Source organism: Pan troglodytes, chromosome 6 (assembly GCF_028858775.2).
Source record: "Pan troglodytes isolate AG18354 chromosome 6, NHGRI_mPanTro3-v2.0_pri, whole genome shotgun sequence".
Taxonomy (NCBI): Eukaryota; Metazoa; Chordata; class Mammalia; order Primates; family Hominidae; genus Pan; species Pan troglodytes.
In genome coordinates, this window is record NC_072404.2 from 76,751,734 (window position 1) to 77,040,091 (window position 288,358).

Genomic DNA, 288,358 nt, shown 5'->3' on the forward strand with positions numbered 1-288,358 from the left:
TAAAGGCCCTATGACGTTCTTGCAGGTGAGAAGAGTGAGACTTGGAGGCATTCAATAACTGTCCTAAGATAAAACAGTAAGAAGAAGCAGAGCAGAGCAGATAGAACACCCAGGATGTTTGTTATTTTTATTTTTCATAACATTTCATAAAATAATGTTATAATGCTTATCTCTCTCTCTCTCTCTTTTCTGAGACAGACTCTTGCTGTCACCCAGGCTGGAATGTAGAGGCACAATCATAGCTCACTGCAGCCTTGACCTCCCCTGCTCAAGGGATCCTCCCACCTCAGACTTATGAGAAGCTGGCACTACAGATGTGCACCACCACACCTGGCTAATTTTTTTTTTTTTAATTTTGCAGAGATGGTGGTCTTGATATGTTGGTTGGCTGATCTCAAACGGGGTTGAAGCAATTCTCCTGCCTCGGCCTCCCAAAGTCTTGGGATTACAGGTGTGAGCCACCATACCCAGTCTTGTACCTCTTTTAAATATTTGTTCACTATTTATTCAATGAGGTCAGGATCAGCATATCACCGACCATGTCAAGGGCAAATCACCAAAGCAGAAGTCCAGAGCAGAGACCACATTTCTGATTTAGTATGACAGGTTGACCTGCCCTGGGACCCTGTCTCTTAATCTGGTTCAGAGACAGAGTTTTGAATTGGAACTCAAATTTGCCGGTTCCATAGCCTGTGTATTGGGCTATGGCACTCAGACCTCCTGATTCCTGGACAAGTGTACTTTCCTTGTGAACCCCTCTCTGAAAATCGAAAATGAACATGGCACGGTTTTCTCCATCCAGGTCATTCCAGAGGTATTTCTTGTCCACCTACTTTGTGCAGAGTAATAAGCATGGGACCAGGCAGGCAGGGTCTAGCCTCACCTAGAGGATAAGACCAGGCTGAAACATGCAACTGCATTTGCAGGCTGTGGTTTAACATTTGTCTCTGGAAATTCCAGCCAGGTGGGGCTGGTCTTGACTTTTCTGGCAGGAATTTCTTTAGGAAGCTTTCTTTTCTGGTTCCTGATGTTTGGCTTTCTGCAGGAAGGTGCCTGTAAACCTTCTTCCCATGGATTCTGACCTTGCTGCTTGTAATCTGATCTTTGCTTTGCTCTTTCTTGCAGGAAAAAGCTTCCACTGCACAACTGGAAGAAACCACTGCCTTGGGAATTTTCTGTCCTGCAACCCTCAGCTACCCCCTGCTGGAATGCTGCCACCATGACTGCTAGAGACACTTCGTGGAAGCCCACAGGACGTGTCACCTTTTCTCATGGGCTCATTTTGTGGGCCAGGCACAAGCTTCTGTTCATTCCACCTATGGGGTTTGAAGGTCAACTCTCTGCAGCACCTGTTTAATCTCTAGAAGAAATGCTGATAAAACTTGGAAATGTCGTAGCTTAGGTATCTTCATTTTGATTGAAACCAATTTTGCAAAAATTATGACCGTGAGAGAAATATGACATAGAAAAATTATGACAGGGAAAGAAATCTCACCTAACTGATTCCATCTTGCTTCTAACCTCCAAGCTGCTTTTGTTCAATCCTGGGCATAGACCAACCTAACCATGGGAGAAATTTAATTTATAGTTGAACTCTGAATCAAGGATGAGTGTCCCTTTCTAAAACAGACCCCCTCCTTGTCCTGATACTGAAACCACCTTTGTAAGACCCAGGAAAGACCACGAAATTGAGATTATAGGAAGGGTCTGAATTCTGCTAAGATGTAGGCATAGTTAAATAATAACCTGCCATTGTTCCATAGCTTGCTTTCTTATAATCCCTAATCACTCAGGATTCATGAAGCCACAGGTCATAAGATTTGTGACTTCCCCAATTGCTCATATAAATAACATCACTACTGTAGAACCTCAGAGGGGCCTTTTGAGATGTTTTCCAGACTTTTGCATTGTGACAACTAACTCCACTTGAACCCATGACTCATGACTCAACCAGTCCTGTGGTCCCCACCCAAAGGCTGACTCAGCAGACGAGGACTGTTTTCCACACCCCTGTGATTTTATCTCCAACCAATAAACAGCACCCATTGCTTAGCCTCTCCCGGGCCAAATTATCCATGAAAACCTTAGCTTCCAAGCTTTCAGGGAGACTGATCTGAGTAATAAATTTCTATCTCCTGCTTAGCTGGCTCTGTGTTTATTAAACTCTTTCTCTATTGCAATACTGCTGTCTCGGTAAATTGGCTCTATCTGTGCAGTGGGGGAGAAGAATCCATCAGGCAATTACATGATTACTCCTTAATATTTAATTAACAGCAATAGTCATAAAGCACTATTTCTAAATATTTATTCAACACAGTCCTCAGAGGCCCAGTGGCATAACCATGACACTCAAGTTCTTCAAACTGATACCTTAAACTTTCTGGGCTTTGTTTGCTTCCCAGATATGATGGAAATCAAGTTTCATTGCTTCTCTTTAAGAAGTTAAACTTATTTCTGATTCATGCCCTAACTGCATCCAGTTCTCTCTCCTGTAGTATTTTCTGCTCAAACCAAATGGGGCTTGTTGCATTTTTATCCTCATCCACAGCATGTATTTCTACACCGCCACCCCTTTGTCCAAGCCATTTCTTTTGCCTGAGATGCCATTCTCATGGATGGATCTCTGCCTTCCCACAGTCCACTCATGCTTCAAAATGCCTCTGAAAATAAAGATATCAAAAAGACACCTGCACTTGTATGTTTATCACAGCATTACTCACAGTAGCAAAGATGTGGAATCCACCTAAGTGCCCATCAATGGAAGATTGGATTTTAAAAATATGCTATATAAATACCATGAAATACTACTCAGCCATTAAAAAGAATGAAATGAAATCATGTCTTTTGTAGCAACACGGATGGAACTGGAGGTCATAATCCTAGGTGAAATAACTCAGGAACGGAAAGCCAAATACCTCACGGTCTCACTTGTAAGTGAGAGCTAAACAATGGGTACACGTGGACATACAGAGAGAATAATAGACAGTGGAAACTATGAGAGGTGGGAGGCTGGGAGGGGCTGAGGGCTGAAAAAGTACCTACTGGGTACAATGTTCACTATTCGGGTGATGGGTACATGAAAAGCCCAGACTTCACCACTCCACAATATATTCCCTAAGAAACCTGCACTAGCACTCCCTAAATACATAGAACTACAAAAATATTTAACCCAAAACAAACAGAAAAGCACGAAGTGCTTCCAAATGACAGATGTTTTATGCTGTGCTATGGAATGTGGGGAACACATTCAAAATTCAGAGAGTTTTTATGTCTGCCTCAGCAGGTTCTTTCCGCTGGGCTCCCTCTTGTCTCTGACAAACTAGGATGCATGGAGAGATCACACACACACACACACACACACACACACACATATAAATACATATATACATACTTATAACTACATATATACATATTTATAACTAACATATGCATACATATGTATTTATCACATCTGTCTGTATCTGCTTATCTATCTCTATATCCATCTATAACTATTTATCTACCTCTGTATCCATCTATTTCTATCTATCTATCTATCTATCCATTTCTCTCTCTCCATCTATACATATCTATCTATGATCTATGTATCGATCTATTGATCTCTATCTATGTTTCTATCCCTATTCATCTATCCATATTCCTATCCATCCATTTTTTCTCTCCATCTATACATATCTATCCATCTCTTCCTCTATACCTGTCTATGTATGTATGTATGTATGTATGTATCTATCTATCTATCTATCTATCTATCTATTCCTATTCATCTGTTTCTCTCTCTCCATCTATACATATCTATCTGTTATCTATCTACCTATCTATTCCTATCCTATTTATCTCTCCATCTATACATATCTACCTATCATCTATCTATTATCTATCTACCATCTATCTATCATCTATTATCTTTCTATCTATCATCTATCTATCTATCTATCATCTATCTCTCTATCTATGTATCTAATTTATTCTTCACAGTATGGCTTTGTGTCATTTATCTTTTATTGCTTCCAACAACACTCTGGGGTGTAAACTAGTGTTATCCTCATTTTCAGAAGCAGAAACCGAGATGCAGAGAGATAAAGCAACTTGTCCATTTTTCCTCTGAGTTTATCCCATTGGAACTTTGGGACCCGATCTCTTATAAATATATTCTCCAGAGCATCTAGCACCATGCTTGCTTATTAAACGAATGGACACACATGTTCAAAAAATAAGAGAATGTCTCAGGATGCTACAGTCTGATTTGCTTCCAGGCCTACTGCTGGTTGGGTCCGTGCATGTAATGTCAGGGGTGGATAACTTGGCTGCTATGACATATTCCATTTGAGGAATAATTTAGAAGTGTGGCCGCAAGACAAAAATGTCAGTCTGGCTCTGGGTTAACCGGTGTTTCTAATTAAGCCACGATATACAGTGCTCACAGCCAAATACAGTGTGGCTCCGGCGATAACTCAGCAAATAGTGTCTTGTCTTCATTATCTCATTCCCTGACATTTCCCTGATGAGTTTATAAATCCCTGTGGAATCATGGCCTCGATCTCTTTAATGAGGCCTTTAAAAACCAGGGAAAATTATAGCAGCAGATAAGGTTGGCTCCGCTGTAGACCTACTTTATAGAGATTTCTCCTCCCCCTAGTGAAGTAAACACCATTTGCTAGACCAAGGAGTTTAATTCCATGTGAATTGGTCAGGGCATATGATTAATTCAAGCAGCAAACAAATATTAAAAGCAGTTTCTGTCTTCCCTGACCTAGTGGGTAACAGAAATGGAAATATTCCTTTGCTCTAGTAAAGAGAAGAGTAGAGGTCAGTGGCTCACCCCTGTAATCTCAGCACTTTGGGAGGCCGAGGCAGGTGGATCACCTGAAGTGAGGTTCAAGACCAGCCTGGCCAACATGGTGAAACCCCATCTCTACTAAAAATGTAAAAATTAGCTGGGCATGGTAGTGGGCACCTGTAATCCCAGCTACTCAGGAGGCTGAGGCAGGAGAATTGCTTGAATCCGGGAGGCAGAAGTTGTAGTGAGCTGAGATGGTGCCACTGCACTCCAGCCTGGGCGACAGAGTGAGACTCTGTATCAAAAAAAAAAAAAAAGGGTAGAGTGGAGAGTCTGGCTTTCATAGTCATGAACCCAAGTAATAACTTTCTAATATTCAATGTTTACTGACCCCCTACTGTGTGCTAAACCATGGGGTAGGTGCTGAGGTTACAGCAATGAGTAGGGAACCTGGAGAAAGCTATGCAGTGGCATGGAAAGTACTGAGAACCATCAATCCATCAATGAGTAGGAGGAATACATAACCCTGATGGGCCAGACATGTGTCTGCAGCACACAACCCTATTTCCAACCCCTTATATGCCCCCGTTGGGATTTCAGGTGCAGAACAGGACCTGGGGCCTTGTTTTCCCCATTTCCTTGCCAGCAGGATTCTGGTTTACATTCTGCTCTGAGAGTCACACATGCAAGATTTGGAAGGAGGAAGAGAAGCAGAAGCCGTTTCCACTCCCCTGCCAGTGACAGGCAGAATCAACAGTTTGGGCAGACGTGCAATTCGGCACTGCAACACCTGTTGGAGGTGCTGCGGGCAGCTGTGATCTTCCCTGTGAGTTCCTGGCCCGAGCGACACTGGTGGTTTCTTGTTTCCTTGAATAGTAGTGCTGTGCCTTAGAGAGAGGAAGTCTTTCCTGACTTTTGCTGCTCTGCCCTTGATACTATTGCTTGGAGAAGACTGGGGCTATTAGTATTAGTGATTCTAATGAATATGAGCGGCTTGTCTTCCCCTCCAATCATCTGCCCAATTCTACTGAGACACCTCAAAGGCAGAAGTAGCTCCTCCACGCCTGAGGAATCCCATCTCTCTTTGCTTAAAGTCTGCAATGATGTTACCTGAGAGAGTCATCCGGCAAAGAACCAACCTCAAGAAGTCTCTCAAGAGCCACCACTGCCGCCTCTCATTGTCTCTAGGTGAAACCTCAGTTTTTCCTAGAGAGATGTGTGCAAGGTCTGACCTATTGTTATCAAAATAATAGCAATCATTTGTAATTAGTGTTGTTAGAATTTCAAGGAATATGGATGGGAATAAATTCAAAGAGGTGCAGATCTGAAATCTGGGAATATTTTTCTTTTGGGAGAGGCTTCTAGTAATTCCATTCCTTATAGTTTAAGTTGATTGAAGAGTGTAGCAAATATAGCCATGGCCACGTTTCATGAGGGATCTGATATTTCATGATGTAAAGTTTGTTACCCAACCGGAGAGAAACCATAGCTGAGGGAACATGGTGTGGATAGTGGGAAAAGGGAGTTCTAAATAACACTTGTGGCCTCACAAACAATTATAAGCAAACAAGCAAAATGGAGCACTGTAAAATATATGCACCTCTTCCTCTTCGCTTTATGTAAATATTTGCTTACAATAATCAATTACCTTTTAAGATTCTTCTCTTCTCTTCCAATTATACATAAGGAATATTGGTGATGGTTAAACCAAGTGTTTATTTTTTAGGTTAAAGAATTGATATGGTTTGGCTCTGTGTTCCCACCCAAATCTCATCTTCTAGCTCCCATAATTCCCACCTGTTGTGGGTGGGCCCAGTGGGAGATAATTGAATCATGGGGTCTTTCCATGCTGTTCTCGTGATAGTGAACAAATCTCACGAGATCTGATGGTTTTAAAAATGGGAGTGTCCCCGCACAACCTCTCTCTCTCTTTGCCTGCCACCATTCATGTGAGATGTGACTTGCTCCTCCTTGCCTTTGATTGTGAGGCCTCCCCAGCCACGTGGAACTGTGAGTCCAATTAAAACTCTGTCTTCTGTAAATTGCCAAGTCTCCTGTATGTCTTTATCAGCAGCGTGAAAATGGGCTAATACAAGAATACTTAAGAGAGATTGGAACTGAGTAGAAGAACCAACATCTGCCAGAGATGGATACAGTATCTGATGGGACTAGAACCTTTTTCTTTTTGGGTAGAGAGTAAGTACGTCTTTGTTTATACAATGTAGAGCTATATTATGTTAAGAGGAAGCATGATATTGCTGCTTTCTTTGAAGTTAAATATGAAGAATATATGCACAGATAAGGAGAAGTCAGAGGGTTGTCTGTGCCAGGTTTTCATCTATTGGTATTTGGCACCATTCTCACTTCTCTCTGTGTCTTCCCCACAGTGCAAGGCTCATTCTTTAAGATTTATTTAATCATTGTGTAGAGCGTGGACCATTTTCCATCACAAAGGACCAGTGAATGTGAGAAGCTGCAGAATTTACCTTCACATTAATGTCTTTTTAACTTCATCGCTGGATCTATATCTTGGACAGATTCTACATTTTTTTCCCTTTTATGTGAAAACAAGGACTAGACATTTCAAATCCCTTTTGGCAGAAAAAATAATGTCCTCCTAGTAGTCAAAGCTATAAATGGATCAGTCTTGGGCAAAATAAATAAATAAATAAAAAGATGGATTCTCTGTTGGGTGCTAAGCAATTGGAAAGAAATCCTGTAAATTTTTCTAATCTGTGGTCTTCCCCCCAAATCCAGCACATCTGCTCAAAACCTAGAAAAAAAAAACAAAAAAAATTCTGTTTTCTTTTTGCCATATTAGTCTGGTTTGTAAATAATAAAGAATTTTAAAGTGAAAAAAAAAGAAAAAGTAAACTTCTTTCACAGGGCTGGAGGAAAGGGAGAATGAAGATTTTCTGGTCAATAATTCAACCTTTCACCATGTTACAAACCAGATTATGGTAATGCCTCTTGCTTTCCCTGTATTTTCCAGTTGATTCCTCATTGTGCTGGATGTTTTTAAAATAACTTTGCATCATCACAAACCCTTCTAGAGTCTTTCCTACACTGCAGGAGAGAGGTCTGGAGATATATTTCTTAGAATCTCCATCTCCATGTGGTTCTAAGTTAGAACTCTCCAAAGACAGGGCAAGCAGAAAAAAAAAAAAAAAAAAGTAACACAAGCCAAAAAAAGGCAAAAAAGAAAGAGGAGCTTTTAGTAGCAGTAGTAGTAGTAGTAGTATTGATGGCAGGTGCACATAGTCACATGGGCAGACAGCCAATATGAAGTTTGTAGTGCCTCTTGAGAAAGCTCCTGGAAGTTACTGGGCTTGCAATTGTGGGCAGCTGACATTGGTGGTGTTGGCATTCTCTGAGCTTCCCGAGATTTGCTGTGGGTTCCAGATGAGCTCTGGTTAATTACTTCCTTCTCAAAGCTTCCCAAACAGTCATTCTTGCAGCCCTTCCAATAATTATGTAAGCCCTTGATGCCCTCTGTTAAAGCCTTTTTTACTTGGAATACCTAGGGTGACTTCTGTTTGTTGATGGAATCTTGATTGCAAGACTATAATCATGAGGTGGAGTTTTCATCTAGTGCATATTTAAACAAAGAGCAAAATGTGGAGGAGATACTGATGCAGGTCTATAAGAAATCGGCAGCAAAACAATGTTTTGAGAATTACCAAACACATACTTCATGGGAGGAACCCTATATACTTTTCTCTGAATACGTATATTTAATGAATCACAAGAAATGTTTATTCCAGTTTATGTTGCATGGGAAGTAACAATAAAACTGAAGCTATAGGGCTAAAGCTCTAATTCTTCTTCAGAGTACACTTTTGCTCTTTCCGGTTCAGGAAGATCTCATGTGTCCAACAGTTTACTCATCCAGACTATGCGTCAGCTTCAGAACCTGCATTACACATCTCAGAAAGGATCTGGTGTTAGTTGAAGCTCAGCTTGCAGTCTCTAAACATCGAGGTTTTTGCCTTGTTTTGTTTTGTGCCAAAGAGAGCTCAGGTGCACAGAACAGATTCATTGTAAGCCTTGGTTCTTGGAGCACTCATTCTTGGTCCATGCATGGTTATTTGTCATTTATTTATTTGTCAATTAGTGTATCTTAATAATGCAATCAGCACTCATGAACCCATTACTCTTAGATCCTGTGAAAACTTTCTCTTCTTCAATGTGCTCTGAAAAATGCCGGCAGAATTTTACATCTTAGCAAAAAGAGCTATGTGATTTTGCAGGTGTCTTTTTAACTTCACCGCTGGATCTATATCTTGGACAGATTCTACATTTTTTTCCCTTTTATCTGAAAACAAGGAATAGACATTTCAAATCCCTTTTGGCAGAAAGAATAATGTCCTCCTAGTAGTCGAAGCTATAAATGGATCAGTCTTGGGCAAAAATATAAATGCTTTGACGTTCCTGTTCTTCATGGTGATTTCTACATGACCAGGGTGGCGTGGCTTGCATTAAAACTTTGGAAACTCTGTTTTTGGATTAATAGCTGGAATGAACCTTTTAAATGTACCTATGCATTTTAATAGTAGATACTCAAAAATATTAAACAAATAAGTAAATACTGTTTAAAGGTTCTTAAGTGGCACATCTGTTAGACTTTAATCAAAGGAAATTATATCAGAAGGCACGACAAAATATAAATGTAAAAAACGTGTAAACAATTATCTCACTACTTGATTGCAAAGTTTCGACTTTTTAAAAGTATAGATTTGAACTGAACTGATAATGAAATATAGAAAACCACATTTAAATATAAACAATTTGCTTACCACGAAATTGAACAGAGAATATATTTATGTAAAAATAATAAAACAAAATAAAATTTGGGAATTCAAAACAAGTGAAAATAACAGCAAATGAAATAGTTGAATCAATTGAAATCCAAAGTGAAAAAAAAGTTTTCTGAAGTGATTGTTATGTAACCAAAAAGATATTCTCTTTTTTCTTTTAAAATTATTTTAGAGAATCATCTCTACATGAAAAGATAGTCTCTAAAGTAAATGTAAACCACAAGGCCAATTCTTTAAGATTTATTTAATTATTTCATAGAGAGTTGATCAGTTTTCATCATAGAGGGCAATTTAATTTGAGAAGCTGCAGAATTTACTTTCATGTGAATTCAACATGAATAAACACATAAGTAAATAAAAAGATGGATTCTCTGTTGGGCACTCAGCAATTGAAAAGAAATCTTGTAAAATTTTCTAATCTGTGGTCTTTCCCCCAAACCCAGGACATCTGCCCAAATCTCCAGGAGTAATAGCTAAGCATTCAACCATGTTTATGATAAAACAGGGATTTCTCTTATGATGGACTAGACCTAATGTAGACATCAAAGGAACCCACTCATGTGCAATTAGCACCACAGATCAAGTCCACTTATGTTTAAGGGGATCTTCATTCTCAGCCTCCAAATCTGTGCCTTCTCCAGCCACAGCACATATTCAGAAATTTATAGGTTACAGTTACATCTGTAAGAAAATGTGGAGGTCCCCATGTCTTCTAACCTACTAAGCAATAAAATAATAATTGCAATCACAACAACCTCTGTTGGACAGTGTACTAGTCTGTTCTCATGCTGCTAATAAAGACATACCTGAGACTAGGTAATTTATAAAGGAAAGAGAGTTAATGGACTTACAGTTCCACGTGGCTGGGGAGGCCTCACAATCATGGCAGAAGGCAAGGGAGGAGCAAAAGCACGTCTTACTTGACAGCAGGCAAGAGAGAATTTGTGCAGGGAAACTCCCTCTTATAAAACCATCAGCTCTCATGAGACTTATTCACTGTCATGAGAACAGCATGGGAAAATCCCACCCTCATGATTCAATTACCTCCCACAGGGTCCTTCCCACAACACATGGGAATTACGGGAGCTACAATTCAAGGTGAGATTTGGGTGGGGACACAGCCAAACCATATCAGACAGTGTCAAATACTTCCATTTATCTCTCATCCTCATGCCTGCAGGGTAAATACTGTTATTTGAATTTCACAGGTAAAAAAAAAAAACTGAGGAAGAAAAGTGATGTAACTTGCCTGCAGCTGCACAGTAGCTGAGTGATGGAGCCAGCATGTTAACACCAATCTTTCCCTTAAACTCACATTTGCGTGTGTGTGCTACATTACAGCGCCAACCACATGATCTTTCCAGATGCTCCAACCCTCCCAAGGATGGAGAGAAGGCAGCCTGGCAATTTGTTAGCCAACTAAAATTATTAGAAGAATCTGTCCTGTCACTTTCAGTCACTAGTACTACCCTCTGAGGCAAAAGAAAAAATATCTTGTACCTTTTCTCCATGTGACAGATCTTCAAGTATTTAAAGACCCCTCTCTGGTACTCTAGGTTTTCTCCTCTCCAAGTAGATAGATGTTCCCAGGGAACATGTATCACTCAGAGTTTTGAGGAGAAACAGGATCCATAGGATGTCTATACATGTTCACACTAGAGTCACACTAGAATTCACAGGCTCAAACTAGATCTATTCCATATATATATATAGAGAGAGAGAGAGAGACAAAGACAGAGAGAGAGAGAGAGACAGAGAGATTAAGATTTATTTATTTATTTATTTTTTGTTTTTTGAGATGGAGTCTCACTCTGTCCCCCAGGCTGGAGTGCAGTGGCACGATCTCGGCTCACTGCAAGCTCCGCCTCCTGGGTTCATGCCATTCTCCTGCCTCAGCCTCTCGAGTAGCTGGGACTACAGGCGCCCGCCACCACACCCAGCTAATTTTTTTGTATTTTTAGTGGAGATGGGGTTTCACCTTGTTAGCCAGGATGGTCTCGATCTCCTGACCTCGTGATCCACCCACCTTGGCCTCCCAAAGTGCTGGGATTACAGGCGTGAGCCACCGTGCCTGGCCAAGATTTATTTTAAGGAATCCACTCACATGATGACTTAGGGAACTGTCAAATTAGTAAGTAAATCTGTAGGGCTGACCGGAAACTCAGGCAGTTATAGCCTTGAGGTAGAATTCTTTCTTCTCTAGAAACCTCAGTTTTTGTTCTTAAGGCCTTCAACTAATTGGAGGAGCCCCTTCCAGATTGTCTCCTTTGCTTGAAGTCATCTGGTTGCAAACATTAATCACATCTACCAAATACCTTCACAGCAACATCTAGGCTAGTGTTGAACCAAACAGCTGGGCATGATAACCTGGATAAGCTGACACTTAAAGTTAACCACCATAAAACGGTTAAATCAGAAAGCTCTGGGGAAGAGAGTCATGTTTTCTTTCTAACAAAGCAATAGCTGAAGGAAGTAAGAGTCAGCTATTAAGAGGGCTGGGGACAGAAATGGAAAGAGAGACCAACCCATTATACTCAACTTGGAAAGATTATCTGCATTCTGACAGCCAAACACATGAGAAGTTTATAAGACCTTTTCTCCTCCACAGAAGGAAAAATCATTTCACTGACGAGAGCCACAGTGCAATCTCAGGGTCTGTTTCAATGTGTAGGCAGCCCATTGGGAAACATCTCTTGAAAAGTCGCTAGATTGCATCAATTGTGAGGTTACACACACACAAAGAGATAGAGTTCCAGGCACCTCCTATTCTATTCTTGAGACTCTTTTACCAGCCAGTTACCAATAAAAGTGAGCCAGGTTTCCACAGGCTTCTTCCTAACAGATCCTCTTACCCTGTGCCTAACGTGTTCCTGTTCTCACGCTTCATGCTTGGCATCTTCTTCTGTTTATACTTCTCTTCCTGTCCCTTAAACCTAAATTAGCCTTTAGTGTTTCATATCCCTAACTTTACTCAAACAGCTCTGCGAGAAATTGGGTCAGATTCACACTAGATCTCCTTATCTTCCTCTGTCTCTCTTCTCTTCATCCTCGTATGAAATCAGGGGGTTTTACTATGGTTAATCCTCTGGGAATACATTCCTAACTCCAACCCACTCTATATGATAAACCTATCAAGCTCCCCTCATGGAAGTGATCAGACAGTTGAATTTTGTGCTTCTGATGGTATACAGTGCATAGTGTATTAATCTGTTTTCACACTGCTGATAAAGACATACCCAAGACTGGGTAATTCATAAAGAAAAAGAGGTTTATTGGCCGGGCGAGGTGGCTCACGCTTGTAATCTCAGCCCTTTGGGAGGCCAAAGTGGGCGGATCATGAGGTCAGGAGATCAAGACCATCCTGGCCAACATGGTGAAACAAATTCTAGTTGTTCATGCTGGAAAACAGAGAAGAAATTGACATTTATGTATTAACTTTGGATACTGCAATCTTTCTATACTCACTTACTAGTTCCAGGAGATTTCTGTGGATTCTTTTGTATTTTCTATATAAGCAATCATATCATCTATGGAGAAAGGTAGTTTTATTTCCTCCTTTCTAATCTGTTCTTGTCTGATTGCACTAACAGGTTCCTTTAAATGTTGGTTGATGCAACTTGATATAGATACGTTAACTTATAAAATTCTGTAAGATAACAGCATTGTTCCCATTTTACAGATAAAGAACTTGAGGTTTAAGACATTTAATTGGTTGGGCGCGGTGGATCATGCTTGTAATTCCAGCACTTTGGGAGGCCGAGACAGACGGATCACGTGAGGTCAGGAGTTCAAGACCAGCCTGGCCAACATGCTGAAACCCCATCTCTACTAAAAATACAAAAATTAGCCAGGCATGGTGGCGGGTGCCTGTAATCCCAGCTACTCAGGATGCTGAAGCAGGAGAATCGCTTGAAACCGGGAGGTGGAGGCTGCAGTGAGCCGATATTGCGTCATGCACTCCAGCCTAGGCAACAGAGTAAGACTCTATCTCAAAAATAAAAAATAAAAAAAGACATTTAATTAAGTCAGAAAAAGGATAAAAACCTAGGTGTTCTATCTTTAAGTAGGCAAGCACATAGCTTGGTGCACCTGTCTTTGCCACTTGCTATCTGTGAGAGACTGAGCAAGTTGTTTAAACTCTTTTAAGTGTCAGTTTCCTCAAATGTAAAATGGGGATGATGATAACAGGCCCATCTTGTTAAAGTAAGTTAAATTAAATGTGTTAAAAATTTTAAGTACCTAGAAAGGTATGTTGCACTACTGTAAAAAACAAAGAGAAACCAAAAAAGCCCGAAGCTTTTCCTGTTTCAGCATCTGCCTTTGAACCTGTCTTTATCTGAGAGTGAAAGATATTAATAGAATCAATTTCCTGAGTTTATTGTCTGTGAAATACAGACTAAAGAGACAAGCACCAGGTAAGTACTCAACAAATATTGTCTGTAGTTATTAAAATATTTACTAACGTGGGTGTTCTCCCATATTTCACTATTACAGATATTCCTAAAATGAGCATTTTTACACACATATTTTTGCATGAGAATGATTTTTCTGCAGACTGAAATCTGAGAAGTGGGATTGCTGGGTCCAGGATATGGATGTTGTAAATTTCAATAGATGTCACACAATTTCCCTTTAAGAATTGACTACTTTAAATCCCTCACAATGTTTTTATCACAACTCCACCAAGTTTTTTTGTTGTTCCTGTTGTTTTAGACTAGGGGATCTTACTCTGTCACCCAGACTGGAGTGAATTGGCACAATTATAGCTCACTACAGCCTCCAACTCCTGGGCTCAGGAGATACTCCCGCCTCAGCCTCCTGAGTAGCTGGGGATACAGGTGTGCACCACCATGCCTGGCTAATAATTTTTTTTTTTTTTTTTGTAAAGACAAGGGTTTCTCTGTGTTGCCCAGGCTGGTCCCAAACTCCTGGTCTCAAGCAATCTTCCTTCTTTGGCCTCCCAAACTACTGGGATTGCAGGCATGAGCCACCTCACCTGCTCTCAATTCAGGATATTACCAACGGTTTTCCATTTTTATCAGAATAAAAGCAGAAAAGTGGTATTTTAGTTATTTCATTATAACTTATATTTATTTCTTAGTGAGATTAAGCATGCTTATATGTCCTTTGGCTTAATATGTTTTTTATCCATTTTTAAAATTTTAATTTAATATTCATTTCTTAAACTTACGTATTATTATTATTTTTTTGAGACCAAGTCTGTCTCTGTTGCCCAGGCTGGAGTGCAGTGGCAAAATCTCAGCTCACTGTAAACTCTGCCTCCAGGGTTCGAGCAATTCTCCTGCCTCAGCCTCCGAGTAGCTGGGATTACAGGCATGCGTCACAACATCCGGCTAATTTTGTATTTTTAATAGAGACAGGGTTTCACCATATTGTCCAGGCTGGCCTCGAACTCCTGATCTCAAGTGATCCACCCACCTCGACCTCCTGGGCTCAAGCAATCCTTCTACCTCAGCCTCACAAAGTGCGGGGATTAAGGCATGGGCCACTGCGCCCAGCCAAACTTAATATTTTTTAGATTTTTTTTTTTTTTTTTTTTTTTTTTTTTTAGAGCACCTGTTATATGCCAGCATGGTTTCTGGGCACTAACCAAGCAGACAAGATTTCTGGTCTGGTTGGTCTGAGCTTGGGTACTGACATTTTTGCTTATCACTTTGTAAAGGATCACTGTCAATTCTGGAAATTCATCCTTTGTCTATGATGCGCTACAATTTGTGGAGGGGGAGGAAATTGCATTATGAAGGCAGAGACACACATGGTACGTCTTACAGATACAGTACACCCCATCTTTACAATATAAATAAATAACTGCCATAAGTGTGACAAAATCTTAATTCTCGCTAGGCATAGAGGTGGCTTTTCCAAGCTGGAAATGCAATCACGATTGAGTGTTAATGATGTTCTTGATTTACCAGGAAGAATCAGATGCTGAGGCCCTGACGGCATCCTTGATCACAGCTGAAGCAGGGTAGGAACAGCAGTGTCAAGGTAATATCACAATCTGGAATGCCCTGATTTACAGCAATTCTTTCTTTTTATTCTATACTAATTAAACAACGCTGAGTGTTATGGCCTGACAATGAAATCTCAGGCCCAAATCCAAAAGTCAAAACTGAAGCAAGTTACCCAATGTGGCCTGATGATAGAGTCCTTTGGGTAGTAGATTGGAAATCAATAGTTTTCATCTGAGTATAAAGTGCTTTTATTCAAGGGGACAATTTGTATCTAATCCATGCCAATGACTTAGCACCAAACATGCAGGGCGCTGATACCTGATGTTGATAAATGACAGCAACGTTTCATTACCATTTGCGTCAGAGGAGACTGGGGTGGGCACCAATTCTACTGACTAGGACAGTTCCTGGCAGTTTGCCTGAAAAGGTGAAATTAAGCTGCTGTCCTGGAGACAGCTATAAACACTTCTTCCGTCTTTTCTGTCAGGTGTTTTCTCACAAGGCAACCACATCCACCATGAGAAATCAGGTCAGGATCTGAAAAGCTATGTTCTCTGAGAAAAAAACAGAGCATGGTCCATATGACCTGGAGGGAAAGGATATTAAGGAAAGTTCTCAAGGCTCATGCCTGTAATCCCAGCACTTTGGGAGGTGGAGGCAGGAAGATCTTTAAGGCCAGGAGTTCGAGACCACCCTGGGCAACATAGAGAGAACCCCCCCCCCCATCTCTACAAAAAAATTAGCCAGGTATAGTGGTGCATGCCTGTAATCCCAGCTACTTGGGAGGCTGAGGTGGGAGAATTGCTTGAGCCCAGGAGTCCAAGGCTGCAGTGAGCTATAATTGCACCACTGCACTCCAGCCTGAGGAACAGAGCAAGACTCCATCTTTAAAATATGTCTAATAATATATAAATTAATTAATTTAAGGAAAGGGAAATTTTCCACAACACACACACACACATACACACACAAACACACACACACAGACACACACACACACCCCGAATCACCATTGAAATATCCTTCTTTAACCTGAAAATATCCTTAGAGAAGTGATCCTTTAGATGTTTGTTTATTATAAGGTAACATCTTAAAAGGTATAATTTCCACTTGCCTCTTGCTGCCTCAAAGGGCCAAATTGTGACTTCTGTGACAAGTCCATGTGATTTGTATATTGGACATTTGGGGCTATGGAATATGATGTTGAAACCAACAGTGTTTGCTTTTCTCACAGAGTTGTAAGTAAGCATTCTTAGCCCAGAATTATGTTAACGAGGCAGGTGGATCACCTGAGGTCAGGAGTTCGAGACCAGCCTGGCCAACATGGCGGAACCCCATCGCTGCGAAAAATACAAAAATTACCCAGGAATGGTGCCAGGCACCTGTAATTCCAGCTACTCGGGACGCTGAGGCAGGAGAATCACTTGAACCCGGGAGGCGGAGGTTGCAATGAGCCATGTTCACACCACGATACTACTCCAGCCTGGGCGACAGAGTGAGATGCCGTCTCAAAAAAAAAAAAAAAAAAAAAGTCTGTTCATTGGAAAACACTATAGAACACAAATGAGATGTTACAACAGACTAGTGACCCCCAAATATTTTCTCCATGTGAGCTTCTCAGGTTTATGACGCATTCTTCTGATTTTAAATTTAATAACGGATATTGTTTATTTAGCTTATGCTATGTAAATTTATAATGTATGTATTTTGCTTATACTATGCATCTATAAGTTATATATTTTGTTTATAGTATGAATGTTATTTATAGATAAACATATAGACACTATATATGTATCTTATATATGGCTTATATTATTTTAATTATTATATAATAAGCCATATGTAATACCCAATTATATATTTGAAAATTCCCAATTATATATTAAATCATATATGTATACCATGTATATTTTATATGTATGCATTGTTTGTAATCCTTAATCTTCACAAGAACCACAAAATATCCATTATTATACTCAATTTTGTAAATTAAAAAATTGAATTTCAGCAAGGATTGTTAGCTTGTTAAATGTCACACAGCTGATATGTAACACAACTTTGATTGAAATACCTGTCATTCTTCCTCAATCTCAATGCTAATATTAATAACAATGATAATGCCACTATGTTCTAGGCACTGTTCCAAGTACTATTTTATATATATATATATATATATATATATATTCATTTTACCTTCATGAGATTGGTATTATCACCTCCCCATTTTATAGGTGAGAAAACTGAGACAGCGAAGTTGAGCAAATTGCTGGAAGTCACGTACTTAATAAGGGTGGAAATGGTATTTAGACCTATGACGTTTAACTACAAAGACTAGAGATCTTTCTATTACATCTTTAGGATCTATTTCCTTTTATCTTTTTTTTTTTTTTTTTTGAGACGGAGTCTCACTTTGTCACCCAGGCTGGAGTGCAGTGGCGCAATCTCAGCTCACTGCAACCTCTGCCCTCCGGGGTTCAAACAATTCTTCTGCCTCAGCCTCCCGAGTAGCTGGAATTACAGGTGCCTGCCACCACGCCCAGCTAATTTTTGTATTTTTAGTAGAGACGGGGTTTCACCATCTGGGCCGGACTGGGGATCTATTTCTTAATGTAGAATTTAAAGATGGAAGGAAATCACGTTGAACCTTTTATGAACATTGCCAAGCTGCTTTCTTAGCAGATTATTCATATTTCCTCACCTGCCAGCAAGGTACATGAATGCCCATTTCAGCACACTCCTACTAAACACTTATTTTCTCAAAGAAGAAAAAAAAAACACCCAAATATCTTAGCTACTTTGGAAGGTACAGTATGTTATATTGTTAATGTTTAGTGACTTTGCAAGTTTGTCACATATTTTAGTAGATATTTATAATCTCTCCCTAGAATATAGTTCTCCTCCCTTAGGACAATCGTCTTGAGTGATCATTTGATCACCCGGAGGACTGGAGTCGTTGAGAGCTGTGGCATCTCCCTCGTCTGGTCCTGTTGACCCTGGATGCTTCCAGCTTCCTTGCTGACTCCAAATGTCCCTGACAAAATACCCATGCCTCATTCTAGATCCACATTGAGTTCATCCATTACCATTTTCCCAGATTGGTCTTGTCTTAGTGAATGTATTTGATCCTGAAGGAGGAAAAGAAAAATTCTTTCTTGGGGTCCAGGAACCAAATTGCTGTCTCTTTCCTCCATCTCTGTAGGCTGTTTGTTGTTGGTGCTGTTCCTTTCTTGTGTGACTCACTAAAAGAAGAAGAAAAGAAGAAGGAGGAGGAGAAGAAGTAGAGGAGGAGGAGAAGAAGTAGAGGAGGAGGAGAAGGAGAAAGAGAAGGAGGGGAGGAGGAGACAGGAGGAGGAGAAAGAGATGAAGAAGAGGGGGAGGAGGAAGGGAAGAAGAAGAAAAAGGAGGAGGGAAGAAGAAGAGAAGGAGGATTAGAAGAGAAAGAAGAAGAGAAGTTGAAGAGGAGGAGGAGAAGGAGAAGAAGGAAGGAGAAGAAGAAGGAGGAGGAAGAAGATGGGAGGAGTAGGAGAAGGAGGAGGAGGGAGGAGGGGAAGGAGGAGGATGAGGGAGGAGGAGGATGAGAAGAGGAGCAGGAGGAGTAGAAGAAGAAAAAGGAGAAGGAGGAGGAGGAGGAAGAAGAGAAGAAGAAGAAAGCCATTCCTCTGGCTTTGGAAATGACACTCAAGTGCCAGGTTCTACCAGCATTTCTTTGATGAAGGAGCCAATGAGACTCACAGCATTCTCCAGAGAAGAGGCAGCATAGTGCAGTTATGACAACAGTTTTGGAACCAGCCAGCCTTTGGTTTGAATCCTGACTCAACCACTCTTAACTGGGGTAATGTAAGGAGATATTTATAATGTAAGAAGAATTTAGCACAGGGCTGGCACATAATATGTGCTCAACCAATTCTAGCTATGATCATTATTATTATTAGATTTAGGAGATTCATATTAGGGGTATATGGGAAGAAATAAAGAAGAGAAATGTTAAGAGGAAAGGGGAGAGAGAGTAGTTCAGTAGTTCCTTAGGAAAAATAATGTCCCAACTTTACAATTTTTCCAGGAAGCAAAATCCCCCCATCTCCAATTTTAGTCATTTAGGCTATTAGCCATGTCCTCCTTCTTCTGATTATAATTTACAACCAAATGATGTGGCTTCCGTTTTTGAACAAATGGTGCAATGGACAGAAACCTGGAATATCCCCTTGACTAATTAGGCCACTCATCAATTGGGCTTTAGCTTATCTATTGAGTCAGAAGGCAGTCAGAAGATGTCAGACTGAGTCGTTACAACAGGCAAAGACATTACTAAGGGGTCAGAGATTGGAAAAGTTGAACCGTATCTCCTGGTAAGATTTTTGTGAGAACTTCATTTTCTAAACCTGCCTCTCCATATCCCAAAGATTTATACAGATGATTTAATGGTTTGATGTGAAGCTGAATATGCCTGTGGCTTCAGAAATGTCAAAAATATTGCTTGAAAATGAATTTCAGGCTGCCAACTTCATGGTCTACATGGAGTCATAGAAACTGTTTGGTTAATTCTTGCCATCATATTATTTCCATAAGTTCCCTACTCCACTTCCCATATACAAAGAAAATAGCTGAACCCTTCTTTACATACACATGCATTTATTTATTCAGTGATCATCTGGATTGGCACCCTCAATCAGCTTAGTCGTACAACTAACTGGTCAACACAGTGATAATGCTTGGCTTCCTCCACCTCTGCCTCTCTCACATCTGCCTCTTCTATGTCATCCTCACTGCTCTTGTAGTTTTGTGAAATCTTGTGTAGTTTTGCATGCTATTTTTTCTTATTTTTCCCCAAATTATCCTCCTGCCAAAGCTATTTTTCTAAAGTGCAAATAGTCACGTAGCATTTTCCCACTTATGCAAATTCTAAGGCTCCCAAACATCCATGGTAGTGCTGCCAATAGACAATGATGATGGGAATGTTCTATATCCGAGTTATTCAATATGGTAGCCACCAGCCACATGTGGCTATTGAGGATGTCAAGACTGGTTGGCTAGAATTTAAAATGGAATTTTTAAAAATTTTAATTAATTTTAATTTAAATAACCATATGTGGTTAAGGTGGTCCATATTGGATGCTACAGATCTGTGGGATAAAGTCCAAGTTAAGTACAGTACAGGGATGCCATGCTAATGGAAAATGATGGAGAGCCTCCAAGATTTAGCTCCTGACTGCCTTTTTAGTCTCAGCTACCACTCTTCTCTGCCTTGTATTTTTGCCAGCAATACATATACCTTGCAGCTCTTCCAACATACTTTTCCAGGCAATGGTATGATGTCTTTGTACAACCCATTCCTTTGGCCTTGAATATCCGCCTCTCCTGACTTTGTAAAACTGACATATCCTGTAGGATCCTTTAAAATAGACGTGGAAAAGAAATCACTCTATCAAAAAGACCTGCACTTCTATATTTATCATGGCACTATTCAAAACAGCAAAGATAAGGAATCAACCTACGTGGCCATCAAGGGAGGACTGGATAAAGAAAACGTGGCAGATATCTACCATGGAATACTACTTAGCCATAAAAAAGAATGAAATTATGTCTTTTGCAGCAACATGGATGGAACTGGAGGCCATTATCTTAAGTGAAATAACTCAGAAATGGAAAGTCAAATCCAACATATTCCCACTTATAAATGAGAGCTGAACAATGGAGGTAGGAGGCTGGGAGGAGGGTGAGTGTTGAAAAATTGCCTATTGGGTACGATGTTCAATATTTGGATGACAGGCACACTGAACGCCTAGACTTTACCACTACATGATATTTGCATGGAAGAAATCTGCACTTGTACCCCTAAATATATAAATTAAAATAAATAAATAAATAAAATGGACCTGAGACTTATCCCTCCAGAGAATCTTTCTTATCTAACCCAGAAAATCAATTTCTTTCTTTTGATTATTTTTTCCTCTGTAGGTGGTTTTACTATTGCACTGAAAACATTAAATTATAATTACTTACCAAACTGTCATTTTCTTAAGAACAAATTCATGACTTCAGTTGTTTGTTTTTCTAGCATCTGCCACATTACCCAGGATAGAGTGGTCACTTAATAAATGTGTGTTCAATTAGATGTCACTGAATTATTTCATTGACCTGACACAGAAAAAAAAATATTATTTAACTCATGCTTTTCTAGTTCAGTGAATATCCTTTAGACTCAGTTTTAAGTACAGCACCAAGAAATCTCATTTCCTTAGCAATAGAAAAAGAGTTGGGGATAGAGTGAGATTACTGAATAGAAAATTGGCCACAAATGTCAAATATCCGGTTTCACCTGTTCATTCAGCCCCGTTTGAGAACCAAAACACATTAAAAGCACAAAGCCTCTTTTCAAAAAATGCTATTTTTATTGTAAAATTGTTTCTCCTACAACCTCTTACCAGATTTTGGTTGCATTTAAAATATATATAGTGCCAGTGTTTTCAGGAAACATATATAAATTAGATCTGTCCTTTGCACGGGTTAAAATATTATAGTTATTTCTCCAGGTGGAGGGAATCAATTTTTCTTTTAGTGAGTTCATTCCTTTCACAGATGTCCATACAATTAACGGACTCCATGTGGGTATCTATGAATCTGACCTGGAAAACACCATGAATTGCTCTCTCATTTTTCCCTGGCTGCTCTTAAATCTAACACGTAATACTAGCCAGCAGAGTTTAGAGGCACACCTAGGCTTCATTCATAGGGCACTACAATAATATTGGGTTCTCAAATCCAAAGGATCTAGCGGACTCTGAAAGGCAGAAGTCAAAAGTCAGACATGAGACTGAAGCCTCACATCTGTACATCATTTCACAATTTGCCAAGCACGTTTAACCCTATTATCTCATTGGATTGTTACAAGAAGATTTTGAAATAAACAGCAAAACCCATTATCTGCTTTAATAAGAAAGAAAGAAAGAAAGAAAGAAAGAAAGAAAGAAAGAAAGAAAGAAAGAAAGAAAGAGAAAGAGAGAGAGAGAGAGAAAGCAAAAGAGGGAGGGAGGGAGGAAGGAAGGAAGGAAGGAAGGAAGGAAGGAAGGAAGGAAGGAAGGAAGGAAGGAAGGAACTGTTGGCCCTGTGGCTGATCTGACATGTCCAAGTTCTTACAGCCAGCACGGCAGGGATAGAAATCTTCTTCTGCCTGGCCAGAAGTCCAGAGCTATTTTCCCTACTCACTCTGCTGCTCAGATTATGGGTTGGCCATATCCCCTCTGGGACCAGGATCTTGCAGCCAACCATCCAAGTCTTCCCAAAACTGCAGTCTCAAAGTAAAAGTGTGTTCTCACCATGCCATCCCGCTATTTTCTTTCTGGATTGTTGCTTCTAGTAAATGAGGGGGAAAATTGCCAGTGATGGCTTGATAAGTACCCCCAGCCATGGTCGACAGAGGTTACCTTCAGCCACTAGGTGGGAAGTGGTCTCCATGGAAACCCAGAAGCAGAGCTATTTCTCAAACACTTTCCAGCAGCAAGAGCTCAATTATAAACTTTGTCAAGAGTTTGAATGTGCTAAAGTTTGAATCAGACTGGAGTCATACCTCTGAATAGGGGAAAAGGACTCCAAATAATCAAGAGATATATTTCTAAAATTTGTCTTTGGGTCACTGATGTGTGTGTGCCTCTGTGTGTGTGTGTACATCATATTGTATATCCTTTTAAACCAATTTGATACAACAATACCTCTATTTCATTGTCTCCTGGATTCAGGATTTTGGTAATACCCTAAAGGTGAAGGCATGTTATCATGAGGATATTAGAAACATTCTTTAACCAAACCTTGTATGGAGTCCAAATGGGACCTACTTCATAATAAACGTGACTTTGTCTCACATGTTCATACAGGGTTCTCTAGTGTTTTACATCAATGGATCAGTGAGTCTTACAAAACATTCCAGTGAAATACTGGACTTTTTTTGCCAGATGCATTTCATATGCAAGAAAATAAAAGTATCTCTATTTTCCACTAAGGACCTGGAATGAAAAGGGAAACTTATTCAGTCCTTCCCCAAATACCAATGGCTTGCCCTACAAATATGAACTTCCCACTACATCTCTGGGGACCTCATGTTCCTTATGAGGGGCCTGCTATAGACTGTCCTCCAGATGAAAGACTCTCTTAATTTGTATTTTGTGTCACACAAAATAAGTAGTAGACCATTGGCTAAATGTTTCCACTTGAATTCAGATGCCTTGGCAAAATGTAAATATAGAATAACACAGAGATAAGTGACATGGTTTGGCTGTGTCCCCACCCAAATCTCATCTTGAATTGTAGCTTCCATAATCTCCATGTGTGGTGGGAGGGACCCAGTGTGAGATAATTGAATCATGGGGCCAGGTTTTGCCTATGCTGTTCTCATGATAGTGAATAAGTCTCATGATATCTGAAGGTTTCATAAAGGGCAGTTCCCCTGCACATGCTCTCCTGCCTGCTGCCATGTAAGACATTGGCTTTGCTCCTCTTTCGTCTTCTGCCATGCTTGTGAGGCCTCCCCAGCCGTGTGGAACTGTGAGTCCATTAAACCTCTTTTTCATTATAAATTACCAGTCTCAGATATTTCCTCATAGCCATATGAAAATGGACCAATACAATAAGTAAAGGTAAAATATAAAATAGAACAAACTCTTAGTCATTCATGAGAGAATTGTCTACAACTTGTGTTCAGTACCAAGCAGGTAACCTCCCTTTCTTCTGCTTCTAGATTGCTCACTTAAACCATGAGTTGTTATGAGTCTAAGCAAATGATACAATTTCAGTTACAAAAAAACCATTGTGAGAGCTTGTATCAGTTATTTATTGCTGTGTAACAAATAACCCCAAGCCTAATTGCCTAAAATTTATAATTTCTCATGGTTTTGTGTTCAGCTGGATGTTTCCTTCACTCCATGCCCTACTGGCTGGGGTCATGTATTCAGCTGCATTCAGCAGGGAGTTTGACTGGGGTTAGGACATTCACGATGATGTATGTCACTCACATGCCTGGAAGCACATGTGGTGTAGCCTGAATGGCTGGTGGTTGGTGGGTCCCCTCTCTCCACCAAGGTACCTAGATTCTTAAACAGGGATTCAAGAGAATAAAAGCTAAAGATACTAGAACTTTTAATGACTAGGCCTAGAATTGGTGCAATGTTATTTCCATTGAGTTCTTTTTTAAAATTATTTTTTGAGATAGGGTCTGGCTCTGTCACCCAGGCTGGAGTGCAGTGGTGCAATCATGACTCACTGCAGTCTTAAATTCCCAGGATCAAGTGATTCTCCTCCCTCAGCTTCCTGAGTAGCTGGGACTCCAGGTGCATGCTACTATACCCAGCTAACGTTTTGATTTTTTGTAGAGACAGAGTTTCCCCATGTTGCCCAGGCTTGTCTCAAATGCCTGGGCTCAAGTCATCCTCCCACCTCAGCCTCCCAAAATGTTGGGATCACAGGCATGAGCCACCACACCCAGCCTGTACTGCCTTCTGTTGATCACAGAGAGTTAAAGTCCAGGCAAGATTCAAGGGAAGGAGAGGGAGAGTCTACCTCTTAATGGGAAGAGTTGCATATGCATGCAGGGATGTAAGAATCGGACATGGAGAGAGTTATTTGTGGTCATCTTTGGAGATAACCTACTAGTCTTCCCTATAGCCACAACAATTTATGTGCCCCCATATGCAAATTTTACCCTTCCACCCCAAAGACAATCAGTTTCAACCGAACAGTGCCTCAATCTCAGGCCCAAAATCCAGGATTTAAACCAAGTTTGGATGTGGCTGGATATGGATGGAGCTACTCAGATATGGTTCCTCTTGATCTGGAAACTTGGAAACCAAAACAACAACAAATATCCAAGCTATCAGCTCCCCCTACCCGAAAAATCCACTCAACATACATGGTGAAATAACATACCCCTGTTGAAAAATTGTCTGCCGTCAGTTTCCCTAACTGTGGGGGCAGGAAACATTCCTTGATTAGGGCTCATTTCTGCACTCTGGGAGTGATTCCCTAATCCATAGTTCTCTGCTGTAGGTTTTGCACTCAGAGCCCTTGGGTCTGCCCTAGAAATCATTCTTCTTCTTGCATAAGAAAGAGCCAATGCTTATGGCCAAGTAGCTTTCTCAGCCTGCTTTCTGCCAATATGTTGTCATTTTGAATCTTTCATTTCAGTTCAAGTGTAATTGCCCAAGGGGTTCTTCTTGCCTGCTGCACAGATAGAACCAATTTACTGAAAAAGTGGTATTGCAGTAGAGAAAGAGTTTTATAAATGCAGAGCTAGCCAAGCTAAAGGATGGGAGATTATTGCTCAAATAAACCTCCCCAAGAACTCAGAGGCTAGAGTTTCTGTGGATAATTTGGCAGACAGGGGGTGAAGGAATGGGTGCTACTGATTGGGTTGGGGATGATATCATAAGGTTGTGGAAAACAGTCCTTATGCACGGAGTCAGCTTCTGAGTGGGGCCCACAGAACCCACTGAGTCATGAGTCACAGATCTGGGTGGAGTTACTTGGTCACCAGAATGCAGAAGTTTGAAAAACATCTCAAAAGACCAATCTTGGCTTCTATGATAGTGATACTATCTACAGCAGCAATGGGAAAGATTACAAATCTTGTGACTTCTGGTACAGCAAATGATTATAGAAAGGCAAGCTTTGCCTACATTTTCAGAATTCAGACCACCTCCTACAATCCTACTTTTGTGGGTTTTTATTAGTCGTACAAAGGCAGTTTTGGTCCCAAGCAAAAAATAGGTGAGTTTTAGCGAGGGACTACTATCATCCTTGCTTCAAAGTTAAACTATCAACTAAATTCCCCCCATGGTTAGCTTGGCCTACATCCAGGAATGAGTGAGGACAGTTAGCCCGTGAGGCTAGAAGTGAGATAGAACCAGCCATGCTAGACTTCTCTCTCTGTCATAATCTTTGCAAAGGTGGTTTCACAAGCAAGGGTTGTTTTGCTGATACAATTGTTTTAAAACTTTGTGGGTTTCCTATGAATCTTAAGGAGTTCAATCCTTACCCTCAAAGCCACATTCATAATTCCCTCTAAAACATGCTTCTCTCTACTTGAGATCTGTCAGGGTGATGTGGAACACATCTTTAAGGTTCTTGGATGGTCTATCGTCTAGCTTTGAGAGTCTACTTTCAAAATCTTTCAAAGGTCTTTAAAAGAGGTCTTGCAACCCAGATTCAAGACGAACATACTGACACTTGTGCGGGATGGGTGTTGTGATGGTTAATATTGGGTATCAACTTGATTAGACTGAAGGATGCCTAGATAGGTGGTACAGCATTGTTCCTGGGCATGTCTGTGAAGATGTTGCAAAAGGAGACTGATATTTGAGTCAGTGGACTTGGAGAGGAAGACCCACCTTCAATGTGGGTGGGCACCATCCAATTGGCTGCCAGCATGGCTAGAACAAAACAGATAGAAGAAGGTGGGATAATCTGGCTTGCTGAGTCTTCTGGCTTCCGTCTTTCTCTCATGCTGGAAGCTTCCTGCCCTTGGACGTCAGCCTCCAGGTTCTTCGGTACTTGGACGCTTGGACTTATACCAGTGGATTGCTGGGGGCTCTTGGGCCTTTGGCCACAGACTGAAGGCTGCACTGTTGGCTTCCCTACTTTTGACGCTTTTGGACTTGGACTGAGCCACTACTGCCTTCCTACCTCCTCAGCTTGCAGATAGCCTATTGCAGGACTTTACCTTGTGATTAGGTGAGTGAATTCTCCTTAATAAAGTCCCTTTCATATATACATATAGCCTATTAGTTCTGTCCCTCTGGAGAACGCTGACTAATACAGGTGCTATGATGCTCATGGATGAGAGGCATTACTGGTGGCTATCTTTGGAAACAATGTACCAAAGAGTTGAAAGGGACCTTAAAGATCATATGACTGTACTCATTTTGGACCAAAATTAGCCCATTTTATTTATTTATTTATTTTTTGAGATAGACTCCTGCTCTGTTGCCCAGGCTGGAGTACAGTGGTATTGACCTTGGTTCACTGCAACCTCCACTTCTTGGGTTCAAATGATTCTTGTGTCTCAGCCTCCAGAGCTGGGATTACAGGTGTGCACCAGCACACCTGGCTAATTTTTGTATTTTTAGTAGAGATGGGGTTTCACCACGTTGGCCAGGCTGGACTTGAACTGCTGGCCTGCCTCAGCCTCCCAAAGTGCTGGGATTACAGGCATGGGCCACTGCACGCGGCCCGAGCCCATTGTAGAGATTAAAAACTCAAGGCTTAAAGAGAAGAAAGGAGTTGACCACAGTAACAAAGCAAGAAAGATAAATCTTGTCTTGTATGTAGGTTTGGAGTGCTTACTACTACATTTCCCTTCATGCTCAGTTGAAAAGAAAAACTGCTTTAAAACTCATTATTAGGCATATCAAAGATAAACTATCTTTGATGTATCTTTTTAAAAAATTCATAACATTGCCATCTTCCTTTAATATGCAGAATAGAGTTGACTGTATCAGAAAGATATAAAACCAGAGAACAGCAAGCAACACAAAGTGAGAAAGCAACGTCCGGATTCTTGTATTTTTAGTGCATCTGGAGGAAAAAGAAAATGTCATTTACTGGGAGGTTATAAGGGTGCTACTTTTCATTCATTCTTCATCCATTCATATCACACACTTTTTAAACACCTTCTATGAGTCAGACTATATTCTTCACATGAGATATTGGGCCTTTGATAGACTTTTAAAGGGTTGCAGGCAGTTGATAGTTGGAAATATAAACGTATAGTGAGAACAGAGCAAGCAACTTTACCTGGAGCCGCTGAACAATATCTTGCAGAAGAAGGAGCAGAAATTCAACAGGGGTCAGTGCTTGCAGGGAGATCTGGGAGAACAGGCTGCCTGCAGTTGGACACGATTAGAACGGAGTGTGAATGGTGGGCAGTGATGGGAAGGGAGATGCTGGGGAGGTTGGAAACATCAAGCAGCACTTTGAGTTGAACGAGGAAGCTGCAGAGTCAGTAGCTTCATAAACAGAAGTAGAAAGAAGGCAACATAGCAGTTTCTGTGCCAACCTCAAATTACAGTTTCTTTCACCCTGGATTAGAATGCAGAGTTTCTAATTTATTGGTCAACATAATGTCTACTCAACCAAGTTTCCTTTTGTCTTTTCCTTTTTTTTTTTTTTAGACGGAGTCTTGCTCTGTCACCCTCGCTGGAGTGCAGTCGTGCAATCTCAGCTCACTGCAACTTCTGCCTCCCAGGTTCAAGTGATTCTCCTGCCCCAACCGCTGAGTAACTGGGACTACAGGCATGCACCAGCATGCCCGGCTAATTTTTGTATTTTTAGTAGAGATGGGGTTTCACCATGTTGGCCAGGCTGTTCTCGAACTCCTGACCTCAGATGATCCGCCTGTCTTGGCCTCCCAAAGTGCTGGGATTACAGGCGTGAGCCACTGCACCTGGCTTCTTTTGTCCTTTTTTTTTGTTTGGTCATTGATGTTCCCTATGATAACACAACCTCATTATGGGAACCATGGCCAGAGATATTTGAAGGAGGCAGCTGGCAGAAAGACACACGGTCATAATATGAGCTAATCTTAGCAAAGACACATGAGTGCTAAGAAAGAGTCCATGCTGAGTGCACCTACATTTTCCATTTGGGTCACGCCTTTCACCTCCCTGCTCCCCCGCTAGCCCCCACCCCCCCAAAAAACCATGTAGAATTTCCTTTTAAATCATTTATCCCTGCCTCAGGACCACTGCCATGAGACAGTTGGAACAGAAGTTGTAGAACATGCTTTAAGCAAAGTGAGTATACATTATTTGAAAACATCATTCATTTTTAGAACCTGCAGCATTTCACCAAAATGAACATTAGGGATCGTTTGGCTGAAAAATCTGTTGCAAGATAAAAAAACAAAAAACAAAAAGGCCTCATTGTTCTGTGCCCAGATAAACCTGGGCAGGGTGACTTTGATCAGATTTGTGTTCAACCTCCAAAGGCTGGCTGCCTGTTTAACCTCAACTGTGGCTCAAAACAAGGCTGGGGCCAGACCAGTCATATTCTCAAAGAGGCAATCAAGCCGCCTAGCAAAGACAACAGAGGCAGCAAGAGGGCATGGTGCCATGAAATAAATTAGAATGAACATCCCATTTTTATCTCCATGGCAGTCAGCCCATTCCATTCTTTGCATGCTATTTTCATATGTTAACAGCAGTTTGAGAGCTGAATAGGAAGGGAGGAAGAATAGTTTAATGAAATGAGAGGGGAAGAGAGAGAGGGGAAGAGAGAGAGGGGAAGAGAGAGAGGGGAAGAGAGAGAGGGGGGAGAGAGAGAGAGAGAAACATTTGTCGACTATTAATCCAGACCTGGTAAAACCTGGTTGTGTCTATTGCAACCAAAAGTAACTGGAAATTGCTTCAGGGGCTTGCACTGAAATGATGGTATTTTCCTCACTCATCTCAACCCTCTCTGCCTCTCTCTTCAACCTGGCTTCCACGACTTTTGCAAGCTTTTAGTAAAGACATTGACATTCCCCTGGGTCTTCTCCAGGGATCTATCCAGTTGGGATTATGGAACCCTGATCTGGCGCTTAGAACTCTTTCTGGTGGAGGAAGGAGAGACTGTCACTTCTCATCCTTCTCTCTCCCAAGGGCTCAGCGGTCCTCCCACTCACACATCCCTCTGGTTTCCCGCACTCATGAAGCACGGCAGAGAGTGTGATACCTCATGATGGGCTGGGTGCCAAGCCCTGAGATCGCATGAGAAAATGGCCAGTTTCAATGGCAGATTTTGTCCATTAAAACCTATTACTAGTTTCCTCCCAGAGCCCAGCTGGTTCCATTATAGAAAATTGGAGTGAAATGATGTCAGGTTTGTGCCATAAAAATGAATAGGAATCTTGCTTTTCATTATTTTAAATTGCAGATTGTTGCACTGATAGGTATTTATTTTTGTCATGTCTCTCTGGCCCTGGTGAGGGTCTGACCCCTGAATAATGAATAAACAGAAAGACACATGTTGGCACTTGAGCCTTGCCTGTGTCACCCTGGCTTTTCCTTCCCATTTGTGACAAATTCAAAAAATGCCGCACTCTTAAATGGGTTTGTAATCTGTACTCTTTTAAACTGTCACTCAATCTCTGTCTCAGAAAATAGGCTATTGAAACTATGGAGGAAATATTTCACAGAGACTTCAACATTGCAAACTTGCTTTCAGGATTAGAGGCAGTCCTTTCGTAGCTTTAGAATTAAAATAAGAACTTGGAGTAATTGTTGCTTATTGAGATAAAGGAGGCTCATTTGGAAATGCCAAATGCACTTTAGCAACCTTAAACATGATGACTTCTTCTGTTTGGGAATAATCGAGTTTTTTAGATGTTTCTTTCAGACCTAGGATTTTAACACGGTGAAACTCAAGAGTGGACAAAAAGGGAGAGCAACAGTGACTATAATAGTAATGAGTGTGGGTGCGGTTTTGTCTTTTAATGTTACCAACATTTTTTTATCTTGTTGATTTAGCACTTAAGTGGCTACTTAAAGTATAAGGACTAAAAATATAATAAGTCCTGGAACTACTAGACATATGAGAAGCAGCTGAAGTACTATAGAGATAAGAGAACTTATACCCCAGGGCAGCCTTGATTTTCACGAAAATGTGCAACTCATAATGGCCTCAAGCCTTAGAATCACAGAACAATACAAATGAAAAAGCCTAGCAAACAAATAGTAATTGCTTGCCTTTAAAAAATTTTTAAACACCATTGTTTTAGTTTAGTTCGTTTTGTCTTGTTTGAGACAGGGTCTCACTCTGTTGCCCAGGCTGGAGTGCAGTAATGTGGTCACAGCTCACTGCAGCCTCAACCTCCCAGCCTTAAGCAATCCTCCCACCTCAGCCTCCTCAGTAACTGGGACGACAGATGCGCACCATCATACCTTGCTAATTTTTAAATTTTTAATTTTTTGCCAAGACGAGATCTTGCCATGTTGCCCAGGCTGGCCTGGAACTCTTGGCCTCAATTGGTACTCCTGCCTCAGCCTCTCAAAGTGCTGTGATTATAGGCATGAGCCAGCATGCCTAGCCTAAATACTATTGTTTTAATAGATGCATAAAATGTCCAGGCATGTATTTTTTTTCTCAGTTTACTAATTAAAAAATGCACCTAGTAGATCTCAGGGAAGACGGTGGCATGAGGAGCAGTCCCACAAATGTCTTCCACTCAGTCCCATTCTTCTAGATGAGTCAGAGTCCACTCTTATTAGCAGTGGCCACAAGAACTGCAGAACCTGGGCTGTCCCTGAAATTGTGCCATCTTTTTTTTTTTTTTCTGAGAGGAGTCTCACTCTGTCACCCAGGCTGGAGTGCAGTGGCACTGTGTCAGCTCACTGCAACCTCCGTCTCCTGGGCTCAAGCAATTCTCCTGCCTCAGCCTCCCTAGTAGCTGGGATTACAGGCACCCACCACCACTCCTGGCTAATTTTTATATTTTTAGTAGTAACGGGGTTTCACCATGTTGGCCAGGCTGGTTTCGGACTCCTGACCTCAGGTGATCCGCCCGCCTTGGCCTCCCAAAGTGCTGGGATTACAGGCATGAGCCACCGTGCCTGGCCAAAATCATGTGATCTTTATATTCAGCCCTCTGGCCAATGGTTAAAAGCCTGGGCTTCAGAGAGATGGAGAATGAGGGTGGGGGGCAGGGCATGATCCTCCCACTGTCAAATTTGAATGTGAGAAATAGAGAAATGTCAAAAATCTCTTATTCCCCTTAAATCAAAGTAAATCCTATCCTGAGCTCTCTCCTGGTATGTTGAGAAATTCAAATTTGGTCATTATTGGAACTCCCTACCCCTAAATTCATGACTGTGTGAGAGAAACTTGGGGTTTCATGAAGACTCGAATATTTAAAAAAGGCTTCCAAAATGTATGTCTGTGCTGGTTATCCATGATATGAACTTTTTTTTCTAAGTAGAAAGTCCTTTGCATAATTGCATGTTCACTATTGTGTGTCACAGTTGAAATGAGTTCCTTCTTGAGACTAGAAATTCCCCACACCCGGGCGTCATGACCTTGGTGTGACTCAAGATCATTCATCTCTGAGATCCGCCAACTTGCCAGGGAGTTGAACAGCAGTTAGCCTTGTTCTCTTCCCAGTCTTGGAGAAGCTCTTCCTTTCTCTTGTTGGCCAATTGTGTCTTCCTTTCCAACATCTTTCCTCCATTCTTTTTCTTCTGGGAAGATCTCCTGCCAATAGCCTTTGGAAACACAAAGAAAACATTGATGTCCTGACCCCATCCCTTTGTGAAAGGAGGAGCTGAAACTTGACGACTCTAAAGCATCGTCTTAATTTCTTTTATTTATTTATTTATTTTTGAGATGGAGTCTCGCTTTGTTGCCCAGGCTGGAGTGCAGTGGCGCGATCTTGGCTCACTGCAATCTCCACTTCCCAGATTCAAGGGATTCTCCTGCCTCAGCCTCCCAGATAGCTGGGATTACAGGGGCGTGCCACCACACCCTGCTACTTTTCGTATTTTTAGTAGAGACAGGGTTTCACCATGTTAGTCAGGTTGGTCTCGAACTCCTGACCTCAAGCAATCCACCTGCCTCGGCCTCCCAAAGTGCTGGGATTACACGTGTGAGTTACTGTGTCTGGCCTTATATCTGGACTTAAATTTTCATGCCATCACTTACTACCTCTAGGACTTCGGAAAAGTTAAATAAGCTCTTTGTGCCTCAGTTTTTTTTTTTTTAGTGGCACAATTTTAGGCCAATATTATAAGATTACTGTGACAATTAAATGAAAGAAAAAAAGGCATGTACATTTCTTAGCTCAGTGCACACAAAACACCCATACAAGACCAACCATCAAGATGGAATTGTGGGCTGGGCACAGTAGCTCACGTCTGTAATGACAGCACTTTGGGAGGCTGAGGCACGTGGATCACCTGAGATCAGTAGTTCGAGACCAGCCTGGCCAACATGGTGAAACCCTGTCTCTACTAAAAATACACAAATTAGCCGGGCATGATGGTGTGTGCCTGTAACCCCAGCTACTCCGGAGGCTGAGGCACGAGAATCACTTGAACCCTGGAGGCAGAGGCTGCAGTGGGCCAAGATGGCGCTGCTGCACTCCAGCCTGGGTGACAGAGCAAGATTCTGTCTCGAAAAAAGAAAAAAAAAAAAGGTGTAATTGTGGCTTACCTATTCATTAGGCTTCAGATCTTGGTTGCAGTAGTTCTCCTGAATAAACTGTATTTCTAAAACTAGATGGTGATTTCTACCAGGAGGTGCCAATAACAAGATACAGGCTCTCATAAAAAAGAATGAGATCGTGTCCTTTGCAGCAACATGGTTGGAGCTGGAGGTCATTATCCCGAGCAAACTAACTCAGGAACAGAAAACCAAATACCTCATGTTCTCACTTAAAAGTGGGAGTTAAACACTGGGTACACATGGACACAAAGAATGGAATAACAGACACTGGGGCCTCCTTGAGGGTGGAGAATGAGAGGTAGGAGAGAATTGAAAAACTATCTATTAGCCACCATGCTTATTACCCGGGTAACAAAATAATCTGAACACCAAACCTCCATGATATGCAATTTAGTTATATAACAAGCTTGCATATGGACCTCTGACCCCAAAGTTAAAAAAAAAAAAAAAACTGATGCAGACTCCAAAAAATAAGCAATAAGGTGCCTCCCTGTGACTTGTTCTCCAGCCAGAGCTCAAATAGGACAAGCCACAGAGGGTAGATGCATGCCCCATCGTGTGGCTTTATACATGGGTGTTTCTCTTTATGTGTAACTATGCTATGCTCATGGGCTCAGAGACCTACACCTACACGCAGGATGCTCTCCAGCCTCAGCTCAACACAGAATTCCTCCACACAACTCACAGATCATTGCTTTTCAAACAAAGCTAACACAACAACAGATGCAGATGTTTTAGAAAGAGGTCTTCAGAGAAATTATTTCTCTGGGTCGTGGGTCTTGGCAGAATCGTTTCTGAAGGGTGTTTTAAGCTGAACAGTGGTCACCTACAGATACAGGTATCAGATTTTAATCCTTGGAACCTCTAAATGTTATGTGATTTGAAGAAAGGGATTTTGCAGATGTGAATAAGTTGAGGATCTTGAAATGGGGAGATTATTCTGGATAATTCTCTGGGCCATAAATGCTCACAAGCATTCTTCTAAGAGAGGAGCAGAGAGAAATTAACACACAAAGAGAGAAGGTAATGTAAAGACAGAGCAGAGAGAGACTTGAAGATGCTGGCCTTGGAGATGAAAGTGGTGTGACCACAAGCCAATGAATACCAGCAGCCACAGGGGACAGGAAGTAGCAAGGAATGGATCCCCCTCAAGAGCTTTTGGAGGAAGAGTGGCCCTGCCAACACCTTGATTTTGGTCTAGCAATGCTGAGTTTGGATTTTCGGCCTCCAGAGAGAATAAACATCTGTTGTTTTAAGCCAACAATTTGTAATTTATTATAGCAGCCACAGGTAACTAATACAGTAGGAAGAAAAAAGAAAGTTGATGACAAGAAGACAAGAATATTTGATGACAATAGAGGGAAGAAGACAATGTATCATCCTTCCTAAAATTAATGCTTCATTCCCTTATGAAGTTAAACAGAGTTCTGAATATGGGATCTGTGGGGTTTTGAAGGTACATAGGCGTGGTATATAGGGTATGAGGATATATAGCTTTTGAGGGTATATAGGCATTTATTGAAATGGCTGTGAATTATATATAGGCATAGAGCAAATCACTCTATAAGCACAAGAGAGTCTGGCAGAGCAGTTTATAAGCCAAAATGAAAGGGCTTCCACTGCAGTAAACGATCTCAAGTGTGGCATCAATGAACAAGGCCAAGGACATGGTGATGGAGAGGAGAATGTTTTTCCCCTTCCCTCCATAGCTACTGAAATAATGTTAAATTTTGTGTTTGCTAATGAAACAATATAATTCTGTGCCAGTAATACTTGCAATATCTATTCCTGGTATATGACCACCACCTGCTTTATTGTAATAGGAAAACAGATTAAACAAAGTTTAATACTCATAACATTTTTCAGTTGGGTCCTTTGAGTCAACAATGGGAAATGGCAGAGGATACATAAACAAACTGGGATAACTAGAAAAAATCTACACACACACACACACACACACACACACAGACACACACACCATAGATATAACATTTTCCTCAGAAAATAAAAACTTATTTCACAAAACAGAACAATATTTGAAAGTGGAAGTTTTCTATTCTGTTTGGAAAAAAGAGTACCACTATCGCTTAAATAAGAAGAGCTTAGGTTTTAAAAGATAAAGAAATGAAGCAGAAAAAAAGAAAGTAAACAGTATGCAGAATAAGCTACAAAACATGCTCAGATTTATATCTAAGAAATATCTCCAGACTATAGAAGACAACTTTAAAAATAATTGAAAAGAATGTGCAGAAAGATAAATGGATGTGTTGTAAGAATTCAATCCTTTTATTTTTACTTTGAAAAGTAAGATGGTGGATATAGAAGTTAGAATAAAAAGATCCAATCTGTTAATAAGAAAAGATTCCTTTTCCCCCTGAAATAAAATAAGTAGTTTAAAATTTTATCTTTAAAACTGATATGGAAGAAAAAAAAATCCAGAACTTATAAAAAAAATCCAAAGATGAGAAATCAGGTGGACAAAATAAGTTCAAATAAACCAGACAAATCTCTTGCAAAAATTTGAAATGTAAAGGATAGAAATACAATCCTGTAAGCTTCAAACAAGCAACCATTTACTTTCAGAGGAGTTAAAACCAGATTGGCTTCAGATTTTCTTGCTGGTACTATTAATATTTAAACATCTAGTTCTATAGCACTTGTCAAGGCCCATATAGACACTCTCAGCTCTTCAGGGTCTCAGGCTATATGCTGTTCAATGTGCCTTTTCAAAAAATATAATAATAGTAAAATGGGAAAGTGTTTTGCATGGTGCAGAGATGACAATTTTAAAGAACAGAAAATGGTCATTGAGATAAAGAGTTATTATATGGATGATTAAAGATACTGAGCAGTAATGAAATACAGATTGTTGCAGATGTAAGCTGAGTACCCCCAAATCCTCCAGCATGCTTTCCTGTAGTATCCAAATACAGTAGCCAGAGGCTCATCCCACAAACCCAAAGCATACCCAGGGCCCACCTGTCCTTGTTTTTTTGTGGGGGGAGGGGGTCCCTGGACCACTTCACCCCCAAATGTGAATATAACTGACCATATCCATTCCTTAAGCAACTACAAAGATGGTACTAAAATATAAATCTTATGAAACTAGGGATTTTGTCTGTTCCATACATCATGGTATCCCCAGGGTTTAGAGTGATGTTGCATGACTGAATGGATAAATGCTATTGTCAATGACATTTTTTTTTGAGGCTTTGACAGTGGTGTTGGAGGTCAATGGCATCAAGCAAAGAATACTCAAAATTGTATTTAATGCGTCACTGTTCTTAAAATTCTACGGCCATTTCTACCATTGTGTCATCTTTTTCATACAACATTCTCTATCCTAAGGCTTCTGACCTCCTGCCCAGTAGCAAGGCTGGTCCTCTCTTTCAGACTTTCTCATCTCCTTCCTTCTCTGAGCAAAATGGGCCCAAAGGCTTTCTGTCTCAAGCCCTCAATAGGGAAAGTGGAAATCCATTTATGTTGAAGCACGCCCTTATTTTTACTTGAAGCAGCCGTGTTAGCCCGGCCTTATCTACCATAACCCAAAGACCTTTTATCTATACTCTAAGGCAAAAGATGTGTTTACCATCCCAAAACAAAACGTTCCATTTGACTAAAGTTCAAAAAAATAATATATTTCCCTACATACATGGCTTTATTTTCCTTGGTCCTGTGCGATTGGTAACTTGACATGCTGAAAGAAAGAAACACTTGACTTCCAGGGTTCAGGCGATCCTCCCACCTCAGCCTCCCAAGTAGCTGGGACTACAGGTGCACACCACTGTGCCTGGTTAGTTTTGTTTATTTTTTGTAGAGACAAGTTCTCGCTCTGTTGCCCAGTAAAACCAGGTCTTTAATACAAATGTTCTGACTCCCATGCAGAATTCTTTCCTGTTGGCTGGGGAGAAAGAAAACATTACTCTCCGTGTTTCCTATATCTAGATCTATTATATCTATGTTTATCTCTGTTGCTATGTGTATGCCAGTGTCTATCTCTCTCTCTCTCTAGATCCCCTCACATTCAAGTTTTCTATTTAAGAGAGAACCACAAATTCAGAGTATTTAGCAGGATCAAGAGGTCCCATAGGGCAGACCAGAAGGAAGATATGCTCTCTGAAATCAAGTTCTTTATTATTATTATTTTATTCGTATAAATTTAGGTAGTACAAGTACAGTTTTGTTACATAAATATATGGCCTAGTGGTGAAGTCTGGGCTCTTAGTGTAACCAATATATGCAGTTTAACAATCCTGATGGACTAACTGGTTAGTTTAACTACCTGCTCTTTTTGTTAGACTGTAGAAAGGTAACGTGATATACCGTAGAGATCTCTGAACCAGGAGACAGCAGAACCTGGTTCAGTTCCCCACTCACCCTTTCACCAGCTGGGTTACCATAGACACGTTAATCCACCCCCATCCCCATGCCACAATTTTAACAATTTATAAATAAGCTACATCAGTGTTTTCCAAATATTGACTCATGTAGCAGCAGGTGCATTAGGCTCCACATTCAAAGATACTGACTCAGAATCTGTTCTATTTAAGCTCCCCAGGTCATTCTGATGTAGAGGCAGGTTTGAGAATGACTCACATCGATGACCTCTGAGGTCACTTGGCTAATTCTGTATGGTGCTCACTTACATGAATACACCACAACTGATTTATCCATTCTCTTACTGAGGGATGGAGTTTATTTCCAAATGTTTGCTATTATGAGCAATGTTGATATTAGCATTCCTTCTTGTGTACGTGTAAAACTGTGCACCTGTGCAAGAACTCTGTAGGGTAAATTCCTAAGAGAAAAATCACTGGGTTATAGGATATGTGCATCTTCACATTTCCTAACTATTACCAATTTGTTTTCTAAAGTGGTTACACCAATTTACACTCCCATTAGCAGTGTATAGCAATTCTTCTTGTTCTATATATATGCTTACTCCTGATGTTGCCAGACTTTTTCATTCTAGATATTTTGAGTAAATGCTTTGTATGAAATTCATCAAAAATAAACTGTTGGCCAGGTATGCTGGCTCACGCCTGTAATCCCAACACTTTAGAAGGCTGAGATGGGAAGATCCCTTGAGCCCAGGTGTTAGAGACCAGCCAGGGAAACACGAAACACAGAAAGACCCCATATCTACAAGAAAAAATAAAACGAGCTGGAAATGGTGGTGCACACCTGTTGTCCCAAATACTTGGGAGGATGAGTTGGGAGGATCACTTGAGCCCAGGAGTTTGAGGTTGCAGCAAGCTATGATTGCACCACTGCACTCCAGTCTGGGTGACTGAGTGAGACTCCATCTCTAAAATAAAATAAGGAAAGAACTTTTATTTTTTTTTTTTGAGATGGAGTCTCACTCTGTCATCCAGACTGGAGTGTGGTGGTATAATCTCAGCTCACTGCCACCTCCACCTCCCAGGTTCAAGTGATTCTCCTGCCTCAGCCTCCCAAGTAGCAAGTATTACAGGCAGCCACCACCATGCTTGGCCATTTTTTGTATCTTCAGTGGAGACGGGGTTTCACCATGTTGTCCAGGCTGGTCTTGAACTCCTGACCTCCAGTGATCCGCCTGCCTCAGCTGCCCAAAGTGCTGGGATCATAGGCGTGATCCACTGTGCCTGGCCATGAACTGTTGTTAATGTCTGGTGTTGGCCGGTGTCCTTTTGCTGGTGCTGCATGTATGTGCTCAGTCTGCCTCAAGAGTAAGTTTATTCAGCAAGCCCTTGCCTTAATATTCAGTGCACTCAGCACATAAACAATATGAACCAAACTTGAGAAGGAGAAATTCTTTTCTGGTGTCTCTTGTTTAGATTCCGGCTTGTTTGAAGACACCAAGTCTATAGTTGTCCATGATGGTGTTTATTATAGCTTACTATGAAATTAATAAGATAATAAATAAAAGTTTGTGAGGTTTAGATCAATGTTAACTGCAGTGGTAAATGTAATAGTGATTTAGAAAATGACTTTATGTTACTAGATCAATGGAAAAGAGATATCCTCTAAGTGGGTGGTTAGAATATGCCGGTCGTATGCTACCAGAATAGATGGATGGCTAAAGAATTTCTTCTTTGTATGTACATGGATGTATATATGTAAAGTCCTTTAAAGAACTTCTCCAGTGACAGATCCCTTGAAAACTGTATCCTTAGCCTTTGGAGACCTTGAGGGGATGTCTTAGGAGAATACATGTAGGAAATAGAGAATGAACAGGCAGCTGCCCTTGACCATAAAAAGTTAGACATAGAGTGCTTTTAGAGAATGAGAAGCTACCCTGCAACTAATAGGTTAAAGCTCATAAAAATATTAAAATATGGGCTGGGCGTGGTAGTTTACACCTGTAATCCCAGCACTTTGGGAGGCCGAGGTGGGTGGATCACAAGGTCGGGAGTTTGAGACCAGCCTGGCCAACATGGTGAAAGCCCGTCTCTACTAAAAATACAAAAATTAGCCAGGCATGGTGGCAGGCACCTGTAATCCCAGATACTCAGGTGACTGAGGCAGGAGAATCAACTGAACCCAGGAGGTGGAGGTTGCAGGTAGCCGAGATCGCACCACTGCACTTCAGCCTGGGTGACAGAGCGAGACTCCATCTCAAAAAAAAAAAAAAAAAAAAGAAAAGAAAAGAAAAGAAAAATGAAAATATGAACCCCATGAAGGTATCATAGACTTTTTTGTGTCCCTTTTTGTGTCCCAATATCATGGGATATTGAAAGAACCATTGGAGATAGCATGATTTTGAGAATGTCTTGCTACATTCCCAAATGCCACATTTGACAGGTCCCTGATTCATAGTGTGAGATGTCAGTCTGCTTCCAGATTCAGGAGCAAAGTTATTTGGTTGTCTGCCTGCCTGGGAGCCATGAGAAGATGACTTGGAAAGAGACACATTCAGAGTGTTCTGATTGTCTAGGAGCTGTTTCGTGTTTCTCTCCTTATGCCAGCATACCAATTCGGGGCTCAGAAATCCATATCCCGAAAAATCTCACTTTGTACATGCTGAACTGAAAAAGGAGGCTTAAGGTGTCTTTGACATTCTGTCCACCTTCCACACCCCACCACCATCTCTCCCAAAGCACAGGACAAAGTTATTCTCTGAAATTCCTTTATCTGCTTAAAGTTCAGCCCTACCAAAGAAGAAGACAATTACCTCCAGTATGGTCCCTGCCCTGATTTTCATTAACTAAACTTATATGGCAGGAAGAATGGCTGAGGTCAACAAACCTGGACAGATTTTTGTCACAAACCATTGTCTGCTCTGCAAGCCCAGCAGACTTTGCCAGAGGCCATTGTATGTTCTTCAAGCCCATTGAAATCTCTCCAGTAATCATTTATTTCCCCTCAACAAAACTCCTCTTTTTCCCCTCCTATAACCTGTTTTGCCAAGATCCAAGCCCCATTCTTTCTGTAACCTCAAGATGGTTTATAAGCTTCTGCACCCCACTGGGGGATTGAGTCTTCATTCTGAAGGCTCCTGTGTAAACACATGAAATAAATTTGTTTGCTTTTTCTCCAATTAATCTGCCTCTACAAGCTGATTTTTAAGTGAACGTTTTGAGGGTGAAGGAAAATTCCCTTGTGTTCCTACACCAGCCTCTAAGCAGCAGTGGTGTGGGTGGTTCAGAATTTGTACAATAAGGTAGGCATAGTAGTGGAAGGAGATCCAGACAGAGAATTCAGAATCAAATAAGTGACTGAGGTAATGAAAAGAACTTGAATTTCACTGAATGTTTTTCTGAGAGAACCTCAGATTTTTATAACCAGATTGAATTGCAGAAATCATTGGACTGGACTAAGATTTAAGTGGGAAAGGAGCGAAAAATGTGATGTTTATTCTAGTGGTTCAAGTTTCAGAACAGAGTGCAGCTGTGAGATTAAAACTAGCTCTGTGTTTAGCCACGGCTGAGATGAGATTCCTCACACAGGCTGACGATTATTGTAATTTTCTTATTATAAAAATAATACATATTTCCCACAGAAAATGCACTTTGTCTTTCCTCTTAATTTTTCTATAATTTTAGTTGTTGGTTCCTGCTTATTCTGGGAGTCTTTTAGAGAAGGTATGGGCTAGGTCACCTAGAATATGATGACTTTCACTGCCATATTGAGTCTGTGTGTACAGTTAAGGTTTCCTTCATTGTTGGTGACCAAGAGAATCAAAAGGTTTTTTTTTTTAGGAGATCAATGTATTTTTATGAGGAGATCCATGTAGTCCATTCTCACACTGCTATAAAGAACTGCTGAGACTGGGTAATTTATCAAGAAAAGAGGTTGAGTTGATTCACAGTTCTGCATGGCTTGGGGGGGCCTCAGGAAACTTACAATCATGACCAAAGGGGAAGCAGGCATGTCTTACATGGTGGCAGGAGAGAGAGAGTGTGCAAAGGGGAAGCACCCTTTATAAAATCATCAGCTTCTGTGAGAACTCCCTCACTGTCACAAGAACAGCATGGGGAAAACCACTCCCTTGATCCATCACCTCCCACAAGGTACCTCTCTGGACACATTGAGATTATGGGGATTACAATTTGAGATGAGATTTGGGTGAGGACACAGAGCCAAACCATATAAATCCATTAGGGGAAAATATCTATGTGATAAGGCAGAGAAAGAACAGGCAGTTACAAGCTACCATATAAATGTAGAGGTAGAATTCCTCTAGAATTTCATTTAGAATTTATCTACTCTGGCCTGGTGCAGTGGCTCATGCCTGTTATCCCAACACTTTGGGAGGCCAAGGTGGGCAGATCACGAGGTCAGGAGTTTGAGACCAGTCTGGCCAACACAGTGAAACCCCCTCTCTACTAAAAATACAAAAAATCAGCTGGGTGTGGTGGCAGGCACCTGTAATCCCAGCTACTTGGGAGGCTGAGGCAGGGGAATCACTTGAACCCAGAAGGCAGAGGTTGCAGTGAGCCAAGATCATGCCACTGCACTCCAGCCCAGGCGACAGTAAAAAAAAAAAAAAAAGAATTTCTCTATTCCTATAACTTCATCCTATGCACCAGGATTACAGGCATGAGCCACCATGCCAGCCTAAGTGCTAACTTTTAGGGCATGATACAGATAATCCAATCACTTCCAGGTACAAGTCATCAGGAAATAGACCATCTGATGAATTAAACTCTTGTCTTCACAAACACCCCTTCACATCTGTTAAATGCCTACTTGAGCTAAAGCATTGAAAGGAATAAACTACCAGGAATAAAGGTGTTGGAGCTTGATTCTTAAAGGTCAGCTTGGGGTGAGGGGGAGCAAAATTTCTTTCCTTTATGTCTAAGTTGCAAAAAAATGATTGACCTCTGATATTTCCTACAAGTTTATCTTTGATTTCATGAAAAGAATTGATTTGAGTACTAGAAATTCTAAAGAAAATTCTAAAGGAATTCTACCTCTACCTTCAAATGGTGAATTTCCTTTATGAATTCCCTTTGGGGAGAAGACGTGGCAATTTTTCTTGGCTGAATTCACATATCTTGAGCTTTATGAACTAAATGATGAGGAAGACTGTTGAGGACTGTTGGAGCAAATTCCTCCTGTGCAACTAAGTCACATAAGTAGATTGTGTCATTTGAGAAATGATAGCTCAGAACTCCAACACGTTACAGAGAGGTTGTTGAGAATATATTGAAGGCCAAAGGTAGTGAATCACCAGACAGGCGTAAGTGTGCATTGAATGGTGTTTTGAGCTCTTACCGTATTCAAGGCAAAACACATTTACTTGAATTACTTCATTTAACCCTCACAGTAACCCCATTGAGTTGAGTGTCATTGGCCTCATTTTATAGGTGAGTAAACAGAAACTTTAAGAGATTTAATAACTCTCTCAAGTCTTTGAACAAGTGAGTAGCAGACTCAGCCCTCAAATCCAGTGTATAGTTTTGCTCTTAACCATTTTTTTTCATATTTGGTTGTGTTATATGCAGTCTGGAATATGATCTTGCTTTCATAGCATGATTTTGCTGTCAAACCATATTTTTATCTGGACTGAAAGTTACATTCTCCAGAGAACCAGAGTGTTATAAATGCAGATTTTCCAATAAATTTAGACTCAAGAAGGGAGGTTCTTATTGCAGAGTTTGGTTTCATGCACAGAAAAGGTAGAGTTCCTTATTTTCCAGGTATCTAGGAAATGGTGATGAACACCAAGAAGGATCTTAATGGATGTGCTTGTTTATTTTATTTATTTATTTGTTTTTGTGATGGACTCTTGCTCTGTTGCCCAAGCTGGAGGGCAGTGGTGCAATCTTGGCTCACTGCAACCTCCGCCTCCTGGGTTTAAGTAATTTTCATGACTCAGCCTCCTGAGTAGCTGGGAGCGTGCAACTACACCTGGCTAATTTTTGTATTTTTAGTAGAGATAGGGTTTCACCATGTTGGCCAGGCTAGTCTCGAACTCCTGACTTCAGGTGATCCACCTGCCTCGGCCTCCCAAAGTGCTGGGATTCGAGGCTTGAGCCACTGTGGCTGGCCTACAAGTTTATTTTTGATTTCATGAGAAGAAATCAACTTAAGTATTAGATAACCTTAACTCTGGTTCCACTTCTCCCATTATCTTGTTGTGTGGTTTTGGAAAAGTTAATGAACCTCTCTGGATGTTGGGTTTCTTAAAGCAGGCAAAGCACATTTACCATCCTTCATTCACAGCATTATTAGGAACAAATAAAATATTATGTGTACAACGACAAATATTTCAGTCCCCAGTAGTGAATGGATAAGGCCATAGTTGTGTTTGAGGTGGTTTTTATGTATCTGTGGCCAGGATGTAGCCTTGGGCTGAATGTATTTTTAGGTTCCTGCATTTGTAGGAAAAGCAGTATAGATACAGGAAGATTTGGGCTCAGACTGGGTGCAGTGGCTCACACCTGTAATCCCAGCACTTTGGGAGGCCTAGGTGAGAGGATTGCTTGAGGCCAGGAGTTTGAGATCAACCTGGGCAACGCAGCAAGAGCCCATCTCTACACACACAAACACAAAAAACAAAATTAGCCAGGTATAGTGGTGCACACCTGTCATCCTAGCTACTTGAAAGGCTGAGGCAGGAGAATTGATTGAGATCAGGAGCTGGAGGCTGCAGTGAGCTATGATTGCACAATTGCGCTCCAGCTTGGGTGAGAGAGCAAGACCCTGACTTGCTTTCTCAATATAGGGAGACTCCATCTCTACAAAAAATAATTTTTAAAAATGAGCTGGACATGGCAAGACATGCCTGTGATCCCAGTTACTCAGGAGGCTGAGGCAGGAGGATCGCTTGAGTCCAGGAGGTCGAGGCTGCAGTGAGCTCTGATCATGCCACTGTACACTGATCAAGCCTGGGTGGAGTACTCCCTCCCTTCAGAGGGAGACCCTGTCTGAAAAGAAAAAAATAAAAAGATCTGGGGTTGGTGTTTCAAGTAAATAAAAATTTGCCAGTGAGTAGGGGGGCAATTGGATATCACTAAAGGGGGACACTTCAGGGAGGACTTTGATCACCACTTCAATGTTACCTAGAATTATCCTCCACCCCTACCATTAGAATAGCGACCCAGCTTGGGAAGGATAGGGATTCCCGCCTCCACCCCCTGCCTCCCAGTTTGGGTAGTTTCTTCATACACATGCACAGAGCAGTATTCAAAGATTCAGACAGAGGCTCACTCCTTCTGTCGCCAAGGCTGGAGTGCAGTGGTGTGATCTCAGCTCACTGCAACCTCCACCCCCACCAGGGTTCAAGCCATTCTCCTGCCTCAGCCTCACCAGTAGCAGGAATTGCAGGCGTGCACAACCATGTCCGGCTACTTTTTGTATTTTTAGTAGAGACGGGGTTACGCCATGTTGCCAAGGCTGGTCTGTGAATCTCTGGATCTGTCTCTGGCTCGGCTTCCTTATCTCCAGGAAACATCCATGCAAACTCCAGCCTCCTGGCCTCCTGCCCTAGAACCACACTCTGTCCCCTTGATTCTGCAAGGCTTTGCTGTGCTCCCTGGCCATTGGGATTAGCCATGGTACCTCTCTGCAGGGAGTGAGTTGGGGCACTCCTACAGGTCACCTCATTTGCTGGTCTTCTTGCAGCGATCAATGTCCTGTGTTGTCTATTGTTCAATCTCCGAAAACTCTTGTTTCTTCCATTTATCTGATGTTCTAGTCATTTAAGGCTGGAGTGGAACTCTGATCCTTGTTTTTCCTTCATGGCTAGAAATGGAAATCTTTCACTTTATTTACGTATTTATTTAATTTAATTTTTTTTTTTGAGATGGAGTCTCACTCTCTCACCCAGGCTGGAGTGCAGGGGCATGATCTCTGCTCACTGCAACCTCTGCCTCCTGGGTTCAAGCGATTCTCCTGCCTCAGCCTCCCAAGTAGCTGGGACTACAGGTGCATGCCACCACACCCAGCTAATTTTTGTATTTTTTAGTAGAGATGGGGTTTCACCATGTTGGCCAGGATGGTCTCAATCTCTTGACCTCATGATCTGCCCACCTTGGCCTCCCATAGTGTTGGGATTACAGGTGTGAGCCACTGTGCCTAGCCTTTATTTATTTATTTATTTATTTATTTATTTATTTATTTGAATTTTTTTATTTTTTGAGACGGAGTCTTGCTCTGTTGCCCAGGCTGGAGTGCAGTGGCGCGATCTCGGCTCACTGCAAGCTCCACCTCCCGGGTTCACGCCATTCTCCTGCCTCAGCCTCCCGAGTAGCTGGGACTACAGGCGCCCACCATCACACCCAGCTAATTTTTTGTATTTTTAGTAGAGACGGGGTTTCACCGTGTTAGCCAGGATGGTCTCGATCTCCTGACCTCGTGATCCACCCACCTTGGCCTCCCAAAGTGCTGGGATTACAGGAGTGAGCCATCACGCCCAGCCAGGCCTTTATTTTTAATATGTAATTCAGGATTGCCTTTTCCACGTAGATTTCTCCAACTATTTCAGTACTTATTCTCTCTCTCTCTCTCTCTCTCTCTCTATTTGGGGGGACAGGGTCTCGCTCTGTCATCCAGGCTAAAGTAGTGGCACTGTCTCAGCTCACTGTAACCTCCGCCTCCTGGGTTCAAGCGATTCTCCTGCCTCAGCCTCCCAAGTAGCTGGGATTATAGGCGTACGCCACCACGTCTGGCTAATTTTTGTATTTTTAGTAGAGATGGGGTTTCACCATGTTGACCACGCAGGTCTCAAACTCCCGACCTTGTGATCTGCCTGCCTTGGCCTCCCAAAGTGCTGGGATTACAGGCGTGAGCCACTGCACCCGGCCTTGCCTTGTTTTTAATACATGATTCAGGATTGCCTTTTCCACATAGATTTCTCCAACTATTGCAGTTCTTATTCTCTCTCTCTCTTTCTTTAGCGGGGACAGGGTCTCACTCTGTTGCCCAGACTGAAGTACAGTGGCACGATCTCAGCTCACTGCAACCTCTGCCTCTCAGGTTCAAGGGATTCTCCTGCCTCAGCCTCTCAAGTAGCTGGGACTACAGGCACACGCCACCACACCCGGCTAATTTTTGTATTTTTAGTAGAGATGGAGTTTCGCCATGTTGGCCGGGCTGGTCTCGAACTCCTGGCCTCAAGAGATCTGCCTTCCTCGGCCTCCCAAAGTGTGGGATTACAGGTGTGAGCCACCGCACCCTGCCCCAGTTCTTACTCTCTATCTGTCTCCTGATAGATGGGGTGATGTGCAGCAGCCCCTTGTCCCTGTGCTAGGAAGCCAATTAAAACAAATCTCACTAATTCTGTATGCAGCAACTCACAGGAGATTCACAAGCAATCTGTATGGTAGGTGAGATCATTTTTGCTTCCGTGAATCAAAAGTAACATAGCTGATGGCAAAGACAGGATTTGGACCCATGTCCTCTGAGTCTTCATATGGCATGTTAAAATAACATCTATATAGAACAAAGGGTTAGAAGGAAGAAATGAGGGCCAGGCACAGTGGCTCATGCCTGTAAACCCAGCACTTTCAGAGACTGAGGCAGGAGAATTGCTTGAGGCCAGGAGTTTGAGATCAACCAGGGCAACATAGCAAGACCCTATCCCTACACACACACAAAAATTCCTACAAAATTAGCCAGGCGTGGTGGTATACACCTGTAGTCCCAGCTACTTGGGGGACTGAGGCAGGAGAATTGCTTGAGCTCAGGAGTTGGAGGCTGCAGTGAGCTATGATCACACCATTGCACTCCAACTTGAGTGACAGACTGAGACCCTGACTCTGAAAAAAAAAAAAGAAAAGAGAAAAAGAAAGAAGAACATCAGGCCAGGCATGGTGGCTCATGCCTGTAATCCCACCACTTTGGGAAGCCAAGGCAGGCGGATCACTTGAGGCCAGGAGTTTGAGACCAGCCTGGCCAACATGGTGAAATTCCATCTCTACTAAAAATACAAAAAATTAGCCAAGCGTCGTGGCATATGCCTGTAATCCCAGCTACTTGGGAGGCTGAGGCAGGAGAATTGCTTGAACTTGGGAGGGGGAGGCTGCAGTGAGCCAAGATTGCACCACTGCACTCCAGCCTGGGTGACAGAGCAAGACTTTATCTTAAAAAATAATAATAATAAAAATAAAAATCTAGAAAAAAATACAACTGACTATTTAGCTTATCTACAGATATAAACAAAAGCACACTGGGTGAAAGAAATAACATATTTTGTTGTAGGACTCTACTGTGACCAAACCAGATTTCTAGATTGAGTCATTTTTAATTTTTCACCCACTTTACCCCAGTAATAACAAGAGTGTAACCAATGTCTTTTTGTATAAAACTTTTCTTTCCTCACCAATCTTGAATTATTGCTTTAAGATAAGTTTTCAGAATCAGAATTTAGAGATAATGTTTCTGTGTACTTTTACTATTCTTTACAGATAATTCTGAAATGAGGGAACTAATTCATATTCTAACCAAAAGTATATGAGGCTGCACATTGCATTATATATTCATCACAATTTGGATCATCATTTTTCTATCTTTGCTAATTTCACAGACAGAAAAGGACCTCCTACTTTATTGTATTTTTCCATTTCTGCTGTGGCTATATATTGTTCTAAAAGTTTGTTAGAAATTCTTTGTGTTTTTTGTTTTATGAGTGGATCTCTAAGTGTTTATTTAAATTATTCATTTGCTCTGTAGAAGACAATTAAATATTAAATACACGAATCATTTGTTATATTTGTTGGAAAATGTTAATTATTTTAACCACAAATTTTTTTCATGTAAAATATGGAGGTTGCCTTCCCGAAGCCCTGATATTTAAGCAAGCAGTTTAGAAGAAAGCAAGGCTGTGCTTGTATGAAATAAACATCTCTGCTGTCAGTTAACTATATCCACCTAATCCCCCGGATTTTACCTTGTATGTAACTGGCTTCCTCCCCACCCCATCTCCGCCTTCCATTTTTGAGCTGCAATTCCTCCTCTAAGTGGGATTTGAAATATGAACAAATGGTAATTTTCTTTTATCTCATCTCCATCTCTCTCTCCTCCCCTCCCAGACTCTGCTTATGCATTAAGTACCATAACATTCACAGGATGGGCCTGCGAACCATCTGCCATTACACAGAGAGAGCAGTTGAGAAGAAATCATGTGTAGATTAAAGGCTGTCTCCTTCTGTCACTTAAACAAGCACATCCCAGATTTGTACTGTAATATAAATGAGAGAGGTAAGCTAAATGTCTGGGCCATTTAAGTTGTATGAAATTAGTACCGTGTGGTTGGACAATTCCCCAGAAGGGACTGGGAGAAACATCATCCCATGAATATCTCGGTGGAATTTTTTAAAATATAGGATGGAGGGCCGGGCACAGTGGCTCATGCCTGTAATCCCAGCACTTTGGGAGGCCGAGGTGGGTGGATCACGAGGTCAGGAGATCGAGACCATCCTGGCCAATATGGTGAAACCCCATCTCTACTAAAAATACAAAAATTAGCTGGGCATGGCGGTGCGTGCCTGTAATCCCAGCTACTCGGGAGGCTGAGGCAGGAGAATTGCTTGAAACTGGGAGTCGGAGGTTGCAGTCAGCCAAGATCATGTCACTGTAAGACAGAGATAGACTCCGTCTCAAAAAAAAAATTTATATATATATATGATGAAGAGCAAGAGAAGATAGCAGCAGTTAAGGCAGAAAGCTAAAGACAGCGAAATAAAATATTTGTTCAAAATCTGTTACACGTGATTGCATCTGTGCCATGTGAAAAATCATTTGTTCATTGATTCATTCACTCATCCACTTATTCACTCAACACATGGGCATGGCATGCTAAGGGCAAGGTGGTGACTGTGTGTGAGTTTGGTACAGTCTTGGCTCCTATAAACATCACGGGCTAATGGAGGTGTAGACAAGCAAATAAATAACCAAGTGCTATGATCAGGATGAGGTTCTTAAAAGGGCCTGCCCTTTGCAGCTGACACATCTCAATTAGACTTTGAGCCTAGGAAACTCACTGGCTGTATGACTTTGGACTTAAACTTTCTGAGGCTTAAATCTATCATTTATAATATATGCATAAAAACATCTCTCTCTGGCCAGGCGTGGTGGCTCACACCTGTAATCTCAGCACTTTGGATGCCCTCCTAGTTTTGGTAGTTTCTTTTTCCTCAATTTGGAGGCTGAGGCAGGAGGATCTCTTGAGATTGGGAGTTCAAGACCAGCTTGGGTGACATAGGGAGACCCCATCTCTACAAAAAGATTTTTAAAAAATTAAGCAGGCATGGTGGTACATGCCTGTAGTCCCAGCTACACAGGAGGTCAAGGCAGGAGGATTGCTTGAGCCCAGGAGTTTGAGGCTGCATTGAGCTATGATTATGCCACTGCACTCCAGCCTGGGTGACAGAGTAAGACCCTGTCTCAAAAAAATAAAAAAAATCTCTAAAAGGCATTTTTGTGAGGATCGAATACACAAAATAGCAAACTCAGAGCCTATATTCAACAGGTATTTAATAGGTGATTAAAAACAAAGGCACAAAGTACAATGGTAATTCCAAAAAAATTAAAAATAAAAACACTTTAAAAAGAGTCATCACAATAGAGGGGATATTTGGGTTTTGGGGGAAATGTAGGAGTTCTCCAGGTAAACAAATCAGAGAGAAAATTCCAGGCACACAGATGAACATACACAAAGCCTGAGAAGAATGAAACTGCCAACAATTTGGGATAATACTTGAAGAAAGCCCTGTCATAAAGGTGGAAAGTCACCAAGGAAGTTTGACATATTTCCTGTCATGAGGCTTTGCATGGGGTCATGGTCAGTGAAATGTCCCTCTGTTTGGCAAGCCTAGAAACTTGATATTGTCAGTGCACTCTCAGGGGAATTGATCTTCAGAAAGACTAACACTAACCCAACTCTCAATAGACTGATGTATAACCAGAAAGCCTGTGTTACCTCCCATTGAGATCCCTATAAATAAAGGGTACTTACAGTAGCATATCAACACCTTTCCCCCCTCTACATAGGTGCATGGAAGATGGCTTCTCAGATCAGACAGCTTGAGATACATTTTTGTCTAATAAGAAGAGTGAAAGGGCTGTAGTGCGCTCTCTCTTTTCTGCTGAGGGATATCACCAAGACAAAAGATGCCTCTCTGAATCTTTGCCATACTGACCAACAACTGCCCGTTCTAGTTAAAAAGAGAATAATTTTTGAGATTGTTAACTCATTCGCTTAGATCATGGTTAATCTTGCTCCTGTTTGGGAGGCAGTCAGTACCCCAGCAACGACCATGTGCCTTTTTGCTCTGATCCTTCAGGTAACTTGCCTCTCACTGTAGCTATACTTCCTAGAACAGTGCCTCTCCACCGTCAGCACACAGCAGATATCGCTTAAAGAATGAATGAGTGGCTCACGACTGTAATCTGGCATTTTGGGAGGCTGAGGTGGGAGGATCGTTTGAGCCCAGGAGTTTGAGACCAGCCTGGGCAATGTAATGAGACCCCATCTCTAGAAAAAAAAATTTTTTTTTTTTGAGACGGAGTCTTGTTCTGTCGCCCAGGCTGGAGTGCAGTGGCCTGATCTTGGCTCACTGCAACCTCCGCCTCCTGGGTTCAAACAATTCCCCTGTCTCAGCCTCCTGAGTAGCTGGGATTACAGGCACACGCCATACAAAAAAATGTTAAAGGAACCAGACATGGTGGCTCATGTCTGTAGTCCCAGCTACTCAGGAGACTGAGGTGAGAGGATTGCTTGAACCCAGGAGTTAGAGGCTGCAGTGAGCCGTGATCATGCCACTGTGTTCCAGCCTGGGCAACAGAGCAAGACCCTGTCTTTATAAAAAATAAATAAATAAATAAAAAGATAGAGAGAAAAAAATGAATGAGACATTTAACTGAAGAAGATATACAGAAGGCAAATAAGCACGGGAAAAGATATTCAATATCGTTAGCCATTAGGGAGATGTAAATTAGAACGGCAATGAAATGTCATCCCACACCTATCGGGATGGCTGAAATTTTTTTAAAAATAGTAATAACAAATGCTATTGATAATGTGAGGAAACCAGATCATTTATACACTGCTGGTGAGACTGTAAGACGGAAAAACAGTTTGGCAGTTTGCTAAAACAAGTCAATAGAAAAGAAGGTTGGAGGGAAGTGGGCATGGCTATAAAAAGCAACAGGAAGGATCCTTGTGGTGAAGGAAATGTTTTGTATCTTGGTTGTATCAATATCAATATTCTGATTTTGTTATTGTACGGTACTTTTGCAAGAAATTTCTATCAGAATAACTGGGTAAAAGTTACATGGAATCTCTGATTTATTCTCTATAACTGCATACAAATCTATAATTATCTCACAAATTAAAGAATACATAAATTATTGGGTTTGCAATATTCTGATTTTATACCTAGCTTTCAGAAGGCTGTCTTTTGGCCAACTGAGGTGACTTCAATTCTGCTCCCTTTCCTCAGTGTTCCCGCTGCAGCCTTGTGCAACTAGAATTTAGACAGTGTGCGGGCTGGTGGGAGACTTGGGGGAGAAGGTTGGGGTATAAAGAGTCTTGTTTTTTGTTTTTTGTTTGGTTTTGTTTTTTGAGACAGAGTTTCGCTCTTGTTGCCCAGGCTGGAGTGCACTGGGTGCAATGGCGCAATCTTGGCTCGCGGCAACCTCCACCTCCCAAGTTCAAGCAATTCTCCTGCCTCATCCTCCCGAGTAACTGGGATTACAGGCGTGAGCCACCGTGCCTGGCCCTAAAGAGTCTTGTATTTTAAGCCAAGGAATAATAATCAGAGGCCTCAGTGAGGTCTTCCTCTATGTCTTCCTCTTCTGCACTGAGACAACTATCATTTCTTCTGCCTTAGTTGGGTAATTCAAGCCTCTATGATGGTTAATTCCCAAATCTCAGAGGTTAAACACACTCTGGCTGGTCTCTCACTCAGAGCCCCAGGTTGGTATTTGCTGGTTGACCTTTCTTGTGTGGTGATTCAGGAATTGAAGCTACTTGCATCTACTTTTCTGCCACCCTTGAGAGCAGAGGTTCTCTAATTGTGGTCATGAGTCCAGTTGCATCGAGACCACCTGGGAATTTGGAAGAAATGCAAATTTCTCTGGGTGCGGTGGCTCACACCTCTAATCTCAACTCTTTGGGAGGCTGAGGCTGGAGGATCACTTGAGGCCAGGAGCTCGAGATTAGCTGGGCAACAGAGCAAGATCCCATCTCTACAGACAAATTTTAAACATTAGCCGGGTGTGGTGATGCATGCCTGTGGTCCCAGTACTGGGGAGGGTGAGGTGGCTGGAGGATCACTTGAGCCCAGGAGCTGTGGGCTGCAGTGAGCTATGATTGCACCACAGCACTCCAGCTTGGGCGAGAGAGAGAGAGAGAGAGAGAGAGAGAGACTCTTTCTGAAAAACAAAAAAAAAAACAACAACAAAAAAGCAAATTCCTGGGCCCCAGTGCAGACCTACTGAATCAGCAATTCTGAGGGGTGTGCCCAGCCATCTGTGTTTGAATAAGCCCTTCAGGCAATTCTGATAAACCTGACAATTTAGAACCACCTTTCTAAGAGGAAGGTGGCATTTTAGTGACTTGAGTTGGAATTTGTTCCAAAGACACAATTTTATTTTGAGAAATTAGATGTAGTAGAAATGGTAATTGTACTGTAATTCAACAAGCACTTAACTGAGTGCCTGCTGTGTGCCAGGCCCTGTAGCAGGCACTGGAGATGCATCAGTAATCAAGATGTTGGTCTAGTGGGAGGGAGGTAGGTGAGGGATGAGATATTATCTAATGGGTACAAGGTACATTGTACTGGTGATGATGGTTACAATAAAAGCTCAGACTTCACCACTACGCAGTACATCCACATAAAATCCTCAAGTGGATCACTTGAGGCCAGGAGTTCGAGAGCAGCCTGCCCAACATGGTGAAAGCCTGTTTCTAATAAAAATAGAAAAATTAGCTGGGCGTGGTAGCACATACCTGTAATTCCAGCTACTCGGGAGGCTGAGGCAGGAGAATCGCTTGAACCTGGGAGGCGGAGGTTGCAGTGAGCCGAGGTTGTGGCACTGCACTTCAGCCTGGGCAACGCAGCTAGACTCCATCTCAAAAATAAATAAATAAATAGAAAAGAAAAAGAAAAAGATGATCATGGTAATAATAAAGTGAACAATTAGTGATCATAGGCTGAGTGCCAGGCACTTGGCACGTGTTATTTTACAGAATCTTCACAATCTTTGGGGTGAAGTCACTTTCGTTTCTTCTACATCAGAGATGAAGGTATCAAGACAGAGATTCAGAAAATTGGCCAAAGCCACACATTTAGTAATTGGGCAAACTGGGATTCAAGCTCAGGCTGTGTGTGGCTCTAAAGTCAGTGTGTGTAACTTGTAGCTTCAACTATGGAACCGACGTTAAACTTATGGAAATAGAAGAAAACCCTTATGCCACAGTGTGAAGGAGGTGAAACACAAGAGGAAGAAAGCTGTTGATGAAAGCTTCTGTTGCATATTGATAGCAGATGCGTCGGGGCAGTGAGAGAGGCCCTTTGGGAGAGACACACAAGAGTAAGGAAGAATCTAGAACAGAGAGATGAAGGTTCAAGCCTCTGTGCGCCTGGATCCTAGCACAGCCCCCACCTACAGGCTGCAGGACCTTAGACAAATCAATTAACCTTTATGAGCTTTACGAGTATATGGCCTATAAAATGAGGGTGATGCCTTTAATGACTGTCTTACATGGCCATTTTAAGAGTCCAGTGAAAAAAATTATAGCTCACATAAAAATTGTACCCACAGAAGCCGTTCTTAGAAAGCCTAGTAGTCTGGGCACTTTAGCTCACAACTGTACTCCCAGCACTTTGGGAGGCTGAGGCAGGTGGATCACCTGAGCTCAAGAGTTTGAGACAAGCCTGACCAATATGGTAAAACCCCATCTCTACTAAAAATACAAAAATTAGCCAGGCATGGTGACGGGCACCTGTAATCCCAGCTGCTCGGGAGGCTTAGGCAGGAGAATTGCTTGAACCCGGGAGGCGAGGTTGCAGTGAGCCGCTATCGCACCACTGCACTCCAGCCTGGGCGACAGAGTGAGACTCCATCTAAAAAAAAAAAAAAAAAAAAAAAAGCAGAGTGGTACTGCAGGCCTTAGTACGAAGCATCTAACATTGCCAGGTTAACATTGGTGGGTTAAATAAGGAGATCCTTGAGCTGGTCAAAATAAATTCCTGGAAATTCTGCAGACAGGTGAGAGAAAAACATCCAGCGCAGAGAGAGGGACAACCCCACGCAGAGACGCGGGGGCAGGTAACAACATGGTGTGTGTGTGGCTAATCATAATTGACTTGTGTGAGTGGAAGGGTGAAATGTGACTAAGGAATGAGAAGCCAGGGATGGAAAGAGACAGGTTGCAGTGATGCTTCTGATATTTTCCATGAGAATGAAAAATCGGTACATTTATATTGAAATGAAAACAAAAATACTGCTGGAGCGTAAATGAGAAAATGTTTCCTGAAAAACCTGTGCTGGCTTTAGAGCACCAGGCAAACATCAGTTATTGCTGCTGCTGCCCATGTTGTCAAGTGACAGAAAGCTAGAGAATGCTATCCTTCAAAGATTGGATGTAATTTCAAACTGTTGTAGGAAATGCAAACAAACAAACTAGCAAACAGAACAAAAAAAGCATGCATAAAACATCCTTAGCCAGTGGGGAGGAGGGATGCCATCTCGATCTAAATTGAAGGTGATTTATTACTGTGAGTAATCAATAGTAGTAGGTCCACATCAATTTTATATCTAATTTAAAATTTTGAGGTCTCCATGTGCTCATTAAAGAATATAATGGATTTACATATTTTAATTAAGTTTTATGGATTGTGAACATAATGTAATTAAGAGACTTTTCAGGAGGTGTGATTAATGAACAGGGTGGCCGGACATATGGCAACAGACGCCACACCGAGTGGACTCGGGTGAGAGGACTCCAGCCCCCCCAGCTGACAGCCCAGGACTGAGCGTTTATGACACTATTCACGAGGATGGGTGATTGGAGCCTCGTGATGCTGCGTAGCAGCAACATGGCAGAAACAGAAGCGATGGGGAGCAAGTGAGGCCAGCAAGAGGCCAAGTGCAAAGTCTGAATGAGTGTGCATGCCTGTGTGCCACAAAAGATCCTTGCTTTCTGCCTCTTCAGCCTCCCCCAGTCTGCCCCCCATCACCTTCCCCACTGCTGCTGCCTTAGTTTCCAAGCACATTAACTCTTTTTTTTTTTTTAATTTTGAGACAGTCTCACTCTGTCACCCAGGCTGGAGTGCATTGGTGTGATCTCAGCTTACTGTAACCTCCGCCTCCCGGCTTCAAATGATTCTCCTGTTTCAGCCTCCTGAGTAGCTGGGACTACAGGCATGCGCCAGCATGCCTGGCTAATTTTTGTATTTTTAGTAGAGACAGGGTTTCACCATGTTGGCCAGGCTGGTCTCAAACTGCTGACTTCAGTTGATTTGCCTGCCTCAGTCTCCCAAAGTGAACTCTTTTACTTTATTTTTAATTGCAAAAAAACCCCCACATAACATAAAATATACCATCTTAACCATTTCTAGTGTTAAGTATATTCACATTGTTGTGAAACAGATCTCCAGGAATTTTTCATCTTGCAGCTCTAAAATTCTACCCATTAAGCAGCAAACTCTTTTTTTCTCCTTGCCCCAGCCCTTGGCAAGTATCATTCCACTTTCTGGCTCTATACATTTGAGTACTCTAAGTACTTCGTCTAGGTGGAATCATACAGTCTTTGTCTTTTTGTGATGAGCTTATTTCATGTAGTATAATGTCCAAGAGGTTCACCTATGTTGTGGCATGTGACAAAATTCCCTTCCCTGACTTTTTTTTTTTTTTAAGGTCGGGGTCTCACAGTTTTGCCCAGGCTGGGGTACAGTGGCAGGATCATAGCTCACTGCAGCCTGGAACTCCTGGGCTTAAGCAATCCTGCAGCCTCAGCCTCCCAAGCAGCTGGGACCACAGGTGCATGCCACCATGACCAGCTACTCATTTTTTTTTTCCGTGAGACAGAGTCTTGCTCTGCACCCAGACTGGAGTGCAGAGGCACATGGCTCACTGCTGCTTCATCCTCCCAAGCTCAAGCAATCCTCCCATCTCAGCCTTTTGAGTAGTTGGGACTACAGGCGTGCATCACCACACCTAATTAATTTAAAAATATACATATTTGTAGAGACTGGTCTAGAACTCCTGGACTCAAGCAATTCTCCTGTCTTGACCTCCCAAAGTACTGGGATTACAGGCATGAGGCACCATGCCCAGAAGATTCCCTTCCCTCTTAATGATGAATAATATTTTGATGCATGGGCCAGGCACCGTGGCTCACGCTTGTAATCCCAGCACTTTGGGAGGCTAAGGCAGGTGGATCATGAGGTCAGGAGTTCGAGACCATCCTGGCCCACACTAAAAAATGCAAAAATTTCTAAAAATACACAAATTAGCTGGGTGTGGTGGTGCAGGCCTGTAATCCCAGCTACTTGGGAGGCTGAGGCAGGAGAATCTCTTGAACATGGAAGGCGGAGGTTGCAGTGAGTCGAGATCACACCACTGCACTCCAGCCTGGGAGACAGAGTGAGACGCCATCTCAAAAAAAATTTTTTTTGATGCATGTATATACTGCCTTTCTTCTGTTCATCCCATGATGGACTTGACAATTTCATTAGCTCTTTCTGCTGTAGTGATGCCTCTCAGCTGGCCTTTCCAGCTCCAATCTCAGGAATCCTTAGGCTCACCTCTTGATAACCCACAGGTGGGGTCTTCCTAAGATGATAGGTCACTGTCCTGCTTAAAGCCTGTTGATCTTTGGACACTTGTGATCCCATAGTCAGGTTTACGGCACTCTCATGGCCTGGCTATAGGTTGGTGCAAAAATGATTGTAGTTTCACCTTTAAAGTAATGGCAAGGCCGGGTGTGGTGGCTCATGCCTGTAATACCAGCACTTCGGGAGGCCGAAGTGGGCGGATCACCTGAGGTCAGGAGTTTGAGACCAGCCTGGCCAGCATGGTGAAACCCCGTTTCTACTAAAACTACAAAAATTAGCTAGGCATGGTGGCACGTGCCTGTAATCCCAGCTACTTGGGAGGCTGAGGCAGGAGAATTGTTTGAACCTGGGAGGCGGAGGTTGCAGTGAGTTGAGATCGCACCAACGCACTCCAGCCTGGGTGACAGAGGGAGACTTTGTTTCCCCCACCCCGACCCCCCCGAAAAAGTAATGGAAAAAATCGAAATTACCTTTGCACCGATCGAATACTTCATGGTGCAATTCTGCCTCTGCTTCAGTCATGTGGTACATCTATTCCAGGCTCTGCCACCTGCATCCAACATTCACCACTTCCAAATACACTTGCACCTTCAAGTCTGTGCACACCTGGTTTCTGTGCCCAGAAAGTCTGAGTTCACTGTGTGTTGGCCTTTCTGGATCTACCTTTCTCTAGGCGATCTTTATTTTTTTTGTGGGGGGATGGAGTTTGGCTCTGCCACCCAGGCTGGAGTGCAGTGGCACAGTAATAGCTCTCTGCAGCCTCAATCTTTTAGACTGAAGCGATTCTCCAGCCTCAGCCTCCCAAGCAACTGGGACTACAGATGTGCATCACCATGCCCGGCTGATTTTTTTATTATTATTTTTTGTAGAGATGGGTCTCCCTGTGTTGCTTAGGCTGCTCTTGAACTTCTGGTCTCAAGCAATCCTCTTGCTTCAGTCTCCCCAGGTGCTGAGAGTACAGGCCAAAGTCTAGGCCATAATTTTATTTTATTTTACTCACTCTGTTGCCCAGGCTGCAGTGCAGTGGCACAATCTCGGCTCACTGCAACCTCCACCTCTGGGGATCAAGTGATTCTCCTGCCTCAGCCTCCCAAGTAGCTGGGATTACAGGTGCCTGCCACCATGCCCAGCTAACTGTTGTATTTTTAGTAGAGATGGCGTTTCGCCATGTTTCCCAGGCTGGTCTTGAACTCCTGACCTCAAGTGATCTGACGGCCTCGGCCTCCCAAAGTACTGGGATTACAGGGATGAGCCACTACACTGAGCCAGTAGTAAGCATTTTAATGATGATTTATGGGTTTAAAACATGCTACACAGCAGCAGCAGAAAACAGACACTCAGGAAAAGTCAGTTTCCTCTCTCCTTTCCTCCAGTCTATCTTCTAATGATGAAATAGGCAATTCACAGCTCTCATGGTTTGCTTTGCTCTAATAACTTTACAACATCCTTCTTCCTACAAGATCATCGTGAAGGGGCGTCCTGGACTGACGCGCCTGAGCGAGCCCCCTCTCCTTTCTTTGGGTCCTCGTGCAGCCTCGCCTTCCCTCTCCAGGGCAATGATCTAATAATGACTGTCTTCTATATTGGCCTGCAGTCTCCTCTCCGCTTTCCCCCCCTTGAAATTACTATTGGCCTCTAGGGGGAGCTCAAGACCTCATCATGTTGTAGGCCCATGTCCAAGGCAGGAGTCAACTCACAGATATTCAGTAAATATTTGTGGAATGAAGGGACAGATGACTGAAGGGATGGATGTCAAGAATAAGGATAAACCTTGGCTTCCGAAGCTTTTTCTCCATCAACATTTTATGCTTTTGGATTCTCTCCTCTTTGCTTCGTGTTTGGCTCTGGGGCACTAAGGCCATCTTCTACTTGGATGGAAACAAATAGACCTGCCATTCCCCCCACCATTTCTCTTTAGAAAGCCAGGTGCCCAGCCAGGTGCGGCGGCTCATGCCTGTAATCTCAGCACTTTGGGAGGCCCAGGCGGGCAGATCACCTGAGGTCAGGAGTTCGAGACCAGCCTGACCAATAATTTACTAAAAAGTACAAAAAAATTATCTTAATGAATCTACTAAAAAGTACATTTATTAAAATTAAAAAATTAAAATTAATCTACTAAAAAGTACAAAAAAATTATCTGGCCGTGGGGGCGTGCACCCGTAGTCCCAGCTACTCGGGAGGCTGAGACAGGAGAATCGCTTGAACCCGAGAGGCGGAGGTTGCAGGGAGCCAAGATTGCGCCACTGAACTCCAGCCCGGGCGACAGAGCGAGACTCCATCTCAAAAAAAAAGAAGGCCAGTTGCCCAGTAAAGTGAGGTCCAGAGGCAAAGAACAGCTCGGTGTGGGCACTTAGGCCAGCTATTCCAGGTCTTCTAGAGAAATATTTTCACGCCGGAAGTATTTTCCTTCATGTCTTTAAAAATTGTATTTTAATTTTTTTAGACAGGCTTTGTTGCCCAGGCTGGTGCAGTGGTGCAATCATAGCTCACTGCAGCCTTGAACTCCTGGGCTCAAGGGATCCTTCCCATTAGCCTCCCAAATAGCTGGGATTATAGGTGTGTGCCACCACATGGGGCTAATTTTTAAAATTTTTGTAGACGTTCGGGCGCAGTGGCTCATGCCTATAGTACCAGCACTTTGAGAGGCCAAGGCGGGTGGATCACTTGTGGTCAGGAGTTCAAGACCAGCCTGGCCAATATGGTGAAACCCTGTCTCTACTAAAAATACAAAAAAATTAGCTGGATGTAGTAGTGTGTGTCTGTAATCCCAGCTACTCAGGAGGCTGAGGCAGGAGAATCGCTTGAGCCCAGGAGGCGGAGATTGAAGTGAGCTGAGATCGCACCACTGCACTCCAGCCTGGGTGACACAGCGAGACCGCATGTCTAAAAAAAAAATTTTTTTTGAGACATGATCTCGCTGTGTCGCCCAGGTTGGACTTGAACTTGTGGCCTCAAACTCCTGGCCTCAAGTGATCCTCCAGCCTTGGCCTCCCTAAGTGCTAGGATTACAGGCTTGAGCCACCACACCCAGCTGATTCATTGGTCATTGCCTTGGCTCATCCCAGAGTGATGAGGTCTTCTGACTCCAGAATTGCAGTCCTCTGGGAAAGAGGTAACAGTGGCTACCGAGCCTTGGTTCTTTTTTTTGAGACAGAGTCTTGCTCTGTCACCCAAGCTGGAGTGCAGTGGCATGATCTCGGCTCACTGCAACCTCCACCTCCCGGGTTTAAGCGATTCTCCTGCCTCAGCCTCCTGAGTAGCTGAGATTACAGGTGGACACCACCACCTCTGGCTAATTTTTGTATTTTTAATAGAGACGAGTTTTCTCCATGTTGGTCAGGCTGGTCTCAAACTCCTGACCTCGTGATCCACCCGCCTTAGCTTCCCAAAGTGCTGGGATTACAGGCGTGAGCCACTGCACCTGGCAAAGCCTTGGTTCTTTGTTCACATCCTGGCGACACATAAAATCTCTGACAACTTATTTGGTGGCTATGCTGCTGCTTGAGAACAAAAGTTTCAAATAGCAATAAAATGTTGCTTAGCCTGGACTTTTTCTCTGTTTCATGAAAATGACTTAAGCCTTGTGTGTGCTTGGTTGAGGATTTTGGAAACTGAATCTTAGCTTACTCATGTAGATACATATTTTTTTCTCTCTCTCAAACCTGGAGACAAACAAAAGAATGGTTGCATGGAGGAAGGATTGGTTCATTGTCAGGAAAACGTCAGAGAAACTTTCTCAAAGGGAATTACGTTTTGAGAATAAAGGAAGGGAGTTCCAAGTATAACAGATTGTATGGGAGCGAGATTCCACCACGTGGGAATGCCATGTACAAAGGTAAACAGGTGGCACAAAGCACAGGACATGGTGTGTTGATGTCAGGGATGGTTGAATCTTAGGATCTAAGGAAGGAGTGGTGAGAGATAAGGCTAGAAGTCGAGAAGTTTCTTGTAATAGCAGACCCAGGATTCATTCTTCCAACAAGCAATTTTCTCAGCCTCTATTCTGTCTTCTGTCCCAAGGGCTGTGGGTGAGTAAATAAGAAGACTCGTTTTTTGTTGTTGTTGTTTTTTGCTTCAAGGAGTGTAAACTCCTCCCCACCCCCCACAAAACCCAGAGGGGCTCCGATCCCTCCAATGGTATTGGAGAGTTACTAGAGAAAATGTCCTGCAAAATGGTCACACGATCACTGCTGTGTTTTTGTTGTTGTTGTTGTTTTTGTTTGTTTGTTTCATTTTTGAGACACAGTCTTGGTCCATCGCCGAGGCTGGAGTGCAGCAGCATGATCTCGGCTCACTGCAACCTTGTTACCCCGGGTTCAAGTGATTCTCCTGCCTCAGCCTCCCGAGTAGCTGGGATTACAGGCGCCTGCCGCCACGCCCGGCTAATTTTTGTATTTTTAGTAGAGACGGGGTTTCACCACGTTGGCCAGGCTGGTCTCAAGCTCCGGGCCTCAAGTGAGGCCCACCTTGGCCTCCCAAAGTGCTGGGATTACAGGCATGAGCCACCTCGCCCGGCCCAGAGCTGTGTTTTAGAAATGTTGGTGATGCTGGTGTGGAGGATGGACTGGAGGCAGGAGACCCTAGAAGTGGAGAGCCCATTGCAATGACACAATGAAGAGAATATTTGGCTGGGCATGGTGGCTCATGACTATAATCCCAGCACTTTGAGAGGCCTAGGCAGGAGGATCACTTGAGCCTAGAAGTTCAAGACAAGCCTGGGCAACATAGTGAGACTTGTCTCTATTAAAAAAAAAAATAGACTGGGTGCTGTGGCTCACACCTGCAATCCCAGCACTTTGGGAGGCCGAGGCGGGCAGATCACTTGAGGTCAGGAGTTTGAGACTAAAAATACATCTCTACTAAAAATACAAAAAATTAGCCAGGCATGGTGGTGCGCACCTGTAATCCCGGCTACTTGGGAGGCTGAGGCAGGAGAATCGCTTGAACCCAGGAGGCGGAGGTTGCAGTGAGCTGGGATCATGCCACTGCACTCCAGCCTGGGTGACAGTGCGAGCCTCCATCTCAATAATAATAATAATAATACTTGAGGCAGATTGGGAGGAACAAAACCAGGGGATAGAATTGGAAGTTGTTTCAGAGCTAGATTTCAGAAGTACGTTGGGAAGAACTTGATAATATTTTATAATCAGTTGATCACTGGAGGTTAGGGATAAAGGAATGGACAAAGTGAGAAAGGTCTCGAGTCGTAAGGAAGAGATATATGACACAATATACCAAGATAGGTGATACAGAAGGAAAAATAAGTTTTCAGGGGAAAGGAGAAAGGAGGGTTTGGAAATGTTGAATTAGCTGTGCCTGACGTTCTTACAGAAATACGTCTGGTAAACAGCTGGATGTTGTCAGATGTTCAAGATCCTCTCAGCAGGATTCAAGATACAGATTTATAAGTTATAGGGGATTTCTCCAAGCAGGGTAAGGAGGAAGAGCTTGAAATGACAACATAGTAAACAGCACTCAGAAAGGAAGGAACAAGACTGAGAGCATGTAGTAGGGAAAAATAGGAGTAGAGAAACTTGAATGAGAGAGTGGTGAGGCTGGGTATGGCGGATCTTGCCTGTAATCGCAGCACTTAGGAAGGCTGAGGTGGGAGGATCACTTGAGCCACTAAGTTTGAGACCAGCCTGGGCAGCATAGCAAGACCCCATCTCTACAAAAAATACAAAAAAGTATCTGATGTGGTGATGTGCACTTGTGGTCCCAGCTACTTGGGAGGCTATGTCGGGAGAATCACTTGAGTCCAGGAGTTCGAGTCTGCAGTGAACTATGATTGAATCACTGCACTCCAGCCTTGGTCACACAGCAAGAACCTGCCTTAAAAGAAAAAGAAGGAAGAAAGGAAGGAAGGAAGGAAAGAAGGAAGGAAGGAAGGGGAAGGAAGGAAGGAAAAAGAAAGGAAAGGGAAGGAAGGAGAGAGGGAAGGAAGGAAGAAAGAAAGGAAGAAAGGAAGGAAGGAAGGAGGGAGGGAGGGAAGAAAGGGAGGGAGGGAAACAAGGGAGGGAGGGAAGGAAGGAAGGAAGAAAGAAAGAAACAGGGAAAGGAAAGGAAAGGTAAGGAAAGGAAAGGAAAGAAAGAAGGAAGGGAAGGAGGAAGGAAGGAAGGAAGGGAAGAAAAGGAGTGGTGAAAGGTAACAAAATCCTCGGAGAGATCTAATCTACAGACAGTGAGAAAGGATATTGGTGGCTAAGGCAGGCCATGTCATTGTTGAGATAAAGACCATGGCCACAGACTGAAGGATAGATAACAGTAATTCAGAGAATGATATTAAGAAGCTAGCTAATGGTGGTAACTAACCTTTAGGCTAATGGCTTGAAAGTCAGGAAGGGTTGAGAATAGGAATTTTCAAAAAGGAAAAGTAGCTGGGTGCGGTAGCTCACACCTGTAATCCTAACACCAGAAGAGGCCAAGGCAGATGGATCATTTGAGCCCGGGAGTTTGAGACCAGGCTGGGCAACATGATGAAACCCTGTCTCTACAAAACATGCAAAAATTAGCCAGGCATGGTAGCACACACTGTGGTCCCAGCTACTCAGGAGGCTGAGGTGGGAGGATCACTTGAGCTTGGGAGATCGAGGTTGCAGTGAGCTGAAATCGTGCCACTGCACTCCAGCCCAGGCAACAGAGTGAGACCCTGTCTCAAGAAAAAAATTTAAAAAGTGACTGGCCTTACTGTTGAAACCTTCCCAATGCCATCGGGTGGGAATTTTGACAAAATCATTATTTTTCTTGGGTAAAACTGCTCAAATGCTGGTAATAAGTGGAGAAAGCTTCTCAATATACATCTCCCATTTCTGTCTGCTTAAAGTGTCGTGTCGTGTCGTGTTATGTGACATTATGTGTAATATCTGTGAGCATTGAAATACCTGGAGTGTTGAGTACTCTCTGAAAAAAATTAATTATGCAGAGAAATGGCCTTTCTCACTAAAGAAAATCAGTGCAGGTGAAAACCCTGCTTCTCCGTTTTTTTTATTTTTAGGTTACGGTGCAGTGGCGTGATCACCGCTCACTGTGGCCTTGAACCCCTGGTCTCAAGTGATCATCCTGCCTCAGCCTCCTGTGTAGCTAGGACTACAAACACATGCCATGATGCCCAACTCATTTTATGTTCTTTTTTGTAGAGATGGAGTCTTGCTATGTTGCCCAGGCTGGTCTTGAAATCCTGGGCTCAAATAATCCTCTTGCCTCTGCCTCTCCAAGTGTTGAGACTACAGGTGTAAGCCACCACATTTGGCCCAAATTTGGCTTCTTGACTTTTGTGGCCACCAAAGCCTCTGCCTCTTACTAGTCATGTGACAATGGGCTAGCTACTTATTCTCTCTGAGTCTCAGTACTCTTATTTATAAAACAGCAATAATATCATATTATGAGGATGTTTCTGTTGACATGCATTGTGCACCATTAATTTTCTTGGAGCCTGGCAGAGTTAGGCACTCAATAAATGTTAGCTCCCTCTTCCCCATCCCCTACCTGCATTTGATTACCAAGCATTTGATTACTTTGGCCTGAGCGAACTCCCTTAACAAATGTTTCCACCTTAGATTAAAATTAATTCAAAGACAGGGACGGGCAACACATCCTGTAAGGGACTAAGAAAATGGCATTAATTTTGCAAATTAATAAATATGCAAATGGCAGATTTGCATAGACTAGGCTATATAAGCAGGAGTTAAATTGTGCTGTAAATTATGCAGTGCCATATGGAGCAGATACCCTTGACTTCGCATGCAAGGCAGAGAAAGCAGAAGCAGCCCTTGCTATAATGGCTTCTGAGAGTGAGTGGCATGTTCGTCCAATGGCAAGCCCGGTGCTGAGTCACGCAGCTGACTCTGGAGTGGCAGTGGGAGCCCCATGGCGAACAGGCTGCAACCCAGTTATTGCTGAGAATAGTCTGATAAAGAACACTCTGTAGTCACCAAGAGGATGGTCACCCACCAGCTCATGTGAGACAGCCACTTGTGCACTGATCGCACCGCTTGGGGGAGGTGGTAGGACGGGAGGGCTCTCTTGGGTTTCCAGGGCCTGAGCTGGTATCGCCACCATTCCAGCTTCAAGGCAGGTGTGACTGGCCTGGGGACATGTGAGTTGCTGCTAGATTGATACATCAATCACTAAGAAACAAATAGTCTAAGAACGGTCCAGGTGTTCTGCATTTTGCTAAATAGATGCTGGAGGGCAGCAGTTTCTTGTTGTGATTATTCAGCAGTATCACCCAGGGAACTTTTTAAAAATAGATTCCTGGGCTCCTGCCTCTGGAATTCTCATGCAGCTGGTCTGGGCTGGGATCTGGGCACCTGTTTTCTTTTTTTGAGACAGGATCTCACTCTGTCGCCCAGGATGGAGTGCAGTGGTGCGATCATAGCTCACTGCAGCCTCAACGTCCAGGGCTCACGCAATCCTCCCACCTCAGCCTCCTGAGTAGCAGGAACTACAGGTACACACTACCATGACTGGCTAATTTTTGTATATTTTTCTAGAGACAAGGTCTTCTTATGTTTCCCAGGGTGGGCTTGAACTTCTGGCCTCAAGCAATCCTCCTGCCTTGGCATCCCCAGTAGCTAGGATTATAGGGTACACCATGACTGTCTAATTAAAAAAAAATTTATAGAGACAGGATCTTGCTATGTTGCCCAGGCTGGTCTTGAGCTTGTAGCCTGAAGCCATTCTCCTGCCTTGGCCTCCCGAAGTACTGGGATCCACCAGTATTTTCAATGTGGCCTCCCCCTCACACTCCTGCAATAAAAGAGGTTTAATTGGCTTATGGTTCTGCAGGTTGTACAGGAGGCATGGAGCTGGCATCTGCTCAGCTTCTGGGAAGGCCTCAGGAAACTTACAATCATGGTGGAAGGCAAAGGATAAGTAGATACTTCACATGGCTGAAGTAGGAGCAAGAGAGAGAGGGAGGAGATGTTACACACTTTTGAAACAACCAGGTCTCAGGAGAACTCTGTCATAAGAACAGCACTAAAGGGATGGTGTTAAAGCATTCATGAAGGATCCATCCCCATGATCCAATCACTTCCCACCAGGCCCCACCTCCAACACTGGGGATTACAATTCCACGTGAGATTTGAGTAGGGACAGAGATCCAAACCATATCACCTGGACTTATACACTTGGCATGATGGAAAACACCCATTCAGAAAACCACACAGAAAACAACGCCTGCACAACTGTGGCACTTACCACGCAAACTCAACACTGCAGTAGAAGCGTGGGCTTTACGGTTTTCACGACGTGCCAATAAATCCTGCGTGCTTCATGTTCAATGCTGGAACCTTGGACATAATTCCTCAAGTCTCGGTATCTTTAACTGTAAAATGGGAATGATTAAAAAAGACATGATCTCCCAGAGCAGCTAAGAGGATTAAAAGAGAAAACACGGCCGGGTGCGGTGGCTCATGCCTGTAATCCCAGCACTTTGGGAGGCCGAGGCAGGCGGATCAGGAGGTCAGGAGATCGAGACCATCCTGGCTAACACGGTGAAACCCTGTCTCTACTAAAATTTTGTAAAAAATACAAAAAATTAGCCGGGCGTGGTGGCGGGCGCCTATAGTCCCAGCTGCTTGGGAGGCTGAGGCAGGAGAATGGCGTGAACCTGGGAGGCAGAGCTTGCAGTGAGCCAAGATTGCACCATTGCACTCCAGCCTGGGCGACAGAGTGAGACTCCAAAAAAAAAGAGGAAACACATTTTTTTTGTTTTTGTTTTTGAGACATAGTCTCACTCTGTCACCCAGACTGGAGTGCAATGACCCAATCTCGGCTCACTGCAACCTCTGCCTCCCAGGTTTCAGCAATTCTCCTGCCTCAGCCTCCCAAGTAGCTGGGACTACAGACGCCTGCCACCACACCCGGCTAATTTTTGTATTTTTAGTAGAGGCGGGGTTTCCCCATGTTGGTCAGGCTGGTCTCGAACTCCTGACCCCAGGTGATCCACCCCCATCAGCCTCCTAAAGTGCTGGGATTACAGGCGTGAGCCACCGCACCTGGCCTAGGAAACACGTTTACAGGCAGAAGGGATTTAAGGAAGTAATGAGGTGTTTTAAGTAATTAAGTAATTAAGACTATGTCCTGAGCCCGATCTGCCTCTCTAAAACATCCACTGAATCCGGCTGCTGTTTCTATCCTCTGAGCCAACCCTTTTCTACTTGGCAGGGCTTCATATCCTCTCTAAAGCCTGAGATCCTGCCCCTCTGCATCTCATTTCCAGGCTAAACATTTCCGTGGATCCATGAGAGCTGGCTGTGTTTGCCATCCCTGGAGATATCTCATTTTACAGCTGGGCAAACCCCAGCATGCACAGTTCGTGTCTTTGAAAAGTCGTGCCGTTATAGAAATGTCTGGGCAGCAGGTGGCAAAATGGTGTTGTTATCGGAGCCACATAGATAATCACGCCTTGCTACTAATCATTCTCCATCTCTTTCGCGCTTTGTAATTTACAAGGGCCTTCCACGTCCATTACCCCACCCCACCCTTCCAGCAACCAGTGCGAGGTGATTGAATATGGAGATGCTAGCCATGCCCTTGGACAGCACGCTGTCCTTTTCAAAGCACTTCTACTCCCATTATCTCACTGGATCTCCCTCACACCCTCAGAAGATGGAAACTGCGGGAATCATCAGAAGAAGAAACCAGGAAACAGAGCACTTGCTGGCAAAGATCCCATACAGCCAATGACTACATCCAGGCCTGGACTCAGATGCAGCCTCTCCTAACACCGTGTGCTGATTCCTAGACATAAAATCTACTGCCCCTACCACTCCTTTCCTAAACAAGTGGATTTTTTTTCTTTCTTTCTTTCTTTTTTTTGAGACAGGGTCTCACTCTGTCACCCAGACCGGGTGCAATGGCATGATCACGGCTCACTGCAGCCTTGACCTTTCCTGGCCCAAGTGATCCTCCTGCCTCAGCCTCCCAAATAGCTGAGACTACAGGCATGCACCACCATATCAGGCAATTTTTTTTTCTCCTTTTTTTTTTGAGGCGGAGTCTCACTCTGTTGCCCAGGCTGGAGTGCAGCGGTGCGATCTCAGCTCACTGCAACCTCCGCCTCCTGGCTTCAAGCGATTCTCATGCCTCAGCCTTTTGAGTAGCTGGGATTACAGGCACGTGCCACCATGCACAGCTAATTTTTTTGTATTTTTAGTAGAGATGGGGTTTCGCCATGTTGACAAGGCTGGTTTTGAACTCCTGACCTGAGGTGAACCACCCGCTTCAGCCTCCCAAAGTGCTGGGATTACAGGCATGAGCCCCTGCACCACATTCTTTAAGCTATTATAAAATATACACTTAAGTTATTATTGACTATAGTCACCCTATCATGCTATGCAATACTAGGTCTTGTTTGTTCTATTTTTTTTTTTTGTAACCATTAACTATTTCCTCTTGCCCCCAGCCAAACTTATTTTTGGAAGCTTCATCCTATGATATATAAAAATGTACCATATCCTGCAATAAACACTCACACACACACACACACACACACACACGTGTACGTATGTAGGTCAGTGGGTTGCAGTTGGTTTGTCACCTTAAGATCTGTAAACAAGGGCTGGCGTGGTGACTCACACCTGTAATCCCAGCACTTTGGGAGGCCGAGGCGGGTGGATCACCTGAGGTCGGGAGTTCGAGACCAGCCTGACCAACATGGAGAAATCCTGTCTCTACTAAAAATACAAAATTAGCCGGGCGTGATGGCACACGCCTGTAATCCCAGCTACTTGGGAGGCTGAGGCAGGAGAATCAACTGGTGGAGGTGGAGGTTGCAGTGAGCCCAGATAGAGCCACTGCCCTCCAGCCTCCAGCCTGGGCAACAAGAGTGAAACTCCATCTCAACCACAACATCAATAAAAGATCTGTAAACATTTAATTAGACATGCATATTAATGTTTGGCTTTGTAGTTTTCTTCTCACATTTTGGGACCATTTGGGAAACTGTCTCAGGTGCGGCTATGAGGCTCTACGGGGTTCTTTGTTTTCTGCCAAAGCATTCTGGTGAATTATTTCTCAACATGAGCCTCCGTGTGCTTTTCCATATGCTTAACGCGATAGCTCAGGATGTCTGCACAAGTGACTTCACTCCTCGGGGACTTTCCCCCTTCTTACATCTGTGTGCCTGAGGCTAGAGTCTCCCTCCTGAGCTGCTCCCATCTGCATCAGCAGATCGGGAGGCCTGTGGCACGGCTGTCTCCTGAGGTCCTCTTTCATCATCACCCTGGTGAAAGCATTCATCTCTCTCTGATGTTAGATTCTTTGTTTTGGGAATCCCAGACCTTCCATTTTCTTAATGCACTCCCTCATTTTAGCAAAACAACATCATATAGGGGAATTCTCTCTCTGTCTCTCTCTCGCTCGCTCTCTTCTGTTTTTTAGAGATGGGATCTTGCTTTGTTGTCCAGGCTGGTCTCGAACTCCTGGACTCAAGTGATCTGCCCACCTTGGTCATATAGGGAAGTCCTGAGAAAGGTGCTTGAAAGTGTGGGAAGTCTTTTCCTTTTATTTTTAGGTGTCTTTTTTTGTTCTCAATCTCAATAAGATGTATTTGTGTCTGTGTGTGTGTAAGGATGTATTTGTGTCCTTATACACATGCACATAAATATGTCTTCACCCTCTCCCTTCCCAACACACACATTAAGAGGTTTGTTTTATAAATGTGGAATAATAGACACTGGAGGCCTAAAAAGGTGAGGGGGTATGTTGCGGGGAGTAAGCATTGAAAAATTACTTATTACTATTACTATTTAGGTACTATTTTTTTTTTTTTTTTTGAGACGGAGTCTCACTCTGTCCCCAGGCTGGAGTGCAGTGGCGCAATCTCGGCTCACTGCAACTTCCAGCTCCCGGGTTCAAGTGATTCTCCTGCCTCAGCCTCCCGAGTAGCTGGGATTACAGGAATACACCACCATGCCCAGCTCATTTTTGTATTTTTAGTAGAGATGGGGTTTCACCATGTTGGCCAGGATGGTCTTGATCTCCTGACCTCATGATCCACCCGTCTTGTCCTCCCAAAGTGCTGGGATTACAGGCATGAGCCACCTAGCCTGGCCTGGGCACTATTACTAACGGTACCCAAATTACTATTTTAGCAATGGCTGAACTAAAAGTCCAGACTTCATCACTATGTAATATATGCATGTAAGAAACCTACACTTCTGACCCTTAAATATATAAACATTTTTTAAAATTACTGTTTGCCCCATGAATATGTACAATTATTATTTTTCAATTTAAAAAATTAAAAATATAGGCCAGGCGAGGTGGCTTACACCTGCAATCCCAGCATTTTGGGAGGCTGAGGTGGTTGGATCACCTGAGGTCAGGAGTTCAAGACCAGACTGACCAACGTGGTAAAACGCCATCTCTACTAAAAAATATAAAAATTAGCCAGGCATGGTGGCTCCCAACTGTAATCCCAGCTATTTGGGAGGCTGAGGCCGGAGAATCGCTTGAACCCAATAGGTAGAGGTTGCAGTGAGCTGAGATAGCACCACTGCATTGCAGCCTGGATGACAAAGTGAGACTCCGTCTCCAAAAATAAAAGAAAATAAAATATAAAAAATACCCCCCCCCATAGAGTTTTGTTTTATAATATGACAGTTTTGATCTTGGATTCTATTTACATTTTTCTTGAAACAATCTAATTTGCCTCAAGGCAATGTAGATGACTTTGACTATTGTAAGGCGTATACATGTAAAGGTACGGGAAATAAAGCAGAAAAGTGAATGTTATTTAGTGAATTGTGTACCCCACACCAAGATTCAGATGTTGAAGCCTTAACCTGCAATGAGATTGTATTTGGAGATAAAGTCTTCAAGGAGGTAATTACATTTACAGGAGGTCATAAGGGTGGAGCTCTAATCCAATAGGCCTAGGGTCTTTATAAGAAGAAAAAAGGCCAGGCGTGGTGGCTCACACCTGTAATCCCAGCACTTTGGGAGGCTGAGGCTGGCGGATCATCTGAGGTCAGGAGTTTGAGACCAGCCTGACTAACAAGGTGAAACCCCGTCTCTACTAAAAATAAAAAAATTAGCTGGGCATGGTGGCACACGCCTGTAATCCCAACTACTCGGGAGGCTGAGACATGAGAATTGCTTGAACCTGGGAGGCAGAAGTTTCAGTGAGCGGAGATTGCACCACTGTACTCCAGCCTGGGCGACAGAGCAAGAGTCCATCCCAAAAAAAAAAAAGAAGAAGAAGAAGAAGAGACACCAGATACCAGGGACGTGCACAGAGAGAAAGGGCCATCTGAGAACACGGTCTGCAAGCCAAGGAAAGAGGCCTTGAGAGAAAGCACAAAAATAAGTGTTACAGAGCGATTGTGTCCCCTGCCCCAAGATTCAGATGTTGAAGGCTTAACCTGCAATGTGATTGTATTTGGAGATAAGGTTTTGTTTTTTGTTTTGTTTTGTTTTTTGAGACAATGTTTCACTCCAGTCACCTAGGCTGGAGTGCAGTGGCGCCATCTCGGCTCACTTCAATCTCTGTCTCTCAGGCTCAAACGATCCTCCTGCCTCAGCCTCCCAAGTAGCTGGGACTACAGGCACACACTACTGTGCCAGGCTAATTTTTGTGGTTTTTTGTAGAGATGGGGTTTTTCCATGTTGGCCAGTCTGGTCCTGAACTCCTGATCTCAAGTGATCCACCGGCCTCAGCCTTCCATAGTGCTGGGATTACAGGCATGAGCCACTGGTTCCCAGCCAACATAAAGTCTTCAAGGAGGTAATTAAGTTTACATGAGGTCATAAGGTTGGAGCTCTAATGGTATCAGGACTTAGTGTCCTTATAAGAAGAAGAAGAGGCCAGTCGCAGTGGCTCACGCCTGTAATCTCAGCACTTTGGGAGGCTGAGGGGGGCGGATCACCTGAGTTCGGGAGTTCAAGACCAGCCTGACTAACATGGAGAAACCCAATCTCTACTAAAAATATAAAATTATCCAGGTGTGGTGGCGAGTGCCTGTAATCCCAGCTACTCGGGAGGCTGACGCAGGAGAATTGCTTGAACCCGGGAGGCAGATGTCGTGGTGAGCCAAGATCGTGCCATTGCCGTTGCACTCCAGCCTGGGCAACAAGAGCGAAACTCTGTGTCAAAAAAAAGAAGAAGAAGAAGAAGAAGAGCTCTATGCACACAGAGCAAAGTCCATCTGAGGACAGTCTGCAAGCCGAAGACATAGCCTTGGGAAAAAGCAACCCTACTTGCACCTTGATTTCAGACTTCCAGCCTTCAGAGCTGGGAGAAACACATTTCTGTTGTTTAAACCACCCAGTCTGTGGTATTTTGTTACAGCTGTCCTAGCAGAGTAATACAATGAGTATTTTAAGGTTTGTAATCTCACTCTGTGGTAGTATGTGTTCATCAGCATCTTATCTGATGCTGAGAGAAATTCACTGAAATAGTTAAAAAAAAAAAAACATAAAAATAAGGGCCTCGCGGTGGCTCACATCTGTAAACCCAGCGCTTTGGAAGTCTGAGGCGGCAGAATTGCTTGAGCCCAGCTGGGAGTTTGAGACAAGCCTGGGCAACATAGTGAGACCCTGTCTCTACAAAAATATAATCAAATTAGCCATGTGTGATGGCGGGTGCCTGTAGTCCCATTTACTCACGAGGCTGATGTGGGGGATCGCTTGAACCCAGGAGGCAGTGAGTTGTGGTGGTGTGCCATTGCACTCCAGCCTGGGCAACAGAGCAAGGCTCTGTCTCAATCAATCAATCAATCAATCAATCAATCAAGGGTCCCACTAAGAGACATATTTCCAAGAATGATCAGGACCAGCTGAACAGCTCAAAAGCAGCCTCCTGTAAACGCTTTCTTCCCTAGTAGCTGCACAGCTCCCTGGAGTCTTCTAACCCATAGATCTCACCTGCCTGTCTGGATCTGCTGGGTGAGTGTTCTTTGTGCTGGTGGGTTGCAGCGTTTGTGTCTTCTGCTGTGATGGAGTGATTTGGGAGCTAGGGAATGCCCGCGTGTCATTGATTTGTCATTTGAAAGTTAAATCACAGACCTGGATGGTGGCCAGGAGTTGGGGCTGGCTCTCCCCTCTTCTTCCTTTCGTTTTACGCACCTGTGTATTGACTGATAAGTTGCAGTGCTCCCTGCTGCATTTCACAAATAATCCGGCAAATCCTCGAGATTTATTTTAACGATTGATTAGAAAAGTCAATGTTGTACACAAAGGATTAAAAAAAAAATATTTGGAATCTACTTAAGTACCTGTTATCGCAAAGACGGTCTAGACTGCTCCAAATTTATATGCCACAGACAGGAAGAGAAGGAAAATTTCTTTTTATAAATTGCATAGTCTATAAAACGGAAGGAACATGAACTGGCCTCCAAATGACATTAATCCTACCCTGTTTCTATCTACTGGTCAATAGAGTGACCTTGATCAATTTGTTTAACCTCCCCAAATCCCAGTTTAGTTTTTTTTTTTTTTTTTTGTTATACTAAAGAAACGCATATGGCTTCAGGATTCCTCAAGGATCTAGAACCAGAAATACCATTTGACCCAGCAATCCCATTACTGGGTATAGACCCAAAGGATTATAAATCATTCTACTATAAAGACACATGCATATGTATGTTTAATGCAGCACTGTTCACAATAGCAAAGACTTGGAACCAACCCAAATGCCTATCAATGATAGACTGGATTAAGAAAATGGGCACATATACACCATGGAATAATATACAGCCATAAAAAAGAATGAATTTATGTCCTTTTCAGGGACATGGATGAAGCTGGAAACCATCATCCTCAGCAAACTAACACAGGAACAGAAAACCAAACACTGCATGTTCTCACTCATAAGTGGGAGTTGAACAAAGAGAACACATAGACACAGGGAAGGGAACATCACACACTGGGGCCTGTCGGGGATAGGGGGAAAGGGGAGGGAGAGCATTAGGGCAAATACCTAATGCATGCAGGGCTTAAAACCTAGATGACGGGTTGATGGGTGCAGCAAACCACCATGGCACATGTATACCTATGTAACAAACCTGCACATTCCGCACATGTATCCCAGAACATAAAGTAAAATAATAAAAAGAAAAAAATGCATAACATAAAACTTATCCTACTTTTTTTTTTTTTTTTTTTTTTTTTGAGATGGAGTCTTCCTCTGTTGCCCAGGCTGGTGTGCAATGATGCGATCTCAGCTCACTGCAACCTCCGCTTCCCAGGTTCAAGTGATTCTCCTGCCTCAGCATCCTGAGTATCTTAACCATTGTTAAGTGTACAGTAGCATTAACTACAAGCATGGTGTTATGCAAAAATCCCTGGAATGTTTTTGTCCTGCAAAACTGAAACTCTAAACCCATTGAACAACTTTTTCTCCCTCCTCCTCTCTACCCCTGGCAACCCCCATTCTACTTTTCATTTCCAAAAAGCTAGACTTTTTTTTATCATTATTAATAAAACCCATCTACAAAAAGAGAGACGCCATTCCAAACTTTCCTGCCTCCAGTCTTTGTTGTGAGGCAATGCTCAGTCAAGGTCAATGAAATTGCTCTGGAAGCAAAATCACTCTTCCAGTGCCAGCGGTTATTTAAAACATGAGCCCGCCTCACCAAGTTAAGTAAGGAGGATCTTGATGTAAATCTGGCATTAGGCTTAAAAATTCTAACAGTCTGGTTATTTGGAGATACGCAGAATTTCTTATTGTGTTTGTACACTCACAGTTTTGAGGAGAACTGGAAAAAGAGATTGAAAGGTTGTGTTTCAGGGAAACCTCTTTTTTTAAATATAGATAAGCAAATGTTAAGTTGAAAATTATTCTGGCTGGGGCCGGGTGCAGTGGCTCACGCCTGTAATCCAAGCACTTTGGGAGGCAGAGGCAGGCGGATTGCCTGAGGTCAGGAGATCAAGACCAGGCTGGCCAATATGGTGAAACCCTGTCTCTGTTAAAAATACCAAATTTATCCAGGGGGTGGTGGCGGCGGGGGCCTGCAGTCCCAGCTACTCAGGAGCCTGAGGTAGGAGAATGAATCGCTTGAACCCGAGAGGCAGAGGTTGCGGTGAGCCAAGATCTTGCCACTGCACTGCAGCAGTTTGAGAGGCCGAAGCGGGCAGATCAATTGAGGTCAGGAGTTCGAGACCAGCCTGGCCAACATGGTGAAACCCCATCTCTACTAAAAATACAAAAATTAGCCGGGAGTGGTGGCACCTTCCTGTAGACCCAGCTACTTGGGAGGCTGAGGTGCAAGAATCGCTGGAATCGGGAGGCAGAGGCTGCAGAGAGCTGCCATTGCCCACTGCACTCCAGCCTGGGGGATAGAGCAAGACTCTGTCTCAAAAAAAAAGAAAGGAAATTGACTTGGACTTTCATCTTTGTTTATCCTGGTTCAGTTCTTATTATATTGCAATCATTGTAGTTTGACCTTTGTCACCTGTCACCTTGGTCAGCTGATTTCCAAAAACTGTGAGGATGCCTTGGTGAATGCACAAAGGAAATGCTTCAACTTTGAGTTCCAGTTATTTATTTATCTATTTTTTTAGACGGAGTCTCACTCTGTCGCCAGGCTGGAGTGCAGTGGCATGATCTCGGCTCACTACAACCTCTACCTCCTGGGTTCAAGCGATTCTTCTGCCTCAGCCTCCCGAGTAGCTGGGATTACAGGCACCTGCCACCACGCCTGGCTAATTTTTGTATTTTTAGTAGAGACGGGATTTCAACATCTTGGCCAGGCTGGTCTCGAACTCCTGACTGCAGGTGGTCTGCTTGCCTCAGCCTCCCAAAGTGCTGGGATTACAGGCGTGAGCCACCGCGTCGGGCCCATAGTTCATCCTTTAAAATTAATCTATTTTTGTGTTTTGTAACGTATACAACATATTAGTACTTGGGTACATGTAAATAATTTCTAAATAAAAATATATGTATATTGAAGTGTAATGTGTCTTTTAAAATTTAATGTTATTTTTAACTTATGGCATGCACCAACAAAAAGCTTCAAAGGCCAATAACTGATTTCCTGTGTCATTCAGTTCTCCAGAGAAAGAGAACTGATAGGATTTATTTATCTCTTTCTCTCTTTCCTAGGGATGAGTATTATGAGAGACAGAGAAACAGAGAGAGTGTAAGAAATTGGCTTATATGGGCCAGGCACGGTGGCTCATGCCTGTAATCCCAGCACTTTGGGGGGCCAAGGAGGGTGGATCACCTGAGGCCAGGAGTTCGAGACCAGCCTGGCCAACATGGTGAAACCCCATCTCTACTAAAAATACAAAAATTAGCCAAGAATGGTGGCAGGCGCCTGCAATTCCAGCTACTGGAGAGGCTGAGGCTGGAGAATTGCTTGAACCCAGGAGGTGGAGGTTGCAGTGAGCTGAGATCGTGCCACTGCCCTCCAGCCTGGGCAATAAGAGTGAGACTCCATCTAAAAAAAAAAAAAAGGAAAAAAAAAGAAGAAATTGGCTTATATGATTATAGGGACTGGCAAGTCCAAAATCTGTAAGGGCAGGCTGGAAGCTAACTGGGGCAGAATTTGTCTGTTACAGTCTTGAGGTAGAGTCTTTTCTTCTCCAGAAAACCTCAGTTTTATTCTTTTTTTTTTTTTAATGGAGTTTCCTTCTTGTTGCCCATGCTGGAGTACAATGGCACTATCTCAGCTCACCACAACCTCTGTCTCCTGGGTTCAAGCCATTCTCCTGCCTCAGCCTCCCAAGTAGCTGGGATTGCAGGTTCCTGCCATTATGCCCAGCTAATTTTTTGTATTTTTAGTACAGACAGGGATTTTGCCATGTTGGCCAGGCTGGTCTCGAACTCCTGACCTCAGGTGATTCACCTGCCTCGGCCTCCCAAAGTTCTGGGATCAGAGGCGTGAGCCATCGCACCCGGCCCTCAGTTTTATTCTTAAGGCCTTCAACTGATTGAAAAAGGCTCTGCCATATCACAGACTTTACTTAAGCCCACTTCACCTAAGTCTACTTTAAAGTCAACGGATTGGTCAGGCATGGTGACTCACGCCTGTAATCCCAGCACTTTGGGAGACTGAGGTGGGAGGATCACCTGAGTCCAGGAGTTCGAGAACAGCCTGGTCAACATGTTGAGCCCCTGCCTCTACTAGAAATCCAAAAATTAGCTGGGCACAGTGGTGTCTGCCTGCAATCTCAGCTACTCAGGAGGCTGAGGCAGGAGAATTGCTTGAACCCGGGAGGCAGAGGTTGCAGTGAGCTGAGATTGCACCACTGCACTCCAGCCTGGGCAACAGAGCAAGACTCTGTCTCAAAATAAATAAATAAATAAATAAATAAATAAATAAAAAGTAAAGTCGATGATTGTAGTTGTTAATCACATCCACAAGACACCTTCACAGAAACACCTAGATTAGTGTTTGATTCCATAAGTGGGTACCACAGCCTAAGCAGGCTGACACATAAAACTCACCATCACCCTACCCTACTGCCAGGTTCCCTAAATTGGCATCCCAACTCTAGTCAATGCCTATTCTGAGCGCCTTCCATGCCATTTCCAGGCTCAGCTTACTGAAGGAAATCTCTGGCCAGGTCTCTCCTCTGCTTAACTTCCACCACCCCCAGAAAAAGACCAAGACTGACATCTGCTCCTTTTTAGACTGTGGTCCAAGCTCTCCCTACCCCTCTCCCCTGGCTTTCTGTCAACATAAACATCTCATTCATGCTCACTCTTGCTCCCTGCTGCTCTCCATCCCATCGCACCCCCATGCCTGGGCTTTTCTGTTACTGTGCCCTGTATTAGGCCATACTCGCTTTGCTATAAAGAAATACCTGAGACCAGGTAATTTATAAGAAGAGAGGTTTAATTGGCTTCTGGTTCTGTAGGTGGTATAGGAAGCATGGCGGGATTTGCTTTTGGGAAGGTCTGAGGGAGCTTTCAATAATGGCAGGAGGCAAAGGGGGACACAGGCACTTCACATGGCTGGAGAAGGAGCAAGAGCGGGAAGAGGGGGGCGGAAGCGGTGCTACACACTTTTAAACCACCAGATTTCGAGATAACTCACTCACTATCATGAGAACAGCACCAAGTGGATGGTGTTAAACCATTCATGAGAAATCCACCTCCATGACTCAATCACCTCCCACCATGCCCCCACCTCCAACTTTGGGAATTACAATTGAAAATGAGATTTGGGTGTTGACACACATCCAAACCATATTATGGCCCCTGAAAACATGCCATTCCCATCAGTTGTCACATCTTCTTCTGGCTTTACCTGTCAAAATCCTACACTCTTCAATCAATATGTCCACTCTCTAACCTTATCTTACTCTGAAATGTGCTTCTTCCACTGTATTTCTGGGGCTCACTTAATGTATTCCTTCTCCTGGCATCAGCTAGAAATTGCAAAGACAAATTATATAGATGGCAGAGTGTGAGAAGATATTCCCAATGCCTAAAACAGTCAAGGGAATAATTTCTAGAATATACAAAGAAATCCTGCAAACCAACAACAACAACAAAAAGGACAAAAAAAAAAAAAGAAAAATATTTCTATTGCCTAATATATTTCAAGGCAATTCACAGAAGAACGAGCTCTGGTAGGCAAAAAGAATATAGATAAATACTTAAATAAATGAAAAGTAGAACAGCATTGAGATGGTTCTACATCACTACAGATGGCAAAAATTATAAGACAGGTAATACCAAATATTGTATAGGAGGTGGCTGACTTCATGTCTTTCTCTGTCTTTACCTATCACTCTATTGATTTTATTGAATTCCTTAGCTCAGCTTTGTCTCTGAACCCTACACATGCAAATCCAACCCATTTTAGATATCTCTGCTTCAAAGTTCCATTGGTTTGTTAAATGCAACATGTCCCATACTGAACCTGTGCTATGCTTCTCTAAATGTGTTTCTCCTCCTCTGTGTCCTGTCCCAAAGAGCCACCCATCATTCTCTACTCTACCTAAGTCATTCAAATCCCTGGCTTCACCCTCACTGTCTGTGACAAAGTCCTGTATATTTTCCAGCTAAAGTGTGGCAGATATCTGTTCCCCACGTTCCATTCTTTTTTTTTTTTTTTTTTTTAATTTTTGAGATGGAGTCTCACTCTGTCACCAGGCTGGAGTGCTGTGGTGTGATCTCAGCTCACTGCCACCTCCGACTCCCTGGTTCAAGCGATTCTCCTGCCTCAGCCTCCTGAGTAGCTGGGATTACAGGTGCATATCACCATGCCCAGCTAATTTTTGTATTTTTAGTAAAGACAAGATTTCACCATGTTGGCCAGGATGGTCTCGATCTCCTGACCTCATGATCCGCCCGCCTCAGCCTCCCAAAGTGCTGGGATTACAGGCGTGAGCCACCGCGCCGGGCCTCCATACTTTACAAATGTGACCCTAGCTCAGGCCACTCTCATTTCTTGCCTGAACTACTGAAATTGTTTGTCATTTGTTTTTCCTCCATACAATCTTGCTAGCTAATATAACACTGACAGATTTCTAAGAATATGGCCCACTCCATGACTTGAAAACACTTGCCTTTCTCTCTGGTGGGACGGAAGGACATGTGAGCAAATGATTACAATCCTATCCCATGAGAGGCTTGCAATGAGGGAGGGGAGAAGCGTAGTAACTACGGGAGCAGGGAGGAAGACTAGCCAATCCTACCATCCACCCATCTCTCAAAAACCATGCAAGTGATCTTCCTAAAATGCAGGTCTCACCAAATGCCCCAGTCTTTAAACTTTCCAAAGGCTGCTTTTAGGATGAACTCCTTGACACAATGTAAGCCCATGCATGGACAGTCTTTGCCTACTTGTATAAATTTTTTCTTTCTTTCTTTCTTTCTTTTTTTGAGATGATGTTTCGCTCTTGTTGCCCAGGCTGGATGGAGTGCAATGGTGCAATCTCGGCTCACCACAACCTCCGCCTCCCGGGTTCAAGCAATTCTCCTGCCTCAGCCTCCCGAGTAGCTGGGATTACAGGCATGCGCCACCACGCCCGGCTAATTTTGTATTTTTAGTAGAGATGGGGTTTCTCCATGTTGGTCAGGCTGGTCTTGAACTCCTGACCTCAGGTAATTCGTCCACCTTGGCCTCCCAAAGTGTGGGATTACAGGCATGAGCCACCGCACCCACCCTTTGTATAACTCTTTTACAAATTCCTGGGCAATGATAGACTACTCATATTATTCAACACACACACAAACCAACCTTTCTATTCCCCTTTGATGGACCAACCTTTACAAACTGCTTTAAATTGAATGTTAATTTGAGTTGGTAAAAAAAAAAAGTTCCAGTTCGGATGAAGTTGCATTTAAAATATTTCCAGTTGCCTCCTGTCACTTCCTTGATAAAGGAGGTAAATAATAATGCAACACACATTACGGTCATGAAATGCCAGCAGTGTGCAATGCATTATACTAAACATTATGGAGAAGGCAAAGAGAATTTAGCCAAACTCAACCACCTGCTCTCTCCCAATTTCCCCAACTCCACATCAATAAGCTGTTTCTGGACAGACTTGCAAGCTGTCTGTCCTTTCATCACTCCACGCTGAACTCCTGCCTCACCCATGCAGCACGAATCCTTCCTATTCTGTTATTCCTGCTTATGTACATGGCCAATCCCTGCCCACGTTCAGAGTCTGATCTCCTTTAATGTAGGGGTGCTTTCTGATTTATCTTTGTATGGTGTCTGGCACTACAGTCTACTACCAAATAAATTCACTGAATTAATGAGAGATAGTTCTTGTTTTCTTTTTTTTTCTTTTTCTTTCTTTCTTTTTTTTTTTTTTGGAAACAGTCTCTCGCTCTGTTGCCCAGGCTGGAGTGCAGTGGCATGATCTTGGCTCACTGCAACCTCTCCCTCCTGGGTTCAAGCGATTCTCCCGCTTCAGCCTCCCGAGTAGCTGAGAGTCCAGGTGCCCACCACCATGACTGGCTAATTTTTGTATTTTTAGTAGAGATGGGGTTTCACTATGTTGGCCAGGCTGGTCTCGAACTCCTGACCTCAAGTGATCCATCTGCCTCAGCCTCCCAAAGTGCTGGGATTACAGGCATGAGCCACTGCGGCCAACCAATACTTTATGTTTTCTAGGAGTTCACAAATTGTCTACTGACTATGATATTAAGAGCAAATTTCCCAGCAAAGATGTCAGAGTCTTCTGGAACTAGGCACTGCCTTACCTGTTCAGCTGGCCTGACTCATTCATTCACTTAAACAATGTTCATTGAGATGGGTAGTAAAGACATACATTCAGAACCGACCCCACGCTAGGCCCAGCTCTAAGATGCTCAGGATAAAATAATAATAATAAAAAAAGATTGGATGTGACCCTTGCCCTACTAGCATGTATAGGAGAAAGAGGCTACCAACCCTAAATAAATAAACAATAATTACAAGTTGTGAAAAGCTCTATGAGAGAAACAAGTGGTGTTTTATGAGAGAGCTTAGAGTGGGGCGCTCAGCTATTCTCCTGGCTGGAATGTTCATTGACCTCTCTCTGCCAGTCTGAACCCCAGACCTCTTTTAACCCATGGCTGAGTTCCTGGAAGTCTTCCCTGATTACTGCAAGCCCTGCCTGACTCCTAAAACATTTATTATGTGCACCACAAAATCCAGCCAAGAAAGCTGCATTGGAGCCTGTGACACATGCTTATCTAGTACACGAGCTACAGAGGTGATCACTGTAGCCACCAGGCCTCCTTTCAGTCATCCATCACGCAGGCCCTTCCCTGCTAATAGAACCAGGCTCATGGGCAAAACAGTGCAATTTCTGGGATCTTTTTGTATATTCATTTAGCGACAGAGAGAAAGGTCCCATCCACCGCAGCCACCCCAAAGGCACAATCGCAGTAAGCTGATTGCAAAGTTCTATATCCATCCGTCTAACTTACCCTTTCTTGACCCTAGCTTGACTCATCCTCACTTGGAGGTAGCCATAAATAATCTTTCTTCCCTTTCCCGCTATCTCTACCTGATGCTGAAGACTTTACTCATGATTAACTCATTTGTAATGGCTCAGTCATTCCTTGTTGATGCTTGGAATAGGTCGCTTATTTCCCAAAAGCCTAACAGACTCTTCTCCTGGAATTATACCTCTTGGATGGGTCTATTTGGCAAGGCAACAGGCAGTTTCATATGAAGACCATCACACAACACAACCATGAATACACAGTTTGGAGGTGAGAGTGGAGGGAGCTGGAGGGAACTAATGCTTGAGATACTATAGATCACGTTTTATATTTATTAATTTACTTTAAGCATTCCTGTAACGTAATATCGTGTTCAGAATTAGTGGGTTCTTGGTCTCGCTGACTTCAAGAACGATGCCGCGGACCCTCACAGTGAGTGTTACAGTTCTTAAAGATGGTGTGTCCAAAGTTTTTTCCTTCAGATATTCAGATGTGTCCAGAGTTTCTTCCTTCTGGTGGGTTCGTGGTCTTGCTGACTTCAGGAGTGAAGCGCAGACCTTCAAGGTGAGTTTTACAGCTCTTAAAGATGGCAGGTCCAGAGTTGTTCATTCCTCCCTGTGGGGTCATGGTCTCGCTGGCTTCAGGAGTGAAGCTACAGACCCAAGCAGTGAATGTTACAGCTCTTAAAGGTGGTGTGGACCCCAAGAGTGAAGCAGCAAGATTTATTGCCAAGAGCAAAAGAAGAAACACTCCACAACACGTAAGCGGATCGCAACAGGTTGCCGATGCTGGCTCCTGAGGCCTGCTTTTATTCCCTTATTTGGCCCCCCACCCACATCCTGCTGATTGAGCCATTTTACAGAGAGCTGATTGGTCCATTTTACAGAGTGCTGATTGGTCCGTTTTACAGAGTGCTGATTGGTTTGTTTTTACAGAGCGCTGATTGGTGCATTTACAATCCTTTAGCTAGACAGAAAAGTTATCCAAGTCCCCACCCGACCCAGAAGCCCAGCCGCCTTCACCTCTCAATATGATCATTCCTTTTTTTTTTTTTGAGATGGAGTTTCGCTCTTGTTGCCCAGGCTGGAGTGCAGTGGTGTGATCTCAGCTCACCACAACCTCCACCTCCCAGATTCAAGCAATTCTCCTGCCTCAGCCTCCCGAGTAGCTGGGACTACAGGCATGCACCACCATGCCTGGCCAACTTTGCATTTTTAGTAGAGACGGGTTTTCTCCATGTTGGTCAGGCTGGTCTCGAACTCCCAAGCTCAGGTGATCCACCTGCATCGGCCTCCCAGAGTGCTGAGATTACAGGTGTGAGCCACCGCACCTGGCTAATCATTCCTATTTTTAACAGATGAGAAAAATTAGGACACAGGAAGGTAAAAGAAGTTGGCTAAAAGCAAACTCTTATAGGACAGAGTCATATGTTTAAGCAAGTGATTTTGAAAGTGTAGGAGGCAGGGTAAAGTGGAAGTTTGCATCGAGCTATTGTTCTCTAATGTGAGTGTGCATCAGAATCACAGGAAAGGCTCCTTACACAGGTTGCTGAGTCCCAGCCCCAGAGTTTCTGGTTCAGTGGGTCCACGATGGAGCCAAGTAATTTGCATTTCTAACAAATGCTAAGGTACAAAAAGTTCACTATAATAATAATGATAACAATAAGTGGTATTTCTCGAGCCCTTACTAAAGTGATACTGGCCTAATATGTGCCCAGATGATATTGCTTCTGGTCCAGGGACCACACTTTGAGAAGCACTGGCATAAAATATGCTGTGAGCCCAGAGGAGAGATAAATGACCAATGCTTCAGGGAGGCCAAAGGATGGCTTCATAGGGAAAGGGGCATCTAGGTTGGGCACTGAAGCTCATATAGGAGTTCTAATTCACTCTCCCATCTACATTTGTTGGTCATAGAGGAAAGGACTGAGCACATGCTGTGTTCAGACTTATAGGTACAAGTCAAGCTCAAATGTGGTGAATGTTCAGTGAGTTTGTATAATTTCGGGTGGCTCAGCAGAGCTTGTACTGACAGGGAGAAGGCCGGTAGGTAAGCCTGGGGCCAGATGGAAAGCCACACGAAAGAGTTCAAATTTCATCCTTTGGGTACCAGGCTTTTAATCAGAAGAGTAATGCAATTCTCTTTGCTTAATTGTGTTCTAATTGTTCATTCATTAACTATAAGAAGGTGTTAATCACTCACTACACCAAGGAATGCTAAGGTATAAAAGCTCACTATACAAATAATAACAACAAGAGGTGGTATTTCTCCAGCTCTCACTACAGTGATACTAGCCTTGCATGTACGATATGACTTATTCCCTACAGCAATCTTTTGCAGCTGATGCTACTGTTATCCCATTTTAGAGAAGAGGAAACTGAGGTGTAGGGAGGCAAGGACACAGTGCTTGAAAGTAGCTGAATGCCAGTTGGGCATGGTGGCTCATGCCTATAATCCCTGCACTTTGAGAGGCCAAGGAAGGAGGATCACTTGAGACCAGGAGTTCCAGACCAGCCTGGGAAACCTCTCTACAAAAAATAAATATTTACAAAATTAGCTGGGCCTGGTGGCACATGCCTATGTACCAGCTACTTGGAAGGCTGAGGCAGGAAGATCGCTTGAGCCCAGGAGTTTGAGGCTGCAGTGAGCTATGATCATGCCACTGCATATACTTCAGCCTGGGCAGCAGAGTGAGATCCTGTCTCCAAAAATAAAATAAAATAAGGAAAGTAGCTTATAGGGATTTTGGTTTAAGTTTAAAGGGTCATTTTTGCATCTTAAACCTTGCTTTCCATTATGACATCCTTGAGTTCAAGGACTGTATCCTTACCTTCCCTTTCACCCAAACTTGTTGCCTCTAATATGAAGCCGTTCGTACTGTGCTCGGTAAAAGTAGCCCGGGCTCTCCCAGCAATGCCCTTTCCCTTGCAGGTATCCTGACCTCTATACAAAGGCATGAGGCAAACAGGAGCTACTGCTTGTTATCGGAGGATCTGTGGTCTTCATAGTGCAGGAATGTCATCCCGGGGGGGACTGTAGGATCTATCACTGTCAAACCCGAGGCCTTTTTTTTTTTTTTTTAATTCTTGCAAACTCAGGGCTTTTCAGATCTTTAGGGCTGATCAGAGATAGGGCACTACAATAGACGGCTTAAATCGCAGCAAGTGGGGAGAAGAGGCAAAGAGAGGTACCACGCGTAAAATAAAGTACACTGACTCTTTTTGGGAAGATAACACATAACTCTTGGTACACGCAGCACAATAAAAGTCCTTGGAGAACAGAGAAGATCTTTGTCAGAAATTGTGTCTCATTTAGCAACATTGTTTCACTGTGTTCCTTTCAGAATGAAAGTGATTCATCTTGCTTTTGTTTCGGGTCGCCTTTTATTTTTTCCCTTCCTGGGAAATTTCTTTTCCATTAGGAGGCAGGCACTTTTTCCTTTCACAAACCAGGACTTTCATCTGCAACGTGTTTATGCTCAGCTCTCACAGTCCAATTTAACTCTCTCTCTCTCTATATATATATAATTTTTCATTTTGCCAAGTAGTGATTCACATAACACGGACAATATTGACGTGAAATGGGTTAAAAAAATATTTTAATGATCCCCTTCCTTGGAAATGGTGTGTGTCTGTGTGTGCATCGCATTACAAATACCATCATCATTTATTCAGTCAGGAAGTATTTTTGCATTTTTTTCTAACTTCATGGCGTTGCCGAGGACATGAAGTATTTGCTAGGAGGCAGTCATTGCACTGGGAATATCTCTAAATGAAAGGCAACACAAAAAGTAGTTAATTCCGTTGCAGATGTTGAAGAGCAAAACGGCATGATACGAGACACCCCAAGGGCAACTTTAGAGGCTCTGTTCACCGCATCGAGAGAAGGAAGGAGAGGATTCATAATGAAAATTCATAATTCATTTTGACTTGTATCAGAAGCCTTTTTGACAAAAGACAGAGACTGAAGTAACACGAATATCTTCTTGGAGGCCCGTGTCTGCCAGGTATTAACCACTTTATTTCATTGTCTCTGTTCAGCTTCAAGCAGCCTTAGTAACGAGGTGCAGTGGCTCATACCAGTAATCCCAGCACTTTGAGAGGCTGAGTTGGGAGGACTGCTTGAGGCCATCAGTTTGAGACCAGCCTGGGCAACATAGCAAGACCGCATCTCTACAAGAGATTTAAAAAAATAAATTAGCCAGGTGTGGTGGTGCACACTTGTAGTCCCAGCTACTCAGGAGGCTAAGGCAGGAGGATCCCTGGAGCCCAGGAGTTTCAGGATGCAGTAAGCCATGATTGCACCACTATACTTCAGCCTGTGTGACAGAGTGAGACCCTGCCTCAAAACAAAATAAAGCAAAAAAAAAGCAGCAGATTGATTAAACCTAAGTTTACAGCAATTGAGCACCTAGATTTACAGCAATTGAGTGACTTTCAGAAAGCTCTATAGCTCAAGGACGGATACGGTGGCTCACGCCTGTAATCCCAGCACTTTGGGAGGCCGAGTCAGGCAGATCACCTGAGGTCAGGAGTTGAAGACCAGTCTGACCAACATTGTGAAACCCCATCTCTACTAAAAATACAAAAGTTAGCTGGGCATTGTGGTGGTAATACCAGCTACTTGGGAGGCTGAGGCAGAAGAATCACTTGAACCCGGGAGGCGCAGGTTGCAGTGAGCAGAGATCACACCATTGCACTTCAGCCTGGGAGACAGAACAAGACTCCATCTCAAATAAAAAAAAAAAGAGTCCTTTCAGCATTGAATGGTTTTGGTTCTAAGTCATTTGACCACATATACAAGGGTTTATTTCTGGAATTGGTTCTATTCCATTGATCTGTTGGTCTGTCTTCATGCCCTATCAGTTCATTTTCAGCACCAGAAAGTTAGTTCCATGAGGGCAGGTGCCCTGCCTGGCTTTCCAAGGCCCCACCCCTGACACAGAGGAGCTCACTGAATTTCCAGCAGCTGACGAGCTGTGATAGTTTCTAGCCTTCCCTTGCACAGCCCAGATGGACTTCCCTGCATGCCTCCAGCTTGTCCTGTGTTGGGCATATCACCTCCCCTGGGCAGTCTGTCATGCTCTTCTTCCTCAGACTTAAAAGGGTCCTGCCTTCCCTCTCTCCAAACTCATCTCAGTGTCTGCTGGATTAGTTTGACCTTGCCTAGCCCCGTCCTCATTCTGTTCATAAGTGGAGCTTGTGCATCCAGCATTTGCCATTTGCTCACCCTTCTTCCAGGCGTCCTTCTTGCACCTATGTTCCTGTCCTCCATAGACCTGTGTCCACCAGTCTCTCATGGACCCCCACCTGCTTTCTGGGATTTCCTTGTTTCACCTGAGTCCTGGCATTTCAGGGGCATGTGGGGACAAAGGAAAGCTAAGCCTTGGGCTCTGTTCCAGCCTTGTTTAAGTCACATCAAAAGGCCATCCTGGTTTTTTTCTTGTTTTTGTTTCCAGTCTCATAAATAAGGCCTCCGTAATGGCAGGGAGGAAATCCAGAGGGCAGGAACACAGCATTACATCATCACATTACCTACAGGGATGCATTATCAAGGCCAGCAAACTCAATTAGCTCGTTGGTAATAGCAGTTCCAGCACCAGGACGCACACAGCAGAGTTCATCGTGCTGAAGAAGGACACGGAAGACAGATGACAATGTGGTCCACCATGCAGACCCGCCAGCAAACTAGCCCAGAGAGACAGCTCCGTACCAAATGTGGTTTGCTTTCAATAATTTTGGGCTGCTATTTTTTATATATTTAAGTCTTGAGAAATAGAATGCTCTTTGTAAGCTTCATCCTCGTTATTTGTTTCATCACCCGTCCCTGAGCAACATTTCTTTTCTTCTGCAAATTTCCAGCTTTTGTGCTGGACCCTTATTGACTCCAATAGAGATGGCACCACGTCCCAGAAGCCAAAGAGGAGACCTGGAGCCAGTGAAGGTGACATAATATCAGTGGCAGGAGGCAGACAAATTCCTAGGCAGACAGGGCCAGGTCCCTGGTGAAATCCGACCTTCAAGCCAAAGACAGCCCAAAGCCTGAAAACCTAGCTACTACAGCCCAGGACTGGAGTGAGAACTTCCTCGATGGCTTTTTGACCATTCAAATGATGCTTTTTCCAGTCCCACCCACAGACCAATCAGCATGCACTCGCCCATTCTGAGCCCATAAAAACCCCAGACTCAGCCACACGCTGGAACTACCTGATTTGGGGAAGGGGCTGCTTACTTTGAGTTACTCTCTCATGTTGAGAGTTGTTATGTTGCACAGTAAAACTCTTCCCCACCTTGCTCACTCTCCGGTTGTCCATGTAACCTTATGTCACGGGACAAGAACCCAGAGCCTGCTTAACAGCAGCAGTGAAAAGGGTTGTAACATGTTCCTGGCTGGCTTACCAAGCTGCGGGTGGTGACACGCTCTCATTTGCTGGACTGTGAGGGAAGACCGGTAACCCTTCGGGGGCCCAGGTCTTGGGACTCCCTGAGCCAGAGCTGTGACACGCTGTAACACCCACTTAGGCCTCTGTGGTTGCTGGTGTCTCTACATTTTTGGGCACCAACATGTTCCCCTCATCCAGATGCCAGCACCCAAGGCAGAAACCGCTTGAGGCACATCTGGTCCAACCACAGCCTTGTACAAAGCTCATGCACGTGCTGGCACCTGGAGCTGCCCGCCCCGCCATAGCAGCTGGCACACTTGGCTGTGCCCCATGCTTGCTTGATCACACACCCCTCACCACTCCGTACCTGACTCACTCACAGTGGGTGTGGGATCTGGGTCGGTAGCGAGAGCCGAGCAGAGCCAGCCCAGCACAGCTTGCTGGGCTAAGTGGGCAGAGCCAGCCTGGTGGTCATGGGTGAAACTCGGGCATCTCTGCCAACCGCAGAGGTTTCCAGCTGGTGAAGCAGCATCCAAAGAATCCTGTGTCAATAGGGTTTATTGAGGACTTAAAAATGGGGCAGTCCAGGAGTGGCAGGCTGGACGGGAGACTCCCTGCTTTTTAAAAAAATGCACACAGGGGCCAGGTGCAGTGGCTCACGCCTGTAATCCCAACACTTTGGGAGGCTGAGGCAGGTGGATCACCCGAGGTCAGGAGTTCGAGACCAGCGTGACCAACATGGTGAAACCCTGTCTCTACTAAAAATACAAAATTAGCTGGGTATGGTGGTGCATGCCTGTAATCCCAGCTACTTGGGAGGCTAAGGCAGGAGAATCGCTTGAACCTAGGGAGTGGAGGTTGCGCCGAGCCAAGATCGCGCCATTGCACTCCAGCCTGGGTGACAAGAGTGAAACTCCATCTCAAAAAAAAAAAAAAAAAATGCATGCAGGTTGTAATACTTTGTCACTTAGCAACCTCCACCTAGCAACCTCCATGTATCCCAAAACAAAGGGCCTCGAACCCCTGTAGAGCCTGCATTTCAAGGGATGGTCCAGGGATTCTGATGTCCTTTACAGATAAGCAATGAATCTTCAGGTTGGCCACTTCTGGATTCCTTAGCTTGGAGCTTTTTTTTTTTTCCTTTGAGATGAAATCTCACTTTGTTGCCAGGCTGGAGTGTAGTGGCACAATCTCGGCTCACTGCAAACTCTGCCTCCTGGGTTCAAGTGATTCTCCTGCTTTCAGCCTCTGAGTAGCTGGGACTACAGGTGCCCACCACCATGCCCGGCTAATTTTTGTATTTTTAGTAGAGACGGGGTTTCACCATGTTGGCCAGGATGGTCTCTATCTCTTGACCTTGTGATCTACCCGTCTCAGTCTCCCAAAGTGCTGGGATTACAGGCGTGAGCCACCGTGCCCAGCTGGAACTTTGAACACACATTTCCTTAGACGATAGTGTTATTTTCAGGGTGTGCTTAAGTTATTGCTCTCAAGTGTGTCTTCCATACACTAACATTGAGGCCTAGAGAGGTTAGAACACTTACCTACATACATTTAGTAAGTGGCCTTATCTCAGTCACGGTTTAGTCATTGTTCAGTGTGTCAGATCATCAGCTGTGCTAATGTTTTGGGTAAGTTAGAGCAGGCATAAAATCCTCATCCAGAATCAGTGGGGAAGAAGGACAGTCAGGATTACTGAGAAGTCAAATAACATACTATTTTAACCAGAGTGTCATGACAGCAGAGAATGTTTTAGGCTAACAGTTCTGAGAATTTAACTTGTCCAACCTTGTAATTTTACAGATGAGGAAACCAAGAGCCGTAGAAAGTTAAATTGTGTCTGCCAGGCAGCCACGGCTCATTAGCACACGTGCAGAATGACTATAAATAAGCCACAGTCCACTTACAGCTTTTCTAGCCACTCTTGCAGAGTCTCTTCAGAGCGTGCTTTATCACCCAGAGATGAGGCGGATTCCAAAGCAGCACACAGTGGGCCTTCAGGTGCTGTCAACTTTATGTTGATAGGTTATTTGCTTTTATCTGCAAACTAAGCAAGCCCTTCAGAATCTCAGTTAACTTTCTATTTTCAATAAGGAGTTCTTTGTTTATAGTGCTAAGAGAAGTGTTGGTTATGCTGGTAAACAGCAAAACTGTCGAATTAGAGGCATTCAAATACTTTTGCAGGAAGGTTATGTGAACCTGAAAATCTGAGACCGGTCTCAGTTAATTTAGAAAATTTATTTTGCCAGGGTTCAGGGCGCACACCTGTGACACAGCCTCAGGAGGTCCTGATGACATGTGCCCAAGGTGGTCGGGGCACAGCTTGGTTTACACATTTTAGGGAGACATGAGACATCAATCAATAAGTGTAAGGTGTACATTGGTTCAGTCCAGACAGGTGGGACAACTCTAGGCAAAGGCCAGGCAACTCGAAGTGGGGAGGGGGCTTTCGGGTCATAGGTCAATAAGAGACCAATTGTTGGATTTTTTTGTTTCTGATTAGCCTTTCCAAAGGAGGAGATCAGATATACAGAGGGGTGACTTTGAATAGAATGGGAGACAGGTTTGCCTTAAGCAGTTCCCAGCTTGGCTTTTCCTTTTAGCTTTGTGATTTGGGGACCCCAAGATTTATTTTCCTTACATCATACTTCTCTCAAAGCAACCTGTTTCCCAGGCCTCTTTAGCCCTAAGATGCATTTTTCATCTCCTGCCTTTTCTGGAAAAAGAAGAGGAATCCTGTGTACAGAGGCCTTTATATCTTGGCTACCAACAATCCCTGCTTCTACGCAGAATGCACTTAGAAAGCATGTGGATTCCGGCCTGTGTTCTAAAATGGCTCATTAATCATGCATTTCCTTAAGAAGGATTCTAAAGAGCTCCGATTTGGTGGGGAGCATTCCCCTTCTTCCCTCGGGCAGACTAGCAAGTGCAGAGTCTTGCAGTTCTTTCATCTATTTACAGCTCACAGAAGCCACCCCGAAGGGGATGATGGTGATGTGTGATTCCTAAGGAGAAATCACTCAAATTCATGAAGATTATCCCTGTGCCTTTATAACGTAGGTACATCGTTAAATGCGCTTTGTTGAAGCTATGCTAAAGTGTTGGACATTTCAGTGGATAAACAAAACAATAAAAACAGTCAAGATGGTTTTCTAGTTATGGGACTCTTAATACTCTACTTGAATTTAGCAGGGATTAGGTATATGTGTTTGTGTTGCTTCCTTTCTCCTCCCTCCCTTCCTCATTTTCTCTATCTTTATCTTTGTAATGAGGCCATGCATGTTACTGGGAAATACAGTAAATTTGGAGACAGGCTTGGCTTCCCATCCAAGGTTCATCATCACTCATAATTGAGTGACCCCATACACATTATGTGACTGTTTTGACTCTTAGCAATTGAAGGATAACAATAGAGAAAAAAATTGTATAAGATTATATATAAATGGATAAGATTATATATAAATTGTATAAGACTATATATAAATGGATAAGATTATATATAAATTGTATAAGACTATATATAAATGGATAGATGGATAGATGGATGGATGAATGGATAGATAGATAGATAGTTAGATAGACGGATGGATGGACGGACGGAAGGATGGATGGATGGATGGATGGATGGATGGATGGATGGATAAATGGATGAATGGATGGATGGATGGATGGATGGATGGACGAATGGATAGCTAGCTAGATGGATAGTTGGTTGGATGAATGGATAAATGGATGGATGAGTGGATAGATGATAGATATGTAGATGGATAAATGGATGGACAGATGGATGAACTGGTAGATGGATAGATAGATAGATGAATAGAGTCCACAGGACAGTGCATAAATAGATCATAGACTCTTTTCATTCTTTTTTTGTTTATTCTTTTTTAGTGATGAAGTCTCACCCTGTCACCCAAGCTGGAGTGCACTAATGTGATCGTAGCTCATTGCAGTCTGGAACTCTTGGGCTCAAGCAGGTATTTGTCATCATGCTTAGCAGATTTTTAAAAATATCTGTAGAGATAGGGTCTTACTATGCTGCCCAGGCTGGTCTCAATCTACTGGCCTCCAGCAATCCTCTCACCTTGGTCTCTCAAAGCGCTAGGATTACAGACATGAGCTACTATTCTTTATTCAATAAAAATGTGTTTCATTGAGCACGTTCTTTGGCCATCCCACTTGTAAATGCTAGGGATATAACACTGAATAAAAAGCGACAAACCCCTGCTGTTGTAGAACTGATATTCTAGTGAAGGAGCCAAACCTGAATTATAGTATATAGAATGCAACACCCGTCATAGAAAGAAACAAGTCAGGGAAGTAGGGCAAGAAGTGTGGCTAGGGAAGAGGGGTTTCAAATTTTAAATGGGTCATCAGGGAAGGACTTATGCAGAGGATGGCATTTGAATAGAGGCCTTGAGTGGTGCTGGAGGGTGCAGCAGATAATCCAGGGAAGAGGGATCCCTGGCAGGGGCCTACTGCAATACACAGTGATAATTTATATGTAAAGAGAAGCTGTTCTGCCTTCTTATGAATGGGATGAAGTTACAAAGCAAGCGCAGTTCTTTATACCAATCCCTTTCCTACTTATCTTCCTCAGATGTTGGAGCACAGGGGAATGAGTTGACCAGTGACCCAGCTGCTGCTCTCAGAAATCTACCAATCGCCATGTTTCCATGGAGGCCAAGCTTTCCCGACTGCTCCCAGACAGTGATTGAGCATGGCAGGATTCTCAGGCAAGCCCACTCCTGGGAAATGCACCACCTCTATCATGGGCTCCCCATCAGCTTTGCAGAAACTTTTGCAGAACCTCGTGCGAAGTCTTGCCCTGCCCTGTGTTCCCGTCTTTCCCTTCTCCCCTGGTGCTAGACTTGTGCTGTGGTCTGATGACTCTCCTGGACTCCGCTGGCTTCCTTCCCATTTTCCCTTGCAGGAGTTTTCTCTAATAAATCTCTTACACTCTTATTAGAGTTTTCCCTAATAAATCCAGACTTAGCGTCGCTTGGAATACCAAGACTGACACGGCACCATTGAGGAACTTTAGGTGCCCAGGTAACAGCCAGCACAAACTGTTGGACCTTTGAGTGAGGCCAGCTTGGACCTTCTTGTGCAATTGATAAATTACAGCCATGTGAGATATTGAAATCCTTGTGAACTATTGGTAGGAATGTAACATGCTACAGCCATTTTGAAGAACAATGTGGTGGTTCCTCGAAACATTAAAAATAAAATTGGCCTGGCACGGTGGCTCATGTCTGTAATCCCAGCACTTTGGGAGGCTGAGGTGGGAAGATCACCTGAGGTCAGGAGTTCAAGACCAGCCTGGCCAACATGGTGAAACCCCACCTCTACTAAAAAATACAAAAATTAGCCAGGCGTGGTGACGGGTGCCTGTAACCCCAGCTACTTGGGAGGCTGAGGCAGGAGAATTGCTTGAACCCAGGAGACAGAAGTTGCAGTGAGCCTAGATTGCACCACTGCACTCCAGCTTGGGCAAGAGAGAGAGACTCATCTTAAAAAAAAAAACAATGGAATTACCATATGATGCAGCAATTCTACTTCTGGTTATACACCCAAAAGACCTGGAAGCAGGGACTCACAGAGATCCTTCTGCAGTCACGTTCATAGCAGAATTATTTACAATGGCCCAAGTGTCCATTGCACATGAATTAATAAGCAGAATGTGGTATATACATACAATGGAATATCATTCAGGTTAAAAATAATGGAAATTCTGACACATGATACAACATGGATGAAACTTAAGGACATCATGCTAAGTGAAATAAGCCAATCCCAAAAAGGCAAATACTGTATAATTCCATTTATATGAGGTACTTAGAGTAGTCACAATCATATAGACAGAAAGTTGATTGGCAGTTTCCAGGGACAGGGGAGACAGGAAAATGAGGAGTTACTGTTCAATGTATATAAAGTTTAATTTTTTATTTTACTTTATTTTTTTTTAGATGGAGTTTCGCTGTTGTTGTCCAGGCTGGAGCACAGTGGCACAATCTTGGCTCACTGCAACCTCCACCTTCCAGCTTCAAGCGATTCTCCTGCCTCAGCCTCCTGAGTGGCTGGGATTATAGGCATCCACCAACATGCCCAGCTAATTTTTGTGTTTTTAGTAGAGGCGGGATTTCACCATGTTGGCCAGGCTGGTCTCAAACTCCTGACCTCTTGATCTGCCCACCTCAGCCTCCCAAAGTGCTGGGATTACAGGCGTGAGCCACCATGCCGGGCCTAAAGTTTAAGTTTTTAAAATGAAAAGAATTATGGAAGTGGATAGTGATAAAGATTGTACATTATAAATGTATTTAATACTACCAAAATGTACACTGAAGAACTGGTGAGTTAGTCTGTTTTGCCATGCTGTAAAGGAATACCTGAGGCTGGGTAACTTATAGAGAAAAGAGGCTCACACCTGTAATCCCAGGGCTTCGGGAGACTGAAGCTGGTGGATTGCTTGAGTTCATGAGTTTGAGACCAGCCTGGGCAATATGGTGAAACCCTGTCTTTACAAAACATACGACAATTAGCCAGGTGTGGTGGTGCACACCTGTAGTCCCAGGTACTTGGGAGGCTGAGATGGGAGGATGGCTTGAGCCTGGGAGTTTGAGGCTGCAGTGAGCTATGATTCCATCACTGCAGCACTCCACCCTGGGTGATAGAGCCAGAACTTGTCTCAAAAAAAAAAAAGGCTGGGTGCAGTGGCTCACGCCTGTAATCCCAGCACTTTGGGAGACTGAGACGGGCAGATCACAAGGTCAGGAGATCGAGACCATCCTGGCTAACATGGTGAAACCCTGTCTCTACTAAAAATACAAAAAAATTATCCAGGCGTGGTGGCAGGTGCCTGTAGTCCCAGCTACTCAGGAGGCTGAGGCAGGAGAATGGTGTGAACCGGGAGGCAGAGCTTGCAGTGAGCCGAGATTGTGCCACTACACTCCAGCCTAGGTGACTGAGTGAGACTCTGTCTCAAAAAAAAAAAAAAAAAGGTTTATTTGTCTCATGGTTCTACAGGCTGTACATGCATGCCACTAGCATCTGCTAGGCTTCTTGTGAGGCCTCAGGAAACTTACTTACGATAGAAGGTGAAAAGAGAACAGGCAGGAACATCACATGGGGAGAGAGAGAGCAAGAGAGGGAGAGAGAGGGAGCAAGAAAGAGAGAGAGAGAAGGAGCTCCTTGAAACAACCAGCTTTTGTGTGAACTAACAGAATGAGAACTCTCTCATCACCATGGGGAGGGCACCAAGCCATTCATGAGGGATCCGCCCCCATGACCCAAATACCTCCTGCCAGACCTCACCTCCAACATTGGGGATCACATTTCACCATGAGATTTGGAGGAGACACACATCCAAACCCTATCAGATGGTAAATTTTAAGTTGTGCGTATTTTAGCACAATTTAAAAAAAGAAAAAAAATTATAGCCAGATGAAAGAGCCCAGGAAAGTCAGCAAAGTAAACTTGTGCCCAATGCACAGAAGTGTAATTTTGTTTTTGTTTTTGAGACGGAGTCTCGCTGTGTGGTCAGGCTGGAGTGCAGTGGTGCGATCTGGGCTCACTGCAACCTCCGCCTCTCGGGTTCAAGTGATTCTCCTGCCTCAGCCTCCCAAGTAGCTGGGACTACAGGCACGCACCGCCCCCACGCCCAGCTAATTTTTGTATTTTTAGTAGAGACGGGGTTTCACCATGTTGGCCAGGATGGTCTTGATCTCTTGACCTCATATTCTGCCTTCCTCAGCCTCCCAAAGTGCTGGGATTACAGGCGTGAGCCACTGAACCCGGCTGTATAATTGTTTTAAGGCACTTATGTTTGGGGTGCCTTGTTAGGTAGCAAAGGCTAGGGACACAATACCAGGGGAAGACTTAGAGGAACCAGGAACAGAGGAATAAACTAGCAGCTGAGGCAGGAGAATCCTTGAACCCAGGAGGCAGAATTGGTAGTGAGTTGAGAGTGCACCACTGCACTGCAGTCTGGGAGACAGAGGGAGACTCAGTCAAAAAAAAAAAAAAAAAAAAAAAGAGAGAGCTCCCAGTTCTGCAGGCTGACTCAGGTGTGAAGAGAAGATATGACCAACCCAGCACGTGCTGAGGAGCCCTGCCTGGGTCCTTAGCTGAGCAACCATTCCCAGACCAAACTGTCTTTCCACAACCTACTCCTGTCGACCTGATTGTTTAGTAGAGTGTCCTACTATGCCTGTGTTCACACTTTGATTTAGGCCTCAGTAAGTCCCACATTGGATTCTGTTCCTGCCTCTAACTGGGCTCTTTAATGTCCACCCATTCCTGTCTTACCAATGTATATTCAGACTTGGGCTTTTTAACTAAATATTTGGCTGGGCACAGTGGCTCACACCTCTAATCCCAACATTTTGGGAGGCTGAGGCAGGAGGATTGCTTGAGGCCAGGAGTTTGAGACCAGCTGGGGCAACATAGTAAGATCCCGAGGTCTACAAAAAATAAAAATACTAGCTGAATGTTGCGGTGCATGCCTGTATTCCCAGCTACTTGGGAGGCTGAGGCTGGAGGATGGCTTGAGCTCAGGAGTTTCAGGCTGCATGGCTCACTGCTGGCTCAATGCAGCCTGGAATTCCTGGGCTCAAACCATCCTCCAGCCTCAGCCTCCCAAGTAGCACTTGTACCACTGTCCACCAGCCTGGGAAACAGAGCGAGACCCAGTCTCAAAAAATAAAATAAAATAGAATGAAAATACTAAACATTCACCTGCATGCCCCATCTTTTGCTGTTTCCTGCTGATCTCCTAAATCTGACCTGGCTCACCACCTCCTTGTTCTGGTCCTTGGTTTTACCTTCTTACTCCAACCCATCAAGTGCCTTGGCAAACTCTGCATCAAGAAATTGGCATCACAGCTGAACCTTGGGGCTGGAACCCAGCCTTGGTTGTCTTTCATCATTTCCTTCTCAACATTGCACCCCCTTCTGCCACTGGAAGGCTGTCTTCTTCATTTATTTATTTATTTTTTTGAGATGAAATTTTTGCTCTGTTGCCCAGGCTGGAGTGCAATGGCACGATCTCAACTCACTGCAACCTCTGCTTCCTGGGTTCAAGCAATTCTCCTGCCTCAACCTCCTGAGTAGCTGGGATTACAGGCGCCTGACACCAAACCCAGCTAATTTTTTTGTATTTTTAGTAGAGATGAGTTTTCATCATGTTGGCCAGACTGGTCTCGAACTCTTGACCTCAGGTGATCCACCCGCCTCAGCCTCTCACAGTGCTAGGATTGCCAATGTGAGCCACCTCGCCCGGCCCTGAAGGCTGTCTTCTAATGCGTTCCTGAATCCCTCACTGTCCCTGTGTTCTCATGGCTAACCTGCTTTCCAGCACATCAAGATGTCACTTACTGAGAATTTCAACTTCTGCCAGCCAGAAGTTGAAGGCAGCCAGTGGCAGGCAGTCTGATGCAGGCAGCTCTCTCCACCTGACCCCACAGAAGGGCTGCATTTCCGAAGTCAGTGGCTACTTCCTCCAAAGGATTACTCAGGACTTTCCTGGCAAGGGGGATGATTATGCCTGCCACAAAACTTATTAACTTGTCAATCCTTGGCAGAGGGGTTGTGCCTGAAAACTGTTTTCAAGTAGCAAGAATGCACTTGATTCATGGAGAGAGGCATTTTTTATTTGAGAAAAAAAAAAGTAAATCCCTTTTCTGCACTCCGATAAATGAAAAAATCCATACTATTAAATAGCACTAGGAAAAACTAGCTCTTAGAGGACTCATGAATACTTTCAAATTATGGTGAAACAAAGACACACAGAAGACAATGTCACAAATATAAGATACTCTTTTTTTTGAAACAGGGTCCTGCTCTGTCATTCAGGTTGGAGCGCAGTGGTATGATGATAGCTCAATGCAGCCTCTAACCCCTGAGCTCAAATAATCGTCCTGCCTTAGCCTCCTGAATAGCTGGGATTAGAGGTGAGCACCACCATGCCTGGCTAATTTTTGAATTTTTTTCTAGCAATGGGATTTCACCATGTTGTCTAGGCTGGTCTCGAACTCCTGACCTCAAGAGATCTGCCCATCCTGGCCTCCCACAGTGCTGGGATTACAGGCGGGAGCCACTCACCCAGCCCATATCACTTTTTGATCCTAAAAATCCCTTTATGTGTCTTTGGGATATTTAAGGAGATAGGTATTAAAGAGATTTAGTGGGCCAGGCACTGTAATCCCAGCACTTTTGGAGGCCGAGGTGGACAGATCACCAGGTCAGGAGATCGAGACCAGCCTGGTTAACATGGTGAAATCCTGTTTCTACCAAAAATACAAAAAATTAGCCAGGTGTGGTGATGGACACCTGTAATTCCAGCTATTTGGGAGGCTAAGGCAGGACAATTGCTTAAATCTGGGAAGCAGAGGTTGCAGCGAGCTGAGATGGCGCCATTGTACTCCAGCCTGGGCAACAAGAGCAAAAGTCTATCTCAAAAATAAATAAATAAATAGTAGAAGTTTCCAGGTGTGCATTTCAGGGTGACAGGAAGCTTTACTCCATGTAGTAGCTCAGGAATTCAAGCTGATGGCTTCAAAAGTTACTGAGTGTCACCTTTTCTGACAATGTGAAGATGGAAAGAGTGGAAATTTAAACCTCCAAATTTCCTTTTCAGTAAATGAGGCAGAAATTGCACATATTACTTCCTTTCCAGTTCCACCAGCAGTATAGTCATACGGCCACCCTAATCAAACAGGGCTGGAAAATGTAGTCTCAAGTTGGACTCAGGTCTACTACAACAATAGCAATAGATGTGTAAAACTGATTACAATTGCAGCTTGCATCTCTACCACACCATGACTGGCATAGACAAATTGTGATTCATACCCCATCGTGGATGAGGGACATTCCTTCTTGAGATCAAAGGATGAGATACTACTACCTGCACTCAGCACGGAGATTTCATTAGGAGAAAAAGTGAGAATTGGCTATAGGTGAGGTAATAAATAGTGTCTAGTGTATACTTTTCATATAAATAAACTGACAATTGGGAAAAAATAAATTAAGGCATTATATCTCTGCTTTGGTTTTATTACACTGTGTCTGACATGTTTAATTCTACATGAGTCTTCAGGACCAGACTCTGTCCTCTGAGGACAAGGATTTTGTTGGTGACATCCCTTTGCCCCCAACCTCTCCCTGTGGCTCTATGCTTGAAACACTGGAGGTGTTCCATGTTTGCTAATGACCAGAATGTACAAGGTTCAGGTTTCCTGACTGTTACGCATGTGCATGTGAAGAGACCACCAAACAAAAAAGAACTGGAATTGGAAGGACAGGGAGATTGAAGGATAGTGAGAGAGGCTGGAGAAGAGAGTGAAAAGACTGCTTCCCTGATTTGAAATTGGTGAGATGTTCCTTGGACTGGTCTGAGGACCCGAGGTCGTAGGTGGATCTCCTCACGGAGTGAGGGTGAGGACAGGGAACCAGTCTCCTGAAGGAGTCCTCCTGTCCCGGGTTTTGGCACCAAATGTCACGCGCATCCATGTGAAGAGACCACCAAACAGGCTTTGTGTGAACAATAAAGCTTTTTAATCACCTGGGTGCAGGTGAGCTGAGTCCGAAAAAGGAGTCAGCAAAGGGAGATAGGGGTGGGGCAGCTTTATAGGATTCGGGTAGCTAAAGGAAAATTACAGTCAAAGGGGGTTGTTCTCTGGTGGGCAGGGGTAGGGGTCATAAGGTGCTCAGTGAGGGAGGTTCTGAGACTCATTGTCCAGGAGAAGGAATTTCACAAGGTTAATTGATCAGTCGAGGTGGGGCAGGAACAAATCACAATGGTGGAATGTTATCAGTTAAGGCAGGAACCAGCCATTTTCAATTCTTCTGTGTTTCTTCAGTTGCCTTAGGCCATCTGGATGCAGGCTTGGGCTCGGAGGCCTGACAATGGCCATAGCCCTGGGCTGTGTATCTACCACACCAAGGAAAACAAGGAGTTGGAAATCAGGGTGGTTCATGGTTTTAACCATTGAGCCAACTTATACCAATGGTTGAGGACAGAAACGGAGTGATAGTAAAGTGAGCACATGTGGTTATAGTAATCGCAACATTGGGTTGGTATCATCCTTGACCTCTGTGTGTTGGGTTGGTTCTATGTCTATGTATTGAAATTTTCTCTGCTTCCCCCTGTCCTGTGGTGTATACACTTGGTACATTGCTCTGTATAACTCAGTCATGTTGCCAAAATAACCAGCTGTGTGCATATCCCTTCTCTTTCCTTGAGAATTTAGGATCCTCAAAATCAAGGGACATTTATTAATCTTATTTTTTTCCAGCATCTTTTATAATGCCTAGGAGGAAGGGTTTTTTTTTTTTTAATGTTGAGAAAACTGAACGAAAAAATAGTTTGCTTATGCTGACATAATACATCTTTCAAAACCCCTGACATGATTGGCCAATTATATAAATATTACTCACCACGACTTTAGGACAATAAGCAACACTATTGAATTTATAGATTAAACACATATTTATTGAGCATGTATTATGTGCAATAAAGTCGTCTACTACACAGCAGGGAGTAGTTCAAATGCAAAGTGGCTCCATGCAGCGAAGGCATTATCTAACACTCCTAATTATAGGAATATGGGCCCTTTTTCTATTTAAAGTTGAATTTAGGGATTAGTTAGATGTTATGGGGATTTCTACCAATAGTGAACTTTCTATAATTAGCCTTATCCAAGTAGATGGTGAATGATCACCAGAACAGAATATTACTCAAGGGAGGTAAAGCTCCATTTCTGAAAAAGCCTCTTCCAAAACAAAGTTTCCATAATTATAAGGGGCAAAGGGTGATGCTTTGGCTACATTCTATAGGAACTAAACTTACACCACCTTGTTCAACCATTGGTAAGGACTTTGACCATTCACTAATGAGCTGAAATATCAGGATAATTTTTTTCTTTTTTTTGAGACAGAGACTCACTCTGTCGCCCAGGCTGGAGTGCAGTGGCATGAACTTGGCTCACTGCAACCTTCCCCTCCTGGGTTCAAGTAATTCTTGTGACTCAGCCTCCTAAGTAGCTGGGATTAGAGGCATGTGCCACCATGTCTAGCTAATTTTTGTGTTTTTTGGTAGAGATGGGTTTCACCTCATTGGTCAGGCTGGTCTCGAACTCCTGACCTCAAGTGATCCACCCACCTTGGCCTCCCAAAGTGCTGGGATTACTGAAATGAGCCACTGCACCTGGCCAATGCCAGGAGAATTTGATAGTGATAATACGGTGTTTAGGGGCTAAGAATGGTCTAATTTTGTCCAATGCCCTAATTACTCATCATGGTGATATAGGAGTTAAGAAGAAATTACTTAGGCAGATAGTGAGGGTATGGGTGTCTTAGGTAATGTTTTCCTTTTTAATGAAAAGCAGCCTGAAAATCATTTTCTACCAAAGAGCAGCCTGTAAAGAACTGCAGACAGAGACAAGCAAGCTGGAAGCTTGCACGGGTGAATGACGGTAGGAAAAAGGTACCTGGGACTAGACATGTTCAAAATAACCATCTTCCCTTCCCCTTGCCAGCCATGTGTGCAGTAAGGAGCAGACAAGACGGCACCTGTCAAGGGGACAGTCCATTTGCATGGTAAGATTAGGGTGGGATGGCCAGATTTCCTAGAGACTATGTGTACCTAACACCTGATCAGACCAATCCGTGAGCCCTGTGTAAATCAGACACTGCCTCCTCGAGCCTGCCTATAAATCTGGTGCACTCCACTGGTCTTTTTCCTTTTCAGAAGCCCCTCTCTCTCACTAGAGAGAGAGCTTTTCTCCCTCCTCTTTCCTCTGCCTATTAACCTTCTGCTCCTAAACTCCTTGCATATGTCCATGTCCTAAAGTTCTTGGCACAAGACGACGAACCCCAGGTATTTGCTCCAGACAATGATGCCATGTCAATGGTGAGTTTCAGAAGGAAATGTCCTTACTTTAAGGGCAAAGCCAAGAGAAAAGAAGAAGAAAAAAAAAACCAACATGACTAAGGATAGCTGGGCCTGGATCCTAGACCCCAGTTCAGAGCTCAGGTAAGCTCTACTGGACCACATGTTAAAACATTTATCCTAAATTCTTAGGTATTAGCTTTTTCACATACAGTCCAGTTTCTTATACCTGCCAGTCCCAGTGGAGAATCAATCAGGACATATTCATTAAGATTGTCAGTGCTGGCTGGGCACAGTGGCTCACAACTGTAATCCCAGCACTTTGGGAGGCCGAGGTGGGTGGACTACCTGAGGTCAGGAGTTCTAGACCACCTTGGCCAACATAGTGAAACCCTGTATCTACTAAAAATACAGAAATTAGCCGGGCGTGGAGGTGGATGCCTGTAATCCCAGCTACTCGGGAGGCTGAAGCAGAATTGCTTGAACCCAGGGAGCGGAGGTTGCAGTGGGCCGAGATTGCGCCATTGCACTCCAGCCTGGCTACAGAGTGAGACCATATCTGAAAAAATTTTTAAAATTAGCCAGGTGTGGTGGCATACACTTGTAGTCCTCCTAACTACGCAAGAGAGTGAGGCAGGAGGACTGCCTGAGCTCAGGAGTTTGAAGTTTCGGTGAGCTATGATTGTAGCACTGTACTCAGCCTGAGTGACACAGAAAGAGCTCATCTCTAAAAAATTTCAAATATTTGCTGGGCATGATGACATGTGCTTGTAGGCCCATGGGAGCTACTTGGGAGTTGGCTTGAGCCAGAAGTTTGAGGCTGCAGTGAGCTATGATCATGCCACTGCTTTCCAGCCTGGGCCATAGAGCAAGACCCAGTCTCACAGAAATTAATAAATAATAATAAATAAATAAAGGGCTGGGGGTTGAAGGGAGGGCTCTCTCTTGTTCCTCTTCTCTTCTGCTATATCTCTTCCATCCAGAGGATATAGCAATAAGGCATCATCTTGGAAACACAGAGTAGCCTTCACCAGACACCAAGCCTCCTGCTGGCACCTTGATCTTGGACTTCCCAGCCTCCAGAACCAGGATACATCAATCTCTATTCTTTATACATCACCCAGTCTGTGGTATTTTGCTATAGCAGCACAAACCAACCAAGACACTATTGACACATGGAAGAAAAATGGGTCCCAGAGGTCCCCCTCCCCCGATCTGGCTTTCACCTGTACCCTTTGTCATGGAAGCAAGAGAGGTGGACATCGCTTTCTAGTCTTCAGGTTTCCAGAGCATAGACAGAAGAGTGTTGATAAAGGGGGGTGTCACAGAAAGTCAAATAACTTCTGGCAGGTCTCCACTAGGATATTATGTTGTAAATGACTTTAATAAGGAGACTTTCAGGCTGGGTGCAGTGGCTCATGCCTGTAATCCCAGCACTTTGGTAGGCCAAGGTGGGAGGATCACCTGAGGTCAGGAGTTTGAGACCAGCCTGGCCAACATGGTGAAACCACATCTCTACTAAAAATACAAAAATTAGCCAGGCGTGGTGGTACATGTCTGTAATTCCAGCTACTTGGGAGGCTGAAGCAGGAGAATCACTTGAATGTGGGAGGTGGAGGTTACAGTGAGCTGAGATGTGCCACTGAACTTCAGCCTGGGCAACAGAGTAAGACTCTGTCTCAAAAAAATAAAAATAATAAGGAGACTTTTAGAGGCTGCAACCTAGAAACTCAGCCTCGGGTTGGCAACAGGCAGACGCTTAATCAAGTTGGAAAATGCATTCTAATGCAAAAGGAGAAGAATTGGCAGACAGCTGGCAGGGATGCTGTACCCTGGCTGGGCTCTGGAAGGCCCTGCTGGGCAACTTTAACAGGTTGCAGCCGAGAAACAAGAGATGGGTCACATAAAGGAACTTTCAGTGGTCTTCAGCAAATGTGGCTGGTCAATGGCTTACAATGCAACTCCCTGAGATTCTTTCCCCTGCTCTGGATGTGGAAGGGTATAGAAGGGTATGAAATAGTGTCCCTCTAGGTTGAGCTCATGGGCCAAGTGTGATGAGATGGAATGTAGTAGATATAAATGCAAACTTCCTCCCTTTAGTTCTAAAAACAATTGCATGAAAATCAAACAGGGAACTTGGCTTTGACTTACTGGTTTTGACTGGCTCAACAAAGGTTTTTTATTCTGATGCTTAGTTGTGTAGAGATCTGCCTTATTGTGCCTGGGCTGGACAAGTTCAGATTTAAATGCTATATTTAAGAGGAACAACACAGGCAACCTATATATTGTTTAGAGGACATTAATAAATGGTATAGGAAATTGAATTAGCAAGTGCCTAGTTTATTTAATCTTTAATATTCCAGGATTTCAAGTTTGTGAAAATATAGCTGAAAAGGATGTGGTCCCTGGTATAGTGGCTCATATCTGTAATCACAGTGTTTTGCAGGGCTAAGGTGGGAAGATCACTTGAGCCCCTGGGTTCAAGACCAGCCTGGGCAACATAGCAAGACCTCATCACTATGAAAATTTGTAAAAAATTAGCTAGGCCTGATGGTGTATACCTGTATCCCAGCTAGTCAGGAGGCTGAAGCAGGAGGATCACTTGACCCCAGGAGTTGGGGGCTGCAGTTAGTTATGATCATGCCCCTGTACCCCAGCCTGGGCAATAGAGCAAGACCCTGTCTCTAAAAAATAAATAAATAAAATAAAATAAAAAATAAGGGGGCTTGGGGTTGTTGAATTCCCACCATATCCTAAGCACTACGGTATATAACGCTGTGGCTATGTTCTCCAGTTTGATCATTCTGGTCATTGTTCCCATTTCACAGATGAGGAAACCAGGGCTTTGAGAGGCTAGGCAGTTTTCCTACTCACCCAGCCAATCAACAGCATACCTTCTTTCTGCCCAATTCAATTCCACAACATCAAGCATGTCACATTCTGTGACTGTAAGATTCTTTGCTTCAGTGATTCTATGAATGATTCTTTGTATTTTTTGTTGTTGTTGTTTGTTTTTGTTTTTTTTGAGACACAGTCTTGCTCTGTAACCCAGGCTGGAGTGCAGTGGCGCTATCTCGTTTCAATACAACCTTTGCCTCCCAGGTTCAAATGATTTTCCTGCCTCAGCCTCCCAAGTAGCCGGGATTACAGGCAAGTGCCACCACATCCAGCTAATTTTTGTATTTTTTGGTAGAGGTGAGGTTTCGTCATGTTGGCCAGGGTGGTCGCAAACTCCTGACTTCGGGTGATCTGCCCACCTTGGCCTCCGAAAGTGCTGAGATTGCAGGCATGAGCCACCGAGCCCGGCCCCTATGAATGATTCTAACATTGCAGTGTTCAGAGACTGCACAGAATGGCTGTGCAAGAATAGAAAGGTTCAAAGGGGCACGGGGAGCACGAGGTGGAAGAAGGAACAGAGAAATTACAGAAGTGGTCATTCATTAGGTCCCCTGCCCCGCAAACAAAACATTCTTGTTTATTTCTCTGCATTTCTGCCAGGCAGCCATGTGACCTGAGAAGAGCTCCCTTGTGAGACAGGATTTTTCTCATTTCCTGGCTCCTAATCTAATAGAAATGTCTAAACTAGTTGGCTGGCTCTGCCTGAAGAGGGGGGAGTGGGGAGAAAAGGTAGAATCAATCACTCCATTTGAAACTGCATCTGCTGAAAAGATGTCACGAAGAGGCAGGGAGGACCAGAATTCTGTTTACCCAAGCACTTCTCCTAGCAACCGCTGGCCCATTTCTTGTTTCTTGGCTGCAACCTGTTAAAGGTGCCCAGCAGGGCCTTCCAGAGCCTGGCCAGGGCACAGCGTCCCTGCCAGCTGTCCGCCGATTCTTCTCCTTTTACATTAGAACGCGTTTTACAACTTGATTAAGTGCCTGCCTGTTGCCAACCCTAGGCTGAGTTTCTAGGTTGCAGCCTCTGAAAGTCTCCTTATTAAAGGCATTTACAAAATAATATCCTAGTGGAGAGCTGCCAAGAGTTATTTGAAACTCCAGTTATTCCCATGGGACAGTCAATGTGAGTTTTCCCCAGTTAGAATTCATTTGGCTGGAAGACAGAGTCCTTGATACACACTTGTAAAAGTAAATTAATATTTGTGGGTTTTTTTTTTTTTAACTTTTTATTAAATCTTTTTTTATTTGTACAGATTTATGGGGTTCAAGCGTGATTTTGTTACATGCATAGATTGCGTAGTAAGGTTAGAGTTTTTGGGTATCCATCACTCAAATAACATACATTGTATCGATTAAGTAATTTCCCGTTATCTGCCCTCCCTCTCACCCTCTCACTCTTCGCAGTCTCCATTTTTATCATTCTACACTCTACATCCATGTTTAAATATTTATAATTAAAGGAACTGCAATTGTGATTCAGCTCCGACGTGGGTGGCAGAGACCTTACCTGTGTCCTAGCTACAAACGAAAGCTGCAGAATCTATCAGTTCTTGGTCATTTGTAGTGCCAGATCTCAGGAGGCAGATGAGTTCTGCAATAAGCTCACACTTCCTTGGATGTTTAAGATCATTGCACAGGCTGAGCATGGTGGCTCACACCTGTAATCCCAACACTTTGAGAGGTCGAGGTGGTTGGATCACTTGAGGTCAGGAGTTCGAGATCAGCCTGGCCGGTATGGTGAAACCCTGTCTCTATTAAAAATACAAAAATTAGCCAGGTGTGGTGGTGCACGCCTGTAGTCCCAGCTACTCAGGGGACTGAGGCACGAGAATCACTTGAACCAAGGAGATGGTGGTTGCAGTCTCGCCACTGCACTCTGGCCTGGGCGACAAGAGCGAGACTCCATCTCAAAAAAAAAAAAAAAAAAAAAAAGATCTTGTTGCTCAGAGTTTTGGCAGAGATCACAAAGGCCAAGACAAGCATGAAATGTGTCAAGGACACGAACATCCTTCATTAAGGTCCTAGACCTTGTTCAGGACATGCTAAGAGATGCCAAACCGCTTCAGCTAGCATTGGTCTTGTGACAGGCTGCTTATATAGGAATCGATTAAGAAGGGTATGGAGGATTTCTCTGGAGAGACTTGTTAGTATGCCATATCTCCACTCAGGGCCTCAGGAGGCCTCAGGGCAAGAGAGTGGGCTAGAAGAAAGCCATCTGTGGGTATTCTGTGTGGCTCTGGGGTTGGAACATCATAGGGAACTAGGCATCTGACTCGCTTGTGACTGAGCTGCAGAAAGGGGCTTGTACTCTCACACCTGGCCATCACACAGAGAAAGAACTGTACCAGAATGGCCTGTAGGTCTAGAGTGGGCAGGGCAAACTCTAGTGAGGTCTCTATGTGCCAGATATGGACCTGCTAAAGGGGCTCTTCCATAAGGGTCAAGATAACTCCAACAGAGGGTGAACTTCAGGACAGGAGCTGAGCAGAACACTAAAAGCCGTGAGGGGAAGAGGCATTGCCCACAGCAAGGGAAGCTCAGGTGCAGGATTCCTGATGACCGAGAGGGGATGCCCAAAGAACCCTCAAGAGACCCCTATAAGGAAGAGAATTAACACACACCCAGCAGTTCCAATGGTAAATCCAATGGCATCAGTCAAGTGTACCTTTCCTCTCCTCCCTCATCCTTTCCAACTCGCAGGGACCCAAAGTACAGTCAGAGAGTGACAGAGGGAAGGAGAAACAGGGAAGGAGGCCACCATCATCTACTGCCCACTCCCCACTCCCCACTGCAGGTTTCCCAGCCACAAAAAGGCTGAGCTAGGAGACTGAAAGGGGGACATTTTATTACCCGAGAATGACCTTAAAAGCTGAAGGAACCTAACTGAAATTTCATGTAGCATTAGTGGAGACGAAAAAACCAGGGAAGTGGTCAAAAGTTAAAGTACAGTGACAGATAGAATCGTGTTACATCCAAGTCTACCTCCAAGTGTAGTTTAACTATTAAATCTGTTGGTAGAGTCTTCCTAAAAGACAGAAGACTCCAGAACCAAAACCACAACAAAATAAAAATATGTGCATTATCAGTCAAAAACTACAGTAATCATGTGATTGGGACATATAATATACATTTTTGGGGGGAGGTTGTTTTTTGTTTTTTTGTTTGTTTGTTTTGAGACAGAGTTTCGCTCTCGTTGCCCAGGCTGGAGTGCAATGGTGCAATCTTGGCTCATTGCAACCCCCACCTCCCGGATTCAAGCGATTCTCCTGCCTCAGCCTCCCGAGTAGGTGTGATTACAGGCACCTTCCATCTCACTTGGCTAATTTTTTGTATTTTTAGTAGAGACTGGGTTTCACCATGTTGGCCAGGCTGGTTTCAAACTCCTGACCTCAGGTCATCATCCACCTTGGCCCCCCAAAGTGTCGGGATTACAGGCTTGAGCCACCGCACCCGGCCTGAGTTTTTATATGAGAAAAACTGTTAGCACAAGATCATGCCTCCTTCCTGCTAACTAAAAACATTCTCATGAGTCATTGAAGGGATAAAATATTCTAACACTTAGGCCATCTTAGTCTCAATCTCACAATGTCCCTGTTGTACTCTTATAATGCTACATACCGCTGGAAATGTTCTGTTCAGAGTGTTACATTCAATACCCTGTCACTGATTTCTTTAAGAAATAGAATATGGTTTTATAGCTTATGAAAGCATTGGTGTGCAGAAAAACATACTGTAGCCATATATTTTCTTTCTCATACCCTCACATTTCTGGAGAAACATAATCTACCCATTTAATAAGAAATGCAGAATTCTGCATTTAGTTGAAAGAAGCCCCTTTTTCATAAGAGATTTTATAATTCCTGAGTCTCGTGTGCAAATGGCAGAGAGTTACTCCCACAGTTCCCCTGCCAAACCCTCTCTTGCAGTAGATGAGATGTATCATTCCTTTTCTTATCTTGCATACAGAGTTGGCCACTGACAACTTACAATAGCTCCAGCTGACATGGGTTTCTCACATCTGGCCAGACACTCATTCCTCTTTTCCTTTTTATATGTAGTGGTCTTAAGACATGTGTTTAAATTTTTTGACATTTCTACCCATCAAGTCTAGTTCTCCTTCCCTAGAACATGAGCTGGTCTTAAGGATTCACTTCTCAAAAATAGAAAATGGCAGAAGCAATATTGCGTGACATTCAGAACTAGATCATAAAAGACAATACAGCATCAGCTTGGAATAATTTGGAACTCTTGCTGTTGGAACCCAGCCACCAGGCTGGGTCCCAGGCCACACAGAACAAACTCATGTCAGTGATCTGGCCAACAGCATGGCTCAGACCCCAGCTCACAACTAGCATCACCCATCAGACAGGTGAGTAAGGAAGCCTCAGCTATGGTTTGACTACAACTCCATGAGAGACTACAACTGCCCAGCTGAGCCCAGCAACATGAGAGATTATAATACATAATCACTGCTGTTTTATCCCACAAAGTGTATGGTGGTTTGTGACACAGCTGTAGGAAATCATCACACTATCAAGATGCGATTCTTTAAGCATGTAAAGAAGTAATACCCAAAAATTCCATATCTGGCAAAACTATCCTTCTGCAAGGAAAGAGAAATAACATTCTCATAGTAAAGAAAACTCTTTAAAAAGTCCCTGGCTTAAAGAACTGGCTAAAAGAAGTTCTTCATACAAAAGAAAATGATAAAAGAATAAATCTTGGAGCATCAGGATGGAAAAAAGAACAATGGAAAGAGCAAATCTGGGTACATACAATAGACCATTGTTTTCCTCATGTGCTTTATAAATCATATTTGATGATTGCAACAAAAATTATGAAACTATCTGATACTCAGGACTGACACGTGAAAAGGCAGAGAAGGCAAAGAGACCCCACTGGAAGTAAGATTTTCATGCTTCACTCAAAGTACTGGAAATTCTGGTACTCTTAGACCATGATAAGTCACATTATGTATATTTTAATTTCCACAGCAACCACTAAAAACATTATACAAAGAAATATAGTCAAAAACATTATAAATTAACTGAGATGGAACATTTAAAAAAATATTCACGGGATCTTCAGGAAGGTGAGACAAGAAAAACAGAGAGAACAAATCAGGAAAAAAGGTATATTTAAGCACTAATAAATCAATAATTACTTTCACTGAACGTGGCCTTAAGACATCATCAACAAAATTTAGACCTTGGTAGGGTAGATAAAAACATTGTGACACAACTATATGGTGTTTACAAGAAACTCACATCAAATCCAGATAGGAGGTCAAAAGTGAAAGGATAGAAAATATACACCAAGAATACTATCATAAAAGAAAATCAAGGGTGGCTATAATAATATCTGTTAAAGTAGACTCTTGGGAAAGGAAATTACTACAAAGAGAGACATATCATTATTATATATGATAAACAGATCAGTTCTCCAGGAAGACCTGGATGTGTATGGACCAAAGAATAGAGTGTCAAGATCCATGAAGCAAAAATCAATAGAGCTGAGAGGAGAACTAGACAAATCCACAATTAGAGTTTAAGAATTTAACACTTCTCTCCCAACCACTAATAAAACCACTAGGTAGAAACTGGCAAAGATATAGAAGATTGGAATCATGCAATCAACCAACAGGTTCTAATTGACATATGTAGAACGCAGCAAAAAGCAAAAAAATAATAAGCTATTTTTTTCCCCAGTGCTCATGGAGCATATTCTAAGATAGGCCATATCCTGGACCACAAAATAAACTTCAGCAAATTTTTAAAAACTGAAATTATAGCCGGGCACAGTGGCTCACACCTGTAATCCCAGCACTTTGGGAGGCTGAGGTGAGCAGATCACGGGGTCAGGAGTTTCAGACCAGCCTGGCCAACATGGTGAAATCCTGTCTCTACTAAAATTACAAAAATTAACCAGGTGTGATGGCGTATGCCTGTACTTCCAGCTACTTGGGAGGCTGAGGCAGAAGAGTTGCTCGAACCTGGGAAGCTGAGGTTGCAGTGAGCCAAGATCATGCCACGCACTCAAGCCTGGGCAACAGAGTGAGACTCCATCTCAAAAAAAAAACAAAAACACAAACAACAACAACAACAACAAACCACCACCACCAACAAAAAAAACAACATTGAAATTATATACAGTGTGATCTCTGGTCATGGATTCCAACTAGAAATCAATAAGACAAAAACAATGGAAACTAAACAGGAAAAATTAAACAACACACTCCTAAATAATCAATTGGCCAAGTAGGAAGCTTCAAAACAAATAAAAATGCATACAAGCAAACAAAAATAAAAGATAACAAAATATTGGGATGTAGTTAAGAGATTTTGAGAGGAAAATTTATAACACTAAATGCTTACATAAAGAAAAAGGAAAGATCTCAATAAGTAATCTAAGTTCCTATGCCTCAGGAAATCCAAAATATCAAAATCCAAAGCAAGCATAAGGAAGGAAATAATAAAAATTACATCAGGAATTAATTAAATTAAGAAAAGAAAAACAATACAGAAAAATCAATGAAACAAGAAGATGGTTCTTCAAAAGAGTACATTTGATAAACCTTTAGGAAAAACTGACAAAAATAGAAGACACAAATCATCAATATCAAAAATATAACACCGTACATATAGAGTATATTAATATCATATTCTGGGATATTGCTGCAGATTCTGTAGCCATTAAAACATTAAGAGAACACCAAAAACCACAACTTAGGAGAAATGGACAAATTCCTGAAAGCCACATACTGCCAAAACTCAACCAAAATGAAGTGGATCACCTGATCAGCTCCATAATGATTCAAAAATTGAATTTGTAATTTAAAATCCTCCCCAAATTAAACTACAATAATATATTTCTAGACACCTAGCAAAATGACCAAATCAAAAAATAGTAAGAACACTAAATGCTGGTGAGGATATGGAGAAACTGAATCACTCAGTCACTGTTGGTACAAATGTAAAATGGCACAGTCACTCCATAAAACAGTTTGGCAGTTTCTTATGAAGTTAAATACACAAATGTTACACAATCCAGAAACTGTGTGCTTGATCATTTAACTCAGAGGAATGGAAACTTATGTTCACAAAAAATCCTGAAAATAGTAGCTTTATTAGTAACAGCCTATGGAAATAACCCAGTGTATTTCACCCAGTGAATGATTACACAAACTGTGGTATACGTATACTGTGGGTACTATGCAGCAATAACAAGGGAATAAATTATTGATTTTTTAAATGAAAAAATTTGGATGAATCTCCAGGAAATTTATGCTAATGAGAGGTGACAGCGTTCTGGCAGTCCTCATAGCCCTCCCTAGCTCTGGGCGCCTCCTCTGCCTGGGCTCCTACTTTGGCGGCACTTGAGGAGCCCTTCGGCCCACTGCTGCACTGTGGGAGCCCCTTTCTGGGTTGGCCAAGGCTGGAGCCCACTCCCTCAGCTTGCGGGGAGGTGTGGAGGGAGAGGCGCGAGCGGGAACCGGGGCTGCGCGTGGAGTTCCGGGTGGGCGTGGGCTTGGTGGGCCCTGCACTCGGAGCAGCCAGCTGGCCCTGCTGGCCCTGGGCAGTGAGGGACTTGGCACCCGGGTGAGCGGCTGCGGAGGGTGTACTGGGTCCCCCAGCAGTGCCAGCCCACCAGCGCTGTGCTGGATTTCTCGCCCCCATCCTTAGCTGCCTTCCCACGGGGCAGGCCTTGGGACTGCAGCCCGCCATGCCTGAGCCTTCCCCCGCCTCCGTGAGCTCCTGTGTAGCCCGAGCCTCCCCGACGATTGCCGCCCCCTGCTCCAGGGCGCCCAGTCCCATCGACCACCCAACGGCTGAGGAGTGCGAGTGCATGGCGCGGGACTGGCAGGCAGCTCCACCTGCAGCCCCAGTGCGAGAGCCACTGGGTGAAGCCAGCTGGGCTCCTGAGTCTGGCGGGGCCTTGGAGAACCTTTATGTCTAGCTCAGGGATTGTAAATACACCAATCGGCACTCTGTATCTAGCTCAAGGTTTGTAAACACACCAATCAGCACCCTGTGTTTAGCTCAGGGTTTGTGAGTGCACCAATTGACACTCTGTATCTAGCTGCTCTGGTGGGGCCTTGGAGAACCTTTGTGTGGATACTCTGTATCTAACTAATCTGATGGGGAGGTGGAGAACCTTTGTATCTAGCTCAGGGATTGTAAATGCACCAATCAGCGCCCTGTCAAAACAGACCACTGGGCTCTACCAATCAGCAGGACGTGGGTGGGGCCAGATAAGAGAATAAAAGCAGGCTGCCGGGACCAGCAGTGGCAACCCGCTGGGGTTTCCTTCCACACTGTGGAGGCTTTGTTCTTTCACTCTTTGCAATAAATCTTGCTGTCGCTCACTCTTTGGGTCCACACTGCTTTTATGAGCTGTAACACTCACTGCGAAAGTCTGCAGGTTCACTCCTGAAGCCAGCGAGACCACAAACCCACCAGAAGGAAGAAACTCCGAACACATCCGAACATCAGAAGGAACAACCTCCAGATGCGCCACCTTAAGAGCTATAACACTCACCGCGAGGGTCCGCAGCTTCATTTTTGAAGTCGGTGAGAACAAAAACACACCAATTCCGGACACACACTAAGTGAGAAAAGCTAACCCTGAAGTGTTACGTATTACTGTATGATTTTATAGAATATTTTTGAAAAGACAAAATTTTAGAAAAAATAAGATTACCAAAGGTTAGGGGTGGGAGAGGAAAGGAAGATGGGTGTAGTTATGGAAGAGTGACATGGCCTGGCGCTGTGGCTCACGCTTGTAATCCTAGCACTTTGGGAGGCCCAGGCGGGTGAATCATGAGGTCAAAAGATCGAGATCATCCTGGCCAACATGGTGAAACCCCGTCTCTACTAAAAAATACAAAAAATTAGCTGGGGGTATTGGCGGGCGCCTGTAATCCCAGCTACTCAGGAGGCTGAGGTAGGAGAATCACCTGATCCCGGGAGGCGGAGGTTGCAGTGAGCCGAGATGGCACCACTGCGCTCCAGCCCAGGAAACAGAGTGAGACTCCGTCTCAAAAAAAAAAAAAAAAAAAAAAAAAAGAGAAAAGAAAAAGATAGAGTGACATGATGAGGTGTCCTCCTGGTAATGGTGTTGCTCAATGTCTTGATGGTGGCCGATAAAGCTTCAGATATGATATCTTTGTATAAAATTAAATGTGCATGCACACAGACACAAATGAGTTATACGTACAATTGGGGAAATCTGAAAAAGATGAATTGATTATATCAATGACATACTGGTTGTAATATTGTACTATAGTTGTTCAAGATGTTACCATCGGGAAAACTGGATATAGAGTGCTCTGTAATTTTTCTTAGAACTGCATGTGAATCTATAATTATATCAATAAAACCTTTTTTTTTTTTTTTGAGACAGAGTCTCGCTCTTTCACCTAGGATGGAGTGCAGTGGCACAATCTCAGTTACTGCAGCCTCTGCCTCCCAGGTTCCAGTGATTCTCCTGCCTCAGCCTCCGGGGTAGCTGAGATTACAGGCGTGCATCACCACGCCCAAATTTTGGTATTTCTAGTAGAGACAGGGTTTCATCATGTTGGCCAGGCTGGCCTCAAGCTCCTGACCTCAGGTGATCCGCCTGCCTGTGCCTCCCAAAATGCTAGGATTACAGGTGTGAATCAGTAAAACTTTTAACTAAACATTATGTTTATAAAGTGGTTGTGATAGTATGAGATAAATTGTTTGTAAAATAGCTATAGGCTTAAAAAGCTAAAATGTTCATGAAATTTACCTACACCATGAATATACTTAAACAGAAAGCAAAATAAAGAGGGTATAAAATGTAAAATTGGGCTGGGCGTGGTGGCTCACGCCTGTAATCCAAGCACTTTGGGAGGCTGAGGTGGGCGGATCACCTGAGCTCAGGAGTTCAAGACTAGCTTGGCCAACATAGTGAAACCCTGTCTCTACTAAAAATACAAAAAAATTAGCTGGGTGTGGTGGCAGGTGCCTGTAATCCCAGCTACTCGGAGGCTGAGGCAGGAGAATTGCTTGAAACCGGGAGGCAGAGGTTGCAGTGAGCCGAGATCGCGCCATTGCACTCCAACCCGGGCAACAAGAGCGACACTCCATCTCAAAAAAAAAAAAAAAAAAAGTAAAATTAAAAAGGAGGCCGGGCATGGTGGCTCATACCTGTAATCCTAGCACTTTGGTAGGCCAAGGCGGGTGGATCGCGAGGTCAGGAGTTCAAGACCAGCCTGGACAAGATGGTGAAACGCTGCCTTTGCTAAAAATACAAAAATTAGCCAGGTGCGACAGGCACCTGTAATCCCAGCTACTCGGGAGGCTGAGGCAGGAGAATCGCTTGGACCCAGGGGGTGGAGGTTGCAGTGAGCTGAGCAAAGATTGCACCACTGCACTCCAGCCTGGTCAATAGAGTGAGACTCTGTCTCAAAAAAAAAAAAAAAAAAAAAAAAAGAATGGAAAGGTCAAAAGGAGGTGAAGTATACTATGTTAAAACTTTTGTTTTTCAAATTTTTTATAATGAGCATATGAGACTTTTATAATAGGAAAACATTAATTTGATTAAAATATATACTTTTATTCATTCTGATCCTTTCTGGGTCCCTGGTACTTGTCGCATTATCAGAATCACCCACTTTTCTCTTGCTTAAGGCTGCTTACATGGCTTCCTTGTGGATTTCTTCCCCATTCCTCTGCTAATGTACTTTGGGCTTGTCTTGAAATTATCCAACTGTGAAGACACAGAATTTCAAATTTGCCTGCCTATGCACAAACATCGCCACAGCTGGGAGGATTCTTTAGGGAAATGTTGAAAGCAAGTCGAGATGCTAGAGGAGTTTGGAGAAGATTTTTTCACATGGAGAGTTCCGGCTGCAATTAAGTTGTACTCAAAACCAGATAGGCTAGAAAATATTGGGGAGGCAAATGTGGTTCCATCCTTTATACAAAGAATAGTGTTTCATATCCGGATAAAAGAAAATCTTCAATGAATTGCAAAATCTTTAGAGGCAGAAGGCACCCAAGAGACAGGTCACCATGCAGAACAATTCTAGGTGGCTCCATTCACATTTAGCCTATGTACGTGGTGGCCCCTGGGATTGTGCAGTGCGCAACTTACACAACTGTACGCAGGGATTCTGCTGAATCCAGTCATTACCACCCTTGCCCTTCCTCACACACAGATTTAGGATCCTTTTACAGAGGAGGCAAGTGAGGCCCAGAGGAGGAAAGCAAATTGTTCAAATCCACCCAGCTAACCACAGAGCCAGACTAAAATCCAGATTATTGAATTTTAGAGCAATATTCTTTCCTCTCTACAATGATGACTGGAAAGGATATTGTCACTCAAAACAGCCACCTCCACCACAGCAACAAGTTCATTCTTAAAAGTATTTGTTTCAGGCCAGGCATGGTGGCTCACGCCTGTAATCCCAGTACCTTGGGAGGCTGAGGCAGGCAGATCACCTGAGGTCAGGAGTCCAAGACCAACCTGGCCAACAAGGTGAAACCCGGTCTCTACCAAAAATACAAAAATTAGCTGGGCGTGATGGTGGATGCCTGTAATCCCAGCTACTCAGGAGGCTGAGGCAGGAGAATTGCTTGAACCTGGGAAGGAGGAGGTTGTAGTGAGCTGAGATCGCACCATTGCACTCCAGCCTGGGCGACAAGAGCAAAACTCCATCTCAAAAAAAAAAAAAAAGTATTTGTTTCAGATCCACATGACTGTAGGCTAAACCAGGGCTATTTTTATAGCATCTCAAATTCTAAATTGAGTGAAAATTCTAAGTACAGTTTTCTCACATACGAAATGACAATAATAGTACCTACCTCTTAGGGTTCTTCTGGAGATAGATGAGTTAATATTTGTGGAACACTTACAACAGTGCCTGTCATAAAGTACTATATAGGTATTGGATATTATTATTATTACTATTAGCATGTATTTCTCCCCCATTAATACGTGGGTTCTTCAGAGACCACATGTTTTATCTGTGGTTTCATTGGACCTCGTATGACTTTGAGGAGTGATGTATCAATGTTGTTTGATAATGGATGGATGGATGGGTGGATGGATGGATGAATAGATAAATGAATGGATGGATGGTTGAATGGATGGGTAGATGGACAGATGAATGGAGAGATTAGATGGATAAAGGAGTATGGATGAGTGAAAGAGGATGGATGAATGAATGGATGGATGAAGGAGGATGGATGAATGGATGCATGGTGGATGGATGCATGGTGGATGTATGATTGAATTCAAGCTCTTGTTAGTAACACAACGGAATGAGTATTTCATTGGACTTTTTTTCATGGAGAACAAAGATATGACACCATTCACAAGTGATATGTGAATGCTTTAGTTTCATTGAATTCTAGACAGTTCAAGGCCTTTGATGACTCATCTTACCCAATTTATGGCTTGATGCAGGAAATCACATGACCAGTAGCCTAAACATGCAGCTCTAGTTTAAAAACTGTGGCAAAGTGAGAGCTCATTCCATGGGAGGCAGACAGTCCTGTGACTGTACCACTGTAATGATTAGCAAGTTCTTCTTACGTCCATTCTATGCCTTCAACTTACCTGGACCTCCTGGTGACACCAAGAAGGAGTCTAATTTCACCACCACCAGGTTTTTTGTTCACTTGTTCAGCAAATATTTAGTGAGCATACAATGATTAAAGAGTAAACATGGTTCCTGCTGTCTTGGAGATGACTTTGCTATGGAAGAGACAGAAGAGAAAATGATTTGCTGAAGATAAAAGGACACACTATGGAAAGTGCTACAGAGGAAATGCACAGGGGAAGCTGTTTTGACCAGGGCACCCCTGAATCTGCCCTGAGATGCAGGAGAGAGGAGGGGTGCTGGTTTTCAGTGCTGCAGAGTCTACTAATAGTGTAGATAGAAGCAAGGCGCAGTGGCTCACACCCATAATCCCAGCACTTTGGGAGGCTGAGGTGGGCGGATCACGAGGTTGGGAGTTTGAGACCACCCTGGCCAGCATAGTGAGACCCCATCTCTACTAAAAATACAAAAATTAGCCAGGCGTGGTGGCGAATGCCTGTAATCCCAGCTACTCAGGAGGCTGAGGCAGGAGAATCACTTGAACCCAGGAGGCGGAGGTTGCAGTGAGCTGAGATTATGCCATTGCACTCTAGCCTGGGTGACAGAGCAAGACTCTGTCTCAAAAGAAAAAAAAAAAAGTATATATAGAGTGTAGATAGAAAAGTGTCAGGACCACACATTAATTCAATGATTGTTCAACTTTCAACTAGGTGAGGTAAGAAAGACAGTGTCAGCCAGGCAACTGCTTGCAGATGCTTAGGTATTCTGAAAAAAAGCACCCCAAAATTGAACAGCCAGATGGATCATCCAAATTGGAACAGACTTTGGAGATCACCCGGGTCATACTGCTCCCTCAGCATGTGCTCCTTGTGCACACACCCATACACACAAACTGACGACACTTAACAAGAGAAAGGGGTAAACTTCAGATGTCCTGACCCCAGCTCTCTCTCTCTGACCATTGGTACATTGTCTTTGCTTATGCTAACTCGTATATGCTGTGGTCCTCAGGATTTTCTTAATGAGTTTAGAAATGTCATTTTACTAACTCATTCAACCATTTATTCGTTCATTCATTCATTTGGCAAAACTGAAGCTGAGATGTTCCAAAAAGCACTATCTACCCCTCCCTTCCCTTCCAAATCCCCTACCACAGTTTTTTTGGGGGGTTTTGTTTGTTTGTTTGTTTGCTTTTGTTTTTTTTTGAGGCAGTCTTGCTCTGTTGCCCAGGTGCTGCAGTGCAGTGCTGTGATCTCGGATCTCGGCTTACTGCAACCTCCACCTCCTGAGTTCAAGCAATTCTCGTGCCTCAGCCTCCCAAGTAGCTGGGATTATAGGTGTGTACCACCACACCTGGCTAATTTTAGTATTGTTAGTAGAGACGTGGTTTCACCATGTTGGCCAGGCTGGTCTCAAACTCATGAACTCAGGTGATCCTTCTGCCTTGATCTCTCAAAATGCTGGGGTTACACACGTGAGCCACCATGCCCGGCCCCCTATGTCCTCTACTATAGTCTTAACCCCACAATGTGCCTAAACAACTAATCCCAAGAAGGAGGCTATATTAGAATCAATATACTGGTATATTGATTCTATACATATATACCTATATATATACCAATATATATTGGTTTATATCAATATATTGGTATATTCCTAAGATACTAATATCATTTGTTTTAATCATCAGTTTAACCCATTGAGGGTTGATCATGCCCATTTTACAGATAGAAAACTGAGGCACAGTGAAGGAGAAAAACTTGTACACAGTGGGTTCAGGAGAAAACCCAAATAGCCTGGCCTTACAGCCTTATGACATTGGCATTAATGCTGCGTTAAATAATGTTAAATAGATGGGTGTCTGTCTGAGTGAATGTAGAGCTGAATAACCGTTCAGGTCAGGTCAGTTCTTATAAGGAAGGAACGTGGACAGTAACAATCCTTGAGTCAGTGGTGTATACTCCTGGACACAGATGAATTCCTCATGGAAAGGGTTAGACATTTCTGCCCTCTGGACCTTAAGGGTTCCTGACAAGTCTTTTACATATGTTTCCCTAATGGATGGCTCGGAAAAATCACTGAAATATATTATGTGTGGGAGGGAGGAAGAAAGAAAATAAGTAAGCGGGATGGGGGTGTCAGAGACATTCGAACCAGAGTGACTCCATTTGGAATAGGGGCTGGGTAGAATTAGGCTGAGACCTGCTAGGCTGCTTCCCCAGGAGGCTAGGCATTCTTAGTCATAGGATGTTTATGGTTAAGGGAACAGGTTAACAAAGTTTGCCAAACAGATCTAGGATTTAACAGACCCAGGAAATGGCCTGCTGTCTTGATATCTTAAGAACAAAAGCATGATTTGTTTAAAAATAAGTTTTGCCGCCTGGCCTGCAATCCCAGCACTTTGAGAGGCAGAGGTGGGAGGATTGCTTGAGCCCAGTAGTTTGAGACCAGTCTAGGAAACCCTGTCTCTAAAAAAATACAAAAATTAGTCAGGCATGGTGGTGCACCCTTGTAGTCTTAACTACTTGGGAGGCTGAGGTGGGAGGATTACTTGAGCCCAAGAGGTTGAGGCTGCAGTGAGCTATGATCACACCACTGCACTCCAGCCTGGGTGACAAAGCAAGACCCTGTCTCAAAAAAATAAAAAATAAACATAAGAACAGAATGAGTTTTGCTTTAAATATAGTAACATAGATTCTCGCAGAAAACAGTACAGAAAGATGAAAAATCCTTTGTCCCAGCACCTTGTAGTAGAGCACACCACCCCCATGAGTTTTTGCCTTTTTTTATCATATGTGAACAAACGTTGTAACTAAGGTGGGCGCATTCTTCCTTTTGCTTTGGGGGGATGTCTCGCTGTCGGTGGAGTAGCCTTTTATTTCTTTCTTACTTTTTTGTTTTGTTTTGTTTTGTTGTTTGTTTGTATTTTTGAGACAGAGTCTTGCTCTGTTGCCAGGCTGGAGTGCAGTGGTGCGAGCTCAGCTCACTGCAACCTCCACCTACTGGGTTCAAGTGATTCTCTTGCCTCAGCCTCATGAGTAGCTGGGACTACAGGTACACGCCACCATGCCCAGCTAATTTTTGTATTTTCAGTAGAGATGGGGTTTCACAGTGTTGGCCAAGATGGTCTCTATCTCTTGACCTTGTGATCTGCCCGCCTCAGCCTCCCAAAGTGCTGGGATTACAGGAGTGAGCCACTGCACCCTGGCTATTCCTTTACTTTCTTAATAAACTTGCTTTCCCTTTACTCTGTGGATTCACCCTAAATTCTTTCTTGCGTGAGATCCAAGAACCCTCTCTTGGAATCTGGATAGGGACCCCTTCCAATAACAGGGGGAGAAGATGGAAGAGGTGGCAGTGAAGGAAAGGAGGAAAGAGAAGGTTTAGAAAAGGAAGACGAAGCAATTCAAATTCTATTGAGGGTAGAGAGTCTTCCATTTGTCTCTGGCAACCACTGATCTCCTTTCTGAATGTAGAATTTTTTTTTTTTTTTTTCGAGACGGAGTCTTGCCCTGTTGCCCAGGCTGGAGTGCAGTGGCATGATCTCAACTCACTGCAAGCTCTGCCTCATGGGTTCACACCATTCTCCTGCCTCAGCCTCCCCAGTAGCTGGGACTACAGGCGCCTGCCACCACGCCCGGCTAATGTTTTGTGTTTTTTTAGTAGAGACAGGGTTTCACTGTGTTAGCCAGGATGGTCTTGATCTCCTGACCTCGTGATCCACCTGCCTCGGGTTCCCAAAGTGCTGGGATTACAGGCTTGAGCCACTGAGCCTGGCCATGAAAGTAGAATTAATATGTCTTTGCAAAGGCTTGGAGCATCATCAAGGCTCATTGTTGAACAAGGTAAGGAAACTATAGCCTGTCTTGTATCTAAGCCCTGGTCTTTACTGGCACTGCCTCCTCTAGAGTGGGTAAAGGGTCTGCTTGGTGAGACCCTCACAGATTCCCCATTTCTCAAGAATAGGAGCCTGTAGACAGTGCAATACTACATCCTAGACAGAAGCAAAATCTCCTTGGCTTTCTTAACATCCTCCCTCTATGCCCAACTCTGCTGACACTATTCAACAACCCACATTGACTTTGGGAGGAGAAAGAAAAAATGTAATTGTTAAAGTGTAAATCCCCTTAAATGCTAAGATCAAAAGGAAAGTTTCCATCCAATGACACGTAATTAAACATGCAGATGTGCCCCACTCTGATTCATGAATGCTTATGCACTTCTAAATTGTTGCCAGGGAGATCAGGGCCTGAGAAAATTAAAACCATCACGTCTTAAAAGGATACATGATTTTCACAGCTTTCTAACATGATTTCCTGTCGTGCAGAACTTTGTGTTTTCCCATATTCCACTCTTTGCCTCTGTACTGCTGTTCAGGACTGAACGGAAGCAGCTTTGCAAACATCCTTCAGTCAAGAATTTCCGCAGGCCCAGCCTGATGTGAGCATAGAAAAAGACAGCAAGGCCCAACATTGTCCTACTGCTTCATGTTCAACCAGAGGATAAATGCCCCCATTACAAAGTACACTGAGGGTAGTCTCAGGGGTGAGGGGTGGGGAGAATGTAGCATTGTAAGTAAAGTTACAATGTAACTCAAAGTTATGAGGTGTCTCAGTTTACATCAGGGTGACCTGCACAATTTATTTAGTTTCTCTACGTCTTAATGTCTTCTGTTGGGTTCCCCCAGAAGTAGACAAGGAGACAAGTATTTTTGGACAGAAAAATACAGGAAACAGCAGTAGAAGACTGGGCAGAGAAGGGGAAGTATACTAATAAAGCCAATTACCACTGTGGATCCTACCAGGGATTGCTGGGAAATGGTAGAGAAATTCTGATATAGTTTGGCTCTGTGTCCCCACCCAAATCTCATGTCTAACTATAATTTCCAGTGTTGGAGGAAGGACCTGGTGGGAGGTGTTTGAATCATTGAGCAGACTTTTCTTTTTGCTGTTCTCACGATAGAGTTCTCATGAGATCTGGTTGTTTAAAAGTGTGTAACACTTCCCCTTTCACTCTCTTTCTCTCCTGCTGGCCATGTGAAGATGTGCCTGCTTCCCCTTCACCTTCCACCATGATTGTAAGTTTTCTGAGGCCTCCCCAGAAGCAGAAGACTGTATAGCCTTAATGTTATTGGTTGGGAACCATGAGCCAATTAAACCTCTTTTCTTCATAAATTACCCAGTCTCAGTTATGTTTTTATAGCAGTGCGAGAATGGACTAATGCAAGTTCACTTCAAAGCTTTCTCTCCAAAGAGGCAAGGGAGTTGGAAATTTATCTAACTCGCATTGGACATTGCCTGAGGTTATTCACAGGTAACAGTAATACTTCTCTTTGCCTTGAAAGCAAGTAGAGAGGACCTTCCTGGCATCAGTAAAAGGCCCCCAGAAAAAGAGACACAAGTACTAGCAATTGCAAATTATCCAGAGCCCTTCTAAGTTGTAAGATCTGAAGGAAATGCCTGCCATCTATAGTCTCAGCCACACTTAGTTTCTTAATCTGCAAAATGGAATTAGTACTTACTTTATGAGGCTGTTGCAGAAATGCATTGAGTTGCTACATGCAAAACACTGAGAACTCAGCTGGGCATATAATAAGCATTCTATTGCATGGCATTATTGCCATCGTTTTTACTTCTGTTACTGCTGCTACTGCTTGTATTACTTGTGCTTTTTTGATATGAAAGTCCACCATCAGGGAGCACTGTAGTGGAAAAGGTATTAGGCCGGGCATAGCCTTTAGTTCTCTGGCCTTGAGTCCTTCATTTGTGATATTCAGTTAACAATCCTGTGCCAGTAGGGGTATTAAAGATTAAATAAATGTGAGAATGTGCCTGATGCTAAATCTTCCTCAAAGCATTATGGACTCTCAGAGCCAGAAGGAGCTCATCTCTCCTGTGCCCCTGATATGCTGGGATCTGCAATATTACTGGCAACAGGTGGGCCTCCAGAATCTGCTCCAGGGCTTTTGGAAGTCCTGACACCCTCTCGATCTTCTTCTCTGTAACATGCACACTTTGGCCTGTGTCAGTTTGCTGGACCCACATCAGGCCAGCCCTCTTCCTAGGACAAAATTTTCTTTCTTTCTTTCTTTCTTTCTTTCTTTCTTTCTTTCTTTCTTTCTTTCTTTCTTTCTTTCTTTCCCTCCCTCCCTCCCTCCCTCCCTCCCTCCCTCCTTTCTTTCTTTCTTTCTTTCTTTCTTTCTTTCTTTCTTTCTTTCTTTCTTTTTCTTTCTTTCCCTCCCTCCCTCCCTCCCTCCCTCCCTCCTTTCTTTCTTTCTTTCTTTCTCTTTCTTTCTTTCTTTTCTTTCTTTTCTTTCTTTCTTTCTTTCCTTTTTTAGACAAGATCTCACTCTAGTGCCCAGGTTGGAGTGCAGTGCAGTGAACATGGCTCACTGCTGCCTTGACCTCCTGAGCTCAAGCAATCCTCCCACCTCAGCCTCCCAGTAGCTGGGACTACAGGTGCATGCCACCATGCCCAGCTAATTTTTGTATTTTTTGTAGAGACAGGATTTCACCACATTGCCTAGTCCAGTCTCAAACTCCTGGCCTAAAGTGATCCTTACACCTTTGCCTCCCAAAATGCTCAGATTACAGGTATGAGCCACCACATCTCTGCCCAGGAACAGAATATTGACTGTCATTTTAAAAGAATTCAAGAAGTTTGCTTGAATTCATGATCTAGCAGCTCACCAGCTGGGAATAATATAATGCCAATTTTTAGAGTAATGGCAAAATAAATCAGGATATAGCCATAGAACAGAATACTATGTAGAAAGTGAGAAAGAATGAAGTATTCCTTTATTTCTTCTTAAGGAAATAACTCTAAGCATAACATTGAGAAAGAATGATGTATTGCTTTATTTCCTATTAAAGAAATAACTCTGAGCATAATGTTGAGTGATAAAAGCAGGTTGTATGCTATAATAACATTTAAAGCACGCAAAATATAGCATATTTTAATTATATAGGAATGTTTATATACATTCCATATTGCAACAGTTAATTTTACATATCACATGGTTAGGCCATGGCTGAATACTATCTTAGATGTTTCTGTAAAGATATTATTTAGATGAGATTAACATTTAGATCAGTGTGCTTTAAGTAAGACAGCTTACTCTCCATAGTGGGGTGGGCCTCACTTAATCAGTTGAAGGTCTTAAAAGAAATAAGGCTGACCTCCCCCAGGGAAGAAGGAATTATGCCTCCAGGCTTTCTTTGGACCCAAGTTGCAACATCACTTCTTCCCTGGGTCTCCACACTGATGGTTGGAGCTACCCTGTCTGCATATTTTGGACTTACTAGCTTCCACGATTGTGTGACCCAATTCCTTACAATAAATCTCTTTCTCTTCTCTCTCTTTCTCTCTGTCCCTGTGTGTGTGTGTGTGTGTGTGTATGTATATATAATATATTTTATATATATAATTATATATTATATATATAATTATATATTATATATACATATATGGGTATATATGTATATATGTGTATGTGTGTATATATCAATACATACACACACATAAATATGTATCGATATATACATGTATGTATATATAAATAAATCTATGTATACATATATATTCCTTACCAATTCCTTATGATAAATCTCTCTCTGTTCTCTTTCTCTCTATATATATGTATATATACATATACATATATAGATATATACATGTATGTATACATAAATCTATACATAGATATGTATGTGCACATATCTATGTATACATACATAGATTTATGTACACAGATATGCATGTGTTTGTACACATATATTTGTACGTATATGTATATTTGTATATACATATGTATATGTGTGTATATATGCATGTGTACGTGATGTATATATACATATATATGTATATATATGCACATACATATACACACACACACATATATACACACACACACAAATTCTCACCCATGCACCTGCACATACACACTTCTGGAACCAGGTAGGGAAGGAAGGACAGTAGGAACTAGGGACATTTTAGACTTATCTGTATTGTTTTCACTTTTTAACAAAGAAAACTTATGCAAGCATTAATTTTGCAATTAAAAGGCGTTCAAACATTTTGCTGCAGGCACTGACTAATATCCCCTGTGAACTGTCACTAATGTCATGCTACCCCTGTCAATGTTACAAAATTACACTATTTCTGTTTTCTGCTTTCCTAGTTTCCTGTTGCGCCGTTTTTGATCTCTGCATGGCTCCACTGTCATCTAGCTTTTTGAAAAAAATCATTTTGTTTGCTCTTCTTCCAGGTTCTGGCTTCCTGTCCTGGCCATCCAATCTAATCCACCGCAAACAGACCTCGTTCCCCTTTGTCACTGCAGGCCAGCTCTGAACCGTCTATTTTCTTTCACTGACATAGAAAGATGAGATGCGTCAGCATCCTTGCAAACATGAAAGGCTAGCCGGTGAAGTGCTGAGTGCTGGAAACTTTGACTGGGCATGAACAGGTAGAGAAACTAGAGATTCTGTATCAGATGAAGTGACTCAGAGGGACAGAATGGCCATCGTTGGACAGTTTAAGTGCTTTCATAAGGAAGAGGAATCAGGATTCACTTCATGTGGTGCATGGTGCAGAGTCAACGGGATGAATGTTTCCAGGAAGCAGATTTCAGCCCATGATAAAGAAGAACTTTCTGGTACATGGAAGGACTCCACAGTGGAAGGGGCTGACACTACAGAGTGAGCTTCCTATTACAGGAGATATTCAAACCAGATAGACGTATCATTCTCAGGTTCCTAGACTTAGCGTAAAGTAAAATTAGATAGCCTATAAGTTCTAATACTATGATCCTCAAAAAACACTAGTTCTGTAGTTTAGATCACACCAAGATTTCAGTTAGACCATGGAAAAGAAGGAAATTCGATCTGGTGTTTTCAAATCAATTATTGGGCAAAGAATCAAGATATCCAGTTTCTGCAGTAGAACTTCGGGGCTTGAGGCTTGATATGGTTTGGCTATGTGTCTCCACCCAAATCTCATCTCAAATTGTAATCCCCACGTGTTAAGGGAGAGACCTGGCGGGAGGTGATTGGCTCATGGGGACAGTTTCCCCCATGCCGTTCTTGTTATAGTGAGTAAGTTCTTAAGAAATCTGATGGTTTTATAAGGGGCTCTTCCCACTTTGCTCTCGTTCTCTTTCATGCCACCTTGAGAAGAAGGTACTTGCTTCTCCTTTGCTTTCCGCCATGTTTGTAAGTTTCCTGAGGCCTCCACAGCCAATCAGAACTGTGAGTCAATTAAACTCCTTTCTTTGGTAAATTACCCAGTCTTGGGTATTTCTTTGTAGCAGTGTTAGAATGGACTAATACAAGGATCCACGAAGGTTCTACACCACACCAAATCGGATTAGTCATTGGGGCATTATGCAAAAAAATTTCTCTTGATGAAAATAGTGTGGATCCAGAGTCATCCGCAATAAAAGGGATGATCTGATAGAATTAGCAAATGTTCCAAACACTTCACCGGTTTCCTAAGAAGTCCTCTTGAGTTCTTGGAGCATGTGACTCATTGGAGCATCTGTGGAATCCATTCCTTTGCTTTGACATACATTCGTGTTGAATTTAGAGAGCTCTGGCTTTGCTAGTACTGGTCTAGACTGAAGACAAAAGGAGAATTGATGGCTGTAGTTGGTTGAAGTCAAGACAGAAGGCTGGAGTAGCAAGGGCACTCCCCGAGCTGGGAATGCAGGGACCTTGACAGTCTCATTATCTCATCCCTTATATGGAGCCTGCTATGGAGTAAGTGTGATTCATGCTTCCATTTGAATGAGAAATGAAGCGTGAGGAATGTGTGATAGCCAGGGGTTGGCAACCCCTTTTCTTAGCCCATCGTTTCTTGCAGCTAATTATGGTGGTTACCCAAATGCAAAACTCATTCTGGCTCTTTCCCCAGCCAGAGTAAAGTGGGAACATCCTCATATTCCACACGAATAAGAAGCAATTCCTCTTGCCCTTCAAGTAAAGTCCCAAAACTACAGCCAGCTGTCTCATGTGATACCACGGACTCTGCCATTGTGTCAGCCCACCTGGGCACTGCTATTATGTATCTGTTACAAGGAACAAGTTAAATGGTGGGAAGTTGCCCAGACTGAAAGAGCCCCAGGGGAGAAAGGAGCAGTCAGCATCAAAGCATTCCCTGCTCACTCAGTGACTTTCAAATGTACTTCAAGCAGGCAGTCACGCCACTCTAGCTAAGCAGGGGGAAGATGCAGGGAGGATGCGCTGGCTCTTGCAATTAAGCATACTGAAACCCTGCGGCTCAGGCTGGTGTTGTGGGAGGAAGGCAGGACTAAGTGACTCATTTATGACTTGGCACTTATGTGTTCAGCCAAGCAGCTGGTGCATGGAGATCAACAGGTTCAGCAAGCTCAGGTGTGGTTCTGGCAGGTGTCTGTGACCAGGAGACAGACAATACTCAGAATCATGATTGTCGCAGGTGGGCTGAAAGCAGATTCCAGTTCCCTGAGAAAGAGTCAAAGTGTGTATAGTAGACCTCATCATTAAGCAGGCTGCAATCCAAGCAGAACATATATTCCTGGAAGGCACCTGTAGGGTTGGGCAGGAAAGCTGAGCTGGAAGCCCAGGTATACTGAACTGATGAAATCTACTGAGCACTGGGATGATAGGGGGTTCATGCCAGTATATCTGACACGTAGTGCCAGTAACTCCACGAATGCCCCTTGTCCCTCGCTCAGGTAGGGGACATCCACATACCTTGCTTAGGATCATTTCAGGGCCCAATCAAGACTGAGACTATAAAGAAGGCACCAAGGACTCCATGCAAGAGGGGCTCAGGGCTATAAGATTGTTCAGAAGTCTAGGAAAATTGCATCATCCTCTAACAGGACACATCTCTGCCCCAAACGGGCAGCAATGGCAAAATCGCCAATGCAGCATGGTGTCATAGAGAGTTGATTGTGGCTGCTTTCCATCCTGCGCCAGTGGGATGGACCATTAAATGAACACGTTGCCAAATAATGATTTTGTTGTAGCATGTTATTGATAACGAGAAAAGACTAGCTCACAGACTCTAGCTCACGGACTCTCCGTGTCGATCCAGCAGACAGCCCAACTCCCCACTTCCCACAGGTAATTACCTGTTCCTAATTGGGTCTGAAAGCAGTGAGTTTGTATTTAAAGGTAGGAGTACAGAACACTTTGTATTTTTTTCAGAGACTGCATGGAGTTGAGTGCTCTGTGTAACTGTGGCTTAAAGAGCCAGATGGGTTCTCCATGCAACCCAGGTCCTGCTCATAAAACTCTGTGTCCTTGGGCAGAATGTGTCACTTCTCAGAGCCTATGTTTCTTTATTTATAGATAGAAAAGGAGGGCTATGATATTTAAATAACGAACACAAAAGCAACTGTCCCAGTGTCTAACACATGTGAGGTGTTCAGGGATTGCTAACTGGACCTGAATCTTTCTTGTTCAATGAACAGAAATGTTTTTTCAACTCTACCTCTTGTTGCTGTGGTGTGTGTTGTAAATACTGTCACCATTGGCCAGGCATGGCAGCTCATGCTTGTAATCCCAGCACTTTGGGTGACCAAGGCTGGAGGATCACTTGAGACCAGGAATTCAAGACAAGCCTAGGCAACACAGCAAGAACTTGTCTCTAGAAAAAAATTAAAAATTAGCCAGATGTGGAGGCATGTGCCTGTATTACCAGCTACTTGGGAGGCCAAAGCAGGAGGATTGCTTGAGCCCCGGATTTTGAAGTTACAGTGAGCTATGATCGTGCCACTGCATATCAGCCTGAGTGACAGAGTAAGACTCTGTCTCTGTAAAATATAGTGTGCGTGTGTGTGTGTGTGTGTGTGTATTATTTTGTATATTATCTCATTGAATTTTCTGTCTTTTTTTTGAGACAGAGTCTCACTCTGTTACCCAAGCTGGAGTGCAATGGTGCGATCTCAGCTCACTGCAACCTCCGCCTTCTGGTTTCAAGAGATTCTCACGCCTCAGCCTCTACCACGCCTGGCTAATTTTTGCATTTTTAGTTGAGACAGGGTTTCACCATGTTGGCCAGGCTGATCTCGAACTCCTGTCCTCAGGTGACCCACCCACCTCGGCCTCCCAAAATGCTGGGATTACAGGTGTGAGCCACCGTGCCTGGCCTACCTCATTGAATTTTCAATACAGCTCTGTCACACAATCAAGACAGGCAAAGTTATTTTCAGTTTACAGATGGGAACATCAAGGTTGGCAGAGGGGTTGTGCCCAGAACTAAGATGATAATGTCAGAGTTTGTCGCAGCAGGGTCCAAAAGAAATATTGAGCTTCAAGGAAGAGAAAGTCGGAGAAAAGCCTGCATGGATGCCAAGAAGATTCAAGGAAGCCACAGCCTTGAAGAAGCTGGACAATAGGTACAGTTCTCAGCCATCCCTTGATGAGATGAAGGGGAACAGAAGCAAATTCCAGTTCCCAGGACAAGAGATACATCCTTTCACTACCATGGATGAAACGTAGGATGGCTGGGGAATAACACAGGGTTTCCCTTCCCAAGGGACTATTGCTCTGGGGGAACCCTGAAAACTCAAAGGCCCAACTAGAACTGGGGGCAGGTATGGCGAAGCCACTGCCTAGCCTTAGCTTGAGAAGTCTGAATTAGCTGATGAGCCCCAGAGAAGGCAGCAGATTCCACCTGCATTTTGCTGCATGCTCTTTGAAACAGCAGCATTGAGACCAAGATGGGGCAAAGGCTCCTGCTGAGCCTGCCCTGTTCAAGCCCTTTCCATTCACCAGAAACATTCTTGGAGGTTTGCTCATGGAAGGCACAGAGGCCACTCTGGGTGCCTGCCCTTGACCTGGGGAGTTCTGCTAGGCTACCTGCCACCTTCCTGTCTAGCTTCCCTGGTCTCCTGTCCCACTTTGGTGCTAGATCTTAACTCCCACTCTCTAGTGAGTTCTTACATAATGCTGTGGATAGATTTAGAACAAGCATGGCTTTTGTCCCAGTCTCAGAATGCAGTTATGTTTTTTACCTACCTTACTTTCTTGCTGAAATGTAAGTACCTCCAGGGTGAGGTCTTGTCTTTCTCACCTTTGAATCCCCCAGACCTGCTGCTACACCTGAACCATGGTGGGTGCTTCTTGAATGAGTGAATGAATGAATGAGTGAATGAGTGAATGAGTAAATGAATGAGTTAATGAATTAGTGAGTTAATGAATGAATGATGGTGACTAACTGAATGAACTAGTGGATGAATGGGTTAATGAATGAATGATGCTGAGTGAATGAATGAATAAATGAGACAGTGAATGAATAAATGAGAGAGTAAATGAATAAATGTGAGTAAATGAGTGAGAGAATAAATAAATGATTGAACAAATTAGTGGGTGGATGAATGAATGAGTGAGTTAATGACTGATGAGTAAATGAACGAGTGAATAAATGAATGAGTGGATGAGTGAGTGTGTGGATGACTGAATGAATGAATAAGTGAGTGAATGAATGAGTGAATGAATGAGTGGGTGGATGACTAAATGAGTGAATGAATGAGTGAGTGAATGAGTGAAGTGAGCAAATGAATTAGGGAGTGAATAAAGTGAGTGAATGAATGAGAGTGAATGAATGAGAGTGAAAGAATGAAGGTGAATGAATGAGTGAATAAATGAGTGAGTGAATGGAGTGAGTGAATAAGTGAATGATGAATGAATCTGGCATCCCCCAGATCACTAGAATTTAAGCTTCACAAGGACAAGGAATGTTATCTGTCTTCTTGTTCATTGCTGAATTCCATGCCTGGTACCTGATCGACTTTCAATAAATATTGCTGAATGGATAAAAGATGGGTCTTAGCAGCACTGACCTTCACATTCTCTTCTGATTTCTATAGCACTGAAGCTGAGGGAGACTTTAAAGAAGAATTGGGCCTCAGGAAAGTGTGGCTCAGTGAAGGGAAAGGCATTGCCCAAGCACACATGGCTGGGCTGGAACCGGAGTGGGGATTCTGGCTTCCAGTCCAGGGCTCTCTACTTACCACCTGCCCCTTCTTCATGAAGCTTACACTCTATAGAAAGTGCACTGGACATCCAGCCTCACATTTGCTCAGCGCCATGCTTGTGGCAGAGCAGTGGAAGTGCATGCTCACTGGGTGTCTGAGAATGAACTCCGTCTGTTCTGTTTCTTGGTCAGAGGGACCCAGGCCCTGCGGTATGCATAGAGCAAGGCCATAGCAATAGCAAGAGCTGGAGCTTGAGCTAGGAAAGCCCCCAGGGCAGACTGCTCACACTGCCGGGGGGCCTGGGAGCCTTGGGTTCACTTGTTTTTCCCTCCGGGTTTGTCTCTTCTTGAGCTCCCAGGGCTCACAGCCTTCATCCTCCACAGAGGCAGGTGCTGCAGAAATAAACAGGTGTACCACTTGGCTACCTCCCTGAAGGCAAGAGGTTAGCCCAGCAACACTGGCTTCGGAACACCTGGATTCAAAGGTTGGCGCTGCCGCTTCCTTGCCAGGAAAACTTGGGCAAGTTACTGATCTTCTCTAGGACTCGGTTTCGCCATCTGTAATAACATCTATGGTAATATGTTTAGGGGAATAAACAAAATGAAACGTGAAAATACTAAGTACAGTGTATGATGTGTGGCAAGCATTGAAGCAGGTGATACACTCAGCTGGAGAGATGATGTAGTAGGGTGCTTAGAGCAAGACTGCCTGGGTACAAATCCCAGCTCTGCTCCTTAGCAGCTATGAGCCTGGGTGCAGGTTACTCAACCTCTCTGTGGTTCAGTATCAATATCAATAAGATAAGGCTCATAATGGAGCAATTTCATTGGGTTTACATCTGACTCAAATGAGCTAATTCACAGAAAGCATTTAGGACAGTCTGCCATGTGCTAAGTGCTGAATAAGCATCAGCAATTCTACTCTTTTTACTTTCTAGTTTTAAGAATGAATTTAGAGAGCCAGATTCTTTCTACTGAAAGCCTCTGCATTGAAGAGATAAATGCAGGCACCAAGACATTGGTGCCAACATTGAGCTTATTGGCTGGTAATCTCATTTGTTTCTCCTTGCTGTTTTCGAGCGTGACCCATACCTAGCAGAGCAATATGCTCGTATGATATTCACGAGCTGGGCTTGCTGGGGCAGTGACTTCTCCACTGCATGCTATAAATGGCTGCCAGCAGTGAAATTACATTTGTATTGATCTAAAGAACATTTTATTGATCAAACACAAGGAATGAAACCTTTGAAACATAAACCCATTATTTTAACAATTTGTTGCCAGGAGTAGGCAAAGGCGGCTTTTCCATTTCTTTTGGTGACTTGGCTTTCCAAGGACAGTTTCTGGTCTATATAGAGGGTCTGGAGACCCAGCCCCATGAGCTTATTAATGACCATCTCTGTGTCTCCAGCTCCCTTACCCTCATCTTTCTTCTCCATGGTTCTGTTCCTCGAGGTATATCTGCAGGCAGGCCTTTCTGCCCCTAAACACATTTTCTCCCTCTTCCTTGCCTGAATCACCCTTTCACAGCCTTTAAAACTCCTTTCCATCCTTATCTCATGCACTGGGTTAGAGGTCCTACCCCTCCATGTTCCTGGATCATTCTGAGGAATCAAGGATGATGGTGAAGGCACTAGCTTTCCAGGACTCCCCTGGGAAGCTCTCAAAGCTGTCTTGGCAGGTCTGGAGCACAAAGTCATCTGAATCCATTATTCCTCTGGCTCCTGCATCTGATTTCATAATCGAAATTAACATTGTTGAGGGCTATCCAAGAAACTTAGGACCTCTAGGTGAAAAAATACTCACAAGGGGGTAGTAGCTCAGCAGCAATTTCCAAAATATTCAATTAACATGTGCACTCAGTCTTTGAATAAACCTGTGCCTGGTCTCTTGGGAGGAGCCAAAGATTCATCCTCTGTCTCAGTGGGCTGACAATCTAGCCTGAGAGAGGAGAAACCCACATAAAGGGGTGAACCATAGGAGAAAGGATTTTACTAGGAGTTATAAGGGTAGCACAACAACTCAACAAGGGAAAGAGTAGTCTCTTTAACAAATGGTGCTGAGACAACTGGATATCCACATGCAAAAGAGGGAAGTTGAACCCCTGCCTCACACCATATACAAAAATTAGCTTAAAACAGAGTAAAGACCTTAATGTAACAGCTAAAACTATACAACTCTTAGAAGAAAGGATAGGAGTAAATCTTCATGACATCGGATTAGGAAGTAGTTGCTTAGATATGATGCCTAAAGCAGAAGCAACCAAATGAAAAAAATAATTAGGTAAATTGGACTTGATCAAGATGAAAACATTTTGTGGTTCAGAGGATGGCCATAGAATATGCAAATCTCATATCCAATGAGTCTAATACCTATAATAAAGAACTCTTACAACTCAACAATAAAAAGACAAATAACCCAATTTTATAAATGGACAAATAATTTGAACAAACATTTCTCCAAAGTAGATATATAAATGGCCCATAAACACATGAAAAGATACTCAACATCACTAGTCACTGAGAAAATGCAAATCAAAACCACAATAAGATATCACTTCATACTCACTAAGATGGCTATCATCAAAAAGACAGAAATAACAAGAGTTGGCAAGGCTACAGAGAAATTAGAATCCTTGTACATTGTTAAAAAAATGCAAAGATGGTGCAGCCACTTTGGAAAACAGTTTGGCAGTTTCTCAAACGTTAAGCCTAAAATTAACATATAACTTAACAATTCCACTTTTTGGTATTTATTCAAGAGTATTGAAATATTTTCACACAAACGTGTATACAAATGCACATATCAGCATGAATGATACAGCCAAAAGGTGTAAACAACTCAAATGCCTATCAACTGATGCATAGATAAATAAAATATTGTATATTTATACAATAAAATATTATTTAGTCATAAAAAGAAAAGAAGTACTGATGTTTTCAAGGTTTACTAATGAACCTTGAAAACATTCTGCTCAGTGAAAGAAGCCAGACATAAAGGCCACATATTATATGATCCCATTTATTTATTTATTTTTATTTATTTATTTATTTATTTTTGAGACGGAGTCTCGCTCTGTTTCCCAGGCTGGAGTGCAGTGGCGCCATCTCGGCTCACTGCAAGCTCCGCCTCCTGGGTTCACACCATTCTCCTGCCTCAGCCTCCCAAGTAGCTGGGACTACAGGTGCCCACCACCATGGCCAGCTAATTTTTTTGTATTTTTTAGTAGAGACAGAGTTTCACCGTGCTGTCAATCTCCTGACCTCGTGATCCTCCCACCTCGGCCTCCCAAAGTGCTGGGATTACAGGCGTGAGCCACCGCCCTGGCCTATATGATCCCATTTAAGTGAATTGTTCAGAATAAGAGAATCCATAGAGTCAGAAATAGATTAATGGTCGCCTGGGGGTGGGAGGAGGAGAATGGGAACTGAGCACTAATGGGCATGCAGTTTCTTTTTGGGGCAATGAAAATGTTCTGGAATTAGTGAAGATAGTTGTGTAACTGTTTAAATAAATGTACTAAAAGACACTAAATTGTACATTTTTGAAAAGTAAATTTTATGCAATGAAAATTATATTTCAATTAAAAAAAAATTAGTAGCATAGGACCCAGGGTGCTTTAGATGATGGGAGGAAGGAGAAAGTGGTCAGACCAGGGCATCACTGGAGCTGGGCTGGAGTGAGGGCTCTCTCCCCTTTCCCTGCAACTTTGCCCTGAGGGCTTCTGTCTCCCCACAATGACCCCTGTGACTGAGAGAACAACAAAACCATGATTTCTGGCAAATAGAAGTCCTATGGCCCAGGATGCTCATTCTTGCATGCAATTTTAAAGGGAATTTACTTTTGTTTTTGAATTTCCATTTTCTCTTGGAGAAGAGAGGCAGAAACTGTTGACAAGTCTGGAAATTGGAAATGTAAATGAAAAAGGGAGTCCCTGGGGAGAGCGTGGGTATCCAGCCTCCCCAGCTCAATCACCTTGTGCCAGGGAGGCTCACGGCTCAGGGACTCAGCAGCAAAACTGGCTGAAACGATTTCCCATCCATCTCTCAGACAAGGTAAGCTACCCTGGGAGTGATGCCACAACGAAATGGAATAGATCATTCCTTCATGTACACCACCAGGCATGGTAGCAAGAGAGTGCCAGTCTCTATTACCTCTGCATAGAACACAGCACCAGTTTAGGCAGTGGTTTTGACCTTGACTGGCATGTAGTTATGGTATAGTGTGGACAGCCACCCGGGAATTGATGGAATGGGCTGACTCTGTTTATGGGGAAGTGGGACAAATCTTGCGCATACACTCTGGGCAGTGGCAGACAGGCTGGGTGTGTGCCCAGAGAGCATGTGCAGGCACCTTCATCTCACAGGGGTGCAGAATGGCTGAGTGGCTTGGCCAAGGTGACAAAGCTTATTGCTAATAGATCAAATGCTAGAAGCCAGATCAGCTGTCTCAGGATTTATTGTTTACTCCCTTACTTCACGCTTCTCAAATGAAAGATGCAATGACCATGGACTCAAACCCTGGCAAACACCCTGACTTTGACTATGTCTCTCTTTGGACAGAATTTCTCTTTCTCTTCCTCCTCCTTTTCTTCCCCTTCTTTTCCTCCTCCTCCTTCTTCTTCTCCTTATTCTTCTTCTCCTTTTCCTTCTTCTTCCTCTTCCTCTTCTTTTCTCCTTCTTCCGCCTTTCCTCCTCCTTCTCTCCTCCCCTTCCTCCTCCTTCTATTCTTCTCCTTTCTCCTCCTCCTCCTTTTTTTTTACTCTTCCTCCTCCTCCTACTTCTTGTCCTTCTCCTCCTTCTCCTCCTTTGTCCTTTTCCTCCTCTCCTCCTCCCTCTTCTTCTTCTTCTTCCTCTTCCCCTTCTCCTCCTCCACCTCCACCTCCTGCTCCTGCTCCTTTCTCCTTTTCTTTCTCCTCCTACCCACCTCCTCCTCCTTCTTCTCCTCCTTCATCTCTTTCTGTAACCATCCAATGGGTTCACTTTGCCTGCTGCCTAAACAGAGACTATTTCTCAAGACAGGGGAACTGCAATAGAGAAAGAGTAATTCATGCAGAGTCAGCTGTATACAAGAGACCCGAGCTTTATTACTACTCAAATCAGTCTCCCCGAGCATTTGGGTGAGTAGAGTTTTTAAGGACAACTTGGCGGGTGGTGGGGAGCCAGTGAACCAGGAGCACTGATTGGTCAGGGATGAAATCATAAGAAATTGAAGCTGTCTTATTGCACTGAGTCAGCTCCTGGGTGGGAACCACAAGATCAGACGAGCCAGTTAATTGATCTGGATGGTGCCAGCTGATCCAAGTGCAAGGTCTGCAAAATATATCTCAATTGCTGGTCTTAGGAGGAGTTTATGGAGGGTCAGAATCTTGTAGCCTCCAGCTGCATGACTCCTAAACCATAATTTCTAATCTTATGGCTAGTGTTAGTCCTACAAAGGCAATCTAGTCCCCAGGCAAGAAGGAGGTCTGCTTTGCTAAAGGGTTGTTATCACCTTTGTTTTAAACTATAAGCTCAGTTTCTTCTAAAGTTAGTTCAGCCTATGCCCAGAAATGAACAAGGACAGCTTGGAGGTTAGAAGCAAGATGGAGTTGGTTAAGTTAGATCTCTTTCACTGTCTCAGTCATAGTTTTGCAAAGGTGGTTTCAGTTCTCCTTCTCCTCCTCTCTCTCTTTCACTCTCTCTGCCTCCCTCTCTCCCTTTCTTTTCTGACTGCATCAAGTATAATTCACCGATGTACATAGTGTACAAAGGCAACTCTAGAGCAGTGATTCCCAAACCTGAGAAGCATCAGAGTCACTTGCAGGGCTTGCTAAGAGAGATGGCTGGGCCCCAACTTCAGAGAGCCTGACTCAGTAGGTCTAGGGTGGAGCTGAGAATTTGCATTGCTAATCATTTCCCAGGTGACAAGACTGCTGCCTTAGGGATCACACTTTAAAAACCCTGCTCTGGAGTATAAAAGATCCACTGCCCAGCCTGCAGACAGGACTCCTCCTGCACCATTTTACACAGGTGAACACCTCTCTCATTTTTATAAGTTTCCAGAAAATGAAATTCTACAGGCAAGTAATTATTATATCATAATAATTTATTAAACACTTACCAAATGTCAAGTGAACTAAATTCCATAAGGAGGCTTTTCTGATTCCAAGCCCCTGTACTGCAGTGAGTTTAAACTCATTGTTGGTTAAGAAGCAACCTCCCTTTGCCTCTCAGTGCTGAGAGCAGGACTCACGTGTGACTGAGGCTGGAGATATTGAGTGATGGAAATGATGCAATTGTCACTCACTGACTTTTCAGCTGCAGTCAGTTCTGGGAGCACTTGTTTAAGGATTTTGGTTTACTTGCTTCCAAAATATCCCTAGAAACCCAGAATCATAGACTTGCATATCTGGATAGGAATCTAGATATCACATCACCTCTCTTCATATAGCAACATCTACCTTTCTCTTGGTTTTCTGCTACAATCCTTCATTAGCTCCTATCTACAATGCCACAGCTTCCATAAAGCCTTCCCAATACCCAGAAGGAGATGGGCTCATTCCCTCTTCTGTGTCTTCATTGCATTACTCCTTTTTGATATATCTAGAGAGGAAAGCAAGTAAATGCCAGCTCTTGGAGGATTCTTACAGACTTAGTATGATTACTTTATTTGATAGGATGGAAAACTTAGGCCCAAGGAGAAAATTAGAATGTTAAGGACACCTGCACTCATATGTTTATCACAGCACTGTTCACAATAGCAAAGACATGAAATCAACCCAGGTGCCCATCAGTAGTGGGTTGGATAAAGAAAGTGTGGTATATATACACCATGGAATACTATGAGTCATAAAAAAGAATGAAATCAGCTGGGCACGGTGGCTCACGCCTGTAATCCCAGCATTTTGGGAGGCCGAGGAGGGTGGATCACAAGGTCAGGAGTTCAAGATCAGCCTGGCCAAGATGGTGAAACCCTGTCTCTGCTAAAAATACAAAAAATTAACTGGGCGTAGTGGCAGGTGCCTGTAATCCCAGCTACTCGGAAGGCTGAGGTAAGGAATTGCTTGAACCCGGGAGGTGGATGTTGCAGTGAGCCAAAATTGCACTCCAGCCTGGGCGACAGAGAGAGACTCCGTCTCAAAAAAAAAAAAAAAAAAAAAAAATGAAATCATGTTTTGTTTTGTTTTGTTTTTGCAGCCACATGGGTGCACCTGGAAGCCATTATCTTAAGTGAATGCAGAAACAGAAAACCAAATACCGCATGTTCTCACTTATAAGCAGAAGCTAAACATGGGGTACACATAAATATAAAGATGGGAACAATAGAGACTGTGGACTACTGAGTGTGGAGACAGGGAATAAGGGTGAAAAAGCTACCTATTGGGTACTAAGTTCACTACTTGGGTGATGGGATCATGACAAATCCAAACCTCAGCATCACAGAATATACCCATGTAACAAACCTGGACATGTGTTAGCCTTCCTTGGATCTGTAACATTTTTCTAACCATCTCCCATATATTGGGTATTGAGTGATCATGGATTGTTGCCAAATAGTTGGTAGAAATGATGGTTCAGAGAAAAGAGCATTAAATACAGAGTCAGGAGACTGGAGTGGGGTCCCCATCTTTTGAGACATTACTTAATGTGTCCAGGGAAAAGTTGCCTGAATTTTCTGAGCCTCAGTTTCCTTTGTGTAAGAAATGAAGGTTGAAGGCAATAGCTTCCAAGGTCGTCTCCTCTACACTTAATAAAAAATGAAAAGATCTGGTGATATTTGATACATTACCAATGATACCACCAACTGAGGGCCAGGAGTCCCTGCCTTAAGAACTGACCTCCTACTACCCAGACTCTGTGTTCTACCTTTAGGGTTCTGAAACGAAAGAAGTACCGCAAAGCCCAGGAGCTGGGTCAGGAAGTCTGGTGGCTCCAGGCAGTGACAGCTTGGTGCTCCAGTGAACTCACAAAATGCAGTGTAATTTCCTCTTCCATTTAACTATCAGCAGCACGGAAGGAGAGCCACTCTCTCCTGTCCTCCTCTCCCTGCCTTCGTTAGTCATGACTCATTAATTGCCACCGGCGAATGAGTATTATTCTAATTTTCCAAATCTAATTCGCAGATGTTTTCAGCTAAAGATCAGGATATAGGTTTTTGGCTTAGCTAATGAAATATCTAATGAATTTGCATTAGTGACAATTACAGACAGGACACCCATAAGAGAAGGGCCAATCACAGCCCTCAGCTGATGCCACTTGCTAATGGCTGCTTTAAGGAGAAAAGTACAGTTCTTGAGGTCCTCTCCCTCACTGACAATGCCATTGAGGAGACAGGGGCCAGAAGAAGGGAATTGAAGAAGAAGCACTTGCCTTTCCTTTATCTTCTTTTGTGCCGTGGCTCTGCCTTCAAACCAACAGCCGGAAGTGAGAGTTCAACCAACGCCTTTCAAATGTAAAAATGGCGTCCTCAAAATAGGATCCATTTATAAACTTGGACGCAAGTGAGATTATCTTAATCTCAACAAACAGACAAGCAAGCAAAAAAACCTGGACCCTAGAATAATGACTCAACCAGGGAAGGCAGATTATTTTCCTAATCAGATAGGAGTCTAAGGCAAATAGTCACTATGGAAAGCTAGTGAGCATTTAAACTACAGTCTTGGGACCTGCTCATGCCTGTAATCCCAGCACTTTGGGAGGCCAAAGAGGGAGGAGCACTTGAAGCTAGGAATTCAAGACCAGTCTGCGCAACATAGCAAGACCGCTATCTCTAAAAAACGAAAAAAAAAAATTAGCTTGGCATGGTGGTACACACCTGTAGTCCCAGCTACATAGAAGTCTGTGGTGGGAGACTTGCTTGAGCCCAGGAGTTCAAGGCTGCAGTGAACTATGATCACTCTCTAGCCTGGGTGACATAGCAAAGCTTGCTTTAAGAAAATAAATAAATTGATTAATTAAACAAAACATAGTCTTGGAATTCTTGTTTAGCCCCCATGTAAAAGAGGGTGTGAGTCTGTGAGATTCCTCTTTTGCCCCCACACTCCTCTTTCTTTGTTTCATAGGGTGCAAATCTCAGTTGAAGTCTGCAAAACCTAGAGATAGAAAAGCCTTTAAAACCACAGAGCTCAGTCAGTTGGCATTGACAATTTTTATGATCTCTGTTCCACTGCAAGCCAGTTGTCCAATCAGAGTCTAAGACAAGGTCTAAGCGAGTTAAGGCTGTGAAAGCAAACTAAAATCTTGGGACCTCAAGCTTCTTATGCCAAAGAGAAAGTTAAGCTTGGAAATTGAATCATGCAAAAAAACTACCTTCCTTTTGTTCCCAAGTGGATAGCTGTAATTTTACATGCTGACTTTATCTCATGTAAAATGTAGATTTAATAAGTGGGAGACAAATGCATGATTGACTTTCACCCCACTCCCTTCTTTTCACACGTAAAATGTAGATTCACTGAGTGTTAATTAAAACAAGAATGTGACCACTTGCTTCATTGCCTACCTTCCCTTCCTCCTTTTTTGTCTCTTTCCTTCCTGCTTACTCTTTCTCCTTTAAATACTGAAGATCCCAAAACCCTTTTTGGAGATATCACAGGCCACAGATCCTACTGTAACTTGTGTTTCTTTTTCCCAGGGACATCCTAAACCTCAGCAAAATAAACCTCTAAATCAATAGAGATCTGACTTTGTCACTTTTTGGTTTACAAGGCATAGGCTGTAGGAACAGAAAAAGCAGTCCCTCAGTAAGCTGAATGTATGCCAACCTCCCTGTTACCTGGTTGTGCCCATCTCCCTATATAAGCCCAAAGTTGTAGGGGAACAAATGGGTCACCCCCCATGTGCAGGTCATAGCCCCCAAGTTAAATGCAATCACCACTTTGGGGAATGAAAGTTGGAGGGGTTTGATCTATTTTTTTTCTTCCTCCCTTGCTCTCCATCCTCCTTCTTCTTTCCCTTCACTCGGATATTAGATCACCTCTGTTGACCTCCTTGGATCTTTTACTGGCCCTATTACTGGACATTCTTTTCTATATGAAGGTGAAAAATGATTTCTTTAATCTCCTATCAGCTCCCTAATCATGTGGAGTGCCTGGTTTGGCCAGTTCTTCTCAGGAGTTTGACAGCCTTGTGCATGAGCTAGTGTTTCTTATATAACCTTGATTGATTTTTTTATAGTCAGAGAGTAGCTCTCTTAAATGTAAGAGATGAAGATGGGTCAGGCACAGTGGTTCATGCCTACAATCCCAGCCCTTTGGGAGGCTGAAGTGGGAGGATCACTGGAGGCGATGAGTTTGAGACCAGCCTGGGCAACAAAGGGAGACCCCCATCTCTACAAAAATTAAAAAGAATAAATTAGCTGGGCATGGTGGCAAATGTCTGTAGTCCTAGGTACTCAGGAGGCTAATGTGGGAGGATTGCTTGGGCCCTGGAGTTTGAGGCTGCAGTGAACTATGATTGTGCCACTGCACTCCAGCCTGGGTGACAAGGCAAGACTCTAACTCTAAGAAGAAAAAGAGAGAGAGGGAGAGGGAGGAAGAGAGATCAAGATGGTGGCATGAGAGAGGGATCTAGTACAAGGATAAAAATAAAAATTATTACCTGCTTGGGGAAACCATCATACATTCTCCGGCCCTGGTGACCATGGCGGTAAGGAGAGACAAGTCATGTCTTACCCATTTATGTTGCCCCAACACTTTGCATAGCACTTAGTACAGTTTTGGGGCTGGAAATGTGTGTGGAGTGAATCAACAGATGGATGAATTCTGGGCTGTCTTCCTAGAGTAAGAAAGCTGGAGGCCAGGCGTGGTGACTCCCGCTTATAATCACAACACTTTGGGAGGCTGAGGTGGGCAGATCACCTGAGGTCAGGAGTTCGAGACCAGCCTGACCAACATGGAGAAACCCCGTCTCTACTAAAAAAATACAAAATTAGCCAGGTGTGGTGGTGCATGCCTGTAATCCCAGCTACTTGGGAAGCTGAGGCAGAAGAGTCGCTTGAACCTGGGAGGTGGAGTTTGCAGTGAGCCAAGATTGTTCCACTGCACTCCAGCCTGGGCAACAAGAACAACACTCTGTCTCAAAAAAAAAAAAAAAAAAAAAAAGAAAGCTGGAGATAGACCATCATCACAATTGAGATGTTAATCTCTAGAGGAAAAGAAAACAAGAGTCGCTGATGTAGAGATCAAATTTGGGGTTGGCGTTGTAAGCTTAAGCCATTCTGTGTAAGAAGGAAGTTGACTGCCAAAGAAATTTCATCTTGATTATCCTAAACACAGGCCAAAACTTAGCCTTTGCTAAGCCCCTTGCCCTTTCACATGTACTTCCCATTTTAAAAAGAGACAAACGGGATTTCAAAAACATATGCCATCATGAAAAGCTAGCACTGGAAGGAGACAGAGTGATCCAGCCCATTGGTAGGTAGGAGGTTCCATGCCAGGCATCCTAACTGACTCCAACAAGGTGTTTGACCCAACGATGGAGTGGCCTGAGCCAGTGCTGAATGTGCAGACTCGCCAAGCAAAAGAGGAGAGAGAAAAAACCAAGGGGGACAGGGAAGAGAAGCAGCAATCTCTCCTTCTGCTTGGGTAGAGGCCGGAAGAGGAGCAAGGCATTGTCCATCTTTGCACCAGACAGGGTGTGAGTTCGGATGGTGAAGGCATAGACGAGTGTGGTAGTCACACAAAGAACGTGAGCTATTGAATAAAACAGGTCTGTTTTCTCAGGTGAATAGATATGCAGCCTACTCGTTGAACCTTCTGGAACCGTTCTTATTTATTTGAGATGCAGTCTCACTCTGTCGCCCAGGCTTGAACGCAATGGCGCAATCTCAGCTCACTGCAATCTATGCCTCCCAGGTTCAAGCGACTGTCCTGCCTCAGCCTTGCGAGTACCTGGGATTACAGGTGCCTGCCACCACACCTGGCTAATTCTTGTATTTTTAGTAGAAGTGGGGTTTCACCGTGTTGGCCAGGCTGGTCTCAGACTCCTGGTCTCAGGTGATCCACCCACCTCGGGCTTCCAAAGTGCTGGGATTACAGGCATGAGCCACCATGCCTGGCATCTTATTTTATTTTCGAGATAAGATCTCACTCTGTTACCTAGGATGGAGTGCAGTGGAGCGATCTTGACTTACTGCAACCTCTGCCTCTCAGGCTCAAGTGATCCTCCCACCTCAGCCTCCCAAGTAGCTGGGACTACAGGCCCGTGCCAACATGCCTGGTTAGTTTTCATATAAATATATTTTTATAAATATATATATTTAAAGTATATTTAAAAATATATTTATACATATATATTTGAAATATATATTATATATATAATATTTGAAATATATAATATATATATTATATATATTATATATAATATATATTATATATATAAAATATATATTATATATAATATATATATTATATATAATATATATACATAATATATATATTATATATAATATATATATTATATATATAAAATATACATTATATATATTATATATATAAAATATATTATATATAATATATACATTATATATATTATATATATAATATATATATTATATATATTATATATAATATATACATTATATATATTATATATATAATATATATATTATATATATAAAATATATATTATATATATAATATATATATAGTTGTTGTTGTTGTTGTAGAGACAGGGTCTCAAACTCCTGGGCTCAACCAATTTGCTGGCCTTGGCCTCCCAAAGTGCTGGGATTACAGGGATTACCTCATCCATAAAATGGGCATAATTATAGTCTGCCGCTGCTGGGATTATAGACAGGAATAAATTAGATACTTAAAATTTTTACTGAGGGCTGAGCATGGTGGCTCAGGCCTATAATCCCAGCACTTCGGGAGGTCCAGGCAGGAGGACTGCTTGAGGCTGGTGAGACACCATCTCTAGAGAAAATAATAAAAAAATAAGCCATGCAAGGTGGCATGCACTGTAGTCACAGCTACTGGAGCAGCTGAGGCAGGAAGATCGCTTGAGCCCAGGATGCAGTGAGCTATGATTGTACCACTGCACTACAGCCTGGGTGACAGAGCGAGACCCTGTCTCAAAAAAACAAAAATATTTCACTGAGACTCCAAGCCAGGAAGTATTCTGAGCTCAGGGGATAGAGAATAAGACAAATAAGTCTCTGCTTTTGTGGAACTTACATTCCAGTGAGAGGCAGCACTTAAACACTCAACAGAACAAGGTAACTTTAGGTTAAGATACATGCTATGATGAAAATAAAAAGAGCTGATGTGTAGTAGCTCCAGACTCAGGGGTAGAAGGAAGAGAAGATGTGAATGGGGTGAGCAGGAGAGCAGGCCAGATGACAAGGGCCGCTAGAGGATCCCCAGGAGGGGGAGTGGGATCTGGTTTATGTCTTTAAAAGATAACTTTAGGGCCAGGCGCGGTGGCTCACACTTGTAATCCCAGTACTTTAGGAGGCCAAGGTGGGCGGATCACCTGAGGTCAGGAGTTCCGGACCAGCCTGGCCAACATGGTGAAACCCTGTCTCTACTAAAAATGCAAAAATTAGTCGGGCGTGGTGGCGCATGCTTGTAACCCCAGCTACTCGGGAGGCTGAGGCAGGAGAGTGGCTTGAACCCGGGAGGCAGAGGTTGCAGTGAGCCAAGATTGCGCCATTGCACTCCAGCCTGGGTGAAAAAAGTGAAACTGTCTTAAAAAAACAACAACAAGGTGGCTTTAGGTAGTAAGGTTAGGCATATAAAACAGCTAAAGCCATATGTTAGGTGTGCATTGTTGGTGGAGATTATAGAAATGTTTGTAAGGAGTTTAACAGCATCAGGCACATAATAAGGGTTATCAGAGGTTTTTATAAAGCATGTAATGTGTGTTTAGCTACTTCTGAAAGATTGTAATCCAAGGATAATTAAGATAGCGACCTGCCTTTTGCAGTTTATAGTCTAGTAAAGACACATGAACTGATCTTTAAAATCCACAGCAGTAAGTTCAAGAAGAAAGGTGTGTGCATGGGGTAACATTTGGCCACTCAGAAGCTAAAAATGTTGGAGTAAGGTGGGAAGGAGTTAGCCAGGAGGAAAAAGAGAAAGATAGTTTCAGTTGAAAGAGAAACTGGATGATGCATGCTGCTATGTGATGTTTTGCATAAGTTCAAAGTGCTGGGTGGTGCTATGAGAGGCTGGAAGCCAGGTAGGGCTCCCATCACGGGGTATTTCTGAGTCCAGATAATGAGAAGAACTGTGTCCTATTGGTGATGGGAGTCATCAGAAAGTTTTTGACAAGTGGACCTTGCCAAGTGCTGCTATTTTGAAAGATCCCTTGGGGCTGGAGGGTGGTTTGAAGAAGACAGAACGGAGGCAGAGAGATCTTGTCAATGAGAAGATTTTTTGCTGTTGCCTGGGGGATAGAGAGGAGGTGACGGCTGGACCAGGGCAGTGGAAAATATATGGAAAACAGGCAAACAGGTTAAATAGATACTTAGGAGGCAAAAAAAATCAGCAAAACCTGATACAGAGTACACACTCAATGATTATCTTTAATTAAATTGATGGGATTAGAGGAATAGAGTGGAGATAATATCCTTCTCCTAGGGTGGTAGCATGACAGTTAATGGTCAGATGCTAAGCAAACACTCAATAAATACATGCTATGGCCATAATTGTTAACAGACACAAGCTATGGCCATAATTGTTATCAGAGTGGCAGGCTATCCAGGGAGATCTTTTCAAGGCAGTAAAGAAGCTCAGGAGACGTTCCTGGACTCAGGAGCTTTGGGATTGAGGAATGACAGGCAGGCTGGTGGACTAGCATCTGGGCATTATTCCAGGTTCAGGGAAAAATAGTCAATAATTATGGACCTCACAACATGCCCTGTAAACTATTATTGATCCCAATTCCCTGCACTCAATTTGTCAGTTTCCACTCACTGTCAGCAGTTTCTACTCACTGTCAGCAGTTTCTACCCATTGAACAACATCCACGTTTGAAGCTGTAAGGGAATGGATTTGGGGTCGTCCCCTGAGGAAATGTCCACCAGCATTGCCCTTTTATGTTACCAGGAGGTCTCTCACAATAGCTCCAGGCTATCTTCACCCTCACCTCCTCTTGGCCTTCAGAAAAGAAACCAATCCACACCATGGGATCACTGAAGGGGCCCATGGCAACCTTTGCATTTCTGTGTTTGCCCCAAACATCACTGGACCTTGAAACTATTAAATATAGTGAACCCCAAGTTTCCCTTCAAAGAATCAGTATGTCAGTATGTTCAGCTCTCTTATTCTTTGACTCTCCATTTTAAAGTGTAACTTCCTGATTCTCTTTGCCTCCTTGCTTCTAGTTTCATTAAACAACTTTTTCCACCAGTTATAATCAGTAGTTCACATCTGTTCCAGGGTCGCCTGCTCCATCCTGACTCATCTTGGCCACCTTCTTTGACCTGAGTCACCCCTGGTCACCTGCTCTGACCTAAGTCACCTGTTCCTAACTGTCCTTCCCACCAAACTACTCACTCCACCACTCTGGCTCATACTCCTGCTCTCTTTAAAATAGCCAATTGGAATTAGCTTAGACTGTGAGGTCCAACCCTAGCCAATACGGGAATGACACAGCAGTAGGGGCTACCTGCATCAGCAATAAGAACTCCTTCCCCTCCGCTGTTCAGGTGTGCTCTCACCATTGTTCCATCTGTGAGGAGCACCCTTTCTGCAGAAAGTGAAAATTGCCTTGCTGAGAAAATTAAATTTATGTTCAAGTGCTATTTCTTTGTGGCACTGAGGAACAAGCATTTCTAACAAAGCCATGATATGTTCTGTTAGGGAGTTGAGGATAAGGGTAAGCCATATTATACCATAGTCACCTAACTTTAGGAATACCGCTGCAAATACTATTGATCCATTGATAGGGGCTTCTATGTGGGTTTTGGGGAGTTATAGGTGATGTCTGTATAGGGGTATTTTTACTCTAAAAGCCACAATGCATGCTAATCATATAAGGTTATTGGATCAGGAGGCTAATAGCTCTTGGGTGGTATGTATTATTACTAGCGCATTTAATGAACCTGAGTCATAGGTGAAGTCTGTATAGGGGTATTTTTACTCTAAAAGCTATAATACATGATAGTCATATAAGATTATTGGATCAGGAGGCTAATAGCTCTTGAGTGGTAAGTATTATTACTAGCACATTTAGTGAACCTGAGGTATTTTGAGTATAAACAAGTGTAACAAGTAGAGGAAGGGACCCTACTAGCATATAAAATAAGAAATATTAGTTTGCATTGAGGCGTTCTGGTTGGTTACCTCAGCGGGTGATGGTAGTTAGGGTAGGAATTAGTGTAGCTTCAAGCTTTTCTGGACTTTAGGCATCTGCTTTAGCTGAATTCATTTGATTTTGGTGACTCTTCATCTGATGTTTCTGCCACATCTGATCGTTGCCTTCAACACAAGCAAGACTGTGTTCACCTTTGCTGAACAATCTAGACAAAGAGTTGGCTCCTTCCCTGTGCATGGGGCAGGGAAGGAGCCACATGGGGCATGTGTCTTAGGAAAACAGCCACCCATTGCTGACACTGCGCCTAAGTCTCTGAATCCTTTTGTCTTCTGTGGACTATCAGATGCTGAAAAGTCCCATTTTGTTTTGGGTTTAAATCTAGTCTTCTCTTTGGCTAGCATTTCATCAGCTCCAGGCCTGGGAGGAGCAGTCTGATGTCTGGATGGTCTTTGCAGGTATCAGGTGGCCATTCCTGACCACAGTCCTCAGCTCCTACCCACCCTGGCATTTTCCTTATCTCACTCTACTGATAGCACCTTGTGGGAATGCTCAATACTGAACCTGGGCAACTCCCTTCCAATAGCAAACTAAAGCTGATGCTTTCTCATCTCATTCTTCTTCTTATTATTTTTTAAAAGAAATGAAGAACATTGTCACATCAATAAAAGAGAGAAAAATGCCTTATCTCAAAATAAAGAACAGTAATCATAAAGAAAAAATATTTGGCAATGTTTCACCACTGGGTACATTGTAATATCCATATTTTTCTTTTACATTTTCCCCTGAGTAGTGAAAACTCCATTACAGATGCTGAATGCTCAGAATTGCTGTTCTTGATTCTCAAGGGAAATCCTATTGCTGAAAGCTCCAGGCAGCTTGTTGAATACAGTCAGGGTTGGGTGAGTGGGTGTGGGAGGGGGTGGGGAACTCACAGAATCACAAGGACGTTTTAGAAGTAGAAGTAAGTTGAGTATTAGCCACAGCTCCACTCCTATTTAATAGACAGAGAGACTAAATCCATTGATGTTGCAATAAAGTATCCAAGGTCACTATTTTTTTTTTTTTTGAGACAGGGTCTTGCTCTGTCACTCAGGCTGGAGTGCAGTGGCACCATCTCAGCTCACTGCAACCTCTGCCTCTCCGGTTCAAGCGATTCTCCTGCCTCAGCCTCCCGAGTAGCTGGGATTACAGGCACCCACCACCATGCCTGGCTAATTTTTGTATTTTTAGTAGAGACGGGGTTTCACCATGTTGGCCAGGCTGGTCTCAAACTCGTGACCCAAGTTGATCCACCTGCTTCGGCCTCCCAAAGTGCTGAAATTACAGGCCTGAGCCACTGCATTTGGCCCTTAAACACTTATGAACAAACTAGCTTGAGAATAGGTCTCACCTTGATGCCCATAGTTTCAGGAGTGCAAGTGATTGTGAGTACATGGCCCAACCACTGCATTGCGAGTGACTCTCCCTCTCCCAACCAAAGACCACATGAGAATATGGGCCTCATGGTCTGAGCTAGACAAAGCCACTAAGCCCTCTGAAGCCTCATGCACTGAGAGACAGCCGTCAGGGTGAGGTCTCTGTGTTCCGGGTGAAGCCAGCTCCATCCTTCATGCCTCAGCTCATTCATTGATCAGAAAGATGGTGACATCTCATCACCCAACTCAGGACCCTTCATTTGCTGTTTATCTGGCATAGCTTTCATTTCTGGATAGAGAGAAAGAGCTATCTTAGGTACAGTGAATTAAATTCCTCTCTATCTGAGAGCAAAGTACAAAAGAGCCTGGCAGAACCCAGTCACTTCTGCCTCCAGCTCTGGGATCCCCTAGACACTCTGGTCAGCACTATCATGATCACTGTGAGGTGAACTTGCAGTGGCATTTTCCCTACAGCCCCTCTGAGGTCTTCTCTCAGGCAGCAAGAATGCCAGTAGACTATGGACCTACCTTTTCTTTGTCTGTCTGTCTGTCTGTCTGTCTTTCTTTCTTTCTTTCTTTCTTTCTTCTTTCTTTCTTTTTCTTTCTCTCTTCTTTCTTTCTTTTTCTTTCTCTCTTCTTTCTTTCTCTCTCTTTCTTTCTCTATCTCTCTCCCTCCCCTCCCTCCCTCTCTCCTTCCTTCCTTTCTTTCTTTCCTTTCTTTCTTTCTTTCTTTCCTTCTTTCCTTCTCTCTCTCTCTCCCTCCCTCTTTCCTTCCTTCCTTTCTTTCTCTCTCTCTCTCTCCCTCCCTCCCTCCTTCCCTACTTCCTTCCTTCCTTCCCTCCTTTCTTTCTTCTCTCTCTCTTTCTTTCTTCCACTTTTGAGAAATAGGATCTCAGGCTGGTGTGCAGTGCTGTGATCATAGCTCACTGAATCCTCAAACTCCTGCACTCAACAGATCTTCCTGCCTCAGTCTCCTGAGTAGATGAAACTACAAGTGCATGCCACCACGCCTGGCTAAATTGTTATAATGTTTTTAGAGATGAGATCTTGCTATGTTGCCCAGGCTGGTCTCAAATTCCTGGCCTCAAGTGATCATCTCATCTTGGCTTTCCAAAAGACTATGGACTTTTTAAAAGACAAAACCTTGGAGGGAACTGATCCTCAGGGATGAATGTAACACTTCCTTTCACCTAGTCCTGGCTAAGGCACAGTTTTGGCTCATCCCTCACCCTAAGTTCCTAAAGTCTTTAAACCAAGTCTGACCATACTAAGCAGACCCAGGTTGCTGCAAAAGAACAGCTCGCAGTTATTTTCCAAGAGCCTCCTCTCATCCATGAGTCTGCATTGGTCTGACTCATGCATTTGAGGCAGATTGTGGACCCTGGCCAGGAACTCACAGAAGCAAATTCTCCCTCCACCACTGCCCACTTGCTGTCTGACTCTGAGCTCGTGACTTAAATGTTTACCCAGTGTTCTCATGTATGAAATGAGGTAGAGGGACTAGGCTTGTGTGTGTGGTGTGTGTGTGTGTGTTGCTAGGGGTTTTTTTTCTGGCTTAAAAAATAAGTGTATTCACTTCTTCTCATGCTGCTAATAAAGACATACCCAAGACTGGGTAATTATAAAGGAAAGAGGTTTAATTGACTCACTGTTCCACATGGCTGGGGAGGCCTCACAATCGTGGCAGAAGGCAGGGAGAAGCAAAGCCACATCTTACAGGGAGACAGGCAAGTGGGCGTGTGCATGGGAACTCCCCCTTATAAAACCATCAGATCTCGTGAGACTTATTCACTATCATGAGAACAGCATGGGAAAGACCCACCTTCATGATTCGGTTACCTGCCACCAGGTCTCTCCCACAACACGTGGGAATTATGGGAGCTACAATTCAAGATGAGATTGAGGTGGGGACACAGTCAAACCATATCAATAAAATTGCAAATATGGGGAAAAGAATTCCTGTATCCCCTTGGTTTAGATGCCCCAAATGCTTTGGCTTTCATAACCACAGAAAAATTACCAAAATTCAGGATATGAACATCGATACCACACTATTGTCTAGTCTATAGACCTTATGCAAATTTTTTCCAATTGTTCCATGGATATTCTTTTTCTGATCCAGGATCCAACCCAAGACTGCACATTCCACTTGGTCGTCAAGTCTATTTAGTCTCCTTTCATCTTTTAGTCTCTTTTATTTTATTATTGTGTTACTATTGCTATTATTATTTATCATCTTTTCAATGTTATTATTCTCCTGAAATCTTTAGTCTTCATGTCAAATAAATTAGATTGATAGTGTGAAAATGAACATGTTACCTTAACTTGTTAAATCCCAGCTAAGCTCATTGGTCTTAAACATAAGTATCTTTCACCCAAAGAAAAGGGAGGTAGCCAACTGGGTGCAGTGGTTCACACCTAGAGTCCTGGTTACTTGGGAGGCTGAGGCAGAAGGATTCCTTGAACCAAGGAGTTTGAAGCTGCAGTGAGCTATGATTATGCCACTGCACTCCAGCTTAAGTCACAGAACAAGACCCCAACTCCAAAAAAAAAATGGGTGCTAGAGAGGGGTTGCACCCTGCAAGGGGGTGGGAAGGAAGTAACCAGGAGGAGGAGAGGGTGCTGACATCCAGCCTGATTTCTGCTCACCACATTCACCCCCTGGCTCTAGGCTGGATCTGACCCCAAGGGTGCCTGTAATCCCAGCACTTTGGGAGGCTGAGGCAGGTAGGTCACTTGAGGTCAGGAGTTTGAGACCAGCCTGTACAATATGGCAAAACCCCGCCTCTATTAAAAATACAAAAATTAGCCTGGCATGATGGTGCATGCCTGTAATCCCAGCTACTCGGGAGGCTGAGGCAGGAGAATCGCTTGAGCTCAAGAGGTGGAGATTGCAGTGAACCAGGATTGCACCACTGCACTCTAGCCTGGACGACAGGGTGAGAACACATTGCTGTAATTATATACTATCATGCTTTTTATCTTTCTATTAAATCATGGATATTTTGATGTTATGACATTAATTAATGTGTTCCATCAATTTTACAATATTTTTTTCAATTTTAATAACTGTATAATGTCACTTCAAGTGACTAGACTCTGGGTTTTGTAACTTTTGCATCATAATGGAACATCCATGTGGTCTTCAGCTTTTGCCATTATAAAATACACGCTGCCCCTTATTTAGAACTATTCTCTCAAGATAGAGTCCCATAAATACTATTACGTGGTGAAAGACCACTGAGCCATAAAGCTGGTGTGCACAGCAATACTCCATCATCAAATGGAAGTGGTATATAAGTGATTGAGCACAAGTGGGCCCTGTAGGCATAAGTGAGTTACATAAAGAAGTGGCCCAGGCTGGGCACGGTGGCTCACGCCTGTAATCCCAACATTTTGGGAGGCCGAGATGGGTGGATCACCTGAGGTCAGGAGTTCGAGACCAGCCTGGCCAACATGGTGAAACCCTGTCTCTGCTAAAAATACAAAAACTAGCCGGGTGTGGTCGTGGGTGCCTGTAATCCCAGCTAGTCGGGAGGCTGACGCTTGAACGCAGGAGTTAGAGGTTGTAGTGAGCCGAGATCAGGCCATTGCACTCCAGCCTGGGCGACAAGAGTGAAACTCCATCTTAAAAATAAATAAATAAATAAATAAATAAATAAATAAATAAATAAAAAGAAGTAGCCCAAATACCCATGGTTCTTACTCCTCCTCCAATGCCTTTTCTCTCCCAGTCTGCAACTATGACCTTATGGAGAGTTCTTTGTGATCAGCTGACAAAGGAAGAGAAGACTCAGGCCTGGTTTACAGATGGTTCTGCATAATTTGCAGGCACCACTTGAGAGTGGACGGCCCCTGCACTACAGCCCCTCTCCGGAACATCACTGAAGGACAATGGTGAAGGGAAATTGTCCAACGGGTAGAACTTCACACAGTGCACCAGGTTGCATATTTTGCTTGAAAGGGGCAATGGTCAAACATGTGATTATGTACCAATTCATGGGCTATAGCCAATGGTTTGGCTGGATGGTCAGGGGCTTAGAAGAAACATGGTTGTAAAATTGGTGACAGAGAAATATGGGGAAGAGGTGAATAGATTGACCTCTCTGAATAGCAAAAAAAAAAAAAAAAAAAAAAACATGTCCCATGTGATTGCTCACTGAAGGGTGACCTCAATAAAGGAGCATTTTAATAATTAAGTGGATAGAATGACCCATCCTGTAGATACCAGTGAGCCTCTTTCTCCAGACAACCCTGTCATCATCACACAGTGGTCTCATGAACAAAGTGGCCACGATGGCAGGCATAGAGGCTCTGTGTGGGCTCAGAAACATGGACTTCCACTCACAAAGGCCAACTTGCCTACAGCCACTGCTGAGAGTCCAATCTGCCAGCAGCACAAACCATTACTGAGCTGCTGTTATGACGTCATTCCCTGGGGTGATCAGCCAGCTACCTGGTTGCAGGTTGATTACATTGCACCTCTTCCATCATGAAAGGGGCAGCAATTTGTCCATACTGGAATAGACACTTAACTCTGGATATGGATTTTCCTTCCCTGCAAAGAAAACTTCTGCCAGGATTATCATCTGAGAACTTACAAATTGCCTCATTCCCCATCATGGTATTCTACACAGCATTGCTTCTCATCAAGGAATTCACTTCACAGCAAAAGCAGTGCAGCAATGGGCGCATGCTCGTGGGATTCAGTGGTTTGATCAGGTTCCCCAGTATTCATAAGAAGCTGGTTTGGTAAAACAGTGGAATAGCGCTTTGAAGACTCAGTTACACAACCAACTAGGTGATGATACCTTACAAGACTGGTACAAGGTTCTCCGGAAATCTGCACATGCTCTGAATCAGCATCCAATATTTGGTAGTGCTTCTCCCATAGCCAGGATTCACAGGTCCAGGAATTAAGGGGTAGAAACGGGAGTGGCACCACTCTCTATTACTCCTAGTGAGGCACTGGCAAAATTTTTCCTTCCTGTTTCTTCAAGTTTATACTCTACTGGCCTAGAGGTGTTTTTTTGTTTTTTTTTTTTTTGAGACAGAGTCTTGCTCTGTTGCCCAGGCTGAAGTGCAGTGGTGCAATCTCAGCTCACTGCAATCTCCACCTCCCAGGTTCAGCCAGTTCTCTGCCTCAGCCTCCCGAGTAGCTGAGATTACAGGCACCCGCCACCACGCACAGCTAATTTTTGTATTTTTAGTAGAGATGGGGTTTCATCATCTTGGCCAGGCTGGTCTTGAACTCCTGACCTCATGATCCACCTGCCTCGGCCTCCCAAAGTGCTGGGATTACAGGCGTGAACCACCGTGCCCAGCCTCGCCTAGCAGTCTTAATTCCAGAGGAAGAAATGCTTCCACCAGGAGACATGACAAGATTCCATTGAATTGAAAATTAAGCCTACCACCTGGCCATTTTGTGGCACTTTATGCTTCTGAGTCAATAGGTCAATATAGGGGTTACGGTGTTGGTTGGGAGAAATTGGACTGCTAGTCCATGAGGGCAGTAAAGAAGAGTATGTCTGGAATACAGAGGACCCCTTAAGGCAACTCTTATTGTTACCATGCCATATGATTGATTATAGGCAATTAAAAAAAACCACAACAACCCAATTTAGGCAGGACTATTAACGAAGGTTTGGGTCACCCCATCAGATAATTAACCACAACCAGCTGAGGTGCAGCTGAAAGCAAAGTAGGTACAATTCTGTACCTACTACAGAATAGGTAGTAGGAATATATAAGCATAATAAGTATGTAAGTATAAATATCAGCTATAACCACATGACCAGTTACGGAAATGAGGGCTGTAATTATAATGAGTATTTCCTTTTTATTTTGCATGAATACAAATATTACATATATACACATATCTATACATATTATACACACACACATACACAGAAACACACACACACGTACATATAAAGCAAATAGCTTTGTTTTCTTTTCTCTCTTAGTCCCTTATCATGTAACAGAAGATGTATTAATATTATGTTAGTATTTAAATATTGCTAATTTTACATCCTAGTATTTAAGTTAAGGTATATCAGGAAAAGAGGAAGCATCACTGAAAAACTTTATTTTCTCTTCTGAGGAAGGGATTTGTGCATTTTTCGTTGTATGAAGGACAGTCATATCATGTTCAGTGGAAGCATGATCTTGTTAATGTCTTTATTTGGAGACTACTATGGTTTAACAAGATTCACCTGGGTGCCAACTGACAAGGAGGTGACTTCCGATGGTTAATTTTAAGTATCAACTTGACTGGGCTCAGGGATGCCCAGAGACCTGGTAAATTTCCGAGTGTGTCTGTGATGATGTTCTCGGAAGAGATTAGCATTTGAATCAGTAGACTGAGTAAAGGTCATCCTCACCAGTGTGGGTGGCCGTCACGCACTTCACTGAGGCTCTGACAAGAACCTAAAAAGCAGATGAGGAGTACATTTGCTCTCTCTGCCTGAGCTGGGACATCCATCTTCTCCAGCCTCAGACATTGGTGCTCCTGGTTCTTTGGCCTTTGTGTTTACACTAGAATTATGCTACTGACTTTTTTGATCTTCAGATTTCAGATGGTAGATTGTGGAACTCCCCAGACTTCATAATTGCATAAGCCAATTCCTTATAATAAATATATTTCTATATATTTGTATCTATTTATATAATCTATCTATGTAATCTATCTGTCTGTCTGTCCATCCTATCTATCTAGCTATCTAGCTAGCTATCTGTCTAGCTATCTAGCTATCTATCTGTCTAGCTATCTAGCTATCTGTCTGTCTGTCTGTCTAATCTATCTATCTATCTATCTATCTATCTATCTATCTATCATCTATCTATCATCTATCTATCTTCTATCTTCATTCTATTCTATTCTATTCTATTCTATTCTATTCTATTCTATTCTATTCTATTGTTTCTGTTTCCCTGGAGAAACCTGACTAATATAGTCATTGAGATATTGGAGCTGTTTGTCACAACAAGTAGTGTTGATGTACTTGATACTTTGTACTGCCATGTAATACTTGGAATTAAGTAAACTGATATACAGTATGATAATTCTGATACCATCTCATGGGCTAGATGCTGCAGAAGAATATATATTGAGAAATGGAATGAATTGAAGACAGAGTACAAACAAATTTGTATGCCTGCTAAGACATTTATTCATTGTGTTCTAAAAACAGAGAGCAAATAGCCTTTTTTTTTTTTTTTTTTTGAGATGGAGTCTCACTGTATCGTCCAGGCTTGAGTACAGTGGCATAATCTTGGTTCACTGCAACCTCCACCTCCTGGGTTCAAGTGATTCTCCTGTCTCAGCCTCCCTAGTAGTTGGGACTACAGGCGTGTGACACCATGCCCGGTTAGTTTTTGTATTTTTAGTAGAGACGAGGTTTCACCATGTTGGCCAGGCTGGTCTTGAACTCCTGACCTCTGGTGATCCACTGGCCTCGGCCTCCCAAAGTGCTGGGATTACAGGCTTGAGCCACCACGCCTGGCCACCAATAGCCATTTTCAAGCACAAGAGTATCAAGATGAACTATGACTGTCAAATGCTTTTTTATTCTCTCTCTTCCCACTATTTGCTCCCTGACATCATGCTGTGATCACCATCAGTGTTTAGTAAATAACTATTTAAAGCCACGCAGGAAGGAGCCATTTGGAATGGTGTCATCAGTATCTTCATAATTCTGCTGTGCTTAGCAGTTACATGATTTTCATTCTTTATTAATTACACCCATTACTTTGAGTTACAGTGTCAGAATTTCTTACTTGAATTTAGTTTAATGTCTGTAGCTTTGCTTTGCTCCCTTTTAACCCTCTTCAAGGAATGCACTAGGTCTCTGCTCATCTTTGGAAGGACTCGCTGAAATAGCTCCCAACTGTGAAATGCATATCTCTTTATTGATTTCTGTAGGAACCTATCAGCAGGAAGCCAGCCTGAGCCTGATGTGAAGTTTGTATATTCTCCTCTTCCTTTCATAATAAGGGACTCATCATCTTTTAAGGATAACATTAAAATGTAAAGTTCAGAGAAGGTCTATAAATCACCATAAACCTTCACGTTCTCTTTCTTCTTTCCTTTACTATAGATTTCTGTGCCTAATTCGTTACATTCAATGAGAAATCAGTTATACGATCCTCCTTCCCCATCCATTCTCCATCCGCTTTGTATGCGACTTCCTTTGCCCTGACTTGTTCAAGATTATTCTGCCCGGTGAAATAGAAAGCTCCAGGCCGCTCACAGTATATTTATAGTATCATTTAGTTAAAGAGAAGATACTGAACATAAGCATTTTTATCTTATAAGGTCTTTCCATCTGGTCTATGACTAAGAAATTAGTAGATTGACCCTTAGTTGAAACTTTAGCTCTCCTATTAATGGTTTGTCCACTTAACTAGCCAATGATTGCCAGCCTTATTAAAGGATGCTAATGAATAAAAAACATTATCAGAAAACAATAATTAACCTTGAATATAAAAGCATTAACCAGAGGCGATCAATCACTTTCCAAGGCTTAGTAAACACTTAGAATGCATTAAGTGTCCCTAAAGGAGCAATTAAAGAACACAGCTATTCTGTTTCAAACCGGAGTAGCAAAGGGTCAGTCATACACGACATGTAAATTTGGTGGTTGCTGGTGAAATGTAAACCAAATGGTTGACCCTGGTGTTGCACTCTTAGAGCCTGAGGCTTCATCATAGGTGAGTCTGTAACATATCTAAGCATGCGTTTCTCTAAAAGGACAAATCGGAGGTTAACACCACCTGACACAAACCGCTTTGATCATCGCCTACTTTGGCTGGTTCTTTTACATTTTTACCCATATTATAATAAGAATAGTAGTAACAATTTATGATATACCTCACAAAATTGCTTTCCTTAGAGGTGATAAGCATGTGCACTGTTATTAAAAGTGTGTAGTTGGCTGGGCACAGTGGCTCACACCTGTAATCCCAGCACTTTGGGAGGCCGAGGCGGGCGATCACCTGAGGTCAGGAGTTTGAGACCAGCCTGGCCAACATGGCAAAACCTCGTCTCTACTAAAAATACAAAAACTAGCCAGGCGTGGTGGCATGTGCCTGTAATCCCAGCTACTTGGGAGGCTGAGGCAGGAGAAATCACTTGAACCCATCGGGGGAAGGTTGCAGTGAGCCAAGATCATGCTACTGCAGTCCAGTCTGGGCGACAGAGCGAGACTTCATCTCAAAAAAAAAAAGAAAGAAAAAACAGAAAAAAAGTGTGTGGTTATACAGGTTTCACTCCACACTGGTCAGTATTGTGTAGTATTATGTTTCCCAGCTGTGTTGAGAAATAATTAACATACAGTAAGTGAAAATATATGAACTGTACAATTTGATACATTTTGACATGTATATACACACATGAAACCATCACCACAATCAAGATGAAGACGATACCTATCACCTGTCAAAGTTTTCTATTCCCCTTTGTAATTCCTCATTCTCCAAGCCTCTGACCCCTTTCCAGGCAAGCGCTGATCTTTCTGTCACTATCGATTGGTTGACATTTGCAAAATTTTAAATAAATAAAGACATACATTATCCTTCACTCAGAACACCTATTTTGAGATTCTTGCATTTTATACAGGTCTCAGATCTCAATATATCATCTATTTTTATTGCTGAATAACATATATGTATGTATGTATTTATTTATTTATTTATTTATTTATTTATTTATTTATTTATTTTTTTGAGACAGTCTTGCTCTGTCACCCAGGCTGGAGTGCGGTGGCGCGATCTCGGCTCACTGCACGCTCCGCCTCCCGGGTTTTACACCATTCTCCTGCCTCAGCCTCCTGAGTAGCTGGGACTACAGGCATGCACCACCTATGCCTGGCTAATTTTTTTTGTATTTTTAGTAGAGATGGGGTTTCTCCGCTGAGTAATATTTTATTATACAGATATGCCACATTTTACTCACTCATTCACTTTTTATGAGACATCTGGGTTGGTTTGAGCTGTTGGCTATTACGAATAAAGCTGTTATGAACATTTGCATGCAAATCATTGTATGGACACATGACTATTTCTTTTGGTAAACATCTATGGGTCATAGAGCATGTATACTTTTAATTTTTTAAGAAATTGCAAAACTGTTTTCCAAGGTGGTTCTACTGTTTTACATTCTAAGCTGCCATGTATGAGAGTTTCAGAATCTCCTGAAATAGAATATAAAATATTACATTTATTATAAATGCTCATTTCTCTTAAGAGGATGTCCATAACTTAAATATTTGCAGCTGCTGTATTTCCAAGGTGTTATTTTTCATTTTATTTCCTACTTAAAATTAATTTTTTTTTTTTTTGAGACAGAGTCTCACTTTGTCACCCAGGCTGGAGTTCAGTGGCGCCATCTCAGCTCACTGCAAGCTCCGCCTCCTGGGTTCACACCATTCTCCCGCCTCAGCTTCCTGAGTAGCTAGGACTACAGGTGCCCGCCACCACACCTGGCTAATTTTTTTTGTATTTTTAGTGAAGACGGGGGTTTCACCGTGTTAGCCAGGATGGTCTCGATCTCCTGGCCTCGTGATCCGCCTGTCTCGGACTCCCAAAGTGCTGGGATTACAGGTGTGAGCCACCGTGCCCGGCTTTTAAAATTAATTTTAACGCTTTAACATGAAATCAGTTTATCTTTTGTCACTGGGTCCCGATTTAAGAGAAAAAGTAGTTATTTATTTCTACCTTTCTCCACTTTATGAAATAAATCTATTTCATGGCAAAGATTTCCCTCTTGTCCTCACATCTTTTATCCTCAAATCTTTTTTTCTTTTTTTTTTTTTTGAGACACAGAATTTCACTTTTGTTGCCCAGGATGGAGTGCAGTGGTGTGATCTTGTGAGGCTCACCGCAACCTCTGCCTCCCAGGTTCAAGCAATTCTCCTGCCTCAGCCTCCACAGCAGCTGGGATTACAGGCGTGCACCACCATACCCGGCTAATTTTGTATTTTTAGTAGAAACGGGGTTTCACCATGTTGGCCAGGCTGGTCTCAAACTCCTGACCTCAGATGATCTGCCTGCCTCAGCCTCTCAAACTGCTGAGATTACCAGCGTGAGCCACCGCGCCCGGCTGTCCTCAAATCTTACATAATTTGAGGAGAGGTTTCAAGGTATCTGACTGCATGTATCTGACACTCACCTCTTCCACGGAGAAGAACCAACATAGTGAGTAGATAATCACACTTCGAACAGATCATCTATGAGAGTCCAGTGGGATTCAACAGAGAAGTGATAAGAAACACCTAGGCCGGGCACGGTGGCTCATGCCTGTAACCCTAGCACTTTGGGAGGTCGAGATGGGCGGATTGCCTGAACTCAGGTGTTTGAGACCAGCCTGGGCAACATGGTGAAATCCGGTCTCCACTAAAATACAAAAAAAATTAGCCGAGTGTGTTGGTAGGTGCCTGTATTCCCAGCTACGTGGGAGGCTGAGGCACGAGAATTGCTTGAACCCAGGAGGCGGAGGTTGCAGTGAGCCAAGACCGTGCCACTGCACTCCAGCCTGGGCAACAAAGTGAAACTCTGTCCAAAAAAAACCAAAAAAACAAAAAAACAAAAAAAAAAACACCTAAAGCAAGGAAAGAGAGGGAAGTGAGGCAGCATGTTTGTCTCAGATTGACAGGAGCCTGGCAAGGATAAATGGGAGACGCCCCCGCCCCCCAACCCGTTGTTCCACGTTCCTACCACAGGCTCCTGAGTCCTCCCCACAGGAGAGCCCCTCCAGACTTGCAGGCCCTGAGAAAACAGAGAGAGCTGCCCGGAGATGGCATGACAGCTTTGCTCCAGAGAGGGAGCTCACCCTGAGTCCCCCACCCATCCCCAAGCCCAAAGCAGCTACAGCACGTTGCCATTTTGGGAGCCAAACCCCCACCAGACTGCATCCTACCTTGGAGCCCAACAGCCCCTGCGAGTCCACATCCATGGAGCCTCATGACATCACCTTCACAGCTGGTTGCTGCCACCAGGGCCAAAGTACAAATCATTGGCAGCAAACTTCCTGCTCCCAACATCAGAGCCTCCATGCATTCTCACACGTTTCGAGGACAGAATCCCCCACCCAGAGCTGCTGCCACGGGCAGAGCCTAAGTGTGAACAACAGGCAGTGACCCCACTGCCTCAGCGTTGAAGTTGACACACATTTATAAGCACCCCAAGGAGAAGACAATCCATCCACAGCTGCCATCTAGGGCCAAAGCACGTGTTCCAGCTGCCTGCCTATGGCTGCTGCCACTGAAAGCTATGCTGTCATGCCCAGTAGCAGGGCTACAGCACAGTAGCCCAGCCACTGTGCCTCCACCCAAGCATTTTACCAGGAGCCTGATGATCACCCTGCCCCTGCCTATCACAGCCAACACCTGCACACACCACTGGGGACTTGAGGACAGGTTTGTACAGTCCAGATCCACACCCTCCTGTGCCCAAACATGCTGTCTGGGGGCCTAGTGATCACCCAACTTTGTCCACCACCATTGGCACCTGAGCATTCCTTTCAGCGATCTAAAGTTGGGCCCATCCAACCTGTCACTGCCACTATTGCCGGCATCCACCCATATGTGCCACCTGCAAGCCTGGGGGCTGGCTCATGCAATCCATAGCAGCCACTGCCAACACCAGTGTGGACCAATGGGAACCAGAGGATTGTTCTACCATTGCTGCTTCTGTCATTCATGCCATGCTTGCTCCCAGGGGCCTGAGGACCCGCCCAACTGCCTGGCTCACTGCTGTCAATACCAACTTCCAAGAAAGCTTCCTGGAGGCCCCAAAATCAGCCTCCCTAGACTCACTAACACCAGCACCAGTGTGCACCACATTAGGACCAAAGAACAGGTGTGTTCAGAGTACTGCAGCCACCACTGGAGCCTGAGGACTGACTCATCTTGCATTCCTGTCACCAGAAACACTTTACAGCCTCCACTAATAAGCACACCTGAAGCCACTGAGAAAACCACAGATGCCACTGATGCTGTTTACAGCTGAAGAAATCATAGGGAAACTACATACTGCATACACTTAGAATTAAAGCCAAAGTGGGCCAGGTGCGGTGGCTCACACCTGTAATCCCGGCACTTTGGGAGGCCGAGGTGGGTGGATCACCTGAGGTATAGAGTTTGAGACCAGGGGAGTTTGAGACCAGCCTGGCCAACACAGAGAAACCCCATCTCTACTAAAAATACTAAAATTATCTGGGTGTGGTGGTGCACACCTGTAATCTCAGCTACTTGGGAGGCTGAGGCAGGAGAATCGCTTGAATCCAGGAGGCAGAGGTTGCAGTGAGCTGAGATTGTGCCACTGTACACATTGTGCCAGGGTGACAGAAAGAGACTCTGTCTCAAAAAAAAAAAAAAAAATTAAAGCCAAAGTGCACTACTCAACCAACATCAGAGATACATCTTCAGGAAAAATTCCTTACCTATGAAAGCAAATTTAAAAATTGGAAGAAGCAACTATTACACCAGATGTACAGATATCAACATAAGTGCACAAAAACATGAAAAAGCAAGGAAATATGATACCTCCAAAGGAACTCAATAGTTCTCCAGCAACAGATTCCAGGGAAAAAGAAATGTATAATATCCTGGAGAAATAATTTCTAATAATGATATTAAAGAAGCTCAGGGAGATACAAAAGGACATAGATAATACAAAAAATTAGAAAAACAATTCAGAATATAAATGAAATATTTACCAATGATATAGTTATAATAAAAAAGAACCAAACAGAAATACTGAAACTGAATAATTTATTGAAGGGAATGCAACATAAACATTTGAAAACTTTGGCAATAGTCTACATCAAGCAGAAGAAAGAATTTCAGAACTTGAAGACAGGCCTTCTGAAACAACACAGCCAGACAAAAGTAAAGAAGAATAAAGTAGAATGAATAAAGCCTCTGTGACATATGGGACACCATAAAGTGATCATATATTTGAAATTTTGGTATCGCAGAAGTTGAAGAGTAAACAAAATGGGTAGAAAACTTAATTAACCAAATAATAACTGAAAATTCCCAAGCCTGGCAAGACATTTAGACATCCAGACATAAGAAGCTCAAGAATCCCCAAATACACACAATTCAAAAATACCTTCTTTATGGCACATTATAGTGACACTGTCAAATGTCAAGAAAAAGAAGATAATCCTAAAAACAGCAAGAGAAAAGTGTCTAGCCACTAATAAGGGAACCCCCATCAGACTAACAGTAAATTTCTTAGCAGAAACCTTATAAGCCAGGAGAGACTGCGATGACATATTGAAAGCGCTGAAAGAAAAAAAATTTACCAGCCAAGGATACTTACTATACTCAGTGAAGATAGCAAAGATACCCTTCATAAATGAAAATGAAATAATATCTTTCTCAGACAAGAAAAAGCTGAGAAAATTCATCACCACTAGACCAGTTCAACAAAAAATGCTTAAGGGAATCCTACACATATAAGTGAAAGGATCATATCTACCTTCATGAAAACACATGAAAATATGCAATCCACTGATAAAGCAAACCTACAAATAGGGAAAAGAAAAAACTTAAATGTTACCACTACAGAAAACCACCAAACCACAATGATAAGTAATAAGAGAGAAAAAAAGGACAAAGGATATACAAAACAACCACAACTCAGTTAATAAAATGACAGAAATAAGCCCTCACATATCAATAATCGCCTTGAATATAAATGAATTGAACTTTCCACTTCAAAGATATAAAAAAGGATTTTTTTTTTAAAAAATGACCCAACTATATGCTGACTACAAGAAACTCATCTTATCCGTAAAGGCACATATAGACTGAAAGAAAAGGAATGGAAAACTATATTCCATGGAAACGGAATCTAAGATTGAGCAGAAGTAGCTATACATTAAGTATACTTTAAAACGTACTTTAAGTCAAAAACAGTAATAAGAGACAAAAAAGTCATTATATAATGATAAAAGGATTAATTCAGTAAGAGGATATAAAAATTCTAAACATACATGAATACAACACTAAAACACCCAGATATTTAAAGCAAATATTATTAAGTTGAAAAGGATAGACTCCAATACTATAATAGTCAGATACTCCAACATCCCACTTTCAGTAGTAATCAGGTCACCTAGACAGGAAATTAACAAAGATTTATTGGATTTAAACTGCACTTTAGAACAAATGGACCTCAAAGACATTTACAGAACATTTTATCCAACAGGTACAGAATACACATTCTTCTCATCAGTACATGGAACATTCTCTAGGACAGATTATATGTTGAAACACAAAACAAGTCTCAACCATAAAAAAAATTGAAATCATGTCAAGTATCTGTTCAGACAATGGAATACATCAAAATCAATAACACGAGGAACTCTGAAAACTGAAAAAAATACATGAAAATTAAACAACATGAAAATCAAAACACAACACACCAAAATCTATGGGATACAACAAATGCAATTCTAAGAGGGAATTTTATACCAATTAGCATCTACATCAAAAAAGTAGAAAGATTTCAAATAGACAATCTAATGACGTACCTTGAGGAACTAGGAAAGCAATAATAAACCAGATTCAAAATTGGTAGAAGAGAAAAAATGATAAAGATCAGAGCAGAACTAAATAAAATGGAGACTAAAAAAGTTACAAAGGGTCAATGAAACAAAAAATTGTTTTTTGAGAAGATAAACAAAATCAATAAACTGCTACCCAACTAACCAAGAAAATAAAAGCAAAGACTCAAATTTTTAAAAATCAGAAAAAAAAAACAGGAGGCATTGCAATTGGTACCACAGAAATACAAAAAATCATCAGAGACTTATGAACAAGTATACATTAACAAACTAGAAGATCTAGAGGAAATACATACACTCCTGAACATATTCAACATATCAATATTGAACTGGGAAGAAACAGAAACCTGAACAAACCAATAATCAGAGTAATCAGACTGACTCAGCAATAAAAAGACTCCCAAAAAAGAAAAGTCAAGGACTGATGGCTTCATTGAATAATTCTATCAACCTTACAAAGAACTAACACCAATTCTCCCTATTCCAGAAAAAATGGAGAGAAGGGGAATCTCCCCATTCATTCTATGAGACTAGTATTACCCTGATATCAACACCCGGCAAGGATGCAATGAAGAAAAGAAAAATACAAGCCAACATCCCTTTTGAACATAGACACAAAACTCCTCAACAAAATACTAGCAAACTGAATGCAACAGTACATCAAAAAGATAGTACACCATGATCAAGCGGGATTTATCCCAGGGATGCAAAAATGTTTTGACATACACAAATAACTAAATGTAATACATCACATCAGTAGAACAAAGGACAAAAACCACATGATCATCTCCATAGATGCAGAAAAAGAATTTGATAAAATTCAACATTTCTTCATGATGAAAACTCTTAACAAACAAGGCACAGAAGGAAATACCTAACATAATAAAAGCCGTATATGACAAATCCATGGCTGATATTATACTGCTTGGGGAAAAGCTAAAAATCGTTCCTCTAAGAACTGAAACTAGACAAGGATACACATTTTCACTACTCTTATTCAACATACTACTGGAATTCCTAGACAGAGCAATCAGGCAAGAGAAAGCAATAAAAAGTATGCAAATTGGAAACAAAGAAATTAAATTGTCCTTCACAGATGACATGATCTTACCTCTACAAAAACTTAAAGACTCCACCAACAAACTCTTAGATCTGATAATTAAATTCAGTAATGTTGCAGGATGTAAAACCAACATACAAAAATCAGTAGCATTTCTATACATCAATAATGAACTAGCTGAGAAAGAAACCAAGAAGGTAATTCCATTTACATATCTACCAAAAAAAACCCTTCCGAGTAATATATTTAACTAATGAGATGAAAGAGCTCTACAAGTAAAACTATAATACAAAATGCCAATGAAAAATTTGAAGAGGACGCAAACAAATGGAAAGACATCTCATGTTTATGAATTGGAATAATTAATATCATTAAAATGGCTATACTGCCCAAAGCAATCTATAGATTCAAAACAATCCCTATCAAAATATCAATGCCACTTTTCTTAGAAATAGAAAAGCAATTCTAAAGTTCATGTGGAACCAAAAAAGAGCCTAAGTAGCCAAAGTATTTCTGAGCAAAAATAATAAAGCTAAAGGCATTACACTACCTGACTTTGAAATATATTTCAAGACTGTGGTAACCAAAAAAGCATGGTACACATCAATGGAACAGAATAGAGAACACAGAAATAAACCTATGTATTTACAGCCAACTGATTTTTGACAAAGTCAATGAAAACAGGCACTAGGGAAAGAACATGGTCTTCAATAAATGGTGCTGGGAAAATTGGATATCCATAGGCAGATGAATGAAACTGGACCCCTATCTTTCACCATATACAAAAATCAACTCAAGATAGATTAATGACTTAAAAGTGAGACACTGGACAAAGTGTCTCACGACTATAATCTCAACACTTTGGGAGGCCAAGGTAGGAAGATCACTTGAAGCCAGGAGTTTGATACCAGCCTGGGCAAATAACAAGAACCCAACTCTACAAAAAAAAATTAATAAAAGTAAGACTCAAAACTATAAAAATACTAGAAGAAAACATAGGGGAGATACTTCAGGACATTGTTCTGGGCAAATTCTATGAAAAAGGTGATGGCTAAGGAAACAATCAACAGAGTGAAGAGACAATCTACAAAATGGGCAAAAATATTTGCAAACTATGAATCTGACAAGGGATTAATATCCAGAATATATAAGGAACTCAAACACCACAACAGCAAAAAAACAAAAACAAAAACAAAACAAAACACAAATAATATGGCTGATTTAAAAATCAGTAAAAGATCTAAACAGAGATTTCTCAAATGAAGACACACAAGTGGCCAATAAGTTCATGAGAACATGCTCACCATCACTAACCATTAGGGAAAGGCAAATCAAAACCAAAGTGAGATATCACTCACCCTGGTTAAAATGTCTATCATAAAAAATAAACAAAATAAGAAGTGCTAGCAAGGATGCAGAGAAAGGGAAACTCTTATATGCTATTGAAGGGAATGCAAAACTACACTTACGAGCAACAGTAAGGAGGTTTCTCAGAAAATTAAAAATAGAACTATCATATTATCCAACAATCCTACTAGTGTGTATATATCCAAAGGAAATGAAATCAGTATGTTGAAGAGATAATGCAGTCCCATGTTCATTGTAGCATTATTCACACTAACCAAGCTATGGAATCAACGTAAGTGTCCACCAGTGGCTGACTGGATAAAGAAAATGTTGTATATGTGCATAGTGGAATACTATTCAGCCATAAAAAAGATGAAATCCTGTTATTTGTAACAACATGAATGAACCTAGAAAACAATTACGTTAATGAAATAGGCCAAGCACATAAGGACAAATGTTGTATGATCTCACTCATGTGTAGAATCTAAAAAAATATTGATCTCATAGAAGCATATAAAAGAACAGTGGTTACCAGAGACTGGCGAGTGTAGGTGAGGAGAGGGAAAGAAAGAGAAGTTGGTCAATGAGCACAAAGTTACAGTTAGACAGGAGAAATAAATTCTGGTGTGCTGTTGCACAGCAGAGTGACTATAGTAGACAATACTGTATGGTACACTTCAAAGTAACTCGGAGAGAGGATTTTAAATGCTTTTTTTTTTTTTCGAGACAGACTCTTGCTTTGTCTCCAGGCTGGAGTGCAGTGGTGCAATCTCGGCTCACTGCAACCTCTGCCTCCTGGGTTCAAGGGATTCTCCTGCCTCAGCCTCCCAAGTAGCTAGGACTACAGGCACGCACCACCAGGCCCAGCTAATTTTTGTATTTTTAGTAGTGACGGGGTTTCACCATGTTGGCCAGGATAGTCTTGATCTCTTGACCGTGTGATACCCCTGCCTCAGTTAAGTGTTCTTACTACAAAGAAATGGCAGGCATTTGAGATGATCAATATGCTAACCATTCTGATTTGATCATTACATAATGTACAGCAAACATCACACTACATCTCATAAATATATATAATTATTATGTGACAATGAAAAACAAAATAAAACTTATTACAAAAAAGGAGTATGATTTGACTGCCACCCCTGTCCCCGACTTATTTCTCCTGGTGCCTTTTACCTGGTTTATCTCCTCTCCTGCTGGTGTTGGTTGTTTCTAGCAGTTGTGGCTGCTGCAGCTGGAGGTGGGCTTGCCTGGGCAGAGGTAGGAATATCTATAGGCATCCCTGGAGGCAGTATCTGACTTCCTCCAGAGGTTCCAGAAGCTGGACACTGAGCTACAATTCATTGTCCTAATATCCCCCACTGGGAACCAGCTGGAGAGGTAGTATGTATACCCTTATATCCCAAATAGCCTCTTCTCCATTCTATCAACTTTCTCTTATTCCAGCCCTCTGACATCCTTTCTTTAGATGCCCTAGGAGCAAACCGCTTCAAAGAGACTCCAGGGAGAAAGAAGACATCCACACTACATTGATTAATTGGCTTTAAATGAAAAATAACAAATCACTATCCTTAAAGTGAACTTACATAGAGAAGTCTTATCTTAACAACAACAGAAAAAGATTTACTTCTTTTCTCGGTCAAATGAAGATTGACTTCCTCATTTTCTCAAAGGGACCTTTAATTAAAACTGATTTGAGCAAAGGATGGGAGCAAATGTTTACTGATTTCCCACTCTGTGCCAGACATTGTGTTAAGCTCTTATGTAATCCCATCCCATGGGGTATGTGTTTTTACCTCCAGTTTATGGGTGAGGAAACTGAGGCCCAGAGAAGGTCAATGACTTGGCCTTGTTCATCCAGATAGCGATTGAAGGGGAAGGAATTGAGACTTTGCTGGGCTTGGCTCCAAAACAAAGACTGCTTCCAGGCCATTATGCTGTAGATCTCTGGGACAGGATGATCTATAGGGCAGACCTGGCAAAATAAATATGTTACATCGTAAACATCAGACAAGTCAGATATTTGTCAAAGCAAACAAATTCTAATGTGAGGTGAAACAGGAGAGATCCTCTTGTCTCTGAATCTCCATACTACCCTTGAGTGAACAAAGTAATTATTGGTTGAGGCAAAATCATGGCATCTGTATAACTCATTAGCTCTTATTTGTTTAAAGTCTGATGGTGTATGACAAAAGAATTTGTTCCAGATGTCAAATCAGCACAATAGAGCTTAACAGTCTGTGTTAGAAAAGCTCCAATGCAGAAGACTCAGGAGGCTACCAAGGCAAAACGAGCAGCTGGTCAAAACCAGTAGAACCTCTCGGAGAGTCCCCACCTCCGGTCCAGGGAAATCGCCACATCCCACCCCTCAATCCAAGTTCTGTCCCTCCTCAGCCATCAATTATTTGCCTATGACTCTGAATGTTAATGCTTTTTCCATTCTCTGAAGTTAAGGTATTTAAAAGGATTATTAAGGTACATACTCTTTAGCGTTTGATGCTGGAAAAACATCTTATCTGAAAAAAATATGTATACATGAGGACTAAGCTCTGATTTCTTTTCTTGCCCAAATTCCTATCCAAGGGGTCTGGAGAGTCATGGCCTACAAACCATAAATTCTCATCAGATGGGTTTTATTTTACATTTTTATTTTATTTATTTATTTATGTATTTATTTTTTTGAGACGGAGTCTCTCTCTGTCGCCTAGGCTACAGTGCAGTGGCGCAATCTCGGCTCACTGCAAGCTCCGCCTCCTGGGTTCACGCCATTCTCCCGCCTCAGCCTCCGGAGTAGCTCGGACTACAGGCGCCTGCCACCACGCCCGGCTAATTTTTTGTATTTTGTTAGTGGAGGCAGGGTTTCACCGTGTTAGCCAGGATGGTCTCCATCTCCTGACCTCGTGATCCGCCCGCCTCGGCCTCCCAAAGTGCTGGGATTACAGGCGTGAGCCACTGCGCCCGGCCCAGATGGGTTTTATTTAACCCTATATTTTGTGACTTACTTTCTAATCTAACTCTGGCATAACATTATGTGACAAAGAAGAAAGTCAAAATATTTTACCCCAAAATACGTTTCTTTGCCATATCTTGAAATGGCCCTGCAAAGCTCTCCTTTGTGGGCAAAAACTTGCATCTGTAAAGAATCTCTATCAACATAGCTAGATCTTTTTGTTACAGGCCCTCTCAATCCTAAAGACATTAACTAAGAGTCTAGCACCTTTTGATGATCTGAATAGGAAACATTTGTCATCTATTGTCTCTAAGGGCAGCCACTATAACACTTCAAAAGAACCTTGGTCTCCACAATCTTTTACCTTAACCTGGACATTTCTTTTGTATGGATCCCAGGTCTTTAGACAAACTCAACCAATTGTCAACCAGGAAATGTTTAAATTTTCCTATAGCCTGGAAGCCCTTGCTTGGAGTTGTCCCGCCTTCCTGAATGTATTCCTTAAATGTATTTGATTGATGTCTCATGCCTCCTAAAAATGTATAAAACCAAGGTGTACCCTGACTACCTTGGACACATGTTCTCAGGACCTCCTGAGGGCTGTGTCATGAGCCATAGTCACTCACATTTGGCTCAAATCAAATCTCTTCAAATATTTTACAGAGCTTGACTCTTTTTGATGACATACATATGTCTATATTTTTTAATTGCATAAGTTAAATGACCAAATTCAGTATGTTTTGCTCACTGCTTGTCAGAAAGCTCAGTGCCCACTTTTCTACTCAAGTGCAAAGTGCAGCATTGCCTAATTTCCTCATAAAATTATATGCTGTATTAGGGTTTCTCAGAAAAACAGAGATTATATATAATCTCTGCTGTTGCAAAGGTTTTATTTTAAGAGCTACTACGGTTATCTGAACTTGGCTGTTGCATAGAATTTATTCTAAGACCTAAACTCTCCATATATATTTGGAGCACTTTGCATTGTTATGCAAATAATTATAAAATTATGAAAATTGGTTTATGTGATTATGAAGGCCAGGAAGTCCAATGATCTGTTACCTGTAAGCTGGAGAACCAGGAAAGCTGATGGTGTAACTTTCAGTCCAAGGACAAAGGTCTGAGAACCAGGGCAGGGGTTAGGGGACAGGCTGGTATAAGTCCTGGAGTCCAAAGACCCAAGAATCAGTAGCTCCAATGTTCAAGGGCAGGAAAAGATGGATGTCCCAGCTCCAGAAAAGAAAAATAATTAGCCCTCCCTCAGCCTTTTCGTTCTATCTGGACTCTCAATGGATTGGTTGGCATTCACCCACGTTACTCTTTTTTTTTTTTGAGATGGAGTTTTGTTCTTGTAGCCCAGGCTGGAGTGCAATGGCGTGATCTCGGCTCACTGCAACCTCTGCCTCCCGGGTTCAAGCAATTTCCCTGCCTCAGACTCCTGAGTAGCTGGGATTACAGGTGCATGCCACCACGCCCAGCAAATCTTTGTATTTTTAGTAGAGATGGGGTTTCATCATGTTGTCCAGTCTGGTCTCGAACTCCTGACCTCAGGTAATCCACCCGTCTTGGCCTCTTAAAGTGCTGGGATTACAGGCATGAGCCACTGCACTCGGCCTTTTCCCACATTACTAAGAGCAGCTCTTCTTCACTCAGTCTACTGATTCAAATGCTAATCTCCTCCAGAAACACCCTCACAGACACCCCCAGAGATAATGTTTTGCTAGTTGTATGGGTATCCCTTAACCTAGTCAAGTTGACATATACAATTAACTCTCACTTATGCCCACCCTGTTATATGTCTTCTTTTATCACTATTTAAATTTTCCTCTGTTGTTTGTATGAATTGTTATTCCTTTTATCCTAGTTTATTGTTTCCTTAGTAATTATGACCACCCGGCATATTATTTATTTGTAAATCAGTTTGTTATCTATCTTCTAACTTAAATGTAAAACCCCAAACTATAAAAATCCTGGAAGAAAACCTAGGCAGTATCATCCTGGACCTAGGAACGGGCAAATATTTCATGACAAAGACATCAAAAGCAATCACAATGAAAACAAAAATTGACAAGTGGGATCTAATTAAACTGAAGAGCTTCTGCACAGCAAAAGAAACTATCAACAGAGTAAACAGACAACCTACAGAATGGGAGACAATATTTGCAAACTATGTATCTGACAAAGACCTAATATCCAGCATCTATAAGGAATTTAAACAAATTTACAAGAGAAACCACCCCATTGAAAAGTGGGCAAAGGACATGAATAGACATTTTTCAAAAGAAGACATACATGCGGCCAACAAGCACTTAAAAAAAGCTCAATATCACTGATCATTTGAGAAATGCAAATCAAAACCACAAAGAGATACCATCTGAAACCAATCAGATTATTAAAATGTCAAAAAATAACAGATGCTGGCAAGGTTGTGGAGAAAAGGGAACACTTACACACTGTTGGTAGAAGTATAAATTAGTTCAACAATTGTGGAAAGCAGTTGGCAATTCCTCAAAGAGCTAAAAGCTGAACTACCATTCAACCCAGCAATCCCATTACTGGGTATACACCCAGAGGAATATAGATCTTTCTACCATAAAGACACATGCATGCAAATGTTTGTTGCAGCACTATTTACAATAGCAAAGACATGTTATCAACCTAAATGCCCATCAATGACAAATTGGATAAAGAAAATATGGTATATATACACCAGGGAATACTATGCAGCCATAAGAAAGAATGAGATCATGTTATTTGCAGGAACATGGATGAAGCTGGAGGCCATTACCCAGAAACAGTAAGCCAAATACTGCAGGTTCTCACTTGTAAGTAGGAGCTTAATGTTGAGAACCCATGAACACAAAGAGAAGAACAACAGACACTGGGGTCTCCTTGAGGGTAGCAGGTGGGAGGAGGGAGAGGAGTAGAAAAGATAGCTATTGGGTACTGAGCTTAATATCCAAGTGATGTAATAATCTGCAAAACAAACCCTCGAGACACGAGTTTACCTGTGTAACAAACTTTCACATGTACTCCCGAACCAAAAAAATTTTTTTTAAAAAAGAATTCCCATTAAAAGTGTGCAAGGTGGAGACAACCATACACCTCACTTTCATAAGCCTTAGAAGTAAGAAAGGAAAGTCAAGACGTGGGTAGCATTTGAGCAATCATGATCCTTTCCAATATTCTTCCTTGGGAGATTAGAAAACCATCTATCCGGCCGTGCACGGTGGCTCATGCCTGTAATCTCAGCACTTTGGGAGGCCGAGGTGGGTGGATCACCTGAGGTCAAGAGATCACGACCATCCTGGCCAACATATTGAAACCCAGTCTCTACTAAAAATAAAAAAATTAGCTGGGCGTGGTGATGTGCACCTGTAGTCCCAGTTACTAGGGAGGCTGAGGCAGGAGAATCACTTGAACCCGGGAGGCTGAGGTTGCAGTGAGCCGAGATCATGCTACTGCACTGTAACCTGGGTGACAGAGCAAGACTCCATCTCAAAAAAAAAAAAAAAAAAAAGAAAACCATCCATCTGTTATTAAACCATCGTAACCTATACACATGCTTGATATCTGTGGCCACAGAATGATGGTCATTCCAGCTTTACTGGTTGCAATTGCTCAGGATCCTCTGATCTTTTTCTCCCATTACAGCTCATCTAGTTTCCTCCCCCTTTATTTTAATTTTGTCCATTTTTTTTACTTTCACCACAGCTCTTCTTTAGACTTTGTGTCCTTTCAGCTTGTTGACTTGATTTCCTTGCTTGACGCTGTATTCTCTACGAAGAACTTGGGAGAGAAATTAACCATTTGACCAGCTTACTCTTGAGTGTTGCCTATAAAACTCCTGAATTTTTTACCCCAGGAGTCCTCTGAGAAGGAAGGCTTGGTGTGTGTGCAATATTCACAACCCTACCCGCATTGACCTGCACTCACCAAGTCCCTGGGAACCTGAACTTCTCAGTTCTCTCCTTTTTCTGCCTGGGTCCAGCATGGTTGGGGAGGCCCTTTGGCAGCTATTAAAGTGTTTCTGGTATTAGTGACAGTGCCATTCATCTGTCACCAGCTTTATGACTTGATTGTGTGATTTCTGTTTTGTAAGTTTTCTTCTTTCTCCATAACTACCTTAATTTGGCCAAAACAAGAAGGGATATTCTATGAACTACATTCTCAGCCTATTAATAACTCATGTAAGGATGCCCACATTTTTCTACGAATAAATAGTTACCTATACTAAAGAAATTAAGACAAGTTGCCAAGACTAGGCTGAACAACCATTCTATGACCAACCCCTATTTATTGTTTTCTGCTATTGACATGGGCCAAGTCTTCAATCTTCTCCTCCCCTTGGGTTGGCACAGCTTCAGCCATCATTTCGAAAGCCCTCACTGGCACTTAGAATGTTTAGTAGATCCTCTTTAAAATAAAACAACTTTCTCTAATTTTCCATAGTTATAGGGTGACATGATCCATTCCTCACTAATATCAAATATGAAATATTGCCCTTATTGTGTGACACATGCAAGCATTGATCCTTCATTTTTGTGCTTTGTTCTCCCTCATCTGTGAGGGCTGTCTTTCTGACAGGAATATGAGATCCTCAAAGACGGACAATGTTTCTTAACATTCCTGCATTTTCAAATAACCTAGAACAGTGCATCTTACATGGGGAGTCATTGATAAATATTTGTCATTGGAAATAGATATTCACTTTTATTTTATTTTATTTTGAGACAGAGTCTTGCTGTGTTACCCATGCTGGAGCGCAGTGCCATGATCTCAGCTCACTGCAATCTCTGCCTCCTCAGTTCAAGTGATTCTCGTGCCTCAGCCTCCCTAGTAGCTGGGATTACAGGTGTGTGCCACCACGCCTGGCTAATTTTGTATTTTTAGAAGGGCAGGTTTTGCCATGTTGGTCAGGCTGGTCTCAAACTCCTGACCTCAAGTGACCCACTCACCTTGGCCTCCCAAAGTGCTGGGATTACAGGCATGAGCCACCAGGCCTGGCCAATATTCACTTTTAGATTCATTAATTACCTTTGTATCTTTTTGGAACTGGCACTAACAGAAGAATGGGATACACATAATTTTAGGATAAAGTGTTATCCTAAACTCAACTTGGGTCCACCCACCCAGTGCAGCAAAGCCATCAGGACTGGGCATCAGAATTGCAGCAAGAGAAAGTGAAGCATTTATTTGCAGGGTGCCGAGCAAGGAGACTAGGGCAGCTCATTCTTAAGACCTGAACTCCTACCTGGCTTACAGGTAAGACATTTTAAAGGCAAGGAAGCAGAGGTAACAGGAAAGTTATTAATCAATATGTGAATGCCATACATTGGTTTGACCTAAAAAAAGACGGGACATCTCAAAGAGGGCGCCCACAGGTCGTACGGATTCAAAGATTTTCTGATTTGTGATTGGTTAAGGAGGTAAAGTCTTGTCTAAAATTCTGTGGTCAGCAACAAAGAATACTAACTCTGGCCCACAGTGTGACCCCTCCAGACCCCTCAAAAAAGAAATTCAGGGGCAAAGGAGGTGGTTAAAGTTCAGTCCTCAGTTTCTCTTTATCTGACATCTATTTGATGGGGGTGTAGGTTTTTAAAAAACAACTCAGGGATATGTGTTAAGACGTTTCTTTAGTTTCTACAGGGAACCAAACTCTAACTTCCTTGGCTATTGTTTTAAGGTACTATCTTCTTGCTTATCAAGTTGCTCACTTAATCTTCAAGGTTAGCTAGGTGCCTGGGATTTCCCTTGGGGAAATCAAGATTTTCCTTTATTTTTATGCTTGGGAGTGAGGGGTGTCCAACAGGCCCCTAAGAGAGGATTTCTGCTCTGTCTTAAGTGGAACCCCTCTAAGCAGTCACCCCAACATTCTAGAGCAGAGGTCCCCAATCTTTTTGGCACCAGGGACTAGTTTTGTCAAACACAATATTTCTATGAACTAGGGGTAAGGATGGTTTTGGGATAATTCAAGTGCATTATGATTACTGTGCACTTTATTTCTATTATTAATACATTGTAGTATGTAACAAAATAATTAAACAACTCACTATCATGTGGAATCAGTGGCAACTGTGAGTTCGTTTTCCTCCCATTTGGGGGTGATGGGAAACCGTGACAGATCATCAGGCATTAGATTCTCATCAGGGGTGCGCAACCTAGATACCTCATGTGCACAGTTCACAATAGGGTTCGTGCTCCTGTGAGAATCTAATGCCATCACTGATCTGACAGGAAGCAGAGCTCAGGCAGTAATGAGACTGGTGTGGTGCAGCTGAAAATACAGATGAAGCTTCCCTTGCCTGCCACTCACTTCCTGCTGTGCAGCCTGGTTCCTAACAGGCCACAGAGGATCAGTTGCAGTCTATGGCCCGGGGGTTGGGGACCCCTGTGTTAGAGGATTCCATGGCTTTCAGTTTCAGTCTTGTTGGAGCTGCCTGCATTATTATATCTTCCCAGCCCAGGCATTCACTGATGGAAGAAGATGTTGCCCTCCAGCTCAATACCTATTGTTGAACTGAAGTGGTTTGTGTAGCTGACTTGCAGCCTGTCTCCATCAGCTCAAATGCTCACACACGTTTTCCAACCTTAGAGCCTTTTTATTTTCCCTTTCACACCTCCCCTGCTTCTCTTCAATTCTCCAAGCACAGTTATCTGAACTTGGCTATTGCAAAGATTTTATTCTGTGTCTTCAGGATATCTGTGCTGCTTCAATCAGTCTGAACTTCTTTTGTCCAAGGCTGACCCTCCCTGCTCTCCAACCCCTCCTCTCAATTCTCTTCCCTTAACTCCTTCCTTTGCCAATACTATGCATTTCTCAGCCAGGTCAGGCTAAGTGCTATATAGCACACAAACGCCAAGACTCAGTGGCTTAAACCCAGATCACAGCCCAATATGTGTTCATGGGGTTGTCAATGGAAAGAGTCAAACTCTAAAATATTTGAAGAGATCTCTTCTGAGCCAAATGTGACTGACCATTGGCCTGTTGACATAGTCCTCAGGAGATCCTCAGAACATGTGCCCAAGGTGGCTGGTCCACAACTAGGTTTCTTAACATTTTAGGGAGATAAGTAAGGCATCAATCATACACAGAAGACGTACATTGATTCAGTCCAGAAAGGCTGAACAAACGGAAGTGGGGGCTTCCAAGTTGCGAGTAGATTCAAAGATTTTTGGATTGGCAGTTGGTTGAAAGAGTTATTATCAATAGAAAGGAATGTCTGGGTTAGGGTTACAGTAGGGGGTTGTGGAGACTGAGGTTTTATGATGTAGATGAAGCCTCCAGGTAGCAGGCTTCAGAGACAATAGATTGCAAATATTTATCAGACTGAAAGAGTCTGTTTTATAAGTAATTCCAAAGGGGCGGCGGGTATAATGAGGCACATCTGGCTCCCCCTTCCCATCATGTCCTAAACTAGTTTTATCAGGTTAACTTTGGAATGCCCTTGTTGGAGAGCAGGCGTCCATTCAGATGGTTTGGGGAAGACCTTATAATTTTTTGTTTGTTTGTTTACAGGGTCAAGGACCCACACTCTACTATCCCCTAGAACCCCAGAGTTCTCTACTGGATATTCTGCAGTTGTCTAGAGATCTGAGGGTTAGAGAGGCATGCAGTGTGCATCATTCTGTTCATATTCCATTGTTCAGAACTCAGCCCCCGGCACTTTCCACTGCAAGGGAAGCTGGGAGGGTTCTCTTGCTCTGTGCCCAGGAGGAAAAGAAAGTGAGCGTAGAGCAGTCTTTGCCACAATCAAAGTCACAGGATATATTGAACAATACCTTATACTTTTTTTTTTAACATCCTGGGATTATTTTGTGGTTAGAGGGACTAAGCTAGAGGAAAGAATGGGGTGCATTTAATATTGGAAAGTCAGTTACTTCATAGTTGTAGTGGGTTTATTAGCAGAGATTAACCAAAAGATACAAGTCTTTTGATGATACTCATAGCATTATTTATAGCATAGCTGTACCATACACTGTTTTCTTTTTGTTTGTCTGTGTTTGTTTTTGTTTTGTTTTTCAAGATGGAGTCTTGCTCTTATTGCCCAGGCTGGAGTGCAGTGGCGCCATCTCTGCTCACTGCAACCTCCGCCTCCCAGGTTCAAGCGATTTTCCTGCATCAGCCTCCCAAGTAGCTTGGATTACAGGTGTGTACCACCAGGCCAGGCTACATTTTTTTTTTTGTATCTTTAGTAGAGACGGGGTTTCACCGTGTTGGCCAGTCTGGTCTCGAACTCCTGACCTCAGGTGATCCGCCCACCTTGGCCTTCAAAAGTGCTGGGATTACAGGCATGAGCCACCATGCCCAGCCCACGCACTGTTTTCTGGACACTTAAATATTATTTCCTTCACAACATTTCTGTGAGATATGTACTACTATTGTTCCCATTTTATAGATGAGCGAACCAAGAAAGAGATAGGTAACTTTCTCAACATCAAGCAGCTAATAAATGGCAGAGCTGAGATTTGAACCCAGTCAGTCTGATTGCCTAGGATTTATGGATATGGCAATTGTGCCTATTCACAGCTGGGATATTCTGCCCTAAAATGGGATGTAGTCAGCCAAGGCATTTTCTTGGAGGCTAAAATATATGTGAGAAGATGTGAGTGTCCCATCCACGAGCACTGAGATATGCTGTATTTTTACAGCCCACATGTAGGAGGAGCCCATTCTCCTACTTTTCTGTCTCTTTATTTTTAAAATTTATATTATTTGTATTTTGAAAATAGAGATGGGGTCTCAATGTGTTGCTCAGGCTGGTCTCGAACTCCTGGGCTAAAGTGATTTTCCCATCTCAGCCTCTCAAAGTGCTGGCATTACAGACATGAGCTTTTAATTAATTTCATTTAATTAAGATGAAAGGTGCCTAGCCTTTTCAGTCTTTTTCTCACACAAATGGTTACAAAGGACACATGGTGTTTAGCAGTTTGCCCTTTAAATTATATCTGTTGACCCTGAGGGGTATTAAAGGGGAATCAGAATGCTTCACCTTCCAATTTCTGTGCTCTTTCTCCATCTCAGCATTTCAACAATAAGAGATGTTTAATGAGCAACTACTATGTGCCAGCCATTTTTTTTTTTTGGGGGGGGGGTACCGAGGATTGGAGAAGATGGAGGCAACATGACAACTAAATGCAATGCATGCTCCTGGATGGCATTTTGGATCCTCAAGGAAAAGAGGCATCATGGAGCAATAAACCAAGCATATCAAGTGCCCACCTCTGTGTGGCCAATAGGTAATTACCTAGTATGATGTTGGCTGCTTATGAGTGCCGCAAAGAAAATAGCTAGAAGCAAGGGTAGCCAGGGGCATTCTTTCCTAAGGATATTTAAGCTAAGACATGAATGGCACGAGATAATCCACCCTTTTAAAATGTGGGGTTAGAGGTTGGGTGTGGTAGCTCACACTTGTAATCCTAGCACTTTGGGAGGCCAAGGCAAGAGGATTGCTTGAGGCCAGGAGTTTGAGACCAGCCTGGGGTAACATAGGGAGACCCCATCTCTACAAAAAATAAATAAATAAATAAATAAATTTATACAGGTGTGGTGGTAAATGCCTACATCAGGTGCGAGGATCACTTGATCCAGGGAGGTTGAGGCTGCAGTGAGTCATGACTGCACTACTACATTTCAGATTGGGTGACAGAGCAAGACTGTATTAAAACAATGTGGGGTGAGACAATTCAGGAAGGAAGAATAGCATGTTCAAAAACTCTGAGCCAACAAATTCTTCTCTGTTGATAATTATACCATTTTCTTTTTATTTACATTGTCCCCCCCCCCCTTTTTTTTTGTGAGATAGATTCTCACTCTGTCGGCCAGGCTGGAGTGCAGTGGCGTGATCTCGGCTCACTGCAACCTCCACTTCCTGGGTTCAAGTGATTCCCCTGCCTCAGCCTCCCAAGTAGCTATGATTACAGGCATGCACCACCACGCCTGGCTAATTTTTGTAGTTTTAGTAGAGGCAGGGTTTCACTATGTTGGCCAGGCTGGTCTTGAACTCCTGACCTCAGGTGATCCACCCGCCTCGGCCTCGCAAAGTGCTGGGATTACAGGTGTGAGCCACTGCGCCCAGCCCATTTTTCACATTTTTAACATTTATATTCTGCTATTTAGAAATACTGTATTTTGAAATTATTACAAATGTATAGAAGTTACAAGTACAGTTCAAGTTATTCCCATAACTGCTTCATCCATATTTCCCAGCTGTTACCATCTTATTGCATTTTTACATCTCTTCCTCCCTCTCTTGTCCCCACTCTCCCTCCCTTGCTCTTATTCTTTCTCTTTTCACACACACACACACACAAACACACACTAGTCTTTTCCTTCACCACTTGAGCTAGCTGTGGGAACAGTATACCTTCACTTGTAAATACTTCCGTGTGCATTCTCTAAAACAAAGATCTCTCATCATGCAAGCTTCTAAGTCAGGAAGTCAACATTTTCACTATGCTCCCATCCAATCCATTTAGAGCCCATTCAAATTTTACCAACTCTCTCAATGATGTGTCTTTTTCCCTTGGGGTCCAAGATGCCATCCGGGAAAATGTATTGCATCTATTCTAGTTGTCATGTCTCCTAGTGTCCTCCAACCTGGACCAATTCCTTAATCTTTCCTGTCACTTATGTCCCCAACAATTTTAAAGAATACAAGCCTCCTATTCTGTGGGATGACGCTGAGTGTGGGTTCATCTGATGTCTCTCTGTGACCAGACTCAGATCAAGGATTCCTGGTAGGGATGTCACTGACATCATACTGTGTTCTCTGCATTAAGAGTGCACGATGTCGGCCAGGCGCGGTGGCTCACGCCTGTAATCCCAGCACTTTGGGAGGCCAAGGCGGGCGGATTACCTGAGGTCGGGAGTTCAAGACCAGCCTGTCCAACATGGTGAAACCCTGTCTCTACTAAAAATACAAAAATTAGCCTGGCATGGTGGCACACACCTGTAATCCCAGCTACTCGGCAGGCTGAGGCAGGAAAATTGCTTGAGCCTGGAGGCGGAGGTTGCAGTGAGCTGAGATCGTGCCACTGCACTCCAGCCTGGCCGACAGAGCGAGATTCTGTCTCAAAAAAAAAAAAAGAAGTGCACGATGTCAATCTCTACCACCCACCGCTGGTGACACTAATTTCCAGTCACCTGGTCATGCTGGAATCTCCCGGTTTTCTCCACCAGAAGGACACTAGTTTTGCTCTTGCAATTGGTTATTGTTTTGTGGGAGCATATTCTGAGATCATGCCAGCATCCTGTACATCATCAACATACCATCCGCCTGCCTTAGCATGCCTGAATGTGCGACCACAGGTCCACTATGGCCAAAGGCCACTACAATGGTTGCCAAATGGTGACTTTCTATTTTCTTTTCTTTTCTTTTTTTTTTTTTTTTTGAGAGACGGAGCCTCGCTCTATCACCCAGGCTTGAGTGCAGTGGTGCGATCTCAGCTTACTACAACCTCTGCCTCTCTAGTTCAAGAGATTCTTCTGCCTCAGCCTCCCGAGTAGCTGGGATTACAGGCACCCACCACCACACCCAGCTAATTTTTGTATTTTTAGTAGAGATAGGGTTTCACCATGTTGGCCAGGCTGGTCTTGAACTCCTGACCTCAGGTGATCCGCCTGCCTCGGCCTCCCAAAGCCCTGGGATTACATACATGAGCCACTGTGCCCAGCCTATTTTCTATTTTCATAAGTTCTGTTACATTTATTAGCTGAACTTTTATTATAAGGAAGAGCTTCTTTTTCTTCCTCTATTTATTTATATCAGAATGAACCCAGATTCTTTTTTTTTTTTTTTTTTTTGAGATGGAGTCTCACTCTGTCGCCCAGGCTGCAGTGCAGTGGCACGATCCCAGAGATTCTTATTTTATTGAATGGATTAGAATCTAGAACACTTACTGTTTTGAAACCACTTTTTTTCTTTTTTAGTTTAGTCCCACAGTTAAATTGATTCAATGTTTACAGCCAGTCTGTTTACCATAACGTTACTGTTCATTTCTTGGTTGGCTGAAGTTTATCATCTAGTATTTCTTTAACAAGACCCTACGGGATTTACATTCTTTAAATTCTTAGCCACCTTACAATGGTCTTCTTTTTTTTCCTGTAACAGCTTTATTGAGTTATAATTCACATAACCATGCAATTCATCCATTTAAAGTGTACAATTCAATGCTTTTTAGTATATCCACAGAGTTGTCCAACTATCAACATTTTTAGGACTTTTTTATCACTTCCAAAAAGAACCCATTACCCATAAGCAGTCACTCCTCATTTACCCCAGCCTTCACCTGCCCCCCAAATCTAGATAACAACTAATGTACAGTAACAACGAATGTACTGTACTTGATGTCTCTACAGATTTGCCTATTCTGGATATTTCATGTAAATGGAATCATACAATATGTGGTCTTTTTGACTGACTTCTTTCACTTAGCACGTTTTCAAGTTTCACAAACGTGGTAGCGTGTATCAGTACTTCATTTATTTGTATGTTAAATAATATTCCATTATATGGATACACCACAGTTTATTTATCCAAAATGTGTATAAAGATTTGGGTTATTTCTACCTTTTTGGCTATGATAAATAACGTGATATAAACATTTGTGTACAAGTTTTTGTGTGGACATACACTTTCATTTGTCCTGGATATATACCTTGAAGTGGAACTGCTGGGTCATATGGCAATTCTGTGATTAACATTTTGAGTATCAACCAAATCAACCAAACTGTTTTCCAAGTGGCTGCACCAGTTTACATTCTTACCAGCAATGCACAAGGTTCCAATCTCTCTCCATCCTTACCAACACTTATTATTATCTCTCTCTTTATTTTATATTTTAGGCATTCTAGTGGATATAAAATGCCATTTCATTGTGATTTTGATTTGCTTTTCCCTGGTGTCCACTGAAGTTAAGCATCTTTTTATTTTTCTATTGGCTATTTGTATATTTTCTTTCTGTTTATTTATTTATTTATTTAGACCGAGTCTTGCTCTGTCACCTAGGCTGGAGTGTAGTGGCATGAACATGGTTCACTGCAATCTCAATCTCCTGGGCTCAAGCAATCCTCCCACCTCAGACTCCCAAGTAGCTGGGGCCACAGGCACGTGCCACCATGGTCAACCTTGTATATTTTCTTTGGAGAATGGTCTATTTCAATCTTTTGCCCATTTTTAAATTGGGTTATTCTTTCTTATTATTCTATTGTAAGAGTTCTTTACATATTCTAGATACAATTCCTTTGTTAGATATATGATCTGCAAATATTTTCTCCAATTTGTGGGTTGTCTTTTTACCTTCTTGATCATGTCCTTCGAAGCACAAAAAATATTTAATTTGGATGAAGCCAATTTACCTGTTTTTCCTTTTGTTTCTTGGGTTTTGGTGTCATATATAAACAATTATTGCCTAATCCAAGTTATGAAGACTTATGCCTATGTTTTCTTCTAGGAGTTTTATAGTTTTAGCTCTTAACATTTAATCTTTTAATGCATTTTGAATCAATTTTTTGTATACGCTGTGAGGTAGGGGTCCAACTTCATTTTTAATATGTGGATATTCTATTTCTTCAACAAAATTTGTTTAAAAAATTGTTCTGGCACAGTTACCGAAAATCAGTTAACTGTAAACTTGAAGGTTTGTTTCTGGACTTTCAATCCTATTATATTAATCTAAATGTCTATTCCTATGACAGTGCCAAAATGTTTTTTTTTTTTTTTTTGCCTTTATGCTTTAGCAAAAGTTGTGCTGGGTTTAAAATGATTGGGTCACTGTTTCTTATCTTGAAGATATTTGGTATAGCCCCACTGTCTCTAGCACTGAATATAGAGAAGCAAGCCTGAGGCCCATCCTGTAATTTTTATGCACAGGATCAACTTGATATTTTGATTCAATGACCAAGGAATTATTTCTTTATCCATAATGTGTACTATTTTTGTTCTTTTTTTTTAATTGGATGATTGGGATGCGGGTGTCTGAACCTGGAATTGGAAACAGTTATATCCTTTGATAGTCCCTTTTGAGAATGATTTTTTTTTGTATGTATGTTTGTTTTCTTTGTTTTGTTTTTGAGACATGATCTCGCTCTATTGCCCAGGCTAGTACAGTGACACAATCACAGCTCACTGCAGCCTTGAGATTCTGGGCTCAGGTGATCCTTCTGTCTCAGCCTCCTGAGTAGCTGGGACTACAGATATGCACCACCACACCTGGCTAATATTTTTTTAATTTTTACTTTTGTAGAGACAAGGTCTCACTATGTTGTCCAGGCTGCTCTCAAACTCCTGGCCTCAGGCCATCCTCCCATCTCAGCCTCCTAAAGTACTAGGATTACAGGCATGAGCCATCATGCCCAGCCATGTTTACTATTTCTTAGGAAATATTTTGGTGCTGATAGTTGCATGTCAGCTTTCCTGAGAGCCATGGTTTGCTGTTTCTGTTACATAGATTTAAACTTTTTATGGAAAATTTTCTTACAGTAAATCTTAAAATATATATTTTTGTTTTGTTATTTTAATCTTTTTCTTGGGGACAACAATTATGACATGTTGGAACTTTTTTTTTTACTTTATTCTTCGCATAGATAGATAGACAGATACATGATACATAGATATAGATTATATAGGTACTCTCTATATACATATATGAAATAGGTGTATAGGTGTTTGTTGGTTTCTTTGTTTGTTTGAGACAGGGTCTCACTCTGTCACCCAGGCTGAAGTGCAGTGGTACAATCATAGCTCACTGCAGTCTCAACCTCCCCAGGCTTAGGTGATCCTCCCACCTCAGTCTCCCGAGTAGCTGGGACTACAGGCACGCACCACCACACCTGGCTAATTTTTTTGTAGAGACAGGATCTTACCATATGGCCCAGGCTGGTCTCAAAGTGATCCACACACCTTGGCCTCCCAAAGTGCCAGGATTACAGGCGTGAGCCGCTGTACCCAGCTATTTTGCTTGCTGTTCTCAACTCTTTTCTTCATAATAATTCCTGTGCTTTCAGCTATGCTAATTCTTCTTTGTCCTTCCTTTAACACAGCTTATGTTTCTCAGTAGCTTTATCTTTCTCTTCTTCTTCCTGCTTGTTCACTACTTTCTTCCAGCTAACATTTCATCTCTGTTGTCTTGCCATATCTTCTCTGCATGCTGCTATTTCTGCTTGAGCTCTAGTTTCATAAATGCCTCTTTAAGCTTTTCTTTACTGAATGAAAGCCTGGTGATACTGGTCCTCTTGCCAAAGACCCTATTTTTCTCCATGCATTTCTCATTTGCCATTTCCCTCTGTCCCTTTCCTCCTGTTTTCTTTTATAGCTTCTATCTTGGTCTCTTTTATATTACAGTTTGTCTTTGACTGAAATGAGCTTTTTTTTTTTTTTCTGAATACAATTTATGGAAGCATCCTCCTGTGGTAGGAGGGCCGGGGGCTGTGATTCAGGCCAGAAGTTATTCCCCCTGCTTAGGACTCTTGATGCCCATGTGAGCAGACCCTGACTCTTCCAAGGCAGCAGGAGCCCTCGCGTTCCAGTCCCTGTGACTCACCCTGCCTCGGGGATGGACTTCTTCCTATAATGAGGATGCACTTGTCACAGAGATGTTCATTTTTTAGTGTTCTTAAGCATACACAGAAAATGAGTCTAACAATATGACATCTGTGGCTGTCTCTGCAGCATGTGTTACATGATGCTTTTATTCTTTTTGGTTGGCTTGTTGGACTTTTCTATATTTTCTTTCTTTTTTTTTTTTGAGACAGGTTCTCACTCTGTGACCCAGGCTGGAGTGCAGTGGCATGATCTTAGCTCACTACAACCACTGCTTCCAGGGTTCAAGTGATTCTTCTGCCTCAGCCTCCCGAGTAGCTGGAACTACAGGTGCTCGCCACCAAGCCTGGCTAATTTTTGTATTTTTAGTAGAGATGGAGTTTCACTATGATGGCCAGGCTGGTCTCTAACTCTTGGCCTCAAGTGATCTTCCCGCCTTGGCCTCCCGAAGTGCTGGGATTACAGGCATGAGCCACTGCACCCAGCCTATATTTTCATTTTTAACAAAAATGTATATTCCTTCTATAATCATAAAATCAATACATTTTATTAAAAATGGAAGCTTGATCGGTACAAAAATAGAAAGACTAGGAATTGTTATGTGAGAGCACAACAGGGTGACTATAGTGAACAGTAACTTAATTTTACTTTTTTTATTAGTTTATTTTTATTTTTATTAATTAATTAATTTATTCATTTGAACTTTTATTTTTAAGTTCAGGGGTACAAGTGTAGGTTTGTTACCTAGATAAACCTGTGTTGTGGGGGTTTGTTATACATATCATTTCATCGCCCAGGTATTAAGCCTAGTACCCATTAGTTATTTCTCCTGATCCTCTTCCTCCTGCACCCTCCACCCTCTGAAAGGCCCCAGGATGTGTAGTTTCCCCTTATGTGTCCATGTGTTCTTACCATTTAGCTCCTACTTGTAAGTGAGAATATACAGTATTTAGTTTTCCATTCCTGCGTTAGTTTGCTAAGGATAATAGCCTCCAGCTCCATCCATGTCCCTACAAAGGACATAAGCTTGTCCTTTTTTATGGCTGCATAGTATTCCGTAGCATGTATGTGCCACATTGTTTTTATCCAGTCTATCATTAATGGACACTTATGTTGATTCCATGCCTTTGCTATTGTGAATAGTGCTGCAATGAACATATGCATGCATGTGCCTCTACAATAGAATGATTTATATTCCTCTGGGTATGTACCCAGTAATGGGATTGTTGGGTCAAATTATATTTCTGTCTTTAAGTTTCTAAGGAATTGCCACACTGTCTTCCACAATGGCTGAACTAATTTATAGTCCCTTAATTTTACATTTTAAAATAACTTAAAGAGGGTAGTTTGATTGTAACTCAAAGGATAAGTGCTTGAGGGATGGATACCCTATTCTCCATGATGCACTTATTTCACATTGCATGCCTCTATCAAAACATCTCATGTACCCCATACACATATACACCTACTATGTTCTCACAAAAATTAAAAATTAAAAATAACATAAACATAAATAAAGCTGATGATCCTCCCCTGTCCCCTCAAAAAGTGGAAGTTTGCACAGCTACAGTGGAATGAGGGACAGACTTGGGTGAGTGGGAAAGTCGGAGCTACAAGCCCATGCCTCTGAAGCACTCATAGACAATGATGGGAAAATCGGAGTCATAGAGCTCAGACCTGGTAATGCAAGATAAGCCACTGCAGTTAAAGAAATCACTGGACTAAGGAAAAAAAAAAAAAAGAAATCCCGACTTGATGCTGGACAGGGAAAATCTTATACATCCGGATTATTATCATAATATCGATAATTCCCATGTGAGAGGAAGCTGGAACTCGGAGAGGTTTGGTTAATTTCCCCAAGACTCTTTCTCTATTGTAAAGATGTCAATTACATCCTGCTTTTCTAATTCCATATCCTCAGGCCTTTCTACTCCTTCTTGCCTACTTATTAGCTCTCCAGCTGGGGTGACTCAGTATATGGTGGTGCTATTAACCAAGAGAGGGAAGACCGAGGAGGGAGAGATAATGAGCTCTGTTTTGGACAGGATGAGTTACTGTGAATGTCATGCTTGCAGCTCTGCTGCAGGAATAACACGAAGGGAGAGGCATCATTTTATGTGAAAGCCCACTGTTTCTGTCACCTCGTTCCTGTCAGTCAAATGAGGAAAGAAAATCATGTTTCTAGAACCCTGCTGGTGGCTGTCTTTCTCCCAGGATGAAATCACCTAGTGAGGATGACATTGGCAATCAGGCTCTGACAGCACCTTCTCTGAGTCATCCATGAGCCAAATAGCATCAGGATCATTTCTCGGCATCCACCCTCCTCCCAGCTCTTGGACGGGGGCATTCCTGGCACCCTTGGGTTGGAGGTGGAATGGGAGAGCAATGACAGCCTTATTGAATTATCCCCGAACCTTACAGATTCACCTTCCCTGTTGTCGCCCTAAGCAGCTAGCCTTATGGGAATTTTACCAGGGCTGAGTTTTTTCCTTAAGGTTTACAAACACAGCATCTGGAATAATTCTCTGTTTTTGCACACAATATCATTTTGCCAAGACTGATTATGAAGCTTCCAAAAACAACCACCACAACAAAAATATATCCAGCCAAACTAATGCAACCTGTGTGTGATACACTTTTTGCCCAAGAGCCAGTTGTTGAACTTCAAGCCTATTTTTTAAGCATATCTATATGGAAAACAATAGTAGTGTACTATTGTATTTCCAGTTGAGATTGTATTATATGCCTGTATCCTGTACATTTTTATTTTTGTATCAGATGGGGATTCGAACACTCACTCTGCCACTTTTCGGTTCTGTTCCCCTGGGTAAGTAAGTTAGTTTCTAAACCTTACTTGCCTCATGTATAAAATCGTTATAACGATATCAATTTCACTCTTGTAAGGATCCTATTAAACGAGATAATGCATAGAAAACATTAGCACAAATCTTGCAGCATCACAAGTGCAAAATAAATAGCAGCTATTATCAATATTCTTCTGCAAAAGACAATATTGACAAAATTTACCCCAATTGTGTATATAAGATGCTCTTTCTTTTTTTCTTTTTTCTTTTCTTTTTTTTTTTTCTGAGGCAGAGTCTCACTCTGTCACCCAGGCTGGAGTGCAGTGGCGCCATCTCTGCTCACTGCAAGCTCCACATCTTGGGTTCACACCATTCTCCTGCCTCAGCCTCCCAAGTAGCTGGAACTACAGGCACCCACCACCACGCCCGGCTAATTTTTTGTATTTTTTAGTAGAGACGGGGTTTCACTGTGTTAGCCAGGATGGTCTCGATCTCCTGACCTCATGATCTGCCCGCCTCAGCCTCCCAAAGTGCTGGGATTACAGGCGTGAGCCACCACGCCTGGCCCATATGATGGTCTTTCATGAGGACATTGCCTTGTACACAATTCCAGTGTGGTTTTCGTGTTTAAGAATGAATGTGGCTGCCATGATGCATTTCAAGGCCTTCTTAGGTCTTCCTCTATGACTGCACAGAACTCCCTACTCCAGCATTTATGTAAGTAGAGTCTGTTATCAACATACAACAATAGCAGTGTCTATGAACTCTAGATAGTAAAAAAAAAAAAAAAAAGAGAGAGAGCAGAGATCACTTTTTGTTTTATGTCCCAATGTGTCCCAAGCATCTGGTACATAGTAGGATCCTAAAGATTGAATAAATAAATCACCTTCTATAAGCCAAACACCATGCAAGAGGCTTTGCCGCTCTGCTTCTGTAGAGGAGTCAGAGATCCGCTCCAACACACATTTAGCTCTTAGCCGGTGGGCTCTATAGTTGGATATAGAAACCAAACTGACACCAGGCAGATTAGCAAGAGCAAACTATATAAATTTTCTTAGTTTTATGCGTACATGGGGATCTTCACAAGAGAGTGAAGACCAAAGAAGTGGCGAAAGCAGGATGCTTTTGTACTATTTAGGCAAAGAATGATAAAATTGAGAAGAAATGGCAAGACAAAAGAAAATCTGGCTGGGGACAGTACATTTTCTGGAGGAGTTACTAGGAGATGTATAGGGGAGTGAAAAAGAGGTTGAAGCTAAGGGTTACATTTTTTTTTTTTTTAAGACTGAATCTCGCTCTGTCGCCCAGGCTGGAGTGCAGTGGCGTGATCTCAGCTCACTGCAACCTCTGCCCCCCAGGTTCAAGCGATTCTCATGCCTCAGCCTCCAGAGTAGCTGAGACCACAGGCACATGCCACCACAACCGGCTAATTTTTGTGTGTGTTTTTAGTAGAGATGGGGGCAACATGGGTTACATAATTAAGTACGTTTATTCAGGTCCTTTGAAGCTTTCCATCCCAAGTGTCTGGTGATAGAGCTATTTTCTCACCTGGTGTGAGAAATCTTTCATACTTGCTACATGTAGGAAGAGACAGGCCAGCCAGCCCTTTCTGAAACTACAATTTCTCTAATGTTTTCAACTTGAAATAATCAAGATCCTAATCTGGTATGTTTTGAGATGGCACACGCTTCACTCCTTTATGTCCTTTAATTTTCCTCTATCTCCTTGAAAACTAACTGATTCTTGTATCAGGACAGGCTAACTTGTGCTATGGTAACGAACAACCCTCCAATCTTAGCAACTTACAACAACAACAGATTCTTACTCACACCACATCTCTAACTGTTGATCAGCTGATAGCTTAGCTCCCAGGTTTTCTGACCCTAAGACCCAGGAAATGGAGCAGCCACTCTTGCTAGTCTCAGGGATGCAGAGAGAGAGAGACAGAGAGAGCAGGTGAATAACAAGCTGTCTCTCAGCTCACAGCCAGAAGTGAGACGTGTCTGTTGCACCTCCATTTCTTTGGCCTAGCATGTCATCTGGCCATGCCTAATATCAAAGGGGATGGGATAAGGGAAATGGCATTCTATTAAGCTCCTGGAAGAAGAAATAGAATTTCTGTGAAGAGTCCTTGCTTCCTCACAAGGGAAACTGAGGTTCTCGGTTAAGTCACTCAGTCAGTTGTTCAGGAATTGAATATTGATCTGACTCCAAGGCACCAGTGTACAATTTGTCTTTTTGGTCAGCTTGCTTCTCATGTCTTCATGGTGCCCGATAAGGAGATCTGCTTTTTCCTAGACCTGAATAGTCTGAGTAAACAAAACCAGGTTGCCATTTCCTATAAATATCAAATTCCAGGGAATTGTCTCCTAGGCAAGAGGGATCTCTCCAGAACCACAGGAATTGCTAGTTGGCAAGGCCCCAGGTAACACCAAGAAGCTTGCCTTTGTCACTCGGATGTGGCCCAGATTTCCAAGCTGTCGAGATCCAAGTGCCAAATGATATCAGGATTCGTTGTGGAGAAGCTGTCCTTGTAATCCCGGGAGATAATCTCTATTATCTAAGAGAGGAAGGGAGCTTGCCAGAGATAAAAATGCTCACACAAGGCCAAAATTCCCCCGAAAGTAAGTTTAAAGGGACAGTGGTGACAGAACAAAGTTTTCACATGACCACAAGACCACTTAATCCAATCCCAAGCCTCCATTTCCAAAATGGCTAGCTGGCTCAGCTTTCTGCCCTACAAAACCAAAAGGCAAATATTGTTACTGGTGCTCCAATTTCAGCAAACTCTTAGAATATTTCTACTTATATAAATGTAATGGAGGAGGAAAAAGTGTATACCTTCTTTTCTTTCTAAAACAATCACTTAGTAACTCATTACTCATCAGCTGACATTTGGAAATAGCATGGTAGCCTGAAGTCAAATCTTTTTTCGTTTCTTCAATCACTCTCCTTCACTTACAGAGTGAGTCTCAGTTGTATTTTTTAAGCAGACTGTGGAAATTCACAATTCACAGGTCATGAATTGTTGGTTTCAGCATCCTCAGCTACTGAAACCTTATTCAAACCACTTATAATAATATGAGTATCCGTTGGTGTTTTCAGCCTTTTATGTTGCCCAGCCATCTCTTATGCATTAGAGTATCAGGCTGGGCACGGTGGCTCACTCCTGTAATCCCAACACTTTGGGAGGCCGAGGCAGGCAGATCACTTGAGGTCAGGAGTTCCGGACCAGCCTGACCAACATGGACAAACCCCGTCTCTACTAAAAATACAAAATCAGCCAGGCGTGGTGGCGCACGCCTGTAATCCCAGCTACTTGGGAGGCTGAGGCAGGAGAATCGCTTGAACCCGGGAGGCAGAGGTTGCGGTGAGCCGAGATCGCTCCATTGCACTCCAGCCTGGGCAACAAGAGTGAAGCTCTGTCGCCAAAAAAAAAAAAAAAAAAAAGTGTAAGTTTAATAGGCGAGAGAAAGAGAAAAAGCTCTCTGCCCTGCAGAGATGGAGGGGCTCCTAAGTGGGTCTTCCAGTTCCATGGTGAAATGCACGGGGTTTTATAGACTAACTTGAGGAGGTGGTGTCTGATTTACATAGGGCCCAAAAGATTGGTTGGACGAGTTGTGCCATTTACATAGTGTGTGAAGAAGCTGGCCATCCCATCCTTATCCTGCATTATGAATATGGGGTCTCTACCTGGCTGGCGCCATGTTGCCTGTTCCTTTACTGTACACAAGGTTGACAAAGAAGAGAGAAGATGGAGCCGCCATGTTGAACATGCCTGGCCCCCAGGTAGCTTTTTCTGATTGGCACAGCTGCCAGCATTTCACCCGTGCAAGCTTCCAGCTTGCTTATCTATGTCAGCAGCTCGATTTTACAGGCTGCTTTTTGTTAGAGAAGAAAAGATTTGGCCGGGTGTGGTGGCTGAGGCCTGTAATCCCAGCACTTTGAGAGGACAAGGCCGGCGGATCATGAGGTCAGGAGATCGAGACCATTCTGGTCAACATGGTGAACCTCTGTCTCTACTAAAAATACAAAAATTAGCTGGGTGTGGTGGCACGTGCCTGTAATCTCAGCTACATGGGAGGCTAAGGCAGGAGAATGGCTTGAACCCAGGAGGTGGAGGTTGCAGTGAGCCGAGATTGCACCACTGCATTCCAGCCTGGCAACAGAGCAAGACTGTCTTTCAAAAAAAGAAAGAAAGAAAGAAAGAAAGAAATGATTTGTGGTGAAGCCCCATCTCTAATAAAAATACAAAAAAAAAAAAAAATAGCTGGGCGTGGTGGCGGGCACCTGTAATCCCAACTACTTGGGAGGCTGAGGCAGAAGAATTGCTTGAATCCCAGAGGCAGAGGTTGCAATGAGCTGAGATCATGCCATTGCAGTCCAGCCCGGGTGACAGAGCGAGACTCGTCTCAAAAAAAAAAAAAAAGAGAGAGAAAGAAATAATTTGAGGGCTGCTTTTTATTAAAATGGAAACCTTACCAAGGACTTACTTACCCTCACTAGCTGCCTAAATGATTTTTTTTAGCTCCTGTGTCTCTACTGACTGCTCACACTATGCTTACGTGAGTCATCTACAAGAGGGCACTAACCTGCCCTTAAACTCTGAATTTTCTGACATTGACGACATGCCTGTCCTCCCACATCCACCTATCTCCAGGTCTCTGACATTTACCTTTCTCATTGGCATGCAAGAAAATGATTGCCCTTACTTATTATTTATGTTAGTGTCAGGGGTAAAATGAGGTGGTACTTGGCACCCATAGCTGAGTCACTTTGACCATCAGAGACACAGTTTTAATGAGATTGGCTGTGTAAGGCTATGACGTGGAAGGTGAATCTCTAAAGTTCTGGGATAATTCAATAAGGTTGTCACTGCTCTTCCACCCCAGCTTCATCCCCCAAAGTGCTTGGAATGCCCCCATCCAAGAGCCAGGAGCAGGGTGGACGTCAAAAAATAATCCTGATGCTATTTGGCTCGTGGATGATTCAGAGCAGGTGCTGTCGGAGCCCTAATTTCCCTTGTTTTTGAACTATCATGTCATACTCCTTCGTGCATAACATTTTATCTCTCAGGATTTTCCTTCTTTCCCCCCACAAATAACTTTCTGTTGCTTTCCCACCTGTAATGTGGACTATTTAGAACCTCCCCTCCTCTTGCTCTTTCACCCAGGCTGAAGTGCTGTGGTGTGATCATAGCTCACTGCAGGCTCAAACTCCTGGCTTGAGTAATCCTCTCACCATAGCCTCCCAAGTAGCCGGGACTACAGGTGTGTACTACCATACTCAGCTAATTTTTTCATTTTTATTTTTGTAGATACGGGGGGGGGTCTCACTATGTTGCCCAGGCTGGTCTCGAACTCCTGGCCCCAAGTGATCTTCCCACGTCGGCCTCTTGAAATACAGGGACTACAGGCATGAGCCACCATGCCTGGCCTTAAATCTGCATTTTGTATTTTCTTCCCATTATATGGTTTGCCTCTACTGGAGACAGTCAGGCAGGATTTCCACTGTAGAAGAGGGACTTCCATAGAGTCAGCTTCCAGATCCACAGGGCATAGATTTGCAGCTCAGATCAGAAAGCAGGCTGACAGGGAATGAGGAGTGAGGAAGGATTGAGATGGGAAGTTATATTAGACTCTTCCTTTTTGGCTCTTTCCAGTGTCTGGATAACTTTTTGTGCTAGCCAGGATGACAGACTTCCTGAGAAAAGAAAGAACAGTGGAGCATGAAGGTAGACTAGTTGTTTCCTGCCTCAGTTTCCATTTTGTGCCAATGATAGTGTTACTGGTGGAGGGTGTCCAGGTTCTTGACCTCTTGAACAAGGAATTGGACAAAACGCACAAACAGAACAAGGAAAGAATGAAGCAATAAAAGTAGAGGTTTATTAAAAATGAAAATATGCTCCACAGGGTGGGAGCGGGTCCAAGCACAGGGGCTCAAGATCCCCGTTATCCAGAATTTTCTGGGGTTTAAATACACTCTCGAGGTTTCCATTGGTTACCTGGGGTATGCCCTGTGTAAATGAAGAGGATGAAGTAAAGTTACAAAGCTGGCCGGGTGCCGTGGCTCATGCCTGTAATCCTAGCACTTTGGGAGCCAGAGGCAGGCAGATCACCTGAGATGGAGAGTTCGAGACCAGCCTGACCAACATGGAGAAAACTTTTCTTTACTAAAAATACAAAATTAGCTTGGCGTAGTGGCACATGCCTGTGATCCCAGCTATTCAGGAGGCTGAGGCAGGAGAATCGCTTGAACCTGGGAGGCAGAGGTTGTGGTGAGCCAAGATCGCGCCATTGCACTTCAGCCTGGGCAACAAGAGCGAAAATGTGCCTCAAAAAAAAAAGTTACACAGTCATTTACTTAGTGTACGTCCTGTGTAAATGGAGAGGATATTTCCTGTCATAGCTGAAGTGTTTCTATTTGATTTAGTTCTAGGAAGTCCCCGTGAGTCGGCCTTATGCTCCCTGCCTCCAACCCTATTCTCCTGCCTCAATAGTGTTTGATTTCAAATTGAGAATGAGGTAAATCTGCATATGCTGCTATTTTCAAGGAAATAAAGAGAATCTGTACTGTGGATTATCCAGGGTACTCACAGGGGCCAGAGTGAGTGCTGCAACAATATTCCTACAAAGGGGATCTGTCGTGCTGAATTGCCCCCTGTAAAGGAGGTAAAGGAAAGAGGGTTTCAAAAGCACCATTCAGAATTTTAAAAAGTGCTCCCTGCTTTTGGGAGACACTGGGGAACTGATACCTGAGAATGTTAAAGTGCTTTGTGAATGGAGTCAGACTCGCAACCCAGATACTGGAGGGAAGGGCTGACCACCTGCCCTGAGGGTGGAGCCTGGGGACGATGGTCTTGGGATTGGCCAGCAAAGGGTCTGCCAAGCACGGAGAAGACAAGTGATTCCTGTGGCACACACGTGGCCAATACTGCAGAGAGAGCAACTGTGGGTCATCTTGGGTCCTTTTCAATAAGGCTGTCCCAAGGGGCAAAGAGATTCCAGCGAAAAGAAGCTGGAGAATAACAGTTGCATGCACAGGGCTGAAGAAATACTTGTAAGTCATGACCTACTAGGTGCCTAGACCCCAGGTGGACTTTTCCTATTGGCACAGCTGCCGGCATTCATTCACCCGTGCAAGCTTCCAGCTTGCTTTTCTATGTCTGCAGCTTAATTTTAAAGGCTGCTCTTTGTTAGAAAAGAAATGATTTGGGGGCTGCTTTTTTTTTTTTTTGAAGGAAAACCTTACTGAGGGCTATCTTCCCCTCACTGTCTGCCTAAATAATTTCTTTTTAGCTCCTGTATCAGAATCAAACCACCATCCATAGCCAACTTTCCCAAGAGACACTAGGAAGACACAGAAGTCAAACTGGGTGAAGATAATGTTTAGATAGAGCTTTACTTTGGGCAACTGAACACAGAAAACATTAACTGTGGCTACCTTTCATCACCGGAAGATTTATTACATTCTATAAATTTGCCTGGAATAAAGCAGGTTGAAAATATATGAACACCATTAAATTTAGTGGAGTGGAAAACTTCCCTGAAGAGGAGATTGGTGGCCGGGTGTGGTGGATCACGCCTGTAATCCCAGCACTTTGGGAGGCCAAGGCAGTTGGATCACCTGAGGTCGGGAGTTCAAGACCAGACTGACCAACATGGAGAAACCCTGTCTCTACTAAAAATACAAAATTAGCTGGGCGTGGTGGCACATGCTTGTAATCCCAGCTACTCGGGAGGCTGAGGCAGGAGAATCGCTTGAACCCAGGAGGCAGAGGTTGAGATCCCGCCATTGCACTCCAGCCTGGGCAACAAGATCAAAAATCTGTCTCAAAAACAAAAACAAAAAACAAACAAAAAGAACAAAACAAGAGTAGAGTGGCTTCAAGGGTTTGTGCTAAATAAAGGAGAATTTAAATGTGCTTATTTGGGGGTTTGGTTTTCTTTAAAAGGGGACCTTGTCTACTCCTCCCTCGTTGCTACCCTACAAACTAGTGTCAACCTATATAGTCTTGTTACCAGAAAGGAGTCCTGATCCAGACCCCAAGATGAGGGTTCTTGGATCTCAGGCAAGAAGGAATTTGGGGCGAGTCCATAGAGTAAAGTGAAAGCAAGTTTATTAAGAAAGTAAAGGAATAAAAAAATGCCTACATCATTGGCAGAGCAGTGGCATGGACTGCTTGACTAAGGACGCTTACAGTTATTTCTTGATTATATGCTAAACAAGGGGTGAATTACTTATGAAATTTCTGGGAATGGGGTGGGCAATTACTGAAACTGAGGCTTCTTCCCCTTTTTAGACCATATAGGGTAACTCCCAGACATTGCCATTTGTAAACTGTCTTGGCATTTGTAAACTGTCTTTGGTGCTGGTGGGAATGTCTTTTAGCATGCGAATGCACTATAATTAATGTATAATGAGCAGTGAGGATGACCAGCAGTCACTTTTGTCGCCATCTTGGTTTTGGTGGATTTTGGCTGGCTTCTTTACGGCAACCTGTTTTATCAGCGAGGTCTTTGTGACCTGTATCTTGTGCCAACCTCCTATTTCTTCCTGTGACTAAGAATGCCCCTATTCAAGATGGAGTTGCTGTGGTTCAAATGCCTCTGACAGTGTCATTGAAGAGATGATTTGACTTAAGTTGAAAAACAGGTACATAGTATTGATTGAAGATGTAGGGATAATGCCTGGGTTTAGTTGCCAGCATGGTGTAGTCATCCTTACCATCCCATTCCCTGCCTTCTGGGTGGGGAAGTGAGTCCAGCAAGGCCGAATGCCCTTCACATTTGTGCATCTTCTTGGAAATTTCCACTTTATCACGGGAGGCATGTATTTCAAGTTGCACCAGCTGTGTTCCGGGCAACTCTTTGGATGCCTTCTTTTATAAAGTGGCATTGAGAAGTTGAGAGGATGCTGAGATAGCAATTTGCAAACTTGGTTCAAATTTTGACTCTGTGGCTAGCTCTATGAGCTGAGTATGTCACCTAATGGTGCTAGGTCTCTGCATGATCAACTCTAAAACCATGAAGGGTTGTTCTGAGGATTCAATAAAACCATGTCCAGTCCTCCCTTGATATACATGGGGGATTGATTGCTTTTAGGACCCCTGTCTTCCACCTTCTAGTCCCCACCCACCTCGGATACCAAAATCCAAGTATGCTGAAGTCCCTTATGCTACAGAATGGTGTAGTAGTTGTGTATAACCTACGTACAACCTCTTGTACACTTTCAATTTTATCTTTGGATTGCTTCTAATACCTTATACAATGTAAATGCTATGTAAATGGTTGTTATACTGTATAGATTTTTTAATTTGTATTTTTTATTGACTTTTGTTCAATTTTTTCTTTTTTTTTTTTTTTTGTTTTTGTTTTTTTGATAGAGACTGAGTATCTCTCTGTCTCCCGCTGGAGTGCAGTGGTCCCATCATAGCTCACTGCAGCCTCAAACTCCTGGGGTCAAGTGATCCTTCCCACCTCAGCCTCCTGAGTTGCTGAGATCACAAGCACAAGCCTCCCACATATTTTTAATCCTTGGTTGGTTGAATCCATGGATGTAGAACCCACAAATACAAAGAGCCAACTGTATGTAAAAATCTTTTGCACAATGCTTGACACATAGCCAGTCCTTGATAAATGATAGTTGAGCATTATGAGTCTATTTTGATAATAAAACAATAACCCTGGGAGTTCACTACTAAGATATTATAGCTCACAAAGTCAATAAATAATAATAATAATAATAATAATTGTTATTTTGAGACAGAGTCTTGGTCTGTTGCCCAGGTTGGAGTGCAGCGGCGCAATCTTGGCTCACTGCAACCTTCACCTCCCAGGTTCAAGTGATTCTCGTGCCTCAGTCTCCCACTCAATAAATAATTCTTGAATAGGACTCAATCAATGGCTGCGAGTTAATGGACAATCAATGCTCAGCTTACTTGAAGTCCAGGTAGCACTGAGTGTGGTTGCAAAGGGAAAACTTAATATTCAGCCTATTCCAGAATGCTTACATGATCATGCGTTTCTAAACACTAAAACTGAAGAAGACTTTTGGACATTCTGTCTCTGCCTTTCCACTCCCTTTTACCTGGCTGCCAGCCTACTTAAACATTCTTCTACTTCTCATTGGTTTGTTCCAGTGAAAAGGTTTGTTGAGTAAGCCACTGAAATTTTTAAAGCCATGTTGGAAATACCTAAGTAAGCAGAGCACAGCTTGACAAACACAGGATATTAAAGAGATAAATTGTGGATTGAAAGAGATAAAGATGTGCTACATGGCCGTGTGTGGTGGCTCACGCCTGTAATCCCAGCACTTCGGGAGGCTGAGGCAGGGGGATCACGAGGTCAGGAGTTCGAGACCAGCCTGGCCAACATAGTGAAACCCCATCTCTACTAAAAATACAAAAAATTAGCCGGGTGTGGTGGCAGGCACCTGTAATCCCAGCTACTCAGGAGGCTGAGGCAGGAGAATTGCTTGAACCCGGGAGACGGAGGTTGCAGTGAGCCAAGATTGCACCATTGCACTCCAGCCTGGGTGACAGAGTGAGACTCCATCTCAAAAAAAAAAATGTGGTACATATACACCATGGAATACCATGCAGCCATAAGGAACAAGATTATGTCCTTCGCAGGGGACGTGGATGGATTTGGAAGCCGTTATCCTCAGGAAACTAACACAGGAACAGAAAACCAAACACCACAGGTTCTCACTCATAAGTGGGAGCTGAACAATGAGAACACATGGACTCAGGAGGGGAACGACACACACCGGGGCCTGTCAGGGAGGGGGAGTGGTGGTGGGGGGAGGGACATCATCAGGACAAGGACAAGTAGCTAATGCATGCAGGGATTAATACCTAGGCGATTCATTGACAGGTGCAGCAAACCACCATGGCATACATTTACCTATGTAACAAAACTGCACGTCCTGCACATGTACCCTGGAACTTGAAATAAAATTAGAAAAAAAAAAAAAGGAGAGAGAGAGAGAGAGTGGCCAATGAAAAGTATGTGAAGCATTGCATGGAGCCAGTAGCTCTTTAAGGCATCTCGAGTTCTTCACATGCCACATAAGCCTTCCAATAGGTACAACGTGCTGTCCCTGGAAGTTCCCAAAATGCTCTTCGTGGAATGGGTTAACCCCTTCTCTGCCAAGAATTCTCACTCAGGAGGAGTAAATGTTCACTGAACTGCCTGCCAAATGACTCAGTGTCATGATTTCGAGTCCTTCCCACCCTCGTGTCTCTCTCCTGTAGCCTCCTGAGCTTTCCCATGTTCCTCTTTCTCTTCCTTTGATGGGAGCACCAGGCTGTGTTAATGGGGCTAGGGTTCCCATAGGCTTCTATGGCACCCAGGTGAGTCTTGTTAAGCCTGTGGCCCATGTTCCCGTCCCAACTTATTTATGTGAACAACCCTTCTCCTGAAACACTTAAAAGCAGATATTTAGTTTTATCGCCATTACAACAACACCATTTTATGACTGCCCACCAAATTCCAGATTCTGTATTAAAGGTTTCACATGTATTACCTTGTTTAATCCTCAAACCAGGAATTAGCAAATTCTTTCCATAAAGGGCCTGATAGTAACTCTTTGAGGCTTTGCAGGCCATCTGGCCCCTGTCGTAGCTGCTCAATTCTGCCACTGAAGCATAAAAATAGCCATAGACAACATGTAAATAAATTAGGTTGGCTGTGTTCCCATAAAACTTTATGTAGAAAAACAGGCGGCAGGGGTGAGCTTGCACGTAGGTGGCAGTTGGCTGACCCCTGCTCTAAACACCCATGGAAGTAAGCAGGTTGTTAATACCCATTTCACAGATGAGTAAATGAAGCATACAGGAGATCAAGCAACTTTGCAAAGATTGGAAGGATTGTAAATAGCAACCCAGGGTCTGTGTGATACCAGGTCCTATGTAAACACTATGTCCTAGCGGCTGCAAATGAAAAATACATGAGGCTTAGAAAACAGAGAGAAGGAGGACAGGCACTTTCTCCAGCAGCCTGCCCCTTCCTCATGACCACAAGCTTCCCCCTGAGTTCTGCACCAGCAACTCACCTTTCCTTGTGGGCTGGGATCTTGCTCATGGCAGCAGTTGCTTGTAGTGCTCTGATGTGATTGTGAGGCAGGCAGGTTGACTATTGTTCTCTATTCTGTACTAGAATGCAACTTCCAGGAGCTCTCTAGATAAAGACAACAGCTATTTCTTGCTTTTCCAGGAATGTAAATAATATTTATTGCTACATGTGTTAATGGCATTTACTGATTGAATAATGAAATTATTCAGTGTGTGTGTCTCTAGCATGTGTCTATATGGCAGACTAATATATAATATTATATATTATATAATTATTATAATTATTACATATTATATTATATAAAATAATACAATTATTATATAGTATATAAAATAATACAATTATTATATAGTATATAAAATGATATAATCATTATATATCATATTATATAATATGATATAATCATATATCATATTATATAAAATGATACAATCATTATATATCATATTATATAAAATGATACAATCATTATATATCATATTATATAAAATGATACAATCATTATATATCATATTATATAAAATGATACAATCATTATATATCATATTATATAAAATGATACAATCATTATATATCATATTATATAAAATGATACAATCATTATATATCATATTATATAAAATGATACAATCATTATATATCATATTATATAAAATGATACAATCATTATATATTATATTATATAAAATGATACAATCATTATATATTATATTATATAAAATGATACAATCATTATATATTATATTATATAAAATGATACAATCATTATATATTATATTATATAAAATGATATAATCATTATATATTATATTATATAAAATGATATAATCATTATATATTATATTATATAAAATGATATAATCATTATATATTATGTTATATAAAATGATATAATCATTATATATTATAGTATATAAAATGATATAATCATTATATATTATAGTATATAAAATGATATAATCATTATATAGTATATAAAATGATATAATCATTATATAGTATATAAAATGATATAATCATTATATAGTATATAAAATGATATAATCATTATATAGTATATAAATAATGTAATTATTATATAGTATATAAATAATGTAATTATTATGTATTATATATTATATAAATAATATTATTGTATAGTAGATCATATATTATATGAGGTAATATAATAATTATTATATATTATATATAATATAATTATAGATTATTATCTATTATCTATTATATATACTATAATTATTATATATTGCTATAAAATATGTATTATGCATTATCTATTACTAAATTATCATATTTTATCTATTATAATATATCATAAAGTCAATAATTCTTTTTTGAGACAGAGTCTTGTTGTATATACAAGACTGTATATACAGCTGTATATGCTGTATATACAAGACTGTATATACAGCTGTATATGCTGTATATACAAGACTGTATATACAGCTGTATATGCTGTATATACAAGACTGTATATACAGCTGTATATGCTGTATATACAAGACAGAGTCTTGTATGTATAATACATACTATATTATATATTATATTATATAGTGCACTAAGTACTGGAAATATACCATGAAACAGTAAAAATGACAGGTCCTGGTATTAGCCCTGTTGAAATGATCATCTTCACATGTGTGTGACATTTTCACTTAGGTCTCTACAGTTTATCTGGTTCCTGTTTGAATTATTCTGATGGACTCTTACAACCTGAGATCAATATTATTAATTCCACGTTAAGGGTGGAAAAGCTCAGGCTGAGAGTTGCACAGAGTTGCAGAAGGTCATACAATGACAATGTCGGTCTTAAGCTTAGTCACTGGCTGGGGGCCTCTGTCTCCTGACCCCCACACCCTTTCCTACCACAACTTGCTGCTCCACTATTACACAGCAATGCCCTGGGCCATTCTCCCTCACCACCTCCAGCTGGCAGCATCTTTGTCTGAACTTTATTTAACCTGGCTCCCTTCCAGGCCCTCTGGCAGCTGTCCCATTTCTCCTTTGCTATCTGCCCAGCATCTCCCAGGTTCATTTCTTAAGCTCTTATCCTTCTTTGACAGCCAAATGCCCTCTATTTTGTTTTCTCCCTTGGGCACACTCATAGGATGGAGAAAAGCCGAGAGATTGTTCACTTTCTTAACAGGAGCTGCTTTCAATTCAGCCACAGCTGCTATACCTTTCAGAAGTGAGATGGATCCCAAGACAGATGGCTCAGCAGTGACTATTTTAAGCCCCAGAGTCACAAGAACAGATCCAAAATAACTCAGTCCAGCAGGGGTCAAATGCAGAGCAGAGCTTGCTGGCTTTAAAGAAAGCATGACCCTAGATCTTTGAAGTCACTGAGTTAAGTCAGCACTGGTGTTTTCTAGTTAATAAGACTTTTTCAGCACAGTTTTCTGTGCTGATGTTTCAGGACAGACTCGCTCCTATGTTCTGAAAAAATCTTCCTCTGATACTTAAAAGCTCTTATTTGAATATTTTTTGCTGATATCAAGATTTGTACCAGGGGATGTTCTGTTTACCCTTATGCATCAATCAGAAAATTGCAACAATAACACCGTGTAAGAAAATATCTCATAATTCAGTGACTTTCAGCAACACTTATTCTTTTTCACATGCCTGGATTTGGCTTGGGGTCAGCTGATCTGGACTCAGCCTGGCTGATCTTGGCTCCAAGTTGTAGATTTGCTTCTGTTGCCTTACTTAGCTGTCATCCTCCTTGGATCAGCTGCAGGCTATACCGAACATGTTCCCGTGGTCGTGGTGGAAATGCAAGAGGGAAAGTTCAACTACACATGCATGTTTCCAGCTCTTGTTGGCATGTGTCTGCTAACAACACATTGGTCAAAGCAATTTACATGCCACGCCCTCTATCAATGGGGCAGGAAAGATACTCTACCCAAAGTGGAGGTGGGGAGGAACTGCAAAATCACATGCTGAAGGTTGAGGCTAGGAGACGAGTGAATCATGGGAGCCACAATGCTATTCATCATGCCCGGGTGGCAGAGCACCTGGAGAAGAAGGCTATCTAGAGGGCAACAGAGAAATCAGGTGATTCTTTTCCCTTCTAGCAGCTGTGGCTACTCATTACCCTTTCCTCTCCAGGGAGGAGACAAGGCCACAGAAGATGGTTTGACATCTCCCTTTGGAATGACCTTAAGCTATCTCTGCACTCTTTTGTAAAGACCGCTTTCTTGTCTTCTGTCTACTGAGTGAGCTGCCCATAGCTGTGGAATTCTTCAAGCTGGCTCATCGGAAGTATTTAAGAGATTTCAGGAGTTCAGAGACGCACACTGGATGGAAAGTATAGGGTCGTTTAAAGGAACCCTTTTCTTATCGAATCTCCATCCCTGCGTATAAGAGCACCTTCAGTTTCAACAAGAAGACTATTACAGAACCATACCGGGAGCTGTTTACCTGGCACAGTAAGACCACGTATCCACACTGAGGCTTTGCAGTCATAGAAAGAAATGTGGATATTTGCAGAGTGCCCAGCAAGGAGGACCAGGCGGACAATGCTTAAATCCTGACTTCCCCACTGATAGCTTGCAGATAAGGGATTTTAAAGGCAGGGGTAAATTTCAGGAAAACAGAAGTTACAGGCAAAATCATAACTCAATACATGGAGTTTACACATCAGTTTTGGCTTAAAGGGGCAGGATGTCTTGAAGCAGAGGCCCACAGATCACAGGGGGAGTCAAAGATGTTCTGATCTGCAGTTGGTTCTGGAGGCAAAGCTTTGTCTACAGATTTGGGATGGGCAGAGAAGAATGTTAGCTCTGCCTCACGGGTGTGACTTCTTCCAGATCTCACAGGAAGAAATTTAGAACCAAGAGCAGGGGCCCGATTTCAGTCCTCAGTTCCCCATTATCTGAGGTCTATAAGCCAGTGGACTGATTTGATGGGGGGCTGGATTTCTGAAAAACAATTCAGGGATATGTGTTATGTGTTAAGATGTTATATTTAGTTTCCATAGGGAACATCTCATGACTCTAAAGGCTTGAAACTTCCCTGGCTATTGTTTTAAGCTACTATTACCCTCTTGCTTATTAAGTTGCTTATTTGTTTCTCATGGCTGGCTAAGTGCCTGGAACCTTCCTTGAAGGAACTTAGGATTTTCTTTTATTTTCATGCTTGGAGGAGGACCACAGGCCCCAGTAACAAGGCCCCTGCTCCCTCTCAAGACCAGAGGGGTGAGCTCTCCATCAGGTTGCTAGAAATAAAAGCATATGGGATAAACACTGCCCTGTTTTGGAGGCCATCGTAATGTGTCTGAGGGCTGTCACTGGGGGTAGGAGAAGCCCTGCCTACCTGTAGGGATTTTTACATAGAAAGACTGTGTAACACTAGACTGCACAATTGATAGAATCCCACAGAGCTCTCCATCACACATGCCTCCATGTAGTGTACTGAGCTTTGGTGATAGTGAGAGACAGGACCAGCTGGATTTCCTAGGCCGACTAAGAATCCCTAAGCCTAGCTGGGAAGGTGACCGCTTCCACCTTTAAACACAGGGCTTGCAACTTAGCTCACACATAACCATTCAGATAGTAAGGAAAGCTCACTAAAATGCTAATTAGGCAACAACAGGAGGTAAAGAAATAGCCAATCATCTGTTGCCTGAGAGCACAGCGGGAGGGACAATGATCGGGATATAAACCCAGGCATTCTAGCTGGCAACGGCAACCCCCTTTGGGTCCCCTCCCTTTGTATGGGAGCTCTGTTTTCACTCTATTTCACTCTATTAAATCTTGCAACTGCAATCTTCTGGTCCATGTTTGTTATGGCTTGAGATGAGCTTTCGCTCACTGTCCACCACTGCTGTTTGCCACCGTCGCAGACCTGCTGCTGACTCCCATCCCTCCGGATGCAGCAGGGTGTCTGCTGTGTTCCTGATCCAGCGAGGCGCCCATTGGCACTCCTGATTGGGCTAAAGGCTTGCCATTGTTCCTGCATGGTTAAGTGCCCGGGTTCATCCTAATCAAGCTGAACACTAGTCACTGGGTTCCACGGTTCTCTTCTGTGACCCATGGCTTCTAATAGAGCTATAACACTCACCGCATGGCCCAAGATTCCATTCCTTGGAATCCCTGAGGCCAAGAATCCCAGGTCAGAGAACATGAGGCTTGCCACCATTTTGGAAGCAGCCTGCCACCATCTTGGAAGTGGCTCGCCACCATCTTGGGAGCTCTGTGAGCAAGGACCCCCAGTAACAATAGGAGCACCTTCCCCCAGGATCATGGGACAACATTCAGCACCTTCTGTCTCTGATCACTCTATCCCTTTTGGCCTCTTTAAAGTGTTAATAAAATTTACCACCATACGACATTATTTATGTTATCTATATATTTATTTATTTATTGCCTGACTCTTCCACCACTTCTTGTGGGCAAGATCGCTATCTTGTTTAAGGCTATATGCCCAGAACCTAGACGGTACACATGGTATTTATCAAAAAGGGATGTAATAGGTATTTGTTAAATGAATATGTGAATAAATATGCAGACTTGTTACACTGTGTAGTACTGGATTGGAGTTTAATATATATTCATTCCCTCCCTCCCTCCCTCCTTCCCTCCCTCCCTCCATATACAGATTAATATCCCTGCCCAAAACCCTACTTCATTTTGCATGATTCTGTAACATGTTCTCCAATGCGCAATGCCAACTTCCCTTTAGCTACATTAACGTTTGGAGCCAATGGTGATTTCAGAGGGGAAAAGTAGTGAGTCTTGGTTCAGGTAGGCCCATGAATTTTGAAATTCAGATATGAGAGGGCACTTTACAAGCATTGGTATAACAGGACACCTTCCGTTTCTAAGAATGGCCTCTGCAGTTTGTCCTAGAAGAAAGGAATGCAGGCCGGGTGTGGTGGCTCATGCCTATAATCCCAGCACTTTGGGAGGCTGAGGCAGGTGGGTCACTTGAGGTCAGGAGTTCAAAACCATCCTGGCCAACATGGTGAAACCCCGTCTCTACTAAAATACAAAAAACAAAACAAAAAAAAATTAGGCAGGCATGGTGGTGCACGCCTGTAGTCCCAGCTACTTGGGAGGCTGGGAGGCTGAGGCAGGGGAATCACTTGAACCCAGAAGGTGGAGATTGCAGTGAGCCAAGATTGTACCACTGCACTCCAGCCTGGTGACAGAGTGAGAAGCTGTCTCAAAAAGAAAGAGAGGAAAGAAAGAAAGAAAAGAAAGAAAGAAAGAAAGAAAGAAAGAGAGAGAAAGAGAGAGAAAGAAGAAAGAAAGAAGAAAGAAAGAAAGAAAGAAAGAAAGAAAGAAAGAAAGAAAGAAAGAAAGAAAGAAAGAAGTGCAATGACTGTCTGTTGCATAAGCTGGTGCCTGGCTGCTGTGATAGGAAAGATACCCTTCCTTTTTTTTTTTCGAGACAAGGTCTCACTAAGTTCCCCAGGTGAGAGAGCAATGGCATGATCATAGTTCACTGTAGCCTCCACCTTCTGAACTCAAGTGATCCTCCTGCCTCAGCTTCCGAAATACCTGGGACCATAGGCACACACCACCATGCCCAGCAAATTTTTAAAATTTTTTGTAGAGATGAGGCCTCATCATATTGCCCAGGCTGGTATACCCTTCTTTTTTTAGCCAAAAGAATAAGGATTTGTAGAGAAGTTTTAGGATTTGTTTGTTTTTCCCATTTGTGATAACCTTAAGTTCATAGATTCCACTGGGAGAAGGGATAGTCATTAGATATTCACAAATTATCTTACTCTTCATTCACAAGAAAATATTTAGAAATGGGTGAAAGAGGACATCATCTGGGAATTAGACATCTTACATTCTGGTATAAACTTAAACTGACCAGCTGTGGTCAATCCCCAGTGATGTCCACATCCTAGGCCTCAGAACCTGTGAATATGTTGGATTGGATGGCAAAAAGGGAATTAGGGTTACAAATGGAATTAAACCTTCTAATCGATTGACCTTGTGATAAGGCGGTCCTACTGGATTATCTGGATGGACTCAACCGTTAAAAAGATAAGGGTATTTTTTTTTCCATGGAGAAGAGGGAGGCAGAAGAATCAGTGACAAAATGATGTTATGTGAGAAAGATTGAGCAAGCCATTGCTGGCTTTGAAGATGGGAATGAAGAAAGTCGAAATACTTTACACTACAATATATTCCTTTAATATATTTTGAAATGGCTGCTTCAGGGCTAGCAGACTGAGATGGAGAAAATTTGCATCTGTAGAAAATCTCTGTAAATTTAGCCATACCTCCCCTTTCTATGCTTCTCTTGGATCTGGGAGAGATTGAGAATATGACACCTTTAAAAGTCTAAAAAGACACATGCACCTGTATGTTAATTGTGGCATTATTCACAATAACAAAGACATGGAATAAACCTAGATGTTTATCAGTGGTGGATTAGATTTTAAAAAAATGTGGTACATATACACCTGGAATACTATGCAGGCATAAAAAGCAGGAAATGATGTCCTTTGCAGCAACGCAGATGCAGCTGGAGGTCATTATCTTAAGCAAATTAACTCAGAGACAGAAAACCAAATACTGCAGGTTCTCACTTATAAATGGAAGATAAGCATTGGGTACACACAGACATAAAGATGGGAATGATAGACACTGGCAACTACAAGAAGAGAGAGGAAGGGAGGGGGCTAAAGGTTGAAAAAGCACTTACTGGGCCAGGCACAGTGGCTCACGCCTGTAATCCCAGCACTTTGGAAGGCCAAGGTGCATGGATCACTTGAGGTCAGGAGTTGGAGACCAGCCCAGACATCATGGCAAAACCCCACCTCTACTAGTAATACAAAAATCAGCAAGGTGTAGTGGTGCACACCTGTAATCACACCTACTCAAGAGGCTCAGGCATGAGAATTGCTTGAACCCAGGAGGCGGAGGTTACAGTGAGCCGAGATGGTGCCACTACACTCCAGCCTGGACAACGGAGTGAAACTGTGTCTCAAAAGTGAAATAAAATAAAATAAATAAAAAGTACCTATTGGGTGCTATGCTCACTACCTGGGTGATGGGTTTGATTGTACCCCAAACCTCAGCATCATGCAGTATACCCTTGTAATAAACCTGCACACGTACCCCTGAATCTAAAATAAAAGTGGAAAAAAATATCTGGAAAGAAACCTTAACCACCTTTTCTCTCTGAGGGAGACTTCATCTACGTAACAAGACCACCTTTGCTAGCCAGGCCTCTTCCTTTCTCTCTTTCTCATAACCTGTCTTGCCACTAAACCTGATTTATCAACATAACCTGCTTCTGGCTTCACTGGGTCTGCATTCTTTCAAATATAAGCTTCTGTTTCTTACTGTTGGGTTGGGTGTTCATTCTGAAGGCTCCTTGTACACACATTGAATAAACTTGTATGCCTTTCTCCTATTAAGCAATCTGTTTCATGCCAGTGAAATTTCAGCAAACATTTAGGGGGACAGGAGCCTGTGGCCCCCATGGGGACCATCAGCCAAGGAATATGGAGACTTCCAGAATTGCAAAAGGCAAGAAAATGTACTTTTCCTGAGAACCCTCAGATATGAACAACCCGTGCTGACACCTCAGTTTTAGTCTATTTTGGACTTTTGACCTCCAGAACTGTAAGATAATTCTGCATTGCTTTAAGCCATTAAGATTTTCTTATGGCTTTAATTTGTTACAGCAGCAATGGAAAACGAATACACTTATGTACTAGACAGGATTTTAAAAAAAAAAAATATTTAAAACCAAGGGAGTTGAGCTGGATAGCTCCAACGATTGTTTCAGTTCTAATCTCCTGTCTTTAGAAAAATCTTCAGTTTTCTAAACTCTCAAGGAAGCAAATGGGGTAATGACGGGACGGTGGAGTCGAGCTGACCTTGGATGACCAGGGGACCCTCAGCTCCATCTGAGCCTGCTTGCTCACTGGCGGATCACCCAACCTCTTCCCACAAGGCTGCAGTGAGCAATGATGAATCCATCATAGTTCAATATGCTGTGTCTTCTTCCATCTTTCTTTCTGTCTTCCTTTCTTTAATGAATATAGGGGAAGGTTGGCAGCAGGGAAAGTATGGAATACAGTAAACAGTGAAGAGACCAGCCTAACATTAACTAAAGCAACAATGCTGGGTGCGTTGGTCCGTTTTGTTTGTTTACTGCTGTATCTTAGTCAAGTAAAGGGAAATAAAAATCTCAGGGTCCTGCAAACTACTTATGCAAAAGAGAAGGTCATTGCAACACCCTCTTCCGAATGAATACCTGTCACTAATATTATGCATCAGCTAGGTTGCCCGTGGAGAGGTAAAAGACCTAAGGCATCTGGGAAGGACAGCCTCCATATCATTCATAAGCAAATTCTTTTTCTCTTTCTTTTTTTTTTTTTTTTTTTTTTGAGACGGAGTCTCACTCTGTCACCCAGGCTGGAGTGCAGTGGTGCCAACTCGGCTCACTGCAACCTCCACCTCCCAGGTTCAAGTGATTCTCCTTCCTCAGCCTCCTGAGTAGCTGAGGTGTGTGTGTACTCCTGAGTAGCCAGGTGGTGTGCCACCATGCCTGGCTAATTTTTTGTATTTTTAGTAGAGATGGAGTTTCAGCATGTTAGCCAGGACGGTCTCGATCTCCTGACCTCATGATCCACACTCCTAGGCCTCCCAAGGCGCTGGGATTACAGGCATGAGCCACCGCACCCAGCCCATAAGCAAATTCTTTGCTGACCTTCCATAAACAAAGACATACCAACTGTAACTTTAAATCTGCAACCTAATTCTAGCTCCTAAAACTCCACACTGACAATGTTGATTACAAGCTCATCTTCCCAGGTGCAGAACAAAGTCAAGGTTCCTTCTTCCATCTACCCAGAGAGGTCTGCATAACTGACTCTTCCTTTATTCCCCTTTTTCTCTCTGGACATTCACATTATCTTATGTAAAACGTAGATTTACTAAACTAACTAAATTCTCTCAGGAATGTAGCTATCCGCTGCCTGCCTGCCTGTCTTCCATCCCCCACTCTTTAAGGAAATCTATAAGTACTAACCTCCTGTTTGGGCACCCTGGTTCACACCTGTAATCCCAGCATTTTGGGAGGCTGAGGCGGGTGGATCACTTGAGGTCAGGAGTTCGAGACCAGCCTGGCCAACATGATGAAACCCCGTCTCTACTAAAAATACAAAAATTAGCTGGGCATGGTGGCTGGCACCTGTAATCCAAGCTACTTGGGAGGCTGAGGCACAAGAATTGCTTGAACCTGGGAGAAGGAGGTTGCGGTGAGCTGAGATTGCCTCTGCACTCCAGCTGGGGCAATAGAGTGAGACTCAGTCTCGAGAAAAAAAAAAATACTAACCTCCCTACCAAAAACCTTTTCTGAAGAACAGCCACAGATTTATCTGTGGCTTGTGTTTTTCCTGGAGGTGCCCTGAAGTGGCTTGATAAACCTTGATGATCGAGGCAGGGTGCCGTGGCTCACATCTGTAATCCCAGCACTTTGGGAAGCCTAGGCAGATGGATCACTTGAGATCAGGAGTTTGAGACCAGCCTGGCCAACATGGTGAAACCCCGCCTCTACTAAAAATACAAAAATTAGCCAGGTATAGTGGTGTGTGCCTGTAATTCCAGTCACTCAGGAGGCTAAGGCATGAGAATCACTTGAACCCAGGAGAGGAGGTTGTAGTGAGCCAAGATCACACCACTGCACTCCAGCCTGGGCGACAGAATGAGACTCTGTCTCAAATAAATAAATAAATAAAACAAAACAAACAAACAAAAAAAAAACACAAGAAAATCACCCACAAAAAAACCTCGATAATGGAGACTTATGCCTCACTCACTCATTTTGGTTGTCAGCCATATTCACGTTCTGTTTCCGTCTCTGTGCTCCTCAGCAGTGACATCTCAGGGACATTTTTTAAGAACAAAGATGATTGTGTCATGCTGCCATGGGCCAGGCTGTCAAGGCTCTCTCCTCCTCCACCTTGATCAGCAGTTTCTTCTTCAGAAAATGCTCCAACTACAGCCAGAAGAACAATGAGAATCCTTGAGGATGCACTGGTTCAGAAAAGAGTCTGAGGTTCTCCCCTTGGACTAAAATTTTATGAATTTGGTTAAGGGGAGAAAAATAAAATTCAATTAGGCATGCAGTACAATCAGTAGTCCTTGTTAAGACAGCTTGCCCTTTGTTACACTTCCTTTAGCTGGATGCTATTTATCCCAAGACTCTTTATTTGTTCTGTAAATAAAATCAAAGACATTATGAGATGATAAACTCTGTTTGAGTTTCTCCTTTAGGTTCTGCATACCAACAAAGCTACCTTACACTACTGACACCAGCTGGCCTGCAGGCTCCACAAGAAACTGACTCATGGAAGAATGCATTTTCCACATCCTGATAATTTCATCCCCCTTACCTCAACCAATCAACAATCCCAATTTTCCAGCCCCTCACCCTCTGTGATTTCCTTAAACACTGAAGCCCAAAACCCCTCAGTGAAATGGATTTGAGGCTCAAGATTTCCTCCTGTTTCCTTTTTTGGCGGGCTTGTAATTATTAAACTCTTTCTCTGCTGCAAACCCTGCTGTCTTGGTGTGTTGGCATGTTGCTGTGCAGTGGTCATACCCATCTGGCAGTCCTGTAACAACCTCAGAACCACTGACAAAAGCACAATGGAGTCATATTGTAGGATATCTGCACAGGTTCTGGACAGAAGAATCTAAGGAAGGGAGGTAATTAGGGTTGAAGAGAAGGCAGCTTGGAAGGTTATGAGACTTTGGTGTGATCTCACTCAGAGGCAAATAACCAAATTATCAGAAGGTTCAATTTGATGAATTATTGAGAAAGGCCCCCATCCCAGGTGACCCCTTTAGTGTCTGCAGTTACACATTTTTCTTCTTAAGTGCAATTCATTTTCAATCCAAAACTAATTTATATCTTTCATAGGTAGTTTACAATATTTAAAGTGATTCTGTACTTTTGTTTCACAGATAATAAAACCTTATATTTTGGTCTAGCACAGTGGCTCATGCCTGTAATCCCAGCACTTTGGGAGGCTGAGGTGGGAGGATCGCTTGAGCCCAGGAGTTTGAGACCAGTCTGGACAACATAGCAAGATCCCATTACTACAAAAAAAAAATTAAAAAAATTAGCCTGGTGTGGTAGGAAGCACCTGTAGTCCAAGCTACTCAGGAGGTTGAGGTGGGAGTATTGCTTCAGCTCAAGGAGAAAAGGCTGCAGTGAGCTATGATCACACCACTGTACTCCAGCCTGGGTGACAGAGCAACACTGTCTCAAAACAATAAGCAAAAAACAAACACACACAAAAAACTTATATTTTATATTAGAGATCAGGTTTAACATACAAATACTGCAAATACCTCTGAAAAGGTAGCACGGTTAGGTAAGCCCATGAAGGCATAAATACCTGGCATGTTGTTCTTGCCAAGGGCTGAAAACTCAGGCAAAAGCAGACACGCAGGGTTTCTCAAAATCAGGCAACGTTGACCTGAGGAGAATAAACAGAAAATAGGATGCAGAAAGAGAAAGCTGAGGGGCATTAAAGGCAAATTTTACCGACTTCCTTGTTGGATTTCTTCAACCAGGTCATAAACACTTCTCCAGAAGGGAAATCAGGAAAGCACTTCTCTGGAAAATGTTTGCAAGGAGAAAATAATCCCTTTTGTTATATGGGAGTCATTCTTGTCTAGGTGTTAATGCTTTGGTTTCCTACATGGTTAGCCCATAAAAGCCTGAAGGGAGAGTAAGTGAATGTGGCCTCAAGTAGGAGGAACATTTTCCTTATAGACATCAAAGAGGAAACACAGCTTCAGACACATAGTCTAAGGGGAGGTTCCAGGTATGCAAAAAAAGCGTTTCTTTTTCTTTTTTCTTTTATTTTATTTTAGAGACAGGGTCTTGCTCTGCCCCCAGGCTGGCATGTGATGGCACTATCACAGCTCACTGCAGGCTTGAACTCCTGGGCTCAAGCAATCCTCCCAACTCAGCCTCCCAAGTAGCTGAGACTACAAGTGACCAACACCACACATGGTTAATTTTTGTATGTTTATTTTTGTACAGATGGGTTCTCAGTATCTTGCTCAGGCTGGTCTCAAGCTGATGGCCTCATGCAATTCTCCTGCCTCTGCTTCCCAAAGCACTGTGATTATAGATGGTGAAGTCCTAAAAGGGTCCCCACCATGGGGAGGCAGAATGGGAAGCAACAGAGGACCGTGATAGGGGACTAGTGGCCATCTCTACCTTAACATGAGTGTGCAATTACTCAGATTCGTGACCTTTTCTGTGTTTATATTTCTAGCACCAAGTCTCTATTAAAAGATGTATACTTTTAAACTCTCCACTTGCTTTTATTCAACAACATTGAGTTGCCTAGTCCCTTTCTCTCCTGGTCTAGGTAAGTATCAGAAACAGAAACTCAGGTTGGATCTGATTCCTGCTCATTAGCAACTCTTGGCTACACCTACACAGTATTAAAACGTTAGCCCCAGGAAACCTTGTACGGTAGATTACAAAATTCACCACAATATAGTACAGCTTCTGCCATCAAGGAACTGGGTCTACTTCTCCAGTCTTTGAGTACAGGTTAGCCTTTTGATTTACTTAGTTTTTTTTTTGTTTGTTTGCTTGTTTTTGTTTTTTGTTTCTTTGTTTTTGAGACAGAGTCTCAATCTGTCACCCAGGCTGGAGTGCAGTGGTGCAATCTTGGCTCACTGCAACCTCCACCTCTCACGTTCAAGTGATTCTCCTGCCTCAGCCTCCTGAGTAACTGGGATTACAGGTGCCCACCACCACACCTGGCTAATTTTTGTATTATTAGTAGAGACGGGGTTTCACCATATTGGCCAGGCTGGTCTCTAACTCCTGACCTCAGGTGATCCATCATCCTTGGCCTCCCAACGTGCTGGGATTACAGGCATGAGCCACCATACCTGGCCTTGGATTTGCTTAGAATGTGGTGGAAATTACCCTGTTTTTTGTTTGTTTGCTTTTTAAAGGAGACAGGGTCTTGCTCTATCACCTAGGTTGCAGTGCAGTGGTGCAGTCATAGCTCACTGCAGCCTCCACCTCCTGGGCTCAAGCAACCTTCCCACTTCACCCTCCTAAGTAGCTAGGACTACAGGTGTGCACCGCCATGCCTAGCTACTTAAATTTTTTTTTTTTTTTTTTTTTTTTTTAGAGAGATGGGGTATCCGTATATCACTATGTTGCCAGGCCTGCCTTGAATTCCTGGCCTTAACCAATTCTCCTGTCTCAGCCTCCCAAAGTGCTGGGATTACAGGCATGAGCCACAGTCCCTAGCAGTCCCTGTTTATGTTTCATTCCTAGGCCTGAAGAGCACTTGCAGCTTCCTCTCTTCCTGCTCTTACAAACCTTGCAATCACCAATTTTTGAACCAGCCTGGGCTAGCCTACTGGATGGTGAGGATGTATGGCCCAGTTATCCTGTTCTCTTAGCCAATACCTAGTTATTTCAGTGAAGCTGTTGATTGTCTGCTGACCATAAACACTTGAATGAGACCACAACAGAGGAAGCATCCAGCTCATCCCAGCCCCAACTGACCACCTATGTAAGTGATGAAAGGTAGAGTTTTTAATCTACCAAATGGGGCTAGTTATTAGGCAGCAAAAGCTAACTGATACACCTTGAGCAAATGATGAAAGAGAGAATCTTGAAAACAATGAGGTTCCACTTATGATGACATTGTGAAGAATAATCATTTATTAATTGAAGTCCTACCTAGAGACTTGATTATGAATGTTTGTAGCAGGGGAAAAACAGTGTGGCTCAGGATAGAAGAGAAGAGGTTTTGAGGTTCAAATTCACCTTTTTTTTTTTTTTTTTGAGATGGAGTTTCACTCTTGTTGCCCAGGCTGGAGTGCAGTGACGCGATCTCAGCTCACACAACCTCCACCTCTCGGGTTCAAGAGATTCTCCTGCCTCAACCTCCTGAGTAGCTGGGATTACAGGCACCTGCCACCATGCCTGGCTAATTTTAGTATTTTTGGTACAGATGGGGTTTCACCATGTTGGCCAATCTGGTCTCAAACTTCTGACCTCAGGTGATCCACCTGCCTCAGCCTCCCAAAGTGCTGGGATTACAGGCGTGAGCCATCGCACCGGCCTCAAATTCACTTTCTTTTATTGATGAACACTAATGACTTTGTAACTTATATAACTTGCTCTTTTTTTTTTTTTCCCATTAGAGCAGTAGCTGAGATGATACAAAAAATCAGCATAGCCTCAAGTGATGACTTTAGTAATTGTTTCCTGCTGGAAGGGATTTGGCCTTAAAATATATAGGCTAAATATCCAAATTCTGTCATCATAAGAAAATGTCCCCCACCCATCCTGACCCAGCAGCTGCCATGGAATGTGTTTGCTCCCGCCCTCAGCACAGTGGGTATTATTGGCTGACAAACCAGGGGAGAAATGTCCTCAAAAAGAGACCCTGGCTCTCCATTTCTTTAGGCAGGTTCTTGTGTCATTGCTTCTTTTTGGAAACAGAGCTCCCACTGACATCAAAAAGAATCTTTCTCAAAGTGCCTGGAAACCAGAGGGCAGGCAGCGTGGTTCCCCCAGCGGCAGAGATTCAGCCCCTGATGCATTCACTGGAGATCAAATTGGATTAAATGCCCCCTTCTAAGCAAACCTGCAAAATTGCCCAACACAAGGTCTTTCATGCATTAGACCTCGAACGAAGGGCAAGCCTCAAAGCCTGGCCTAGTTCTAAATTTAGATAAGTAATTTTACCCAAGAATGTAACCGTGTAGTGACTATTTCTGCTTTTCCTCCTCTTTGAATGCCCGAGTGGGGAGGATAGGTCTACATTGATGCCTTGACAATTTTGAGGAGGTGTCACGTGGATATTTCTCGGTGAAAAGAGCAAAAGTAATAGGAGACCAGCTTAAAATGTCAAGTCACATTATTGGCAGACACCTGAGGTGATCTTTGCAGCTTTCCTCTGCTCTTAATTCAAGCAACATTACATGTGCTATGACAACAGTGAGCAGTCTGGAACAGACTGTTTGATCTCCGGGAACTGGCTGCTCTGGGGACAACCTCAATGCTTCTTCATGTATTTTCTCCTCCTTAAAGAGGAGCTTATTATTTGGGGGACAGTTTATATACTCTAAGGGCTATGGCAGTGGAGATGGGGTGCAAGGCTGAGAATCTGGGTATGACTGATTTTAAGTTGAATTAATATATGAATATTTCATAGACACACGCACACACACGCACACTAAGGATGCATGTCCAATTAAACATCCGGTGTCTCTGCTTTGTAATAGAATTCTCTCAACTCATCCTGACTATCTGATGTGGAAAAGAAGTTCTTGGCTGGGGGCAATGGTGCACGTCTGTCATCGCAGCATTTTGGGAGGCCAAGGTGGGAGGATCACTTGAGCCCAGGAGTTCGAGGCTAGCCTGGGCAACTTAGCAAGACCTCCATCTACCCAAAAGTGAAAAAGAGAGTTAGTCCTGGCATGGTGGTGCATGCCTATAGTCCCATCTACTTGTGAGGCTGAGGTGGGAGGATCACTTAAACCCGGGAGTTTGAGGTTGCAGTGAGCTAGGATTGTGCCACTGCATTCCAGCCTGGGTGACAGAGTGAGACCCTGTCTCAAAAAATAAAAAAATAGAAAAGAAGAAAGCAAGCGAGAGAGAGGGAGAAGGAGAAGGACAGAGGGAGGGAAGGAGGGAGGGAGGGAAGGAGGGACAGAGAGAAAGAAGAAAGAATAAAAGAAGGAAAGAGAGAGAGAGAGAAAGAAAAAGAAAGAAAGACCAATAGGCAATTCTATATATATTCATTTAACAGAAAAGTAAGACAAAACTAATGATTAGGCTACAAATTCAGTATGTTTAGGACTCAGGGGGAAGAAGAAAGAGTCTGTTTATCCTGCTCTGGAATTAAAAGCTCTCCTAAAAGGGTGAAGCCAAGGAATTAAGTGGCTGCTTTAGGAGAGGTTAGTGTTTCTTTCCTTCTTTCTTTCTTTTTGAGATAGGGTCTCACTCTGTTGCCCAGGCTGGAGTGCAGTGGTGTGGTCATGGCTCACTGCAGCCTCAACCTCCCAGGCTCAAGTGATCCTCCCACCTCAGCCTCCTGAGTAGCTGGGACCATAGGCACACACCATCATGGCCTGCTAACTTTGCTTAGTTTTTGTAGAGACAAGTCTCATTATATTGCCCTGGCTAGTCTCAGACTCCTGGCTTCAAGTGATCCTCCCCTCTCAGCCTCCCAAATTACTGGGATTATAGAGGTGAGCCACCATGCCTAGCCGAAGCTCTTGTTTCTGCCATGGTTAACAGTGTAACCACTGGAGATGCAGATGTCTAAATGAAGATTTTTCAGAACCATCCGCACACTCTAGAGGCAAATCTTGGACTTACCTGTCTCTCTTATAACCTGAAGAGCGAGGCACAGGGTTTTGATTGAATTGCCTAGTAATTCTGTCGTGAACTGCACTGTTTTTTTCTCCCTTGAACACATTACTGATGGTAACAAGGGAGTTATTTTCAATCAAGGCATGCTACAACGAAAAAGATTTCTCCTAACATTGTGATCCCTTCCTCTGAAATCCATTTCAGATTGGCGGATAAAATGTGATTATATTTACACTTCCCTGACACAATTCAGGCAGCAAAATAACAGCCTGTCGGAGACATTTTTCTTCTTCATATTTAGATCTGTCAGTGTAGTGCTCAGGGAACAGGGAGGGGTGGCGGAGGCAGCTGGGGCTGCTGATAACCTTTTGTTGGCTCACAAATAGAGATATTCTGTGTACTGTAGGGCTCATATCTCCTCATCTCAGAGTTCCTTGAATGCCGTCTTGAATGGTTTTCAGAGCGATGATACAGTATGCTAATCAATAGTACTCTATGCAAATAGAATTTCTCATTTTTGCCTTGACACAGCCCATACATTATTTCAGCGTAATCCTTTAATTGCTTCATACTCATTAGTGAATGTACAATGTATAACTCGTTAGTATCTGTGGAAGTCACAGTTGCCATTTGTGTTAAAAATCCAGATTGCAAGACTAATATGGAGGATGGGGCAGGATTGAGGCAACACAGGATTGCAGAGAAAGAGCCCGGGATGGAGTGAGGAATTCTGGTTCCAGTTTTCAGCCCAGAAGGGATTCGCCAAATCTGAATGTAGGCAACTCATCCAACTTCCCTGAGCCTAGGCGTCCTCATTTATTAAATGAGTGGGTTGGTTTAGGGACCATCAAGTTTCTATGTGTGTGTGATAGCTCTGCCTGTACTCCTCAGGGAGATAATATCAAACTTCTATTCAAGTTTCTATGTACAATTCCAAGTTCCACTCTCAGTAAAGGATGTATTGTACATTTTATTTCAACGAGACTAGAAAGATCATAAGAATCTCATGTACATCACCTTGAAATCTTCCTAAGCAATCAGTGTTTCTAACCAAATATAACACTGGACCCCAGAAAAGAAGAGGACACTACTCTTTAACAGGTCTTCTCTGAGCTCTTGATATACAGGGAATGTCGTGGCCCAGGAATAAAACATGTATTATCCCAGTTGCTGGGATGCTACCAACAAACACTCTCTATGGGAACTACCTTAGCAGCAAAGAGACACCTCACCCCAGGCCACACCCAATTCCTGGAACAGCCTACATCCCATGACTGATGGATGTCAGGATGTAAAGGCTAGGTCCTCTCACCCTAATATGGGCTAGCTGTAGAGGGTCATTCCATCTTGAGAACTCCCCAAAGGGTTGGCTGAAGCTTCTGTTGAGACTTCAACATGGCTCAACGTCTCCCTCTGCTCAACATTGCTTCTTTCCCTTCCTTTCCACTGGTGTTGGTCACAATGAAGCGGTGTTGTTGTGTGGGGTAAATATCTGAGGTTTGTCATCTCACACCAAGGAAATTGGGGATGCAAACACATAAGAAGTGAGTTTAGGAGCAGAGGTTTAATAGGCAAAAGGAAAAGAAAGAAGAATAGCTCTCTCTCCTGTGAGAGGGGCGCCTGAGTGGGACTTCCGGCTTTGTGGTGAAGTTCATCTGATTTTATAGACAGGCTTGAGGAGGTGGTATCTGATTTACATAGGGCCCAAAGATTGGTTGGACCAGGTGTAACATTTACATAGCGAGCAAAGAAGCTGGCCACCCCACCCTAATCTTCTATTATGCAAATGGCTTCTCTACCTGGCCGGCCATGTTGCCTGCTCCTTATTTTACACATGGTTGGCAAAGGAAAGGGAAAATGGAGCCGCCATTTTGAACATGCCTAGTTCCCAGGTAACCCCTTTCCTATTGGCATAACTGCTGGGATTCACTCTTGCAAGCTTCTAGCTTGCCTTTCTATGTCTGCAGCTCAATTTTACAGGCTGCTCTTTTTAGAAAAGAAAATGATTTTGAGGGTGCTTTTCATTAAAAGGGAAACCTTACCAAGGACTTCCTTACCCTGCCTACATAATTTCTTCTTAACTCCTATATCAACAAGAGCATTTCCTAGTCAACTTCTTACATGCTTATCTCCATCTCAGTGTCTGCTTGCCAGGGAGCCCCACCAGCACCATGACAGAGTGTTTCCTCTAGGAGAGGAAGTTTAAATGCCTTTCATTCAGCCATACAGTGTGGACCCTAGACCTGGGTTCAGTACTAAACCTTTGAAAAACAGGAGACATTATAATCAACCTACAGATTGATGGATTAAATCCAAACTACAGATTTAAAAGATTACATCAATTATTTATTAATTTAAAATATTACATAAATCCACACTACAGATTTTGCAGATTCTTTGAGAAAACTGAAAGGTTTCCCAAAACTGAGACAAACCCAACAATCAGCTGAGACTGAGTATCTTCTATCCCCTGAGACAGGATGGATCCCTCCTCCCAAACTTACGACACTCCTCCCCTCTATCCTAGAGAGGGTGCAAAGCAAAGCTCCCCAGTGCAAAGCTCAGTGCTGACAGCTACTTTTCATTGTATTTGCAGAATTTATTTTATTTTGGTAAACTCAGAGGAAAATAAAACATTCTTTATTTTTATTAAAAGTGAGGTTGAGGTTGATTGCATAAAGAAAATGCGGTATTACACACACACACACACATACACACACACTCACACTTACCATGGGATACTATGCAGCCATAAAAAAGAATGAAATCATATTCTTTACAACAACATGGCTGTATCTGGAGGCTATTATCCTAAGTAAACTAACTCAGAAACAGAAAATTAAATACTGCATGTTCTTGCTTATAGGTGGGGACTAAACAACGGGTGCACGTGAACATAAAGGTGGAAATTATAGACTCTGTGGACTCCAAAAGCGGAGAAAGAGGAAGATGGTTAATGGTTGAAAATTACCTATTGGGTACAATGTTCAATATTTGGGTGATGGATAAACTAAACGCCCAATCCCCACCATTATACATGCAATACCCATGTAAAAAACAAGCACATGTAGTCCCTGAATCTAAAATATTTTTTTTTTAAAGTGAGGTTGAGGTAGGAAGGGGTGGTGTGTTTTTAGAAAAACAGGGGAGAACATATTTATCTGCGGAAGTAAAAGATACTTCCTTATATAATAGCACCAGACTTAATTCATTGATTGACATTACCTGTGCAGCAATTTTGGGCAGTTGAGTTTCAACACCTCTTCTGGGGCCTTAAGCCATCAGTAGGCCTTCAGCATATTTTCTTCATGTTACAAATCTATGTACCTGCCCCAGTAGTAAGAGGAAGGAGGAATAAAGGCAGAGAAGGGAAAGAGAAAGAGGAGAACAAAAACAAGAAATATATTCCTGTGATCTTTATCACCTTTTAAATACACTCTCCATGTTTTCTAGAATCTTTGGAAGTTCCCACCTTCTCACTCCCTCTCCCAAAGTCTTCAATCACTGCATTGTCCTTTGTCAACATTATTCTGGTCAGGCAGTGTGGCTCACGCTTGTAATCCCAGCACTTTGGGAGGTTGAGGTGGGAGGGTCACTTGATTCAGGAATTTGAGACCAGCCTGGGCAACATAGTGAGACTCCTTTTGTGCAAAAAAAAAAAAAAAAAAAAGTTAGCCAGCCATGGTGGAATGTGTCTGTAGTCCTAGCTACTTGGGAGGCTGAAGCAGGAGGATCTCTCGAGCAAGGGAGGTCAAGGCTGTAGCGAGCCATGATCACACCACTCAACTCCAGCCTGGACCACAAAGCAAGACCCTGTCTCAAACAAAACAAAACAATAACACACACACAGATACACACACACACACACACACACACACGCCATCCTTCTACTAAAAGTGCACCAAGAAAAGTTACTACTGAAGACAATGGTTGGTCAGTTTTAAAACATGGCTGCAAATTCTTAGGTATCCATCTAGTCAAGAGGTGGGCTCTAAGTCCCCTCTCCCTGAATCTTTGACCAATAGGTCAATGGTCTTCAAACTACGGCTTGGGGGTGAAATCTGGCCAGCTCCCTGGTATTTTATGATGTGACCTGAAAATGGTTTTTATATTTTAAAATGGTTCTGTTTTAATCAGTCATGTAAGAACCTGCCTAATACCCTTCTTTTTGCCTCTTGTCTCACAAAACTTAATATTTTTACTACCTGGCCTTTTAAGAAAAAGCTTGCCAACCCCTGGAATGGGTTATGACAGGAGTGATGGTGATGCTATAGGACTTCCAATGCTAGGTAGCTTTCTCTGTTTTCAGTGGAATATTTACTCTTACAGCCATGGGCCACTAGGTAAGAATCCTGACCACCTTGAGGCGGCCATGTTGTGAGGAAGCCCAAGACACAGAGAGGCCATGCACATGCGTTCTGGTTAATAGTCTCAGCTAACCTCAATCTCCAGTAGTTCAAGTCCCAGCCATTTGAATTTTCCCATCTTGTGCTCTCTATATTATGGAGCAGAGACAAGCCATTCATTCTGCGCCCTGTCTAAACACCTGATCCACAGAATCTTTAAGCATAATAAAATGATGGCTGCTTTATTCCACTAAGTTATAGAGTCATTTACTAGGCAGCAGAAGCTAACTGGAACAAATATCATATAATTTATTGTTGAAGCCAAGACACTTTGAAAGGGAAGTTGTGAATATAGGAGGACCACAGACATTGCCTAGGATTCTTTAGGGAAAACCAGATTGTATGATTTCTCTGCCAATGAACCCCAAATTTTTGACCCACTGCATTCATTTTAGCTCTCACCCTATTTAACTCTCTGCAGTATTTGAAGTCATTAACCACCTAATTTGAAGTTCTTTCATACAATGTTTTCTAAGGTATTACTACTTCTTTCTCTTTTTACATTTTTGAAAATTCTCGTTCAATATTTTCCTACTGACATTCTTCCTCAGACCACTGAGGACCCCAGGATCCAGGCTGTGTTCGATTTTGTCAAACAAGGAGAAGCCAAGATGGGATTAGCCATGCAAGAGATGGATTGGGGTAACAGCTGTGAAGGACAAAGCAGGGAAAGCAGGCATTGTCAGAAAGAGCTTTCAGACCATGCTGCTGGTCTGACATCTGTGCTAAAGTAGGGGGAAGGAAGGGTAATTGGATAGAAAAGGGCTCAGACTGCAAGAAAGTTTTGCCCAGGCCACTGAAAAGCCAAACTCACTCATTAAAAGAGTCCCACATCGGCTGGGGACAGTGTCTCACGCCTATCCCAGAACTTTGGGAGACCAAGGTGTGTGGATCACGAGGTCAGGAGATTAAGATCATCTTGGCCAACATGGTGAAACCTCGTCTTTACTAAAAATACAAAAATAGCTGGGCATGGTGGTGCGTGCCTGTAAGCCCAGCTGCTAGAGAGGCTGAGGCAGGAGAATCCCTTGAACCAGGGAGTCACAGATTGCAGTGAGCCGAGATCACACCTCTGCACTCCAGCCTGGCGACAGAGTGAGACTCCTCTCAAAAAAAAAAAAAAAAAAAAAAAGAAGTCCTACATTGTGCAGGAAGGAGTCTGTACTACTTCCCCTACTATCCCCGTTAACTGGATGGGAGCAGCCTGGGTCAAAAGTGACCTTATAATGAACATGATGATGGACCCAGAAGCTGGTACAATCAGTCGACTATGTTTCTGGCAGCAGGGATCTAACCAGGGAATTTTGATGGTGACCACAGTCTACCTGTCCACATATGTATAGGGAACAGCTACACTATGGCCTCTCTTTCTAAAAGAAATTTGGTTTGTGGGACAAGGTACTGCCCCATTGCTACAGTAGGTCTTGCAGTTAACAATACTTGGCAAACAATACTTGACTAGATACATGTTACAGTGAAAATACTCTTGACCCTTTGTGGATGGAGGGGATCCAACATAGTTGACTTATCAACAAAAGTCAGTTGATCTCTTTGAACTCTATACCACCCCCACCCTCTATACCACCCCCACCCTCAGCTTTCAGTTTGGCAGGTAATAGTGGCTTGATTGGCGGATGATGGTGGCTTCATTGGCAAGTCATGGTGGCTTATCTGGTGGTTTGATTCAAACTTGGTTTCTCAGGGAATGAGATACTTGGCAATCATACCCTTCTGAGGCTGGAGTTGCTGCATGTGTTCATTCACAGTTACAATGGTGCAGGGAGTCCCAGGAAACACCCAGGAAGATCACCTGGGTCCCCCTGCTTTTGTCCTTGTCCTCATTGGATAAAGTGGCCCTACAACCTCCTGCCAATGACACTTAATCACACTTGCCAAGTTGGTGACTCTTCTTTGCATCTGCTGATTGCTGGACACAAGGAGTCCAAAGTACCTTCGTCACACTTGTAGAATGCGGTTCAGCAGGACCCTTACTGTGTCCTCTGTTAAGTATGTTCCCTTTAGGGACCAGCCGCTAGAGTCCAGGATTCCAGGAAAAGAAAATACAAAGTCCCCAGTGGGTCAATGGGAGTGATGAGAAGTGGGGAAAAGCCTACCTCTACCCCTTTGTTTCCAGGCCCATATTTTCTTCCTATATGGGGCACAGTACCATATAAAGCACTCTAATTTGATGTGTATACTGTATCCTAAAAAATGCCCCCATATCCTTGAAGACTATTGGCTACACAATGGTACTTCCCCGGTGCCTTTAGAAGTCTGTTTCTGCACTCTGTGAGGCTATTTCCTTCTGGATGATGTAGCGCATCATATTTTAACAGTCGACAATCCACCCATGCCCACATCTTTATTATGATTTGGGTCCCTGGCTGGATGCTATGTGGTGTGGGTTTCCATACCAGCGGATCCAGCATTTATAAGCCTCCAGATAGGTGACTGACTGGGGCTTTCTGGGCAAGAGAAAGCAAACAATACTTGACTAGATATATATTACTGTGAGGATACCCTTTACCTTTGTGGATGGAAGAGATCCAACATAGTTGACTTATCAACAACAGTCAGTTGATCTCTTTGAAGCATAGTGCCATATTGGTAGAATATACTAGAGCCAGTTTATACCAGCTCCCAGTAGTTACTTGTGCGCATCTTTTTTTTTTTTTTTTTTTTTTTATGAGACGGAGTCTCGCTCTGTCACCAAGGCTGGAGTGCAGTGGCGTGATCTTGGCTCACTGCAAGCTCCACCTCCCGGGTTCATGCCATTCTCCTGCCTCGGCCTCCCAAGTAGCTGGGACTACAGGCACCCGCCACCATGCCCGGCTAATTTTTTTGTATTTTTAGTACAGACAGGGTTTCACCGTTTTAGCCAGGACGGTCTCCATCTCCTGACCTCATCATCCACCCACCTCGGCCTCCCAAAGTGTTGGGATTACAGGCGTGAGCCGCGACGCCCGGCCACTTGTGCACATCTTTTTGAAACTTTGTGTTCAATGACATACTGTTAAGCACTTAGAGGTTGCTATGGTAAAGTACTTATACCCTAGAAATTGGAAAATATAAGTGAGAATCCTGACTCTGCCCCAACTCTGCCAGAGAGCTGGTTGTTAAACATTTACCAGCATACCACTGCTTATAGTTTAAGCTTCTATATACATTGTAGCATCATTCCTAATCCTTAGCCTAACTGAACAATTTTGGTGGCTGAAGTCTAAATTATTGATGTTATCTGCTTTCAGTTATAATGGCCATCTTCTATTAGAGGTATCATCTGACAAGAACAACTATGAATTCTTGACTAAATCGAAAACCAAATAAATTTTTTAAAAAACTTTGGGCCGGGCACGGTGGCTCATGCCTGTAATCCCCGCACTTTGGAATGCCAAGGCGGGCAGATCACGTGAGGTCAGGAGTTAGAGACCAGCCTGGCCAATATGGTGAAACCCCGTCTCTAGTAATAATATGAAAATTAGCCAGGTGTGGTGGTGGGCACCTGTAATCTCAGCTACTCGGGAGGCTGAGGCAGGGGAATCGCTTGAACCCGGGAGGCAGAGGTTGCAGTGAGCCAAGATTGCACCAAAGTACTTCAGTCTAGGAGACAGAGTGAGACTCCGTCTGAAAGAAAAAAAAAAAAACGTTGATAGCATCAGACAATTAATGCAACCAAGTATTGAAAAGCCAAGTGAGCAGTATTTTCTCCTCCTTAGGCCATTTTCTGAATCCCAACCTGAAGTCTACAGGACTAGCAGGCAGTAACAGCCCAGTGCTTTCAGAACTCTCATGGGAATTGATGAAAATGAGAGTTCAGGGCTTCTGAGACTTCCATGACTGAGGGGTAAGATCCTGGAGAAAAGGAACTAAAGAGACATTCTATTCCACTCTCCCCCTCATGGACAAAAACCTGATAAACACAGCATAAAATTGTGACTAAGGGAAAAAAAATTTATATATATATATATATATATATATATATGCAGTATTTTTAGCAGGCTCATGGTGCCAGGAAAACAAAATTATATTTCAGAAAGAGCCAAGAAGTTGATGAAGCACTCATAGCCGCATACCAATTCAGACCCAAGCAGGAGTAAGTATAGACCCAAAACAAACAAGCTCATGTAGAAGCTTAAACCTAACCTCAAATCATTTCACTCCCTGATTGAATAAAGGCATTTATACCTATTAACCAGAGTAATTTTAAATCCTCTACAGAAGAATGGAGCATAATGCAGAACCTTACAACTTTTTATGCAAAATATCTGGCAATGAAAAAATTATCATGCGTGCCAGGAGACCTGAGAAAGTAAATGACCAAAATCCCAGGAGAAAAACTAAAACAGAAGAAAGAAACAGACCTAAAGGTGATGCAGCTATTAAGGCAAAAACTTCAAAATAACTGTGATGATATGTTTGAAAAAATAAATGGCAAGATAGAGAATTTCAACAGAATATTAGAATCTATAAAAAAAACCAAAGAGAAATTCTAGGACAAAAATACTAGGAATGGTCAAAATTAAAATTCAATAGATGGTTTAACAGTATATTAACATAGCAGAGGAAAGGAGTCATATATTGGAAGAGAGCTTAGTAGAAAAACATATAGACTTAAACACGAAGAAAAAGTGCTGAAAATTACAGAAATGAGGCTGTGGGGCATATGAGACTCGGTAAGCAGTCATACATACTTAGATTCCTGGAAGGAGAGAAAAGAGAATGTGACAAGTAATGTTGGAAGAAATAATGGCTGAAAAATTTCTCAAACTAATAAAAGACATCAAGCCACACACACATTCGAAAATCTGTCTGGGTTCCTATCAGGACAAAAACAAAGGATGCCACATATAGGCATATCATAATAAAACTCCTGAAAGCTAAAGAAAAACTCAAAAGCAGTCAGAGAAAAAAGACATGTTACCATCAAAGGTACAAAAAAAAAAAAAAAGCCTAAGAGCTGTTCTTTCAGTAGAAATTATGGATCAAAAACACAAGGAAATGTGCTTTTTAAAACTTATTTCTAGGCTGGGTATGGTGGCTCATGCTTGTAATTCCAGCACTTTGGGAGGATGAGGCAGATGAATCACTTGAGGTCAGGAGTTCGAGACCAGCCTGGACAACATGGCGAAATCCCGTCTCTACTAAAATACACAAAAATTAGCCAGGCATGGTGGTGGGCACCTGTAATCCCAGCTATTCAGGAAGTTGAGGCTGGAGAATCGCTTGAACCCAGGAGGTGGAGGTTGCAGGGAGCCCAGATCATGCCACTGCTCTCCAGCCTGGGTAATAGAGCAAGACTCTGTCTCAAAAAAAAAAAAATTGTATTATTATAAAACTGTGCTTATTAGGACCATTGATATGATTACAAGGCTAGACCAACAATAGACCAATGGAATACAGTGAAACAAGCCCAGGCATACTGGCCACCTGATCTGGAATGAATGTGCTGCAGCCAAATTCTTGAGATATCATTTCACAAAAGACGGCATCCAAATGTCCAGTAATTAAGTGAAAATTGTTCAACGTCACTGGTTAACAGAGAAATGTATATTAGAACTATGAGATACCTACTCACATGGTTAAAATTAAGGGGTAAAAATTGGCAATGCTACGCATGGGTGAGAATGTGGAGCAACTGGAATTTTCAGTCTGATGATGAGAGCATTGTTTGATACAACCACTTTGGAGAACGTCCCATCAGGTATGGGGAAGAGGGAGGGCAAGGAGTAACATTGGAGATGACAATGACACTCGATCTGGTCCTGCTACTCAGCATTAAGAGCCAAGGGACTGCCCCCTCATATACCAACTGCTGTGAGAAGGAAAAACAGACTGCTCAATCTTTCTCCCATGCTCAAACTTGGGGTTTGATAAATCCCAGTAATTAATCTTACCAAGAAACACCCGATTTCCTGGGAATAACATTTTTCTTTTTTTTTCCTTTTGAGACAGAATCTTGCTGTGTCACCCAGGCTGGAATGCAGCGGCATGATCTCAGCTCACTGCAACCTCTGCCTCCCAGGTTCAAGTGATTTTCCTGTGTCAGTCTCCAGAGTAGCTAGGATTATAGGCACACACCACTACACCCAGCTAATTTTCGTATTTTTAGTATAAATGGTGTGTCACCATGTTAGCCAGGCTGGTCTCGAGCCCCTGGCCTCAGGTGATCCACTCACCTTGACCTCGCAAAGTGCTGGGATTACATCACATAGAGTTTTTCAAGAGATCTCTGTATCATAGCTCACTGCAGCCTTGAACTCCTGGACTCAAGTGATCCTCCTGCCTCAGCCTCCCAAAGAGCTGGGATTGCAGGTGTGAGCCACCACAACTGTTTTTTTTTTTTTTTTTCTTGGTAGAGATGGGGTCTTGCTATGTTGCCCAAGCTGGTCTCAAATTCCTGGCCTCAAGCAATCCTCCCACTTTGCCCTCTGAAAGCACTGGAATTACAGGTATGAGCCAACACAACTGGCAAATTTATTTTTGGTTTGTAGAGATGAGGGTCTTGTTGTGTTGTTGAGGTTCGTCTCAAATTCCTGGTCTCAAGCAGTCTTACTGCCTTGGCCTCCCAAAGCACTAGGATTACAGGTGTGAGCCACTACACCTGGCAACTTTTTAAAATTTTTTGTAGGGACAGGATCCCACTATGTCGCCGCAGGCCTCAAGCAATCTGCCCAACTCACCCCACTTCCCTTAAGAGCATGAGGCTGAATCTACTTGACACTGAAACAGTGGCTTACTGTAGTCAGTTCCGGTTGCTTTCAAATGCCAGGGTCCTTTTCCTCCATTCAACCTGCAGGCTCAGTTCTGGAACAATGAATGAGGAAACTGTCAGGCTCTCTTTACTAGGCTGCCTTCTGAAATTTGATCAGCTCTTCCTACCTCGTATCAGTCCTAGATGAGGATAAGTAAGGTAACAACTTCCATACTTAATCTCCGCCATGATGTCTTTGGCCCTGATTCCTGGTTTTTCTTTTCACCTGCTAAAATAGAAGCTCAACTCTAAATTCTGGCACGCTGGGCAGAATTCCTAACAATCTTGCTTAGTTTCTTCTAGCACATTTCATAGCCCCAGAAATGGACACTGCTTCTGTAATATCTAGCTATAAGTGTTATTATTATTATTGAGACGGAGTTTCATTCTTGTTGCCCGGGCTGGAGTAGAGTGATGTGGTCTCAGCTCTCTGCAACCCCGCCTCCTGGGTTCAAGCAATTCTCCTGCCTCAGCCTCCCAAGTAGCTGGGATTACAGGCAGCCGCCACCACACCCAGCTAATTTTAGTATTTTTGGTAGAGACGGGGTTTCACCATGTTGGCCAGGCTGGTCTCAATTTCCTGACCTCAAGTGATCTGCCCGCCTAGGCATCCCAAAGTGCTGGGATTACAGGCATGAGCCACTACATCCAGCCATATCTAGCTATTATTGATTGTTTTCTAAATAAATGCTGAAAGATATTTCTGCACCACAGGTAGGTACTTCTAGAGCAGAAGACACGGATAATTCCACCTAATATCTTATCAATACACTCAAATTAGATTGTTCCACCCCACTCACCTAAATTTGGCCATCCTACATCAGGCTAAATCTCACTATATCCCCAAGATTTTGCGCTCCCACTATCTGGTTTAATAGCCTCACTCCATTCTTAGCCTCTTCCTTACAGGGTGTTTCTAGCCTGTGATATGACTCATGGAAAATCTGTGAAAAATTCATCAAGCCAGTTGTTGGAATTCATGTGTGCTTGTCTGGCAAGAAATTTAACATTTCAGAAGCTTTAGGGAAAATTGTGTCAGGACAGAGGATACTTAGGATAATGGATTTACAACATCTCTGTTCAGTGCAGCCTTGCTTGGTTCTGTAAGTTGTTACTTAAAGATAAATTTTTCAGTTTGATTTAGTTTAAACATTGCCGCTGAGATTCATACACATTCCCAAAGGCCACCGCGCAATCAGTACAACTTAAATAAATTGGGCATGTTTGAATCGATAAATAAATGCATGTGTCTCCACCCACTTGAGCGTCATGTGCACGGAATATACCCTGGGAAAAGTCGTAAGAAAGCCTTCAGAATTACCACCAAGCAGCAGAAAATATACTTCCAGGGAAAATGTAAAGTGGTACACAGGAGTTACTGTGAGATGATGAGTCAGGCTTACATCAAAGATATTGGACAGAACTGGGCATGGGTGGTGGCTCACACCTGTGATCCCAGCACTTTGGGAGGCCGAGGTGGGCAGAACGCTTGAGGCCAGGAGTTAAAGACCAGCCTGGCTAACATAGTAAAACCCTGGCTCTATTAAAAACAAAAACTAGCTGGGCATGATGGTGCACATCTATAATCCCAGTTACTCGGGAGGCTGAGGCAGAAGAATTGCTTCAACCTGGGAGACAGAGAGGTTGCAGTGAACCAAAATCGCACCATTGCACTCCAGCCTGGGCAATAGATTGAAACCCTGTCTCAAAACAAAACAAACAAACAAACAAAAGATACAGGACAGGATGTATTGCTGGGATGACATTGGATTGCAATGAGCAGGTTAATTTTTTTTTTTTTTGAGACAGAGTTTTGCTCTTGTTGCCCAGGCTGGAATGCAATGGCACGATCTCTGCTCACCGCAACCTCTGCCTCCCGGGTTCAAGCGATTCTCCTGCCTCAGCATCCTGCGTAGCTGGGATTACAGGCGTGCGCCACCATGCCCAGCTAATTTTGTATTTTTAGTAGAGATGGGGTTTCTCCATGTTGGTCAGGCTGGTCTCAAACTCCCAACCTCAGGTGATCCACCCGCCTTGGCCTTCCGAAGTGCTGGGATTACAGGCGTGAGCCACCGCATCCAGCTGAGCAGGCTACGTTTTATGAATTTATGACTACCAGTCACAGTGGAATTTGAGCATGGTTAATTCCTCTGAAGAATTACAAATTAAGAAAATCATGAAGTCTTCTTTGTGTGTGTGTGTGTGTTTTGTTTTGTTTTGTTTTTGCTGTAAAGACTGTAGTGCATAGTGGTTATCTGTAGCTGGGACGGAAATGGGAGCCACTGTCACCTCTGTGTCAAGCTGCCTGGGCTCAAATCTTGGTTATCTTGGTTCTAAAACATAATTGCTATGCGATTTTGGACAAGCTGCTTAACTTTCTCTGCATTGGACTCCTAGCCTGTAAAAATGGGAACAAGTAAATGCGAAGCATGTAAGGACCATATGAATATATGTAAGGCCCTTAGGACATAATCAACATTTCGTGAGGACCAAATAAACAGCAGCCATTATTATAATGCAGAGATCCCCAGATGGCTATTTTTGGAGATGCAGGAATAAAGATATCTATCCTCATGGAAATCTTAGAACTTCATTGCAAAAGAAACCTGAAATGCAAAATACAGAAGTGACAAGAGAAAGTGATTATGGGCCACTTATGAAAACATTTTATGGCCCTCCCAAAAGCAAGCAGAAAGTCCAGAATATGGTAAATTCTTAATGTGTTTTTAATTAATCCATCAATTATTTAATACAAGGGCTAAGCTGTGTTGTATTTAATTAAAGTGAAGGATACTTTGAAAATAAAACAGTTGGCCAGGCGCATTGGCTCATGCCTGTAATTCCAGCACTTTGGGAGGCTGAGGCAGGCAGACTACCTGAGGTCAGGAGTTCAAGACCAGCCTAACTAACATGGAGAAATGCCGTCTCTACTGAAAATACAAAATCAGCTGGGAGTGGTGGTGCATGCCTGTAATCCTAGCTACTCGGGAGGCTGAGGCAGGAGAATCCCTTGAACCCAGGAGGCAGAGGTTGCGGTCAGCCAAGATGACGCTATTGCACTCCGGCCTGGGCAGTAAGAGCAAAACTCTGTCTCAAAAAAAACAAAAAACAAAAAACAAAAAAACAAAAAACCAAACCAAAACAAAAACCATCAAAGATGATTTCATGAATGAAGGTGGAATAGAACCAAATCTTGAAGGATTTAGTCACGTTTGGATCAGTAGAAGGAGAGAGGGCCCTGCAGTTGGGTACAGCATGTTGACAAATGGCTGGAAGGGTGGAAAGAGCTCAGAACATTCAGAAAACAGAGAAGAGACCAGCCTGGCTGTAGAGGAAGTAGGGAGAGAAGAGACAGACTACTCGACAATGAATCGTGTCCAGCTGCCAATTTCCAAACCAGTTTGTACACATAGAAACTATTTAATTTTTTTAATGCTAGATTTCAGCTTATAAAACAAATGTTATTTAAAAATCTTATCTAAAAAATGCTTATTGAATGCTGCTTTTAAAATAACCAGAGGTTGGCTCATACCTGCAATCCCAGCTACTAGGGAGGCTGGGGCAGGAGGATTGTCTGAGCCCAGGAGTTCAAGACCAGCCTGGGCAAGATTGGAAGACCCCAATTTTTTCTTTCTTTCCTCCTTTCTTTCTTTCTTTTTCTTTCTTCTTCTTTTTTTCTTTCTTTTCTTCCTTTCCTTCTTTCTTTCTTTCATTTTCTTTTTTCTCTATTTCTTTCTTTCTTTCTTTTTTCTTTTTTTCTTTTTTCTTCCTTTCCTTCTTTCTTTCATTTTCTTTCTTCCTTTCCTTCCTTCCTTCCTTCTCTTCTTTCTTTTTTCTGTTTCTCTTTCCTCTTTCTTCCTTTCTTTCTTTCTCTTTCTTTCTTCTTTCTTTCTTTCTTTCTTTCTCTTTCTTTCTTCTTTCTTTCTTTCTTTCTTTCTTTCTCTTTCCTTCCTTCCTTCCTTCTTTCTTTCTTTGACAGATTTTTGCTCATGTCACCCAGGCTGAAGTGCAATGGTGTGATCTGGGCTCACTGCAACCTCCTTCTCCCAGGTTTCAGCGATTCTCCTGCCTCAGTCTCCTGAGTAGCTGGGATTACAGATGCCCACTACCACGCCTGGCTAATTTTTGTATTTTCAGTAGAGATGGATTTTGCCATGTTGCCCAGGCTGGTCTTGAACTCCTGACCTCAGATGATCCACCTGCCTCAGCCTCCTAAAGTGCTGGGATTACAGGTGTGAGCCACTGCACCTGGCCCCCATTCCTTTAAAAAAATTAATAAAAATAAATGAATAATCAGGTATTCTATTGTGCTCCCTTGGACATTCAAGACCAAACTCCCCCAAATAACTTATTTCCCCTTCTGGCACAACTATAAGATCCATTTTTCCACCCTTGGGAGAATGCAGTATAAGGGTGTTTTGGAATTCTCTTTACATATTCAGAATCGTAGGTCATTCAGGCTTCTAGTAACATGTTTAAGTATTTACCCCCACTAAATGTTTAACTATTGGTTAAAATTAAATTTGATATCCCACTAATTTGAAAACACACTGATGAAAACATGCATGTTTATGGAAGCTTAATTCATGGTTGCCAAAAACTAGATGCAACTAAGATTCCTTCCCTAAGTGAATGGATAAACAAATGGTGGAATACTATTCAATGAAAACATTATTCAGGCCAGGCGTGGTGGCTTACACCTGTAATCCCAGCACTTTGGGAGCCTGAGGCGGGTGGATCACCTGAGGTCAGGAGTTCAAGATCAACCTGGCCAACATGACAAAACCCTGTCTCTACTAAAAATCCAAAAATTTGCTGCGCATGGTGGTGGGCGCCTGTAATCCCAGCTACTCAGGAGGCTGAGGCAGGAGAATCGCTTGAACCTGGGAGGTGGAGGTTGTAGTGAGCCGAGATCGCGCCACTGCACTCCAGCCTGGGCAACAAGAGGGAAACTCCATCTCAACCAAACCAAACCAAACAAATAAACAAACAAAATTATTCAGCAATAAAAAGGAATATGTTATCAAGCCATGAGAAGATATGGATGATTCTGAAATGCACATCGCTAAGTGAAAGAAGCCAGCACTGAAAAGACTTAGAGATACTATATTTTTTCCATTTATATGATGTTCTGGAAAAGGCAGAACTATGGAGATTGTACACAGATCACTGGTTGCCAGAGACTTAAGGGGGAAGAAGGAGAGCTGAGTGAGTAAAATGCATGCGATGTATTTTTGGGCAGAAACTATTCTGTTTGATACTGTAATGGTGGATCCTTGACACTACACATTTATTAAAACCCATAGAATTTTACAATGCAAAGAGTGAACCTTAATGTATGCAAATAGAAACAATCATTTAGAAGGTCAGGGGATCCCAGGATAGAATACAGATTATCATGAAAAAAAAAATTCTAAGTGAATTGCAAATGCATTAAACAACCTCATTAGAGAAGGCTGAAAGGAAATGGTGCCGACTCTAAAATTCTAGAAGGGAGCAGACACAAGGCCTAGCCTACAGCACTTGTGTGTGGGTGGCCCTTACCTTCCCAGGGCTGCTGGGTCGGTTGATCAGACCCACCTTTGGCACCCTGAGAAAAGCCTCTCCCCACACCCTCAGGAGGAGCCTCTGCCTTGTAAGTTAGCCAATTCCCCCAGGTGCCTCCAAGATCCTTTGCCTGCATGCTGGACAGGTCGTACGTACCAGTTCAGAATGTTTGCCCAGACTACAGCTACTCTAAGCTGTGCCAAAATCCTGCAATAGCTCCCTTTGGGTCCTGCAATAGTTTAGGGTGGGAAACCAAGGTCAAATTCAGCAGACGCACCCTCAGGCAGTGGTGGCTAAAGTACAGGTAGGTCAATAGACTGCGGTGCCCTTTCTAGACAGCATGTCATTTTATGCATTTAATTAGTAAGCCAAGGGTGGTGCAGAGACACGTTCTCACAGGCTGTCAACTCAACCACCCTGTTCTCTGTGCCAATTGTTTTGAACTGTACTTGAGATTTGTTTTAATCAGGTAGAGTAAGATAACAAACATGGAGACATCTGCCTTGAAAGAAGTTTATTACTCACAGTCCCGAGAGGAGGGGGCACGACACACCAGGGCCACATGAGGAGCAGCAGGGACAGTCAAGATAAGGCGGGAGACCACTAGTACCCCTGCTGCCCTCCTCTCCCCACCTTGCCTAGTTCACAAAACAGGAGGAGAAAAAAAGCAAAAAGTTGGAAAAAAACAAAAGTAAGATAAACAGCCAGACAATCTTGGCACCACCACCCGGCCCTAGGAGTTAAAAAAAGTAATAATAATAACATCAACCCCTGACCTAAACTACTTGTGTTATCTGTAAATTCCAGACACTGTATGAAAAAAGCATTGTAAAACTTTTTGTTCTGTTAGCTGATGCATGTAGCCCCCAGTCATGTTTCTCATGCTTGCTTGATGTATCACGACCCTTTCACGTAGACCCCTTAAGGTTGTAAGCCTTTAAAAAGGCCAAGAATTTCTTTTTCAGAGAGCTCAGCTCTTAAGACGGAAGTCTGCCGACGCTCCCGGCCGAATAAAAACCTCTTCCTTCTTTAATCCGGTGTCTGAGGAGTTTTGCCTGCAGCTCGTCCTGCTACAAAGAGGCTGGAGAAATTAGGGGAAAGCCTGGGTGAGAACCTTTATTTCTCTAATGGTGGAAAGTTGTTAGGTCAGGATGTCCATCCTCTATTGGGCAGAAAGCAAAACACAGATGTTTGGGGTTCGTGGTTGAAGGGTTTGTTACACGATTTCTGTGCATCTGCAATATACAGAGATGGTAAGAATGTAAACAGCTTTGACTGTCAGTTTGGTCTATGACCACAAGATGCCAAATAACCAACTATAGGAAATAAAAAATAATTATTACAACATGATCCTGAAACAGAAAAATATTATGTAAAAACTAGGAAGAGGTGGATAAAGTATGAAATTTAGTTTATGATAATGTGTCAGTACCAATTCATCAATTGTAACAAATACACCGTATTAATGTAATAGTCACATACCGCATTATGATGTTTAGGTCAATGGTGGACTGCATATACAATGGTGGTGCATCTATAAGATTATAAGAGTATAATAAGGCTGGGCATGGTGACTCATGCCTGTAATCCCAGCACTTTGGGATGCCGAGGCAGGTGGATCACCTGATGTCAGGAGTTTGAGACCAGCCTGGCCAACATGGTGAAACTCCGTCTCCACTAAAAATACAAAAATTAGCAGAGTGTGGTGGCGTGTGCCTGTAATCCCAGCTGCTCGGGAGCCTGGGGCATGAGCATTGCTTGAACCAGGGACAGGGAGGTTACAGTGAGCCAAGATCATGCCACTGCAATCCAGCCTGGGCAACAGAGTGAGACTCCATCTCAAAAAAAAAAAAAAAAAAAAAGAGTATAATGAAGCTGAAAAATTCCTATTTCTTAGTGACATTGTAGCTGTTATAGTAGTGCCATTACTTTATTATTTTATAAATTTAATGTAACCTTAGCCTACAGTGTTTATAACATCTACAGTATAGTACAGTAATGTCCTAGGCCTTCACATTCAACCAACACTCACTCACTGCCTCACCCAGAGCAACCTTCAGTCCTGCATGCTCCATTCATGGTAAATGTCTTATATAGGTATACTTTCTTATTATTTATTTATTTTGAGACAGAGTCTTGCTCTCTCTCCAGGCTGGAGTGCAGTGGTGCGATCTCGGCTCAATGGAAACTCTGTCTCCCAGGTTCAAGTGATTCTCCTGCCTCAACCTCCTGAGTAGTTGGGATACAGGCGCCCGACAACATGCCCAGCTAATTTTTGTATTTTTAGTAGAGACAGGGGTGTCACTCTGTTGTCCAGGCTGCTCTTGAACTCCTGACCTCAAGTGATCCACCCACCTCAGCCTCCCAAAGTGAGAGGATAACAGGTGATAACACTGTGCCCGGCCTGGTCTACCATTTAAAAAAAAATCATGTATAAAGTATTTTTACTGTTTCTTTTCTATGATTAGATATGTTTACGTACATAGATACTTGTCATTGCAGTTATCTTTGGTATTCAGTACAGTCGCATGCTGTACAGGTTTGTAGTCTGGGAGTAGTAGGCTCTACCATCTAGGTTTCTGTAAGTTCACTCTATGATGTTCACATAATGATGAAATCGCCTACTGATACATTTCTCAGATCGTGTCTCTGTCATTAATTGGCACATGACTACATGTTAACAGTATGGAAAATGGGGGCAGGTGCAGTAGCTCATGCCTGTAATCCCAGCACTTTGGGAGGCAGAGGTGGGTGGATCACTGCAACCTCCACCTGTATCCACACCCAGTTTTCCCTACTTGTTTGTAGGGAAATGAGATCGCGCCACAGCACTCCAGCCTGGGACAGAGCAAGACTCTGTCTCAAAAAAAAAAAAAACCACAAAACTTATTTTACAAAATTAACTTCAAGAACAATCTATACATTTTAGTTATCTCCTCTAAGCTGTATTTACATTAGATCTGTGTGCTTTCATGGGAAGAATAAAAAGGAGGGAACAGATACTATCTCTTCCTAATGTTTATTCATTTCATTTATTGAATGCTAATTGAGCATCTGTCCATGTTCCTAGCCCTGTGCCAGGTAGGGTGTGGATAAAATAAAAGAAATATCCTAGGTTTTCTCTTAAGAAAATCCCTGACCAGGCGTGGTGGCTCATGCCTGTAATCTCAGCACTTTGGGAGGTGGAAGTGGGTGGATCACCTGAGGTCAGGAGTTTGAGATCAGCCTAAGCAACGTGGTGAAACCCTATGTCTACTAAAAATACAAAAATCGACCAGGTGTGTGGCAGGAGCCTGTAATCCCAGCTACTTGGGAGGCTGAGGCAGGAGAATCGCTTGAACCCGTAAGGTGGAGGTTGCGGTGAGTTGATATTGCACCACTGCACTCCAGCCTGGGTGACAGAGCAAGAGTTCATCTCAAAAAATAAAAATTAAAAAAAGAAAATTCCAATTTAATGGAGGAGATTTACCCCCAGATCCCCAAATTGCCTCGCAAGGTGACGAGTGCAGTGTCAGGATTTTGTGCACAATACCATTAGATATTCAAAGAAATGTCTGGAGGACTCCAGGAAAGCTTCTTATCAGAGCCAACATTGAAAGAGCACCTTGAAGGGTAAGGAACAATTTAAAAAGTGGAGGCCAGGAGCGGTGGCTCACGCCTGTAATCCCAGCGCTTTGGGAGGCTGAGGTGGGCGGATCATGAGGTCAGGAGTTCGAGACCAGCCTGGCCAATATAGTGAAACCCCGTCTCTGCTAATAATACAAAAATTTGCTGGACGTGGTGGCACGAGCCTGTAGTCCCAGCTACTCAGGAGGCTGAGGCAGAAGAATTGCTTGAACCTGGGAGGTGGAGGTTGCAGTGAGCTGAGATTGTGCCACTGCATTCCAGACTGGGAGGCAGAGGTTGCAATGAGCCAAGATTGCGTCACTGCACTCCAGACTGGGCAACAGAGTGAGGCTCTGTCTCAAAAGAAAAAAAAAAAAGGAAAAGAAAAGTGGAACAAGAGGAGAACAGGCATGAGAACAAGGCTGGAGACAGATACGGGAACAAAGAATCATGATGTTTGAGAGACAGCATTGGACAAGAACATAGTGCTCATGGTTGGGAGTGGTAGAAGATGAAACTAGAAAAGAGTATAAGGACTCCAGCCTCTAGGAGACATTTAATGAATATTTGCCGCTTGGCTGATTGACTGAATAAATAAATAACTAGAAGCTGAAACGCCTGGTGTGATTTGCAAGGAGTCTAGACTTTATTCTATAGTCAATAGGGAACCATCTGAGGTTTTCAATGTGGGGAATAACATGACGTGCTGATGGTTAGACTCTGGCTACTGAAGGTGTGGTTTACGGTTCAGTCATAGCAGTAGCAGCAGTAACACAGGAGTACTTATAGGAAACAGAGAACTCCAGGTTAGACCCAAGACTTAACTGCATTAGAATCTGCACTTGATCAAAATTCCCAGGTAATTCGTATGCATGGGCAAGTTCCAGGAGGGTGACTTTTAGAAAGATCATTTTGTTGGTAGATTTCAAAAAAAAGTAGCTTTTTTTTTAAATAAAAAAAATACCAAAAAAAGAAATAATGGGATGAAGGGAGAGAGAAAAAAGAGTGGGGACCAAGAAAAGAGAAAGAAAAGAGAGAAAAAAATAGTGACTCACATAAACTGTATGGACAAACAGCATTGCTCTAACTGCTTTCTTCCACCTATCTCCTGGAAGCAGCATCAGTGTTTCTAATTAGAAGACTTCTGGCCTGGCATGGTGGCTCACACCTCTAATCCCAACACTTTGGGAGGCTGAGGTGGGTGGATCACCTGAGGTCAGGAGTTTGAGACCAGCCTGGCCAATATGATGAAACCCCATCTCTACCAAAAATACAAATAATTAGCCAGGCATGGTGGTGGGTGCCTGTAATCCCAGCTACTTGGCAGGCTGAGGCAGGAGAATTGCTTGAACCTGGGAGGCGGAGGTTGCAGTGAGCCGAGACAGTGCCACTCCACTCCGGCCTGGGCAACAAGAGCGAAACTCCGTCTCAAAAAAAAAAAAAAAAGCAAAAAAAAGAAGAAGAAGAAGACTTCCAGATGCTAGCCAGCCTCCAGAAGAGGGCTGTGTGGTTGCCCTTTGGAAGGGCTACCCTGGAACTGGGAGGGAGGGGAAGCCGAAATGAAACGGCTGGTGGCAGAGTGACAGGCAAACTTGTAACTCTTATTCCCGCTGCAAGCAGATGAAACATGCACTTAATTTCCAGGAAAGAGGCTGCTGGGATGGCAGCTGAGGGAAATGAAAGGCTCAGCAGGCCCCCATAATTCACACTCATTTTGTGTAGCCAGAACGGATGATGGGATGGCAGGGTAAAAATGTCCCCAGTTCTTGCTAGCATACTGCTGCGTTGCGGCCGGCCCCACCCCTCTGTCTCCCTCTGCCTACATGCCTAGGGCAGCCAAAAATCTGGGTTCGTGCAGGGAAAGAAAATGGAAATGTCCTGTTTTGCACATGCTCAGGGCTGCTCAGGCAGCTGGTGCAGACAAGTGACCCACTTCCACCACCTAAAATCTGTATTGTCTGCGCTGCTGGGTCGTCCTCCTCTGAGCGACACTCATTGTGATCTATTCTATTTACCCACAAATGCTGAATTTACTTCTGAGGAGCGACGCATGATAATGATATCACTGTGTCAAAGACTTTTATTTGAGATGAAAGACTAAACAGAGCCTGGCTTGTCTGATTAGTGCCTGAAGTTCTGCGATTATTCACAGAATACAGGCAGGGATTTATTGGTGGATTTTGTTCTTTCCCTCCCCTACATGATTGGGTTACTGAGAGCTAAGCTCATCTTCCATTGAAGCCTGGTATCTGGTAGTCAGTCATCTGCTCTGTGTCAGGCACGTTCACATACATATTTTTTTCCTTAAAACTTCTCATGATGACCGGGGGTGGTGGTTCACGCCTGTAATCTCAGCACTTTGGGAGGCCGAGGCAGGCAGATCACTTGAGGTCAGGAGTTCGAGACCAGCCTGGCCAACATGGTGAAACCCCTTCTCTACTAAAAATACAAAAATTAGCCGGGCTTGGTGGTGCGTGCCTGTAATCCCAGCTTCTCGAGAGGCTGAGGTAGGAGAATTGCTTGAACCCGGGAGGAGGAGGTTGCAGTGAGCCGAGATCGCACCACTGCACTCCAGCCTGGGCGACAGAGTGAGAGTCTGTCTCAAACACACACACACACACACACACACAAAAGAAAAACAAACAAACAAAAAAACTTCTCATAGGCCTCTCTTGTCCTCATGAGCACATTGTAAGATGGTTTTCTTTTCCCTGTTTTACAGACAGGGAAATTGAGGTTGACAGCCAACTAGTAGCCTAGTCAGAATTCTGTCTAGGACTCTGCTCTTTTCTCTGTACAATTAGTTACTATGTTAATTTAGAATCCAAATCCTTTAGCAGACACCATCCAGGTTCCCTGAAATAATATTCTCCCAACTACCAATCTTCACCCATGTGATGTTAATTTAATGTGTCAACTTGACCGAAATACGAGATGCCCAGATAGCTGGTTAAGCATTATTTCTGGGTGTGTTTGTGGGGGTGTTTCCAGAAGAGATTCACATTGGAATTGGTGGACTAAGTAAAGCAGATGGCCCTCTTCAATGTGAGTGGACATCATCCAAGCCATGGAGGCCCTGAAGAGAAGAAAAAGGTAGAGGAAGGTTGAATTAACTCTGTGTGACTTTGAGTAGGACATTGATCTTCTCCTGCCCCCTGTGCTCCTGGTTCTCAGGCTTTTAGACTCAGAATGAAATCTATACCTTTGGCTCTCTGGCTCTCAGGTCTTCAAACGACGCCAACAACTTTCCTGGGTCTCCAGCTTGTACATGTGAGACTTTTCAGGCTCCATCATTACATGAGCCAATTCCTTTTCATGTATCTATATATATGGTCCTTGACTCATACAACCCAAAAGGGTGTCAAGTTTCTTATAATAACACTGATACCTCGTGTTTGTCAGAGCTTTGCACTTTTTTTTCCCCCAACTCTCTGTCACCAGGCTGGAGTGCAGTGGCGTGATCTTGGCTCACTGCAACCTCCGCCTCCTGGGTTCAAGCGATTCTCTCCTGTCTCAGCCTCCCCAGTAGCTGGGACTACAGGCTACAGGCACGTACCACCATGCCTGATTAATTTTTGTATTTTTAGTAGAGATGAGGTTTCACCATGTTGGCCATGATGGTCTTGATTTCTTGACCTCATGATCTGGCTGGGCCTCCCAAAGTGCTGGGATTACGGGCGTGAATCACTGAGCCTGGCCACTTTGCACTTTTTGAACTGTGTATCACATCTAGTCTCATTTAATAATCAAGATTGTATCATAAGGTCTACAGAGCTAGATTGGTATTCCTAGTTGTTTGGAGAGAGGGACGGAGAATCCCAGAGAGCATTAGAAGCATTAGAAGCAACATGATGTGGAGAGAAGAGGTTGGCTGAAGGACTCAGGAGGCATCAGGCACCTCACCTCCCTACCTGTGTGCATTTGCACATGACCTCACTCACCAGAAATTGAAATGTGTAGCCTAGAGTTAACCAGAAATTGAACTGGAAAAAAATACTTGGTGCCTTTGAAAAGCTGAAAATTGCCACAAGGAAGAAACAATTGTATATGTGTGTGCGTGCGCGTGTGTGTTCTAGAAGGCATATGACAAGTGAGAGAGTTCAGCCACTGACTAGGTTCCCAATGAATGCCAGTCACCTCCCAGCTCAAATAGAGTTGATTAAATTCAGAGATAAAAGCGCCGAGTGGAGCGTGTTGACAATTTTATTTTATTTTATTTTATTTTATTTTATTTTATTTTATTTTGTAGAGATGGAGTCTTACTCTGTTGCCCAGGCTGGAGTGCAATGGCACAATCTCTGCTCCCTGCAACCTCTGCCTCCTGGGTTCAAGTAATTCTCCTGCCTCAGCCTCCCGAGTAGCTGGGACTACAGGTGCACGCTGCCATGTTCTTTTGTATTTTTAGTAGAGATGGGGTTTCACCGTGTTTCCCAGGGTGGTCTTGGACTCGTGAGCTCAGGTAATCCACCGCCTCAGCCTCCCAAATTGCTAGGATTACAAGCATGAGCCACCAAGCCCAGCCAACAAAAACATTTTTTTAAAAGTAAAAATTTTAAAGAGATTTATTCTGAGCCGATATGAGTGACCATGACCAAGAGAACAGTCTCAAGAGGTCCTGAGAAAGTGTGCCCAGGGCTGTTGAGTTACAGTTTGGTTTCTTGGTTTGTTTTTTTTGTTTTTTGTTTTCTGGTTTTTGAGACGGGTCTCAGTCTGTCATGCAGGCTGGAGTGCAGTGGCCTGATCTCAGCTCACTGCAACCTCCACCTCCCAGGTTCAAGTGATTCTCCTGCCTCAGCCTCTCAAGTGGCTGTAATTACAGGTGAGCATCACCACACTCAGCTAATGTTTGTATTTGTGGTAGAGACGGGGTTTCACCATGTTGGGTAGGCTGGTCTGAATCTCCTGACAGGCAATCCACCTTCCTCAGCCTCCCAAAGTGCTGTGATTACAGGCGCGAGCCACCACACCTGGCCCTATACAGCTTGGTTTTATACATTTTGTGGAGATAGAAGTTATAGGCAAAGACATAGATCAATATATGTAAGGTATACATTGGTCTGGCCCAGAAAGACAGGACATCTTAAGGCAGGCACATACCAATCATATGTAGATTCTAAGATTTTCTGATTGGCAATTGGCTGAAAAGAGTTAAGTTTTGTCTAAAGACTTGAAGTCAGTGGAAAGAAATGCTAGAGTTAGGATAAGGAAGAACCTGGAAGCCAGGGTTGTAGCCTTCAGACAGAATAGATGGTAAGTGTCCCTTTTTGGATCTTAAGAGGTGTCAGACTTTAAGTTAATCACCTCTAGATTCAGGAAAGGCCTGGCTGCATTAATGGAGATTCTCTACAGATACAAATATCCCCCATAAAATATGGCTTTATGGGGCCATCTTAAAATATGACAGGCGGGGCGCAGTGGCTCACGCCTGTAATCTCAGCACTTTGGGAGGCCGAGGTGGGCAGATCACGAGGTCAGGAGTTCGAGACCAGCCTGACCAACATGGTGAAACCCCATCTCTACTAAAAATACAAAAATTAGGCAGGCGTGGTGGTGTGCACCTGTAATCTCAGCTACTCAGGAGGCTGAGGCAGGAGAATCACTTGAACCTGGGAGGCGGAGGTTGCAGTGAGCTGAGATTGCTCCACTGCACTCCAGCTTGGGTGAAGGAGTGAGACTCCATCTCAAAATAAAATAAATAAAATAAAATAAGACAAATAAATAAATTTGGGGGTAAAATATTTGGATTTTCTTCAGGGTCTGCTATCTGTCATGTAATGCTAACCAGAGTCAGGTTAGAATTTGGTATCTTACTTCAGTAAAGTGTCTGTTGGGTCAGTACTAGGATCTCTATTTTAATGTTATTGCTGGTGAGTTGTGCCTACATCCAAAAGGAGAGGAAGTATAAGGAGGCTTGCCAAACCTCCCTTCCCATCATGGCCTGGAATTCAGTTTTTCAGATTTCTCTGGGGTCCCTCCTTGGCCAAGTGGGGGTGTCCATCCAATTGGTTGGAACACTTAAGATTTTATTTTTTGCATGCAAGTGTATTGCAAGAACTGGGAGGACCTGACAAAGCAACTGTTTATCAGGGCACTATTTGCCTGAAGATTTCATAAGCTTCGTGGGTAGAGAGCTCTTGGGACAATGGTCATCCAAGACTAAGATTCTTAAACCAGTTGGAGAGCAGAGCGCCTCCCCTACACTGCTCGCCTGGACAATATAATAAAAATGCTAGTCATGGGACTCAGACCTGAGAAGGCTGGTGGTTGTTGGTAAGGAGGACACATTTTCAGGCATTTGTCATCTCTTCTGAAGGGAATTGATTCAAGATCCTAAAGAGAGTGATTGTAAGACCCTAGGAAACTCAGAAAGGGTGTACAAGAAACTGGGTGAGCAGATCTATCCATCACAGTGGCCTCCAAGGAGGTATGCACCACAGCTAGGCAGAGGGCCATTGCCCACCCCAGTGTGAACAATTGGCATGCAGAAGCTGCAAAAAGCATGTGGCAGTAACATCAACTCAGCCTACTGTGGTGGCAGGTTGCATGAGACCATGCATTGGCGAGGACAGGAAAAGAGGAAAAGGCACAGTGGGAGTGTCCAGCTGTGACCTTGGAGCAGTTGAAGAGGCAGGAGTGGCTCAGGCTAGGAGGTAGGGAAGAGCTGGGTGGGATCAGTGATAGCTCGAGAATTTCAGTGACCTCCTGAAATTCAGGAGTGTAAGCTGCTCTGCCATACCTGAAGGTGGAAGTCCTAGAAGGGGCTGAGAGATCAGAAGTTTCCTCTTTCTACCTGATTATATCTTACTCAACCTTTGAAATCCAGTTCCAAGGACACTTCTCAAAGTGTTTTTTTTTATTTTTTATTTTTTAGAACTAGGTCATCTTCTTTCAAACTCCCCAAGCTCCCAGAGCTCTTAACCTTATTGCAATATTATCTTCCGTCTTGTACTTTGGCTGTCTTTGGTCTTATTTTCCCAGTTAATTTTTCTAGACCATAAATCCCTGTGTTAGGTTCCTTTCTCCTTGTTACATTAGGTATCTCCTAGATCCTACACTTATTAAGAGAAGAGACCCTGTTTCAGAATCTTGCCCACAACCCGGCCAGAATGCTTCACAACTTAATGACATGGTGATTCTTTTCTTCTCCTCTTCCTCTTCCTCCTCCTCCTCCTTCTTCCTCCTCCTCCCTCCTCCTCCTCCCTCCTCCTTCTTCTTCTTCTCTGCTTCTTCTTTTTTTTTTGAGACAGCGTCTCACTCTGTTGCCCCAGCTAGAGTGCAGTGGCACGATCTCAGCTCACTGCAACCTCTGCCTCCTGGGATCAAGCGATTCTCCTGCCTCAGCCTCCTGAGTAGCTGGGACTACAGGCACGCACCACCACACCCAGCTAATTTTTGTATTTATAGTAGAGATGGGGTTTCACCATATTGGCCAGGCTGGTCTCAAACTCCTGACCTCGTGATCCGCCCACTTCGGCCTCCCAAAGTGCTGGGATTACAGGCGTGAGCCACCACACCTGGCTTCTTCTTCTTTCTTCTTCTCCTCATGATCTGCCCACCTCGGCCTCCCAAAGTGCTGGGATTACAGGCGTGAGCCACAGCACCTGGCTTCTTCTTCCTCCTCCTCCTCCTCCTCCTCTTCTCCTTCTCCTCCCCCTCCTTCTTCTCTTCTTCTTTTCTTCTTCTTCTCCTTCTTCCTCTTCTTCTTCCGATTTCTCTTCCTCTTATTTTTTATTTTTATTTTTTGGAGACAGAGTCTTGCTTTGTTCCCCAGGCTGGAGTGCAGTGATGTGATCATAGCTCACAGTAGCCTAGACCTCCTGGGCTCAAGCAATCCTCCCACCTCAGCCTCTCGAGTAGCTGGGATTACAGGCACACAATGCTATGCCCAGCTAATTTATTTTATTTTTTGTAGAGATGGGGTCTCACTGTGCTGCCCAGACTGGTGTTGAGCTCCTGACCTCAAGTGATCCTCTCACTTCAGCCTTCCAAGTACGGAGATTCCAGGTGTGAACTACCATGACAAGCCATGATATTGTTTTTGAATGAATGAATGAATGCCTAATGAAGGAAGTCAGATGGAGACCAGATTAGGGAGGAGAATGGAGTGTTCCGTTGGTTCTCCAGGAAAGAAATCACTGTGGCTTTGACTCCACTGCAGCCTTATTTTCCCAGGAGGCGTCAAGTCTCGATCCTATTGAGAGAGCCAAGAGATGGAGGGAGGGAGACAGCCAGTGCCTGTGGATCAGTCCACATCAGAGGAAATGCTCTTGACAGGGTCAACATGGTGCCTGGCAGGCATGGCCATGGGTACTTGTCATTCCCAAGGCGTTCCCATGAATTAGAAGCAGGGGACACAGGGAAAGAAACTCATCCCAGAGGCTAGGGATGGAGGGAAAAACACTCATCTGGGAGGCTAGAGGATGGAGGGAAGGGGAGGGGAGCACTGTGGCCGGAGACAGCACCTAGGCTGACTAATTAAACCCTTTGGTATCTGGGCCCTCCAGCACAAGCAGATTATCACTGCTGAATCAGCTTCCTGCCAAGACGAGACTCACACTCTTTTTTTTCCTGCTTGATTTGCTTAATGGAAGCTGACAGTGAAGTTCAACCCTGATTGTCAGATTTCAGTAGGAACCTCAAGGGGGGAGAAGAAGGCAGACATTTGAGGAATTAAAAATAGCACACATAATGAGATCCTTTATTTAGCTGAACCACTTCTTTAATATTTCACTTCTCTCTCTCTCTTACACACACACACATACAGAGTTGTGCACACAAACATCTGATTTTCACTTAGGCTGGAGGCCTTGCCAGAATCCTGTGGGGAAGCCAGAACATTCATCTTAGATAGTAGAAATCTGCAAAAGAGGATGTCCTTTTTTTTTTTTTTGAGACAATATCTCGCTGTCACCCAGGCTGGAGTGCAGTGGCATGATCTTGGCCCCCTGCAACCTCTACCTCCTGGGTTCAAGTGATTCTTGTGCCTCAGCCTCCCACGTAGCTGGGATTACAGGTGTGCACCACCACGCCTAGCTAATTTTTTTTGTATTTTTAGTAGAGACAGGGTTTCGCCATGTTGGCCGGGCTGGTCTTGAACTCCTGACCTCAAGTGATCCGCCCACCTCAGCCTCCCAAAGTGCTGGGATTACAGGTGTGAGCCACCAGGCTGGGCCCAGGAGCTGATTTTAACCAATTAGGTCACTGCATTCCACACAGAATTTAGAAAGAAACAGGCTACAGGGCAGGAGGCTGTGAAACAGGCTGATTGCTCAAGTTGAGTAAAGTCCCTGGAGCCCCTCCCTGTTGGCTTACAGCACTATCAATATCTAAGGGCTTCACATGTATTAATTTGTGTAAACCTCATCACAGCCCTGTGAGATGCAGATACTCATGTCCCCACCTTACAGATGAGGCAACTGAGGCACCGAAGAGTTAAGTACCTTGCTGCAAGTTGTCACAATGAGTCCATGCTGAACCTGCACTACACACTTCTGACACCAAACTTGTGTGGGTTTTCCACACCCAACAATTCTCCAGTTTTCTGTGGATACCAGTTGGGTGGTTCACATGGGTTTACTACATTTGTTGATTTATTATAAGAGATTTATTTTATTATTTTATTTCAGTAGTTTTTGGAGAGCAGGTGGCTTTTGGTTACATGGATAAATTCTTTTTCTTTTACTTGAGATTCTGGGATACATGTGCAGAACCTGTAGGTTTGTTACATAGGTATACATGCGCTGTGGTTGTTTGCTGCACCTATCAACCCATCATCTGGGTTTTAAGCCCCGCATGCATTAGGTATTTGTCCTAATGCTCTCCTTCCCCTAGCCCCCCACCCCACAACAGGCCCCAGCGTGTGATGTTCCCCTCCCCGTGTCCATGTGTTCTCATTGTTCAACTCCCACTTATGAGTGAGAACATGCGGCATTTGGTTTTCTGGTCCTGTGTTAGTTTGCTGAGAATGATGGCTTCCAGTTTCATCAATGTCCCTGCAAAGGACATGATCTCATTCTTTTTTATGGCTGCAATGGACAAATTCTTTAGCGGTGATTTCTGAGATTTTGGTGCACCTGGCACCTGAGTAGTGAGCCAATGTGTACACTGTATCCAATGTGTAGTGTTTTATCCCTCACCCCTCTCCCACCCTTTCCTCTGAATCCCCAAAGTCCATTATATCATTCTCATGCCTTTGTGTCCTCATAGCTTATCTCTCACTTACAAGTCAGAACATATGATATTTGGTTATTTGGTTTTGCCTTCGTGAGTTACTTCGCTTAGTGAATAATGGTCTCCAACTCCATCCAGGTTGCTGTGAATGTCATTATTTCATTCATTTTCATGGCTGAGTAGTATTCCATGGTGTATATATACCACATTTCCTTTATCCACTCATTGATTGATGGGCATTTAGGTTAGATCCGTATTTTTGCAATTGCCAATTGTACTGCTAGAAACATACTTGTGGAAGTGTCTTTTTCATATAATGATTTCTTTTCCTTTGGATAGATACCCAGTAGTGAGATTGCTGGAACAAACAGTAGTTTTGCTTTTAGTTCTTCAAGGAATCTCCATACTGTTTTCCATAGTGGTTGTACTAGTTTACAGTCCCACCAGCAGTGTAAAAGATAAAAATGAAGAGTAGATGAAGAGGTACCTAGGGCAACGTCTGGAAGGGTTCTGGGAACCGGAGCTTCTATCCCCATGTAGTTGGGATGCACCACCCTCCAAGAACATAGAACCCTTCATCAACTCAGAAGTTCTCTGGATCTCATAGTTAAGGGACTTTACGGGGGCTTTGTAACATAGGTTTGATCAATTATTATTAAGTTAATCTCTAGCCTCCCTCCCTTCCCTAGAAGAGAGAAGTAGAGCTGAAAGTTCCAAGCTTCTAATCATGGGCTGGTCGTTCCCTAGTGGCCAGCCCCCATCTTAAAGCTCTCCAGGAGCCCACCAAGAGTTGACTCATTAGAATCAAAGATGCTGTTATCACCCAGGAAATTTGAAGGGATTTAGGAGCTCTGGGTAAGATGCTTCTTTAACCCCCATCACTCAGGTAATTGCAAGGGTTTTAGGAGTTCTGTGTCAGGAATCAGGGACAGAGACCATGTCTATGTTTCTTATTGTGCTATAGTGTTCACCACAGAACACTAGGTACAGGACAGGCAGGGAGGTAAAAAGAAGAAAACCCAATTAATGACTCAAGGAACTTGAACTTACTACTCTCTGTTGACCTGTTTATATGCTGCTAATGTGGCCATGTTTGGGAACCACACAGATCACCACTTGAGATGCCTGCATTTCTCACCATGGACATCTTCATGGTTCTGATGGTCTCTCCACCGCAGATAAATCTCCACTCTTATTTTTAGGATTCTGAACTCAAAGTAGCCCTGGCAAACCCACCTACTCTCTTCCTTCCCCACTGATATAGTTTGGCTCTGTGTTGCCACCCAAATCTCATCTCCAATTGTAATCCCCATGTGTCCAGGGAGGGACTTGGTGGGAGGTGATTGGATCATGAGGGTGGTTTCCCCCATGCTGTTCTTGTGATCCTGAGTGAGTTCTCACAAGATCGGATGGTTTAAAGTGTTTGACAATTCCCTCCCACCCCCTCCTGCCACCTTGTGAAGAAGGTGCTTGCTTCTCCTTCACCTTCCGCTATGATTGTAAGTTTCCTGAGGCCTCCCCAGCCATGCAAAACTGTGAGTCAATTAAACCTTTTATCTTTATAAATTACCCAGTCTTAGGTAGTTCCGTATAGCAGTGTGAAAATGAACTAATACACCCAGCCTATGAAAAGGACAATTTTCATACACATTTACATTTGTGATTGTTGAGAAAAAATTTGTAAATTCACCCTCTACTCATTGTTATGCAAAGCCACCAAGCCGCCCACTTTTTCAAGTGTATCTGAGTGATGTTTAATTAATACAAATATTTAACTGTATTTCCAAGAAGCAGGCATTATTTTTATTATTCATCAGTTTCCCATTGTCCATGGAATGGTAACTTTCAAGACAGAACAAATAATAATAATCATGACAGGAAGAATTTCCCAATCTTTTCTCACTTCATGTTCCATCTGCTCCACTACCAAGGTGACTAGGAAATTGGCCAGAGGGCTGGGGATAAGACGCCAATAGCAAGAGAAGTCCCACTCAGTGAAACCAGTGGGACCCAACCAGCTCCTCACCTGTCAGTCAAGCTCACTACCTCCCTGCTTCTCCTATGCCTAGTATTCGGTGGTGAGCACTACGGCACGATGAGAAACATAGATATGATCTCTGTCCCTGGTTCCTGAAACAGAACTCCAGAAATGTTTGTAGTTTCTTGAGTGATGAGGGTGATAGAAACATCTTACCCAGAGTTCCTAAATCTCTTCAAATTTTTGGGGGGTGATAAGAGCATCTTTGGTTCTAATGAGGCAATTCTTGGTCAACTTATGGAGAGCTTTAGGATCACGACTGGTCACTAGAAAGCCTGAGCCATGGTTAGAAGCTTGGGATTTTCAGCTCCATTCCTACCCTCCAAGGAGGGGAGAGGGGCAGGAGAGTAAGTTAACAATAATGATCAAACCTATGTGATGAAGTCTTCATAAAGTCATTCAACACCTATCACAGCTTCTACTTTCTCCCTATCATAGAAGTGAACTGATCACCACCAACACTGCTACAGAGATCCCAGAGGAATGCAAATAAAATTAAGAGAATGTACATGCCCAGCTCTTAGGGAGGTGGAAGTGGTAAGATCGCATGAGCCCAGGAGTCCGAGAGCTGCCTGGGTAACATAGCAAGATCCTGTTTTTCACAAAAAGAAGGAAAAAAAAAAAAAGAAAATGAAAAGAATGTATACACAAAAGAGAAAGAAAGAAGGGGCATGGATGTGGGGGGCTGTTGTTAGTTGTTGAGGGGGTCTCAATGCATGCAAGAAGATGAACATCAGATGAAAGTACATGGATGGATACAACAGAAACATCCGTAGCCCAGAATATGCTAAAGAAAAGATGTCATGGTGTGGGAACTTGTCTCCTGGGAAGAGCTCAGGACATACCCTAGACTAGAGGTCTGGGAGAATAGAGGTTGAGAGTGAGAGGGGGAGCCTGAGCAAAGAACTGAATCGAGCATGTATTTTTTCTCCAAACAGATACTCCACTTAGGGCTCCACTCTATGCTTTGTTCTTCATAGAGTAGAAACTAGCAAGGTTCCAGGATGGAACCCAGGAAGCAGATGGACTGAGATGGAGAAAAAAACTTGGGAGGTTCCAGGAAAGTTTTTTTCCAGTAAACAAATTGGGGCCAGGCACGTGGCTCACACCTGTAATCCCAGCCCTTTGGGAGGCCGAGGTGGGCGGATCACAAGGTCAGAAGTTCGAGACCAGCTTGGCCAATATGGTGAAACCCCATCTCTACTAAAAATAAAAAAATTAGCCGGGTGTGGTGGCAGGCGCCTATAATCCCAGCTACTTGGGAGGCTGAGGCAGGAGAATCGCTTGAACCTGGGAGGTGGAGGTTGCAGTGAGCCGAGATTGCGCCATTGTACTCCATCCTGGGCGACAGAGTGAGACTCCATCTTAAAAAAAAAAAAAAAAAAAGAAACTGGATGCTCCCCAATAGCTGGAATTATCGACAGACTGGATAATTTTCAAGATATGGCAAAGATGTAATAGAATTTTACTAACAAGAAAAGGGAGGGAAAAAAAAGGAAGGAGAAAGGAAGGTAGGAAGGAACTTCAAGTTGGAGGGAAAACCAGAATACGAATCTCAGGACTAAATATAAAGCAAAATAAACCAGGACTGTTTCTGAGCCATGAATAGTGTTTAAAAAAAAGAGAGAAATCAATTTGATATGCATGATAAGAACATTTATTCTTGAGAGGCATTACCCCTTCAAAAGGAAATGTAACCCTAGATTACTATCTGGCTCTGCAATCTGAGAAATTGACATAGTCATGATAAGTGAATGTTTTTGTTGCTTTTCCTTTTGTTGTTTTTTTGTTGTTGTTGTTGTTTTGTTTTGGATAGGTTTGGTTTTCAAGATTTAGAATTAACCTATGGGAAAAATAAAGAAGTTCTCCTTTTGGTTATGAGGCACAACTGCATTTGTGTTTTCCATCTTAATAGTGTAAAAAAAGTGATTTTATTTCTTAAAAGAAGTTGGAGAACAGAGAGAAGGATAGAATAAAGGAGAGAAAGGGATGTGATTGCTAAAAGCCTCAACTTTGATGGTCTGGAGTCAGCACTCCGCTAAAATTGAGACAAGAAGAAACAAAAGTTTAAATATGTTATTTAAAATCGTAAGGGGTAACCATGAAAATAACTACAAAATATAAATATAAAAAAGTAAGGCCGAGTGTGGTGGCTCACACCTGTAATCCCAGCACTTTGGGAGGCTGAGGCAGGCAGATCACCTGAGGTCAGGAGTTTGAGACCAGCCTGGTCAACATGGTGAAACCCTGTCTCTACTAAAAATACAGAAATTAGCTGGGCATGGTGGTGGGCACCTGTAGTCCCAGCTACTCAGGAGGCTGAGGCAGGAGAATCGCTTGAACCGGGGAGGTGGAGGTTGCAGTGAGCCGAGATCATGCCACTGCACTCCAGCCTGGGCAACAGAATGAGACTTCAGCTCAAAAAAAAAAAAAAAAAAAAAGTAGGACTGAAAGAGTTTCGGGGGCACAGCATGGATCTATTCCAGGGAATGTTGTTTTACTGTGGTATTCTATAGAAAGCAAAGGCAGGGACCCTGGAGGTAAGGGACCAACAATTTCCTCTTCTATATCAGAGAGTCTGTATATAATCTTTATGGTTGATAAATCACAAAATATTGGTGTTAGTATATTATTTGCAAGAGAAACAGAAACAGGAGTTAAAAGTTGTAATTTCTATCAAAGGAGAAGCCTGTTTCTTTGTTGTTAAACACTTTTTGAACTCTGATGTTTTTATAGGTACATTTGATTTTTTCATTAAAACTTAAATTTCAAAAATTAAAAGGTCATTCTAGCAAGAAAATATAAAAGAACAATGTGAGCATTACATTCTCTCCTGGGAAACTGTGAATTAGCTGAAGATAACAGATTCATCCGCTTTAGACCAAATTTGAGAATCTTAAATTTTGCACACGACTTGGATCTTCATAAATTAATAAAAATGCACCAGTGACTCTTGCACTTTACTTTTGACCTCGGTCTCACTGCGTGGGTGACATGCTTTTGCAGAATCTTCTCATCCCTGTTCCAAGGCACCACGCAGTCAGCTTATCAAACAACCCTCCATTTGGTCTCCCTCATAAATCACACCCAGAGCCCCATCACGTAAGAGACACTCATTTTTCTGCTCCTGTTCCTTTCCCATGTAAGATCCTGACCTTCAGATATCATATAAGTTCATCTCATACAGAGGCTTCCCGTCTGATTTTAATTCCCTTCCCTCCCTGCTTCCTGTAATTATTCCCCACTGCCCACTCGCGCCTGCTACAGTCATCGGCAAGACCATCTCTGATTCTCTTTCTTTTATTTCTTCCAAGGCCAGTCAGATAGCAGCCTTCAAAGCCACAGCGATGGCAAAGAAAGAGAAACAGCTAAGAAATGCAGCTGGTGATGCAGGTATTACTTCCTTTCTATTATAGACAAGAAATCAAACTTTGTAAAAGTTAGGCACCTGCTCTGGTCACGCTGCTGCTATGGAAATGCTTAGTTTGCTAGATCCAGTTTTTCTTTTTAAAGAGACAGGGTCTCACTAAGTTGCCCCGGCTGGTCTGGAGCTCCTGGGCTCAAGCAATCCTCCTGCCTCAGCCCCTCAAAGTGCTGGGATTATAGGAGAGAACCACCACGCCCAGCCCCTAGGTCCAAATTTGAAATCATGTCTATCTAACTTCTTGTGTCTTTTAAAAATATAAACCCACAGTGCAACTCCTTTGTGGCTAGCTTTTAACATAAGGTAACTGACATTGAATAACAAAATGGAGTAGAATATTGCTGTATTTTCTATGTAAATTTTTTATTTCCATAGGTTTTTGGGGAACAGGTGGTATTTGGTTACATGGATACGTTCTTTAGTGGTGATTTGTGAGATTTGGGTGCACCCATAGCCTGAGCAGTATATACTGAACCCAATTTGTAGTCTTATCCCTCATCCCCTTCCCACCCTTTCCCCCGAGTCCCCAAAGTCCATTGTATCATTCTTATGCCTTTGCATATGCATCCTCATAGCTTAGCTCCCACTTATGAATGAGAACATGCAATATTTGGTTTTCCATTCCTGAGTTACTTCACTTAGAATAGTAGTCTCCAATCCCATCTAGGTTGCTGTGAATGCTATTAATTCACTCCTTTTTGTGGCTGAGTAGTATTCTGTCATATATATGCCACAGTTTCTCTATCCGCTCGTTGATTGATGGACATTTGGGTTGGTTCCACTTTTTTTTTTTTTTTTTTTTTGAGACAGAGTCTTGCTCTGTGGCCCAGGCTGGAGTGCAGTGGCGTGATCTCGGCTCACTACAAGCTCCGTCTCCTGGGTTCAGGCCATTTTCCTGCCTCAGCCTCCCAAGTAGCTGGGACTACAGGCGCCCGCCACCAAGCCCGACTAATTTTTTGTGTTTTTAGTAGAGACGGGGTTTCACCGTGTTAGTCACGATGGTCTTGATCTCCTGACCTCGTGATCCGCCCACCTCGGCCTCCCAAAGTGCTGGGATTACAGGTCTGAGCCACCGCGCCCAGCCAGTTCCACATTTTTGCCATTGCGAATTGTGCTGCTATAAACATGCATGTGCAAGTATCTTTTTCATATAATGACTTGTTTTCCTCTGGGTGGACAAACAGTAGTGGGATTGCTGGATCGAATGGTAGTTCTACATTTAGTTCTTTAAGGAATCTCCGCACTGTTTTCTGTAGTGGTGGTACTAGTTTAAATTCTAACCAACTGGCTTGTAGAAAATCAGCAACTTGGAGCTGGTACCACATGTTGGGAATAAGAAAAAAATCCAGGATTCTTTTATGGATCTGGGGTCTGATCTTGGTTCTATGAGCAATTAATGCATTTTGTTTGCATTTTTCTCATTTATAAAACAAGATGGTTTACTGGATAATCATTAAGTTCTCTTCCGACCCTGAATAATTTATATTCCAGAAAGAAATAAAGCCCATTAAGGTAATTTTCAAATTCAGATATCTTGCAAATCACTGAGGTGAATGCGGTGGAAAAGTGGATTTAAGGTTAAATAGTAAGACAATAATTTAACTAAAAATAAAATCTTCATATTCTAACACAAAGCTTGATATTGTCCAGTATGGAATGGATTTAAGGTACTGTAGTGTATTCATCTGCTTGGAGTGCCATAGCAAAATGCCACAGGCTGGGTAATGTACAAGAAACAAAAATTTATTTCTCACAGTTCTGGAGGCTGGGAAGTCCATGACCATGGTGCCAAAAATGTAGGTTTTATTCTAGGACATCTTGTCTTGGTTCCTGGGTAACCGCATCTCACTGCCCACTCACATACTTTCTGGGATAAAGACATCTCTCTGGTCTTTCTTCCTTTCTTTCCTTCCTTCCTTCCTTCCTTCCTTCCCCTTCCTTCTGTCCTTCTTTCCTTCGTTTCTTTCTTTCTTTCTCTCTCTCTTTCTCCTTCCTTCCTTCCTACCTTCCTTCTTTCCTTTTCTTTCCTTCTTTCTTTGAATATCGGGAGGCAAAGATGGTGTGTCTTCTTATAAGATCACTAATTCTATAGAATCAGGGCCCTACCCTTGTGATTTCACTCAACCTCAACTACTTCCTTAGAGGCCCCACCTTCAATTACAGCCATACTGGGGGTTGGAACTTCAACATATGAATGTTGAGGGCACACAAACATTCGATCCATAACACAGAGCATCAGAAGATAGTGGCATGGGCACATCAGATTTGAATTGCTAAATTATTTCTCCTAAGAAGAGTGGAAAAAAAAAAAAAGGCTGGGTGTGGTGGCTCATGCCTATAATCCCAACATTTTGGGAGGCTGAGGTGGGCAGAAAACTTGAGCCCAGGACTTCCAGAGCAGCCTGAGCAACATGACTAAACCCAGTCTCTACAAAAAAACACAGAAATTAGTTGAGCATGATGGCACACAGCTGTAATCCCAGCTACTCCTAGGGAGGCTGAGGTGGGAGAATCATCTGAGCCCAGGAAGGTTGAGTTTTCTGTGAGCTGAGATTGTGCCATTGCACTCCAGCCTGGGTGACAACAGTGAGATTCTGTCTCAAAAAAAAAAAAAAAAAAAAAAGGAAAAAAAAAGTGAAGAAAATACCCTTGTATAAACTTTAAGTCCAAAATAATACAGAGCTATGCTGTCTCAGACTTTAGAATGCATAAGGAACATCTACAGAGACTGCTTAAATATATAATTTACTGTGAAATTAGCTCTCGGATTGCTTGTGACCAGAGCAAAAAAGAAAACATGCCGGTTATATACCTTCCAGTGTCCATAAGGAGGTTTTATATGGATCCTTTATGGGAACTAAATTTTTGCCATTAATTAATTCTAAAATAAATGTATCATCTTTACGTCAATGAGAAATGAATGAACGGTGCTCTTAACAAAATCCTGATAGTAACAAAGCTATTTCTCATATCATCTCTCAATAAACTATAATGTCAAAACACAATCAATAAAATCATTTTTCTGGAATGATGGATTATAGAATGTTTTTTAATACATATAATTTTGTTTCTTCCAAATGCATAGAATAATTAAAACTAGGTTAACAAAACATTGCATAACCAAAATCCATGGGCAACATACTTTTAGATAAATAAGACATTAGTGATAAGCATGACTTTCTCTCTCTCTCTCTTTTTTTTTTCAGAAACGATATTTCTGCAAACCTTTTTTAAAAAGTTGTTTTTCCTTTAAGCAGTTTAATCATTCTCCTGGGGCTTTGGTTTATATGTGTAATTTGCATAGAAACTCTTTGTTTTTGGAGGCCCATGGGTTGTATTTTGAAGTAGGAATGTTAACGAGAGGAGAGGCTGTATCAGATTTGGAAATACTATGTTCCATATCTTTTATATTTAGTGTATGTAACTAAATGTAGTTTACAACTAAATGTACCCTAACACCTGTCTTTGTGGTATCTACCGACACGTAGCGAAAAGTCTTATTGATAAAATATTCATGAAATTTCACCTTGAGATAACAGATTGCAATGGATGGGACATAGTTCTCTAGTCCTAAGGCTTATTCATAATATTGGCTAAAAACATTCCCAGACAAATGTTTTTCATTAGCCTTGATATTATATATCTCACCCCTTTTTTATGTCAAGGAGTTTTGAAGAGATGAGGCACAGGGAAAGGAAACAATAGCAGAATTCCGTTGTGTTGGTTTATGGATTTGTTCTACTTAGAGCATCTCAGAGAAGCTCTTTTTGATACGAGCCATAACCGATTACAAACTAATGGACTATGGAAAAGAATCCAAAGATAGTGAGACTAGATCGCCACTGAGCTGAAACTAGTAGCATTTACACAAAATATCCTCTTGCTATCAGCTTCACAAAACGTGGATGCATTCCTGTTGTCATGTTTCTTATTTCCCAAGAACTAGGATGAAGCGTTGAAAGCACCAGCAAAAAGAGTGGGTATGCCTTTGTGTTTAGCAATTATGTTACCGGGTGATGTTGCCTGTTTTGAGCCAAGTGAGTAAGTGGGTTGGTACTGTCACCTTTCTAGGACAGATACTTGCATTTCCTAAATTTCTGCTGTGTGGCTGAATCTAGTCACTGAAACTGAAAATGTTCACAGACTATGTTTGTCTCCCATTGACATGGATTGGCCACAAAGATTTGTGACGGGTTCCAAAAGCATGCACAGACTCAAATTATCTATTTTTAGATCAGGCCTGTCTCATTAGATCACATCAGTGGAAATTCAGCTCAGAATCCAGTACATACAATCACCCCTAATTGCACTAGACATTCCATAGACAAGTTCATATTTTTGATCTTTGCTATCGTACCTACCCAGCCATTTTTTTCACCCAGTCATTTATTCAAAAAATGTAAACTCTGTACTGAGGGAAATATAAGACCAAACCTCACTGTGTTTGTCCTAACCCTTTATCCTACAGTATTTATATTAGGAAGGGAGAATAATTCTACTATTCAGGGATCTGGTGGACAATATCAGCAACTCTTTTCATATCCGTGAGGATTTTACAGACTTGAATTATGTTTTCTTTGCCTTTCCTATCTAATTCTAATCCTTTTTATGTTCCTCCCTGGAAGCTGTTTGAATCATCTGATACTTAACTGGCAGAAAATCATTCCAGACCCAGTGTTTCAGGGAATCAAAGAAATCCAGGAAAAAAGAGACCCAGATTCTCTAGTGTCTCCTGTCAGTCACCTTTCCTAATGGTCTCCATTTTCAGTTAGCTTCTCATTTACACATCCAGGCCAAAAAGACCCCAAGCCCCTGCTACACATATAGATGCCAATTTCATTGAATGGATCACTGAAATCCAATGATGGTGCTGTAATAATACACACCAATGTGTGTAATAATACACACCAATATTATTTGATATATTTAATTCTAATAAAAGCCGAGGTGGGAGGGTCACTTAAGGCCATGAGTTCAAGACCAGCCTGGACAACATAGCAAGACTCCATCTCTACAAAAAATTACAAAAATTAGCTGGGTATGGTAGTGCACACCTGTAATCCCAGCTACTCAGGAGGCTGAGTGGGAGGATTGCTGGAGCCCCGGAAGTCACGGGTACAATGAACTATGATTCTGCCACTGTACTCCATCTTAGGTGACAGAGTAAGATCCTGTCTCTAAAAAACTTAAAAAAGTAAAAAAGTGAATGTATTTATCAGGCAAAATATGTAAAGCTGAAAATGTCCCAGAAAATTTGTAATGCACCAAAATGCCAGCACAGAGCAAGCATTTGACCCTTTCATAAATAGAGGTCATGTTATAGTCATAAATATGATATGCAATAGAATGGCAATACCTAATTAATTTTAATAATCTAGGTTTTACGATTATCCATCCTGGTAAGAAACTGAAGTTTATTTTAAGAAAGAGAACTCTTATCTGACTTGTCAATTCACATAAATATTCCTTGGGCATATTTAAGCAATCTCTGTGTGTATAGGTTTGAATTAAATTTGTAGGCAAAAGTAACCCTGGACCATAGGACTCAAAATAAAAAATAACCCAGTGCTGCAAATTCTGTTAGTTCTTCTAAGATTCCCTCCCAATTTTATTGCATTAATTGAATCATGGGTGCTTGGAATGCTCCTTAGCTTGCTCTGAGAGAGTAATAAGTAGAGACTTTAATCACTTAGTTTGCAGAGCCTTGATCACCTTGGCCCCCAAATTGTTTAATTCCTGATGAATGTTCTAGAAATAAAAGTGGAAGAGGCATGTTATCCTCTTTGGTCAGTCAAAATACCATATGAGTGTCAGCATTTCCACCTGTGTCCTCCTAAAGCATTGCTTCCCTCTCTCTCCGACAAAATTGGGCTCTAAAAGGCTCCGCCTTCTCTGCAGCCACTCAGATGAAGGTGCTGCAGGGCCAAGCCCCACACCAGTGTCATATACTGCTTGTATATACTCAGGTCCACCAGGCTTCTCCTTCCATGAAGAAACAACATCTTACCATGCAACAGAGAAGCTCAAACCAAAGCCACCAGAGGTAGAATATTCCCTTGCAATAAAAGATGCTACATCTGCTTCCTGCATGTTGCTCTTCTGTTACACACTTCCCTGTTTTCTCAAAGGCAAAGTGGACACCACTCTCTACTGCCTCTACCATTAGATTTGGCGTGTTAATGTTGGCTGAGCCCACTCTTCTTGCCAGCACTATCCTACCTTCCCAGCTCATTCTTCTCACCCGCAATGTGCTGAAGCAGCTTATGGAGCTCAGAATAGATCCTAATGTTTCTCTGACTTGGGCATAAAAGGATGCTGATTCCAAGATGTGGCCTTTCTGAAGCCAATTCTTTGTAGGGGAGTCTGACACTAGCTCTATTTTCTAGGGTCCTTCACTTCAGTGGAAAATATAAAGAAATAATTGCTTTCTTAACTTCTGCCACTTGGTTTCCAGGTAATTGATCCTGCCACCAAAACTAACGCCATTTAATATGAATTCACTACATTCTAGGCACTATACTGTGATCTTTGCAAGATGTATGCTAGGGTTTGGATGTGGTTTGCCTCCATCAAAATTCATATTGATATTTGATTTCCAATGTGGCAACGTTGGAAGGTGCAGCCCAATGGGAGGTGGTCTCCCACTAGGGTGAGAGTGTTCTCACTGTAGAGGACCGATTAGTTCCTGCAAGGGCAGTTGTTAAAAAGAATCTGGCTTCCTCAGTCTCTCTCTTGCTTCTACTTTCACCATGTGAACTCTTCACATAAGCTCACTCACCTTCCACTTTCTGCCATGAGTTGAAGCAGCATGAGGCTCTTACCAGATGCAGCTGCCCAACCTTAGACTTTTCAGCCACCAGAATCATGAGCCAAATAAACCTCATTTTTTTTTCACAAATTACCCAGCCTCAGGTAGACTGTTATTGCAACACAAATTGGACAAAGATAATATAACTCCTTAAATTTTCTTTAATTCTCAAAACTACCCTTCAAAGTAGTTGTTGAAGTATCTTCCTCAGAATAGTACTTGTGTTCACTGAGGTTAACTAACTTAACTAAAGCTGCACAGCTAGTAAGTGACCAAGTGACCTTATGTCCAATTTTTCTCTTCTCCACTGATGCCACAGTACCTTGTTATCTTAAGAATCTCTTTCATGAGGGAGTTTTCTATTTTTATAATCATTTCTATTGTTAGTATGTAATAATTCTTAATAACAGCAAACTTGATTTGAGACTTCTTAGATTGACTTTTCTAATGCCTTCGTCTTCCTGAGTTTCAAATGCACATAAATATAGGGCCTAAGACCATTAGTTACCCAGCCTCTTCTCTTAAAGGTGAAAAGCATTTAGTTAAGTGCCTACATGGCTAAATGACTATGAGTTCCATTGGCATTTAATAAACAAATCATGAATGACCTTAAATCCTTCAAGTGGACTCAATAGGACTTTCATATTTTCATATTTTTTGTTAATAGTGAGATAATGAGTCATCAAAAATACACATTTCTCTAGAAAATACCCAGCAATTGAAATATCATGTGAATCAACTTTCATTCTCCACAATCACTCTACACTTGTGAGGATTGACCACATTCCATTTCGACCTAATATGAGTGTTTAAAAGATTCTTTTTAAAATTAAGTTTGTGTTAATCTGAAAAGCCAGCCACCCTGCCTCCAGCCCTTTGAACTAGCTGAAGAGGTTCATACATCACAGCTCCTGCCTAGTGAGGAGCTGCTGAGCCCCCAGAGCTGCAAAGCCATTCATAGCTACTGCAAGGATTGTGCCTTTTTTTATTTTTCAGATGTGCATGTCTCCAAACCTTATTAGCACTCAGCTCCACTCCCAACTTCTTGAGTTGTAGCCATGTCTTCAACCTTGCTTCTGGCTCATGAATGTGAGCTTGTCCTTCATTTCTCCCAGCCTTTGATGTAAACATTCCCCAACCAACTCTGAGTTGAATTCTCTCTCTCCTTCTCTTATTACTAATTTCCTAGTTCTGACCCCTAAAAACCAGAAAAGGCCAGCACTGGGCTCTCACAAGGAGGATATTAGGCAGAGTATTAGAGTTATGAATATGTGTGCTTCCATCTAAGTTTGTATTGTCTATCAGGTTATGCAAAATATATATGTTCATTTTCATGCCCATTTAACACAAAAGTATCTATCTCCTGGGGTAATTGATAAAAACATTTTATCAATAGTTTTTCTATCATGTGAAGATCCTAACATCCTTATATTCTCAGCTCTGCCTTCCAATTCTCCAGGGAATCCCCTTTCTCAGGTATTAATTTCCACAGTCGTGCTCATTAATGTGATAAGCCTCTCCAGTTTTAAATAGCTCTTCATACCCAAACAGGCCATAATTGAATGGAAGATTTAATTGTTTTTTCTTTTTTTTCTTTTTCTCAGCAAACAATCAGACCAGGCAAGCAAGGACACAGCAGACAAAACACCGCTCAACTCAGGAATGAAAGACGTGTGTTTCCATTCACTAATAGATAGAAATGTCACTGGATTTCAGAGAGGCTGACTCAGAGCTCAATTTGGAATGGAGAGCTATTGAATTCCCCTTTCAGACTGGCAGACAGCTCAGCTACACGGCTCTCTTCCTGTCATTCCTGTTGATTTGCCTTCAAGGTGGTCATTCAGAGAGAGTGAAAGGAAAAGGCCACGGTTTGCCATTTCAGGCCCAGAGATTTAGCTCTGACTCCCACTGATATGGATTGGCTCTGTGTCCCCACCCAAATCTCATCTCGTAGTTCCCATAATCCCCACGTGTTATGGGAGGGACCTGGTGGGAGATGATTAAATCATGGAAGGTTGGGGGGTCTTTCCTGTGCTGTTCTCATGATAGTGTATGGGTCTCATGAGATCTGATATTTTTAAAAACTGGAGTTTCTGTGCACAAGCTCTCTCTTTGCGTGCTGCCATCCAGGTAAGATGTGACTTGTTCCTCCTTGCCTTCCACCATGGTTGTAAGGCCTCCCTAGCCATGTGGAACTGTAAGTTCAATAAACCTCTTTCTTTTGTAAATTGCCCAGTCTCGGGTATGTCTTTACCAGCAACATGAAAACAGACTAATACACCCACCCAGCTCCAGCTTTCAACTCACAGCCTGGTCCAGTGCTCTGGCACACAGATCATATGCTTTGCTTTGGTGTTATCTTTCGTTCACATGAAGTGGGATCCTCTTGCAGAGAGACAATAACTGCCTCACCCCCCAAAAACCTGTGGCTGGCCCTGGATCAGCAAATTCCATTTTCCTCCATACATCAACTCTGTAAATTATGTTTTTCTGTAATTCTGTAAAAATTTGGGGTGACTAAGTGTCCCAAGCAAGTTGATTCATATGAGGTTTCAATTTCATTTCAATGGTTTTTAGGAGTCAGAACTAGGAAATCAGTAATAAGAGAAGCAGAGAGATGATCCAACTCAGAGATGGTTCAACTCAGAGTTGATTGGGGGATGTTTATATCAAATGCTGGAAGAAATGAAGGACAAACTACATTCATGAGCCAGAAGCAAGGCTGAAGACACGTCTACAAATCAAGAAGTTGGGAGTGCATGCTAATCAGGTTTGAGGAAAGATACACCTGCAAAAAAAAAAAAAAGTCACCATCTTTGCAGTAGCTATGAATGGCTTTGTAGCTTTGGGGGCTGAGCTTGGTCACTAGGCAGGAGCTGTGATGTATGAACCCGTCTAACTAGTTCAAAGGGCTGGAGGCAGGATGGATGACTTCAGATTAATAAAACTTAATTTTTCAAAAGTATTAAACACTCATATTAGGTCAAAATGGAATGTAGTCAATCCTCACAAGTGTAGAGTGATTGTGGAGAATGAAAGTTGATTCATATGATATTTCAATTGCTACGTATTTTTTAGAGAAATGTGTATTTTTGATGACTCATTCTCTTGCTAATAACAAAAAGTATGAAAATGCAAAAGTCCTACTGAGTCTGCTTGAAGGGTTTAAGGTCATTAATGATTTGTTTATTAAATGCTAACGGAACTCACAGTCATTTAGCCATGTAGGCGTTTAACTAAATGTTTTTCGCCTTCAAGAGAAGAGCTTGGGTGACTAACGGTCCTGAGCCCTATATTTATGTGCATTTGAAGCTTAGAGAGATCCAGGCAATGGAAAAGTCAACCTAAGAAGCCTCGTAGACCAAGTTTGCTATTATTGCACACAAATGATGCAATGCATTATTGCATACTAATGATAGAAATGATTATAAAAATAGAGAGCTCTTCCATAAAAGAGCTTCTTAAGATAACAAGGTGCTGTGGTATCAATGGAGAAGAGAAAAATTGGATGTAAGGTCACTTGGTCACCTACTAACTATGCAGCTTTGGTTGAGTTGGCTAACCTCAGTGAACATAAGTACTATTCTGAGTAAGATAATTCAATAGCTACTTTGAAGAGTAGTTTTGAGAATTAAATTATTGACAATTGGCACTTAGTCTGCTTTTATCCGCTGTTGCCCGACTTTCCTGTCTTTCTTCATTGGCACTTGGTTTTCAAGCTATCTGCATTCCAGTTTGAAAACTTTGTAAACTCAAAATATTCAAGTTTATTTTAATTTTTTTTGGGAGGGGAGGTTCTGAGCAAATGTGAGAAGGCATGTCCCGTACTGTATAGATCATATCTTTGCCATTTTTAGATACTTAGAATCATAGAGCAAGTGTATCATCTGGTTTCAGGGGAGATAGAACTTCTGAGCAGGGAGCAGGGTGCTAAGACTGGACACATTTTTGACTTTGCTGGAGCCAGATCTCCAGATTTGGCTCTTTGTTATTGGAAAGGAATCCCACAACATCACACATGCCTAGGTCTATGGTAGAAAGAGTAAAACACATTTTAAAGCCAAGCAACTCTGAGTTTGAAATGAACCATGTCCAAACTCACTTCCAACATGATCAATAATCAGAATAGGACCCATTGTCTCTGTTGCAGTGTGGCTGAAACTGCTGCAAGTTTACCAACACCACTATCCTTTGCATAACCTTTGCTTGAGCATGAACATGGAATACAGACATGTTTATACACGGTGCTCATTTAATACTTTTTCCCAGACCTCTTTTGGTCAGTCTTCCAATTTTGCATTTCTCAATTCCTGACCATCCAGGCAGAAACTTAGGAGCTGTGCATAAATCAGGGTCAATCCAAATCACTGATCTCTTAGCCCAGGCAAAGTGGACAACCCAAAGACTGCCCCAAGTCTTGCCTTCTGGGAGGATTTCCTTTCATCAATATCTTTCAAGAATACTCCTGAACAGGGGGGCTATAACACTGCATCAGTTCGTTTCAGGTTGGTCACTACACACTGTGCAGAACAATGTGTATGCCAGGCCCTGGCCTTTTCCTCTTCAGTAAGTGCCCATCTTTGAGGCTGTTGATGTGGATTGAAGGAGAGGAGTTGCCGCAGCAGAACTAGATATATTAGGAGTCTGAGCCTCCTGCTCATAGAGCATATTTATCTTTCAGACCTGCTTAAGCCTAATCTCTTTTGTTACATTTCAACTTTATGGTAGATGGATGCTGTACATATTCAAATATGGTGAGTCAGTTTAGACCTAGTGTCTTAGTTGGTAGAGAAATAGGTACTTTGGCGGCCCTGCCCAGATTTTCCCAACACTCACCATTCTAGTACATGCCAATGATCTCCTCCTGCAATCACCAGTAATTCTCTGCTTTAGGGCTTTCTGTGAGGCTGTGCACGTGGCAGGGTGGGAGTACAAAAGAATTAACACCCCAGGGAGCATCCCTCAGCAGTGACAAACAGAAGCTGGAGAGCAAGTACACTGGCTTCCTCATCCCTCAAGTACTACGTCCCACACTATCTCCCAGGGGATTATAGTGTGACTGAGCCATTATGAGTTATTCATGGATGTACCCACATTAGCTTCTTTCTCTTTCCTGTCCCCCACACCCACTTCCCTACCAGTGCTTTCTGAGATCAACTTTCAAACAAACTACATGCACTCAAATCCTGTCTCAAGGTATGCTTTTGGGAGAACTCAGACTTTGACAGATAGCTCCAATTACATGGCAACTGGATGTCAGGTACTCAGTTTCTTTTCAAGCACAAGTCAGGAACGTTTTAATCTCAAGAAAAGAATATTTATATGAAAAAGTATCCATGGCATTGCTCCAACACTTTGGTCTGTTTATAGCTGGACTATATTTTTTATATCCCTTAAAGTTTAGTGTAGAAAGATCTGAATTCTAGTCAACGGAATGTTAGCAGAACCAAGAAGAGCCTTGGAAGCAGAACCTTCCAAGCCCAGCTCATACTGAAAAAAAAAAAAAAAAAAAAAAAAAAAAGAAAAGGAAAGCTAGGACTTTCATGAGTGCATTTGTTCATGCTCTATTTCCCCTTTCTGCTGTCTGCAATGGCAACACTCAGTGATATGGTTTGGATGTTTGTCCCCTCCAAATCTCTCATTGAAATGTGATTCCCAGTGTTGCAGATGAGGCCTGGTGAGAGGTGTTGGATCATGGGAGAGGATTCCTCATGAATGGTTTAGCACCATGCCCTTGCAGATAAGTGAATTCTCACTCAGTTAGTTCATGCAAGATCTGGTTAAGAGTCTGGGACCTACCCCTGCTCTCTCTTGCTCCCTCTCTCGCCATGTGACAACTGCGGCTCTCCTTCACCTTCAACCATAATTGTAAGCTTCCTGAGGCCCTCACCAGAAGCAGATGCTGGAACCATGCTTCCTGTACAGCCTGCAGAACTGTGAGCTAACTCTTCTTCTTTTTTTCTATAAATTACCGAGTCTCAGGTATTCCCTTACAGTAGTGCAAAAATGGGAAACACCCACTGTGGCACTGGGTGGTAAATGATGAAGATGGCAAAGACATGTCAACCTGGGTGCCTGAGTGACCATGTGGAACAAAGCACCCCTCTTCCCAGCTGCCCTGGAACTGCACTAGACTGTTAGGTGAATAAGAAATAAATTTCTATTTCCTTGAGTCAATTCATGTTCATGTCTTTTTCTTACTGTTGCCTAGTCTACCTTGACTGACATACGTAAACTTCCAAATTACTATTTGAAATGGAAAAAAATGGGAAACCATAAGCAATAAAAAGAACTTCAGAGAAAATTAGATCACTAAACTATGCTTGATTTTGTTATTCTAAATCTCTATTTTTTCTACATTACAGCATAAAAACAAAATAAAACAACAAACAAATTTACAAATGTTCATCAAACTTAAACCTCACAAGAACTCACTGGTCACTCCAAAGTTCTGCAGAATTATTCGACTCTTCCTGAGAACAACTGCTCATATATTATCTAACCTTTGCCTACTTCATTAAGAGGAAATCTTTGTTCTCACCCTCATTATTTTCTACTTAATTTGTTTTCCTGCCAGGAAACCCATCTATAGAGATTTGTTTTTCCGGCCATCTATAGAGATTTGTTCTCTTCGAATATTTCTCATAAGCCTCATTTCTTCATAGGCTGCCCATACCACCATTGACAGGTTCAAATCATAGATTGGAAGTCACTTATTAGATAAATCAATTAAAGACAGAATGAATGAGACTTTCAATTCCAGTAATTGCAAAGCAGTTTATATTTAATTAAACTGCATGCAGATAACAATGAAAAAATTGAGACCAAAAAATCCCTCAGAACAAAGATCAACCTTTCTGATGGCATTGGAGAACAATCAAAAGGCATGCTGAAGTTGGAATTAATTCAACCTTGAATAAAAGAAACTCTACTAGGTGAGATCTGTGCTTATATAGCTTTTCCCTTGCAGGCTTCTCTGGTATGCTTAGCGCAAATTGCCTAGAACTCAGGCAAAGAAATACATGGCCTTGTTTGTCTGATGTGTCAGAATTTGAGTATTCCAGACTGCTGGAAATTTTAGAAGATGATGTAAAAATGTGGGAGCCACAGAAAGGAAAATTCCCAAATCTGCATATAAATTTCCCTTAAGTCCTTGAGTGACATTTGAATTATGCATATGCAGTGGGAGATACCAAGACACTTAGCACAGTGCAATAGCTGGAAAGTTGAAAGACTTGAGCAGAGTTCTTAGCTGTGACTTACTTAAGGAGAGATAGAATTTGGAGTTTGAATCCTATCAAGTTATAGGGTTTTGATAAATACCTTGGACTTTTCATTAATTTTAAAGAGAGCTATCCTTATTTGCAAAGACTGCTTCCCAGGAATGAGGATTTAGCCTAAGACTAAAAGAAGAATAGAAATAGACCCACATTAATAAAGAATTTAAAAAAGCATCCACATGGTGAAGATAGTTATCCAGCAATTAAATCACTCACTAGAGCAAGAAACAACTCACCCAAGGATGATCATAGTATCTTGTGTTTCTGCAGCATAACATCCACAATGTTCAGTACACAATAAACAATTATTGGACATGGAAAGGACAGCTAAATGTGATCTGTGGTCAAAATAAAATCGGTCAATGGATAAAGACCAAAGACAACCTCAATGTTGTAATGAAAAAATAAGGACTTTCAAGCAGGAAGTAAATATATGATCAAGGATGTCAAGTAAAGCAGGATTATTATTAGTAAACAGAAGAGGAATATCAATAGAGAATAGAAAAACTATTAAAAAGTCAAATTTAAATCCTGGAACTTAAAAATATAATGTTTAAAATAAAAATGTTATTTGATGGTCTGAACAGCAGATTAGATACCATAAAAGAAAGTCACTGTGAACTTGAAAGAGAACAAAAGATTGAAAGAAAATTGAACAGATTTTTCAGAAACATATGAGACAATATCAAATACTTTAACATATGCATAATTGGAGTCTCAGCAGCAGAGAGTAGAGATAAAGATCCAGGGGTGTGGCTGCACACACCTGTAGTCCTGGGTACTCAGGAGGCTAAGGCGGGAGAATGATGTGAACCCTGGAGGCAGAGCTTGCAGTGAGCCAAGATTTTGCCACTGCACTCTAGCCTGGGTGACAGAGTGAGACTCCATCAAAAAAAAAAAAAAAAAAATCCAGAAAAAAAAAGTTTAAAGAAGCAACTGTGAAGTTCACAAAATTTGGTAAAAAACATCAACCTACATATCCAGAAAAACTCAGATAGCCTCAAACAAGATAAATATAAAGAAAATCATTAAGTATATTCTCCTAGTTACATTGCTGGAAGCCAAAGCTAAAGAAACTGTCTTGAATGCAACTGGAGATAAATGATACATTATATATAGCACAGGGGAATAGTGATACTATGTATGACTGACTTCTCTTTTGGAACAATGAAGAAGACAAAGAAATTGTCTACCCAGAATTCTATATCTAGCAAAACTATCCTTCATATATGAAAACAAAATAGACACTCCAGATTAATAAAATTTGAAAAAAGTCATTGCCAGCACACATGAATTAAATAAAATGCTGAAGAAATTTATTTGGGTTGAAAGTAAATGAAACCGGATAGGAACTCAGATCTATAGAAAGAAATGAAGAGCACCAGAAATAGTAAATACAGGTGACCCTTCATATCCACAGGTTCTGCAGACATCAGTTCAAATAACTATGGATCAAAAATATTTTTAAAAAGTTAGAAATAATAATAAAATATAATACAGTATAACAATAATTTACGTAGTATTTATACGGTATCAGCTATTATAAGTAACCTAGAAACATCTTAAAGTATATGAGAGTATGTGTGCATGTTATATGCACATTTTATGCTATCCTATTTTATATAAGAGACTTGGTGTCTGTAGATTTTGGTATCCAAGGGGGATACTGGAATCCATTCCCCGCAGATACCAAGGGATAACTGTACAGTCAATCTTCATTATTTGTAGATTCCATATTTGTGAATTTGTCTACTCGCTAAAGTTTATTTGTAACCTCAAAATCGATACTGGTGGTGCTTTTGTAGGCATTTTCGCATATAAGCAACTCAAAATATTTGAGCTGTTTCATGTACATGTTCCCAACTGAGGTTGAACAAAGCAACACTCTGCCTTCTTCTGTCAACTTTCATGCTATACAAAAGTAACCCCTTTTTGTTCTATTTAGCACCACATTTTTTATACTTTTGTGCTTCTTTTGGTAATTTTGCTGTTTAAATGGTCCCCAAACAAAACACAAAAGCGCTTTCTGTGAGTGCAGATAGGCTGTGATGTGCCTTATGGAGAAAATACATGTGTTAGGTAAGCTTCATTCAGGTGTGACTTTTTGGCCATGGGATCACTGTGAATGAACCAACATAACTGAGATGTCTATAAATACAAACACAGGAAACAAAATTAAGTACTGATCAGTTGATAAAGATTTTGTTACCAGAGTCTCATAGGAACTTAACCCTGTATTTCCTCTAGAACCAACAGTTTAGTATTTGCTAATTCAGTTTTCACGATGACCTTGTAGAATGTTCCTGTGAATAATAAGAATTGAGTGTATATGGGTAAATAGAGAAGTCAATCTTTTTTTTTTAATTCTTTCTTTATTCTTTTTTTTTTTTTTTTTTTTTTTTTGAGACAGAGTCTCACTCTGTTGCCCAGGCTGGAGTGCAGTGGCGTGATCTCAGCTCGCTGCAAGCTCCACCTCCTGGGTTCAAGAGATTCTCCCGCCTCAGCCTCCCGAGTAGCTGGGAGTACAGGCGCCCGCCACCACACCCAGCTAATTTTTTGTATTTTTAGTAGAGACGAGGTTTCACTGTGTTAGCCAGGATGGTCTCAATCTCTTGACCTCGTGATCCACCCGCCTAGGCCTCCCAAAGTGCTGGGATTATAGGTGTGAACCACCACGCCTGGCCTTATTTTAAATTATTTAAAGACACATGACAATGTAGTGCAAAAATGTTAACACTCTTCTGGGTTTATAAAGTATGCAGATATAAAATGTTTGCCAACAAAAATACAGAAATAAAGGAAAGGAGTAAATTAAGTTATACTGTACTGTTGCATGATTCTTACATTTCATATAAAGTGGCTGTTCTGTGTAGGAAACGCACAAGGGGAGAATAAAAGACACACACACAATACCTTTAAGGGTAAACAACTTTTATCCCATGTAAATGACAATGCAGATATAATAAGCAAATCACATAATAAGCAAATGATATAATAAGCAAATTGTAATGGGAAAGGGAGAAGGGAAAATATATATATATATATCCTCTGTAGTCTGGTGAGTGTGTGTGTGTGTGTACACACATATATATATATATGTGTACACACACACACACACTCACCAGACTACAGAGGATACATCTCTGGGAAGCTATAGCCTGGGCTCCAGTGTCGGCCACCCGTCCGTGCACAGATGAGGGGAGGTCTCGAAGCTTTGGTGCGGTCTGGGGCCCTAGCTCTTTTTGTAATGAGTTGTTTGGCATAAGGCCCAGTCACGAGGGCCCTTTGCGACTGAGCTCAAGGGACACAAAAAGATCATCTTGCTTTTGCGATTGTCTATTGTTTTTTAATAACTAATGTATCAGAATAGGTTAAAATAGACATTTCATTGAAACAGTGCTGGATGAATGCCTCAAGGAGCTCACAAAACCTGTTCTGGGACTCGGTGACCACTGTTTGTGTCCATGTTCAATTGAATTCAATTTTAATATTTAACTTTTCCTCCACAGTGGCACAATATTAAATCTAAGTAGATAACAAAAATGAGACATATTATAATCCTTAGAACAACCACCAAAAATTTAATATGGAAAATAATATCTTAAAAGTCTAGTGAATGAATTAAAATAGAATCTTAAGAATATTTGATTAATTCAAAAGAATGCAGAAAGAATGAACAGAGGAACAAAAAACAAATGGAACAGATATAAAATAATTAGTAAAATGGTGGGCCTAAATACCACCATATATCAGTAAGTACATTAAATATAAATAAACACTCAGATGAAAAAGCAAAAAATGTCAGACTGAATAAAAGAAGGTTGCATGAATTAGTAAGCAAATGAATGAACACACTATCTTGGAACAAATGAACCAAATGGCGTTAGCAAATATTTTCATCATTAAAGGAAACCAGTTAAGAAACTATTATCCCACATTCTCTGTTCATAACAGTGTATTTCTGGGTCAAGTCCCACTCCTGGCTTCAAAACTGGGCATGTAACCCAGATATGGATATTTAGAGCACAGTCTCTCCCTATCTATAGTGATTGAATAAGAAACAGATATATGACTGAAAGTGTACTAATGTGAATTATGGCAAATATTTTTGCTGGAATATTGAGAAAAAGAAGCTATTTTCTCACACGTTTCCAAGCTAATATGATGTAAACCTGAATCTGCTGGTTGCCTCTGCCTGTTTGATAATGAAGACAACACAGAAAAAAACAGAATTGGAAAACATGAACATACTTCCGATGTCATCATTTTAGCCATTGGATCCAAGCATGCCTGAAGCCATATACACTCTGTCTTTTCAGTTATTTGAGCAATCAAAAAAAAAAAAAAAGAAAATCACCATTTGTTGGTTTCTATTCTTTATAGCCAAAAGAGACAGGATGAACACAATTAGCAAATGAACTATTTTCCAAATAATCAATAATATCAATTGAATAAGATACAACTATTGAATGAGTTTGTTTCTAATTCCTGACACACTTCCTTCAACCATAAGAAATCTCTGCAAACTCATGCACCAGAAATAATATAGAGGGTTGGCTTCAATCCTATTGTTCATGAAAACATTGTGCCCTCTAATTTCCACATGACATATTAGTAGGGCCCAGAGGGTGTGCTCTCAACCAACAGAAGTCCCCCCTTGGCTGTTGTCCTTAGAAGGATTCTTTATCTTTTTCCCAGACTATGCAATCTCTATCACTGTGGGTTTCACTCGCGTCTGTGTGAAAAGACCACTAAACAGGCTTTGTGTGAGCAGCAAGGCTGTTTATTTCACCTGGGTGCAGGCGGGCTGAGTCCAAAAAGAGAGTCAGCGAAGGGAGATAGGGGTGGGGCCGTTTTATAGGATTTGGGTAGGTAAAGGAAAATTACAGTCAAAGGGGGTTGTTCTCTGGCGGGCAAGGGCATGGGTCACAAGGTGCTCAGTGGGGGAGTTTTTGAGCCAGGATGAGCCAGGATGATCGAGGAGAAGGAATTTCACAAAGTAATGTCATCAGTTAAGGCAGGAACAGGCCATTTTCACTTCTTTTGTGGTGGAATGTCATCAGTTAAGGCAGGAACCGCCATCTGGATGTGTACGTGCAGGTCACAAGGGATATGATGGCTTAGCTTGGGCTCAGAGGCCTGGCAGTGGGTCTATGTATAAGGATATTGACCACCTCCTTCTCACATCATTGAAACACTGACTATTGATACACACAGAAACTAAAGCAGGATAGATTTCAAGTAGATCTCTGTTAATTGCTGACGTTTAAGGGAATTTGACACAATTAATAACGTGCATGACTGAAAAGGGAAATTATCTCCTAATCTTGATAAATCACCACCCAAATAATTGATTTTCTCATATCTCCTTACTCTTCGGAATGAACGTATTTTTAGAAACTTGCAAAATTAGCTGTTTTATGTCTTAGGATCTTCCATGAATCTCAGATTTTTGTGAAATGGACAGACACCAATGGCGTCTACAACTATTTACTGTCACAGATACAGAGAATGAGTACAATGCCAGCTGATTAATACATGTACACCAGTGCAGATATGATATATTGACCAGAACTGGCTCTGCACTCAATTCAAGAAAACTGTCTTGGGAGGCTTTGCAAGTAAAAGCAAAATGGCTGCATTACTCTGTGTTTATTCATAAAACATGGTACATTCTCCATAAATGCCTGATGCATTGAACTGGATATATATTAGAACACAGTTATTATATTAGTCTGTTCTCACACTGCTAATAAAGACATATCCAAGACTGGGTAATTTGTAAAGGAAAGAGGTTTGGTTGACTTGCAGTTCCACATGGCTGGGGAGGCCCCACAATTATAGTGGAAGGCAAATGAGGAGCAAAGTCACATCTTAAATGGCAGCAGGCAAGAGAGCTTGTACAGGGGATCTCCTCTTCATAAAACCATCAGATCTCATGAGATTTATTCACTACCTTGAGAACAGTATGGGGGAAATCACCCCCTATGATTCACTTATGTCTACCTGGCTCTGCCTTTTAGGCATTATTACAATTCAAGGTGAGATTTGGGTGGGGACACAGCCAAACCATATCAATTGTACACAGAATATGACTGGAATACATCTGAGAAAATTATTTTCTCAGATAGCTTAGAAAGCTGAAAGAGAGGGTATTACTGTCCCTGCCTTAAATCATAGAAACAGAGTCCTCAGAAGGAAGCACAAAGCTGGATTGAGAAATGAAAGGGATGAATGGGGCTGGGACTAGAGTGAGCCAATTGAGGGTCTAGGGGTACCAAATAAAGGAAGTGTATGCTCTGTGGCACTTTCATGACCTTGGCAATGACGACCTGCTTCCATTTTGCAGTAGGTGCCTCCCTTGTCTTGCCCCAGTCCTGTCCCTGAGTGTGGGGCATGCATTGTAGGAAAAGAAGGATGGAGAAAGCATTCTACATATAAAAAGCAATGTATGTTGAGAACCAGAGATGTGACAGAGAAGAAAGAAGCAAGTTCTTTTAACTACAGCAAACAATGCAGGAGTTGGAGGTGGGGTGTAAAAGATGAAGCTAGAGAGGTGGGCTGCTGGCAAACTGGGGAAAGTCTCATATGCTGTGATGAGGATCTTTGACTCTTCACCCTTGACAAAGGTGAACCGATGCAATCTTCAAGGTCAGGATGATTTTTATAAAGCATCATTGTGATAAAGCAGTGTGAAAAATGGCTTAGAAGAGAAAAACTAAAGCTTGTGAATCTTAGGTAGCTGCAGTAGCTTCTTCAGAAGAGTGGGTGGATGTCCTGGAGGCATAGAGAGTGGACTTCACCTGGACTTGGTCACAGAATGTGTCTGATGAGACCACATGTAACTCAGTGGTCTCTCGGCTGGGCAAGTAGGCACTTCCACCAACTAAGCAAGACAAGAGCAAGAGCTGATGAAGAGAGCAAGCTGTTAAGTTTTAGTTTGGGACATGTTTTAAAACATTTGAGTAAGTTAGCTCAGATACCTTTTTGATTTAGATGGCAAGAAAACTGATCCTAGTTTTCTGACACTCCATAAACAGAGAAACCAGAGTTGTCTTTAATCTGTTTTTCACATTTTTTTTAGCTGGTCACCAGGACTTGGTGGGCAAATAAGATCGCACCAGTGACTTGAACCACTTTAGCTGAGAAAATATTTAAAAAGCAATTCCCAGTTTTACTTGGAAAAAAAAAAAAATAAGCAAGCTTGTTCCCAGAACCCTGAAACTGAACTCATGGCTACCGCTGATAATTTCTTGGCTTTGGAAATCCATGAAAAGCATCTCCAGGGCCTTACCATTTTTCATAACCTTTATTTTAAAATCAGCTTCTTGTTGCTGATCACCTAGGCCCTTGCTGAATAAAAGTTGAACTAACTTAAAACAGAAGCATGCATGCAGAATGCATACTACTCTACCCTATTAGTGAAATGTCAAATTCTCCTGCTGCCTATTTTCAAAATGTACCTTTTATCTCTGCCCTCATCATCCTCAAATAAAATCCTCATTAAAAAAAAAATCTTTTGGCTCTCTCATGGCTCAGACTTGACATCAAAACCATAGACTAAAATGTAGGTGGGTTTTATTTTATTTTTTTAATTTCAACTTTTGTTAGCAGAAAACACACACAAACAGAAACTCCATTCTCAGCTGTGATCATAACAACAGTTCACTTTTTACCTGGTGAAGCGGTGTCTTTGTCTGGGGTAAATACCCAGGGTTCGTTGTCCCACACCAAGGAAATTTAGTACGTAGACACACAAGAGGTGGGTTTAGGAGTGGTCATTTAGTAGGCAAAAGAAAGAGAAAAGGCCAGGTGTGGTGGCTCACGCCTGTAATCCCTGAACTTTGGGAGGCTGAGGGAGGGTGGATCACCTGAGGTCAGGAGTTCAACACCAGCCTCACCAACATGATGAAACCTCGTCTCTACTAAAAACACAAAAAATTAGCCAGGCCACTGGTGGCCAGAGCCAGCTGCTCAGGAAGCTGAGGCAGGAGAATCCCTTGAACCCAGGTGGCAGAGCTTGCAGTGAGCTGAGGTAGCACCACTGCACTCCAGCCTGGGCAACAAGAGTGAAACTCCATCTCAAAAAAAAAAAAGAAAAGAGAATAGCTCTCTCTCTTGCTGGAAAGAGGGGCCCAGTGGGACTCCCTGCCCACAGCAGAGTGCACCAGATTTTATAAACAGGCTTGAGGAGGTGATGTCTGAATTACATAGGAACCACAGATTATTTGGACCAGGTGTGATGTTTACATAGTGGAGAGGAAGCTGGCCACCTGCCCTAATCTTATTTTGCAAATGCAGTCTTTGCCTGCTGGATGCCATGTTGTCTGCTTCCGACTGCACCCGTGGTTGGCAAGGAGACTGGAAGATGGAGCCGCCATGTTGGACATGCCAACTCTCCAGGTAGCCCCTTTCCTATTGGCATAGCTGCTAGGATTCACCTGTGCAAGCTTCTAGCTTGCCTTTCTATGTCTGCAGCTCTATTTTACAGGCTGCTCTTTGTTAGAAAATAAAATGATTTGGGGGCTGCTTTTAATTGAAAGGAAGACCCTGCCAAGGACTCCCTTACCCTCACTAACTGCCTAAATCATTTCTTTTTAACTCCGATATCACTTGTATAGCACCTTCTCTGTGGAGTTTCTCCAGCTTTCACATTGTGGGCAGAGCCTGACTTCACAGCCCTTGTGCATTTTGCAGTTCTTAGCACACTTTGTGGTGATAATCTGTTCCCTCCCCTGGCTTCTCCATGAGAATGCGGAGACCTGAACTCTTTTACCTCCAGGATGTAGGTAAATATTCCATAAATGAATGAGTGACTGATGAATAGGCACTAATGGGATGGAAAAATTGTCCTGTCTCTGAAAAGTGGTGTCATAGCAGGACTTCTTTCCTTTGCCGCTGTCATTGGCAACAACAAAGGCTCTGCCCTCCCTGGTCCTTATCACTTTCCATGTTGACAGGCTTGCAGGACAGCAGGCGGGGGTAAGGGCTGCCTTTTGAGGCCCACGCAGAGCCAGGTAATAGGTTTGCTGGTGGAGGAACACGCTGCCCTGACCTCATTAGCTCTGAGCTCTGGCTGCAGGAAGTCATCCTTGCCTCACCTAATGGCCTTCCCTCATTTTCCTCTCAATGCACTCCCAGGGAGACCCTCCAAAGCCTGTGACATAAGCAATGAGAAGGGCACTCTGCCTTCACAGCTGCCATATGATTTACTTTGAAGCCCATAAGCTCCAGGATTGCAAATTCCAATTCAAAAACAGCAGGAAAAATGATTAGAAAAGGACGCGCTGATGCTCCAGTTTAGAAAAGACATGTTCTCTCCTGATGCGCTGAGACATGCTAGTTCCTCTGTCTGCTGTCGTTGGCCCCACTTTTCTAGCTGATGAAAATCTGTTCTGCATGGGCCCTTCAGGTGCTCGTGCATTCAGTCAATGAACACTGCCAAGCCCTGTAATGGGGCCAAGTCTATCTCATACATCACTCCTTCGAGGAAGCCTTCCCCAACTTCCTCAGTCTAAGTTGATTCAGGCATAGTACATTTCATATTTGTTTTAATATGCATTTGCTGCTTTGACTCTCCTGCCTCCATTGGGAAATGGTTGGGGAAACAACCATGAATGTCTGTATTTCCAGCACTGAGAATGTCATTCGGTGCACAGTAGAAATGTAGCAAATGAGAAAGTGGTGTTCAGAATCCCACATTAGCTGTAGAATCCCACTTTTCAAAACCAGAGATTTTTCAGAGATAAATATGTTTTTTCGCTATGGGTTTTGAAGAAAATGCACATATTTCCTACTGTTTGTTCTTGACACTAATAATTGGGTTTTTCTATGAAGATCCCTGTCTTGCATCGATATTTAAGGTGCATCTCAAACGATCATCAGTGTTACTGGAGAATAACCCTGAGCAGATATCTACAAGTATTGGGTCCTAGAAAAGCAATAAAAACACAAACAACAAAAGAAACATTACTTCCTGAGAATACTTAAGGTTCAAATCTGGAGTACACAATAATTTCAGATAAAAGTCTACAAATTGGGTGAAGCATATAGTGCTCGGGTGATGGGTGCACCAAAATCTCACAAATCACCACTAAAGAACTTACTCATGTAACCAAGAATTTCAAGAATTTCAAGACACTAAAGACAAACCAATAGTTCTAAATTTGTGGTCAATTCATAGCTGATTGTTATGCTGGAATATTTTGTGTCCCAAGTTTATAGAAAGGACCATGGCGTTATTAGCCAAATGTCATAAGGCATTTGCACACATTATTAATTAACCTATGAGATGTAGCATGCCTAAGAAGGCCCGCCATAGGACATCAGCATCCTAAAATAGAGCAAAGAATTGGTAGCATCTTAGTTTATAAAGTCTCTTGTAGAAATAGGTATGTGCTCACCTATAAAATAAGCAGTTAGTAGGTCCCTTTATAAGTGGCAGCACTTTGTTGGTGATTCTATGGGATAAATAGATGGGTTTTCCAAGGATATGGGGTTGAGGAAAAGAGAGAAGGATAGATGGATAGAGACAGAGAGGCAGAGAAAGAGGAGAGATAAGGAGAGAGACAGAGGAGAGAAGAGATTAAAATGTTTCTCCTCTTAGCTATAATCTTAAGGTTAACAAGAAGGACAAATAAGGTACATTGGTACCCACAAAATGCAAAATAAGCATTGGATGATGCTGAAGGGCTTGCCTCATGTCTCCTACCTAGTTATAAACTTGCTATCTTTTGTTGGCGTAGATGCGGTGAGCAGGGAACACTTCTACACTGCTGGTGGGAATGTACACTAGTACAACCAGTATGGAAAACAGTGTAGAGATTCCTTAAAGAACTAAAGGTAGAACTGCCATTCAATCCAGCAATCCAGCTACTGAGTATCTACCCAGAGAAAAAGAAGTCATTATACAAAAAAGATACTTGCATACACATGTTTATAGCAGCACAATTCGTGATTGCAAATATGTGGAACCAACCCAAATGCCCATAAATCAATGAGTGGATAAAGAAAGTGTGAGAGAGCTATATATATATACACACACACACATGCATATTATATATACACATATATACACATATACACACATATACACATATACACACATATATGCATATATACGTATATATACACACATATATGCATATATACGTATATATACACACATATATGCATATATACGTATATATACACACATATATGCATATATACGTATATATACACACATATATGCATATATACGTATATATACACACATATATGCATATATACGTATATATACACACATATATGCATATATACGTATATATACACACATATATGCATATATACGTATATATACACACATATATATACGCATATATATGTGTGCATATATATATGATGGAATACTACTGAACCATAAAAAGGAATGAATTAATGGCATTTACAGCAACCTGGATGAGATTGGAGACTATTATTCTAAGTGAAGTAACTCAGGAATGGAAAATCAAACATCGTACATTCTCACTCATAAGTGGGAGCTAAGCTATGAGGATGCAAAGGCATACGAATGACACAATAGACTTTGGGGACTCAGGGGGAAAGGATGGGAAAGGTGTGAAGGATAAAAGTCAATAATTGGTTGTAGTGTATACTGCTCAAAATCTCACAAATCACCACTCAAGAACTTACTCATGTAACCAAACACCACCTGTTCCACAATAACCTATGGAAATAAAAAATTTTAACTTAAAAAAAAAAAAGCGAATAAAACACCACCACTTCAGCCATGTTCTTTTTTTTCTCTCTCTCTTTTCTTTTTTGAGACAGAGTCTCATTCCGTCGCCCAGGCTGGAGTGCAGTGGCATGATCTCAGCTCACTGCAACTGCCATCTCCTGGGTTCAAGCAATTCTCCTGCCTCAGCCTTCCAAGTAGCTGGGATTACAGGCATGCACCACCACACCTGGCTAATTTTTGTATTTTCAGTAGAGACAGCGTTTCTCCATGTTGGCCAGCCTGGTCTCAAACTCCTGACCTCAGGTGATCCTCCCGCCTAGGCCTCCCAGAGTGCTGGGATTACAGGCATGAGCCACTGCACCTGGCCAGCCATGTCTTATTTCATACCCAGACAGTTTTTGGTAACAATCCAAAAGTTGAATAAAGTTAAGTTTTTCAGTACAGAAAATCAAAATAGAAATAAAATTGCCATCTTTGCCACTTGGTTGCTGCCAATAGCTCACCCCCATTGTAAGCGGAGTTGGGACAAGTTCCCCAAACCTCTTTAAGGAAGAAGGGTATTTTGAGAGGGGAGCATTATTGCATTGAGAATTCAAAAAATACAAAATCCGGTCTTCATGGCCAGGGGTTGTGACTCATTAGGAATGAAGTGGGGGGCAGCAAACTGTAGTTTATTTATTTATTTTTTAATTTTTTTTTGAGACGGAGTCTCGCTCTGTCACCCAGGCTGGAGTGCAGTGGTGCGATCTCGGCTCACTGCAAGCTCTGCCTCCCGGGTTCACGCCATTCTCCTGCCTCAGCCTCCAGAGTAGCTGGGACTACAGGCACCCGCCACCACGCCCGGCAAATTTTTTGTATTTTTAGTAGAGACGGGGTTTCACCCATGTTAGCCAGGATGGTCTCGATCTCCTGACCTCGTGATCCGCCCGCCTCGGCCTCCCAAAGTGCTGGGATTACAGGCAACTGTAGTTTTAAAACTCCAAAAGGCAGCTCTTGCTTATAGGGGAATGCCAAGGGGTCAGCCAGCCAACGTGGAAGGAATGCAGGAACAAGAAAATCACTATTTTATTACCTCCATAGTAAAGATAGGACCAGGCAAAAATCATCAATGGGTATTATATCTGGTGGTGGCTGAATGGGGAGTTCTGATGAGAAGCATATTTACAGGATGTTAGAGTGTCTCTTCACAGGCTGCTTAGTAGAGACAAGGGCAGCAAAAAGATATCACTTATATAGCAGAGGAATCGGATCATGTGTAATGTACATTTGAAGGATAATATGCAAGATTCAATGGTAACACGTGGAAATTAACTAGCCCTGGGCTGATACATAGTAGATGCTCAGGAAATGTAGAGATCATTAATGGAAACTGCATTAGTCAGGGTGTAGTTCGCAAAACAGAAGCCTCTTCAGGTAATAACAACAGAGAGGGCTGGGTGTGATGGCTCGTGCCTGTAGTCTCAGCACTTTGAGAGGCCAAGGCAGGAGGATTGCTTGAGCTTAAGAGTTAGAGACCAGGCTGGGCAACATAGCGAAATTTGTCTCTATGAAATAAAAAGAATTAACGAGGTGTAGCCCAGAGTTGGCACAGCAGCCTGTACCCTTGACCAAGCTCCACCAAACCAAGGGCTATGCATACAGAGGACAAGTAATTGAACTTTTTTTTTTTTTTTGAGCTGACATCTCGATCTTGTCACCCAGGCAGGAGTGCAATGGTGTGATTTTGGCTCACTGGAACCTCCGCCTCCCAGGTTCCAGCAATTCTCCTGCCTCAGCCTCCCGAGTAGCTGGGATTACAGCCATGTACCACCACACCCAGCTAATTTTTGTATTTTTAGTAGAGACTGGGTTTCACCGTGTTGGCCAGGCTGGTCTCGAACTCCTGACCTCAAGTGATTGACCTGCCTTGGCCTCCCAAAGTGCTAGGATTACAGGCGTGAGCCACCGCATCTGGCCTTGAACCTTCTTTTTAAAGGAGCCACTGCTGGCAATAAATGCCTTGAAGATATGCATTCGTCTCTGTCTGAGTAGAAGTGAGCACGGTGTCTTGCAATTCCTCTTTACCCGCATGAGCAAATGGGTATTCAGCCCAGAAATGCAGCCCTCGCCTTGGGAAGCAGCCTGGGCTCATCTGGGACCTCAGGGACTCTTAAAAGTCTGAAGCATCAAACGACGCTATGAAGGGAACGTGCTGAGCCGGGGCTAGCACATACTCTTCCCTACTGGGCTCATTAGAGTGCCAGTTAGATGGAATATATTAGCACCTCTGAGAACCCTCTTCCTGTGCAATGACACAGTGAGAAAAATGTCTTGTCTCCTACTCCCAACATGTGTGCTAGTGTGGCAGGGGCAGGAAGGGAAGGAGGGGCTTTTGCTTCTGTTCATGGAAAAGATGAAGGATGCTTTCCATGCCCTTCTTTCTAGCAGTGCAAGAGAGTAAGAGACCACCAGGAAGGGTGGACAGCAGGTGCATACAAAGCTACCCAGCCCTGCCCCTAGCTCAGGACTCACCTCACCCCCAGAGAATATCATCACAGGAGCAAGAGGGTAAAGTTGTGAGATTCAAGGTTTTTAGGTCCAGAGGAGCACCAACTATTAGTCTTGCTTGATTTAGGAAACTTGGCTGGAAATCTTGGCTCTATCAATTTTTTTTTTTTTTTTTTTTTTTGGTTGTTGTTGTTGTTAAATAACTTTGAGGCCCATAAGCTGAATCTTTTTGAGTCTCCATGTTCTTCTCTGCAAAATGCCATTCCTTGCACCATCATTGGGAAGATTGAATAAATAGGACACCAGAAATGTGTAAGTGCTACATAGGATCCTATATGCCTTCTTGTTAACTTTCAAAAGATGGGGTTGTGTGGCTATTGTTGACTTGACTCAGACTGATGATGATGATGCTGATTTCTTTTTTTTCTTTCTTTCTTTCTTTCTTTTTCTTTTATGAGATGGAGGTTTGCTCTTGTTGCCCAGGCTGGAGTGCAATGGCGCGATCTCGGCTCACCGCAACCTCTGCCTCCCAGGTTCAAGCTATTCTCCTGCTTCAGCCTTCCAAGTAGCTGGGATTACAGGCATGCACCACCATGCCAGGCTAATTTTGTGTTTTTAGTAGAGATGGGGTTTCTCCATGTTGGTCAGGCTGGTCTCAAACTCCTGACCTCAGGTGATCTGCCCGCCTCGGCCTCCCAAAGTGCTGGGATTACAGGCGTGAGCCACCATGCCCGGCGACAATGATGCTGATTTCTATAGTCATTTTGGAAAAGGCAAAGGAAATACCTCCTGCACTTTAATTCTATAAATGAAGGCATCTGAGCATGAGAAAATGGGTGGAGAGTGCTCCTGGGATGTCATAGGAATGACAGGTTCCCCCTGCCTCTCTTCTTCTCACTCAGCAAAACATTGCTTGTTTACAGTAAAAGTCTGGGGAGTGGACACTTTATTTGTCCAGCATGCGGTGACTGAGAATGAAGCCCTCCTGCCCTGGAGGGATGTTGACTGACAGCTGCATCCTCCAGCCAGATTTGTCTCCCTGCCCCTGTCTGCCTGTCTGGCTAGTCCCCACCCCTCTGTCCCTGCAACACAGCCCTCTGTCCACCAGTCTCCATGACAGCAGTTTCTGAGAGTAATGGGAGGTGCCATAGGGAGATGAGGGTCACATAATATGTTGAGACCCCTTTTAAGGCTGCCGATTTATCACTTTTGGAGAAGCAATGCGATAATTGCTGAGCCATAGCCAGACATTTCTAGTGGGTGGGTGGAGAGCCCTCTCCTGCTCCGCTCATGCCAATCTACCTATAACACAAAGACCTGGGTGGATCTTAGAATCTAAAGTACTAACTCAAGGGGTGTGAAACAGAGAACTGGGTTTTCATCCCTTCAACCAGGCTGGCCTGTCCAACCACAAGGACTCTCATAGGAACTTTCTCATAGCAACTCTGAGGCCAGTTTATATTCTTAATTATGCAGCTTGAAGGCCAACCCTGACCACATTCACTGGGCGTTGGGAGTAGAAACATCCTTCTTTGCCAACAAAGGTCTATTTGAATTTTCAACCTATGACACTTCAACCCTTGTGTGTGCTTGTTTTGTTTTACAGCAATTTTGGAGCTCCAAGAACAGATGCTCAAGATGACATCTCTACTCGGAATGGTGGCTCTGCAAATTGATGTGAATGTACTTGGCAGTCATCTTGAGATGCTGACATTACAAATCTGCCCTTCCAATCATCTGAACTCAATGTGATACCTTTTGGCCCAGTTCAACAAACACTGTGAATGCATATGCTTGTAGAGCAAAGAGTCTACCCAGCTTAAGTCAAAAGTAGATCAAAAGAACAAGAGGTTTGTATTAAGAGTTGGACCCAGATTTATTTTCTGAACATGATTATTCTCAATTTCTAACCTTGTCTAATGCTATTGGAATCTACATTTCTACATGGCATTCTCTCTGCTTTCATAGACTAATTTATCCTAGGAATCTTTTTAATCATGTTGCCCACAGGAAATATGTGCAATTCTCTTTTCATTAAAAATAATTGAGATCTACCTTTGTGTGAATGCTCATGTTCCATCCTTTGGTACAGAAATAGTGTTATCTATTTCTGTCTCATTTTTTGGTAGAAGAGACAGAGAAAGCAAATAAATGATGACTGTGCGTTATGATACATATGATATGGGAACAAGCAAAGGGCCATGAGCATCCCAAAAAAGGGAGATTTAAAATCTGCATGGGTAATCGGGGCAGCCTTCAGAGAGGTGGTGGCATTTGAACTGGGTCTTGTGTGAAGAATACAGAGAAGAACATTAGGTAAGGAAGAAATCAAATACAAGAGAAAAAGGAGCAAAGGATATAAATAAAAAATTGACAGAAGAAATGTAAAAAGCCAAGGAGCATATGATGTTCAAAATAATGGTAATTAATTCCCCTCGGAATGGAAAATTTAGAAAGCTGGATATTGCCAAGTGTTTCTGAAATGTGAAGATATAGATGTTGGTGCAGCCATTCTGGAGAGCAATCTGTCGATATTTAGCCAAATTAGGTACACCCATGCTCTCTGCCCCACATTTAAGCTTCTGAACATCTATCTTCCAGGGAAATTCTCATAGAGCTCAATGCTGCATTATTCAAGGTGGCTGGGGAGTTGAAGGTAACCTCTGGCACAGATGATAGTGTGCAATGAACTGAAACTGAGATTAACATAACTCTAAGACTAAGACTATAAAAAGAGAGAGAGAAAATAGAGACTGAAAATGGGCAGAGACATTGAAAAGGCAGTGAAGCTTGGGAGAGAAGATGTATGCTTTTCTGAATATCAGAAATGTTCATACTTCTGTTTCATTGGATGTTTTGGAAAGCAATGGAAAGACCTGGGTAGGTAGGTTGGGGAGAGAATATAAAGGGCCTTATAAGTCATGTTAAAGGGATTGATGCTTTATTTATAGTTAGGGGGCAGCCAAACAGAGTTTACAGAGTGGACAGTGACATGACTGTGTTTGGGTTTTTAAGTAAATCACTCAAGCAGCAGCTTGAATTAAGGACTGGAAAAAGATGCTACATATCGTGGGACCAAAGGCTACAGGAATCCTAGTAACAGTAGGGAAGTGTTCATCTTTAGCTGTATTTTCTCTCCATGGATAAGTAAAATGGAGCATGAACAGTGTCCCCAAGGTGCCTAAGGCTCCATTTCTATCAGTTTTCCAGGGGCATCTCTTATCCCTTCTCTAAGAGCCATGGAACTATCCCTGAAGCTTTCTCTAAACTCTGGCCAAGCTCCATTTCATCAACTTCTTTGAATTGGATCCATGCAGGCAGGGTCCAGAGGGTGACCCATTAATGAGGCTTGGTTTGTCCCTTTCAGACTTAAAAGATTCTTCCTCCAATTCGCATTTGATCTGGTTCACATCCTAATTCTTTCCCTAGGAAGTAGAAGGCAAACAATGATGACTTATCTTGGTAGCATCTAAATGATGACTTACCTTGGTAGCATCTAAAGACTTCTAAGGAAAGTCTTGGGGCTTAATATTAGAAAATTAATCAATGTGATTCACCATATTAAACACTTAAAAAGAAAAACCGTACAAATATTTCAGTGGATACAGGAGAAACGATTGTCAAAGTCCAACATCTGTTACCCAGTGTAACGCCTACATGACCTACCTGACTTTCTCCCCTACCTTAACCCTGCTTATCTTTAAGAAACAGAATGCAGGCATCTTAAGGTCAGGAGTTCTCCCTCATGACCAAACTGGCTGAAACTGGTAGCACCCAAGATGGCAGCTCACTTGCCCTCTGAAGAATTTCTAACTTCACTATAAGATTTCCATGCTTAATGGCACTCACTCCAGTGCCATGAAAGTCACCATAACAGTGATTAGAAGAAATCATAAAAGGATAAAAAGGAAGGCAGCACTCCAATTCCAAGTTCTCCATCCATTCCCAGAAAAGACATGACTAATCTTCCCCTTGCTTTTTATGTCCAACCCTTTCATTAAAGATGCCTTATATCTGCAGCTTCTTGGTTGTCACAAACCGAGAAGTTGATTTGTGAGCCACACTCCTACTTCTCAGTTCCACAGCCATTGAATAAAGCCTGCAACCCTTGATGCTTACTTCATTTCCATATATTGGCTTCGCGACATCAAACAGGGAAAGACCCCGTCTTCTGGGGGACAGGCTTTGTTGATAACACATCCATTGCAGATAAGAACTCTCAGCAACTTGGGAATAAAAGGGAACCTCCTCAGTCTGATAAAGGCATCTGAACTGCCATGGCTTGAACGCGTACCCTCCAAAATTTAGTTGTTAAACCTTAATGGCCATTGTGATGGTATTAAGAGGTGGAGCTGTAAGAGGTGGTTAGGTATAAAGGCACCCGTGTCATGATTGGGATTAAGGTCCCATAAACGAGAATTAATGGAGCATTTGGGTTCTCTTGCCCTTCCTCCTTGCATCATATGAGGACACAGTGTTCCTTCCCTATGGAGGATGCATTGTTCAAAGCACAATCTTGGAAGCATAGACCAGACCCACACTAGACAAACGAATCTATCAGCATCTTGATCTTGGACTTCCTAGTCTCTAGAACTGTGCAAAATCAATTTCTGCTCTTTATAAATTACCCAGTCCATGGTATTTTGTTGTAGCTGCACAAATGGACTGAGACAGAAATAAAACCTGTGCCTAACATAATTCTTAACAGTGAAAGGTTGAATGCTTTTCCCATAATACTAGTAGCCAGACAGAGATAGCAACTCTCACTAGAAGTTCCAGCAGTGCAATCAGGTTAAAAAAGAAAAAAGAAAAGAAACAAACAAACAAAAAGAAGTACAATTGTCTTTATTACAGATGACATGATTGATTATGTAGAAAGTAAGATGAAATCTCCACAAACCTACTAGAACTAATAATAAGTGGGTTTAGCTTGGTTGCAGGAAACAAAAACAATATACAAAAAGCAATCATAATTTTATATACTATAATCAAATAGTGGAAACACAATTAAATTTTAAAAACTGTTTACTAAGCATCAAAAAAATGAAATACTTAGAGAAAATACGACCAAGAAAGATCTGTATGCCAAACAAAACAAAACATTATTGAGAGAAAACAAAGGCTTAAATGTATAGAGAAATATGTTGTGTTCATGGATCAGAAGACTAAATACTGTTAAGATGTTAATTCTCCCCAAATTGATCTAAACATTCAATAAAATCTTAATGGAATCCCTGTGAGC

General features: G+C 42.6%; 2 long non-coding RNA genes across 2 annotated transcripts; one reads left to right on the forward strand and one right to left on the reverse strand.

The window, feature by feature from the left end:
* Positions 1 to 61,319: 61,319 nt before the first annotated feature.
* On the reverse strand, positions 61,320 to 201,581 carry LOC134810543 (uncharacterized). Its single transcript, XR_010158882.1, has 5 exons — positions 201,503 to 201,581; positions 169,946 to 170,124; positions 118,565 to 118,702; positions 67,163 to 67,289; positions 61,320 to 61,983 (listed from the first exon to the last, which is right to left on the reverse strand). It is a non-coding gene; the product is annotated as an uncharacterized LOC134810543 (long non-coding RNA).
* On the forward strand, positions 114,264 to 127,823 carry LOC134810542 (uncharacterized). Its single transcript, XR_010158881.1, has 2 exons — positions 114,264 to 114,546; positions 126,811 to 127,823. It is a non-coding gene; the product is annotated as an uncharacterized LOC134810542 (long non-coding RNA).
* Positions 201,582 to 288,358: the final 86,777 nt, after the last annotated feature.